We start from the raw sequence: 276,274 nt of genomic DNA, 5'->3' as shown, positions 1-276,274 counted from the left end.
TTCGGTCGCCATATTGGATCCGCCATATTGAATTTCTAAAATCTGATTTCAGATTCGACATCAGCGACCCCAAAAACATTTATATACCAAGTTTCACGAAAAAATGTTTTGATTTCGATTTATGGCCGCTTTTCCTTGATGCCAGCCCATAGTGCGGTGTTCGTTTGTAAGACGATTCATGGTTAAACTATAGACCAAAATGAAGATGTTTGACAGTGAAACAAAACACAAAACGTGCGGCAGCTGTTTAAACCAACTGTTTAAAACGATAATAGCTAAAAAATCACCCGTTATTAAGGGTACTTCATTAGATAAAAATAATTTTTACTTTTATAGGGGGAAGCATAGCAAATTGAAAACTTTCCCGCCAATTTTCTCGAAATTGTGGTGTTTGGAGTTATGACACTATTAAAATAAATAAGCGATATGTACGCATGGACCAACAAAACTATTATTCCAGCAAGAGAAGAATTACCTAAGTGTTAATTGGAAATCAATATATCCTGGCGCAGGGTTGGAGTATTCGATATAATTGTACTTCTTCAATATGATATCTTTAAAAACCAAAGGGGACTTTAGTACGACGGGGCCATTATATAATTCCACTAATATAATATTATCATAATTTTTGTATCGTAAATATTTTAATAAACTTAATAAAATAAAAAGTATGTTTTGTGTGATTCAGTTCCTTCTTTAATATTAACAATAAAATATTTTGTTAGTAGCATCTCTTGGCCAGATTTTCTTTGTGTTTGGCATCCGTTTGAATCAAGAAAGTTGGGTGGTTTTCCTTCCTATCACAACAATGTACCAACTCACACCTCAGCAGTTGTGCTCGCTGGTTATAGAGTTTCAACTCGTTTCACATCCCCCTATTCTCGAGACTTGGCTCCCTCGGATCCCACGGAGTACTAGTTGTTCCCTAATTTGATGAATTGACTGGTAGGAAAACGGTTTTATTCAAACGAGGAGGTGATTGCAGAAACGAATGGGCTTGGACAAATCTTATTATTCGGAAGGGATCAACAAGCTAGAACAGTGTTGGACGAAGTGCATAAGCATAAAATGAGACTGAGTCGAAAAATAAAATAGGCTTACCCCATTAAGTTAAGTAGTTTTTTTTTTTTTCACGGATTTTTTAAACGGCCCTCGTACGTTAATTTTGCGAACATTCAATACAAGGAACAAAAACAAAGTCCAACATGTTTTATACGCGAGGTTATAAATAGTGAACAAGGCTAGTCTCCAGTATGGATGGTTAGGTTAATTCTGATAATTTATTATTATGCTCTCAATAATTATTACAAGGGATAGCTGGTGAATTATGTAAAGAAGTACATATGTGGCGACGAAAGGTCAAATAGATTTTAAATTATGGCGTACACGGATTTCAAAAGCAACAAATTTCAGGGTAGAGCAGGTATAGAAACCCGGTCTGGAGCAACGGATGCTCAAATACCCCTAAATTTAACTTTATTCTTGAGACAAAAAAGGAAAAAAAAAAGTTTGAATAACTTATCCGTTCTTTTTAACGAATATTGTACGACAGATGAAATGAAGACAAAAAGTATTGCAAATAAAACTAAACACCAATAACAAAAAAAAAATACAAAAAGTTAACTCCATTTTTTAATGTTCAGTAAAAATTTCATACTTTTTTTAAATTGCAACTCTGAAATAAAGGTTTTATGTTTGTACACAGCTTAATACCAAAAATATTTTTTCGTCCTTAAAATAAAATTGTTTACAGCTACATATTTAATTTTAACTCGTTTACGTATATAAACAGTTCGTTTATGTGAACAGTGAATTAGCGAATTAGTTCACATAAACCTGCATTTGTGAAAATCTTTCAGAAGGCGTTACCGAGGACGAACAAACTATTTTCATTTTTAATTCATATCTCAAAATGCAGGCCATAAACTGGTTAGTATTATTTCTGTTATATTATGTTTACTGTTAAATAGAAAAGAAAACCAATTTTCTAATGAGGATATTAACTATTTACATAAACAAAAATTAGTACAATTTTATCACAAAAAGTACCTGATACAATTTCGAAAATTTCATTTCCTAACCCTGTACTGAAAGTTGAAAGTCAAATTATCCCACATCATTCGACGTAATGAATCAAGATGAAAGCCTCATCGCAGGCTTACCCAAATTGCCCAAATACTGTTCCGTTTTCGTTGCGGAAGCAATGGGAATATACAAAGCAACTGAGCAATCTCAACACAACAAAGGCAAATCAGTCATCTACACAGACAGCATTCCAGCACTAACAGTCAATACTTTACACATTATTATGTATTATATATCAGCCCACTCACAACGAAAATCATCAAGATCATCAAGAATCCAAAAAAAAAGAAACAGTAATCAATTGTGTAGTTGTAGGTCGCTGAACATAAAAGCATCCGAGTGTATGAAAATGTTGTCAAAGAAGCACGATTAATTTTGACCGAAACACGCAATACTTTTCAAATATATCTTGAAAACTATAAAAAAACACTTAAAGCCATAATAATCCTTTAACGATTCATGGAAGCCTGAATTCTAGCTGAATAGCAGACCCCGTCATATTAATGCTTAAATGTATCCTCTGCCTAGAATTGGGCACAAAAACTGAATATATTTTTATAGACAGTCCACACAAAAAATTCTCATTCTCCGAAAATGTCTCTATTAAGCATATTAAGCATACAGACGAACGCCGTGACCACTAAGATCGGTAGATAAAAAAAAAAACCATCATCAACCTTTACCGAATCTAAAATTAATAAGATGAAAGAAAGCCTTCTGTTTTTCCGCGATTGGTACCGCTATACGAGACCTCGGTGGTTCAATAAGCTATCTATCCGTTTGGACACTTTTTTAAGTGAAAATGTTTGAATTTAAGGTCCAAAGTTGTTGCTATATCAATGGTTCTATGTATCCCTACTTGACAAAATCGTATTTTCAGCTCCGATGTACAAGTATTGCCTAACCATTACATGTGGTTATTCTGTATGTAATTTCATAACAGAAATTCTTGAAAGAAGGACTCGAAGAAGTATTTTAACTGCGTACTCGATACGCACTTGTGTTTTTGCGTGAAGGACTCGAAGAAGTATAGAATATTTACTATTATCGGACGAATACCAGGCGCAAGCGCTATATTTTTTGTCTGCAGGGGCGCAACTGCTACTTAAAATAACTTTTACGAGGGGTGCCTTTTATGTTTCGGGATTTGGCAACCCTGGTGTTGCAATCCGGCAACTGACAGCTGTATCGCAAATTTTGCCATTTTTTGGCGTTTACGTACTCAGAACGTTTTGAAATACCAGCGCTATTTGTGTTGTTTACAGTAACTTAAAAGATTCATCTCTGTCCAAAAATGGAATTAAATCGTGAACAATGTCAGCAACATTGCACGGATGAACTTAATTCATTTTTTGGCGATGAAGCTCCATCAAGGACCAGTGTTTATCGATGGTATGGTGAATTCAATCGTGGTCGTAGTTCACTCCAAGACGAATTTCGTGAAGGTCGTCCAAAATCAGTTGTTGTTCCGAATGATGCTGTGTGCGAACTGATATTGCAAAATCGTCATGTGACCTATCGTGAGATTGAGACAATCTTAGGCATTAGTGAGACCAGCATACATTCAATATTGCATAAACATTTGACTGTCAAATTGGTCGAAGGAAATGCTCAAAAAATACGATCGCGGGGCTTCGAAGCACGTCTATGACATCATGACAGGTGATGAATCATGGATTTACGCGTATGAGCCCGAAAGTAAACAGCAGTCGACTGTATGGATGCTTCAAGATGAGCCAAATCCAATAAAAGTTGTTCGCGCACGAAGCACTTCCAAGCAAATGGTCGCCTGTTTTTTCGGAAAAACTGGACATGTCGCAACCGTGCCACTAGAACAACATAGAACAGTAAATTCTGAGTGGTACACAACCATTTGTTTGCCAGTTGTCTTCCAAGAAATTAGGAAAACCAATCGCCAAAGACGAATCACTCTTCACCAGGACAATGCGAGCTCTCACACATCGGTTCAAACAAATGCATTTTTGAGCACCCAAAACATCGAATTAATGGGTCGGTCATCCGCCGTATAGTCCTGACTTGGCACCGAATGACTTCTTTTTATTCCCGTACGTAAAAAACAAACGGAGAGGTCAGCGTTTTTCGACACCTGAAGAAGCGGTTGCGGCATTCAGAATGCATGTTTTGGAGGTACCTCATTCAGAGTGGCAAAAGTGCTTCTACAATTGGTTCAAACGCTTGCAAAAGTGGAGAATATTTTGAAAAACAATAAAGTGATTTTCGATGATTAAAATTTGTTTTTGTTCTCTAATCCCCACATATAAAAGGCACCCCTCGTACTATCACCCGAGACCAATTACATTGAAGTCGCATTCGCTTTCATGGTTATCGCTAAGAAGGAAAATATCTTATACTTCTGTTTGTACACTTGTAAACTATACATTCAGACAAGAAATGGAGCGCGTGAATGTCGAAATAAAAATTTCCATCACTTAAAATAACTATTTTATTTATTAAAAAAGTTACTCAAAAACAAAGTTGGATGATTAATTTTGTGCCATCTTGTATTAATAATAGTTAAAGTATTCCACTACAAAAAATATTCTTCTTCGTATTATGCAGGATAATAAAACGGCTAGTTTTGCTTTATCCAGACGTACTGCGTTTAGAAAGAATAACAAAATATGTAACATTTCTTTTCTGTTTAATTTCAAAATATATCCGTAATACATAAATAAGAATAACATCAACTAAACTATTTCATACAATCGCTCATTCATTTAGATAAATATTCATAATGGTTCTAGTTTTTAATGGTGATACTTTAATACGGCTGGTGCGGCATACGATGCGTAATGTGCGGCTGGAGCAGAATAATGAGCCACTGGGGCACTGTAGTGAGCTACAGGAGCGCCATAGTGAGCAACTGGGGCCACAGTTTTTACAACTGGAGCGACAGCAACAGCCTTCACAAGTGGTTCACGATTTACGACAGCATTGAAACCATTCACTGAATCCGAAGTGTATTGGACAGTACGTTTGTATCCATCAGCGTCGATGAGCGAGTATTCACCACGAACTACATCACCATCACGTTCCTCCACTTGGCTCTTGGAATCACCAGTCAGTTTGTCGTCAACGCCGTACGAGAATTTGTATTGTGGATGAGGATCGTATTCCTCCGATTTGACCACAACCTTTTGAGCGACGGCAACAGGCGCGGCATGGTATGCAACAGAGGCTGGTGCTGCGTGGTAAACCGGCGCAATGGGTGCGTATCCAGCGCTGGCAACAGCGACGAAAGCGAGTGCGAATACAAACTGTAGAGAAAAAACAAATTAGGTTCATTACTATAAGTACTGACAAGCAATTGGAGCAAGTTATATTAATTCGTTGCAAGTGTGAACTTTACCTTGAATGCCATATTTCGGATATGTGTTGAATAGTTTCGTAACTAAAGGGGGGTTCTTTGTCGTTGCGATAGCAAGAAGTGAATGATACCAAATATCCGTCAGCGGACCATTTTATACTGTTCACTTTCCGAACTAATGGACAGCAATTTTCTTTGTATGCATTTTGATTAATTGAATATGAGTACGAATATGACTGTAGGTGTGTTTGGATATGTTTCTGAAATTTACCTTAACCGGTCAACTCATTTGGTCATTGAAGTACTTTAAACTGATACAATAGTTTCTTCTGTTACCGTTTCATTAATTTCATGTATTGCCATTAAACATTTTTTAATATTAAGTGATAAAAAGATTTACAGTTTGATAAATACTAAATTAACCCGGCGTCAGTAAATATATTTGCTGCTACCCCACTGAAAAAATATTACCGTATTTTATTGAAAAAACTAAAAGATCTCTGGTATGAAGTTCAGTATTGGGATACCCGAAAATCTTGGGGGTAAGGTATTCTAATTTTAGTTTTTATGTGCGTCCTCCACTTGACCAATAGCTGCATTCTTTTTGAATCTGACCTGTGAAATAACACTAGAAGTTTTACCGAATCACGTGGAAAGCAGCCACTCAAAATAATCTTTAATCTACTTTACTTGATATAACCGGTTTGAAAACTAAATGTTCGACCTAATCTATAGTGTCGTAAATTAAAAAAAAAAGAGACTGATGTGTATGGGCCGCTGGAAAGTACTTGGGAAATTCCAGCTAAATGTCAAACTGCTGGATACACACATAAAACAGAGGCGCATTTCTCTAGATGACAGTAGAAGAATATCCAATTTTTTAAATGTAACATTTTGCCTATATATATATTCGGTTGTTCGTTTCGCAACTCGGATACAAAAGAATATACTTAGGAAGCACTAAAGTTTGTGTTTGAGGAACCAAACACAAATACCAAGGACACTCGACACAACGAACCTCGTACAGATCTATAAATGCGCATATCAGACAACATGCAGAGAAAGTAGGAAAATTGTGCTCCAGAAAAAAAGTTCAAATACAGTGAATTCTTGGTGCAACGAACTTTCTGCGCTGCTTCTCTGCAATATTTACAAATATTCATAAGATTCTCAAAGCAGCAGGCATTTTTTTGCAAAACTGTTTTATTCCAAAAAAAATCTAATTCCGTTTGATTTAAAATTTCGCGTAATTAACATAATTGGATTGACCAACAACTCGTAACGCGGCGATTGCGTTGCAAAAGTGCGAAAATATCATGGAGTGAACATTGCCATTGTTAAAAAACTCGATATATCCAGAATGTTTGTACATTAGAATTATCTCAATTGGAGAGCAAGGTCAGAACGGACGTCTATATTACTGCTAATTCATCGAAATTCTTCGAGGAAACAAAAAATCATGGCTAGAACCAAAATATCCTGCGCATGAAACCTGTTCACAGATTCACTGGCCATCTTTTAATTTCGCAGTAAAAAAAAACAAATTAAAAATATTCAATGACATTATTCAATGGCTCGCCAGCAATTGCCATGAACATATATTTGCGCCGATGAAAATTTTTTATGTTATTGTAGAAGAATTTGTTAAAAGAAAAATAGCAAAGTCTTTCCCGTACCAAAAGTTCAGCTGTTAATTTTTGGAATTAAACGAACTCATACAAAATGAGAGTTATAGCTTGTATATCAGGCGGACACAAGAAAATTTAGGTATGACGTAAAAAAAGTGGGCGGGGTTTTTATCCAATACATATTAATGCCTGATCTAATTGAGGTGTGAGTCAGCCCGTATACCAAGTCTGGCCGAGTTTAATTAAATCATTTTTTCCGAAATTTTTCTTTCATCCGAATTTAACCTTCACAACTTGCTTTTTCGGACTTATATCACTTTTACCAAATCAGGGTAATTTTGCTTGATTTAAAACATCGGCACATTTAGTCTACTTATTTCTAGAAAGCATATTTTTTTTATTTAAAAATGTATTTATTTTAAAGTCACAAGCAGATATTTACATTGTTTTGCTACGTATAGATATGGATTAGAAGAATAATAATACAATTATTACATTTAGGAAGAATAACTGACTTTGTATGTATGTGCTAGCATAATTTGTTGTGTTTGTAGGAGCGGAATGATGCCTTTTAAAGAAATTAATAATTAATTAAAAAATGTGTACTTAAAAAAATTATTATGAAAAAAATTAATCCAAACCACAATGGCTCAAAAAACGGCATTTAGCCGGTAAAAAAAAAGATTTCAGCAAATTTTTTCCACCGCGGGACCTAAGTCTCTATAGATATTAAGATGTGCTGTCCTACTCAACCGCTTTTGTGGCCTCGTACTTCTTAAATACACTTCCTTTCACTTGATTAAGACCAAATATTTCCATTTATTTTTGTGTGAAACTCCTATTCAGTGCCGTCAAAAAAAAGTGAAAAATGTTTCTGTCAATAATTTAATTATGTTCTGAGAAAAGATTACTAAAAAACCTTCTCTCGATGACAGTTGTAAATTAAATCATATCTTACATTAACAAGTGATCATTGGTAATTCTCTAATTGAGGCGTTCGAGGAAAATGTTATGATAAAAAGGCGTTTGGTTGTAACCTGTTATTTGCTTTATTTAATCAAATTTAATTATTATTTTATTTACATTTACAAGTGCGATTTGGAATATATTCATAAAGTTATTTAATGTAGTGTAAAGAAATTGGGCACCAGACTGCTTTAGTCGCACGAGCTAAGAAAATTTTATCTTCAAATGGTTTTACATTCGCAAACACCTTTCTTTCATTCACGCAGGTTGTTGTGGGAATATAATTAAGGTTGTCAAAAAAGTCTTGCGGTATTTTTATTGAATTTTCACTTGTTCATAAAATTGGTTATAATAATGCGATTTAAGTCAAATATGCGCCGTTTTGTTCGATGACGAGTTCCCAACGAGATCCCAACTTCATAATGCCCCTCTTATAGAAGCTCGCTTCCCTATTGTCAAAAAACTCGGAGAGCCAATTTTCACAGGACTCTCTTGTGGACAACTTCCGACTACCAAGCTCGTTCGCCATGGACAGAAATAGGTGGTAATCACTTGGTGCGAGATCCGGACTATACGGTGGATGCAAAAGAACCTCCCATCCGAGCTCCGATTTTGTTGCGATTCAGAAGCGATTCGCATGCATCCATACGGGCAAAATGTTTTTTTGCGTCAAGTCGTGTGGCACCCATACATCGAGCTTCTTTTTGAATCCAAGCTTCTTCAAATGGTTTATAACGGTTTGATGACTCATGCCCAGCTCTTGGCCGATGCTACGGCTGCTACTATGCCGGTCTCTTTCGATCAATTCAGCGATTTTATCGCAATTTTCGACGACAGGCCTTTCGGACCGTAGCGCATCTTCGATCACCTCTGCACCAGAACGAAAACGTTGAAACCATCGTTGTGCGGTGGAAATGAAAACTGTATCGGGTCCATAAACTGCACAAATTTTATTGGCAGCATGAGATGCATTTTTGCCTTTATCGTAGTAGTACTGTAAAATATGCCGTATTTTCTCTTTGTTTTGCTCCATGTTTGCGACGCTATAACTCACGAACGACTAAAAGCAAACAACAATTAATCAAACACGTGTTAGCACGTGAAAAGAGCTTTCCAAAAAGCTCTAGCGTGAACCGATGTGACCAATATAACTAGAACTACGCGCTTGCAAAGACAAGCTTGCGGAAATACCGCAAGACTTTTTTGACAACCTATAGTTAGAAAATAACTTCTTCTTTGCATTGCCCTACATAGACATCAAATATATATTTTAAGTTCAATTTACATTAGTAAATGCTTTTGGTTCAGGCCGCCGTAGCCGAATGGGTTGGTGCGTGACTACCATTCGGAATTCACAAAGAGAACGTAGGTTCGAATCTCGGTGAAACACCAAAATTAAGAAAAACATTTTTCTAATAGCGGTCGCCCCTCGGGAGGCAATGGCAAACTTCCGAGTGTATTTCTGCCATGAAAAAGCTACTCATAAAAACATTTGCCGTTCGGAGTCGGCTTGAAACTGTAGGTCCCTCTATGTGTGACGCACACCACAAATAGGAGGAGGAGTTCGGCCGAATACCCAAAAAGGGTGTACGCGCCAATTATATATATATATATATATTATTAATCTTAAAAAATACAGAAATTATTTCGAAAACTATTTTTGAGGGCCAAGTCTTTACATATGCACAACCACATTTAACTTTGTCTTTTAGTTCTTTTTTGCATTTCTTTCATAAAGTGGTTACGTATTTTTATTCCTTCTAAATTTTGCTGCTTAAATACCCCCCCTTTTCACTGTCATCTCAACTTCTGTGAAATGTTTCTTCTTCTAGTCTGTAGTACGAAATTATTTCATTACCCTTTTTTTGTATTGAAATAAAAATTAATACTTAATTAAGTGGATATAGATTTGTCAGCTCATTTATTTTTTTATTTCGCTCATTTTCCCCATTCGTCGTTTCGGCGTTTAATATTTTGAATTTCAATTCCTTCTCTCAGATACAGCAGCTTTTTTGCTGTTTCGGCAGTGAGGTAAACGTTTCCTTGATGGTGCTCGTTTTTCTAAAGGATATTGTTGGGCTATCATAATCACAATGGGCCAACTCGCTATGCAATTATGTACATGAGCTTGCACGATCGCGATTGCACTTTTACAATTAATTTAAATTTGACTCTTTCGGCTGAAGAGAGTCTCATTTCATATTATGGCGAATTCCTTCACGATTTTTTAAGTTTTCCGACGACTTCTGCCGGGCACACTTTTTCTGGCCGGCCCATTCCTAAAAATAGAATTTGAAGATTAGAGATTTATAAATATATTTAATAAATGGTTCCACTTACAAAGCTACTGTAGACGGTATTATGTATTATCCGTTAAATTCTAAAAGTTGAACATTTGTATCCATTGTGGTGCAAAATCAATACATAATCTCACATTTGGTATATTCAAAGCTGATTGATGTGTGACTCCGTTGCGCTAAGCTTCAGCTCCACTTTCTGCCAAAATTTAGCCTCGTTCTCGCACTTTTAGAAACACACGCGCTATTTCAGGGTGGTCTTCCACCAAATTGATGAGCAATCCCATTTACGTTTTATTTGTTATTTCGGATCTAGAAAGATTAATTACGTATTAAATTTTGTCGATGAATTCCCACGGGTTGGCAGAGCATTTAATTTGCTTTCGAGATGCCTACTTTTCATATCTAAAAACTATCGAAGTTATTTAAAGTCGAAAGGGGAAAAGAGATTTCTTACGCGAATATTTTTTTTCAATTCGAATTAGTATACGTTTTGGTAAGTAATTGGCGTAATTTTTACATTTTCAAGTTGGAAGCATATACTTATATACATATGTACATAAGTATTGTATATTAGACCGTACCGTCTTACATGAAAAAAGTTCAGCGTTCAAACCTGAGTCTAAAGTATTTCTGCAAGGCTATTTCGAAAAAAAAAATGTTTTTTGAGCCAAGCGTAGGCCCGCTTTGTCACATTTTTCGCCGTATCCCGGCATTTATTGGCGGATCTTATATCAGTGTTATATGATATATTAAAAAGACTTTTTTTGTTTCAACAATACGAAACTCGTCTGATAGTACTTGTACTTATGTATGTATATATGTACATACATTTAGTCGTGTTGCCATGTTAGGTGCACTTAATTGTGAATAGATGACGCAACTAATATAAATAAACATTTCTTGGTATCGCCGGACTCGAGCAGCCTAAAACTACATTTGTTTGTAAGATAGTGAGTTATACCAGTTTAATGAGGTACAGAGACATACTCCCTAGCGGCGAACCTTTCTCGATAACTTGGTTGTTACTTTCACATGCAAATTTTTCGTCATGTGTGCTGAGCAGAGAGACAGCGAGCAGAGAAGTGGCGAATAGAAGAGGCCTATTGACAACAAAGATCTTTGCTAACATAACTTGATAGCGAAATCTATTGACAGTACGCGCATTTCTAAGTGCATTTTCGAAAAAAATTACTCAATAACACCACTAAGCCACAATGAGTACCAAAACATCGAGAAGAACATGTTTTAGTGTTTTAATATTCTGCACCGAAACAGTCAATTACAATTTTTCGATTAACTTTTTATTCCAGGATAAGCTGTTAAAACGAAATAAAAAATCACGTACAATGTCCCGTAAATCACAGCATTTACCAATTTGTACATGGTTGTCCCCGCTTACTATTTTCGTAAATTAGTCAAGTGGCACCTTGCCACCTCAACAAATTATTGCTTTGCAAATTTTAATATTTTATATAGTATATAATAGTTATATAATAATGATCCTTAACTTTTTCAATATGCAAAAATATCAGCAATCTACATTCATCAAGATATTATACCTTGGCTTGGTGTCTGAATATAAATTTTGAATTTTAGATAAGATATGGTATAGAGTTCGCCCTTTAGATATGATAGTTAAGATACTTACTCTACTCCTGCAACTTATCTCACTGAGCAACGACAAAAGTAAGGACATTATTTACGTGCATTAAACATTGTAATATTTTACATATATAATATATCTAATTGGCGCTTATACAGTTTTTGAGTGTTTGGCTAAGCTTCTTCTATTTGTGGTGTAAGTCTTGATGTTGTTCCACAAGTATAGGGACCTACAGTTTTACGGCCCTTCCGAACGGCTAATAGTTTTTATGAGAAAGTTTGCCATTGTCTACCAAAGAGAGACTGCCTTTAAAAGAAAACTTTTTTATCAACTGGTTTTCTTCGCCACTTAGTACATATTTAATAAAGGTAGGCTCGCTGAAGCTGGAATAGTTTTTTTTTATTTTTTTAAGTAATTTTTATTTAAAAAGAATACGTTTTTCATCAATTCGAAAGGAAAAGTCAAAATGAGAGTTTATGTTAAATGAGGACAATGGCGGCCAAGAAGAAGAAGTGAAACTATCTTTAAATTATTGTTGTATGTCCCTGTTAAAGGAACTTTTATATGACTTTCTATATGCCAAATTGTATTAAACGACTTCGTTGTGAACAAAAAACACACACAAATTTAGTCTGTGGCATTTTTGTTACCTTACTCTCACAATTCAAGTGTCACATCAACATAAAATCAATTGAATACGTTATGCTGAATTTTTTTTCTTTAAGCAGCTTTGCATTCTCTTAGCCATATTTTATATACTCCGGATTTTTTATATTTAACAAACAGAGCGCCCTCGAAGAATTAAAAGAGCGTAAAAATCAAAGCTATAGCCAAATATAGCCCAACAGGTTTTAGAAAAACAAAAATTATAATCAAATGCCATGATGTAAAAAACAATCTCGTATCAACCGTTTACTATAAAAGTGACAACGAATTGACAGATATGTATCATTCACTTCTCGTGTTCGCTTTTGCAAATAACTAAACCAATAACCAACCAAACCACGAAATATGGCTTTCAAGGTAAGCACAGTCACAACCGAGCCTCACTGGAATAAAGTTAACTTTTTTTCTTGTTTTCAATCCAATAATTTTCTTTCGCAGTTTGTATTCGCACTCGCTTTCGTTGCCGTGGCCAGCGCAGGTTACGCACCGGTATACCACGCAGCACCAGCCTCTGTTGCATACCATGCCGCACCTGTTGCCGTCGCTCAAAAGGTTGTGGTCAAATCGGAGGAATACGATCCTCATCCACAATACAAATTCTCGTATGGCGTTGACGACAAACTGACTGGTGATTCCAAGAGCCAAGTGGAGGAACGTGATGGTGACGTAGTTCGTGGTGAATACTCGCTCATCGACTCAGATGGATACAAACGTACCGTCCAGTATACTTCGGATCCTGTAAATGGTTTCAATGCTGTCGTAAACCGTGAACCACTTGTGAAGGCTGTTGCTGTCGCTCCAGTTGTAAAGACAGTGTCCCCAGTTGCTCACTATGCCGCTCCAGTAGCCCATTACGCCGCCCCAGCTGCCCATTATGCCGCCCCAGCTGCCCATTACGCTCCATACGCTGCGCCAGCTGTAGTCAACTACCATCATTAAATCCTTGAGTAACGAAGACTTTCAAATACGAATTTAAATGAACGAATATATACAAATTGTATAGCCAATTGTTGATAATTTTATTCTTATTTATACTGACGAAAAATAAAGAAATATTTAAATGAAATTGGCTATTATTCAGAGTGTTTCAAACACATTTGGTTCTAGTACAAAAATACCGAAGATGCTTTCCATTTGTTCTTCGATTTCGATGTAACTCAAATGTGTTGCTCTCTGGTCAAAATAATGAGACACGTATTTTTTTGTTCGCCCGAAAAAATTTTTTTTCAAGCTTTATCGGCAATTTTGTTTTTCGGTTCAAAATTGATCTTTTTTAATTATCTATGAATTTTTTTTTTTTTAATTCTCATAACTTAGTCAAAAATGAACCTATTTTAATGATTCTGGGTTCAAAATGATCGTCATTACCTGCACGAGCGAGTACAAACAATAGCGAAAAAGTAGTTGAAAATTTATTATTTTGCAAAAAAAAAGTGCGAAATTTTTTCGAAATTCAATATTTCAAAAAGTGTTTTTTTTTTAACGTTTTCCAAATCAAGAGGTGTCCAAACTTCAATTGAGCTGAATGCCCAGTTGCTAAAATCAGTTGGTTTTGAGTAATTAAGTTTTTAGCAAAAAACCTGTTTCGCCCTTTTAGTTTTAGGCAAAATAAAAATTTTCTGCTATTGTTTGTACTCGCTCGTGCAAGTAATGACGATCATTTTGAACCCAGAATCATTAAAATCGGTTCATTTTTGACTAAGTTATGAGAATTAAAAAAAAAATTTTCTTATTTAATTAAAAAAATCGATTTGGGCCGAAAAACAAAATAGCCGATAAATCTTGAAAAAAAAAAATTTTTTGGGCGAACAAAAAAATACGTGTCTCATTATTTTGACCAGAGTGCAACATATTTAAGTTACATCGAAATCGGAGAACATGTCCCGAGTAGCCCGGTTGAATTGAAATGGAAAGCATCAGAAAGGTGTTTTCACAAACCGTTTGAATTTAAATTAAGTTGGGATAAGGGGTTACAAAAGCATCATTTCGAAACGTACAAATGCTCATATGGTATGTATACATGCATGTATATACAAATCGAAATATGCCAAGCTGTACATGAAGATAGTTCCGTATATCTTGCCACCTTAATATCACCTTTACAGTACGAGTACTTAGAGCAAAGAAGACAATTCTTTTCAGTAAGTTCTGCGTTGCTGATCAATACAAAAGGATTTGGAATTCCTCTTTCTGACCGACTTCTATTCAATTCCGTAAAGTGCATAACTGCGTGCGATTGTTTGGATATTATCTATTGTGCAATTTCAGCGACTTGGTTGAACTTAACAGAGTGCATAGAAATTCTTGTTTATGATCATGCGGCTGACCTGTTTTTAGCGGCTTGTCTGCATTATGTTGATAAATTGTTTTGATCCTTTAGAAGCGGCAAAATGCCTATTACAAACTGTTGAAAGCTTATGGAAAGTGCAATGACCGGCACGGCTACTCGAAACAACCCTTCCAGACGAGTTTTTTTTTGTCCATTAAGATTCATAAAAATAAAAAAAATATTTATTTGTATTGAAATCAAACACCAAGGAAATGCTTTCAATTTATTGTGTACCCATGCACTTCGCAAGATATTTTAGCTACTAAAGATTGGACTCATATACATTTGTATGTACAAAGTGTGAGATAATATATATGTACATATGCATAAGTATATATGCATGTAAATGGTGAAAGGAGCAGTTAGTGTTTTTAATCTGTGCCTAAACGATCGCAAATAAACCTAGCCGTTTTAACCAAATATTCTCTTCTGAAACACCTGCTGCTCACATATTTGCAGCCTCCACTTTTCGTAAACAAGCGTATTGTGGTTTTGGAAGCTACATATGTATGTAAATCGCAGTGCATATAATATATATGTATGTGAGGTATGTGCCTGATTTATGCTTGTAAATGTCCCGAAAGGGTTTCGATTTCATTGGGGAATTATTCCAAGGTCAGTGCAAAGTTCTTACAATCCCAATAACGTTTATTTTTGCTTTTGTTTTCAGAGAATTTAAGATAGTTCGTTTACTTTTCGCGCACCTGGGCTTGTTTTATATTTCTTTCAGTGGAACATATGTTTCGTGCAACCCTGCAGGAAAAAGCGTACGAACATTTTCAAATTATTACTGTGGAAAATAGTTTATTTCTATTTTACCGCAGCCTATTGATGTATTTCACACGATGGTAATCGAAAGGGAAATGAATCTTAGCATTTGCTGGGAAAATATAACGTATTCTCTCTTCCAAAGCAGACCTGAACTTTTTACTTTAATACACAATTTACACGCCCTTACAAATTATAAAACGGGTTATCTATGTCCTTAAGGAATTTCTTTTAGGACGACGGTAAAAGCGGCTGGAATGGCTTCAATCGATTCATGACACTTGTTTTTCCACACAAATTGTCTTCGTAATTAATTTGTACTTACAACTTCTATAGTCGACTGGATATAAAAGCTTCAACTCGTGAAAGTGTTGATTGCGGCACCCGTTAGCATTGCCATAGGAAAATCCATATTCATACTGACAAGTCAATTTCTTGAAATAATTTAGCCATCAAAAGTTGGTTCCAAGCTGACATGTTACAATTGAAGAGTCACTTGTGAATTAGTGTTGCTTCACATGCGAAATATGCAAAAATGTTTAACTAAACTGTCTGAATGTACCGAGAAAATTTTCAATTTAACACCAATTTTCGAAATAAATGTCCCCAACGTGTAGATGCCGGTTCGGTGTAAGCTTCTTGCAAAGCATGTTGAGTATAACTATCCAAAACTATGTGCATATTTTGGGATCACCAGAGCCTACATAAAACAATTAAACAATGGGAGTTCACAAGACACTGAATGGAGAGTCTTGGACAGAGGAGGATTAAACAATTCATCCTTCCCTCCAGAAAAGCACCAAATAGGCTCTTAAACCTGTATACAGATGGTCAACGAACTTGCACTGGATACTATTAGGGTCGTTCTAGACTGCGCTATCATTTCAGGACGTATCAAGCGCCTAGTGGTAGTGCCTCGCATTTTATACCGGCATGTTATTAATAAAAGTTAGTAGACAATGTTTTATATTTTCGTTTCATATCATTCATATCTAATAATGAAATTATTTACTTGTTCTGTTTCCAATTTCCCGCTGGTACTAAGGGCATTTACTCTTACAAGATATCAGGTTTAATGACAAACATATGCATGTTTGTTTTTCTTAAATAAATCTATATTACATGCATTTACGAAAACATACTAAGATTTTATGCTTAAAGCAAAATGCACAGAGTCTTCTCTTTGGCGATGAGAATAAAGGAAACCAGCAGCGTCCCTTCAATTGTATTGCACCATAAGTCAGAAGGATAAAAAAACAAATCTGGACGAGAAGAACCAGACGGTCGCGCAAAAAATAGCTAAACCAGCTAAAAAGTGAGAAAGGGAGAGATTTGCGGTAGTGTGTGTGTGCTTGTATAAAAGGGTATACAAAGAATACCTTTGCGTAAGTGTATTTACATAAGTATTTGCTCTAAAGCCAACTGTATTGCTGATTATATACATAAGTGTTGGTTATACATACACATGTTTACGCACACAGGCATAAAAATCCATTTAAAAGAACACTGCGAACAGTGCCGCGGATATAAATATGAGTTAACACAAATGTTCCTTTATTCAGTGTTTTGTGTTGAGTCTGAGGAGTTCGATGAAGTACTTTTAAATTCAGTATTAAGTCTTCCATCCAAATTCAATAAAATCTGAGAGAGTCCTGTCCGAGCAACAGCATTTTGTGAAATAATTAGTGTGCATGTCTTCCAACCAAGGTAAGGAGAATATTAAATACATACATATATAAAAAATAGAAAATATAAGAAAGCTGTAATTCGTAATCTTTACTTATCGACTTGTCGAAAACCAATTTTTTGGAAGTAATTTTTACCAGCAAATACTCATTTGCATATTTCTGTGTCAATTTCAGGCAAATATAAATGCTCGGACATGGAACCGTAGATCACGTTTTGCACCTTATTCATCCTACATCTGACACCAATTGGATTCATTAAGCTCCTTTGGCACTCATCATCTAACATTGAATCGCCAAAAAAACGTTGGAAGACCTCAAACGCAGTTTCGGCCATTGGACAAAATTGTGATTTTTCATAGTTTAGGTTCAACGAATAAAAAGCACAATAGACAATATTTGCTTACTGAGTTTGAATACATTTTGGGGTCTTTGGAGACGCTTTCATTGCTTGGATCAATATTGCAATGCATTCACACTTTGCACAAACATCTTTAAGTTAAAGTTATTACTGAGTTATTTGTGCAGTGGGAACAATTTGTAAAGTGTGCAAACAGTGCAAACTTAAATGAATTTCTCACTCTTTCATCCAAACCTATTTCATTCACATTTGTCGCTAAACACTATTTTTAGCAAATCACATTTATCAATGACATTTTTACAAGCGAGTTTATCTAAATACTGACATATGTATATGCACGTGCATGTGTACAAACATATGTGTGTATGTATGTATGTTGATAGTTGCCTCGATGCAGTTATTGTCATTGCCAATATTTGGGGCAATAGCAGCCTCGAATGCGTGTGTACATTTGCAATACTCGTATCGCTTTTTCAAATGCTCTATGAAACTGGTAACTTGATTGTAAACAAGTGTACACGGTGCTCGTGTTTACTTACAATATTCGTGGTGACAATAGCGAAGTGCCATTGTTGCATTTCATTTCGGTTTTGTATATCACAACCGAAACTATTTAGCTGATTACTCAATTTGTTGCATTCATAAACATAATCGTTCATTGCTACTTTCAGTTAAAATATTCACAGTAAAGCCGCATTTGTGCATTATTCAGTTAGAGTTTTATAAAAAGATAATTAAGTATTGTCTGACGACGAATACTCACACATACTAATATGCATGCTTTGATGTACCTACTATGCACATACATACATATGTAAATAGATATGCACATACAAATGAGTGCTATTCGGGATTTCAAGGCTATTTAAGATTTGTTGTTGTTGTTAATATGCCTAATAAAAGCAATGAGTTGCAAGTTTTATTCTCATATGGCACATAAGCACATATGCACCTACTCGTACATACATATGTACATATGCACATATACGCATATGAGTCATGTGGATCGAATGAAAATGAAAAAGAAAAAGGAATGCGTGGCTTAACATATTAATTAATGATCTACTTTAACGCGGTTAAATTTTTTGTAAACCGGTCAATCTGCCATGTAATAAGTCGGAAAATAGAAAACCTAAATGCATTAATTTTTTTTCTTTCTTTAAAAAATCTGCCACCTTATTATTTGGCAAAATTTTACTACGTCTATGAAATTCCTGAAATAACAAAGCGCACCATTCGTTCCTTTCTCGTGCTAACCGGCGCCAGTTGGAAACACCAAGTGAAGCCAAGTCCTTCTCCACCGGATTTTTCCAATGCAGAGGAGACCTTCGTCTTCCTCTACTACCACCCGCTGGTGCCGCACGAACACTTTCAAAGCCAGATCGTTTGTTTCCATTCGGACGACATGTCCCAGCCAACGAAGCCGCTGGATCTTTATTCGCCGCGCTATGTGCTTGACCGCGCTTCTCCTCCTATTTGTGCTGTGCGGCTTGATGTTTTTCTATAAACGGCGAAACCTACATACATTTTCATGCCGCCTCCGAACTGCAAATGGTTTTTTATGAAAAGCTTTTTCTTGGCAGAAATAAAATCGGAGGTTTGCCATTGCCTGCCAAAGGGCAACCACTTTTAGACACTTCTTCTATCATTTGGTGTTTCATGCCACAAGTAACCAACGAATGTTATTGACGCACCAACCTTGCGTACCCACCAAGTCATTGTACTGCAATTATTTTTTATACTTGAAAATTTTTTTATTTATTTATTTATTTATTTACAAACGTGGTATAATAATATAATTATTTTAACACGAGAATAGGAGCACTGGCTGCCAGGACCTTCGGCTCTCTGATTTGTTATATTGTAAAAAGAATTATGAATTAATTACAGGCAAGCTAGGTAAAGTCATGGTAAATTAGTTAAATAAGTTTCTTTAAATCGGTTTGTGCTAAGTAATCTGACATTTTTATAATATTTTCGTAGCATATATTTTTTAATAGTGATGATGGGATTTGGTCCCCAAAAATATTGCTCCTTACTGTGGAAAATTGTATGCAGTTGTCGAGAAGATGATTTGATGTTAATGGTGATGTAGGGCAGTGCTGGCAGTTTGGCCGGTTAGTTCTGTTGAATATATAGGAGTGGCTTGCAATCGTGTGCCCAAGCCGTAGCCGAACAAACATTTTGACATCATTGCAACGGCAGTAAGATGGATACTCGGATTTTAGCCTGTTTGGATTAAATGTAGTGTATTGGTGCTGTATAGATCCCCATGTAACCAATTGTTTTTGATACAGGTGATTGACTACATATTTATTGAAGTCTTTTTTCGAAAACTTGTTAAATGTTTTGAGCGGTTCCATGGTGGCCAATTTAGCTCGTTCGTCCGCTGTTTCGTTCCCTTTAATGCCTGCGTGGCCTGGTACCCACATTAATTTTATGTTGTTGTTATTGCCGATCAGTTTGTTGCGAATTTGGGAAATAACATACGTTTTATTTCTTATATTCAGTATTGACGCTATTGTTGATCTGCTGTCCGTGCATATAATTGTTTTACGATTTGAGTTTTCAACAGAAATTAGCCCATTCAGGATTGCTGTGGCTTCAGCTGTGTAAATTTTTATTTTTCAAGAATTTAAAGCCAAGAAAAGATTGCGAAAATGTCTAAACTCAAAGGATAATACATAAATATGTGCATACATATGTTCGTACAAAAACAAATTGAATACAACATTTCTTCGTCCGTTACAGAGAAAAGGTCACCGAAAGTACATACAGTGCACGCCCGATGATGTGAACTAATCAAAACGAAACGCTTTCACAGTTGCGAATTTATTCACTTTTGAGATTCTCAAAACTTAAGGCAAAAAATATACCCATTTTATCCCAATTATGAATTTTAATATGGAAATTTACATTTTTGAAACAAAATGTAATGAATTTATTCAATAAGAAGCCGAATACAGAAATATACTTTTTACAAAATAGAGTTCTTTCAGTAAAACTCACACGAATGAAATGTGTTATTTCTCTGCTTCTTTTTCCTTTTTAAAGACTGAAACAACGCTCTCTCCCTTGCAAGGTTTCTACACCAAAGCCAAATCCAAGGTTCAGGCTTCGGATTTGATGTTTTGTTTCCATTGCCTATTTGTTGGAAAATGCGTTTAAACTGTAATTCTCTTGTATGTATGTATGTATGTATATAAAGGGTTTTTCAATAAGCGCAGGTAGATGTTGAAATGGAATAAAATGGCGTTTGCTGTGTGGCACGTAGCGCCGTCCTGCTGGAACCACATGTCGTCTAGGTCCATATGGTTCAATGTGGGCCATAAGAAATTGGAAGAGCCACCACGTCTACCGAAAAATGGGCGCAATGCGCGCAACGTTTGCGTTAATGAACACTCATTTTGATAATAAAGATTTATCATTTGAACGTACTGTTCAATCGAGTAACTTGCCATGATGATTTGGCATAAACAACTGAATAATAAACAAAACATTTGACAGATGTCACCAAAACAAAATGGCTGCCACAGGGCGTCAATTGAAAAACCCTTTATAAGTATTAGACACCTGCAATCAATGAAATTGTCTCGATGTTTACAAGCTGCAAAAAATTGTTGCCGTGTTTCGATATTAATGCAATAACAAAAGAGAAAACATCAAGTAAATGAACACTATTGCCACCACTTAATATGATATTAAAATACATGCAAACCCAACACAAACACGGCGCGAGAGATGAGTTCGTCGTTTACGTCGACGCAGTCCCCTGTCAGCTGTTATGATCAAACTAATAAGAGCCCCATGTAAATGGAAAGTTACTTCCCTTCCGTATCGTAGATTTTATCGCAGGATTTTTGAAAATTCCCGTAGAACCGTGTCAGCTGATTGCTCTCTCACCACACAGTGTTGCCAAACAGTACATTTCGAAATCATTTACAAAATATATTTGGACAATTTTAATTTTTGTTAAAATAACTTAAAAACAATGCTGAATAATGTTAATTATAGACAAATGAACTATTTGCATTTGTTGGTTTTTGGCTTTGGTTTATTAAACAATAAAAAATTGTAACTTATAACGCGGATGAGTGAAAAAGTGTGTAAGCAAAAATATCAATGGCAACATTGTGTAAATACAACCAAACATACACACACACAAACCGATGTATTGTGTAAATATGTAACTAAAAGAACGCAGGTGTTCTCTACGGTATGAGTTTTGTTCAATTTTGTGCTCTCTAGGGGCTGCGATAAGGGACTACGATACGTCCCGTTTGCAGCATTAATTTGTATCACTTGAATGTGCGTGAACTTGTAATTTATAAGTCAAGCACGCCTATTTCTCAATAATACGACACTTCCCGAGCTGAAAATTCGAAAATTTGATGCACGAGGTGGCGCGAAAATAGCGTCGTACATCAGTCATATTTGAAACCTGTGAACAAGACAGCTGCAGTATACAAACAGACAGGCAACGGAGTGTTGGCGGTCCAAATAAAGATTTAAATAAAGATATTTAGTAAACAAGCTATTCAAAAAGAATTGAATTATTCATTTTGCGCAACCTTGAGAAGGGTCTTGCAAAAGTGGGGCCTAGACGTCAGTAGTGAATAAGTCCTAGACGGTATTTTCTTATGAGAATATTGCTGTTTTAGCGCAAAGTGTTGCTGAACAACCTTCAACATCGATATCTCGTTCTCGTTCTGAACACTTAGGCATTCATGAATTGACTATTTGGTGGGAATTTTAAATATTCTTAAAGATTTGTGGCACGTACTGAAAAAGTGCCCGCTTTGGGAGGTGTTCATTAGGGGAGACACTGCATAAGTACGTATTTTGATATGTAGGCATCCATATAAATAGGGTGTTCATAGTATACGGTGTTCACTGTACATTGCACATAGTATCATATAATGTAAATACCTACGACAACAGTAGGCGATTGAGTTTGCTCTTGACTACCATTTAGTTGGTCCGGGTTTGAATGTTTTTCCTATTAATGATCCCTCGGAAAACAATGGCAAAACATAGAAAAAATGCAATAAAGCACTATCTCCATGTACACCCAAATAATATTAATAAGAAAATAATTCTGTTGAAGTCAATTTTACATTTTATTTTATATGCATTGGCCAAACCGAAATTCACCAATATCTTTTCATGAGTTCCTGGTTTTGAAATTACGTGCTTCGGTAAATGTTCCCAGTATCAATTTATCTAAAAATATCAATAATGAGGTATCGTAAAAGACAGTCATTGTCTGTACCTTTTACTTTTCACGCCTTTATCGTGGGTTGGTCGATGACCTTTATGAATTTTTGGGTTTTTTTTTTCAATTTGTTCGATTCTGAGTTTCAATCGCTGATCAATTAATTATTATAGCGAATTCCATACAATAAATCTCATACGTATGTACAATTACTTAGACGAAAGTCATTGCCATAGCTCGAAGTGAATAGGTATGTAGGAATAGATGTACATACAAATGCATATTTATTGCTTGCGAATGCGCCTCCACCTGCTGCTTATAAGAATACTAAAATTACGTTAGTTTAACAGGAGTGTTAACGCATGTTCACCTGTGTTCGCAGTAATAGCAGCGCGATGTATTGTATTTGATTTTTTGAAGTGAAAACTTCTTTAGAATCGTTGGGAGTGATTTGAGACTCGATGAAACGAAAAAGCGACACTACGAAGCGTTATATGTTGATATACGTATATGTGTGTGGCTGCGTACTGCTGAGCCACGCTAGTATAGTGAGTATTGTAGTATGTATACTGCACTGCCTATTACTTGCTTTGGTGTTTAGTTAAAGCGTCATACGTATGTATGTTTGTATGTATGCTAGTACGTATGTGTGCGCGCCTTCGTATTACGGAGCCACGGTGACCGAGAAGGCATTATGTATACCTATACTACACTACCTAATACTTGCTTAGACCAAGCGTCCTACGAATGTTTGTGTGTATGTTAGTACGTCTGTGTAATATGCGCGTTACGACGCTCATAATAGCAACCGCGTGTGCTGTATTGCGTCCGTATTTTTATATTCGTAAATATTTTCATTTTTAAATATTTACCGCAATTGCAGGCGGTTTTGCAATATATCACAATCAAAATGACGGTGCTCGTATTGTAACTCCACAGATAGATCTGAATGCACAGCAACTAGAATCACTGTCTGTTCAGCCTTCTAAAGTGGGAGAAATATGTGCATGCGAAACCAGATTGAGCAATGGAAAAACAGTTTTAATTGTGGCAATTTATTTTTCACTGAATCAATCAATAAATGGCATCACGGAATTCATTCACGAAAATTTAATAAAGTACATATGCACCAGAAGTATCGCGGATACTTAGAGAAGATTACGATAAAGTTCCAATGATTTTAAGTGGCGATTTTAACGTAAATTTTGCATTGGACAAAGCGGTTCCTTTAATTGACTTTCTCAACAACATTCAATTTAAAAATGTGTAACAATCGCACTGAATCGACAACACGATCAAAAGCAACAATTGACGCGGTATTTCAAAGATATGTTGACAACATCGAAACCAAAGCATTTGCATCATATTTTTGCTATCATAAGCCACTCATATCATTTGTTGAAATTGAAAACATTGAGGACGAATAATATATTAATAAAATGAAGAAAATAAAATATGAACTTTATAGCAATATTATAATGAACCTATAATTATTCCGCTCCTAATGCTGCTTCCGTCTCATTCTCTCTCAGTTTGTTTTACGGAAGGTTTCACTTCTATCGCGTCTACCCGTTAGACTGGTATTTTTTTTATTTTTATATATGTAGGTATATAATTCCTACCACAGAAAACATCATATAACTTAAAGTTTCAAAGTTACTACAATACAGCATTTCAAAGAATTCAACAAATGTTCATCAAAATTTCACACATTTTAAACAGAATTTTGTAGCCCTTGTGGAAGTGGCTTAAAAACGCGTTGATTTTTGATAATTTGTTTTCCTGGCGGTGTTGGGCATTTTCTCTTTATAAAACAATGTTTCGTTATATGGAGAACATGGACAGCAACGTCAGGGGAAACAAAATTCAAAAAAGTAAATTCCGAGCCAAAATCTCATTTAGTTGTACTATGCATACTCCGAATTTTTCTAAAACTTCTGCCAAAAACTGTTAAATTTTGATGAGATTTTTTTAATTTTCTACAAAGTTTATATCTTAGATTATAAGGTTTTGCTGTATTATGTACTATATTTTTATAAAAACAAGAACTAAAAAAAATAAAAATAAACAAATAGTCATAACTTCACACGTATATTATATATTTATTTTTATGTATAGGATTTTCCAATAAGAGGTGTTATTTTGATATTCAAAGAAAAATGCTATTTTTTAATATAAATAATCGGATGTTTATTTCATTATAAAAAAGAAGGTATGACGTTAATAGTGGAAAATAATATCAGGCAAATGACTACCACAACCACGCTTACAGGAAAATATCCTCTTCATGAAATTTTCCATATCCGAATTGCAAAGTGTCTACGAATTCCATCTTTGCGGTTTTGAATCGACCCTGGGCTGTTGGCATAGACCTTCTCTTTCCTGTGGCCCCAAAGAAAAAAGTGACAAGGTGTTAAATCACAAAATCTCACTGGCCAATTGGGATCACCTTTTCGAGAGATAACACGGTCCGGAAACTTTTCCCGGCCATAAAAAATCGTTAATCATCTCTCGATTGCGTAATCCATTCCAAAATAACACCTGTTATTGGAAAACCCTTTATTACATAAATATACTCGTATAAGTAATTACGTGGAGATCTTCTGTGAATATTGAAAAATGATTCAACTTCTAGAACCGTAATTGGCTGGCAAAGATTTAATCAATAAAAAAAAAACTAGGCTTGTGCAAATAATAGTTCCCGGCCAGGACCTCCACTTTCTTTTCTTTATATGTATACTCTTTGCTTGAAGCATTTCACATTTCTTTACTTTTAATTATAGAATTACCTTATTTTAGCCAAAATTCTTCTCAAATTTTTTCACCCATAATTTAATTAATTTACTGTCATAATTTCCGTGCTACCACAATGAATTCAACAAATCCATACTTCGCTACGTATGTATGTACATATGTATATTCATATGTATATATGTACATATGTATGTACGTTATATATTTATAAATATGCTTGCGTGTATGTACATATTACATTGTTTTATCGGACCATTCGCTTCTTGGCTGCCCAAGTTAGACTCATTCCGTTTTTGATGCGTTTGTTGCGTTTCAACAAACCACTCAATGGGGAATTGGCGGACAGAACAAGCATTTGTTGAAAAGTCCTAAACATTTTTGACATTGTTCCTGTTTTAGTCACACACTCGTAGCCCACATAAACCAATTTCGTTGAACACCCTTATGGGTGATCAATCTTAAATTTTCACCGCTTCTGTCAGCATTTCCGAAAGTGAAGATGAGTGCTGTAGTACGTTTATATATCTACGAGTGTGTATATAATAAGTACAAAGTAAAATCGAATGTTGATTTCGATGGCTCAGCCAAAGTAAAAATAGATGTAATCAGCTGGACCGAATGGTTAGGAAATGCAGCCGGCGTCGAGCAGCCGGTAGCCGCCAGCCATCAATGTATTATTTCGCTTAATAGCAACGGTACGCCCTACGGTGATACAGAAATACATATGTATAGAGGGAATGGATGCTTGCTAAATTTGGTTTGAAAATTTGGAAAAATTAAATTTATCGCGATTCTCTAAAGTTATATGGAAACGAACGGAAAGAAATAGCTTTAAAATATCTTCAAAGTGAAAAAAGCAGACATGTAAAAAATGAACCTATCCGGGTTTCTTCATTAGTTAGTAGTTAGCCAATACTCAGATTTAACTTAGTTTTCGTAGAAGCTTGCAAGCCATCACGCTTGCAACAACGATATTTCTCTTCGTCCATATGTGAACCATTGAATCCATTGTTGAACCCACAAATTAGGATACTGCTCCGCCATTGGCCGCAAAAAGTTTTCAATCAATGTTCTGTAAAAAGCTTCTGAAATCGATTCCGGCGTTTCATCCTCATTTTCGAAGAAATATGAACCGATAACTCTAGTGGCCATAACACCGCACCAAACCGTACATTTAGATGGGTGCAACTGATGTTGGTGTGTTGCCCTTCGATTTTCAGAGCTCCGCAATCTATAGTTTTTTTGTTGACATAACCATTTAAATGGAAATTCGCCTCATCCGACATCAAAACATTATTTAAAAAATCAATTAGTGTGGCTAATTGTGTAAGAATAGAAAAACTCGATAATTTTAACGCGTTGTGTTGTACTGCAGGGTTCCATAATAAATTTTCAACAATTCAATTATAACCTATAAAAAGAGAAAAATAAATATGTCAAAAAATAAAAGAGTTATTTGTGCTTAACATTTGTAGGTCTTATTTGACCCACCCTGTATGTGCTTTGACGCGTTGCCATATGTTTTACTTTTATGTGATATTTTTGGACGCCCTATGTTCTAACGGGAATAAAGGAAAAATAATAATAATAGTAATAGTAAATATTTAGAGAAATTTTATTCAAACTAAGCAAAAAAATTATATCGAAGCATGGTTCGAGTCGGCTTAAAACTAAAACTGTAGGCCCCTCCATTTATGAAAAAATATCAAGACGCACACCATAAATTGGAGAAGGAGCTTATATACAGGGCCCGCCATCTATCGTTACGGATTTGAACTAGGTATTATTTGAAGAATGGTAACACTTAGCTGTCATCTGATTTGACAGAAAATTAGTTTTATTCTTCCGCTGAACGAAGATGGTTGTGTATACGCTCAAATAACGACAAACCAACGCGTGACCGACCAAAAACCGTGCGTACACCCGAAAATATTGCTGCTGTGGCCGAGAGTGTTCGTGATTCACCAGGAACATCAGTTCACCGTCGTTCTCAACGCATACAATCGAAAATGTGTTGAAAAATTGGACCGATCGTATGGGATGGTGCATGGCTAGCCGAGGCAGCCATATGAATGAAGTTGTGTTCCATCATTAACCGGAAGGATTGTTCTTCAAACTAAAAAAAAACAGTTTGGAAAAATATTGAGTAGTTTCTTTCTTATAGCATTTTTAATAAGTTAAAGTAAAGTAAAGTTATATGGCGGACCCTGTACAAGTATATATAAATAAAGTGAGAACTTTATGTCACTTATTTAACCTTACTTTTTTGGTAATTTCATTTTGGCAATACATATAAAAGAAATGTGACAATCTGAAAGCCAAAAACCGAAACAAATACTTTTAAATTGAAATAATTTGTACTACTGCTATCACCTTGAATAGATTCGCATTGTACTATACCTTATTATTATTGCATCATGATATATCAGAAAATTATTTTTTTGTGAAAAATGTTTTATACAATATATATACATACAAACATATGTATGTGTAAAATACGTCCGGTCAACTACTTCGCGTCTGTAGCAGCTTTGGTTTATGATTTCATTTGCCGATCAAATCACAAAACAAACTAAATAAAGGGTGATTTTTTAGCTATTATTTATTATAAAAATGCGTGTTCTGTTAAGAAAGTTTAAAGTTGTGTTTTTTTGAAAAGCTTTCCTATAGCCCTTAAAAAATCACCCTTTATTATAAGCAGAAATCTTTAATTTATCTATTTAGTGCACCTTTTTGGATAGCTGAAAAGACATACCAGTTTCTAAAATAATATTTTCAGAAAAGTTTTCACACAAAAATTTTTTATGATGTGAAGTAATAAACATTTAGTGATAAATCTAAAATTCAAAACTTTATCAAGCAACCATTCTTAGATGCCAGGGTAGAGTTTAAATTTTATTGATGATTATTATTAATTAGCATTCTCAGAAAATAAATTGGGCGCTTGAATAAAATAATATATACATATATATTGTATATATTTTTAATAATCTTTAAAATCCAATATCTCGAAAATGGTTAAACCTCCGAGTGTATTTCTGCCATGAAAAGGCTCCTCATAAAAAACCGTTTGCCGTTCGGAGTCGGCTTAAAACTAAAACTGTAGGGCCCTCCATTTATGAAACAACATCAAAAGACGCACACCACAAGTAGGAGGAAAAGATCTGCCAAGCACTCAGTAAAGAGTGTAAACACCTGGGATTATACCTATAATTATCGAATTCATGACAAGATTTTTCCAAATACAAGTTTCTGTCGATCTAATAGAAAATGTATACGGAAGCTACGAATTGAAAACTGTTTATTCTGTTTGCTTTTTTATTTGTCAACGGGAAAATAATAGTATCCACATATTTCAGTCAAAATTACTCACTTTTGGACTCTTTCTTCTTCGCTCAATGCAAAAGAAAATGTTACATCCGTTTTTGTAACACTGACTGCCCTATTCATCAAAAATTTATTCACATATTTGATCGTAGGTACATACGCATATGTATGCACATCTGAATGTACTGATTTCTTAATTCATGCTGAATGAAATGCTGCAGAGATTTGAAGAGGACTTCAATATTCTATGAATTCAGCTTTGTACGAGTACTGATCTCCTGCTGTTGACTTAAATTAGGATACTAGGAGTCCTATATAGATTCACCAATAGCACAACGGGCTTTGTTGAATGGGCATATGTACATATACATATATGTATGTAAGTATTCGTGAATGTAGCATTGAATGCTCACTACCCGGCATTGTGAGATACATATGCGTTCACAGGCGTTGACGTTAGGAGTCATCCATCTTTTAGCTGTCAGTCAAAATTTTCGACGAAAAGGACGGAAATTTGTTTTTCTCTTCTATAGCATTTCCGTGTTTTCTTTTACTGTACTTTTTTCAGCGATATTAATATTAGTGTTGTTGTTATTATCATTGTTGTTGTTGCGGCAGTGGCATGTGCAATAAATATATATCTTTATAAGTTTTTACTGGCACACCATTATGAACCCTGAAATGAAATTTTGTATGTTAAATGTTTAAACATTTTCAATACGCATTAGGGTGTTTTTTGGGACGGGTTTCAAATTAAAGTTTTTGAGTTTTTATATGGCTAAGAAGTAAAGCTTATAAATAAATTTTTTTTGTTTTTGGTTTTAACTGACGACGAATGATCATAAATAATGGAGGTTTAACTCAAGTAAATATGTATATACAAGATGGTGCAAAACTAATGAACCTATAGGAAGATTTATAATTTTTGCCATATTTGACACTTGTGGAATATTTATTTATTTTTATTGTATTTTATTTTATAAAGGCTTACATAACAATAAAATTATAATATTATACAAACTGAAAGTAGTGCAGCGCTAGCATCGGAGGCTTTCGGCTGGAATAGTGAACAGCAGTATACAAACAGAAAAGCAATTGATCTCAGAAAGATCAAAATAAAGATTTCTATAACTCGAAATAACTTGCTTTTATTAAGCCAAAAAGTTGTTTAAAAAGATTAATTTTGCGCCACCTTGTGCATTCATAAATATTGTATATAAAGATAATATGGAAACTACCTTTTGGGTTCAATTTGCACGTTTAAGTTTATTGACTGTCGATTTGCAGTTAGCTTAGTCTATACATAGCACATAATTGTAAAATTTTTACGTATACACTTTAATTATAACTACTTTCTTATGCATACATATGCAAGCACGTACCAGAGCTGAAAAAGTGTCAAATCATTTGCAGTTCGAAGTCACTAATTAAATATGAATGTATTTGGGATTGGTAATTTTAATCGATTTATAATTTTGATTAAAATAAAAAGAAGAAGAAGAAAAAATAAACTATGTACTCACTTAAAGGGGGGGGTAACGTTTTTAAATTTTTTTTTTTGGCATTTTTTTTATTTGGTTTTTTAAATGAAGAACCTTTCAAGAATATTCTGTGAAAATTTTAGATGAATCGGAGCAAAACTTACATAGGTACAGCCATGTAAGTGTTGCAACCTACCTGGCTCAACCGCGCGCCATTTGTACTTTAAAGCGTTTTTCCCACAACTTACGTTTTCAAAGTCGGTGCCCCTCATAACTTTGAAACTGCACCGATCCTTTTGAAATTTTGAACACTTTTTCTGTAGATGTTTTACAAGGTAACGCCAAAGAGTTTTTTTTTCGAATTTGTTGATACTTTTGTTTTTACGGTAACTAATTCGTCGATTTTTTTCGCGAAAATCGTGTTTTTGACTTTAACGTGTTCCCAAAAATCGAAAAATTTTTAATTTCAAAAAACCCTCTCGGCGTTACCCGGATAAAACGATTATCTAACGAAATAACTTTGGTTTTTTGATTTTACACCGAGTTATGAGGGGCACCGCAAAACTACTTTTTTTTGAGATGCGTCCGAATAATTTCTGCCATTCCCGTATTTTTAAATATTTTTCGATGAAAATTTCACAAAATATACTTCAAATGCTATAGTTTTATGTCGTAAAAGATTTGACGAATAAATTTTAACTGCGTCGTCAAAAAAAAATCATAAAAATGTGCCTTTTTTTCCATGAATTAACGTTACCCCCCCCCCCCCCCCTTAAATGAAATATGAATTCACAGATCAATGCTTTTAATGAAGGAATAAAAAATTAAGAATGATGAAATAAACAGCTGTAATACTGAATCGAATGGCATATGTATGAGAGTGATTGCATTCACTTCAACCAAATTCACATTCATTAAAGACTCGGAATATTTCAGTGACATTCATATTCCCTACTGCGTGACTTCCCTTTATTCACTTACACCTATAGACTTTGAAGGTGGTCACATACATAATATTTACATAGGTACAATCAAACAGTTACATTTTTGAAATGATATATCTGTGATTTAAAATTTCATTGATTTAACCCTTTTACGGCTCTGGCATATGCTCATACACACACACACACAAAAAGTATTTTGAAATAATTTATATTTATGTTTTCGTTTTAAACTTTTTTATAATTAATTAAATATTTAATATTAAAAATTGCACTTGAATCGGAACGGATTCAACTGTAAATTATTTGTTAACCACTAAAATTGCATGACATACGTATTTTACATTTTATTACAATATTAAGTTTTTATTTAGCGATTTCAACAAAATTATTATACGCAGTTAAAAACACAAAACGAAAAGACTCACAAATTCCATAATATGTTCGCCCGATATCGTACATAATACATTTATTATTAATAAATTGTTCACTATTATTAGTCATAGGCAAATAATGTGTGATTCTAATCCATATAAGTAATGCATTAATAAATTTTATTTTTACAGGATTTCGCATTTTTATATTCGTTATACGGTCTATTAATTATTTTCTAAGTTTTCGCAATCGTCATTAACATTTATAAAGACACAAACACATCTATATATAAACTATTATCGTCTTCATATTAATAAATTCATCAGCTTAATTAAATTAATAGTTTTTTTCATATTTTTCGTATATTTTTTTATACAATGTCTGCCAATATGAGCACTTTATTTTATATACAACTTAATAGTAATAGTGTGGTGCATACTGACTTTGGAAATTACAACTCAAATATCGTTCCCAATTTGTCATGAGCTTTGACTTTTTTCCGTGTTCAATTGGAGAGAGTTTTTATGCAAGAACTTCTACGACCGAAATGCATTTGAAGAGTGCGAGAATGGATCGCCGTTAGAAACCACTTACTTTTAAGTTTTCATATATAAGTACATATGCACATGTGTATCCCAGAAGTTGAAATATTAGCAACTATGTATGTAGTTAAGTAAAAATGCAATGATAATGAGGTGGTTCACTATTATCCAATAAACGGCAGGGCAAATTTAAAAGATAAGTTTAACTTGAAATAAAGTTAATATTTGTTCTTTTGTCAGCTTGTGCCTGTCGGTTCATGATTTTATAATATTATTCCGTCAATAGTCAGTCAACAATGCATTGAGGTATGCAGTAAATTCTGGATATAAACCACCGGTTAATGGATTTCTTAAAAGTTAACAAAATTAGTTAAGTCCCAGAAGCAATATACAGAAAAATTTCCGGTTTATGTATTGTCCGTTTGAAGAACTTTTAACGTTGTATGATTTTGTTTTTTGCTTATGAACCCGCAAAGGTTCACTAAGCAAGTTTTTCGTGTGAGCTACAAACTGCCACTAACAAGCATTTTCAGCAGTAAATCTGTACGTAAGTGTGTATTAATCCTTATAACTACTAAACTCGATTGCGTCAAGTGTCCAACAAAGTTTAAACTTGCCTCGTTGCCTAAAATCAGTGAACATTGATTCAGCAAGTATTTATTTGCTCGATGTTAGCAATTTTAAAATATTTTAATTTGCAATTCAATTCATGAAAGTTAAAAACAGTTAACTTTAGAGAAGTGAACAATACAAACAATAAAGCTTTTTCTACATTTTTTTTTTAATTTCTAAATCTTCTCTCAATTTTAGTTGTTATTCTATGTGGGAAGATTTTGTATTGAATTCCAATCTTAAGTTAGGTTACTTAAGTGGACTTCAGATTTAAAACTATTACTCTACTTTTGGAATAGCAACAAAATTTGACTTTGGCTATTACAAACAACATGAAAAGTTTCTTAATAACGACGAAACTCGAGCTGGTTGCTATTCCAAATTTGAAAAAATATAAATTTATGAAACAAATTAATTACTAAACTCGAATTAGGCAGAAATTTTAAATCTGAATACTATTACTGCATAATTTCGAATAACATCCTAATTTTGTTTAAGAAAATTTTAGAAAAATGTTGAAATGTTCTAAAATCATGAAAACAGAATATTGATTTAATTGATAGTTTTTTAGGTATAAAATATTAATTTTTTGAAATACAAAGCAAGAAAACATAAAACACATTTTTGAATGGTGGTGTATAACTAAACTTTGCCTTAACTCGACTTGAGCCGTTATTTCTTGTGAGCAAAGAAATATCTGAATTACCAGAAACAAATAAAACCATTCGGCTACGGCGTCCGTCAAACGAAGCAAGATACTAAGCAAATTGATGACAAATATTATTTGACCAAGAGTAATCAATTAAAAAATAAAAAAAAAATAAATAATTGGCGCGTACACTTCCGTTAGGTGTTTGGCCGAGCTCCTCCTCCCATTTGTGGTGTGCGTGTCTTGATGTTGTTCCACAAATGGAGGGACCTACAGTTTCAAGCCGACTCCGAACGGCAGATATTTTTATGAGGAGCTTTTTCATGGCAGAAATACACTCGGAGGTTTGCCATTGCCTGCCGAGGGGCGACCGCTATTAGAAAAATGTTTTTATTAATTTTGCCTTCACCGAGATTCGAACTAACGACCTCTCGGTGAATTCCGAATGGTAATCACGCACCAACCCATTCGGCTACGGCGGCCGCCCTATTAAAATCAATTGCCCTATTAAAATAATATATAACATTTTTTTATTTAATTTGTAATGAAATTACATTCATATAAATTTATCTGTATTAATTATAAACAAAAATGAACTAAGTATAAAAAAACTTCACATTTTGCTCACGAAATGTCTAGTAGTCCACGATCGAGGTTTAGAAATAAAAAGTATTTTCAAACACAATTTTACCAAAATGAGGAAAGGAAAATTAACAAAAAATTTTGTTCAGATTAAAAAAAAAATAATCTGATTATAATAAATGAAGTTTTAATCAATATTATTAGAGGCTAACTAAAAAATATACTGAAAAACGTTGGATTATATTTTAAAGAATTGACGAATGCATTACAGAAGACAGTAGAAATATTAAAACTATGTAGGCTGTGAAATTAGCGGTGCCATTTTGAGCGGGTAAAAATAGCTTTAGCCATCTAGCGAGCTTAATGCATGGCACCGAAAGGTCTGATTAAAAATTGTTACTCCTCAACTCCTCGTAAAAATAACTAGCTCTTAAAGTCCCTACAGTTATGTTTTTAAATGATTTGGTTAAGTTCGCAGCTGTAACTTTCAAACCATTTTCCTATTCCAACAACATCGATATACCATTTCACCTTTGCTGTGTAGCATTTTCCTTTTCTCCAGCCTTCTCTAAATTTTTGAAAAATTAGTATATCTATCCCATGGTGAAAATATTTCAAACCTAAGCTCTTTAGCAGTCCGTTATTCGACTATGAGCGAATTTGACAGAATCAGCTGATGGTCTGACGTCACTTGAGGTGTGTTTACAAAAGAACTGAGATTGTGTTAGTGATATATGAAAAAATCAACCACAGACACTGCGTTGCCATCTGAACAACGACTGATTGGACGAATGTGTGAAATGATTGTGCAGAATTCGGCTGCCGAATCCCCAAGTGATGTGACAGCCAAAGTGTCCTTCACAATTTTCTTTTTCTCTATAGCAAACTTGGTAATTTATCATCCTTGCAGCAGAGTATCTGCACCCTTTCTTTCAGGCTCTAGTCTGAAATTGAAAACGCTCTTTTTTGGAATTTTGGGTGTTGAGTGCCTGAAATAGCTTACTTTCCCACATCTGGGGCATACTTTTTAAAATCCATATTTATTGCTTTCGTGCGTTCTTTTCGTTTTTCTCCGAATTGAAGATTTACTTACGGAAATTTCATCAGTGTGAAGTCAAGATAAATACAGTCTTTTATGATAAGCTGGCATCTAACTAATGCAGTTACTAATTTTTGAGTAAAACAATCTTTCTCACTCAACGGGTGCAAGATTTTATGCCCTTGATACAGAATGATACAGAAAATCTGACAGAAATAGAAGAAGAAACCGATTCTGTTTGATCTGGAATCTCTTGATCATTCCGTTTACTATCTAGTCCAAGTGAGCAACCAGACCTTCTTTGATGTTTTAAGAACAGTTTACTTTTATCTTTTTGCGCCGTGTCGAAAGCTTTTTAGGTTATATTTAAGTAATAATTCATTAATTTTGTTTAGGGACATAAAGAAAATATTTCTTGGGAGATAAATTATTGGCTCCGATCGAAAAGAAAAATAAGAAGAATGTCAGGGAAAGTACCTCCAGTGGCTTAAAATTTCGAAAAGTTAAATTATGCAGACTACAGTTACATGCAATTCTAACTTCAAATTTAATTATTATTTATACATATGCAAATTTGTTTACACTGTGGGGGACCATTTGCCATTCGGACCATTTGCACAACTTGATTCAAAGTTTTCGGGATGCTATACACCACACTATTTGGACTTACATACACATGCATATGTACTAAATATGCTAATATCTACTATATATCGGTAATTGTCTGCAAAAGTGTAATAATCCACAAAAAACAAGTACCAACTCCTGTTTTAAGTTGTATGAAAACTTCATGATGATGCATCAGATATCATAAGGAACCTCACTAGAATAAAATATTTCTTTACTTCTAGTAAGTTGAAAACTTTGAAACTTTTACTTGGATTATGACCTTCTTGCAGTAAATGAGCGATACGCAAGCACACCTCGCACCTACAAATACAAGAGCTCGTACACAATTAGATACAAATTCGCTCTGAATGGTGGTTGATTGCTTAGTATATAACTTAAAACTAACAACAATTTGATAATCGGATCTTAACATATACGTACATATATATATTTACATATATACACATGGTTTATTACCGTTATTTGAGCAAAACAATAATTTAGAGATTCTTACTAAATTTTGATATTTAAACACACACTCCCTTAAATAATTATAGCACAAAGACTTATGGACAAGTTTGGACAATTTATGTACAAAAACCGTAAGAATCCAGCTCTCAATATAAATTACTAGAAAAATTTCAAATACGTAGTTTTTCAGCAGATTGAATTTTGGTACATGTAATAAAATGAAGTTTCAAGTAGCTTGAAAATCGTGCTAATTTTTTTAAATTTTTGCTTATTGGCGGTCTTACGCATTTCCCTCTTATAACAAATGCTCAGCATTATACTATATTTTATATTACATAATATATTATATTTCCATAAAAATTATTAAAATTAAATAAGAAACAAATAAATTGTCGAAACTTAGCAATAAATCTCTGCGCCACAGTTATTTAACGCAGTGTACTGTAACTCACACCTGGACCAATATCCACATGAATTTTTCGTCCACAAGCGAGAGTTATTTAACTTTTTCTATGTAGTTAATAGCTTCACACTCATTATACACATACGAGTATGTTTAGATGTGTATATAGCTGTAGTGATAGAAGTGAACAATCCTCCCAACTTAATTTGATTTTTATGTATTGGGTGCCTATTTTCAAATTAGCTCCATGTTTTTTTGTTGGATTATAAAATTGGCTACTAAGATCATGCGAAGCCATCTGATTTCTTTTTTTGGTGTTATTTTTCTTGTTTCAAAAGAAAGACAAATGCTTATAACTCAAGAAGATTTCGTGAGGAAATTGAATTAACCGACTCAAGAAAAACAACAAAACTGTTAAAATAAAAACATGTTTTTTTTCAAATTTCAAAATAGGAGGCCTCAATTGGACACCCTCAATCTATGTATGTATTGTGCATTAGGGTGGAGTACATTTTTTTGTATCTTTCGGCAGACCTACTGACCTACAGACCTAAATTATTATTTGGCCCATCGTACGTTAAGAGGTGACGAGCTTGTATTGCGTGTGAGAAGTTGTGCCTGATTTATTATTTGTTTTTAGTGTTATTTTATTTCAGTAAAAACAAGTTGCAAACATAAAACGTAAAATCTTAGATATACGAAGTTTATTAATAGCTGTGAAAAATTGCATTCATTTTTCCAAATTTGCTTAGGGAGGGGCAACTGAAAACGTTATCCTATGAATGTAATAGCTTCTAATTTTTATTAACGCTCTTATAAAGGCAGCATTTCATGGATACATCATTACAAAAACAAAAAATAAATTTAAGAAAATGCCCACATACTATCGCTCCTCCTTAATGTACATACCTATATGACAACGTGGTACAAACAAAAAGAAATGGCAAAAAGTGGTGTGATAACATTTTATTATTCTTCTTAACGAAACCTAAATATGTGCATACCTTCAGGAAGGTATTACAAAACACACGCTAAGCTCTAAGCCGTTTTAACTCCAACAACTTTGTTCGGGTTTCTTGCTGGAAAATCACACTGTATAAAATATTAAACGCTGCTAGTGCCAACAGATATGGCAAGCCCTGGGAGCATACTGTGCGTGGACAGTACTTTTCAAAAGTTCAAACTCTGCCACAGGACTAATTTTCTTTAACTATTTTTTTGATTAACGCCTTGCGATAGTCAATACTTTTCTTTAGTAACTTTGAAATTCAATGGCGAGAGTGTGATCGAACATTTATGTAGAAGTAAATAGAAAGTTGCATCTAGGCCAAAATCGCGTAAGCGGTTATCGCGCCAATCAACAAGAAGAAAGTATTATACTAAACATTTTACTCCATTTAGCTTGTCTCAAATATAAAATGTTAACAATAATAATTACATAATTTAATAACAAATGGCACCGTTACAACTTAGTCAGAGTTACAACTACGTGCCACAGTGAGAGACGGAATCGTACCATTATGCACATCACTACTAAGTTCTGTAGAAATCATATCAAAAAATTTGAAAACACTCAGTAACTAAATGTCTGGTTGTGGAAAAATATTATCATGAAATATATTTTTAATATTTTAGCCAGACCATTTTTAATATTCGACATAAACATGGCAACATTTTTCCGCCACAATAATTGAATGTTTTGACATCACTTCCCGGAATAAGAAAAAGCTTGCAGTACCAGTCTACACATTTTCCAACCGTATTTCAGAAAAACGCAAATTGGTTTCAAAAAATCACGAATGTACGAGGGGTGCCTTTTATATTTCGGGATTTGGCAACCCTGGTGTCGCAATCTGGCAACTGACAGCTGTATCGCAAAGTTTGACATTTTTTGGCTTTTACGTACTCAGAACGTTTTGAAATACCAGCGCTATTTGTGTTGTTTACAGTAACTTAAAAGATTCATCTCGGTCCAAAAATGGAATTAAATCGTGAACATTTTCGTGCGATTATTTTTTACAACTTTCGACGTGGATTAACTCAGCAAGATTGCATTGATGAACTTAATTCATTTTTTGGCGATGAAGCTCCATCAAGGACCAGTGTTTATCGATGGTATGGTGAATTCAATCGTGGTCGTAGTTCACTCCAAGACGAATTTCGTGAAGGTCGTCCAAAATCAGTTGTTGTTCCGAAAACCATTGATGCTGTGCGCGAACTGATATTGCAAGATCGTCATGTGACCTCTCGTGAGATTGAAACAACCTTAGGCATTAGTGGGACCAGCATACATTCAATATTGCATAAACATTTGACTGTCAAATAAAATTTGTTCGCGTTGGATCCCACACAATTTGTCAATCGCTCAAAAAAAGGCTCGTGCCGATTGGTCGAAGGAAAAGATCAAAAAATACGATCGCGGGGCTTCGAAACACGTCTATGACATCGTAACAGGTGATGAATCATGGATTTACGCGTATGAGCCCGAAAGTAAACAGCAGTCGACTGTATGGGTGTTTCAAGATGAGCCAAATCCAACAAAAGTTGTTCGCGAACGAAGCACTTCCGAGCAAATGGTCGCCTGTTTTTTCGGAAAAACTGGACATGTCGCAACCGTACCACTAGGACAACGCAGAACAATAAATTCTGAGTGGTACACAACCATTTGTTTGCCAGTTGTCTTCCAAGAAATTAGGAAAACCAATCGCCAAAGACGGATCACTCTTCACCAGGACAATGCGAGCTCTCACACATCGGCTCAAACAACTGCATTTTTGAGCACCCAAAACATCGAATTAATGGGTCATCCGCCGTTTAGTCCTGACTTGGCACCGAATGACTTCTTTTTATTCCCGTACGTAAAAAACAAACTGAGAGATCAACGTTTTTCGACACCTGAAGAAGCGGTTGCGGCATTCAGAATGCATGTTTTGGAGGTACCTCATTCAGAGTGACAAAAGTGGTTCGACAAGTGGTTCAAACGCATGCAAAAGTGTATAGATCTTCATGGAGAATATTTTGAAAAACAATAAAGTGATTTTCGATTATTAAAATGTGTTTTTGTTCTCTAATCCCGACATATAAAAGGCACTCCTCGTATGTATGTACCTATTTAAAAAATCTGTGCGTTTGTAATATAGTTTAAATAAAAATCACAAATTCAGGCGTGGAAGGCTCTGGAAAATATTTATATCTACATATATTTGCTAACACTTCTTAGTAATTGGTTTGGTGCAACACTTAGTTAATTAAAAAAATGTAATGTAAAAAATTTAACTGTAAGATAACTGTACAGGACTAATTGCGCAGGCAATCAGTAATGCGTTTGCATCCATGTGGACACTTATTACACTCGCACGGTATGCGGCTATGATTTTTTGTATGGAAGTAGGTTGTGACTCTAAAACATTTATTCTCCAAAATGGAAATGGAATACCGCAAGGAAATTCCAAGATCAACTGCAGCAAATTATAATATTTGCACTATTTTCACTTTAAAAAGCGTCCACCATATGCCAGCAACAAAGCACACGCTGGAAAGTAAACAAAATAGGACAGAGTTGGGTACAAGTTTAAGTGCTCATATGCCAAAGGCAGACAAATCGTCTACACTGGGATACATATATACAGGTAGTAGATGAAATTTAATAGAAATTTATTACGTTTTGCGATGGAGTAAGTACAGGGCCCGCCGTCTATCGTTACGGATTTGAACTAGTTAATATTTGAAGAATGGTAACACTTAGCTGTCATCTGATTTGACAGAAAATTAGTTTTATTCTTCCGCTGAACGAAAATGGTTGTGTATACGATCAAAGAACGCTGGGAAATATTGCGACATTACTTTGAAAATCATGGTAATGTTGCAGAATGTGTACGAAAATTACGTACGGCAATGGGAAGAAGAAAAGCACCGAATGAAGCGTATGTGGGTTACTTTGCGAAAAAAGTAAAAGAAACTGGGTTGCTTATTGACAAACCAACGGGTGACCGACCAAAAACCGTGCGTACACCCGAAAATATTGCTGCTGTGGCCGAGAGTGTTCGTGAATCACCAGGAACATCAGTTCACTGTCGTTCTCAACAATTGGACATTTCGGAGACATAATTGAGACGAATTTTGCGTAAAGACCTAAACACCTGCTAGCCGAGGCAGCCATATGAATGAAGTTGTGTTCCATCATTAACCGGAAGGATTGTACTTCAAAATAAAAAAAAAAAGTTTGGAAAAATATTGAGTAGTTTCTTTTTTATGGCATTTTTAATTCCGTAAAGTTATATGGCGGATCCTGTATATGCACTCGATCTGGAACGTAAGTAGTAAGCATCTGTGAGAGGACTATAAACGCAACTGGCTTTTTTCTATTCTATGCTTTTGTCCTACAGTGTATGTCTGTTGCTCTTTGTTTTATCATTTTATCAGATAAGTAACATTTTCTCTGAAGTAAAGCATCTTTCAAAAGTGACGCTTATATGTAATAGTAGAAGATAATTCTTAGACGGTAACTTTTTTATGTCGTCTTTGACATTTGTTAGGTACGAGTAGACAGATATACCCTTTTACACGATAGAACAATTTAATATGAAAATGGTCGATCTTTAAGAAGAACATACCAAACATGAGTGTTTTTTTGGTGGAAAAATTCATCGGAATGTGTCGACAATTCAAAGGTTGGGAAATTGGACGTTCTGTTGAGAATACTCGTATTGCTGCTGTAGGCAAAATTTTGCTGAACAACCTTCAACATCGATATCCCGTTCTCGACGTTCTCTTGAATGCCTGATTATTCATGAATTGAATTTGGCGGAATTTACCTGTTCTATTTATGATTTTTAAAACTTGATGTTAAGAATCTGGTTTATTCGAGTAATTCATGCGTTTATGTTAGACAGATTATAACTTTCGTATCATATTAATACTGGGAGCGTACTGTATTTGAGAACAACTTGAGAGTAAACCTAATTAGAATTTTTTTACACAACTTCAACTTATTAAAAATCTATAAACTTATTCAAAAGAATTTCTAGTAGCAATGCCTCCTCCAATAACCTCCTAGATCCAGTTCGGAATGATTTCAAGCCCGAATCATATAAGCCATATACCATGGCGGTATTAAAAACAGACTTTCGGGAAGAAACACGATGCTTATTGGTTTCACATTCAACTACGGCCCATATGTAGGTATGCAGGGAATTAAGGTCTGAGGTGCTCGGGGGGAACATTTAAATGATGTAATTTTTCGCATATAAATGTTAAGAATCATGTTTTGAATATAAATAGGTAAACCTGAAAGAATGTAAATTTTAAAACAACATATAGGCGCGCCTATTGAAATACCTTTGCATTTGTTTTTTTCTTAAATATATTTTTACTTTTCTGAAATACATTTGCGTTTTTCAGAAATACAGTGGGACAGGTGTAGTATTTATATTGCCAACTTCTTCAAGTTGATTTGTATTGAGATGATTACGTAGTCGGACGGTGAAAGTTTCCCCTTGGAATTTGGTTACCGAAACGTAAAAGAGCTTTATCAATCGACTTTATAGATGTCGGGAGGTAAAGATCTTTCACAGTAAAAACGAGTCGAAAAAACACTTTCTCTTCAGGTAACCGTACACTTTTCCCAATCCATTTTTCCCAAAAGTCATTTTTCCCAAAACTTTTGTTCCCAATAAAATAACTCCCAAACCAATTTTCCCAATTCAATTAAAATCCTATTTTTCCCAAACTTGTTTTGGGGGAAAAATATGTCATTCAAAATTTGTTGGAAGACGAGCAAGAGGAAGACGGCGTGCGGTTCCTCCACGGTTCTTGCCTGTTTTATGGAACACGTACGAAGCTACGCTTAACAATCAACACCGCACTAACAATATAAGCGAGGGGTGGCATAACAGATTTCAACTTATGGTTGGAAAAAACCATCCATCATTGTACTATCTTCTTCAAGAGTTTCTGAAAGAGCAGTGTGACACAGAAACAATTTTAAGACAATTAGACCTGGGACAAAAAGTAAAAGCAGCTCCAAAAAAGAAATGGTTACAATCAAAGATGAGAATGAGAAGTATAGTGGCTCAATATGAAGATTACAAAGGGAGCGAAATTTCTGAGTATCTTCGACTCCTTGGACACAATATCAGCCTCTAAAGAATTTTTACACATTTTATAATTTTTATATCATTAATAAATAATTTTTTGCTCTTTGGAAAAAAATGTATTTGGGAAAAAAGTCTTGGGAAAAACAGTTTGGATGAAAAAATTTGGGAACATTTGCCTTTGGGAAAAGTAAGCATTGGGAAAAAAGTTTTGGGAAGAATGGATTGGGAAAACTGGTCAGCAACTTTCTCTTCCACGTCTGCCTGCACCTTGAGAACCGAGATTTCAGTACAGGCTGAACGTTGCTTTCCAGCTAAACTAAGTTTAAATGACCAATTCTGTAGGGTTAGACTAAATTTAAAAACTAGCCATTCTAACCGTCTAACCTTCGCTGAAAACGTTGTCCTGAGGTAACATAAATAATCATTTTATTTTTCCCATTCAGTGATGAAATTAAATTCGCACTTTTTACATCTTTTTTGAACGTTGTTCATAATTATATTAAACTTTCTCAGCTCATTTTGCTGCTTCAAAACGAATTTTAAGATTTTTAAATAACTTTTTAAAATTAAATAAATTCAGCATTCACACGTGGAAATGAGTCATTAATACAAACAATTTCTCTTCTTTTAAAGAAGTTGTCTAGATGAAAGCTTAGAAGAGCGGGGCGTTTATTATATGTATTTTAGTAAGACATCGTTTCGCTTGTAGATGTTAAACACCTTTTTGCCACTTCTTAATTTTTGGAGTTTAGATACTTTCGAGTTAGCGTGAGGAAATCTTACCCCGCATATAAATACACAGCATATAGTATACATTCACACACACGTATATGTGCACATATGTATGTATGTATATATGCACCTATGAATGTGTAGTGTAGCCGTTCTAAAATTGCCTTTCAACCGCTTTAGATGAACTAACTTAACTGGTAGTATTCAGGTGCAAAATCATTAGCCAGATTGCTGAGGAAGTTAAAGTCCGATGAGCTGTTTGAGTTCTCCATGCCGGTGAGATTGCCGCCAGTACCAGTGCCGGGTACACCATTGCCTGCCATTGGATATGTTGGTGCATTAGCTGGCGTGCTCCCGTTAATGGGAAAGTTATTGGCGCCTATGTTCATATGCGTTGTTGGCGGCTGGTGATGCGGGTGCAGATGTGGATGGTGGTGCGGTGGCATGGTCGGTTCCGGCTGCATTTGTGGCGGTCCATTCTCGTAATAGCTGGCGAAGCTACCATAGCTGCCGTCGCAGTTTTCCATTTGTACACCTAGAGCGCTGGCATTTGGCGGGATGTACATATCTGCCGCAGCCGATGTCGGCTCTGCCGCCACTCCTATCTTCACGTGTGGCGAGCCATCGGCCATGTATTCTGCAGCTATGCCACCTATATGCGGATGGTGTTGAGGTTGGAGTTGATGAGTGTCATGCGCTTGTTGCGCCTGATGCTGGTGAAACTCGGAATGAATTGATTGCTGATGTTGTTGCTGTTGGAAGTTCAAGTGGTCATAATAACTTGCGGTTTGAGTCTTGGCTTCGTAATAGCTGCTCCCTGTATTCAGAGAAGTCACCTCAAATTCCCCATCATGGTGCTGAGGATGCATGTACCCGCTACCATTGTCCACCGCATGGTGATTATAATTCATGTAGTGCCCAGCGACACCTGGCGGGCCGGGTTCACCACCATGACTGTAGAAAGCTTGCTGTTGTGGTGGTGCGTGTGATTGCTGATGTGTTTGCGGAAGGTGAAATGCATTAGCTGCCGTTGGTTTCCCAGCCTGGAACTCATGTTGAAGTTTAAGATTGTGTATGTCTGGTGAAAGTTTGCTGATGAAATCCGGTTTGGGACTTCGATATTCACCATTCGGCTGATGCTGTTGATGGTTTAATTGGTTGTTATTAGGCATTTGCTGTAGCTTGTGTTGTGGTGGCATTGGCAATGTCAGATTTTGTCGATGCTGTGGAGACCCCGATGCGGCGAATTCATGGTCATATTTGCCGTAGTAGTTGTGTGGCGACTGAGTTTGCGTTAACTGAACTTGCGCCTGGGATTGTTGCTGCATTTGTGGTTGTTGATGTTGCTGTAGCTGATGATGAAGATGGGGTCGCTGCTCTGGTTGAAGGCTATGCTTCGGATAGTAGCCCCCATGAAAATATGTGGCCATTCCAGCTCGACCGCCGGCTTCGTTAATATTTGCCGCGTTCGCATTGTTGACATTTTGGAATCGTTTTCTCCGCGGACCACCTTCACTATTGGGGCCACTATTCGAATTCGCTGTCGTTTGGCTGTTGTGTGACGAGGTGTCTGAGTTCCGACGGTATCCACCACCACCAGCCGACATAATGGCATTGTTGTTATTTCCGCCATTTGCATTGCTGACCCCCGTAGGAGAATCATAAGAGAACGGTGATGCTTTGGTGGACGTGGAAACTGCTTCTTTTTTGACAACCTACATAAATAATTAGTGCAAACAATGATGAACAAATGAATCACTAAATGTATTTTCAATTTAAATGTTTAGCACATACTTGACTGTCATCTTTTTTCTTCACTTTAATGGGACTCTCGTCGAGGTCTTCTTCGAAGCTGACACTGGAAGCCACACTTGAATCGGCACTTATTAAATTCGAGGCAGACACCGTTGAGCTACCGAGGAGATTCGATGAAATACCTGATTCAAGGGTGGAGTTAGGCGTTACTGTGGAATAAATGATTCCAAATTAGAAAACAGATTTTTAACGTATTTTGTTTTGCTTCACATTATTTGTAATCAGTTACTTACAACTTCCTGCGCTCGCATTGTTGTTGGTCGCACTCGGTGTGTTGTTGTTGTGCCCTCGTGAATTCGAGGTGGAATCTGGTATATCATCTGATGGCAGTTCACAGCCTTGACATGATTTCTTTGAGTTGGAGTCTATTTGAAGTTGTAAAAGGGATGAAAAGGGAAGCAATGAAATAAAACGGAAAAAAGTGTAAATTAAACTAGAGAAAGGCAATACGAGTAGATATCCGGGGTGTTCGGGTTAGGAAATATTTTTTTCATTTACTCTCTTCTAATATCAAATTTTGATTCACAATATACATATGTACGTATATGTATATAATAAATGGCGATAATATACGAGCGATAGGAACAAAAAGAAAATAACAACGATGGGAGATGTCAAATTGATACTAGTTTTATTTTGAAGCTAGATTTATAACACTTGAATGATAAAATCACCGATTGAGCATGTCGAAATGGTGGGCTGTTTAGCGTAGACTAAGAACTTGACCTGACTTCAGAGAAAATAATCGAGAAAACAATTGATGAACGCTCGCCGTGAGATGAGCCCGTGGTCAAATTTCTTTTTCAAATAGGATACCTAAATTGGCAGAAATATACTCGGAGGTTTGTTGTTGCCCTCTCTAAGTCAACTTATTTAGTTTGATATTTCACGTCCACAGTGGATATTGAAATGTGCGGACTAGTGCACAGGCACCAATCAATCTCATATTTTATTGCCATTTCTTGCTATTTTGAGTGAAACTTATTTTATAAAAACACTGAAAATAACAGGGCCACTATTTTTTTCTAGACTTGATTTTCAATAAAGGAAGATGAAACTTACAGGGTTCAGCACTCGAAGTGTAACCAATTAAAAAGGCCATAAATTTAGTTTGAAAATTACTTTTATTCAATTCGAAGTAAAAAATGTATGAAAATAATACAAATTACGAATCAATTTATTTTTGCTCGATATGACCACCTTTTGCCTTGACTATGGCCTTGAGACGGTCCAGGAACAAATTGCAAGCTGCCCAAATGTGGCTTGCAGGTATTTTGATCCAGCTGCGGAGACTGGTGAATCTTTTAGTTCTGACCTTGCTCCCCAAAATGGCTCAAAGAGAATAATCCGTCGGATTCGCGTCTGGTGAATTTGAGAGCCGTTGTGTGGACGTTATGAAGTTCGGAACGTTGTGTTTTAGCCATTCTTGGGCACTCGATCTTTGTGAGACGGTGCCGAGTCCCGTTGAAAGGTCCATAGTCTGCCACCTAAATGTTTGTCTGCCCACGGCTTCAAAGCAACCGCATTTACCTTGACGCCAGGCTCGATGAAAACGATTGGAGGGCGCCCATCTGCGGTTTCAGCCGCCCAATTCGGGAGTTTACGAATTGCTCAATTTGAAAAATTGCCTCGTCAGAAAACACAATGTTCGAAATTGACCGCTTTCGGACAACCGAAGCAACTCCTTCGTTTTCTCAAGTGTGACTTTTTGCTGCTTTGGTGTGAGATCATGCGCCTTTTGTCCGTGTAAGGGCAGAAAGATTGGTAAATTTCTTTGTGTTTGGCATGCGTTTGAATGGGGGAAGCCAAGTGATTTTCCTTTTCCACCACGACAACGCACCAGCTCGTGCCTCAGCAGTTGTGGTGTCTCAGGAGGTGATTGCAGAAACGAATGCCTATTTTTCAGATTGGGCAAAACCTATTACTCGGAAGGGATCAGGAAACTAGAACAGAGTTGGCGCATTAGCTTAAATGAGACTATGTCGAAAAATTAAAAAGGTTTACCCCAAACCATTAAGTAGTTTTTATTTTTTCACGAACTTTTCAAACGACCCTCGAGATCTATGAAAAATCATAAGCTGATGAACTACGAGTTTGTTGTTGTTGTTCTTGTTGTTGTAGCAGTAACTTTGTTAGTTATTGCTACTACGAATTTGTCTTCTACTTAGGTTATCCGCTTTTAGAAAGAAACGCGATTTTTAACTTTAGGTTGTAAATTTGATTCTGTTTTTGTAGTTAAATTTTTTTAGTGATAAAAAACAGTCACTGATTATTTGTTACGGTTGTGTGAAACAAGGCGAACATGACCGCACAATTTTAGCCAGCACTTTACGATCGTAGGAAGTAAGAGAGTGCAGAGCTATTCTAAATGATCTGGCTAAGCGGGACATCACGAACGTTATCTGATCAGATTCCAAAATATTCCTCTGTCTCGGCGATGACTTTCTCGTTTGAACTAATTTTTTTCCCCGCAAGACATTTCCTCATGTTACGGAACAAGAAAAAGTCGCAGGGGGCTAGATCAGGTGAATACGTGGGGTGCGGCAGCAATTCATAACGCGATTCATGGGGTTTGGCGGCGACATTTCCGGATTAATGTGCTGGTGCGTTATCGTGGTGAAACAGCAACTTCGTTTCGCCAAATGCGGTCATGCCTCCTTCAATTTTTTGTGAAAGCGGTTCAGTAACTCACTGTAGTATTCTCCAGTGATCGTTCTTCCTTTTTCTAAAAAGTCCATGAGAATGACGTCGTTGCATCCGAAGAAATCGTCACCATGACCTTTGCGGTCGATGAGACCGTATTCGCCTTCTTTGGAGCAGATTCACCCGCAGAAATTCATTGCTTTGATTGTTGCTTCAGGTTTCATCAACGATAACAACTCGACACAAAAATTCCTTAAATTGCTTCAAACACTGCTTCGAAGATAATAGTCTCATCCACTTGTTGTTGCTTGTGAATAATCGCGGCATCCATCGGGTCGACAATTTTTTCATCCCCAACTATTAATTGCCGCTCCTGTCGACACACCTAAGGCCTCTGTTACTTCGCGCTCTTTCGGTCGTCGATCAGCGAGATTCATGTTGTTGAATTTTTGGATGATTTCCTCGGTAACCTCGTCTGTAGCCATCGCTCCTCATCAAAAACGGATGTTCACCCACGTTTAAATTTTTCAAAGCGTCCCCATAGACAACATCAAACTTTGCTTTCATCTCCTAGTATTTTTCCCCATCCAAAAACAAAAAGCGAATTACCGAACGATTCTCTTTTTCCATTTTAGCAAAAAACACGAAGCACGTCTTACTCGAATAGCTGCCAAACCCAAACTAACTAACTAACTAAATCAGTCTGAAATTTGTTTTGTTGAAGTTTGATAGATGCAGCACACGAAGCTAACAGCAACTTCCCTCAGGAATGTCTTCTGTCATCAAACACGGGTTCTTATTGAACCGCTCTCGTAGCCCACCTGCTATAAAATGCTAATTTTCAAAAAATAAAAAACGTGATATCATTTGTATATGAAGAAAAATTGCTCCAATTCGTTGTACCAATAATAATAAACCCAAGAAAAGACATCCGATGTAAGAAAATTTTGAAAAATGGATGATGCTATGCCTAATTTTGGGTAAATGCGTGTATCTCAATAACGACTTAAGAAAACTCTCCGCATCTTAGTATAGGCCCTGCAATATAGATCCTTCAAAAGAGGCATTGAGATCGAATAAAACTACAACCACTTTTCTATAAGTTGAGAATACATTTCCTTATTAGCCTCATTGTGTATGAGTTTGTAAGATTCCAAAAATTAACAGCCAACTCAGGTAAAGTTCTACTAAAAGGTGTGTGGATATATATGTATAGGTATATATATATATTATATAGGTATTCATTACTGGTTTGTACTTAAAATTCAATACTTTAAGATGTCACGGAACACAAGTCAATAGAATTAGTTAAATATATACTTTTTTATGAAATAGTGACTCGTCCGCTAAATAAAACATTAATTCACAAGGGAAGGTAATAATGATTTACTTAATAAAAAAAAATTTTGTTGATATAATCAAATGATTAGCAGGTGGAGTGGTGGCATTTCTGAAGATTTAATGTAATAATACAAGTACGAGTATATGCCACTTAGTTTGTGCTGAGATAGGCCATAAGTAACTGGAACGCAAATAAAAATCACGTGGCATATTATGTGTATGTGTGCAACACACTTCCGAAGTATGTATGGGATGTACGTATGGATGCTTATAACCATGAATTACAAATGTACTATATCTTGTTTCGCTGGAAGGGTTGTAATATAGAGAAGGGATTATCTTGAATGTGATTATGGTGTACAGCATTGGGGTGTCAACAGCGCAAAAACAAGCCGCGAAACCATTGACAATGATTGATAAGATTTTTTTCATCATTTTACCTAATTTCTTGCAAGTAGTTGATGGAAAAGCGTGAATATTGTACTTTTCTGCTTTGAAGAATTTCACGTGCATTAAGAGCTATGGAAATCTGCTTTAAAAAAAAAAAAACAATTTCAGAGACGGCTACAAAACATTGAATGTACATAGGATTTAAGTGCCAAATAAAGTACAAAACGGACTATCCTAAAGAGAAATTATGAATACGGCACTTACTACTATCAGACTGATCATCATCACCTTTTAGACTGTCTTTGTTGTCTTCATCATCGGTCTTGGAAAGAGTTTGACGCTTATGCTTCATACGGCGATTTTGAAACCACACCTTGACCTATAAATAAATAGTTTTAATATATAAGTACATGTTTTTATTGTTTAAGTGAATGACACTTTTGCTATGGCGTTCTCTAATATTTTCAAAATGTGCTCACCTGTCGTTCGGTCAGGTCTAAGCTCGCTGCAATTTCAATACGCCGGGGCCGGCATAAATACTTATTGAAATGAAACTCTTTTTCGAGTTCCAGCAGTTGTGTATTGGTATAGGCAGTGCGCAGACGTCGGGGGAGGCCATTTTCTGGAACGAATTCAGCTGCAATTGAAAATTGCATTTTCTTGATATTTGAGTAAATGTGATTTTGAATTGAGTGTAATTACAGTTCTGTCAGCATAGAAACAGAGCTGAAATGCTTTCTAAAAAATATATTTTGCATTCATTTTTAAGCGAATTAAATCTTATATATGTACGTAATTTCCTGTTTAGGTTAGTTGTGATTTTATATGTTCTAATTCATTAACGAACTGTTGAGTGCTACCCAACTATATACAACTACATGCACTTTTAACAAAACTGAATAATTTTACATCATTTTCACGAATAGATACTTTGGTGCTCTGCGAACGTACACCCAGGAGCATCCGCAAATACTTACAGTTGTTGAGTAAGTTGTAAGTTGCGCCCAACTTCCACCGTAAATTAATTAACGAAATTCTAATCAATCAATCAGAAGTTGTCAAGTAACTGCCAAACAGAGCAGTTTTCTCAGAGCAGCTTTATGGGTTGTTGAAATTTTTCTGTAAGCAATTGCCTGAAGAATCTTTTTTTTATAGTGTGAGATGACACTTCACTTTTACGGTAATTGAGCCTTAAAAATAAGAACAAATAATCAATTACGCCTTAAAACAAAGGAAGCGAAGCCGGCTTGTTGCAAGAAGTATCGAAAATTACTGAAAATGGCTCAATAGTTAAATAGGGTTTGTATTATAGAATGGTTCCAAATGAACTTCCAAATCAAAAGAGCAAATACCATAAACTATGTCTGGCAGTTTTAACACACATCTCTGCACACATTCACTTTTGATATACAGCTAAATGTCTGCTAGAAGTGTTCTCTGCTGCCGGAATTTACATAGTACACATAAATAGTTTTGAACAAGCCCGAAGTCATCACGTGCCCCCATTGCATACAGGCGCATTTATGTATAATCAATTTACCCACACATTGGCACAAACGTACTTGTGCATACAACAATCCACTTATATATGTAACAAGCTAAGCAGCACCACACCTCCCGTCATCTCGCAAACCAAAAAGGTGAAGCGCACAAAAGCAGAAAATATGATTTCCTTTTCGGCGACGAGTGAAAAGATAATTTTCTAAATATGCCTCTGAGTAGCAAGGCACGTCGTTCGAACGAATGAAGCTTGAGTTTTGTAAAGTAGAGAATGCACAACCTAAAAGGAAGTACATATTTTCCGGGACAATGGCAAGGATTCACCTGGCATGTTGTGAAATTATGGAAGGAGTACTAAACCGCATCAGTAGTAACTGGAGTGTGCGGAATGAAAAGTAAATGATTTGTACGCTAAACACACTGGGCAAAATAAGTCGACTTGCATTTAGTCACATCTTCTTGCGGAGTGTAGTTAGGCCGTTAAGTTTACAAGCTATAGTACATACATATGTGTGTTACCGTACTGGGTTTAGTAATTGAAAATTGAGAAAATAAATTTCATACATATGCCAACGCAATATTTGCAAACGTTGCAAAGTGCCATGACGGAAGGAGTACCGGATGGACGTAAGTGAAACTTATCACAACTGCAGGCTTATTGAAAGCTTGAAATTTACGGCCTTGCAATTCCATGGTTGGTGGATTAAACTTACGTTTGAATATAAGTACGAACATATGAATGTACATATGTATGTAAATGAGTTGGTTTTCCGTAAAGTTGATGCGTGTTGTATTATATTGCATTGGTATCCATCTGCTTCTACTTGGCTTCAGAAGTATTTAAAAGGCATGTAATGGTTTTATTAAAGTTTCTGCGTCCAAACTTAAAAAAGGAAGTGTAATCTTTTAAGGACACTGCTATCATGATGGGTTTAATATATTTTGTGTCCCATATTTATAAAAGTTTCTTTTTGAATTTTAGTTTGTTATGACTCTGACTTTCTTTCCCGCTAGAAATAGATGGACACTCAAAGTCAATCCATTCCGTGGAACGAAATTAATCGCTTTACACCAGAACAGCGCAGGGAGATACTGCACTTCTTTTTCAAAAGTGCGTGAACCTCCAATCAATGGCAATTTTAAGTCTTTCTATTTACTATCTTTGCGATAGGCAATTGGCCGTCACAAGGGTGACTCTATTCGGTATTGCCTGTGCAAGAAATACCGAATGATAATAAAAGTGTTTTTTAAGAAATTAAAATTAACAAAAACATTTTTCTAATAGCGGTCGCCCCTCGGCAGGCAATGGCAAACCTCCGATTGTATTTCTGCCATGAAAAAGCTCCTCATAAAAATATTTGGCATACGGAGTGGGCTTGAAACTGTAGGTCCCTTTATTTGTGGAACAACATCAACACGCACACCACAAATACGAGGAGGAGCTCGGCCAAACACCTAAAAACGGTGTACGCGCCAATTATATATACACACTAGCAAATCCGGCCCCCTTCGCTGGGCACACTAAAATAGAATAGATATGGTTTAGAACAGAAAATATATGATTTTCATATTATTTATTTCTTTATTCTTTATTCAAGCGCTTTGGCATAAACAATATTTTTTGTTTTTCTATTTGTTTTTGAGTAAATATAAAATATAAATTGAAAATCAGGAAAAAAGAAGATTGTTTTTAAATTTCAAATCAACGCATATGAATAAATAATCGTCTTTTTTCCTGATCATCCATGAATTTTTCGTTTCAATTTATATGTTTTATTAAGCATTGGAGCTTTTTTAACCATTATCCATTTATATTTTTCAAAAAAAAAAAAACGAAAAAATTTTTTTTTCACGAACACATAATTTCATTCGGATTTCACATTAAATTTTCAAATTTCGTAAGAAATTATTCACTGTTCCAAAATCCACTCCAAAAAAATTCACAAACAATTTTTACATGTTGCACTTACGTTTTTTCCTTATGGCATCCAAATCAGAAAGAAATATAGACCCATTGTAACTCACACTGTCAATTTGACAGTTCAGTTCCGCCCCAAGCGTTAAAAAAGTAAGCGACATTATGGCTGGTTCAAAAGAACGCTGTACCCGTTGCCAGTGCTCCGAATTACAACCAAACTTTACGAAACCCATTTTCAATACTTACTTAACAATGTGCGTAAGTTTGGTTTAATTCGGTGCAAAGACACGGCGGGTCCACGTTTTGGCATATATTTCGAAACCCCAGTCATCAATAGGTATGAAAATTACCCCGTATTAAAGCACTTATAAGAATGTAAATATAAGAATGCCCCTTTTCTCCTTTAAATAATTCCTGTTGCAAAATATCCCCCAAGCATGTAAATTTTCCACAATGTGTTATCACTGCACTGTGTATAAGTACAAGACTCTTTCTCCCCGAAGGAAGTAATTTTTATACTAGAAGCTTTTTTCGAATTGGTGTTTGTATCGATGTTTTTTGTAACATTTGCTATATTGCAAAGCTACAATATAATTTTAATCATAAATTCATTCCATATTCTTCAAAATACCCATGGAAATTTCATAATATTCAGATATTGCAATGGCTCCAATGTCTTTCGCTTGGAAAACTTTCGAAAAAGTTGACTAAAATAAATTTGTGGCGTGTAAAATATATAAAAAAAGAGTGAACCATTCTGCCCCTTGCGAAATACTTTTCTCGAAAGCAAGAAACACATACATTTACACAGAAAATAAGCCTCCTTAATTTATTGTACTAAATTTAAAAATTTTATTTTTTGTGCATTTCCCTTAGTAAATTCAAGGAAAACATGATCAACTAAAAAAAGATATTGAAAAGGTCGCCTCCGCATCCTCATCCGCATGTTCGCATATCACCAAATTATCTGCGTTTTCAACGATAATTAAAGCCCGACCGTTCAACTTTGAACTACATTTTGATCATTAATCTCTATCACAATGCTGTTTTGGGATGTGAACGAAAGTCTGCATATATACGAGGATTTTTGTGTAGTCCCTAAACAGGCAAACACAATCAGGACGAAAGTTTGGAAATGTGAGGTATCGATCATCTATGTAGACTGATAGGAGTAGAGGCACTAGGATTACCATTTGTGCACCAGGATTATCATAAGGATTAAACCTATCTTTAGCAGAAACGATGGATTATAATTTAATAATTATTAATAGCGATATTTCTCATATGGGGTCGATGCTTTAAATAGAAACTAACCAAAATAATTGGGTGAAGAATCCACGCTGCTTTAAAAACTTTCAGTGTCCCACCGATTATAAGAGCTCGAAATCCACCTGGATGACGTCGGCTCTTTTCAAGCAATGGTTTCATGAGTCATTTGTTCCACAGGTGAATATTCCTTTTAAGTTTTGTCAGATTTTTAAGGTTAACTGGTTGTTTAAGGTTATATCGTTTTTAAAGGAGAACGCCTTACCAATTAAAGCTCTCCTCCTAATCGACAACGCTCCTTCTCACCCAAATGAAGCTGAACTGACAATGGAGAATGGGCAAATTTCGCCAATGTTTATGCCACCAAACGTTACTCCCCTCATTCAACCGATGGATCAGAATGCAATAAAAATCACTAAGTTGCATTACAGAAACAGCCTTCTAGCTTCAATAGCAGCGACAAAGTCTGATTTGCTCGTTTCGTTGAAAAAAATTAACTTAAAAACAGCTACATATAAATCTTTTGGATGCGGCTTGGTTTCGTGTTGGTGAAGCAACATTAGCTAAGTGCTGGAACAGTATATTACATTTTGCGGTAAGCAATGATGATTCCGAAGATAATGTTCCATTGGCGGTTTTAAAAGAAAAATGGGAAGCTGAACTTCGCACCTTGATGAGGAACACCGTCGATCTCCTTAGGAGTTTAAATCCTAAGGTTAGTTCGTGTTCGCAGATATGCTCAAAGATATGTATGTGGGTTATTGGAAAAATTATTTTTTATTAAAAATTTCAGATTGAATTCACATTACCAGCCATTCATTAGTGGAACGAAGATATCGAGGAGGCCAATGCAGATGACGATCATCAACAAAACGACGAGTCCGATGATGACAGCGTGTCAGAGCAACTGGAGAAAATTAAGCCGTCTGGAGCAGTTGAAATTCTCAACAAGGCGTTAATATGGGCTGGTCATAAAGACGTCGATCAAAATGATATGAGTGTGCTAAGACGGTTAAGGGAGAAAGTTGTGCTTCAAGTTTTAGAAAAACAGAAGATAAAAAAAAGAGGACTGATTTTTTTTTAAATAAAACCATCGTATGACTTAATCCTCAATTAATATGTAACGAAAACAAGAATAAAATGTGAATTTAAATTTGAAAAATATATTTACTTAGTCTTTTTGGGCATACCAAAACGGGAACACTTTTGTTAACGTGAACTGCCTTGGTTTGAATTAGTTCACGATATCGAGCGTGCGCTGTATTTGACGTTGCCGCGCGGAAATTTCAAGACGTCGTTGATTTATTAAATTGACCGTGTCTAAAGTCAATATTTACATACAAATAAGTATATATAAATATATTTGAAATTCATTTCGATACTTTCTCTGAGAAACTTATTTTCTCAATTAATTGATAGTTTTCCTAAAGGCAATCCAATTATTCATAAGAATCGGTTCAGTTTTATCGAAAGTTCTAATCCTTAGTAGCTTGTATCGTTTTATCAAAGGTATTCAACTCAGTAAACTTAGAAATAATGATTAGAAAGCAGGTAGAATTGGGAATATGCGGTAATAATTTAAAAGTTTTTGCAAGTTTTTGATAAATAGGAAGCAATATGTTTGAACAAATAGGACAAAAAGTTGCACACAAAAACTAGACCAGGAGTGGCTTTGGGATCAAACCTATTTTCAAATTAAAACTGATCAAAAGAAAGACATTACGATATTTAATAAATATTAGCAGATATTAGGTTGATAATTTTTTTCTTCCTATATGTACGATAACGTTATTAAGAATTAGAAGCAAACTATGCTATATTTTCACACAAAATTTATTATTTTTTGAGAAATGACTGTATTGACAGCACAAGCAAAGAAAAACTAATGCTCCTTAAACTAATATATTTCGTTAAGTGCAACAGAAGACTAAAATAAAAGTGCCAGCCACAGTTTGACTAATTTGAGAAATTGCATAACAGCGTTGAGAATACAAGTAAAAAAAACTTACAAATACGTGTGACGTCAATTCGTAAAAGGTTTTCGTTGCTCTGAAAGAAAGGTAATGGATCTACTGGACAGACTTCTTCTTAATTCAGATCCATTTATTAGAAGTACACGAAAATTGCCATGAACAAAAAGGCACTACTTACATATAGATTATCAAAGAAAAGAGAGAATTACTGAGTATTTAGTGAACTAATGTTAACAATGATTATTTATGTCTTGTTTTTGTTACTTCGTTTACTGTCATTTACTTTCAGTCTATATAAAAATATAATTTTTGAGAATTGTTGTTTTTGTGCAAATGTTTGTCATACTCATTTATAAAAACTGTATTCCAATAAGAAAAACCACGATTTATCGAATATTCGATGGAATCATAACATCTCGTTATACGAAAATGTCCACGCATTCGATGAAAACTGCACCACTGTGCGGATCATTGGAATTATTGTGTACAGTTAGAAGACTATTTATTGTGAAGGTTGATAATACAATTTTTCTCGTAACTTAATTTGCTTGTTTTTTATTGGTAAAACTTTGACATTTCATTAAAAGCATTTCCCGGGAATATAAAGTTCCATTCTAAGCGAACTAGGATGGTGTGAAAACGGTGCAGTCGCTCTACTTGACTTATGGGAAGAGCGAGTGGATGAGCTCCGTGGGCCGCGGAAGAATCCAATTGAAATTGACCTCCAAAAAAAAAAAAAAAAACAAACACTGCGGTGTTTATAATAAGGGAAACGTGATAGATTGGAAAAAATTTAATTTCTTTTCATTCCCCACTGACCTTTTAGCTGCATTTTTTGCGATGTGGCAAGGAGCAATAGCTGTTGCCTCTATAAATTTTAAAGACTTAGCAAGTTATTTTTTTTTTCTGAATAAAGCCAAGCTGTAATCAAAACTCGATTGCATTGACTAAAAACTTCAATATATGTATCTATTATAAAATAATTAAATTCGTTTTAAAGTGAAACTTTCCCCATTTTCTTCAAGCTGAATTCTTCACAAGTAAAATCTGCTACAAACACCAATTGAGTGAGCTAAATTTTATTAGTGTGACACCAAACACAATGACGCATTTTGCAACTTAACTGCCTCAACTCGTTGCTCAATTCAAACATAGTCCATTGCTTATGGAAAAAAATAAAACCACTTATTTGGAATATATTTTATTAAGATTCCAGAAGCACTGCGCGAACTAAATCACTAAAAAAATGGGTGGTTTGTTAAAATATTATTTATTATGCTCAGCTTTTAATTTCGATGCGGTATCTCCTTCTGTTTAATATCCTTGAGGCAAATATTTAGTATTATAGATTATGCCAAATACTTAGCCGTGTATGAATTTATATACATAGTACGTATATGTGCAGATGTAGAAACAATACTCCATTGGTGCTCTAAGAAACATTATAAGCTCTTCACTTTGGCTCCACTACCGTGGCTGAACAAGTTTAAAAAAACTTTCGCGTCTCAAAATTAGATAAAAATAAATTCGAAAAGACTTGCACGTAACTTGATTTCCCGTATGGTCGTAGAAAAGAAAACCCTACTATTTACGCACTTATTCACTGTTGATGAATGGGGAATGACAATAAGACTAATTTTGTTGTAGACTGGGTTACCTTATGAGGTACCAATTTGTCTTCCCCAATATTTGGATAGTGCAAATTATACGGTCACTCCTACCTTATTTCTCAATATCATTCAGATATTTGTAATTTAACATACATTGATTTGTCATATATTCACATATTACGAGGGCTGCCTTTTATATTTTGCGACCTTGCTACATTATTTGTGCTGAGCTGTAATTCGATATTTTTATCGAAAAGTTTGGTATTTTTAGCACAAGTTTAGAGTTAACGTTTTCACTTACGAGTTTTATTTGTTCTTTTTTCTGTGAGTTGAGAAATTCACCTCGACCAAAAAGTGGAATTAACTCTTGACATTTGTCGTGCGATGATTTATTATGATTTTCGACGTTAATTATCCAGACAAGTGTGCATTGATTAACATACTTCGAATTTTGACTTTGAAATACCATACTTAGCCACCACAAAGCGCTGGTACAACGAATTCCAACGGGGCAGTAGTTCTTTACAGGTTGAATATCGTGAAGGCTGTCCAGAAACGGTTGGTGTGCCAGAAATAAAAGATGCTATGCGTCCATTGATAACGCAAGATGGTCATGTGACATTTCGCAAGATCGAGGCATTAATGGGACCATCATATATTCATTATTCATTTGGTTGTCAAGAAGGTTTGTTCTCGCCCAAAAAATGATTTGTGTGATGAATGACAGCAATCGACAGTAGGGATGTTCCAAGATGAGCTCAAAGCAAATGATCGCCTGCGGTACACAACCATTTGTTTGTCAAAAAGTTTACGAAAAATTATGAAAACCAAACACGAATCATCCCTCAACAAGGCAATGCGAGTTCTCACGCATCGGCTAACTTTAGATTTTTGGCACCTAATAATTTCTAATGTTGCCGAACATCAAAAATAAAACGCGAGATCAACGGCTGAAGAAGCTATTAAAGCCCTTAAATATTTCGTCTTGGAGGTGGCAAGAGGGCTTTGAAAATTGGTTATTTTACTGCGTTTTCATAATTGGGTGCAAAATATAGTATAAAAGGCAACCCTCTTATTGGTTCTATGTTAAAATCTACAAATTTACATTCAGTTTTTAGAAAACTAATACAAGTAAATCTACTCGACGAGCGAAGGAAAAGCTGCATGGCAAACGAGTAATATAGCTTAAACAACCGAAGATATTATATGTACACATATAGTTTTCAGAAAGAGTAAAGATTTAATAATCGATTGTATTTTTAACTGGTAAAATTCAGGGATCTGACTGTTTTACTTTGTGGTCGAACCAAATAGCAATAGACGTGAACTGGAGTTTGACTTAATTAGCTTAGTTTTCCTACAGGGTAAGCGAGTACGGGGCGCTATTCACATGTTAACACTTGAAAACACTCGTCACGTTGACCTTTTTTATCTAAGAGTACTTTTCAGTTACTAAAAAGTACCCAAAAATTACTTTCGACTAAATTTGAATACTTAAATGTGGAGTTGGTAGTTGCTTAAAGTTTTTTACAGGCTTAAACGCTTTCCATCTATGTAAAATAAACCAAAAACTGTGTAAATTTTACCGGCTACTTAATCGTACATGAACGCCACTTGACTAAACGTGAAAATACAGCAATACATAAATGCAAAAAATTGCATAAAGTATGAATCTTTTGTGGCAAAAAATAGCATGTTATGCTCTGGAACCTTTTGCCCGATATTGAAATGCATGTAACAGCACCCTTAACATCAGATAAGCCAAACTCCTATTCTCCAACAACATTTACCAACCCCAACACCATCTTCAACATAATTTTAATGTGGGCCGTAATTCTGTTAACACTCATTACAAACCAAAAAGCACATGCAACAGCAGCGGGCAGTTAAAGTTGAAGCCAGCGCCGCAAAAAGGACCGAGAAACCTCACATTAAGGACATGTGCGGAATATATGCGTGTGTGCGGTCATCAGACGACAAGGAGGTGGCATCGACTCAATGAGCACTGCACTAGACTGACCTCACTTAAGTGTATTGTGTGTGTGTGTGCGTAATGTGGGCAAACAAAGCGGACACTTTGTAGTTGTAACAGTGTCAAAGTAGTAGCCACACCTTGAACATACAAGATATGACCCCAATTTATCTTCTAATTTTTTTACCCAACTTACCATTATGCGTTTCTAAGCAAAAAAAAGAAATAAACACAAAAAGAAAAAAACACAGCACTGGTTGCCACGTTAGTAGATTTGCGTATGTAGTTTATTTGTAATTGTCCGGCAGACTGTCCACTTACTGCCATCGGTGTGCTGATGAGGGAAATTTGTTATTATGGTTTAAATTATGCTTAACATTGTGGTTTAGAAAATAACCCTGTTGACAATAATTTAAATGATGGCAGACAGACCGAAGGAGCAACAAAGCAACGGCAGCAGGTTGAAGGTTTACTTCGGTATCACCCTTATATTGTATAATACTGTTAGCAGATTTAAATTCCATCTTCGGAATTAATTAAATGTTTTAAGTTTGCTAAATTTAAATGGAATTGGTATAAAATAAAACTGTCAGCAGTGACTATTTCTATGAATAAAATATAGTAGAAAAAATTCCGTGGTCTTGATTGACGATTGATTAATTCAAACCCAACTGATGCCAGCAAAAGCAAACACCGATATAAGCAACACAACGAATTCTAAAAAAATAGTAGAATTCAATACAACGCAGCATCAAAAAACGCGTTATTCGTTATATTATATAACAAATACATGTAAGCTTGTGCGTTTTGTGTGAAGGCACATAGAATTGAATTGCCGTAAGGACAGAAATTGAAAACAAGTGGCACCGCTTTTGCAATGCCAATGAGATACCTCCACTTGTTTATCGTCCTACCATTCATTGCTGCACTGTGCGCCACATTGTGATCGAATGCTGTAGCGGATGTAGCAACTTACAGCTGCTGCTGCTTACTACACTCGTAGGTGGCACAGCATAATCCCGTCTACCATCATTGCTGCCACTCCAAGCTGCTTAACTTGGCTTTGTTTTGTATTGCTCGCGCTGGCGTTTTGAGTGAGATTGCAATACAATGTGACGGACAGATTCGTTGCAGTGGAATTTCCATCAAGGATCTATCATCGGTGAAAGAAACATCAGAAAAAACAAAACTGCAGCTACCCGCCCCGCGTGCCACCACTCACTTTGAGTATAGGAATACATACATATAAGAGTGTGACTCGCACTGAAGCGGCAAACACGAGAAAAATCATTAATCATACGCTTTGGGGTAAAAGTCGATTTCTCATGAAAATGTTTGCTGCTCAAAGTATGTATGCAAGTATAATTGTTTGTGTATAATGCGAGTATATTTATGTATAGATGGGTGTTTTCTAATGTTTGTATTCGTATACGTTGTTAGCGGCTTTGTTGTTATGCTTTTGTATGGTGCTACCGTCAGGAAGCAGAATCAACAGAATCAACCAAACCAAAACGTATCAAATTGGATTTTCTTGGATTGTCTGAGGTTTTTTGATACCTCTTTGCCATTTAACTTTTGTTTTAACTTTGAAGTTAAACACATTAACATATATACGTACATACATATTAGGGTGATCGAATACTAACAATTTTCGAGCCCCGGCTTTCTGGCTATCCAAAATATGGGCTTTTAGAGAAATAAGGTTTTTGATATAAAAATTAGACTAAAAATTTATATTATAAAAATGTGACGTGCACCATTAGAATTAGAAAGCAAAATTAAATTGAGTTGAAACTTGTGTATACGTATATTCTCGGACTCCATAGATTAACTATTTATTTTTATCTCCCACACAAACGTAAACAAAAGCAAACAAGTTTTAAATACTCAGTTTTCGTGCTCTGTCATCAAATTAGACTTTTAAGTGAGTTTTGAAACATGTGTGCACCACCCGGAATAATTATAAAAAGAAAATTATTTCATACTTTTAAAATTTAGGGCAATTTTTTATATAGGTGGTCTAGAAATTTCAAAAAATCTAGTTTTGGTTTTTCGATATTTCGAAAGTATAGTATCTTAAGAATATACTGTGAAATTTTCATGCGGAGATTCCCAATATTATAGCTTCTACAGCCAGTTAACTAGGTAGGGAGCGGTCCGCGCGCTCCTGTACCTCAAACTTTAAACTCATTTATCTCGAAACGACTTTCTTCGGCCTGGTGTTGTCAAAACAAAAAACAATCTATTCAACCGGATCCTCCGAAATGGTTATTGCCCGTACTAGAATCATATTATTATTTCAATTATTTCGTATATTTTTATTAAAAAACTGAAAAACCCCAATTTTTAGAGTGTCAAATTCAAAACCGCACCATTTTCTCAAATTTGTTTTTATTCTAGTAGCGGGACGTAGCTACAGTCATACTGATTAATAATTATTTTGGTTTTTGTGTTTCAGATAAATAGAAGAGCCAAAATGGATAACACCGTCCAAGTCCAGTTTTTCGGGAGGCTCGACTTCAGCGCCATTTTTAAAATTATTGAAATTAAAAAAAAAAATTCACTTTTGTATGTAAAAGAAGTTAAATAAAAGGCCTAAAAATTTAAATATCGTTTTTATTTTTTGTATTGTATGAAAAATCATGGAAATGCCCTAAATTCTCGTGCTCTAGACCACCGGGACCCGACACCTTAAAACAGAGGCTTATTAAGAGTTCTACAACCATATACATGTATATAAATTCATTTACCATCGGTTTAAAGAAACTGGGGTTTTTACCATTTTTCGTGGAAAATAAATATAAAGGCAATTATTTTGAGCAAGCAAGTAAACGTCAGTACAATTTATTTTTACCGAAATTAAAAAAAAAACTTATTTTAATATAAAACTAAAGGATGGTTAAATTTCAAGGGCCGATGTTGAATCTGAACCACACCCAAACGTCAAGCTTTTTTCTGCATTTCACTTGATATTTTTCAATTTCAGATTAACTCAATTTGAACCATGAAAAGATACATAATCGAGCAACGCGTTAAAGTTATTCAGGCTTATTATGAAAACGGGCAACGGTGACCAATTTTCGAAGAAAATCATCTTCAGCGATGAGGCACATTTTCACCTCAGTGGATTCGTCAATAAGCAGAATTGCCGCATTTGGGCGAATGATAATCCAAGAGTGATTGCCGAAAAACCAATGCACCCACAAAGAGTGACTGTTTGGTGCGGTTTATGGGCCGGCGGCATCATTGGACCGTATTTTTTCCAAAATAAGGCCGGTCAGGCAGCTACTGTGAATAGTGCTCGCTATTGTGAGGTGATAACGAACTTTTTATGGCCCGAATTGGAAGATATGGATGTGGACGATATGTGGTTTCAACAGGACAGTGCCATTTGTCACACAGCTAACGAAACAATGGCTCTTATGCGCGAAAAATTTGATGGCCGAATAATCAATTGGCCGCCAAGATCATGTGATTTGACACCGTTGGACTTCTTTCTTTGGGGTTATTTGAAAGAAAAGGTGTACGTCGATAAGCCAGCTGTAACAATTCAAGAGCTAAAGGATGAGATAATTCGGCATATTAACGGCATAGAACCTGAATTATGCCTCAGCGTCATCGAAAATTTGGACCATCGGGTGCAGGTGTGCCGCCGAAGCCGCGGCGGTCATTTGGCCGATATTTTGTTGTATACGTAATTGAGCCATACCAATATTATCATAATAAAGAGAAATGGCAAAAATTTCTTAAAAAAATTGTATTGATTCAAAATCAACACCGGCCCTTGAAACTTAACCAAACCACCCTTTATAATGTTTAATTTGTTTCAAAATGTCGCGTGACAACTTAAAATGGTAATACGAGTATATATATATATATATTTATATATAATTGAAACTTCCAACCTTTTTGGGTGTTTGGTTGGGCTTCTCTGTTTGCGGTGTGTCTTTTGTGGTTATTCCACAAATGGAGAGACAGTTTTAAGCCGACTCCGAACGGCAGATATTTTTTATGAGAAGCTTTTTCGGTTCAGAAATACACTCGGAGGATTGCCATTTCTTGCCGAGTGGCGACCGCTATTAGAAAAAAAAAATTATTTTGGTGTTTCGTGCTCGGAGATTCAAACTTATGCACTTCCGAATGGTAGTCATGCACCAACCTGTAACGGTGGCCGCCGGTAATACCAAGCAGAAATATTATTATTATAATTTATTTTTATAATTTGATAGATAATTGTATGGCATTTATTTTTTGAATATAATATACGGGATATGTCCGCTGCGGTTAAAAATTACATGGTTCATTCCTTAAGTTATTTTTTTGTCTACTTTTTCCAATAAATCTAGCAATGGCGCCAATGGTGGGTTGAATATTGAATCGATTGTAAGCGCACTGGAAAGTCGCGCCGTCTTGTTGGATTCAAAAGTTTGGAAACAAAAATTCAATAAGTATGGCTCGATAACGATCGCCATTCAACGTAACGGCAGCTCGTTCCTCATTTCGAAAGATCCGATGATGCCGTCAGTGCTCTGTGAACTTCGCAAACAAATTTAATTATTTCAAAGTAAATTTCCACAATTTGGAACCGTTGTTCTGGCGTTAAACGATTAATAATTACTTGCCAAACCTTTTTGAACTGAAACGTCAACACAGTTTGCAAATCTCACCAGTCAAACCATAGTTATCAATATCGATTGTTTTCATGCATCTAAGGAAAACACCAGATATTAAAAATTACGGAAGGTCTATCCAACTGTTGAATTGCAAGACGATTGGGAAGGTCTAGCTGTGGCATCGATAATTTAATAAACAAGGTGACCTTATGGTTCCAGGAAGCAATCCGGGAGTACACCGCTGTTTATTGATAGAGCAAAGAGGAAGATTAAATAGTTCCTGGAATCTCGAGGAATCCTAACTTCCGATTTGCCAGCACGAAGTACTGACTTGAACCCCATCGAGAACCTTTGCAGCCTGTTATCATCAAAAGTTTTCTGTCATGGCCCTCAGTTTTAGGATGTAAGGGAACTCAAATTAGCAATACAAGAAGAGTGGGGGAAAATAGATCAGATCAAATGTATATCAAATTTCTTATTAACTCCATGCCAAGATAACTGGCAAAGATAACTGGCAAGTCTATGAGAATACAAACAGCAAACATATCCCCGAATAAACTTATTGCAAGCGGAAATGATATCATTATTGAAGATATGGATGAGTTCTGTTTCGAGGGTAGTGAAATAACAAAAGATCGTGTAGCTGTGTCTGATGTGGCAGCACGTATTTATGAAGTCAGGTCCGTCCATAAGTTCGCCATAAAGTTTTGTGAACCGTGTCGTTACTGGTGATGAAAAATCGGTGCTTTACAATAATCTTGTTCGCAAACACCAATAGTTAGATAAAGATGAAACACCAAAACCGACCCCTAGAGATGGCCTTCACCCTAATAAGATTTTCCTATCTATTTGGTGGGATATGGCCGGTATTGTTTATTATGAACTTCTGGAACTAAACCAGACGATAGCTGCTGGTTATTATTCCAATCAGCTATCAAACCTGAATGATTCACAAAAAAAAAAAAAATCGACCATTTTTAGTGAATAGACGCAAATTTTTGTTTCACCACCACAACGCAAGACCTCATACCGCAAGGCAAAGATTAGGCAAGCTGAACGAGCTCGGATGGAAGCTAATGCCGCATCCACCATTCTCTCCGGATATTGCAGCTTGCGATTATCACATTTTCCGTGGACTTCAATCCCATATGAGTAACAAGAACTGCTCCTCAAAAGAAGCTATAAAAAGGGATAGCGAAGCGTATTTTGGCTCCAAGGACAAACAATTTTTTGAGCAGGGAACTAAAAATTTGCCTAAACGTTGGGAATACACTGTAAATAATGAAGGAAAATATATTATTGATTAATAAATACTTTAAACATCTTTTTTATTAATTTTAAAACCACCTTTAAAAAACGCACGAACTTATGGACTGGCCGATACCTACTGCGTTTCATAAGCTAAACCGAGCATGGCACTCTCCTATCCTGTCAGTTAGAGTTTTCAATACCAGCGTAAAATCGGCCCTCCTATATGTATCTGAGACTTCGCTCTGAGCAGATAAGCAGACGCCTTCAAACCTTTGTCAACAAATGCATTAGGATTATATGCCGTATTTTTTGGCCAACAACGGTCTCCAATACTGCCCTTTCCCTCAGTGGTAACTGCGTAATGAATCGAGAAATTAAAAAGTGGAAATGGAATTGTATTGAACGTACTTTCCGTAGAGAAGACGACAATGTTGCCAAAATGGCTTTTCAATGGAACCCACAAGACAAAATATGATGTGGACAATCCTAAATGAGAGTTCTTCCACCGGTACTTGGAACGAAATTAGTCATAATAATCGTTGGTGAGCCTTTGTATAGGGTGAAATGCTCCAACTAGGAGCGACAATATGTGCAGATTGGTGTTTTTTCTATAGTACTACAAATCTTTAATTCTTCTTAAAAACGTCATATAAAAATATATGTATATTATATCATCAAGGAATAAAAAAATTAGCGTCTGGAAGAAATAATAAGAGAAAATTGATGCCATAGAATTTAAGCACTTTATAATTAATTTCCACCATACTACTTCGAAATCGTGAGGAAATAATTTAACCGAACTGAATTACTTATTTTTATATTTAAATACAATAAATAAATGAAAATTTAAAAAAAGTTGATTTGATTATGATTTTTTAAAAAATTTTGTAGACATTTTGAGCCTTTACAATCATTTTGAGAGGGATATTTCTACAAGCGGTCTTTGGAACCCAGTTTTTATGCAAGACATATCGTGATTGATCCTTAGTAAAAAAGATACCAAAAATTATAGAAATGAAGATTACGCCATTAACATTCCGCTATCTTTTTCGATTTGAGTTTGATAGCCGCTTCCTTGAACGTGAAATCAGAAACGCAAGGAAAATACATAAAGCCTCTTCGATTTTACTAAGATAGTTCGGCCCATTGCTTTGCTTTAAACTTAACCAACTTCTTATTATTTTTAATTAAAGTTAAGTTACTACTATTTTTTCATCATAAACTAATAAATATTGCTTATTTTGCAATTTTACACAAACGATCGCAAATTTGTTTATCATTTATTTCATTCTTTCATTTAAAGGCTATTTCACCGGTGTTAGTAGTGAAAAATTCCTAGACGGATGGCTTTTTCGGGGAAAGTAATAGTTTCAATGGCTGGTGAAAAAATCTCAAAAAACTGGTTCTCTCGAGGATAAATAAAGAACTGACAGTCCAAAAACTGGAGTTGTGTTGAGAATATTTGACACTTCTTCTTTACTTCCTATTCTTACTGTCCCCTTTCTGACATCTGAGCTAGTCTCAGGGTGCTGCATTCTATTCTATCATTCTTGGAAAGAAACGAAAGAAAAATAGTTCAATTCATTTGGGGTACCTTTTAATTTCAGAAAATGCCGTAAATAAACACATCTGTGCTTTGAAAATGTGATATTTCATGAATTTTCCTGATTCTCATTTTAAGTGAAATAGTCATTTTTGATTTCGTAAGCAAAAACATCATGACAAAGCACTTTTTAAAAGCGGTCGCTCCTCAGCAGGCAATGACAAACCTCAGAGTATATTTTTGTTATACAAAATCTGCTCAGCAGAAACAATTTGCTCTTCGGAGGTGGCCTTTGTGCGGCAATAAATGATGCACATTCTAATTATAAGTGTACATATGAAGGTGGTGAGGATCTGAAAGAAAGCTTATAAGGTTATAAATATGTACACGTGAAATTCTTTTTAATGCGTCTTGCTGTCTAATTAATTGCAATTGCACAAAATACTTAATTAAGTCAAAAGCGGTTATCTGTGTAATTAAACCGAGAATTGTGTAATGAAACTGACAATTGTGGAATTTTCCAGTCTTTCCAAATTTACCTTCCCTTTACCGAAAAGGTGTCATAATCCATACTTTTTCTTATGCTTAGTAAAAATTGACACCGATTACCTTTTAGGAAGAAATAATGTACAAGGTGACGCAAAATTATTCATTGAATTTTTTTCTCAATAACTTTTTTACTAAATAAAAAAAACTGCTTTGAGTGATGGAAATCTTTATTTGACCTTAACGCACTCAATAGCTTGTCCGTTTGTATACTGCAACTGTTTACTTCATAAAAGTCAAATATGATTGACGTAGGATGCCATTTGGAAAACTAGAAATCTTCCGATAGGGTGATTAATTTTGTGCCACCTTGTATTAATTTTAACACAGCACTGAGCAGTTTAGGACCGGTTTTCTCAATTTTTTTGTTTTGCGGACAATGAATTTCTTCCAGAAAACGTTTGATATGTACATAGCATATAAATTATTCATTTGATTTCCATTTGTCCAGTAGACAGTTGTACAATTTTAAACCATAGAATTACGGGTAAAATTATTGAAACTTGTGATGAAAATGGGCGGTCTTTAAGAACAGCACATCGCGAAATTCGTGATTTTTTTAGTGGAAATAATCGCCCAAATGAGTCGACAATTCAAAGGTTGTTGAAAAAATATCAAGAACTGGTCCTGTCGAGATTAGAAAAAGGCAGATGGACTGGCAGGTCAGAATCGGGATGTTCTGTTGAGAATATTGCTGCTGTAGACAAAATGTTGACGTTCGCAACAATTAGGCATTCATGAATCGACTGAATTTACCTGTAGACGTCCTCATTAAATGATGCAATTTTTCACATATGATTGTTAAGAGCCACATTTTGAATAATAATGGTGAACTGAAAGAATTTAAATGTTTACATGTTTTATTTTAAAACAACAGATAGGCGCGTCTATTGAAATACCTTTTCTTTCGGTGTTGAAAATATTAAAAAAGTAATCCTCCTATGATGATTGGTTGTACTTTCCCGGCTAAAACAGTGTTTTAGATCTTCCGTTTAAATAAATTTCCGTAGAAATAGAAGCGAATTCCAAGTCGGCAAGTTGTTACTGATTTGACGTCGACGACTCTTGGGTGTCGTGCACATAAACATATTTTAAGTTAAAATAATTTAATTTCAAGGAAGATGGATACAAAAGCTTACTCATGCAACATTGTTGTATACTTGTGTTACCTTCCAAGGAAAATTGCTTCGTTTTTGGATAACAAGAATCATCCCTTAACCCTTTTTAGACTTTCAACAAGTAAGATTGAGACAGTTGATACAAATTCATGTGACTAATTACAATTTAGGTACTCTTTCAGCAAATAGAGGATATTGTGCAATTCTTCGCAGGGCTTCCTCGCTGATGGATTAAGTTTAATAAAAGTCTGAGTGGTTGGATTAACACTTTTGTGTGAAATATGTCTTCAATCATTTAATTTATGGTAGTTGGTTGACATTTATGAGCAAAGTATTTTCTGTATGCCCTACAATGTGTATCACGCACCCTTTACTCAATAATGTAATACAGAAACCGAAAATGTTTATGCAGACATAGAAATTATATGATTTACTTGACTGACGACCCGTCTCTACTGCAGAGGAGCTCAAGCTGAACTAAGTATGTAAAACTACTTATACATATACATACTATGTATCTATGTATTTATGTTGATTTTCTCAACAACTTTGAAAAGGACAAACTTAACAAGACATACTTAAATATATACCAAAATATGCTCTTACATAAAATTTAAATATTTTGATGGAATTGCTGTGCTTGTTTCAGCATTTCTAATGGGACTAACAACTTTGGCTGACCTGTAAATGTTGTTCGACAAATGTCAACGGAACCATTACATTTTTAGCCATATGAACCTTAGCTCATGCGAGTATGTAAATCAGCGTGAACATGAAAGCAGTGTGAAAAAATTATGATTAATGTTCGTCAGCGGCGGTGCAGTCGAAGTGGCACCACTCCAGTCTGCAAGTCTATCAGCCCAACACAGTCGCTCATTGTCACAATCAGTAGCATGTAAAATTTTATTTACAAAATGTTTACATAATTTTCAAGAAATAGTTTGTGAATGTCTATAAGCGCTCTTAAGTTAATGGCCCCGAAGAGATAATAATAAATTTGGGGTATACAATGTACATATGTACGTACATGCCCACGTAGCCACGTTTGTACATAAATATGAATATTAATAAACCGTACTTTTATATTTGCAACTGCCAATGCACAAATTAAGGTATAACTGCAAAACAACTTTTACTTTAATTCCAGTTTCAAAAACATAAAGTAATAATAAAAATAAATAATTTTCTTGCTTCCATACATATTTACATGTATACATACATACATATATGGGCTATGAAGCACCAAAATAAATGTACGCACACATACTTGCATAGATGTGCATAAAATAAATAGTTTAATTCCGACATGTAATGATGCATTTTATAGCCGCAAGTAATGCAAAGTATGCTTTTTATTTAAAAAGAACTCGGCAATTTATCAGCGTGGCTTTGCTGTTATTAAATTAAAATCTTGCGTGTTCTAAGCCGTCAGAAAGGTAACTTGCAATTTAATGCACTTACTTCTTGGCTGCATAATCTCCATGCTCCATGTTCCATATGCATACATACGTATGTATGTATGTACACTAGCATTTACTCAAGTCTGCATGCACATTTCCATTTGTGGGTATGGAAAATACGATGCGTTGCATGTCGTGCCAGAGTGCATTACAAATTAAAATGCTGTTGCACTTTTTCATCGGGCTTTGAATTCATTGGCATGCTTGGCCTCAAAGAACTGCGATTTAATCATCTGCACTCGTATGTTTGTATGTGTGTATTGAGGTATATGAAGTGCGATTATGGGTTCAAAAGTTGTTTGTGTTTTTATATGAAATTTTTTAAATACGAAAACTCCAGGCTCGAACGCTGCTCAGAGCAGATACACCCATATATAAAACAGTTAATATATTTATGTATATAAATAGATGTGTACATGCATATTTGAGTAAACATACATAAATCCTTTAAAATTTTATTTTAACAAAAAACAAAAACAAAACAAATACTTGCTTATATAAACATAAATCAAATCAATATTTTTGTTCATATTCAGTGTCTGACAAAAAATAACTTATTACATTTTAAACTTACAAAATATTTTATTGCATAATGAGCCACATACCCGTTAATATGTTTTTTCTAGTCTTAGGTTTAATAAAGTTTCGTGTAGATTTTTAAATTAATTATTTCTTTCGGAAATCGAGTTTTAATTGAAAACATTACGTTTAATGTTAATTCAAAAAAACAAACAGTTTTATTTACGAAGTCGTTTGGTTTCTTAAGCTGTGCCAAACTTAATATAGAAATGTTTGAGAATATCTGCACATAACACATGGGCTGAAAAATTCCTTGGCCTTACAAAGAAAACACGTTTCTTTTTTTTTTTTTTGGTCAAAATTAGCTCTATTTATCAACGTAATTTCCATCAAGAATAACACAATTTTTCCAGCGCCGATTTATCTTTTCTCATTCGACCGAAATTTCTTAACTGCAAGCAATTTTTTTAGGCCTGCGAACAGCCTGTAGTCGCTAGGAGCCAAGTCTGGCGAATCAGGTGGATGTGGGAGCAATTCGAAGTTCAATTTATGTAAGGGTTTTTCAATAAGGGCGGGTAGATGTTGAAATGGAATAAAATGGCGTATGCTGTGTGGCACGTAGCGCCGTCCTGCTGGAACCACATGTCGTCTAGGTCCATATGGTTCAGTATGGGCCATAAGAAATTGGAAGGGCCACCACGCCTACCGAAAAATGGGCGCAATGCGCGCAACGTTTGCGTTAATGAACACTCATTTTGATAATAAAGTTTTATCATTTGAACGTGCTGTTCAATCGTGCAACTTGCCATGATGATTTGGCATAAACAACTGAATAATAAACAAAAGATTTGACAGATATCACCAAAACAAAATGGCTGCCTCAGGGCGCCAAAATCGACCCGCGCCACTTGAAAAAAATTGCTATTGTTTTGATTGGCTTGTGACTTTCTTGTTTTTGGTCAACAGTGAGCAAACACAGCGCCCACTTTATAATAACTCTCGAACTAATGAATAGAATATCATACAAATTTAATAGGTGCCTTTTTAAGGTTACTATGTACTAACTGAAAAATAGTTGAATGTAATACTTGTAAAACTAGTGCCATCTATGTGCTAGACCCGGAACTTTTCCCCCTATGTGTTACATTTTGATAAACAACTATAGCGTAGGGACCTATTGGCGAATTTTGGCAATTTATTTGTTTGTCATTTAATTTTATTTTGTTTTTTATGAAAACATAGTAAATTATTCTACAAAAAACCTTTGAGTTTCAAAGTTTATGCGAAGAAAAAAAAAAAACAAAACAAAATTAAAAAATGTTCATCAAAATTTCAAACTCTTTAATAAGAATCTTCAGAAAAATGTCGGCTACGGAATTTTAAAGTATTTAAGTATAATCAAGTTGGGTGTTTTTTTTTTATATAAAATATATCGAGCGTTCTTTATATGGAGAAAGTGCATAAGATCGCCAGCTCAAAAAAATAGCTGCCAAAAATAAATGCTAGTTTGAGCATATTCAATCTTGCACTTTTGTATATTAAAATCGAATGGATTAAAAAATTGCATACCCAAGAAATTTTTCTAAAAATTCTGATTATAATTTCTTTTAATTTTTATTCTAAACATTTTTTTAATCTGCGCAAAGTTGGAACTTCGATTTATATTGGTTTTTGTAGGAGAATGTACTATATTTTCATTAAAAAACTAATTAAGTTACACATAAAACAAACAAATTCTCAAAACTTGTCCATAAGTCCCTGTGCTATATTTATTTGGCAGACAATATATCCTAATGTAATCCAAGTTGCTCAAAATAATTAATGGAGCGTCTGTCTGACCGTCCATGCACACAATAATTTGAGGAAAATACTATATATCTCAACCAAGCTTTGCATATAAAATATTCCTGATACAGTTAAGCGTTGAGAATTCATTGCCAATTCCTTAATTAAAAGGGTAGAAAATAGATTCTTAACAAAAATTCTTTGTAGCACTCGGAATGCAATTACATTTGCAGTGCGGCCAAGACATACAAAAATTTGAAAAGTGTTTGATACTGACGTCGGGGAATTAAACAACGAAAATTACACTTGAAAAACTCGCACAGATATTGCATCTTCTCATAAAAAAATGCCCTTCAATGATCATGACATTTTCATTGATTTATTTCTGTGGAGTTCTTTATTAACCAATTGCAGCTTTCTTAACGAATTTGCAACTCTGAGGTTATTAAACAAACTTTACATTTAGAGTTAATTTGCTAAGTAGGAAGGAGCTATCAGCCTTTTATTGGTGTTATGATCAATACAAATTTCATAAAATAAATAATTAGCTGCAGCATTATTTTCTACACTGTTATCTTGGATACAAAAAATCTTCAATTGGAGTCTGAGAGTTCGACTTTTCCTCCGTTAGACCAATCACTGCATGTGATTTAGCTTTCGAGAAATAAAACAAAATATTATAGTCGTTTAAATAATTTTAAAAATGGTAGATTTGTATCTGAGTGATTATATCTGATGCAATTAAGTATTTATAGCGAATGAGTTTCAAAACGGTAATCATTAAACAACAACAGCAATTTAAGTTAATAAGTAGAAAACACTGTAAGCAGCACTTTATTTGAAAGGAATATTTTAGTAGCACTCAACAAGGGATGCATGCGCCGATTATATTTTCTCTGGTACAAACTTATAAATTTACATATATTGCATGCATTTAAAATTTGTATAGTTGCGAATTACTCGTTAACCATTGCAATGTATTTTTTTCTCCACTTTCAAATTTGACTAAAAGTTTAAATTCTGCAAAAAATTGCGATTAAATATAAGTAGATGTTGTCATTGTCTCAAAGTCATTTTCTGTGTTTTATTAAAAAACCATTAAGTGGGTTGCGGCGCTTTGGTGGTGAATGTCATGTGTATGTATGTGCATACACTCAAAGCTGTAAAGCTGTATAAACGAGGAAAGCTACTCAAATCTCCACGGCGCACCTTATTGGTTACTTTCCCAAAATAAAGCCTGGCTTACTGTAGTTTTTGCTTTTATTAAATTTCTATAAACTTGTTCAAACTACAACACATTTTATTTAATGCTTTTTCCATTAAACCATGGATTGAAAGTTACAATATAAAATTTAAAGCGAATGGCACAAGTTGAAATCTTATAAAATTGCAAAAGTTGCTAAAAAATAGTCTATATGATATGTGTACACACATATATGTATGTATGAGTATGTGTGTATGAAGCGACTTAGAAATGCAGATGCAAATATGTGTATGTACTTATATATATATTTATTGGGGCATATATACTCGTATACATACCAACACGAACACTTGTGTATGCATTTACTTCCCTTTAAAATTATGACAGAAACGATAGAAAAAGAATTTCGCAACTCAAAGACCCAGCTTATATTGTCTCTTTATTTTCGAATTTTTTTCATCCATATTTGACGCTGTCACTTTGGCATGGCTTTCAGATTGACGGGTTGGTATAAAAATATGAAATCCATCAGGGATGGATGCTGAGCTGTCAATCAAAATGAGGGAAACTTTACCTATACGTTTTTATGAGTAAATATATAATGTAATACTTATGCACTTACATACATACATATGCTAATATAAATGTGTGGTTGTGTAAGGAAATTTGCATTCAACTTTGTTTAAGGGAGACACTCCACTTTGGGGTGGTTGAATTTCAATTCGAAGAAACATGAAAAAGGAAAATGAAAATCGTCGTTCATGCAAGTAAATATTTTGCATAAGATACATGGAGATCATCGTTTTTTATATTGAACAATTAATACTAGTTTCTTAAATTTAATAAGACTGATGCTTCTAAAAGAAAATTTAAATTAAATTATTAAATTATTTAACCTGAGAAATATAAACCCCTTACTGTGACGATTTTGAATGTCAAAATACAAAATAGCCGTACCGTGTGAAATTAAATAGATTTATCGAATTCACTTTAAAAATATTGTTTAGTGATAGTGTTTTGGCGGTAATTTAAGAACTTAATAACACTTAATAAAAACAGATATCACAATTCAAAAAGTTTTGCTTATCTTGACTTACTGTTCACCGTTTAAGGGGGACTGGGGGAGCCTGGTTTATAAGGTCAAAAAATCAATTTTTTTTTTCGTTTTAAGCGATTCCTAATATAATTCAGAATATTCACACAAAGTTACAGAGCCTAATTCTCAATATTTCCGTAGATACAAAGCCAAAGGTAGGCGAGCGTTAGGTAGTTACGCTGTGACCGGACAGCTATAGTACAAACTTTATCTTCTTTTCTCGACTTTTCATTTTTATGATTTCTTTGAATTGGCGTACATGAATGATAAACAAACGAATGAACCTTTTGAAATCAGTATTAAATTCTTTTCTATTTGAACTATCAAAATAGATTTAAAAAAATTTTTCAAGATTTTTATACCAAGTTGAAGTGAATTTTTTTTTTTTATAGAAAGGCAATTTTTCTTTAAAACCTCCAAAAAGTTGAAATTTTGAATTTCTCTTAGTTTTCTTAGTTCATCTAGAATAAAAAATCATGATAATTAGAAATCCATTTGAATTGTTTGCTTTAGATAATATTTACGAGCTGTATCTTGTACGCCAGTTGGAAACTCCAGCGTTGCAGCGCTCTACTAATTTCTATGTTAAACATTTTTTCAACTTATTTTAACCAGTACAACAATTTGTTATACTTTTTAAATGTTCATTAAAAGATAGAAAAAACTTTGCAGTGCTAAATTAATTTTTTCCTTAAAAAAAAAAAAATCGCAAAGAGATGCAATATTTAGACCTCAAAAACCAGGCTCCCCCCTTAACAACGCTCTTTGAGGAGAGAGTTTCGCATCATTTCATCAACACCGGTTCTTTCAAACTTTACGACATAGGCCCCTTATGCCGGAAATCATAAATTAGTTCGACTATATTAAAATACCTTTGCAAACGAAGTAGCCACATTTTCTATGTTTTACAAGCCCTTCAGGTGTTGGTGAAAAACAGCTGTTTCGAATATTAGTTCTGGCGCGAGTGAATACAGCAACGATGTAACTTTTCCTATATTTTATAAAAGAAATTTGAGACAATCAAATGTCTAGAAACATTTGTTATAAAATTAGGAACTTGAAATAGGTTTACAATACAATAAACAAATTCAAATTGTTTGAAATAAGAAATTTATCTTTATCCAATTCATATGTTTTTAGTCGCTGCTATAAATTACTTTCTCTTTTCTTTTGTTTTTCAGTCTTATATAATATACTTATAAACTACCACAGGTTCGAATCTCGGTGCATGGAGCACCAAATGATAGAAAAAATTTTTTCTAATAGCGGTCGCCTCTCGGCAGGCAATGGCAAACCACTGAGTGTATTTCTGCCATGAAAAAGCTCCTCATAAATTTGCCGTTCGTAGTCGGCTTGAAGCTGAAGGTCCCCCCATTTGTGTAACAACACAAGACGCTCGCCACAAAAAGAAGCAGTGTTGCCAACAGATAGAATATCTACTCCCATATAACAGGTGGCGCAAAATTAATCAATTATGGAAAGATTAATAATATTTGCAAATATCGTCCTACGGCAATCATATTTGACACTTGTGAGCTAGACAGCTGCAGCATACAAACAGACAAGCAATGGAGCACGTAAAGATTTCCGTCATTAAAAATAATTTTTGTTTTTTAGTTAAAAGTTGAATGGTAAATTTTGCGCCACCCGATTAATTTTGCGCCACCCTTTATAAACCTTTTTTCTTTGCAAGAAATTTGTGCATTATTTTATTTTTAATTCAAAAATATATGAAATACAGAACACATTTTTAAATACAGAATTTTTTAATATTTCGATTATACGGAACAGAAGTTATAGGTAAATTTTACGACTATTCACTTTTTATCGGACTAAAACAAAAATTCACAATTTCTTCTAAAATTCCAAGTATGCAATTTTATTTTGCAGTTACTTTTTAATTAGTCGATTTGAAAATCCCTAAATTTACGATGTTTAACTTTCTACGGCTGAGTTATATTTATGTTTATGGGGAGTTTATGGATAAATCTGGGAAATTAAAAGCCACAGAGTAAGTAACAAAGCCATACGAAACTAAAGTTTTGGAGCCCTGGGAGCAGACTATCTTTCCTTATGTATTTTGGTGAACCGAATATAGATCTGTAGATCGATTCTTCAACTATTCTTTATTAAAATAGTCGATGTGCCTTCACTCTCACTTGTGTGCTTCTGTAAAAAATCGACAACCATGGTAGTCAACTAAAGTGTTTCACTCCATTTCAGTACAAACACTCGATTGAAAGAGTTTCTGTAACGAAATGTAGTGAAGTGGTGTCGATTATTATTCTCATTTGGCCTTAGGGTGGTGACAACACACATTAATTTAATTAAAATTTTGTATTTCGTGATACCTTTGAAGTGCAAATTATTACTATTAAGTATTTACTTACAATAATATTTACATACGTTAAACGTAGATTAAATTAAACTTGGTGCTTATATACATCTATGAAATACATATATTTGAATATTATACATAGCGAATATTTAAAAAAAAAGTCTTAAAAAAAGTTTGTAATCAAGGAACTACTTATACTGACTGTTTATTGTTGTAATCAATAAAAATCATGCTTTATTAAATTTTAAATATGAATTGTAAATATACTCAAAAATTATTTATTATGAAATGTAATTCCATATATGTAGCCTTTCTTCCATTCAAATCAATAGTTATTTATCAATATTAAAATTTCTGTATACACATTTTGGTTTCGTGCTTATTTTTTCTGAATGTTGTCACAAACAATTGTCGATTCCATTTCATACGTTCCTTGTCGATTGGCACACCGATTTTCTCACTGTTTCACAGTTCAATGATTACAAAGGTTACAAAAAGACTTTTTCTTGACCAATCGAGCAATGTGCATGAAATTTTCTTACAGAAAGGGGTACTGTAGTTTGTTTTTGCTCCATCACTTCAGAATTCTTTTCTACTATAAATCTAGAGCCAGATTTTGAAATTCAAAGGAGGAAGATTAAAAACAGATTTAAAAAAGACTGCTTGATTTGTACGGAATTTGGTACCTGGAGTCATTCCTGGAGTCACTGAAATCGAATCCAAAGTTCGTTTCATTCTAAAACGTTAAACACACAACTATTTGAGTAATAACTGCTCTAATTATAAATGTTTAGTATTAGTGAGAGTGGGAGAACCAAGTTAGGTGCGGCTAGCAGCCTCGGGTAAATTATTAAGTCTTGTGACTGAGTGAGTTGTAAAGTCACAGTGATAATATAATAATTCAGAAAGTGTGTCCAACATCAGACCTTTAACTGGCTCTTAGCGAATTTTAAGGCACCAGAATCCGGCTTCATATCTCATGGCAATAAGCGGAGTCATTCACTTTGCCCTGTGTTAAAATGCTCCACATAGTAGGAAGATTTATAAAGATGGGAATGCAAAACACCGAATCTAAATTCAATTTGAATATATACAGAACACTTCGTATTCCCCAAAAAAATAGTGTCGCTACTTAAAATTAAGCCAAGCTTCTTTTTCAAATTCACTTATCCTTAAACGCATTTCTGATTTTGTCTGTTGAATATTCCTTCTTTCACTTCTGAGCTCGGAGAGGTACCCGCAACTTTTTTACGATATATTGAAAAAATTGCCGATTTTTATCAATCGCTTTTACAAACTGCTTCGTTAGCCAAACTGCCAGAATTTTAGTTACATTTCCTAAAAACTTCAATATGTGAGCGATGATTTTAGTAACTTGTTGTTATAATGATTTCCACGATCTCTCCTGTTGCACAAGCAATAATAATAAGGATAATTTATGAATCCAAAGCGTGGTTCGCTTTTTTTCAATATTTTTAATTTTATAAGAATGTGCCATTGAATTGTGACCAATTTTTGCAACAGCAGACTCATATTTTACAATTCTTCCTGCATGGCAATAAAGTAGACTAAAGGAGCTGGGATTTACCATTTCAATTCACTTCTAAGTTTTTTAAGACGGAGTCCGGAAAAATGAAGCAAACATCTCTGAATATTCTCTAAATATGCCAAGTATTATTTAATTCAAACCTTCGTTGTCCTCAAGTACAAGGCCAAACTCTGTTTGTAATTGTGGAGTAAAAACTAGGGGTTATTATTGGTGTAATCTATCTGATTTTTCGATTTTTATCGAACATTTTTATTCAGCATTTATTTGAGCAAAAAAAAAGAACAATCTTTATGGTAAGCACATTTCCAAACCGTTGCAACAGATTGCAGGATATATTTTCTACTCTGATCTTTTCTGCCGATTCAGTATCTTTCAGGAACTGTTACAGATGATTTAGGAATCCATTTCCAAACAAAACATTTCATTCAAAGCTCCATTTGTGGCAAGTGTAGCAAAAAACATTATAATCTGAACAAAAGTAAAGCTGCGGTCAGATGATGATCTGGCCTGTAGTCCAGTTTTTCTCACTCTCACTCACGCTTTCCCATAAATATTTTTCCCCTCTGCCTGTCATGACGGCATCTAGGCCGTGATCCTTATTAATGAGCATCAGAACCCGCCGTCACTGGGTTGTCTAGGTGCCGTGCAAGAAGATGGGGTGAACTCTATCTGGAAAAATATTAAACAACGCGGACCTCTCTCGTGGAGGAAATGTTTTTTCACAGTTTTACTTTACATTTTTTTTTGAGACAAGCATGCGATTTTTATAAATTACGGTACAAATTTTAATTTTTCAGGAATTTCAGATTTGAATGAATAAAATCAACTATCGTAAAATTTTGTTAATTTTTTTTCTTAATTGCGAATTAAATGTGAATTAATTTAAATATTCTTGTTTATAAAGAATATTTTTGTATAGTTAAGTTTAAGTTGAATTGTTTATGTTATTTTATTTTAAATTAATTGTTTTTTGTTATTTATGTATCATAAAATTAAAACAGCCTAGTTTTCAAAAAAAATTCTGCGTTTTAAGAGACTATAGTTTTTTGGTCGAAAATACATTTTTATTTGGAAATTTTCAGTTTTTGTAAAAAATAAAAATATGGCTTGGAAGAGACTTGAAGTTGTGATTTTACCGTCCAGAATTCTTTTCATACAGTTTTCGGAACTCGAAGGTCTATGCCAATAAGCCGCCACCAACCGATGTCGCCAAGGTTTGTCCAAATAACATAAGCTACTGTTAAAATTCGGTATGATTTATGTAGCAGTCATTGAAAACTGCACTTCTTGGATGCGTGCTACCATGCAAAGCCGCGGCGGACGTTCGAACTATGCCTTCCATACATAAAGATTTAGTGGTACACATGACACTCTCAGATAAAAAAAGTGTCGTTAATACGTTACACACAGCTTATTTTATTCTATTGCTGGCAACCATTTGCACTTAAATCACAAATCGAATACAATTTACTTTATCTCATCAAAAAAGTAAAATTTATCGTAGCACCGTGGTGCTCCGTTTAGATAATAAGTTTTATTCAAACCCAACAATTATGTCCACCGTTATTTTTAATTTTAAAAATCTGACATTAAATTCATAATTTTATATATATATGCACATACATAAATGGTGCGAATTCTTTGTTGGGTGTTTACCCAAGCTCCTCCTCCAATTTGCGGTGTGAGTCTTGATGTTGTTCTTCTTCAAAATACATAAAGTAAGTCTGATCACTTCTTTTTGTTTTGTGTGGCTGTATAATTTTTATGATTCTGAACTATTATTCTCATTATGTTATATTTCATTCTGAAATTAGTGATCTTCGGCCAACCAATGAAATGTAACAAACGCTTTTTTATTGCGGTAGTTTATAAAAAAAAACTTTCAGTAACCTTCTTCAGTGTCGATACTTGGCAAATTTGGTGCGCGTGTTTGCTTAGTCATTCGCTAATTCGTCAAAAGTACGTCAAGCGGAATGACAACCATTTGCAATGGTTACTTTTAAATTTCGTACGTATCTTTGACTTCAACGGTTGAATGCGATTACGGCCAAAGCGATTGGAGCCGCTTCTAAGGAGTTATTGTCACACTGTCACTAGCTGCGCTATAGGAAGGTCACATATGTGCCTTACCATCTGTTTTTTAGTAAAGTATCTTTTTAATAAAGTTGAACAACAATTGAAATTGACCATTCCGGAACGCGAAGACACGCCTGATACGCTGCGAAATCGATTATTTGTGAAGGTTTGAATTGTGGTTGGAAAGCTGACGAAAAATGATCGCAAGCAATCTACTGTCAAGGTCTACAAAGCAATGAGCTTTAAAATAATACTCATGAAAAGATGCGGTATCGTCTGAAGAAGCTTACTTCCTAATATAGCTTTGCCTTGGAGTTCGGCCACAATTTTGGCATCCTATAGCAGCGCGCAGGGATTGGCGTTTGTTAATGCTATTGAAGGCATGTCTAGTGCTTGCTGTTGTTGCGACATAATTAAACAAAGTTGAGCTCGCTACCGAGCATGACTCCAACTAACAATAACAGTATTGTAGCTTACAAAGTAGATCTATGGTCCACTACTCACATTTTAAAGGCAAAACCAACGCGTTGCTTTCCAGTTATGAATAGTTAGTAATGTCTGAGCAATAACAGCTCACTACGAAGCAAAACAAAAACTTTTCAAAGAACTATTATAAATTTATCACTCTTAGACATAAGAGAAATGCAAGCGATGTAAACGTTTTTTTTTATCGTTTTGTATAGCATTATTTGACAGACCTACAGGCGTTGACAGCAATTTAACAATTGCGCATTCATGTGCCCACATGCATGCATAGAAAATATTATATGTTTTACGAGTACAATGGTGAAAGCATACAATCCTATACATATACATATGCATAGTTGTTGGTATTTTTTAACTTGGATGTTAAAAATGTTGAAAATAATTAATGATCAGTTTTTGATTTGGCCCGCTTCAATATCTCTTCGTTTTTTTCAGGTGTCGCTTTACATTTGTCGCTTACGCTGAGGCAGCCGCAGGTGCTGCAGGATGTTTTTTATACTCGTATTTGCGTTTATGAGCGATTGATGTTCAAGTTTTGTGCTCACATTTCTATTGTTATGACTTCATTCAAAGTAGCAGCTTAACTTCTGTGGGCGCTTTTCTGCAGTATCTCGTAAGGCTTACGAATGAATATCTACGAGCGTATACATAAGCATTTTTTTACATGCTGACAAATGTAAGTGCAATATATCGGGTGTTTTTTTAAGAACTTGAGAACTTTATATAATAATATTCTACAAAACAGAAATATTGTTGTAGTGAGAATTTTTTATTATATCATAATTTGGTAGATAATTGCATGGCATTTATTTTTTGAATATGATATCCCGCATATGTATATATGTACGTCCGCCGCAGCTATGAGTTACGTGGCCCATTCGATCAGCGCAATAAATCGATTGTTAAGCGCGCAGTATGGCAAGTTACGTAGTCTTGTTGGAACTAAATATCGTCGATGTTTAGCTGATTAATTTTTGGAAACAAAAATTCAGTCAACATGGCTCAATAGCAATTGCCATTCACCGTAATGACACGAAAAAGGACCGATGATGCCGACAGCGTTTGAACCGCACGTTAAACGAGCGCGAACTTCAAGAACAGATTTATTTATTTTTCCAAAGTAAAATTCCACAATTTGGAAGCGTTGTTCTGGCCTCGAGCATTCATGATGACTTGTCAAACTTTACTGAACAGAAAAGTGTGCCAACACAGCTAAAAAACACCCGATACATTTACACCTAATGAAAAAGTTAGTAGCGCCAACAATGCATATTCATAGCTTGCTCCTCAGAAGGAATTCGGTTTCATTTCAAAATACTCGAGTTCTTAATTTTGTTGTATGTATGATGCACTCATACACTCAGGTTTCCTCCACTTACAATTTGTTTTATAAGAGCCTACTTTCGACGTTGTTTTGGGAAAAATCGTTACTCCATAAAAAACTAAATAAAACGCAATATCTATATTATAAAAGTGAATGTCTGTACGTTGTCCGCGCATCACTACGAAACGTCAACACCAAATGACGTCAAAATTTGCATATATTCATATTTTCACCCAATGAAGGTTATAGGCATGTTTTTATGATGGAACTCCCTTCCCAGAGCCCCCAGGTTGCGCCACCACCCTCATTCGTCACTAATAATCGAATATTTGTTTAAATTTAATCTAAAAAATCTTAGTTTTTCCTATTTCCCAGTATTTATAGCACACTCTGGACTCCATAATCCGCATAAGCTGTTCAACTATGACCCAAATGCAAAGTTCAAAAACGGTTTGAGATAGAAAATTAATAAAAATAATTTTGCTTGATATTTTTTTGGTTGGTTGTTTTGATTTTATTCAACGAGGCATGGCAACGGATGTCGGGTATTGTAATATTATGGTTATTAATAAAAAAATATTTTCTATGAAATTATTGTTTGTAATTTTTATATATACACATCCTAAATCCCGCAAAACTACTCCTACGCTAGCGGGGCCACGGGTTAAAGCTAGTAAAATATATGCTTTAAATCAATTTGTAAATCAAACTTTAACACCTTATACAAAATTTAGAAAAATTCAACGAACTTTCGTCAAAATATTGAGCTCTTTTATTTGAATTTTTAGAAAAATTTCGGATATGCAGTAACATGGCTCTTGAAATTTGAGTAAAAGAAGTACAAGTCGTTTCCGCCTAAACATTTTCTTAGGTTTTAAATTAATTTTTTTACGGTATTGTGCACTTTCACCCATGTAAAAAAGAAATTTAACAAAACCTTGATTAAAAGTGCTAAAAAGCTTGAAATGTTGACGGAATTTGTTGATTTTTTTAAATTTTTATACAAAGTTTTAATGTATATAATGAGCTATACATTTAAAAAAATTAATGAGCTGGTTAAAATATTGAGAAGTTTTTATGCTTTCAAATAATGTTGAAATCCATAAAGGAAGTGGGTATGTATTGGACACATCCTCAGTCCAAGAAATACCAACGATGGTTTTAGAGTGGAACACTCAAAGGTATAGACGCAAAGGGATTCTGGCGACGCTGCCTGCATGACGAAATAACCCGCAACGATCTTACCTGGACTCAATTGAAGAAAAACGCAAACGAGAGAAATAAGTGGAAATTATAAATTTTGGCACTATGCCCCGCCCCACATAATCGGAAACTATAATAATAATTAGTATTTTGCCAAGCGCTTCATCTTTTATTAAAATTTTCTATATATTTATTTAACAAGAGATTGTTGCCAGTGAAAAAAACATGACGGATGAAGAAAGTTATTTAGCTTCCAGATTGTGAAATTTACGAATCATCGATTCATCGCCCTTCTCAACTTGTTGGGCTTTGTCCTTTGACTACGTGGAAAATTTTATGTAATGATCTTGACTTCCGCGCCTTTAAATACAGCTCGTACAACAATTGCTTGCGTTAGCTGAGTGGACTCATTAGGATTTGTTATTCAGATTTATTGGAAAAAGTAGTCAAAAATTAGACTAATCTACTGGAACAGATGATAAAAAATCATTCCAACAATATCTCTGTTTTTTATTATTATTTTAATTCCTCAGCTCTTAAAAAACATCCGATAGATTTAAAACGAAGGGATAAACTAATTCACAGTTGGTTTTTGCTTTATTTTAAATATTAAAATTATTCCATATAAAAATCAATTCGTTGTGGAGAAAAATACGCCGACCGTATACAAAAAACCAAATTTAAAATAATCAACTCCGGCTTATAGGTACATAAAAATGGCACTTGTTATATGAAAAAACCGAAAGAATCGTACTAAATTTTTTTTTTCTAATCCAAGACGATTCTTCAACCGCTTAAAATGTTTAAAATAAAAAAATAAATAATTGGCGCGTACACTTCTGTTAGGTGTTTGGCCGAGCTCCTCCTCCTATTTGTGGTGTGCGTCTTGATGTTGTTCCACAAATGGGGGGACCTACAGTTTCAAGCCGACTCCGAACGGCAGATATTTTTATGAGGAGCTTTTTCATGGCAGAAATACACTCGGAGGTTTGCCATTGCCTGCCGAGGGGCGACCGCTATTAGAAACATGTTTTTATTAATTTTGCTTTCACCGAGATTCGAACCTCTCAGTGAATTCCGAATGGTGATCACGCACCAACCCATTCGGCTACGGCGGCCGCCAAAAAAATGTTTATTTATACCAAAATTGAATGAGCTAAAAAACCGCAAGCCGCAACATTTGTATTTGTGTAAATGTCTGAGAATTATATTTGCGAATCCATTATTTTTGCGCAAATGGTTTAAAACTGTGTTTTCTGGTCGATGCTACGAGTACTAATATGACGGTCAATTTCGATTATTTCTGTGATTTTGTCGACATTTTCTTTATCTTTACACTGTCTGCACCATAAACACATTCACAATTTCAACGGCCTGGCGTACATTTTCGCTTTACAAAAGAAAAACTGTAAAATATACCGAATTTTTTCTTTGTTGACTTCCATTGTTAACAACCTGTATTCACAACTGAATTGAATAAATAAAAAACAGCCAGAAGAAGAATTATTTAAGCGTGAATTGTGATATTGACAACGAGCATAAACTTTAAATTGTTTGATCGATACTTTACAAGATATCCATCACTACAGCCATCTACCGAGATAATATGTAATGGATTTCTTTTTCCCCGTTCTAGTATGTATATTCGGACGAAATATCAGGTGCTTTCATTAACAATAGCCGAATAGATGAACCAACTAACTAGAATGAATAAATATACATATGCTGGTTGCACTGGCTGAGCTGCTAAAAATTACATTTTTAAATAGTGAGTTATACCAGCTGTATGAGGCATGAATACACTTCGTTGGTTGCTTTCATATGAAAACTTTTCGTCAAGCGAGCAGGGAAGTGGTGAATCGAAGACATCCTGTTTTTATATTTATCCAAGAGGGCAGAAGCTTTTAAGAGAAAAAGTTTCGTTAATCGAATATCATGAGGAGAGGAACTTTCAAGTACTGAATCTGCAAGTGTGACATCACAATGGTTGTAATGCAATACAAATATTGTAGAATATAAAATACTTTTGATATATAGGCGTGTTAATTTGTTTAAAAACACTTTTCTTACCAAAATTTACCATTTGCTTTTGCGACTATGCACAATTTTCATTCTGGCGTTTCTTCTCATTTGATCATCAATGTTGCTAGCACCATTTCAAATAAAATGCATTTTGCTGGAAAAATTTCGTTGGAGTTAGTACTAGCCTGAAAGGCTTAGAAAACACCTCTTTAATCATGTCCAAAAAAGCTTCGAACTCGTTCCCACCGAATTGTAGTCACAAGAAAATGCACTCAGTTATGGCGGCCGCACTAAAAACTATATTCGCTTATGATTAACAAAAATCCTGGTGTCGAAAATTTCGCATTAAATCCATTGTATGAAAATCAGAAAAATGTACAAATATTTATTTCAAATTTAAAGCGCACTTTTTGTATGTATCTAATCTTCCCTCAAACCATATCACGTAATAAAGCACACACATTTTTTGTCAAATTAAAAGTCGGAACTTTGTTTAAAGTTGTCTAGCTCACTAATTTTTTCTTGTGTCCGTTCATCGCCGGAAATGACGCTTTGTGTTTTTTTTTTCAGTTTATTTTTATGACTGCTGATATAATTGTTGCTGCTAGTTGCTGTTATTTTCCTTCCCTTATTGCCGTACGTACATGCATACTTATTTAAAATAAAATCAAAACCGCAGAATATTCTCAAGAAAAATAATAAATAAGTAGAAAGGTTGAGGTGAAACGTTTTGCATTTTTTATTTTGCGTGATGATGCGACTTCTAGGCATAAGATATGGCCCCTGGCCAGTCCAATCGCGTGGTCTCTCGCTCGCTGCTGTCCGAGCTGGGTGGGCCTTCTTCCCCTGTTTTGCCTTATAACTTCTCTTGGTCTTTCAAGATCTCCTCCGCTGCATTCCCCAACAGTTTATACCATGACCGCCTTTGCGGCTACGAGTTTTTAGAATCTTGAACGGCCACGTAACATTCACCGGCATCGATTGCACTGTTTGAGGCCGCTGAATGGCAGAGTGACGTTGCAAAGCTGCGTGCACGCTTTAAGGGCCAACTGCCTCTCAGTTAACACAGACGGTCCTTATTCAGCACTACGCACTTGGGTTGACGTGAATGTCTGAAGGCGAATTTGTAGCGAGACAAATGGAAATGAAGCGTTTATTTTAGTTTATTGCATGCGATAAGAAAAGATGAAGCATTTATTCTTTTTTATGGTATGGTAAGTTGAGAATTTTACACCATCTTCTTTGAGGGGATTTTCTGCATTTTTTCTTGAGTTTACGGGCGTTTATATTTTTATTTATTTCTATTGAGTTTCGCCTTAAGCATTTCTTCAATGGAACTTTTGTAATGAAGCTGCTACTCGTTCCAGCTACAGACGATGGGAAGTAACTTCACAAGTAAAAGGGAGGGTAAGGAATTACCGCAATGGGCATAAAACAAAATTGTAGGTATTTTCAACTCAGTCATTTGCAGTTTTTTATTTTGTAGAACTTTTTGTAGAATGATGTGGCGTTTCTCGCTTTCCTACCATTAAAAATTTGAATTCTTTGTGATTGTGAATTTTCTGCTAGCCATATTACTTGCAAATCAAATATTTGTTAATGGAAACGTAATCGAGCTGAAAAACAATTTTTTTTGCGGTTGTTGATCAAGAATGGATATTTAGAGAGGAAAAGAAACACGTTTAATTTCATTTAAACTCTAGCACATATCCATAGTTACATGTTTTCATGTATGCATGTTTGTAAATAGCACTAAACGTGTTTCTTTTTTCATTTGTACATCCTTTGCAAGGCATTTGGGGGAGTTGCACTGAAATTTACTGTGGCCTTCGTAGGTTCACCATTGCCTGCCGAGTTTCGACAATTATTAGGAAAAAAATCACTTGATGCTATTGTCCGTCATCCGTGGTTCGTCCGTGGTCATCGAACCCGAAGCAAATTTTATCGGATGTGCAAAGCTCAATAGGCCACGGTAAAGATACATAATAATAATGCAAACAAAAATAATAATAATGATAACAAAAAATTCAAAAAAATAATAAAATGAGTAAAATGATAAGCCCAGACTACTTGATTATAGAGCAGACACTGCCATTATAGGGTACAGCACAATATCAATGGCACTGCTTGCTGTGGTTTGCTAACTCTAAAATCCATGCAGTAAGCGATGTCGAGAAGATGGCCATTGTTCTTATTGGCACCCATTAGGTATTTTTTCTGCAATTTTCTAGTACCTTGGAGCATTTTCGGAGTTATAGCGTATATTTGGCAAATAATTTGCGCCTACACTTTTGTTGAGTGTTGGGCAGATCTGTTTTTTTTTTGTTGATGGAGGTGGCGAACAGCATTGAAAGCCGAAAGGTGTGGGACTTGTCTTTCGACTCACCCACTAAAAACCCACCCCAGCTCCGTTTCCCTCCCGTGGGACGACCGTTAGGTAATACTTCACGGGAGGGGGAGCGGTCTATTGCCTCTTCATGAAATGTGCGCTGGTACAGCACGTCGCAGCTTGGTGATTACTTACCATTAAGTATTAATTCTGTGAGGGAGAGCGGCCTATTGCCTCTACCTGAAAATCTGGGCTGCTGCTCAGCGTGACGCAGTTTGGTGATTCCTAATACCGTTAACTAGCCAGTACTTCTTGGGTGTGCGTCTTGATATTATTCCACAAATGGAAGAACATAAAGTTTTAAGTCGCCTTCGAATGGCAGATGGTTTGTGATGGGAGCTTTTTTATGACAGAAATCTACTCGGAGGCTTGCCATTGTCTGCCGAGGACCGACCTCTATTAGATCGAACTCATTCTATCATTTGGGGTTTCACGTACGGGGATACGAACATGTGCATGTACGAATGTCAGTTATGCTTTAACCCATTCGGCTACGGCGGCCGTTAATATGAGTGTTTAGGAAATCAAGTACTTTCGGTCAGCTGGAGATGAGCCGCGGAGGGAACATTGTCTTGTGAAAATTCATAAATTCAAATTACCAACTTCTACTCCATTTCTGAATCCTATCTATTAAAAACATCACAATTTTTCGAATAAAAACGGAGTTACCTTGATTAGATTACAAAATATGCGATTTTTACTTAAGGGTACACTCTGCATAAAAGTGTTGTAAATTTTTATACATGCATACACACGTGCATGCAGTAGTTTTTTAAATAGGGATCTTTAGTTAAAACTAGGAAAATTGACACACCTCATATGCTGGCGTTTTTTAATTTATAATGCATATATATACATATTAGTTTTAAATCCGCCCAATAGAAAGTGCTCATAAATTATTCCAAGAACTTAGAAATTTACATATTGCATGATATGCTCTCATCCTCCTATCACCAGCTTGCTTTGCCATTGACATTTTGCATGTGCCATCTGTACGTAACGGCCGGCTAAAAACTTATTCTTACCAAAGTCTTAGGCCAATTTTATCTTCCTGTTTAACTTGAGCTGAACAAACCTTGCAGGGAAAATTGAGCCAGCGAGTTGAGTTCCTAGGGTATACTAATTTAATAATATTAATTAAATAAATACTTTGATAAATAAAATAATTAAATGCCTATACATAAATTCGGATGCAATTCTTCCTTTTTAATCTTTTGTGATCCAAATTTAGCTTCTTTGTATGCAATACATTAAAATAATATGAGGTAGTTATTAGAGCGAACGCGTGTGTGCTCTTCAAAGTGACATCTCAGAAGGAAAATCATACATGTTGGCCTATCTGTAGCTAAATGTCTAGACTCGCTAGCAAAAAATGTAGCGGTGCGTTATTTTATACAAGCCATGTAAGCACTGGACAAACTGCGAGAGGCTTTGACTTTATAGTGTAGATAAGATAGTGTCAGAGTTGCCACATACATATATTCAATATAAATGCACTTGTCAGAAACTAATAATTTTGTTATTAATCACAGCTACGCTATCGAAGATAGAAAATAATCTATATTATAAAGTTATGGGATGTTTACTTAAGGTGATTATGCAGGCAACTTTTAGTTGAAAGCAAAAATCGCCGGTGCAAACTAATCGCTGTCAACAAAGTCACCATCCAAATTTGAACCATTCAACTTCTTCTTCGAGTGACTGCGGGTTTGTTTACATTTTGTACTACAAATGCGCAGTGACACCAGATTGTGGGGAATTCCCCTATTTGATAGATATTCTTTAACAAAAAGTATTAAAAGGGAAAATGGGGCATTTCTACATTTAATGGGATTTTCTTGTAAGAAAATTCTCGATGCTCATGTGACCAGAATTCAACTTAGAATAATCGTTATTCGTTCATTGCATTGAACGAGTATCAATCAATATTTTTATTCGAAGTATACTTTGATGGCAATTACTAATGTGAACATCAATACAAACCGCATTCGAAACATTTCTTAAGGTATGCTATTTTTTTACAATTCCGTGGAAATCTGATGATATTAACGTTGATTATGAATGTGAAGGAATATTTAAGGATAAAGTTTTATTTAAAAAGTGTTCGTGTTTTTTATAAAGTTTCAGTTTTTCCTACAAGGATGCGCAAAATTAATCACCCTATTGGAAGATTTATAATTTTTGCAAATGACGTCGTACGTCAATCATATTTGATACTTGTGAACTGAACAACTTCAGTATACAAACGGACAAGCAATGGAGCGCGTTAAGGCCAATATACATATGTATTTCCATTACTAAAAATATTTTTTTTCCAAAACAAACTTGGATTATTAATTTTGCACCACCTTACATAATTCTACGATTGCCTGTTGATGACATTTTCGAAGAAATGCAGTATTTAGATCCAAATGCAGTTTTCGATTCCCCTAAGAGCAACAGCGTTAAGCTTATTCCATAAAACAATATATACATACATACGTATCTACTTTTGTATATATGAATGTCACTTTTTGCGACTGAATAATATATTTTGAATATTTTGGGATTCTGTAGGTAATTGAGAGAATATTTTCAATTTTCGTGGAAAATTTTATTAAGAATGTCTGGCATCACCGCAGTGCATCCATTTTTAAAGCGAAATTGTAGTGGTGAGTAGCTTTGTGTACGATTGTTATTATTATAATACATTTTAAGATGAATAAAATCAGTATCGCAAAATGTATGGAATGCTAAGAGTTTTATTTCGTGTTTTATCTTCGGTTCACGTACTAAATACCTAGTCACACACCAATCCCTTCGACTATGGCGGCCGAGATTTGTGGCCTACGAATTCTTTACAGGAGATTAGTTGAAAAAAAATTATAATGTCGATTTTTTCTTTTTTTTCCTATTCAAGAAAAAATCGACACCTGTAAACAGAGTACGCAACTTTTCACATTATATTTTTTTTTCAACTAATCTCCTGTAAAGAATTCGTAGGCCACAAATCTCGGCCGCCATAGTCGAATGGATTGGTGTGTGACTACCTTTCGGAAGCGCACAAGTTCGAATCTCCGCGCATGAAATACCAAATGCTCGAAAAAGTTTTTCCAATAGCGGTCGCCCCTTGGCATACAATGACAAACCTACTAGTGTATTTCAGCCATGAAAAACCTCCTCATAAAAACCATTTGCCGTTCGGTGTCGGCTTAAAACTATTTGTCTGTCCATTTGTTGAACAACGTCAGGATGCAAAGAGGGCGTAAGTGCCAATTATAAATACAATATTAAGCACTAAGTACCAAAATATCAAAAGTAGGAAGCAAAAATGAAGCGCGTTAATCTAACCTCTGAATTCCTCAAAGAACATGTAATGAAAACCTGTGTATTTTCCTGCTGGGTACGTACATATTGGTTATGTACGGGTCGCAAACAAAACTACTCACAGCTACCGGTGCAAGAATTCGTAAGTTCGTTAATGGGGCTTCGAAGAAGGAAATTCGAAGAAAAATCGCATGTGAAACATTTGGCAAGCAGCGATTTATTTAATGTCGTAGCAGTCGGGCACATTTGCTTACATTCATAAGCACATGGTTACATACTCGCTTACATATATTTTTACAAGTATGCATGTTTAAGTGATTTAGATGATTTATGTTTGACGATTTGGGGGCTCGAGGGTTAATATTAGCGTTATCCATACGGCAAAAGTGCATATTCTCCCATACATTTACTCGTATATTCACTTACATATATTTATATGGTCCAATATCTAAATATACACTTGATAACTAACGGAGTGAATGCCATTAAGTATCTACTGTTTGTAATAACACTTGTAACAAGTTTTTGGGGACACATCCACGCCAAGTCGCAGTGAAAGGAGGATGGAAACTCAACTCGAATTGAGTAAAATTCAATTACCAACATTTCTCAATCGGTGTTTCCATGTTTGGAGTAAGCGCAACTGTTAAAGCTTTACGGCCACAAACGGCAATTAAAAGTGCCACCACTATCGGCCATAAATGGATATGCCGGCCACGCCCCTCAACTGCGCTTGGCTGTGGATTACTATTTATGGTTGTCGCTAGGCAGAGCTTTCAAAACGCCTTACTTTGAGATATGAAACAATTTTGAACAAACAGATGCTTAGCGGGTATGTTGGTGACCAGCTGCCATAGACGTAGTCGCGCTTTAAAATCAGCTTGTGCAGGAAAAATATAATAATTTTTTCAATAATCTTAGGCTTGAAATATGAAATAACTAACTATTTTTACATGCATACGTATGCGTTCAAGCAAGAAGGAAACAAGCGTTTGTAAATATGACTCTGCGGAGCTTTTGTAAATTAATATTTTCAAAAATGTTTATGCACAGTCTATGAATATAGTTTTGAATGGAGAAAGTATTGACTCATTAGGGGTTGTCATTTTAAGAGGTCTTCTAAGCAAACCATCAATGGTTAATTTAAACGACTTTGCTTGCTTTTAAAATTGAGTTGTTCCAGAGTGCTTTATTTGATTGCATGGCCCTGACGACATTCCCTTTATCATAATTACATCTTATATTACACCAATGTATCCTCAGAGAGCGACAGTTTGGTGCGGATATTGGAGTGCTGGCACATTAGCTCATTTTTCTTTGAAAATGCTGCTGGAAACTCCATTTTGGTTAACGGTGAGCACTACAGAAATATGATAAATGACTTTTTGTGGTCGAAAAATTTAAGGCAAGGGCTTGGATGATCTTTGGTTTCAACAGGATAGCGCGCATGCCACATAGCCAATACCACAATCGATCTTTTGCACCCCAAGTCCTGTAATCGTGTTATTGGAGCTTTGATTAGACCTCTGGTAATGCCCTGAATGCTATGCTTGATTTGCTCCCTCTGGATCTTAAGATACAACAGAAAGCAATAAAAGCAATGTGTAGACTCCTTAAAAATGTTTTCTGGCACGAAGATGGAACTTCGGGGCACAGAGAAATCTTTAAGTTGCTGTCGGAGCAGTATCCACTGTTTTTGGCACCTAAAGATGACCTGATACCCACCGTTTCATTTGGAAGGAAATTTGATGTCAGATTTCCATTGCGTGAGCAATGGAGCAATCCAGAATGTATGCAGGGAGGTTTGACGGATATTTTCTTTACCGATGGGTCCAAAACTGAAATAGGGTCTGGAGCCGGATGGGGGGAATGGCAACTGTTTTCCAAACAGAAGTTTTTGCCATCCTAAAAGTAGCCGAATGGATAATCAGGCTGCATTGAAGGCCCTGGAGAACGGGAAGCAAACCTCAAAGATTGTTCAAGAATGTAAGAAGAAGCTTAATTCTGTCGCAAGACAAAGCAGGCTTGTACTTATGTGGGTTCCGGGATACTCCGGTCTTCAAGGAAACGAAATTGCCGACGAATTGGCCAACCGTGGATCAGCGGTGCCCCCACAGGGGCCAGAGGGGCAATAATCGGAATCAGTTCCGCAGGAATCAAGAATTGGATCAGCGATTTCGTAGGCAATCTACATAAAGAGCGATGGTCCGGTCTAGAACGCTGCAGAACTGCAAAGTGTTTTGTGACAAGTCCGAACAGAAAACTGTCAAACTTTCTACTTAAACTTAGAAGGAAAGACATTCGGTTGATGGTCGGCATCATTACAGGACACAACCCATGGGGTAAGCATATACCTACCATTGGAATCATCGAGGACCGGGTATGCCTGTCATGCTTGGAGGAGACGGATAGCACTGAGCACTTTCTCTGTGAGTGTCCTGCCTTTTCTAGAGCACGACTACGAGTATTGGGTTCCGATGTCATGAGAATGAGTAATATTCGTTCTCTAAAACTGGAGGATATTTACAGATTTGCCAAAGAATCTGGAAAATTCTCACAGGACTAACTATCTCTATCTCTGTCTCTATTCTTCTCTACCTCTTTCTCTGATACTTTTCTCCCTCCCTTCTTGACTATCTACCCCCTTTCCAGAGCTTTAAATACAATGGGCTCTTTAGCCTGAGTGTTTTAGGAACCACCAAATCTCCTGGTGCTCCTTGGCTCGACCTTTTCAAATTCAAATTCAGACCTTGTTCAGGAGGTTTGTGAAAAACCGATGTTATGCGAATAATTCATCAATAATTTAGGCCCTAAAGCAAACATCGAAAATTTCCAAGGCAGCCGCATAAAAGAAATCGTGTTCCATAAATTATGGGAATGTTTGCTCCTTCAAAAGAAATCAGTATAGGCTACCCTTTATTAAAAAAATATAATGACAAAATTATTCTTTTGTTAACTCATTTTGAATTGCATTAGCTTAGCTTATATGAAGCTATAATTAATAGTTTCACAAAAATAAATAAATAAATTATAGGAATAAGTATTTTGCACACTTGAAGCTGCTGCTCCATTAAAGGCTTTTATCACAAATATTTTCTGATTGACGCTGATTGCTCCTGCTTCTAGACATTAAAAAAACTTTACATGCAAAATATTTATTTAGTCACAGCTAATAATTTAATAAAATTGATGTATAGGTGCCTGTGGTTTTTTGTGAAGAGCATAATTACAGTTGTACCACTAACTTTAAAGTTTTCGCATCCGTAGAGGAACATGGAACATGTCGAACCTGCCGAATTTAGTTAATTTCTGTCAAACTTAAAATGCTATCAAATTTAATTCTCAGAATAATATGACATTTCATTTTATCGGCAAAAAGCAACATAGTAGATATTGATTCATTTATTTTTGCCGCATAATTGCCGTTATGATAGGTTGCTATTGTTGTCAACATAACCTATTTCTTTCATGCATATTTGTTACTTTTGCATTGGACAAAAATATTTATTGTTAGAAATTCTTTATTGGCCGCGAATCCCAAGATACACTTTACACTTTCAGGAGCTACATGCGAAATTGCTTAATTGAAAGCGTTTAAATTGCCATTAATCACCTTGCATCAGAGAGCAACACAGTTGTTGCTGAACGGCGAAACGAATTTCTATGCGACTTCGTCCCGCACTGTACTTTCCACATGATTCATACAAAAAAACTGAAATATATATTATATTACAACAGCGAGTATCTACAGCAATCCTAAAAAATATGCTCTCCAAATTAGGTAAAGGGATGGGCGGGTGCCCATCCGTGTGCTCTTTTACGAGTATGCGGTTCACACTTATGCAGACACTGTCACCGCGGTCTCTAATTTTATCCTTTCACAGAAACACCGTTGTGCTTTGTTTTCATTTCGTAATTCCAACACGTTACAGCAACTCAGCCAATTTAACTGAAATTAAGAGTTCACTAAAAAGCCTCCTCTGTGCTGTTTTCCGTTTTTTCCGCTCTTCATTTGCGTTTAATGTGTGGCCCAGCGAAAATAATTGACGTCAACCACAACAAATAGAACGCCAACCACAAACCCGAATGGGGAGAAATCGCAATTGCTTAATCGCTTTCGACATGCAGATTTAAGTCCTTAAGCTCGTCGCTAGCTGCTTTTTGATTAAAATACAGAATACGAATTTATGCATCTCTCGTTACTCCTGACCCGGCGTACACATCGAATACATAAGCATACTTCTGCTTGGTAGAAACGTTTTAGTTGAGGCCACTCTAGAAGCTTGGTTTGGTGCTACCGATGATAATTGGAAGTTTACTTACAGACCTGCAAGTGATGCTCTGCGTGCTGCTTTTCATATCTCAATCACCATAAGATAGGGTAGCAGCAATAATTCTTGGGTGTGGATGCCTATAGGAGAAGATTTCAAAGCTTCGCTGAGTGGTAGAATCGCGAGGACACCTTTACGGCTAAACAAGAGATGCAATGCCTTCGCCAAGCATTTTTATCAGCAACCAATTCCAGCAACGCGCGTGTATGTGTTTTAGCCCCACTTCCTTTCTTTTTTGTGTTGAGTGAGAATAAATTAAAAATGGGTGGAATTCCATTTACTTATAGAGGCGAATAACGCGCATTCAAGATTCACCTCTCCCCCTAAGTTTGGTTATAATTTCTTAGTCGTCGATACTTTTTTCCACCAATTACCTAGAATATCCATACACACATACTTACGCGTAAAATGATACCGATGTGCATATGAATGCTGCACGCTTGTGTGTGTATGTATATGACCATGAATAGAAGGCTCATGGAATATTACTCTTTGCCACTGCAACTGCTGTTGAGTTGAAAAAGTTTTCCCATCCTTTGCTGCTGCGACGATATTCTGCGTCAAACTGGTTTTTCTGCGACACCGACGCAGCGCAGATTGGATAACAAGTTCAACTTTGAAATGTGAATTTGATTAGGACATTTGCATAAAAATCTGCTTAAATTTTCTGCAGTGTTGTCGGTGTGCTTAGGTACTTTCCTGTGCTCTTGTGGGTGCGTAACATGTGTGTGTGTATGCTTGTGTTTATGAAAGTGTGGAGGTGGCTGTAAACCGAAGTGAATTTAAAATGTATGTATTTTAGTCGGAAACGGAAGTATATAAGTCAACCCAGATTTAGCGGATTTTCCTTTTTGGCACAAGGACAAATGGGTATTTGACAGATTTAAAAGTTTAAAACGTAAAAAGTTACTGAAATGTAAGAAGACTGCCTATAAATCATTAAAGGTGTGTTCATTAAAATGAGCATATTCGAATATTCTTCAACGTTGTGAACATTTTTCGTTAAGGCTATATGCATTTCCACTTGCATTTTCGAAGAAAAATTACCCAATAACACCATTAAACCACCTATATGCACCGAATAGTCGGGTCAAACGTGCACTGCTATTTTTATGTCGGCAAACATTGTTCCCTTAACTTTTTTATTCCAAACTCTGTTGGAAGATTATAGTGATCGAAAATATATGCAATTTTTGAGACATGCAGCTCAAACTTGCCTCGAAACTGGCGCATCACTCACACCTGAAGATGATGCGACATACCAGAGCACCTCGAGTTTAGATTTATACGTTGATCAGAAAATACAAGCTAAGTTTTCGGATAAGACCTCGTGCCGGATTTTATGCGACTGTAGCGGAAAGTGTTACAAGGTGGCGTTTAAAGTGTGCCGCGCGGACATAATAAGGTAGCGAATGAGGCGTAGTGGAAGCTATCTGGTTGTGGTTTGGTTCTTGGGTAAAAACATATTAAATATTTCTTATCTTGTGTAACCAGATGGAGCTAAGATTACGGCTTATACGAGGCTGATTGCTCCCATCATCCTGATTACTCCTCTGTAATTTCCTTCGCAAATTTTGACAGCTGGGAAGATACATCATCTAGAAGGATCTCTTTTATGTTGCCTTTTAAAATGTTGTGGCCGTTTTTGGAGCAATTCGATTTATTATTTGTGGTACGGCTGTAACAGTGTCACTTGACTTTATAGAAGCTCGTACCAGATTACACATAATTATTTCGGCAAAATGTTGTGTGTATTGTAGAAGTAGCACGATGCCATTTCAAATAAATACGAGGAGTGTTTGACAGTTTAATTGACCGCGGAAAATGGCCATGGGTTTGAACTTTATTTTTGGAAAAGAAAGACTTTGAACTTTATTTTTGGAAAAAATTTTGATAATAAATGAAATTAATGTATTCTTAATTCAATGGAGTCACCCGATTTTACAGATTTGCACTATTTTTTGATATAACGGTACTTGGAAGTATGCTTAAATTTTACCTTTTTGTAAATAACTCGCTCAGGTTTTAAATTACTTGATTACCATTTTGCACGTGATTGTTTTATTTCGATTTATTTTAAATCGCTTCACTATAACCTGCAGCTGACATACAACTGATTGTTCAGATATAAACCTCTCGGGATAATATTTTTTATTCTTCTTCTTCTTTATTTGCACATTCTTAATACCGAATGCAAGCGATCACAGTATTAAATTGCTCACTAATTTCAATCCAAAGTGATAAATAGTTCTTTCTTCTTTTTTACATTTAACAAAACTATAAAATATTAGATACAATATTATGGTAATTGTCTCTGCTTCGGGCTGCTTCAACCACCTGCCCAATAGCCCTTTATCCTGTCCACTCTCTTATTTTACGTAGCCCAGACATTTGCTTTCTTCCAATTACTCGTTTGCCTTCGATTTTACCTTGCACCATCAGTTGCAAAAACTCATATTTAGGATCAATATGACCAAAATATGCTGTTTTGCGGCACTTTATATTTAATAACGGCTCTCTATCCTTTCTAAGTTTCGTTACGACTTTTTTGTTACTAGCTTTGTCTGTCCATGATGTTCTAGTCATACGCCGATAGCACCACATCTCAAACGCCTCTAATTTATTTATACTATTACACCTTCCGAAATTATAAAACTATAAAAATTTTAGTTGATGTTTTATCATTTTTTCGTGCATTCGTTTCATGGGGAAAAAGCACTAAAAGTATTGAAAAGTAAACACAAGTTTGACATACTTGAGACTATAATCGCAATTTTTTTAATTCTAATAAAACGTTTTGAAATTTGAATGAAATTTTATAAATCATGTACAAAGTTTGAAACTTGGTTTATTATGGTCTTTGCTATAGAATCTATATATATCTGATAGCGGTTACCGTATTCAAATAAGTTAGTGCGCGACTATCATTCCGAAGTGCATGGGTTCGAAACATCGGTATGAAACACCAATTGAAAAAACTCCTCATAAAACACTATCTGCCATTCAAAGGTGGTGTAAAACTGTAGGTACTTCCCTTTATGGAAAACATCAAGACCCTCACCACAAATAGCAGGAAGAGCTCGGCCAAACACCCAAAATAGGTGTAGGTGCCAATTATACAAGGTGAAGTCCAAAATAAACAAGACTGGCGTCATAAAAATGTTTTTGGTGGCGCCATCTTTTTAATGAGTTTGTGGGTTAGAAGTTACAGCCCTAGCTGACTTCTATTGAAAGCCTGGTGACATTCGGTTCAGTGGAAGCGAAGTTATTGCGTCTAAAGTGTCAGCATGTTTGTGTCATCGGAACAAAAATGAGTTCCGAACAAAGAACTAATATCAACTTTTGTTTTAAAATCGATAAACGTTTTCCGAAACATTTGAATTGATCCAAAAAGTATGCAGGACCGGAAGATTGCTTTTTCATATTCAGCCATTCCGATGTGTAAATTTAAATAAATTTTCAAATACTGTTGCCTCGAAAATTCTCGTCAATCTGGACATACTGGAGGCGCCATTAAATTTAGAAGGTCCCAATGAAGTACGATCAGTTTTCAAAATCTTTACCCAAATTTTGAACTTATTTTTTTATGATTTGAGCCATTTGTTTTTGTTCACTTTAGTATCGATAATGACAAACTTTCTTTCCATTCAGGCAATTAAACTACGCTTCCAATAGTCCGATAATCATAAAAAACCCTACATTTCTGGCGCTTGGATTTGTAACTTATTTGTGCTTATTTTTAGAGCATTTTATATCCTCGATATAGGGAACCATATAAGTTCTTTTAAATTATGAGGAATATTCTATGAAATTGAAGAATATTCTTAATATACAAAAAAAGGGTGACCCCCATCCTGATTGATCTACATACCCTTCCTTCCTTCATTGATATGTAAGAATAATTGGGCAGGCACACATTTTTAGACGTGCGCATCTAAATATCTCCTCCAGGTCTGCAGATCAAGTCTGCCAAAAATTACATGTTTTCGTTTGTGAATAATTTTTTCAGTCAATTTCTACTCTCACTTCGAACCAACACCTTATTACTAGCACAATACGGCCTAATTAAATTTATCTTCGGAAATTGTAGTAATCACATGACAAATGTTGTTCGCTACCTTTTACTTAAATGCGGACTGTGATGTTGAGCAAATTTATCTTGTTGTTGGTGGTGTGCTGCCGTTGCCGCTGTCATTGCCTCTGTTGCTGCCGCAAACTCGGCTATTGTTGCACTCAAAACAAAAAAAATGCTTTTCTTTCAACGTCTCAGTGATGCGCCGCTGATCGGCCACCGCTGTCAGCCCTGAAATGTCATGATTAATGATGTTAACATGTGGGCTTGAACCGTCTGCGTCCATACGCCAGCACAAATACTTATGTGGATGCACCCAAATACTACTATATGCTTACATATACATATACATATAACTGATTGAGGCAATACTCGTACAAAACGAAAATATCAACACATTCGAAATAGCCGGCGACATGTAAACTTCTGGACAAATAACCTTAGCGCTGACCGACGGGTGGATGAGCTTCAATACATATGCACACACATGCACATGTCCGTACAGACAAACAAATTGTAGGTGGGTGATACGCAAAGGCGGAGTTCTCTCCATCAAGGTAAATTAAACCGCAACCCTCGCCTCCGCTCGCAATGTCCTGCCATCGATAAAGCATAAGAAGGTAAAGAAGGAAATATAAACATAAACGTTAATATAAACTCGTTTTGCTTCGCTTCTGTATTATTCGAAATTAGAAATTAATCCACATGTATGTGTGAGTATAAGCATAGTGATTAATCCAATAAATATGTACATTCGTATGTGCATTATATATTTTCTCTAATATGAGATAGTCAAAATATTGGTCAACAGCATTAATTCACAATTATTTGACCGATTGCAGAAATAACGAAAAGTCTTTCCAATTTAAGTATAAATTTATTGAGGTGCATTCGAAAGAATTGCAAAAATCTTTTCTATAATCCATGTTTTGCAGTTTTTACACTCGAGCTTAGATAAATGTCTGTCCGTCCGTACACACGGTAAATCGAGGAAAAAAGTTTATATATAAATAAACCTTATATATTATATACAATATATAATTGGCGCGTACACCCTTTTTGGGTGTTTGGCCGAGCTCCTCTACTATTTGTGGTGTGCGTCTTGATGTTGTTCCACAAATGGAGGGACCTACAGTTCAAGCCGACTCCGAACGGCAGATATTTTTTTTATGAGGAGATTTTTCATGGCAGAAATACACTCGGAGGTTTGCCTGCCGAGGGGCGACCGCTATTAGAAAAAACTTTTTCTTAATTTTTTTTTTGATCTTTCACCGAGATTCGAACTGCCCTTCTCTCCCGGAATTCCGAATGGTACTCACTTACCAACCCACTCGGCCATGTCGGCCAAAGCTTAGTACACACATTACTCCTTGTCCAAGATAGCTTGGTATTGAAAATGGGCGAAAATTATCAATAACCACGCCCCCAGCCATTTAACGGTAATTTTCAAAAAAGTATGCCACGAGGCGGCCGCCGTAGCCGAATGGGTTGGTGCGTGATTACCATTCGGGATTCACAGAGAAATCGTTGGTTCGAATCTTGGTGAAAGCAAAATTAATAAAAAAAAAAACATTTTTCTAATAGCGGTCGCCCCTCGGCAGGCAATGGCAAACCTTCGAGTGTATTTCTGCCATGAAAAAGCTCCTCATAAAAATATCTGCCGTTCCGAGTCGGCTTGAAACTGTAGGTCCCTCCATTTGTGGAACAACATCAAGACGCACACCACAAATAGGAGGAGGAGCTCGGCCAAACACCCAACAGAAGTGTACGCGCCAATTATTTATTTATTTTTTTTTTTTGATGCCACGAGGCATCTCTTTTATAAATTAAGAAAATTGCTCTAATTTGGTACAAATGAAGAGCTTCAAAAGGCCTAAAACTATGCATAATTTAATATTATAAAGCCAGTCTTTGGAAAAATTCTTGCGAATTTCACCGACGCTGCTGACGTGCAAAAATTTTTCGCCCAAAACATTCTGCCTTTACTGAAGCAAACGAAACAATTGACATTTTTTTATATTCAACTTAAATTTGTATATACTCGTATAATTTGAATATTTTCTCACAATATTACAATGTTGTCCGAATGGATACAAACGCTCCAGCTCTGAAAGTGTTCGATGCAGTACCAGCTGGAGGAAGCAGAGGCAGAGGAAGGCCTCCTCGGCGTTGGAAAGATAAGGTAGAGAAATACTTGACTTCACTTGGTGTGTCCAACTGGCGCCGGTTAGCACCAGAAAGAAAGGATTAGCGCGCTTTGCTAAATTCGGCCAAAATCGCGTTAGAATTAGAGTAAATAGCGTCAGATATAATGGAATTTTTACCTATTCAAAAAGATGGATCAAAGAACCTGTATCAAATTTTATGTGAAAAACGACAGGTTAAAACCATCAATAAGGAATATTACCTGCAAGTTATGCGCAATTTGCGCGAAGCAATCCGCCAGAAACGCCCGGATTTGTGGAAGAACAAAAATGGCTCTTGCATCACGATAACGCCCCTGCTCACACATTATTGCTTGTGCGCGAGTTTTTGGCCAAAAACAACACACTAATGATGCTACAGCCACCGTATTCCCCAGATCTGACCCCCTGTGACTTTTTCTTGTTCCCGAAACTGAAGAGGCCCATGAAATGACGACGCTTCGCTACGATTGACGAGATAAAGACGGCATCCAAGGAGGAGTTGACCAAGATACAAAAAAATGATTTTTTGAAGTGTAAGCGCCAATTATATATATATATATATATATATATATGATGGCTGTATATAAATGATGACTGTTTTGACTAGAATATCTACTCTCATATAGCACTTACCACTCCTGTGGCATGTACGAGCCTTGGACTAGATTTCTAAACTTTCGAACCCGAAAATGCAACTAATGCGATGGAAAAATAAGCCATGTAAACAAAGCGTGAGCAGTTTCAACGTTTGAAAGGAAAGCAATTAAGTTTTCAACTAGCAATTTAAAAAATATTTAGTGTATATTCTGGCTAATCTAAGAACTTGATTTCGTAATATTCGTAATTCAAAATCATGTTCGAGTGAATGAACTTAAAGTGGCCATAAGTGACAATAAGTAAGAATCAGCTGGTCAAGGAGGGAGGTACTCCAGGCCACTTATAACTCCACTTTCTCCTATATGTTTATTCTCTCTCGCTTGTGCACAAATGTATTCGAATTTTTTCACAAAATGGTTGTATGTACGAGTAAGAGCACAAAGGATTCGGCGTATATATAATGCACCTTCGATCCGCCAAGCGTTAGTAAGTGGCAAGTACGAGGTGTGTTCAAAAAGTATCGCGAATTTTGTGTTTTTTCAAAAATTATTTATTTATTTATTAATATCTATTTTGTCCCCTTCAATGTAATCCCCATGAGATATTATGAACTTGTGCCAACGTTTGTTCCAATCTTCGAAGCACTTCAAAAAATCTTTTTTTTTTTTGATTTTGTTCAGCTCCTCCTTCAATGCGGTCTTTATCTCGTCAATCGTAGCGTAGCGTCGTTCTTTCATGGGTCTCTTCAGTTTCGGGAGTAAGAAAAAGTCACAGAGGGTCAGATCTGGGGAATACGGTGGCTGTAGCATCATTAGTGTGTTGTTTTTGGCCAAAAAGTCGCGCACAAGCCACAAGGTGTGAGCCGGGGCTATTGATGATGCTAGAGACTATTTTTGTTCTTCCACAAATCCGGGCGTTTCTGGCGAATTGCTTAGCGCAAATTGCGCATAACTTGCAGGTAATATTCCTTATTGGCGGTTTTAACCTGTGGCAAGAACTCGTGAAGCACAACACCCCTGCAATCGAAGAAACCGGTAAGCAAAACTTTTACATTCGACCGAACTTGGCGCGCTTTTATCGGTCTTGGTTCGTGCGGCAGCTTCCATTGAGAGCATTGAGTTTTGGTTTCCACGTTATAACCATAAACCTACGATTCGTTACCAGTTATGACCCTGTGGAACAAATTTGGGTGATCGCGGACAGAGTCCAACATCTCATTAGCAATGTTTTTGGTACGAATTATGCGGCAACCCGTCTCATGCCCAAATCATTGAAAAAAATCGAATGGCACAAGCTAATTGATATGTCTAGGCCCTCAGCAACTTTGTTGTTGCTTTCCTATCCAAATTTTTGTCAAACAAGCAGAACTCAAACAAAGCGAGCAGAGAAGTGGCGAATCAAAGGCGTCTATAGTCGCATACATACATACAATACACCTAAATGCTCAGAATGGATCGAGGGGCGATTTGGCTTTGTCAGTCTGTTCGCCGAACGAAGAAATACATCAAGAAATAATACAAATTAAAAATTAAAAACAATGTTTCTATAAATGCGTGTATCTCGATAACGACTTAATAAAACTCGCCCAAACTTAGTACACGTATTGTTCTCCCCCTCATTTGGGTCTGAATGAATCTTTTATACGTGAAGATTAAGTTTTCGACTGATGCTACAAGTAATAACTCCCATTTTCTATGCGTTAGTTTAATTCCAGAAATTAACAGCCAACCTAAAGGTTCGGTCAGGTCTGAATTCAGCACTTAGTTACTTTATGTTAAACCACTTTTTGCTTGGAAATTCATAAATATTTGTTAGTTTTGTATTTTATATGAATTTCATGAGAATCTAAACAAGGTATAAGGACGGTGAATATTTACAAATAGTACGTTGTGTGTGTATGCGTTTGAGTGGCTTCAAATAAAATATTTATTTAATGTAAATAAAAAGTAGTATAGTACAATTTTAGTACACTTAGAAGAATATACATATTGTACGTGTATGTGTTGTGAATTGTAAGGAAGAAAGGTACCAACAATGGATACAAGAACAAGAATAACAAATAACAAAATGTATGTTGTTGGCAACAACAAGAATTCTCATATGAGTTCTGGTGATATCGGCGTGAATCTACGCATACAACACGGCACCATAATCACACATTGCACGCCATGTCGCTCATAAGTGCTGCCCTACAGCAAATGATACAATAATTGCCCGTAGCCATTGCCATCATCGTCGCCATCACCATCGCCATCGTCGGCGTCATCGCTAACCACATTGACATCGGGGCCGGCTTAACCATAGCACTCGACTAAACGACTATAACGAAGGCAAGAACGCCAACAACAAAGAACATACGACAAAGTCGTTGACGGCCCTGCAACTGCCACTGAATATACGAGTATTTATTGTTGTAGTGTGTTTTTTATTTTATTTTTTGTTGGTGAACCTTTTGTTGTGGCCGTTCCGATTGTGTTTTTCGTCATGAATTTTCTAAAAAGCGCGGAATGTCATGCAACCGAAGCAAAGTGTACGACGTACGTTTGTTTATTGGAGAGTACAACAACCAATTGCTTGTAGAGACCGACACACGGGGAAATAATGCTCTCATGCTATACATACGAGTATTATGTAGGTATTCACATATACACTTATACATACATAGGTGTTCGACAATTTCGTCATCTTCACGTCGTAGCGAATTCAGGGACGGCGGATGTGCTCTTTTGGATTGCCTGCCTGTCCACCACTGACATACTGCTACAACAATAATAACATGGTCAGCGTGGACAGAAAAGCAACAATACGCATCACACTTGTAAAATGTTGTTGTTATTCGTACCTCAATCATGTAATTATTTCCTCTTAGTTCCTCAACCACTTCGCTACAGCTCGACCACCATAGCCACGAACAACAACACTGCAACCACAATCGTCAAAAGCTACTACCAACAAAAGGCAAACACAAACAATGAATGGTTTATGCATACAAACAAACGAATGAGTGTACATACATATGTATAGTAGATAAGGAGGATTCTAGCGTTATTTTTACACAAGTTTTTAAGCTCTTTTATTGCCACCACTTCCATTGCTCGATAAAAGTTAAAAGAAACACATACATTTTTTGGATAAAAACGCCAGGTTGAGCCCATAAAAGAGCTAAAAAATATCCCGTTGAGACATGCATATGCTCAAACATATAAATAATATATGCATACATACATAAATACACACATATACGCCATATGTACAATGTTACGTGTTTTCTGTTTCAGTACTCTATTCAATTCAGGTAAATGATAAGCTTAAGACACGGAATGGTGGAAAAACATGTTGAAAATAAAAATGGCGCACATAGTATGAATAGTTTAAAAAATCAGCAATCTAGATTGTACATACATATTTGTATTTGTAAACACGCACACATATTTCTGATTACATTTTGGTTGGTCACGGGTTCGCTGCCTACTCTGGACATGAAGCATCAAATAGTGGGAAATGCAACCGCCATTTGGAGGTGGCTTTGAACTATCGGACGATGTGGAGTAGAACTTCAAGGTGGGCACCAAAAATTGTAGCAGAAACTCGGTCAAATACACTTAGCCAATAAATACGTACACAATTAATAAGAGAGAATTTAGTTTAAGCCAACAACATTTTTAAACTAACTTAGATACTGAACTTAGAAATACTCGTAGTATAGAATTCGATGACTGTTTGATTGCAATGTTAACGCAACTTGGTACTATCTCTCGCTAAAGATAGCTATTTAATTTTTTCTCTGAGAGCGGGAGGCTGTTAATAAACCAAATTTGGCAAGCAAAAACTGAGTCACTAGTTACATACCAAATACACCGATATTCTGAATCTAAACCGATATAAGAACAATCTGACCAATTTGGAATACATATATCTGTATGTTTGGTATACATACATATATATATCCCTCTTAAGGAGGTTTTTTTCTCGGAAAAATATTTGGTCTTATGTATATTATTATGTATATTATGTATATCCATACAGTTTGTCAAGAAATTGTTTTGGTATTTATTTACTAATCTAGCGAAACTCAGGCATATTGCTTAAAAAATTATGTCTTTGTTCATAGTTTTCTTTCAATATTTTGCTATGTCTGACTAATATAAATAATGCTTATGACGATAGTAGAGAATAAAGTGATTCCATTTATACATAACATAAAAATATAAATTAAAAATATATAAACTTAAAACACAGCTGTCAAGAAAGTGTTTTTACATTTGCAGTTAACAGCCTTAAGATATATGTACCTTCTGCTCAAATATGAACGAAGAACACACTCGAGCTTGACTTGTTTACAGTAGCACAGAAAACAAACTATGTGACATATCACGCTGAAATTTGCCATGTAAGCTTATAACAGTCGTACCAAAAACAAAAAAATTATTTTTGCCATATGTCATCCGCGGACCGTTTTATTGATAACGTCTCGTTCATATTTGAGCAGAAGATCGTATGTTTTAAAAAATGAAATTTGAACCAGTACTTCGTATGACTATCCCGAGCATCTATAACACCTTGTAGCCTGCTGATTCTTATAAAATTAATTCATTTTTGAACATTAGTTTTATGGTATTTGATGGCTATATGAGTACTATGTTTTGCATCGTTGCTTTGGTAGAATTTAAACTGAGTTTTGTTACCCACAATAAAGCTACATTTTGTTGCACTATATAACAAATGGCATTGCAGAATATTGAAATATTCTCGTGGATTTATCTTATCTTCTATAGACATCAATTCCACCATTCCCTTGTTCGATATGCCTCCTCCCAAAATGACTGAATTGCCCAATTGCACTGTCGGTATAATATTCCACCTTTCCAATGCTTTTAATTGCTGCCTCCACACTCTATTGTGCCCATCGTTGTAATGGAGTATGATTTCAGTCTCATTGCAGAATATCCCATCATCTCAGTAGCTATCTAGTTGCACTAGGTACGTTCTAGCGGTAGATAACCGCTTTTCAATATGTTGTGCAGAAGGCAAAGACTTCTTTCAAATAACTTAATTTCGGCAAGTATATTTGTACTTTTGCAAAAACTTGGCAGGTTCTTTCATGAGGAAGATCTACCCCACACTCATCTCTAAGCTCACTAGGCAGATTTCTTGTCGAAATCAGAGTTTTTGCGCCAACTTTTCTTAACAAAATACATTTGGCGCGCTCAGATATTTTTCGTGGACTTCCACTTGGAGATTTTGGCTACAGCCTATTTTTAGTTATTGTACGAGTTATTACGTTATAAATAACACATTTCTGATAACTGTTCTACACTCTTTTCTATTGTATAATATAATAACCTCATGTATTTTTGCATTACTTGTGATTTATTTACGATTTGATATTTTGCATTCCTGGCATTTGGGTGAGCGCAAAATAGATTATGTATTATGTGTGATTAGGTGTTACTTCATGTATGGCACGTATGAGGCGCCTTCGACTAAAATACACATAATCTGTTGTATTTTGCGAACTTGACGCAAATAGAAGCCGAAACTGGATCTGTTTGTAGAAACACTTTCTTGACAGCTGAGGAAAGCATTTGTTTTGTTTTTGTTTTTGCTTGCCTTGGTTATATATATTTAATAATATTTATTAATTATTTATAATAATATCTATTTTTTCTCTTAAGAAATTTATTTAGTAAGAACATATGTAAATAAAAAATTAATTTAAGTGAGTTATAGAAAAGAAACTAAAAAGGTTCGACCCAAATTGGGGGACATCAGAATTCGTTTTAGAGGTATGGTTCCTTGGGCAAAGTTTCTTATTTTGATCCCTAGAATATGATTTTCACAGAGCAATGGGCGATTTTTTTGCCTCCCCACAAAAGACACTAAAAGTTCGACCCAAATTGGGGGACATCAGAATTTGTTTTAGAGGTATAGTTCCTTCGGCAAAGTTTCTTATTTTGATCCCTAGAATGTGATTTTCACAGAGCAATGGGCGATTTTTTTGCCTGCCCACAAATCGACCCGGCCTACTAGATATATATCACTTACAGCGCCACCTTGCGGGACCAGAAAAACTTGCAAACCTCCGACTAAGAATATAGGAGCATACAAAATACGCAAACCCCTTCACATTTATGTATTTTAAATTTGTTTATTTTCCTCCATCAATGCCATTATACACTTATCGCGAAAGAACACGCGAATTTCCAAGTCACATTATTTAACCAGACAGAAAAACAGAAAACGAATTATTTCAAGCGTGATCAAAAATAAATTGCAATTTTTTTACCCGAATCAAGGAAAGCCATGCCCATCCTTCAACAAAATTATTCAAGTAGAGATGGGAAACTCGGTGGCTGCAGATTAGAAAAAAAGTATATGTAGGTATACTAGTTTGCGAATTACACAATACATCGTTCTCTCTTATTTCAGCACTATTCCCCTTACTGCATTTGCTTATTTATGCATGCAAAAGCACTAAATATACTGAATGGAGAAGAGAAACGCTGGTCAAAAAGAGAAATAAATATTGCAATATGGCGTAAGAAAGAAACGAAAGGCAAAAATGTTAAATTAAATATACTGACCGCAGTTAAGCTACGTTCGCTAGCTTTGCAATTATCTAAAATAACAAATTCGTGTATGTTTGTATGTTGCGGCCGCTCTAAAGTCTGGCGTGCAAATTGCTTTTATTTTTCTGTCAAGCTACAGAGGCTGCAGAAGACAGAATTTTTCGCCAAAAATGAATGCAAATTATTTTTTATAAAATATAATTATATTTGTTTTTGCCAATTAGTTTTGAATGTGAAATGGTGAAATGTACTTACTTATTGCATTATCGGCTGAAATAAAAAAAAACAAATATTAACAATAAATAAATATAACATTTTCAGTTAAATATAATATGTTACCTGGTCTACGAAAAGGTACCTTACGTGCGTTACGTTTTCGAGAAAACAGCAGTTAAAGTTTAAACTTCTAAAAACCTTTGCAACTTTTTTTAAATATTAATATTTTTCAATCCGGTTTGGCTTATTTTCTTCAGCATAGATCATAGTATCAATAAAATCACAGAAGCAGTGAAAAACATTTTTTTTATATATAAATAAATAAGAAAAAGTTAATGAAAATCGCAGAAATCGTTTTAAAAAATAAGTTAGCTTTTGCATTTTCGTATTTGTACTTTTCTAATTTTTTTACTTTTAACAAACTTTTAAACAAATTATGACTTTCTGGTTTTCACCATTTTAAAGAGCTTCCACACACTATTCGAATCAACAAAAAAGTGAAAAATGATTTTTTGACACGTAAGGTACCTTTTCATAGACCAGGTCACATATTTTGAAACAGACATACGTACAGATTTATGCTTGTATCTGCTTAGTTCAATTTAAGGTCTCGCAAATTATATTCAAACATATTCGCTTAAAGTAGTTAATAAACACTTGCAAGTGACACGGCTAGAGGCAAAAATTATCGCCCACAAACATCGCTACCCTTCCAACGGCGATTCCCGCACACCAACAGCATCTCCAGCCCAACACCACCGTTAGCAACATTTCCCTCTTATCTAGAATTCGAAAATGCTGCTGAAATCTATAAATTTTGTTTTTTATAGACTCTCACACTTCCCAATAATCAGTGGGTAGTGTTATAATGTTTCAATTTCACAGTAGAAATGCTTGAAATGTTCTTATTTCTTCAAGGAGCAAATGCTATATAATATAGCAGTTTCCTTAGAAATATTTTTTGTGAGAAGGATTGAAAAGTAAACACGCCAACTTCTTACGGTTTGTAAAATGTGCGCCAACTATTTATGATATGTTATTTTCAACAATTTTTGTTAATTTGCAGTCTTCTTTGCATACACGCATATATGATAATATTTTTAATTTTTTAACGTCTTATGTTAAAGCTCAAATATAAATTACTGTGTATACCTTTTGATACAAAATAAATTTTTCCAGAATTACCTTCATATGTATGTATGTATGAGTTCATATATATATTTATGTAGTAGTATCAGGCAGGTGGCACAATACCTTTCTATCCTTTCGGTAACGCAATGTGTAAGAATGTAAACTTCCAACCGCAGCCACAGTAAGTACATATTCTGAATGCTCAGATATGCAGAAGAAGGGAATGTCAGTGAGAAGAAAAACGAATTTCCGTTTTTCCTGTCGTTTCGGCAAAGGTTTCCTTGGAGGAAGCGATGCTGTTTTAGGGTGAAACATAAATTCCTTTGTCGCTAAGGGGATGAGAGCCTATCGTGAAAAGAGAACCTTAAAGAACGAACATAAACAGTTACACACACACGCATATTCATACACTGGCGCACCAAGAAACTCTTTAAGGAGGGGCTTGGCTAACTGCTTTATATTTATATTGCACACATTTTTTAGTGAGCGCGTATACAGTTTTGTGTTTTGGAATATGAAAAGTTAAAATGCACAAAACTGGCATGGTAGAGGTCTTGTGCTATATAATTCTAAATAATAATTGTTTTTCAAATTTGCCAGCAAATGGTTTATATTAAATTATAGAAAACGTTGTTCTACAATAATTGTTGTCGCTCCTTGGCAGGTATTGGCAAACTGGGTTCCACAAAAAGTGTACTACAAATAATCAGGATATATACCGCAGGTTGGAGTAGAAACTCGGTCAAACACCAAAAAGGATTTATCTGACAAATACGAGGTGTGTTCCAAATGTATCGCGAATTTTAAATTTTCGCAGGCTACGTATACTCGAATTTCGATTTTTTTGTGGCGATATGTTGGTTCTCATGCCTCTCACTCATGCCGACGAGTTCGGCCATTTTGAATGTTCAGTTAATTGTTGACAGCTGCTTTACTTGCACGTGTTTCGGCTCGTCTTCGATTTTTACCTATTCAAAAAGATGGATCAAAGAACCTGTATCAACGTTTATGTGAAAAACGCAATTAAGTGCGTGGATGAATTCCGAATGTTGACTGTGCCATACGGAGAATCTACTTTGGACCAAAGCAACGTTTATCGGTGTTACAAAATGTTCTCAGAAGGCCGAGAAGATGTGATCGACGAAAAGCGTGCCGGACGCACGAGCACTTCAACAACAGACAAAAAAATTGATGAAGTGAAGAAAATGGTATTTGCCAATCGTCGAATGACCGTTAAAGAAGTTGCTGAAGGCCTAGACATATCGATTGGCTCGTGCCATTCGATATTATCGAAAGATTTGGGCATGAGACGGGTCGCCGCAAAATTCGTACTAAAACTGCTCAATTTCGACCAAAAGCAGCATCGCATGAACATTGCTAATGAGATGTTGGACTCTGTCCGCGACCACCCAAATATGCTCCAGAGGGTCAAAATGTTTGACGAATCGTGGGTTTATGGTTACGACGTGGAAACCAAAGCTCAATCATCTCAATGGAAACTGCCGCACGAACCCATACCGAAAAAGGCACGCCAAGTTCGGTCGAATGTAAAATTTTTGCTTACCGTTTTCTTCGATTGCAGGGACGTTGTGGTTCACGAGTTCTTGCCTCAGGTTAAAACCATCAATAAGGAATATTACCAGCAAGTTATGCGCAATTTGCGCAAAACAATCCGCCAGAAACGCCCGGATTTGTGGAAGAACAAAAATAGTCTCTTACATTGAATTGACGATAACGCCCCTGCTCACACATCATTGCCTATGCGCGACTTTTTGACCAAAAAGAACACACTAATGATGCCACAGCCACCGAATTCCCCAGATCTGGTCCCCTGTGACTTTTTCTTGCTCTCGAAACTGAAGAGGCCCATGAAAGGACGCCGCTACGCCCTCCTATTTGTGGTGTGCGTGTTGATGTTGTTCCACAAATGGAGGGACCTACAGTTTCAAGCCGACTCCGAACGGCCGATATTTTTTTTTGGGGAGCTTTTTCATGGCCGAAATACACTCAGTGGTTTGCCATTGCCTGCCGAGGGGCGACCGCTATGTTTTTCTTAATTTTGGTGTTTCACCGAGATTCGAACCAACGTTCTCTCTGTGAATTCCGAATGGTAATCACGCACAAACCCACTCGGCTATGGCGGCCGCCTATACTTATATACTTCTTATATATTTGCCGAGCCATATCTTATTACATAGAGATTTGAATAGTTTCTTTTGCGTTGGAATTTGGTGCATTTAATTCAAAGAGTTTAACTAAATCGTTGAATGATAATTTAAAGTAATTAAATTAGTTGAAGGAATAACAAAAAAATCCTTAAAATTTGTACTTGAGTTCGAAAATTACGAGTATCTTTGGTCTCATAATTTGTGGATAACATCAGTTCCACTTTCAGTAATATACTCGACATCTACACCTTCTATGGATTATGTGAAAAAAGGTATGTTAAAGCTGAAATTTCAGGAGCAGATCGCAAACTTCTGCTATTAGGACATCTCTTTGAGAACCTCTGTTCCACCTAGAAACTACGGGAATATATATATATATATATATATATATAAAGGGCATCTCTTTAGGACTATAGAAAATCTTAGCATTTGACAACTCACCTTAACGACATCTGTTTGGTATTATTTTGAAAATGCTAAGACAAGTGCCCGCGCAAAAAAGTTAAGACAGGATCAATGGAAGGTGTAGATGTGTGGAATGAATTCAAATTGCGGGTATTTATTCAAAAATATGTTTTACATATTCTTCTGTACGATTAATCAGACGAACGTTTAGGAATTAGTAAATCTGCAGGGGATTCAAGTATTTTTACCGGTATTGTTTTCGGGAAATATTGCAGATTATAGAAAACTGATTTTAAATGAATATGAGATATAACTTAATATGCAAAATGTGATAAATGTAACCAACAAAACCGTTCTTTTTATAATTTATTACAATTCGCTCATTGTAGTTTGTTAACTTTTTGTTGTAATAAAATGCAAATTGTATTTAGTTTACCGACAAACAACCTTAGAGTCAATGCCATATGTTTTTTAATTAAGTTTTGTATAGTGTTTAAAGTGTATATAAGTGTTTTGTTTTAATAAAGAACTCTATCTATATATATATCTATGTATTGAAGTTTGAGCTACTTCGCAGTTTTATTTATGTCTGATATGCAGAGAATAAAAAACGTAGGTATTTCCAAATCAAGTTGATCGGAATTTCTTTTCATGCTATATTTTTAAAATTTTAGATTTGAATTAATTAACAAAAATTCAGAATATCTAGCGTGAGAGAGTAACTAGTATGGGAAAAAGAGTTTTTAAACCCACCTCTGCGCGTTATTATGACGCTTCAATTCCTTAATAAACTTTGCTTTCAAAGTAATAAAAAACTGTTGCTTTCTTTTTACTTAAAAAGTAAAATATTGATTTTATTATAATATTTGGGCGTATAAAGTTTAGAGCCTTGAACAAACTCTGATAGAAAAATAAAAGTTTGTCATTCGTTGATTGACTCATTCAGTTTGATCGCCATTTGAGGTTTGCTGGCATTATGACTTCGCCATCAAAATGGAGGCACAATCAGGTACTAAAAATAAATAGCTTTCTAACTGGTTTTGAATAAATTTAATATAAAACAAAAGATAAACAAAGAAAAATTAACCCTTTTGAAAAGAAGGAGAATAAGAATGGGTTGAGGGTTTAAACTTTTTCAAATATCCAACGCTTCCTTCTATTATAATTAAATGGTTAAAGGCATGCAAAGTAAACAAATAAAATCTTCTTTATCTTTTATTGAAGACTTCTTGAGTTAGAAAAAGTTAAATTTAAACCAAATATTGTTGAAAATTGCATTTTTGACATCATCAGCTTCTCCATACCCAAATTTTTCTATTTGTATAAGATTTGCATTTATCATAAAGGGCCTTTTCAAGGTAACCACTAGATGCGAGAAGAGATAATATTCTAGACGGTATCTTTTTTATTTGTAAAGTTTGGCATTTGTAAAGTAGACAGACGTGCAATTTTACACGATAGAACAACGCGTTAAAATTATTTAAACTTTTGTGAAAATTGCTTACATTTAAGACCAACAAAAATGGCGAAATTCGTGATTTTTTTGGTCAAAAGGCTCGTCCTTGATAAAATTTCAAGAAACGGAATCTCTCAAAGATAGAAAAAGACTGGCAGACCAAAAGCGGGACGTTCTGTTGCTGCTGTAGACAAAATGTTGTTGAACAAACTTCAACATCGATATCTCGGTCTCGACATTCTCAACAATAAGGCATTCATGAATCGAATTTGGCTGATTTTACCTATTATCTGGCTCATGGTGGACATTTAAATTGTGTATTATAATTTTTCACATGCCTGGTTTTGAAAACCTGGCGCATAAAAGCTAACAAAACCAAATATATGCAGATTACTTTCACGCTTCGCTAAGGCTCATGCCTTGCCATATCTCTAAGCAACGATTGAATACCTCAGAAACAAAAAATCGATTTCTTTTATATTTCGAAAGTAGAGGCTTTTAAGAATAAACTGTCAAAATTTTGGAAGGATATTCCCAGTATTTTCGATTCTGCAGCCGTTTTAGCAGATAGAGTCAGATTCGTCACGCGGCCACTCTCAAAACTTTAAACTTAATCATCTCAAAACTACTTAGTTCGGTTCAAAACGGTGCCATTTTGTCATTCCTTTTTTTATTCTAAATAGTACAGGATATAGCTACAGTCATACTAATTAATATTTTTTTTTGGTTTTTGTGTTGCAGATAAATAGAAGAGCCAAAATGGACAACACCGTCCAGGTCCAATTATTCGGGAGGGTCAACTTCAGCACTATTTTTAAAATTTGAAACAATGTTTTTTTTTCATTTTTGTATCATACTACAATATATGTCAAAGAAGTTAAATAAAAATCCTAAAAAATTTAAATATCATTTTGCATTTTTTATTGTAAGAAACTCCTGAAAATACCCTAAATTTTCGAGCCGTAGACCACTGGGAGCCCTTAAGGTATTCTGCAAACAAGGCGTCTCAAGTGGCGACCGCAAATATTGTTAAAGCGAAAACAGCTTGGGCTGAAACTCCGTTCACCAATACTTGGCCACAAATCAACATTTATTTTGGACAATAGAGTCCTCATATTCAAAACAATCATTAAACCACGTACAAACCTATCGGCATACGGAGTCGAAATATGGGATTCGGGCTCAAAATCTAGTCTGGAAATATTGCAGAGACTCCACTCAAAGGAGTGTACGCCATGGTTTGTACGAAACGCAGCTGTACCGAAATCTAAATGCTACGGCAATTTATGAAGAAATCAGCAGAACCAGTCAGCGATGCAGCAGTCGGTTTGCCACTCATAAAAGTCCTCGAGCAGTTAAACTTTTTATTGACAACTTCACTTCACGAAGATTAAAAAAATGTATGCAGAATGAATTATAGTGCAAAAACGTATAAAACTACATACTATAGGTATGTCTCGTATTATACATTATAATGTGCAGAATTATGTAATGAACTCCGCTGGGTGTTCTTGGGCAAGACTAAGTTTCTTTCAACTTTAACTATAAATAATACTAGGGCAGATTGTATGTAATAAATGGAGTTAAAACAAAAAAATATCAAGAGCAGTATTTTGAATAAAAATAGTGCTTTGAAAGACCCTTTACATATACCTACATATGTATTGTGTGGTTTTATTATAATGGGCCGACCTTCAAATCATAATAAACAAGTCACAGTAGCCGAGCAAAAATAACCCGTATATGGCTGGCTTTGTACTCTAAAATGTCGAATGAGGTGAACAAAATTTGCCATTTGAGGGTAAAGTGTGAACAAAAGACAATTCATGGACCATTTTGAATGAAAAAAGTTAAAATTATAGTCCCGCCTTGCTACGACCCATTGAAAGTACTTGAAATTTCCGTCACGAGATAATTTATATTTTATTACTACCAATATGGCAACGCCGCTGGCAATTCGTACAAATTATGAAATTTCAAAAATACCTGCATCCGTTGCATACAAATTTTAATTTTGAATATTTATTTTTCAAAACATAAACGAAATTTCGAAAATAATTATTTGCAATATATGAAGCAACATATTTCAATAAAATTTTTAAGCACTCAAATTCTATACTTAAATTATTAAGTAAACAAACATATTTTAATAATTTTTTGGTTATACCTTTAGGTTTAAAGTATTAAAAAAAATTTTACCAACTCCTTCAGTTCCCCTATTTCGAAGTTATTACTCCTTCGAAATTTATTTTATTAACACAAATCTTTCAAATGCTCGAATAGTGAAAATGGTGAACTTCTTCGTTCATCATTAAAAACGTTTAAGTACTTATAAACTTATCAATAACTCAAACCTTCACGATTTGCCCTGTTCCGCCATTGACTACATCCTTGCATACTCGTATACACATACAAATTTTTGTTTCAACCTTTATGTTCTCATGTTTATTGTTTACGAGTAAGACTTCTCATTCTATTTTCCATAAGGCAAGAGTGCATAAAATGTGCCGTACATAGGTTTATCGAAGAAGTGCACAAATGGCTTACTGAAAGTTTGACAACCTCCGGCCTTTGCGTAGAAAATCATTAACCCAAGACGCGGAAGCAATTTTTGAATAGCAAGTGAGCGTAGATATGTGCATAAGTGGACCACATGTTTCTACAAGGACATTGGTCAATAGTTTTTTGCTCAATTTGTTTGGTAGAACTTTATGAATATTGTGCCACAACAGCAAAAACTTGTCCAACTTGGTGGAATATGATGAAGATATCCCAGAAAACTATTTATGCACTGTAAACTAAAGTTCGAACCCTTTGTCTATATGTATTATTTTGCGTTAAAAAGTACAAAGTAAGAAAAGCATGTTGTTCGTTGTTGCTGTCTTCCTCTATGGCAGTAAAGTACCTTATTTTAATAGCAGTGTCGGTGTTTGTTTAGCGTTGCCTTGACGATGTCTGTTAGTCCGACAACTACAACATTATTTGCGCAAAACCAAAAAGAAATTTACTGTCGGAGGCGCTGAAGTGAAATATCATGAGTAATCATCCAGCGCATAAAAAGTAAATCAAGAGTGCTGGCTCTTACTCTCTTCTCTCATTCGATTCGAAGTCTCTTGTTCTACCTTGTTCATGAAAGTGAACAAAAATCATGCTAATGGAAATAATAGTGTCTGCTGGAAAAATTATAAATGTAATAAGAATAATGCAGGGCAATATGGAGATGGGATTGATATTCGATTTCAGCAAAAGAAGCGAAATAAATTCGACGAATGATTAGCAACTATTTCCTGCTTATTTGGTAACCCTCGGAAGGAATGACTGGGCATTTATTAAATAAGTTTGAGGAAATAATATGACAGACAGTATTTGTCTGGTTGGTTTCTCGCCAAATTTTTGGAATGCTTTAATACTGAAACAATAATAAAGGCAAATATTTGCCGAAAAAGTTTTGCTTGAAATTTAATTTATGTTAATGGACAAAGCCACCACAGTTTAATTAAAAGTGTCAATTTTTAAGAAAAAATGTATATATTCGAGCGTGTATATGTACATATATATTTATGCATATACATATGTATTTGTAAGTAGATGTGACGCATTTCCACTTTTCTCATTTAACGCTCCTGACGCTCAGTGCTTAGTTTATCGTGTGCCGTTGACTGGCAGTGGGTGTGTCTCTGCCTTTCATTCATTCTGACAGCTTCTCCACCCACCTCCCGCTATGGCGTGCGCACTTCGAAATAAAATAAAAAAGCAGAGACAGTTGGTGGGTTGTGCCCACCAAGTGCCTTAAAGCATTTAAAGGTAAGCACTGGTGTAGGTATGTAAAACGCGTATGTATGCATTACATATATTCTGTATTTGTGTTTGTCCAAAAATAGCTTGTAGGACATTTATATGGCACACCACAATGGTTTCCTGGGTCTTAGGTATGAGTCTGCGCTACCGGCCATTGGGTGAGTGAAATGCGAATTGGTCACAGAGGTGAATGTTTTGTAGCGTAGCTGTGGCGCCAAGTGCAAGGACCAGTTCCAAGGAAAATTATACATTTGTATACTTAAATACGAAGCTAAAGGCACATAAATTTGTACTTGCGTTGGCGTATACATATATGCGCAAAGGTATACATATATTGTATTTTATTTATCTATTTATATAATATATTTCTAAAAGTTTTAATAGAAGTACGTAGTAAAAATCAACGACTTAGTAGATATGCGTGAAATAGTTAGTAGCCGTTGTCTCTGGATAAGCAATCGCAAGCTTCTGAATGAATTCCTGTCATAAAGAATATTTTCATAAAAACCAGCTGCCAGTTCTTTATATCAAATGACAAAGCCATTGGTTAAAAAATTAATTGTTTGCTTAAAAAGGCTTATAGAATGGATAGCAAAAGGTTCAGCAGGATCGAGCACATGGTACAACCTATTTATTAATGTCGTATCTAAAGAAGATACAGTAGACGCTCACAAATTAGAACTCTTAGTAATTAGAATTTCCAGAAATTAGAATCAACTTTTTGAATACAATACACGCTCTGAAATTAGAATTTTCGATGCGTATTTTGTTTTTTTGTTGCAAAATAGATATAAAAAGGGAAATCCCCAATTTATTCATGTTACGCTCGGTAGTCGTTGGATTTTCGTCGCTATCTGTACAGTTTTTGTTAGTTTTTGTTTGAAATTCGATTCGCGTGCACGTGTTTCGGCATTGTTTGCTTAAAAGTAAAAGTCGTTCGTTGAAATGCCAAATAAACGTATGAAAAATACTTTGTCTTTGAAAACCAAAGTGCAGATCTTGGAAAAGCTTGATCAAGGTATTCAAGGGAAGCGGTTAGCCCTAGAATTTGATGTGGCGCCATCTGCAATCACCTATATCAAATCTATGAAATCATCAATTTTAAGCGCTGTTTCTAATACCTATCATAAGGCTAACAAAAAATGATTGCATATCGCTGAATATCCAAAAATGGAAGCAAGTCTTTATGAGTGGTTTTTAAATCAACGCGAAAAAAAGTGTACATTAACTGGGCCAATACTAAAGGAGAAAGCCAAACAAATATTCAAAGTGGAATATCCCGATAAAGATGAAAGTACATTTAGCGCAAAAGATGGATGGTTTAGCAAATTTAAAAAACGGCACGAAATACGTTTTTTTTAATTTGTGGCGAGATTCTCTCTAGTGATGTTGCTTCAGTCACCCCGTTTATTCACAGATTTCGTGCAAAAGTCGATGAGATGGGGCTAATGGAGTCACAAAAATATAATGTAGATGAAACCGGATTATTTTACCGTTGTTTACCTGACAATACATACGTCTCTCTTTTCGAGAAAACCGCCCCCGGGCATAAAATCCAGAAGGAACGAATTTCAGTGATACTTGGTGTAAATGCTGATGGATCACATAAATCAATGCCATTAGTTATTGGAAAAGCAAAAAAACCAAGAAGTTTCCAAGGACTCAATAATCCACTCCATTACAACTTTTCAAAAAATGCTTGGATGACATCTCGGATTTTTCATGATTGGTTTTATTTATTCATGAGGTAAGAATTTTGGTGATATTTATTCATGAGGTAAGAAAAAACTTTGTTTTTAGGTTCAGTAATTCCAAAATATTTTCAATTCACAGGTGATTCGTTTCTCTCAGGAAAATAATTTGCCTACGAAGGCAATTTTGCTAATTGACAACTGCTCTGCTCATGCACCAATTAAGAAACTTCTAAGCGACGATGGAAATATAATTGCATTTTTCTTTCCACCAAATGTAACAGCAACTTTACAACCAATGGATCAGAATCCTATTAAGTTAACCAAGCTAAACTACAGAAGTATGCTTCTTTCTCAATTAATTGCTGAAGGAGGTGACCTCAAGGTTCGCTTGAAATCCTTTTCAATTCGAAATGCAATCATGCTATTAAAGCAAGCTTGGTATGATGTTCCAGAAAGAGTAATACAATAAAAAAGTCATGGTCAAAGTTGAACAACTGGGACTCTGATTAGTATGAAAGTGATGACGATGATGTGCCACTAGCACAGCTACTGCAAAAAGATCAAGACTGCAATGGAGCTCTTCAGGCAGCTCAAGCACTTTTAACAGAAATAGAGCCAACTAATAACATTAGCATACCAGAAATTGAAATATGGAACAATGATGTGCTTGATGACGACCCTGCACATGATCTCAATAGCGATGATGAGTCTTCAGGTAGCAGCGAATTTGATGACCGGGAGGTCTTACCAGTTGTCTCCACTTCTACAGCCATTGAAAGCGTCAATAATTTAATAAAATGGTGTACTTATAGTGAATCGTTTTCCGCAAAGCACACATGCAATCTGCTAGCTCTTCGCAATGAGATTGTTATTGCAGAAACAAATAAAAGGAAGAAGCAAACAGCAATAACAGACTACATGCCTGCAAATTAGTTACGAAGTTTTTGATTAATTTTTGGCTGTTTTAATGTATATTTATCGATCTCTTATGTATTTTTGATAAAAAAATATATATTTACTGTAATTGGAGTTTTTGTTTTTTGGACCTTTTTTTTGACTTAGCGCATAAATACATATATGTATATTGGATTGTTACCTTATGTTTTCTCGTTTTTATGAAAAAAATTTAGTAAATTGTAGTTTTTCAATGCAAATTGACTTAAATTTTAAGGTTTTATTGAAATAAAAAAACGTCCAGGAATTAAAATTTTTCAGAAATTAGAATCACCCTAAAAACAAAGTGGTTCTAATTCGTGAGCGTCTACTGTAATGCTACTAATTTCTGCAAGTGTGCTTAGAGCTTAAAAAGCCATGCAATAGAATTATATCGGAGAGAGGCGCAACAGAAAACTTGAAAACATGTGATTTTGCTATGAGAGAAAATTATGCGAGAACACTTGGGACTTTGGTCTAGGCCACATGGAAGCGGTGGATATTACTTATGTAGATCACGGGCGCCGTGGCCGAATGGGAAATAAACAGTTTTCTAATAGCGGCCGCCCCTCGACAGGCAATCCGAGTGTATTTTTGCCATGAAAAAGCTTATCATAGAAAATATCTGCTATTCCGAGTGGGCTTCAATTTGTAGATCCCTCCATTTGTGGAACAGCATCAAGACGCACACCACAAATATGGTAGGAGTAGGAGCTTGGCCAAACACTTAACAGAAGTGCACCAAATTATTTATTTATAAAATTATAAAAGCGCCAATTATTTATTTATATTTTTTTAGATCAGAAGCAGTATAACTACATACCCACATTTGGTTAAGTTTACGTTCCGCATTGATTCAATGCCTCTTCAAAAACACACCTCACTAAAGCAAACAACATGCTTCACTAAAATACACACAATTCGCTGGACCACAGTTGCAGAATAACTTATTTGACATACTTCTCCGATTACATCGGTATGCAGTAGCCTTAGCGCTAGCCCTAAACAAATATTGCGGCATGATATTCAAATTTGAAGAGGATAAACTTATGAACAGCTATTTACTTATTGCTTTTGAAGAAATATGTAATTGATCACTGGGAACTTCCTCGATTTACACCACCTGCGCAAAGGAGTTTACCGTCTTATGTTTGGAGCTTTTAGCACCTTTTACTTACAGTCATGAATAGTATTCGTTCTGATTTGCAGTTAGAGCACATAACCTCTATGCGCGTAACAGTACGTCACTGATAAGGTAGCATACATAAAATCAACTATTCGGGTAACATCAATTGAAGTCAAATGTGACCACTTGGCGACACATCAGAGCCAAATCCAATCCTACGGTAGTGCGAGATTCGGAATCACTGCAACCGAAACAGAAGATTTGGTAGCGTAACTCTTATTCATTACGTTGAGAAGGCATTGTGAGAACTTCCAAGGTTGACGACTGATGAGCAACGAATAGCTAATAGCAAAAGTTGACCACGGGATACTTTGCCCAGTGTTGGGGTTCAGTGGCGAATACAAATGATGTCAGTAGGAACAAAGCGAACACCTCTGCTTGAAAAGTATATCGAAAAAGAATCGAATGAGCTACTGGATGTTGAACGGGTATATTCGTCGGAGTAAAGGTAATGAGTAAAACACTTCTGAAGCACTTCTAAAGCACTGAAATCTCGCTTGGTATCAGTCAAGCAGGGATTGTTTGGCTAATGCAGAGTCGCTATTAGATCAGATGCACCGCCCAGAAATGTTTTCTACGTGCATGCATGATAAGGTTTATGATATACCTTTCGATTTTGGATTATACCTACATTCTAGTTGACTCGAAAAATCCTGAATTCAACAGTGGGTCGTATGCCGTTGACATACTTGAACACCAGAGCCACAACAGATGGAATTCCTATGGATTCACTCATACCAAGTTAAACTACTGTAGTAAATTCAAATTTCCTTTTGAAGTCTTGCACTTGCACTCCTCGATTACCTTATCGACGTCCGCTGAACACGCGTTTATATACGCTCATAACCAATATCAGGCAACCGTTTCGCTTATGCACTAGAATTGGATGAATATCCTCACAGCGGTGGTTTAATGCGTATACGAGTAGTAACAATCGGGTATAGTAGCGAAAAGTTAAACCGGAGTTTTTCTAAAGTGTAGATGCCAATGACCAGTGCTGAGCGGCCCACCAGCAGAATTCCTGAATCCGGATCTGGCATCATTGACATGTCGAAGATTGATGCATATTTTTTTATGTAAAAAAAAAAATTCCATAAAAAATCAAATGCTATAACTATATTTTTATAAAAAATAAACAAAATTAAATAAATAGTCAAAACATTGCCACTACTATTATTGTGAGTACGGGATATAAATTAATAAATGAAATATTATTAAATACAAAACTTTCTTCCAAATTTACTTACTACTTTCAGTTAATAAGAGAACAAAACTATCTCAATGAAAGTTTATAAACATAAATTTTTGCCAAATGATATTATAATATTATAGATTTGTGAAAGCACTATATTGACTAATAAACTAAATCCAGTTTAAAATATTTGATAAAAGATTTTCACTCAGTCTTAATTTATGACAGGAAGCTCCCATTCGAATAAATTTCTCTGTGATTAGTTTTTCGCTGAAACGTCCTTAATAATCTTTATATCCTAAATAATCCATATAAGTAGGTGGAAAACGGCATAAAATGTTAGATTATGCTATTTTTGAAGCATAAACTTCTCGTGATATTACAATTTTTTTACTAAGCTTCAAATGCAAATAGCTATTTCGAGCTCATCAACAACAAAAAATGCTAACTGTGGGAGGGCTAATTTTTTTACCAAATAATAAATAGTTAATTGAGTTTTAAATTGCGAGTTAAAAAATATCAATATGCAGCATGAATCAACCAATAATATGAACGAATGTGCGACCTTGCTTCTCGCAAATCCCTAGATGACGAGATATTGAAGTACTGCTCATTTTTACATACATATAATATGTACCATATGTTCATATGTATGTGCTGGAATGCGAAATGAAACTTTTAACTAATATAGTTGTTATGTCCGCCCATTACACACAATTGCCGTGTAATAACGTTAATGATTATGGCTTTAAATACTGCAACCATACCAACTACAATACCGGCAAAATAAATGCTCCTCTTGTGCAATTAAATTGTGAAAAATATGCAATAAATACCATAATTTAGACATTTTCCTAAACACTGACAGAATATCAATTTACCGCAAATGAAATGCTTCGGAGCAAGAGAGCGGCAAATGAGAGAAGGGTTAGCACTTATACACGTACTGTCAACACAAATATCACCTTTGGGATTTATCAGAGAAGAGTGTGGGGAAACTTCATTTAGTACTCTTTAGTTTCGATATTTTACATGTATGGTAAAGAGTATCTAACACTAAAAATTTAATTAAAAACAATAACTTACAATTTGTCGTATTGCCTGTAACTGTGTTCGGCCCAAATGCAACGTTTATGTACTTTATGGCAAACATGAGAGTATGGTCTAAGCGGGAGAGGTTGCCAGTTACTCATTGGTTTTTTCCCAATTGGACACAAATAGGGAGAAGTGAAGAGCTTGGCTTCATGCTTGTGTGAGCTTTGTAATTGTATTCATGTCTCGATGAAGCACAAACATGACTTAAATTTAATATAAGTATTTATGTACGCTTTAAAGTATGACCACATAACAAAACGAAAAGTATAAACTTGACTGTTAAAAAGCGTGAAATTGATGCGCAATTTGAATTCAATAAAAGTTTTAACGCTCTGCGTGTATTTAAGCACATACATCATCAAATGTTAATACTTATGCAAATATGTAAGTTCAATTTTGTATACATGTAGCTATATAGTAGATATGTAACTACAGGGTGGGCCATATAGCGTTTGCTTTTTGAACCACCTATTTTTTTGAGAATGGTAATACAAATGACATGTCAAATGTGCTCATAATTTACTTAAAGGTTTGACATTTACGAAATGGGACGCTATACGCTTAAACAAAATTGGGAAATATTGAAAACCTATTTCCAAAGTGGTGAGTCTTCTTCTTTTTTCATTTTCACATCGGTGACTACGTCAATAAGCAAAATTGTCGGATTTGGGGCTCAGAAAATCCACACGTTACTGTAGAGAAGCAAATGCATCCACAACGAGTCACTGTTTGGTGCGGTTTTCGGTCTGGCGGCATCATCGGGCCATTTTTTTTTTTTCGAAAATGTGCGAGGAGCCGCGGTTACAGTAAATGGCGAGCGTTACCGTGACATGCTCAACGAGTTTTTGTTTCCAAAAATTGAAGAGGATGACATGAACGACATTTGGTTTCAACAGAACGGTGCAACTTCTCACACTGCCAAAGTTACACTCGAACTTTTGGCTACCGTTTTTGAAAACCGAATAATCAGCCGAAATTCCGATATCAATTGGACTATTTTTTGTGGGGAGCCGTTAAGGACAAATGCTATGCGAACCATCCAGAGACGATTGATACTTTAAAACACGAAATCGAAGTTGCCATTCATGAAATTGGAGCCCAGACAATCGAAAATGTGCTTAAAAATTGGGTTGATCGAATGGCCTACTGTAAAGCCAGTCGTGGCAGTCATTTGAACGATATTATTTTTCATTCATAAATGAAAATGTTCAATCCTCAAAATAAAAAAAAAGTTTGAAAAAATATTAATTAGTTTTGTTTTTTTATAGCCGATTCCATAAGCAAATTTTACATGGCCCACCCTATATGTAGCTATTATACAGAGCGTGCATAATAACAACGATTAAAATATTTATAGCAATTAAGGCGAATGGTGAATATTTAATGCTTTATCAATGCATCAATGTGAATATAATAAATATCTTTTGTAAAAATAATAAATACCGGTTTTGAAGGGGAGAACTTTAGCTTTTCTTTTTTGGCACCATATTGCATACTTTATTCGCATTATGTGCGCGAAATATTAATTTTAATATTGTATTACAATATATTGGATGAAGCGAGTCAAAGGATAAAAAAATCACATTTTAGCTCGCGCGCCCTCAGTTAGCATAAAAATGAGAATTTTGTTGTTATGTGTTCAGACGATTTGTTTTTAAAAATTTGAAATGAATTTTGCAAAACGTTTAAGCACACACATACAAAGATATAATACAAATGCGTTCTTCCTGTCGCCTCTTCAATTGCGGGTGCAGCTGCCTGATGTGGAGAGTGGTTTACGAACACACCCGTTTCTATAGTGCAAATTTGCATTGAAAAATAATTTGTCAACACATTAAAGGCATGGCAAGGGCGACCAACATCTGACGGTGGTGTTGAGCGGTGAGACCGATTCCGGCGGCGGGAGTGCCAGTTGAAGCGCCAAAGCCAGCGCTGCATGCGAAACCATTGACATGGAATTTTTTGCCAGTTGAATGTAATTTTTGCTGTCATTGCCTCTCAGCAGTAAAGTTTCGAGTTTTCTTTACAGTCGACAACTGCTGCGTTTAATGTATTTCGAATGCAAATTCAATTTTATCGCAATTTTGTTTTTAATAAGACATATAAGTGCCAAAAGATAATTTAAAGTTTTCTTTTAATGCGGTTGAAGCAAAGTTTTCCTAAATATTGCATTTACATACATATATAGACAAATATAAATAAGTAAACTTGTTTGTTCTCTGGTGCATTATTTTCTACAAACGGAGGGTCCTATGTGTCGAATGGAACTATTTTTCGAATCAGTTTAGTGAGTTCCTAAAATGCATTATCATTTATACTGAAGGAAAGGTTAACTGCCTGGGATAGATTTTATTATTAGTATGGAAATTATCTATTTATTTATTTGAGTCTATGGTTACAAAGCCTTACAGACTAGAGGTACAACCTGTATATCGAAGGAGCGCTCAACAATGTTGATGCGAAGTCGTTAAATTCAGCGTTGACGGACATAGGTACGAACGAAAAGATTATTCGATGGATAGGCAATATGCTATCTAATAGAGTAACTCAGGCATAACTAGTCTATGAAAGCAATTACTGTAGGAACCCCACAGTGGCGTGTTATCTCGCCGATACTGTGGAACCTAGTCTCAAATGAATTGCTTATTACCATGAGCAAGAAAAGGATCAAGATAGTCATCCTGATGGCATGGAAGTTTCTCTCAACTATCAGCGGCCTCATGCAATTAGCGTTAAGTGAATTCTCCAAACGGGCGATCTCAAACGGTCTAATGGTTAACTCAGCCAAGGCCGAACTAGTTGTGTTCACTAGAAGATATATAAATACCGAGTTTTCAGTTACCGTCTATGTATGGAGTAAATGGAGGAAAGGATGTAGGAACCTTGTAATGCTATCTTTATCTCTCTTTATCTGTAAGAGGACATTGGACAAAAAATTGGGCCTGGAACCGTATATCAACCGTTGGGTGTACAATATTATCATCAGACCCATTTTGATTTATAGAACTTTTGTGTAGGCGGTGCAGACACAATCCCACCTATAGAGTCTAATAAAAGTTCAACGATTTCCTACTTAGGAATATCAGGCGCGCTCCGATCGACCCCTCAGGCGGCGCTGGAAGGGATCCTACATATTCCACCCATTGTTCAAAGAATATCGGCCAAACTTGATTCCAGAATTAAAGCAGTAGGCATGCTACAAATACGAATATCCGACAGAAAGGAGTGACAGAGCAGAGTCATATCAGATGATAGTGATCACCATATTTATACCAACGGCTCCAAATTGGCTAATAAAACTGGATCAGGAGTTTACTCGCAACAATTATCTTCAAATTGCTCATTTAGACTCCCAGACTGGTGTAGCGTCTTCCAAGCTGAGATCTACACTATAGACCAAGCAGACAAAACGATAAGGCTGATGGGCGTACCTCCAACAAACCTTACCATTTTTGTTGAGAGTCAAGCAGCGAGGCACTGGGCTCAACGCGCAACAATGCAATATGTGTTAAAAAATTCAGGAAGCCGCTCTCGCTCACCCAACAACACAACACCACAGTTTGTTGGATTCCCGGCTACTGCGGAGTGGAGGGAAAAGAAAAAGCGGATGAGTGTGCGAGGAAAGGCTCTGAGCTTAACCTTCAGCGAGTGGTAGAGGACATAAGCATTCTTCTAAACGAGTTCTACACTGCGATTGACTTGAGAGGAATACCAATAGAAGGTGGACTCTAACCACTAACTCTAGGGTCTCCAAAGCGCTCTGGAGCTGTGGAGATGAAGAAGAAATTGAGTCGGTACAACACCTCCCTTGTGAATGTCCTGCACTTCAGAAAAGCCGTGCCGTGCCATATATCTTGACGATTGTTTCTTTGATGACCTGGGAAATTTCTCTTTAGAGGGACTAGTTATCTTCTTAAAAAGATCTAAGCGGTTTAAGCAACTTAGTTTGGGGGAGGAAAACAAATGCAGGTATCACAATGGGCCTTATTGTCACCGAGTGCCTTGCATTAAACAAAAAACTTGACTAATCTAACCTAAGCTATCATGAACTACTGATAAAAAGCATATGCTTCTATAGATTCTATTTAACTCATTAGGAGCTCTTGTAATAGAAGAAAAATTAGAATAACTTGATTTAGCAACGTTTAGATAAAACGGAGAAAGAAAAGTTAGTGCTCTCCGAGGGCCGCTAAACCTTATCTGCTCTAAAAGGACAGAACAATCAGAGAATATCGTAATCACACATTACGGACAGTATCTTACTTGTGGTAGCAAGTGACTTGAAATCTATGGACATACACCGGGAACAGGTTGTACAAAATGAACAGGTTGACAGGCGAAATGAATGAATGAGAATGCGTAGAAAAATTCGGATTCCAAACTACCGATGCATATCCCAACTTGAACCTAACTAATTGCAAAGCGTTTTTCCAGTAGAGAAATCTTCGAAGTTCCTAGCATAGGGCCGCAAAGAAGCTAACTTATGAGGTCTATTCTAACTGTAATACAGCTAATGCTTAAAAATCAAATCCCTGAATCAAAAACGAACCCAAGGTCTAAAAATTCCTCGACAGTAGAAAGCTGAGTGTTAAAAGGATTTGATACTTTAAAAAATGTCACATGAAAACATTAACACAAACAAAACAAAAAATGCATCAGATGTAAAATATTACACGGTGACGGCTTTTGTAACTGATTAGTTTCGTTTTTAATGCCTACTGCGGGCATTGTTCAATTCCCGCATTCCCATTTATTTGCTTTGTAGTCTGGATGAGAAAGCGTTTTGCGTTTCAGACAGTTCAGGTTGCCTAGCTAGTTTTCTACAAAATTATATTTATTTATGGTATCCGGTAAGTCGGTCAGAAAAATCCTAAATTTTGTTTTTTGTTTCGATTCACAAAGTTCGTCTTATACAACTTTTATTACCAATATTCTAATTAAGTCTTAATCATATACTTGGCCTTTATTTGATTTACAGGTGGCTTTAAGAAACAATTTTCTGGACATATTTCACAAAAATGTCCAAACTCGTGGGCATTAATGCCGAGGGGACATGCACAAGCGAATTTTTATAAAAAAAATTGTAAAATTCTGGGAGAATTTAACAAAAATCATTTTTCGTTTTTGGATAGTAGAGGATTTTAATTTTTTTCATTATTTTTTAATAAAAATATTGTTTATTTTATAACAAGAACCAGATATAGTAAATATTACAATCATTCTATTGGCAACTACCTGTACAGAGGGTTATGAAAGTGAAGCAAAATGCATCCCACGCTTTTAACTCTAATTTGAATTACTCTATTTGTATCTTAATTTTTGTTATAATTCTGTTCTAAGGTAGTTGACTATGACTGATCGTTCGATTTGCTATTACTTCATTATAGGTCTCTTTGTCATTAAAATTTATTTTCTACTTTTTAGTTCGATTAGCAAAAAAACGTGTTTTTTAGTTTCTTTAAACTATTTTTTGTTTATTATGAATGAAAATTATTGTTATCATTGCAGTCAGTGAATAAATGATTCGATATATTCGTGTTACATTTAATTCCTTTCTTACCGACTGTGAGTCTAAAGCTATGCAGTTACGGCTGTGATTAAGAAGTAATCGGGATGAAGAACTTATTTCGTGGAGGGAGCCTGAGAAACTGATTTACAAGAATAAAAAAAGATTTTTCATTTTACAATCAAATTCACCTTACTTTTTGCCCACAGGTAAAAAAAGAAAATATTAATCCTGGCAATCCTAATAAGGATAATGGAAAACTTTTATCAAACTATTGCATTGTCATCGGTCCTTGATAGGTGTGCAAAATTTCAAGTCGATCAGATTTTTAGAAGCCAGTGAAAATTAAGCTCAAAGATTCCGTTACATGCATACATACATACAACCCGACCTAATAAAAGTGTGTTAAAAAGCATGTTGTTTATTTCAAAAAGCAAAACAAATTCCAAATTTTAAAAAATTTCGGCAGGACATTGCAGAAGAAATTCTGCGAAATGTTAATATGCCTGTTTACCCAACACGCGGAAGAACTTCGTTAGATACCAAACCATTGTGTTTGCAGGCAAAACAGTTGGGACATTTCCCAAGAAAAAATCCTCCTACACAAAGTAAACAAAAGCCTCAACGAAGATGTCAAGTATGCTCGAAACAAAATAAACGCAGTGAAACTGTATGGGAATTAAATAAATGTTCTGTTGCACTGCACTTTTCTGACTGTTTTGAGATACATATATCCCACTGTAAAAACTTATTAGTAAAATTCTTTAAAATATTATAAATAAGTTTATTTATAATAATTTAAAATTGTGTATATATGAATTTGTTAAACGAGTAGAGTGTTTTTTAATAGAAATTATTCAAAGCAAGAGCTCTTCATAAATTGGTTTACCCGATACAGTCACCGGAAATTGATTTCCAGTGCAAAAGGTTAAAGAGTTAACGAATCAATAACAGCACAGCATGAAACCTATTTGGTATCGAATACTATACAGGGCAAATATAATTAACACAAGAAACGTGGCTGAGTTAAGTAAATGAGTAAAAGAGAAGGAAACCGATCCAGCAGAGCCCGAATTAAACTCTTTCAATCTTGAAGCTTTTGAAATGTGTGAGTTTAGAATTTTTTTTTTAATTATCTGGACTTAGCGTGTCTCTAATATGAGTGTTTTACGTCGTACTAAACATGATCGGGATCTCCTGCAGTCAATACAGCGTCGCAAAACGGTTTTACTTGCCCACCACTTGCCAAAAATGGGCCTCACCGCTGTACACCTTAAGTTGCCCTGAGCGCACGATGCACACTTTTCACAGAGCGACGATCCGCGACTTTGTGTGGTTCTATGAGCAATTTTTTCATATTAGTAGGCTGCTAGCCTGACTAACGAATATTTTTTAAAAAGGTTTTCTCCTCTACGTGTTGGTCCACGAGAGGTATTTTATTTCCCTCTTACCTTTCGGCCAGCAGACTATGTAGTAGCCTAATCCGCCGATGAGCATTCCCCTATCCGCCACCTGGGAACGCGCCCGATGGGGGTTACAAGTTTCCCGCACGGGCAGAACGTCGATGTTCGTAATACAATTTTACGATTTATAAACGTTGTTGTGGCGTAAGTCTTTCCATGGTGAAATGTCAATGAACACTTAATACAATTATGTATTTAGTTTGACAGTAGTCACGTGTGAATTGTCGAATAAAACCCTATTGGAAAAAGTACCTCCAATCTGATCACACTTTAGAATTGAATGAGAAACAAATCAATTGTGGATACTTCCCAATAAGTCCCTGTTTTACAATTATTAGGTTGCAGGTACATATTACTGTTAAGTTTTTCTTCTTTTATTTATAAATTTTATGTGCCGTCCTATTTAATTTCAAAGCACTGAAAGAATATTTATAATTTGCATGCATATGTAAGTATGTATGCATAACTTTCGAACTTATTTCATTCAAAGAATTCAATCACAAACACATTCATTTAACTTGCACACACTTTTAAGTGTAATAAATACAACCTAAAGGGATGAAGCAAAGTTTTCGAATCGTGAAAACGTTTATCGCTGCTTAAAAGAGCATGAAAAGTCAACAACACCGCAAACACATGTCTAGCGACATTGACGATGCGGCGGTTGTCCTGGTGCCTTTGAGCAAGTGTGTTCAGTTGAGTGTTTATGTGCATTTCAAATGATTCTAATGTGAACGTGAATATGGCTTGGATTTTCCGTTTGTCATCGTGCTCAGCGAATGAATCCCTTGACTTTGTTTCGCAGTAGAACTATATTTGTTTTTGTGTGACTGTGTCTCTTCCTCGTACACAAATGTCCTAACTGTGGTGCTACTTATTTTATATTCAAACATGAAACCGCATAAAGAATTTTTTATTCAAATTCGAAAACAGATTTTAAAACATCCGTTCCAACGGATGTGTATGTGCGCTTTTTGTGGCTAACGGGGAATGAGTTTTCTGCCGAGTCATACATCATATCTGAGGTGCATACCACGGAAACAATATGACTGGGGCGAATCGCGTGGTTCGCACGTGATTCGGAGATCATAAATTTTCGCTGGATTTTAAGTGTTTGTAGTTTTGAATTAGTGAGCGTTGAAAGTTTAACGAAATTTATAGTCGTTCGTGCGAAAGTATCATATTTCCGCGAGCGATTGTGTGATATTTGAATGCGTTGAGGACGCGTGTGAACAAATCAGCGAATTTCTTTGAGCAACTTTTTTTCCTATAGATTGGAATGGGACATAGTTTCTATAGTGTTGTGCCAGAAGTGTGCATAAAGTCATAAAGTCATTTGAAAAAGGGGCGATGCCACATGATGTGATTATGCCAATGAGTGCGTGATATCCAATTTTGATAACTGCTAAATGGAGAAGAATTCCATCAAAGACTAAGACATTTAAATGTAATTTCGAGTCTCCACAGGAAAAGTTCTGCTTGGATGCAGAAATATACATATACTAGGTAGTATATATGTATATGTAATAATATTGCATACTAAATAGATGTCACTCAACCAAATCGGCTAAGATCAACCGTTCAACGTGATACATCGGCATCGTCATTGTCACTTTTGCTAAACCATCCAAATCTTCAACGCTCTCACATCCGTTGATACTGTCTGGAATACTGTCTGCTTTACATCAAATGTCGAAACAGCATCATCCATCATTCTGGACTTGACCTTTTTTCACACACATACATTTGCCACACATGCACACGTGCACATATGCACAGAAGCATGTATGTATGTACAAAATTGTAAGCTTTGGCGCAATAGGAATCTTGGTTTTCGGTATTTATGTCCTGTATAAAAAACGTAACTTTTTTTTTACACATACATATACATATATTTATCTACTTATTGGTGAGCAAACATGGAATAGGCCGAATTAAGATTTAAATAAACGCATGCCAAGGATGAACATATCTTTCAGCAGCATTACAAGCTCTTCTAAGAACCTTCTGAAGCATTTTTGTCTGTATGTGAGGTATGACCAACAAGTCAGATAGTAATATAGAGATTGTCTGCGTACTAAATGACTGCACTGTCAGCTGAACATCATTTGGCACACTGCACAAATGTACAGACCTATAACTTTATGAATATACCTATATGTATGTATATTTATATTTGTAATGCAGTATATTTTGTTGTATTTTGGGGTGTTCCGCATAGCGCTGTTTCAGGTTGAGCTTCCGCGTGTCCAAGCCAAGTTGGTTGCATAAATGAGATGTACGAGTATTTATGTATTTACAAATGTAAAATTACCCCTCACATATGTATGTATATACTCGTATATTACAACTTCGCCCTTGCCCTCTCTTGCACCAGTGTTGCTTTGGCATTGCTTGACATTTGTACTCTCGGTGTCAGGCGAGTTAAAAATGAATTTGTCATCGATAAAAATGTCACATGCCTGCAGATTTTTTACCGGCAACTTTGAAAGTCAGAACAATACATCAAATCGTTGTGTCGTTGCTGATTGATTTGCATTCAAAATTTCATTATATATGACATGATTGAATTGGCCTCTGGTGACTGCTGCACAATATTATTTTTTATATTTATATTTAGTCGTACAAATACAGGGTGGCTGATGAAAGCCGCTACCAAAAAAAAATTGAATAACTTTTTTTCTTTTTAAGTTATCTGTTCCATTTTTGTTTTAATTTGCAGATTGATCTTTAAAATTTATTAAAATGGATAACTGGGACACGCAAACAAGAATTTGGATAGTCCGCCGCTATCACGCACTGGAGTCCGTAGTTTTGGTACAGAGAGAGTACAGGCGGATGTTTAGCGGCGATCCCCCGAGCAGATGGACCATAATGAGACTGGTGAATAATTTTGCTGAGCAAGGAACAGTCGCAAGAAGGCCTTATCATCGAAACCCACCAGTTCGGACGGAGGAAACGATCGCTGCTGTAGCTGCAGCTATACAAAGCAATCCAAGGGTTTCAACAAGAAGCTTATCTGCTCAACTTGGTGTCAGCCGACAGTCTTTGCAAACAATAATGCACAAAGATTTAGACTTATTTCCCTACAAAATTCAAATGGTTAACAAACTGAATGCAGCAGACTTGCCGATTCGCTTGGAATTTTGCCAGAAGATCCTGCAAATGGTGGAAGAAGACCAAAACATGTCAAACTGCCTTTTCATGTCTGATGAGGCCCATTTCGATTTAAACGGCAATGTGAACAAACAAAATTGTCGAATATGGAGTACTTCTAACCCACACATACTCCACGAGACGGAATTGCATCCTTTTCGCCTGACAGTGTGGTGTGCGGTTTCTTTACGCTGTATTGTCGGGCCTTATTTTTTTGAAGAAAATGGTCACACCGTTACGGTTACTGGAGACCGTTATTTGAAAATACTGAAAGAATTTTTCTATCCAGAACTACGCCACAAGAGAATTCCTTTCAACTCTGTGTGGTTTCAACAAGCTGGGGCAACGTCTCACATAACCCAGACTGTTATGACAGAGTTGCGACGAAAATTTCCCAATAAACTGATTTCAAGAAACTCCGAATTTCGTTGGCCCCCCAGGTCGCCTGACCTTACTGCACCTGACTTTTTCTTGTGAGGTTTATGTAAACAAGAAGTTTATAAAACAAAGCCAACAAATTTGGATGAACTAAAACAATCCATTCGGGCAAGAATTGCGGCTATTCCTGTCGCAACTCTTAAAGCAGCAATGAACAACTTTTTACTAAGATGCCGCACTTGTGTCAACGAGCATGGGGGGCATTTAAATTCAATTATTTTTAAAACTAGTTAAGCTACATTTAATAAAATTTAATGACCTTCAACTTGAAAAAAAATAAATGAATTCCATACACTAAGAAACAAGTTATTTGAGTTTCTTAATGTAGCAAAATTCATCAGCCACCCTGTACATATACTTATGCATATACATGTATATGTAAGTATATGCGTATGAGTATCTATACAGATATGTTATCTAAGGATGGCAAACGTTTTTGTTTTTTTTTAACTTAGCTTCACTTTTAAATGATGGATTGCAATTTCAAAATTTAAGCTCTGAAAGTCTGTGTGCTGTGCTAGACAATAAACACTCCTATTTAGTTTGCTTATAAAGATTATTTCCAAAATTTGCAAAGTGACTAGCGTAGAATGGATGACATTTCAATAATTCATAAATATTATAATTTCTATTAGAATGTGCAAATCACCCAACAAACTCGTATCTTTTAGGCAAAAACTTCTAATGCGTGGGTATGTGTGTTGCGAAAATACAGTAGTCACATGTACTTGTTTATGCAAAATAGACATGCATATATACTATATGACTGCGTGTATGCCCAAAGGCATTACTGTATAATCTTAACACTTGCTGACGTTGCCAATGACTATTTGTTAAAGGTCTTTGTCATTGTTTACACGCAAATAGCATACGGAATAAACACGTATTTTATGTTGAAAACTATGCACCTTTAAATATCGAATCTATACGAGTAGAATGCGAGATACACTATTCTCCATGTTTTCGTAATATTTTCAAAACATACCTAAAGAAAAATTGCATGCCAAGAGCCTCTGTAGCTAGCGCTGCGTTTCTTATAGTTTATTTAATAATTATTTTTTTATAATGTAAGCTTTTAGCTGTTACACAATAAAAATGTATGTACATATATAATATCTTACACACAATTAAACACATACATATCTGTAAAAGTTTGCATTTTATAAGACCTAAGCCATTCCAAGTTCCATTACCTAACTCGGTTCTTAGATAAGTTTCGTAATCATTGCAACTTGTCACTGATTGGCATCGTAACAGATCATGTAACTACTCGTATTTCATAGACATTGTGGTTTTGTATTGTTTCTTTAGTGGTGTGAAATTTTTATTCCAGATTGTATTATATATATAATATACTAGGATCGCCCATACGTCGAAATTTCGATGTTATTCGACGTTATGTAAATACGGAGAGCAAAATTTAGTCACACCTTTTTTTAGTATTTACAGTCATAGAAAAAAATTGAAACATATATAAATGAATAGCTTATGCTGAAACTTTTTACATGATGTACCTTCTGCTCAAATCTGAACGAGACGTTATCAATAAAACGATCCGCGGATGACATATGGCAAAAATAAATTTTTGGTTTTTTGGTAGGACTGTTATAAGCTTACATGGCAAATTTCAGCGAGATATGTCACATAGTTTGTTTTCTGTGCGATGGAAATTCAAGTTGAACAAAGATTTTGTTTGAAATTTTGTTATTCCAACAAAATTTCGGCTTCAGATGCCTTAAAAATGTTGCAGACAACCTCTGGGGACTCTGCTCTATCGCGTGCACGTGTTTTCCAGTGGTACAAAAGTGGCTCCCCGGAGGAGCCGAAACCCAAAAAGCCACGCCAAAGTCGCTCAAAAATTAAGGTTATGCTGACTGTTTTTTTCGATTACGAAGGTGTGGTGCACTCGGAGTTCCTTCCGCAAGGCCGATCGGTTAACGCTGAATATTATTTAGACGTTTTAAAGCGTTTGCGTGAGAACATTCGTCTTAAAAGGAAGGAATTGTGGGACAACAAGTCATGGTTCTTGCATCACGATAATGCACCAGCTCACACATCACGTCTTGTTCGCGATTATTTGAACAAAAATAATGTTAATATCGTTCCGCAAGCACCGTATTCGCCTGATATGGCTCCATGTGACTTTTTCGTGTTTCCCAAGCTCAAGTTGCTGCTCCGTGGAAAACATTTTGAGACAATTGAAGTCATAAAAGAGAATTCGAAGAACACACTCGAGCTTGACTTGTTTACAGTAGCACAGAAAACAAACTATGTGACATATCACACAGAAATTTGCCATGTAAGCTTATAACAGTCTTACCAAAAAACAAAAGATTTATTTTTGCCATATGTCATCCGCGGACCGTTTTATTGATACGTCTCGCTCATATTTGAGCAGAAGGTATGTGAATATATGTAGTAAAATAATTGTGAAAAATATCCCATTTTACCTTTATTAAGCGGTCCTATATTTGCGTATTTCACATATAATAATTTTTTTATTTATTTATGAATTGTAAACATTTAATTTCATGTATTACGGAAGAAAAAAAATTATTTTTTTTGAATAATTATAATAAAAAACAATCATTAATTAATCGATGACCATCATAATTTCTGAATCAAATTTATAATAGTATTGATTCACAATATATAAGTTTCCAGTTGTTTCATCAACTTTTATATCATAATACATATATATATAATAATATCATGATACATATTATAGCACGGCATTTCATAATATAGGTAAAATAGTGTGATTAATTTTATCTGCACCTTTTCACTTATGTATCTATTTTATTACATTGTGCAAATCGTCTCCACATATGCTATTCATTGGTATATGTTTCAACTTTTTTCTCTGACTATATATACTAAACAAAGGTACGATAAAATTTTGCTCTCCGTATTAATATATAGATTTTATTTTTTATTTTATATAATATTAAGTATCGACTTTGGAATAACCAAGGCCATCATTGACTCAAGCGTTCATCAAAATCGCACCAAGTTTGACATTCTTGCTGAACAAATCATTGAGACTTGTGAAGGATTATCTCAAATCAATAGGATAAACCAGAACCTGCTAATTTGATACACGGATGGGTACCTCCGAAATGCCGGGTCAGATGTTAGTGGACCTGGTAAATAAGTCCATTATTTTCTCAGTAGATGGTTGTAGTGAACGATATCTCGTGAAGTATCGATCAAACAATTTAAAGTTCATGCTCGTAGTCAAGGTGACATTTCACACTAAAAAAATTATTGTGAGGTTTTTATATTCAGTTGTGAGTTACAGGGTGTTAACAATGGAATTCAACAAAGTGAAAATTCAGTATATTTTACAGTTTTTCTTTGTTAAAGGCAAGCCAGGCAGCCGCTGAAATTGTGAATGGTGTTTAAGGAGCCGTTATTGTAATGGCTAATTACGTAGATTTTTCGTTTTGTCGATTCCGTTCAAACAAGTTGACGTTAGTGGTCGCAGCGTAGCCCAGGAACTAAAGATTGACAATAAAACAGTTCTAAACCATTTGAGCGAGATTTTACGTAAAAGTAATGGATTTCTTTTTTCCCAAACTAATATATTTCAAGAGGAAGTTTACACGAAATGAGAAAAAGTCTAGAAAAATGCTCTCACTTCAACATTGAACGCAACTACTCTTATAACAGCAGAAGCACGGCAGCACAACAGAAGCGCACCAATCGAGGCGCTCAACTCTTTCCAAATTACATCCCAACTGGTACTGGAATGTTTTAATAAGCTAAATATCTTCGGTTAAAATAATCAATTACATATTTTACGGGTTCCAGGGCACTTACAAATTACTGAGAACGAAATGGCATGTAAATTAGCCAGGAAAGGATCGGCCTCCACATATATGAACCTAGAGCCATTTTGTGACCCAAGAAAAGGAAACTTCAACTCTCTGATCCAGGAAGTAGAGGAAAGGTTTATCGCAATTCAAACTAATGATAGGTAGCTTCAACCTAAATCTATTGAAAGATAGTATGGAAATAAAAAAGAACAATTTTGAAATCATGACAAGAAATATAACAGGACTTTGTAGATTGGTAAAAGTTGGGTAAAAATATTTGATCAGTTTGTGCAATGAGTGATTGTCAAATTCGTAAGAGTAAAATGACGGTACCACGATAGGCGTCATCTCATTATTCTGTGCATCATGCATAAAATGCGCATACCATTTAAAATTTACCAAAAACTGACAGCCTAGGAGGAGTTACAAAGCTTCAGCTATACTTGTGTAAGATTTAGTATAATATAACATTCGACATTTTTTAACATAAACAACTGAATAAACCTTTTTCCTGTTCTCTTTCCAGAAGTCGACACTTAGTACATCGGCAAAGAGCTGCAATAATTCTAATGTGACCCTACCATCTTCAGCAGGGAAAATTGTGGAGCAAATGAATAGCATTATGGAGTTAAGAAAAGCAAAGTTAGGTTAGTATAAAGTTTAAGCCGCTTTTGCAGTACTTGGAGTCACTTGTGGAGCAGTTTCCGCAAAGCTCGGCTAATATGTTGGAAACGAAATTCACACAAATGGTCTACGAGGAGGTTGAAAGGTCCCAAAGATGTATAATAATAATTTTATTCTTTATGCTTTATTTTTAATTTAATTTAATTTCTTTAATTTTGTTTATTTATATTTACTAACCTTAATGAACTAAGCCACTTCTTTCAATATTTTACGGCTGTGAAGTTAGTACTAGCCTTTAAGTAAGAACAATGTTAGCTGAATTCAAGAATATTCGAAATACTAAATTTACGAACTTTTGTTCTTAGAAGTACACTGAAGCAGTCTTAAATAAGATTTTTGTGCTTGTTTTACAAATTTTCAAGTTTAGTAGACTTTCAACACCCAAAGGGCCCGAATTAAGAGAATTTTTGTTGACTTTAGACCGTTTTCCCCAGAGTGTATATCGACTAATACACACATATTCGACTAATAGAAAATCTTTGCAATATTCTCAATAACTTTTTTTTAAATATATCAGGCTGTTGTATGTATTATCCTGTGATAATTTGCTTCACTTTTACTTAATTCCACATTGATACGAAATGGAAGTTTATGCCTCGGTATTTGACGAAACTAAAGTTTGCACTTTCCATAAAAAAATCCAAAAACACATTTCAGTTTTTTTACGTATCTAAAGTAGGTGAATCTAAAGATGGTTGGTTAGGCGGCTGCCGTAGCCAAATGGATTTGTGTGTGACTACCATTCGGAATTCAGAGTGAACGTAGGTTCGACTCTTGGGAATCATCATAATGATGAAACACATTTTTCTAATAGCGGTCGCCCCTCGGCAGGCAATGGCAAACCTCCGAGAGTATTTCTGCCATGAAAAAGCTCCTCATAAAAAAAATCTGCCATTCGGAGTCGGCTTGAAATTTGTAGGTCCCTCCATTTTTGGAATAACATCAAGACGCACGCCACAAATAGGAGGAGGAGCTCGGCCAAACACCCAAAACAGGTATATATATATATATATATATATATATATATATGCAATATAAAGTTGGTGACTACCTGTGAAATGCCTGTGTGTCAGAAAAATTTAGTAATACTCAGAATTACTGGAATTCTTCAGGTTTAATTTTCACAATTTTTTTGGTGCTGTTTGTTTTTGTACATTTATACAATAATTTCCTTAAAAATAATTAAAAACATGTATTGTATATTATTATATTTATATATACATATATTGTAATTTTTTTAATAAAAATAGTAATTTAAGAAAGAAAAACGATATTTCTTCCTATAAAAGATTTAACAAAAATAAATTGTCTTGATAATGCTATTTTTTCTAACTGAAGAAATGAAATAATCTTTTTAGCATTGTCTAGCATAAGTTTTACAAAAAAGCATTACAAATCATAAAAATGAAAAAAATTGTACGACAGCGTCACCTAACTTATGTAACTTTTTCATGGTAAATTTTTGGATTTGGAAATTGAAAATATCCATACCTAATACGTTTACCTTTATTAACTAACCGCCTTTCCGGTCCCTCTTTTATGAGTAATATTGTTGCAGAAAAAGGAACCCAAAATCTATAGATTCGGCATTTTCGTTGGTTACACTTTGATGACAGCTACCAAATCTCTGATTAAATAGTTTGATTCTCTTCCTCAAATTTCGCTATAAATATAATATAATATCTTTCTGCTACTGTAAATCCGATGTAATGTCTATCTTATCCACAAGATGTTAACAAATCATTGCTCACTTACACAATTAACACAGGAAGAAAATCCATTGGAAAGATAGAAAGCAGTAAACATAAAAGTAAATCGTGTACAAATTGAAAGTAAATTCAGATTTGATTTTTTTCTTTTACGGTTATTATACTAAACGCTCTGCCACAAAAAGCCAGCAACAAAATACAGGCGGTGACGCTCGTAAAATTCAACGACAATCGTGTCCAACACAGTGCCGATGTTGATGGTGGAGCAAGTGCAGTTACTATAGCTTTTGGAGAGTGCCCGTTGTTGGCCCGTTGCTTGGACCAGCGAAATATGCTAAGTGTTTGTGGACAAAATCCACTTAAATTTACTTCGTTAGTGGTTAAGTCCTACTATACTACATAAGCAATGAGCCGACGGGCTGGGGTTGCTCAAGAATATCACTTAATATTCACTGTAAATTTGGGTGCGGGAAAAAAGGACAACAGCAACAAAATGAGCATAAAGCAAATGCGAGGATAAAATTTGTATTTTTTTGTTTTGGTTTTATAGTCATCGCTCTTAACGGAATGTGATCCGCGGCGATTAAGTGTGGTTTCTATGTCATTGCCCATGGAATGAGATACGGACGCGGACGCTGCCGCGGCTGCACGCCAAAAGCCGAATGAAGTCTATTTACTAAGGGCAACCCCACCTAAGTGAGCCAACGCAACGTAGTATAACTTAGGCAGAAAGCGGTAAAAATAAAAAATAAAAAACGTAAAGAAATGATATTCAAAAAATGTTCAGCTCTGAGCGATAGGAGGGGAATGGGAATGTATGCCATAAAGCGCTATTTAAAATTTAATCGTGGACAAATATTTTCCCTCCAGCTTTTTTAACAGCACAGTTTTTTCTTGTTTGCACTTTTCATTTCTTTGCTCTTTTAAGTTTGGCTCCTTTTAGTAAAATGAATAGAAATATAAAATTAAATCGATATTATGAGCACAAGGGTGGCTTCCTATAAAGGGTGTTTGTAGAGGAATAAAACTATTATGAAATAAAGAACAAGGACATTCATCAAAGAGCAAATACTTTTTATTGATACCCTTATACTCGTAGTATTTAGAGTTTATTGTTAATCTTAAGCATACAGAATACAGTGGACAAAAAGTAAGGTGAATTTATTTGTCAAACTTCGCGGGAATAAAATTTCGCTCTAGTTATTTTTTTCATGAGTTGGCAGCACTGTTAATAACATCTGGTCCAACTTTCATCTGAATGTCATTATCAGTAATATATTTACGCTTGTGTTTACCAAACGACCAAGAGTGCATTTTTCGATTTTTACAATGTCTGATTTGATTGAGCAGAGAAGTGCCATCAAATTTTGTTTGAGGAATGAAATTTCGGCTGCGGAAACGTTTAGCATGTTGCAGAAGGCATTTGGTGATTCGACCATGTCGCAGAAAAATGTTTATAAGTGGTACAAAGACTTCAAAGAGGGTCGAGAACGTGTTGATGACTTGGAGCGCTCCGGACGACCGTCGACGTCAACAGATGACCAACACGTCAATAAAGTGAAGGAGTTAGTGCTCAAAAATCGTCGGTTGACTGTTAAAGACCTTACTGATATGATCGGAATATCAGAAGGATCTGTGAAAACCATTTTGAAAGACCATTTGGGCCTACGAAAAGTCAAATCTCGTTTGGTACCGAAAACTCTCAATTTCTTGGAAAAAAGTCGTCGCGTTGATGTGTGTGAAACAATGCTTTCAGATTATCAGGACAAGCTCAAATGCATCATTACGGGAGATGAGACTTGGATTTATGCTTACGACACTGAAACAACCGACCAATCAAGCGAATATCGTGCTAAAGGCGAGGCGGGACCGAAAAGAGCACGTCAAAGTCGTTCAAAAATAAAGGTCATGATGACAGTTTTTTTCGATTTTCGTGGTGTGGTGCACTATGAATTCCTTCCACCTGGCCAAACTGTTAATAAGGAATATTATTTGAGCGATGTGCGTTGTTTACGTGAAGCAATTCGTCTAAAAAGACCAGAATTATAGGCCAACAACTCTTGGTTTTTGCATCACGATAATGCACCGTCTCTCACCATTTCGCCAAAAATTCCACGCATATCGTTCCGCTACCACCGTATTCGCCTGATTTGGCTCCGTGTGATTTCTGGCTATTCCCAAAACTCAAGAGACCACTCCGGGGAACGCGTTTCGAGTCGATTGAGGAGATAAAAGCTGAATCGAAGAAGGTGCTGATGGCTATACCGGAAATGTACTATTTGGCATGTTTCGGGGATTGGAAAAATCGTTGGCATAAGTGTTTTCATCGAAAGGGGATTATTTTGAAGGGGATGAAATTGATTTACAAGAATAAATAAAGATTTTTCATTTTACAACCAAATTCACCTTACTTTTTGCCCACATTTGTCTTGACATATGAAGACCATTGCGTCGGCCCGACGTTGTGCCACTTATTCCAGCATTTTGCTTATATGGTCAATAACGTGCCGAATGTTGGTTTTCAATCCGTAGGCTAATTTCTTTAGATTATTCGGCCACCAATAAAACATTGTAGAGTAGAATGGGGTAAGATAGGTCATTTTTTTTTGGAGAGCTCTTGCAACGGTGTTTTTGCATTGATTTTGAAAAATAAGCAAGATTTTGAAAGGTTATTTATCTGCTAACATTTTGGTTATACTGACTTATGTTTGGCAAAATATTTTGGGAGCTGCATTTAATAAGACAAAGGTACTTTTTTTCGATATTTTCAAAATCGAGGGGCAAGATAGGTCACTATATGTGAGGGGAAAAGAACAATGTACATGGCTTGGAAATTAACGTTTTAACTTTTATTTATAGAGTATGAACACTGCACATGTTATAAAAGTTAGGAATTTTCCTTTAATTCATCACGCGAGCACGTAATGTTTCGAACGGAATTTTAAATTGTTTAGAGGCTGATCGAACACTAGCACCATCTCAGACTGCCGCGATTGCGTTTTTTACGTCCTCTTCACTTCGTTTCGGCGTTTTTCGCACATAATTACGCACCATTTTGCTGCAAATACAATTAAAATTTATTTTATTCAATTAAAAGTTGTGACCTATAATGCCCCCAGACGGCTGACCTATAGTGCCCCCAAGCACATGTTTTATGTTAGTGCCGATATTTTTTTTAAAAACAAAAATATCAAAAAACTAACAGATTATTCGTGTTCAGCATTATTTTCTACGTAAAATAAAACCCACCTGACAAATATTTACACACATTAAATGCACTACTGTACCGTAGAATAAAAAAAATGCTATGTCGGGGAAAAGCTCACAAAAAACAAAACGACGCCAGAACTAGGATAACTAATCAATGGTGACGGCCGAAATGACAGTCGCGAACGTGGTTCCCCACCACGTATTCAATTCACATAAGACGGATGACCTCTGCAAAAACAGTGCGACGAAAACCCCACCTACCTATTGTGCCCCCATACCTATCTTACCCCATTCTACTCTAAGTTTATTACTTTCACGATTGCTATTCGCCAGTGATGGCGACATTACATCGATATTCAGTTTCAGTCAAGTATGGACCAATGAGTCCTCCGACTTGCAACCCACACTAATGACAACTTTTCAGGATGTAACAAGGCCTCCAGAGTCTTGTCCAATACGGCAATTTATGTAATTCACAGAGCCAAAGATGATATTCAATTCTGAGCTCAGCGCTCTGTGGAATTTTTTCGCTTTTCCCGCGATTTGCAAAACCTTGTTAGGGTATCAATCCTTTTCTGGCAATTTACCGAAATAAATGTATTTACTATGTGACAGCTTATTGATTTGATAGCAAATTCTCAAAAAAGAAAAAAAATACCCATAGGGTCTATTTACACAACATGAGGGCGCAAGAAGCAACCAATAGTGGCCATTTGTTGGAAGTGAAATCGATCCTACAATAATTCCAATTCTGTGGTACACAAATGTGCCCATATATACATAAATATATATAGAGCGAGGCAAGTCTCTCACCATTACATCCCATTGCATGGGGCGGCGGTGACGACGAATATCACAGGCTATTGAACAATGAGCTGTATGAGCTTTACGGCTACAAAATCATAGGGCAGCGAATAAAGATCCAGCGGCTTCACTGGCTATGTCATGTATAGATACAAACGCTTCGGCTTTGCAAGTACTCGATGTGCTACTACCTGGTGGTAGCAGAGGGAAAAGAATGCCTCCTTTGTGTTGGAATGATCAGATGGCTTCGCCGGAGTCGGTTAAGAAAAAGAAACGAACGTCGAGAAAGAAACGACTGGCACGATTTGTAAAACTCGGCCAAAATCGCAAAGTTTGTATATTTGTGGATTTCTGACTTTAGAAGTTTTGCACATATATAGTTTAGGACCTGGATTGAAAAATAGGATATTTTCTGTTAAAAATTAAATTAATAAGTTGAATAAAATATAACAATATAGTACAAATACTTAAGAGAGCTTAATTTTGAAAATATTTTTCACACCTATTGAAAAATTTATTTCAACTAAAAATAAATGAAACACAACATTATGGATGCCAAAGAAAAGAGGCTTGAAAAGTTTTAAATTCGAATATTTTGAATAGGGTTGACATATGTTACAAAATTTAATTCAATGAATTAAATAGATATTTAAGAAATTTTACTTTATTTTGGTTTCTACCTGTTTGACAACCTTTCAATTCAATTTTTCATTAGTCAAATGAAAGATATATGAAAGATTTTTATTTTGAATATATTTTTTAATAGGGTTGTCACCCAAAATCAATAAAGGGGGGTCCTCAAAATTACTCCAAGCTTTCTATGTATTATTATTCACAAGAAAATATTTTTTGGTATTGTACATTAGGGCCCGTCGATTTAAAAATCGCTCATTGCTCTGTGAAAATCGTATTCTAGGGATCAAAATAAGAAACTTTGCCCAAGGAATCATACCTCTAAAACGAATTCTGATGTCCCCCAATTTGGGTCGAACGAAAAATCCCACTTTGACCCATTTAGAGTGCTCCAATCGAGTCCAAATGTATTACCGACCCCCACTAACTTTGGACGGCCGATCCACCCATGCCAGTGGCACACCCCCTGGAAGTCCCCTGGGGGCTTCCCCATACAATCATTTCAAAATATGACCATTTTTGGCCTTCACATGAGAAAAGAAACTAAAAAGTTCGACCCAAATTGGGGGACACCAGAATTCGCTTTAGAGGTATGGTTCCTTCGGCAAAGTTTCTTTTGATCCCTAGAATATGATTTTCACAGAGCAATGGGCGATTTTTTTGCCTCCCCACAAATCGACCCGGCCTATTGTACATATATATAATTATGAAGTTGGCACATTCGTAGTTGTTGTAATACAAAATACAAATGTCTATAAATCCAATTGAGTTGTATTGGTGCGAAAAATAGACTTAAAAGGGTTTTAAATAATTCATTTCAAATACGCACTGTTTCACCTTCTAACAGATGTTTTAGGAAAATATCAAGTCCAGAAATGTATTTCTTGTCTTACAAAAATTCTTAAAATATGGTTTTATAAAAAGCTTAAGCCTTTATGTTCCAGGTTTGTTCATATGCCCAACTCTTATAGACAAAAAATGTATGCGCTTAGGAGCGAAAAATGGGATTCGAACCCGCATCCACCGAACCCGTTACGCAGAAACCCATTCGGTTACGGCAGTCGGTACACATACATATAAACTGGCATACATACACATATACCCAGAAAACAGAGAAAATAAAAACTTTTCCAATTTTCTAAATGAGTTCATTATCAATTTTGGCCGTTCTTCTGAACGTTTTATTTAAATGGCTAAAATTATGTGTTTTTGTAGAGTAAAAACCGACATTATTTTTCATAATTTTACAGATAAACAAAAGTTATTATTAGAGTGCACAGTATGGCTTAAAATAATGACAAATCACCGCGTAGATAAAAATTAACCAAAAAAATGAAGCGCGAAGCGGCAACCGCACTGAGCCAAGCAACCATAACTAATTGTAACAGATTTTTCTACATGAAGTATATACACCGCCACCGTCTGTGCACTCCGCAGCATTTCCACACAAACTGAATTTCTGACACCGATATAACGAAAAACTTGAAAATATAAAAAAATCATAATAAATAACCCTTAAAACCACATCATCATGGCCGCCGCCACTTTACAGTCGCATACCGTTTCGCGCTTGAGACCGCATGCCAATTATATCCTTTTGTTTGACTTAAGCCGTTAAAATATATTCGAATGAAAAGAAAAGTTTGCCTAGAAAAATTGAAGAAGAAGTTAGTACCGAGGGTAGCCTTAAGAAGTTCACTTAGTGCTTATTGCCCATAGCAGCTGCACTTATCTCCACAATGGAGTCGTAACAGTTAATTGCGCGACCTTAACAATTCTCTAACTCCATTCCACCTTATGGTTGCCTATCAAACAATATTTGCCATAGCACATTACTTGCAGCCCTGGAAAGGCTTGTGTTCGGCGACAATTCGTGAACTACTTTGCTTTGTAATTAGCCAAGTTATTTGACGTGCTCGATTAATTTAATTAATATACTGCAATATGCTTTTTATGAGCATTTCAAGTTCATCTTAAAGGATTTTATTAAATTATGTGACTAAGTATCATATTTTTGTTAATGCGTATTATTGTTACGCCTTCTTGTTTTAAATACGGATGGATTTGAGTCACAAGAATGCTTCCTTTTAAATTAAATTAAATTGCAACGATTAAAAATGGCCACATATTTACCACCTTAAATTAGTCACTTAATTATACCCGCGCGCACTTGTGTTAGCAAATAAAAATAAATAAATTTTGCATCCTGAAATCCGGTAAATTTCAATCCTTTTTCACTAAATGCGGCAGATGGTAAAATTTAAAAAATATGCTGTAGAAATGTGCATACTAGTAAGGATGCCAAGGGAGGCTTGGGTAGGGTTATCTTCAACCTTCAAGCTAAACCAGAACAAGATAGCATAGTAACATAAACAGATCACTTACCATGGAAGGTGCAGGATTGGTGTTTGCGGACCGGGAAAATGATACCCGAACGCGCAAAACGGCAAAAAATACAAATATATTTCACGCGTGCGCACTTTAACCGTGAATGAAATTATTCGTAGAACAACAGAACACAGCTATCCTTAATGATAGCCAAGTAGCAATGAAGGCTCTCAACTTTTTCCAGAGGGTTCCAGAGCACATACGATTTACTGGGAAATAAATGGCAGATAAATTATTCAGTAGACGGACAGCCTCTTCATTCATAGGTCTAGAGCCAATTTGTGGCCTACGAAAGGGAACTTCATTATCTCTAATCAGGAAGTAGAGGAAAGACAAAGAAGATTATACTGTGATAAACCGATTTAAATATTGAATGTAATAGAAAAAGAATAATTTGAGAATTATCACAGGAATTCTAATAGAGCATTTTAGATGGAATTATTATCTTACTAGACTACCAATATGCTCCAACGGAACTTGCAGGTCTTGCATTGGCGTGAAAATCGTGCTTACGATGTACGCTACGCTGCGGCAAAATATATGATTATATATTCACTAAGTAAGCTCACTATCAAAAAACTGCGATTCCAATAAAAGGTGAGAACAAACTAATGTGCACGAGCAACGGAGGCACGTTCCCACGACAGTGGTTCCAACGCTATCGGAACCACCCGGGTTTATATGCAGCCAAGAACTGTAACTACAACAAAAACAACAACATAATCACATTTCTCGCTCCCTGCATACTGCTGCTGAAGAAAGTATTGGGTTCAGGCAAGACTTATAAAGTAGCTGGTACGTTGAGGGATGACCCACCAGCGCAGAAAAGAAAGAGGCTGACTATAAGACCACGCTCCGATCGCGCTCAACACGAGCCCTATATTAGAGCAACCGAGTATTGGGAAAGAAGGAGAGACATGTACGAATACGTGAGGCGAAAATATGAAAGTGCAAAGAACTTGAGATGCTGACCAATAGAAAAGTCGCTCAAAAATTCTATCAGAACACTCGGTGCTTATCATGCAGTCTGCGTAAACTATCGCGGAATCGCTTTCCCGAATATAGCATACTCGAATAAGCACTTATCTATGTACCAGACGGGGTGAAATGATACAGAAAAAGATTGTTCGAACTGCAGAACTTATTCGCTATGTACCATTTTTCATAAAGGCGCACAATTGCTGGCGCATGTTAACGTTATGGATATCATGCCCTAAAAACTGCACCGTTAGTTCTGCCATTTCTAAACCACACAAAGAAGCAAAGCTGGTGATGAACAATGGCAAGGGAAGTGCCTCCTGTCAGTCAACGCATTCAAATTTCGGTGCCTATTCGGTAACTATTGGCAGTTATAATATAGAAGTTTATTCGACAATCTGCATTAACACCGTGAGTAGTCTTGAAATCCAAGGCGACGCAATCTCTTTTACTAGTAAGTTACTATGTGGTTTGGACTGAAAAAACAACAAATTATCTTTCATCATCCGCGTTATATTGTATGGCCCAGAATTTTGGGCGATGAGACGGCCCTTGGAGTGTTCGAGAAAAGGGATTACAGAAAATCTATGGGCGTTAAAGATTGAAGGATGAAGTTTGAGGATGAGGCCATAGACATGGTGCAGCGAAAACAGAAGCAACGGTTTCGCTGACTAAGTCATGGCGTACAAATGCATACACATCCTGCAACCCCGAAAGTATTTAAGAAACACAAGTTGAAAATTGAGAATATGAAATTTTCTTCATACCCAATTCAAACTAATACATAATTCCTAAATTGAATTCTTTGAAAAAAAAGTTTTCTTTCACATTACATTCCGCTCTTGTCAAATCAATATAATTTCTTTATTTGAATGTTAGGTACAGAAAGTGGTAATATATATATATATATATATATATATAATTCGCGCGTACACCCTTTTTGGGTGTTTGGCCGAGCTCTCCTCTTAGTTGTGGCGTGCGTCTTCATGTTGTTCCACCAAGGAAGGACCTACAGTTTCAAGCCGACTCCAAACGGCAGATATTTTTTAAGAGGACCACTTTCATGGCAGAAATTCACTCTCGGAGGTTTGCCATTGCCTGCCGAGGGGCGACCGCTATTAGAAAAATGTTTTTCTTCATTATGTTTCACCGATATTCGAATCTACGTTCTCTCTGAATTCCGAATAGTAGTCACGCACCAAATCATTCGGCTACGGCGAACGCCACAGAAAGAGGTAATACTCCATAAATAAAGAAGGATGTACAAATATCTATGTCTAGACGAAACAATTTGTATGTACGTACATATATACTAAGTGAAATAATTTATACACTTACATATGTATGTATGCATGTATGTATGCATCAGTTATATTAAATAAATTTATTGAAACGTGGCGGCATGTGTATGCACATTCGTAAGCACATTGTACTCAGGGACTTATGAAAACTCAAGTTAGTTATATGAATGTGCATACATATGCATACTCGTATAAACTTAATAAAAAAAAACAATGCTACTACATAGATAAGAACAACGTTATTGAAAAGCCGGTATACCTACTCTTGAACATAAAACTCAATGAAATCAGAAACAAAAAAGCGCTGAATGAATTCAAACGTAAAGGTTAAAATTGTAAACGTGCAAATGACTCATCATAAATAAAATTAATAAAATAACAAGAAGCAAAGACGAAGTTGCGACTTCATTGAGAAAAAGTGTACCGCATCAACATAAATATTATGATAAATGGTTTGCTATAATCATAATCCGCAGGGGTGGATTTAAAAGCGCGCGCCGAATTTTTTACTCTCCCTCATGAACAAGCAGGCAACGCAATCGTCAAACAGATTTATGTAGACATATGTATGTATGTATATACCAACATGCATACATATATATTCGAAGTTACAAATGTACCAACGTACAAACGATGAGCGGGTGATGTTTTGAAGAGCTCTGTGGTAGTTAAAGGCATTTTGACAGGACATTCATGACTATAGCGAAGGAGTCGCTGTGAACCACAGGGGTTGAAGCGTACATACGTCTGCAACATATGCTCTGTGGGTGGATTCAACAGCTGGCGCTATGATATGCTCATAAGCACATATTGTACATTGTGTCGATGGGCATCTACATATGGATTATGTGTACATGTATGTATGTATGTAGGAATTGCCTTAGTCCAGAATCGTTCACTTGCTTTCACACGCCCAATAAAAAGCAATTAGTTATTGATACATACATGTGTAGACATATTGTAATGAATTATGTTTTAAAATATGGGTTAAATCTAAATAGGAGAATAACTATACTAAAAAATCTACATAAATTCTACTTATGTAACTTGTTGCGCGCTTGCTAATACACATCTGTATGTAGATGCGAATATTTACATATTTGTTGAAACTAAATATTCTTCCATTACTTTAGGTTTAATAAACATACTTAAGTTTATGACTGTGTTTATGTGCAATTTAACAACTCGAAATTCTGCAGAGGAGGAGGCTGAAGACCGAAGCTGGCAGACTGCATGGTAATAATCAGGTCATCAATAGGACTATTTAATCAAGGGTATGAATAAATAAATGTATTTTTCGTAATATAGCTAAGCTGGGGTGTATTTTTAACAAGATGGAAGTGAACACCAGTTTTTGGCTCTACATTTTGAGAGAATTGTTACATGAAATTTATTTATTATATTAAATCTTAAATTTTATTATCAGTTGAACGGTTCTATATCAGGTGTTCCAGATGTTTCGTATAATTGTAGTAAATTTTTCTGAAAATCGGTTTGTTTGTCGGTTTGAGTATAATAAGAAATAAAATAAAAAATATTATAATTTTGAGATTTATTAAAAATGGTGAAAATCTTGATTTAGTTTTTAAAGGGAAACAGCGTCGATACTTCTTAACATTTCCAAAATTTTTGCAATGTTTTAGGAAAAAATATATATTTGAAATAAAAAGTTTTTAGATTTTTTTTATATTATATTTGAAAATTTGAAAACCTACGGATGGGCACCCGTGTCTGCCCTTTTTTCGTCCTTTTCGAAGATAATCTTTAAAAGGTTATATCCATAAATTATTAAAAAACTAAATTTTGGGAAGCTACCTGGAAGCTCAAGCCCTTAGATATAATAGAAAAAGCATATTTTAAATTTACGTCCAAAGTCGAAAAAGTCCGGATCTGTTTTTTTATTATTATAATTACTTTTATAAATAGCTGGGGCTATGTTCTTTAGTTCCTGATAGTGTAATCAAAATCAGTACAAAATACTAGTCTAGCGAAGCCCTAGCATACATACTCCTATATTACGTCCATTTGCAAATCGGCCGAAGAGTCACTATGTATATTAGTAAGCATATGTACGGTATTTTACACTGGTTCGCTTAAGGTACATATTTGCATATAATTTGAAAATGTATGTGAATTCCACTATGAAACTTTCAGCTATTAGTGAAAAAAATTGAAGGTCATTTTTTTTAGATGAGGAAAAATTCCCAAAATTTTTGCACAAAAACAATAGTTTTTTCTTTAAATATATATACGCTATAAAATAAAATAAAAACTAAAAATGTTAAAAATAACCGAAACTATTTGACTTTAAAAAATTATTTACCAAAATTTCCAACATTGACTAAATCTCACAATTATACACTTTTTTTTTAAATTTCCAACTTATCTTCTTATTAGCTTCAAGCCTACGTATAAACCAATTTCCAGAAAAATTTACGACAATGTCCAAAAGTTGTTTGAAAAATACAAATACACAATTCCATGTACGTGTTTATCAAGTCAAATTTCTGTTATAATTACTAATAGTAACAAAACTGAAAATCCAAATGAAAACAAATATGAATGGTTTGTCTAACGAAAAATAAATTCATGCAGCACTTTTTCACTCTACTTTTGAAACAAACAGAAACACCTAAATTGAATCGCTCTAAAAAAATCCAGATATGAGAAATGAAACTTCGGCACTATCACACTTTCAGGAAGAGAGTTCGAGAATTCAGAACATAATCCAAATATGCAAAATTAGGGATTTCTTAACTCATTAAAAAAATGTTCCTCTAATAGAAACCAATTAATTAAAATCTGTACAATCGGTTTTACTGTAGTAGTTCTAATTAAGACATGATAGATTGAGTTGACGGGCCAAGAAATAGCCTCACACAGACCTAGTGCAGAACAATAATTATTCTTGTCCTTTGTCGGTGGCTGAATCGAACCACTGCAGCTACTCTTTACTAAGAAACGGAAACTGTAACTACCGAGTGGGGCCGGGTGCACCCATTCGTTAGGTGTTTGGCCGCGATTGTTCTACAATTTGTAGTTTGTAACTTGGTGTTGTTCTACAAATAGATGAATGGCGGATGGTTTTTGTCAAAAGGTCTTCAATGACAAAATTACGCTCAGAAGTTTGGCAGGCTGCTGATGGGCGACCACTATTAGTCTAATCGCCTTCTTCATGCTACTTTCTCGACAACTAAGTCTGTGCTGTATTCATTATGATACTCAGAGTTCCCGTTATATGAATAATTATGTGCAGGTATATAGACCACAGGCGTATGTTTTGATCTATTTAGAGTAAGATTTGAGTATTCTTTATGATTGTGTCAACGCCATCTTTTGCTTCTGAGGAGTTAGAAGGGGTAGATAGTAAGGTGTAGAACTTTTGCAAACCTTCCATAAATAAAAAAAATATTGTAAATTCTGGCCGCGAGCGGTCCATTTTCTGGTGAATAGTATCATATCGATATTATCAGCGTTTACGCTCAATCGGTCTCAATACCTCAGTAAGTAGACCCTTTTTATGCATAGTTTTTGCCAATAAATTATCGATTTTCAAATCGCAAAATATGCATGTTAGCAAAAAGAATTATATAAATTACTAACAAAGAACTTGTGTGGATTTCAAAGACGACAATTTATTTTCTATAGAATTATTATTAATTTTTAAATCAGAACTTTATTGCGGTTCGAATAGCTGCAAAGCGTGTAAGATTCTCGATACATACATATGTCTATGTATAAAAACGCATAGTACTGAAAATTATTTAAATAAAATAAATATAATTTACATTGGTAGTTTTAATATACAGGGTAGGTCATCTAACGTTTGAAACTTGTAAGCTTTAGGGGAGAAATTTAGTTGTTTTTCCCATTCTCGATTTTTTTATTTGAAAGTACTTATACAATCCTCGCACTTAATTATGGCTGTACTAATTTTGTTCTTGAGAGCGCTAATCGTTGATTATATTTAATGGCCTCCCACAAATAAACATTCAACAGACTCGAATCGCAGCTTCACGTGTACCAATGCACATCACCAAAAGGGCTAATAATGCGATTTTCGATACATTGGCTTCTCAACAGTCATGTGCGATTTTTTGTGTGAAAGAGATTTGTCGTGGAAGTTGATGCTTCGGTAAAAATGATTTTCTTGCCGTTACGGAAGAAGGTTCAACATTTAACTCTCTGTCTGTCTTAATACCTCTTTTTTAGTTGGTTCATTAAACAGCAATCAATAGTTCATGTTTCAAACATCCCTATATTGTACATCCGGCTTCCTTTAAACTAGTTAACCCAGACATTTGACATCAAACATTTTGAAAGTTCTAAAGAAAAAAATGTTCCCTCTAAGATGATTCAGTCTATTGTATCCAAGGGAGGGCAGTAAATTGTTGAAGTCATTTTATTCAACAGATAAAAAACAAAATATTTCACTCAGCATTGTCCCAAAAGTGTTTTCATAAATATATAAGTGTTATGGCAAACAGACTTTTTGCGCTGAAAATAAAACCATAGATCACGGAATAAATGCGTGTGTACGTATTTACGTGCATAAATTTTCTGGTATTTGATAATAAACCCGATTTCTTATTGATAAATTACTCGATGTAACAATTACTTCACCATGCCATAAAGTCCTTAAAGATACTTTTACGATACGATAGACAAACATACATACATAAGCATGTGCACACATCCATTCGCCTCAGTCGTCGCCGCACAATGAATTAATTTGACAATATTAACAAATTAAACGGTTCAACAAACGAATAAGTGTTACAACTTCATGCACTTCACCAACATCATTTGTAATTTATCCCGCTCAGCAGGCGGCCCGACGGCCAAATAAGCATGCCAAAAGGTTGCGCTGCGGTTATGTTGCCGTGTACCTAGGTACACATATACATATATGTATGTATGTATGCATATACACAAGTGAGATCCGGAGTACGCATTGATTCAACAGCAGCAGACTCGTGTGCAAGTGTGGTTGTGTAGGTTTGGCTAAAGAAGATATATTGACCCAGTGTTGCACTCGTAGATGGCATATGTTTATATGTGTGTTGGCGTCACGTTATAAGCTGTATTGCGCATATAACGGCGTTTGTTTATCCACTTTAACTAATGTGAGTTAAGAGTCCTCATCAAGGGCACACTAAGTGTGTTTTTATAGCTTTGTAAGTACAATACTTGGGTGGACCTTAGAGTCCCTTGGCAGGGTACATTTTTTGAAATTATATGTATAGTAAATGTGTATATACACCATATGCGTATGTTTTTATCCATTTAGAATAAGATTTGAGTGTTTCTTATGATTGTATTAACACCCTCCCTCGTTGCTGAGGTGTTATGTAGCGTGAGGTAATGTTTAGAACTACTGTAGGTAGGGTGGTTATCATAAAGACACACTTAGACCTTAGAACTGCTGTAAGCCTTCCAAAACCTCAATTTATTAACTTAACAAAGAACAACTTTATTAGCTTAAACTAATTTGGTTGCTGGTCCTTTTTAATAAAAATAAATAAATTCGAAAATATTTTATGCAAAGTAAGAAACATAGTGTCGCTATTTAAATAAAAGTACTTTCCATAGATGAAAACAACTGGTAATCAAATGAAACGAAATCTGTTTAATAAAGCAGATGGGGTTGTACTTTCTACTTAAAATTGTCTAAGAGTTCCTTTTTCACCGTCAAAGAAAATCACCTTGCAGCATTCCCCGGTTGTAAGTATGGGGAATGTTTATGCTGCTACAACAACAATCACCTTGCGTTGTACTTTGGATTCAGATCGATTCTGGTCAAACTACTTTCAGTTGAGTTCAATAACTCGTCGCTGATAACGTTGATTTGTATCAGTTTCACGAAGTTTTAAAAACACATCCCTTATTAAAAAATTACAAAAACGAGATAAAGAGAAAATGGATATTCAGGCATCTTCGTAGACACAAAACTCGCGATGCATAGTTTTCAGAGGAAAAAAGTTATTTCTTGTAAAAAACTGGCGTATTATGGACTGTGAATATTATTGAGGCTTTTTGTTCGACCTAGGAGCCACGGTAATATATATTTGGATATTCGCTGATCAAAACAATGAAATATATATAGGTTTACGTGGTTGGTAAATTTCGAAATTTCATAATTTTATAACTGGCATCATTTATAGGTGAGCCTACAGTAAATATTAGATATGCTTAATAACTTTTGTAAGTATATACTTTTTTAATCAGTATATTACATTTTGCTTCAGTTAACAAATTTTTAAAATTATATTACTTCCCAGTATTTTTCCATTCATACAGTTTAAATATAGGGGCGGTCATGCTGAAAACGAATTATAATGAATAAAAAATTACAATGAATAAAATGGTTAAGTTTTTTGATTTACATATATGTAAGTATATGTATATTTGGCGCTTAGTCCCTCTTGGGGTATTTTGGCCGAGCTCCTTCTCCTATTTGTGGTGTGCGTCTCGATGTTGTTCCACAAATGGAGGGACCCATAGTTTCAAGCCGACTCCGAACGGCAGATATTTTTATGAAGGGCTTTTTCATGGCAGAAATACGCTCGGAGGTTTGTCATTGCCTGCCGAAGGGCGACCGCTATTAGAAAATCGTTTTCCGTCATTTTATGGTACGGCGCTTCTCCCACAAAAACCATATCCATGTTTCACATTTTGTGCAAATTTTAAAACAAAACTCATTTTGCAAGACTCTGAAATGCTACTTTGAATTTTTACACAACAAAGATTTAACTAACAAAAATTTTTCTTCGTTTCCCAAAACTAAAAATGGTCAGAAAATTTCTGTTAAATATGAATTTGTGGAGCCGCCAGCAGGCTGATGTAATCCGCACCTTCAACTCAATACATGGATTTTTTAAAGCTTTCGATAAAGTCAGTCACTCACTTTTAGGTGTTATTTAAACTGTACATATTTACATCTAGAGCCGTTATTGACAACACTTCTTAGCACCCTTTTATTGCCTTGTCGTGTCATATAAAATCCTCTCATATTTATAAATAAATTAAATAAGTAAATATTTATAAAAGGCGGAAGAAACTTAAAAACAAGCATACATGTTCAGGAACATAACTACATAAGTGCGCATTAAAAGAAACAAAAAAACACATTTACTGCGCTAACACAAAAACAAAATAAAAACTTGGTTAATGAAAACAAATTAAATTCAAATCACAATGCAACAAATAAAGACATTTTGTCGCAAGAAAACAAAAAAATTATAATTTGATTTCAACTCGTCGCTTGTTTTCAACAAAATTTCAAAAGGTGAGCTGCCACATTCAACTGCTGGTGTGGCTACGATGCCACATACATACATTATTAAATACATATGTTTTGAGTCGAGGAAGTATGGTAAAGGAAGTGCGGAAAATGGTTTTTCACTCTCGCGAGTTGTTGAGGGATGGTGGCTAAAATAATCAATAAAATATAATATAAAAGAATAAGTTCAAACACTGTAAAATAACTTTGCATGTTGTTGCATGTTTGATAATCAAATAAAAATAAAAATAAAAATAAATTAAAGTAAAATAATATTCGGCAGTGTATCTTTTTGGGACAATTCAATGGCTTAAAAAACTATTGAGGCCTTTTCTCAGGCTTCATATCGCAAATTTTTTTATATGAAAGATTTTAATCCATATGAACTTCATCAAAATCACTAAGGCATCACTATAAAAAGTATGATTGTTTTTTTTTTTTTTAATTTAGTAAAGTATTATTGTCAACACTCAAAATATTATCGGAGAAAAGTATTTGAAAGCAAAGGAGTACATCTTTTTGTTTTAAAAATTTATTTTTTAAATTGCGAATGTGCGACTCTAATAATGGTATATATAATATGTACAGTGAATTGCGTTAATGAGCTTCGACCCTTAGTGCTTTTAAACTCAGAAGCCTGCTTTTTTTACTTAGAGCCATTAATTTTGCAAAAATATACTAAAACTTTAACTGCTTTTCAACCATTTTTGCTAACATATGCATCTATGCCAAACAGAATAAGCAGGGTCTGAGAAGCGAAGCGTGTAAAACACAAAGACAAACACCACAAATCGCAGATTTTGACTAGCATTATTTTATATTTTTTGGATCTACCGGCTCCGAACGGCAGATATTTTTTAGGAGGAGCTGTTTTATAGTAGAAATACACTCAGAGGTTTGCCATCGCCTGCCGAGGGGCGACTATTATTAGAAAATCATTTTGATGTTTCATTCACGAAGACTCGAACCTACATACGTCTTCCGAATGGTAGTCATGCACCAACTCAGTCGGCTACGGCGGCCGCCTATACGGGCCACTATGGATTATATATATGTATATATATATAATTGACGGGTACACCCTTTAGGGTATTTGACCGAGCTCCTCCTCCTATTTGTGGTGTGCGTCTTGATGTTGTTCCACAAATGGAGGGGCCTACAGTTTCAAGCCGACTCCGAACGGCAGATATTTTTATGAGGAGCTTTTTCATGGCAGAAATACACTCGGAGGTTTGCCATTGCCTGCCGAGGGGCGACCGCTATTGGAAAAAACTGTTTCTTAATTTTGGTGTTTCACCGAGATTCGAACCAACGTTCTCTCTGTGAATCCGAATGGTAATCACGCACCAACCCATTCGGCTACGGCGGCCGCCACTATGGATTAGGCTATATAAAAATACAGATTTCTTAGTCTTAACCTCTTTTGCTATATTCTTGCCTTTGTACGCTTATATGTACTTAAATATTTATGTGGACATGTACTGGGCTTACAATTTACAGCAATATCTTATGCAGTTATAGAGGGATTGTTTCACTAAATTTTAAATATGCATTGAAAATGTGTACAATAATTATGTAAATACAGAAGTGGTTTTAAAAAATAGTATTTCGCACGGCTCTTTGCTAACTGACATTCGCAACATTTCTGAATGAAGTATTAGCGACGGCTGCATCGTCTATCAAGAGTCTACAAGCAACCTTCCTGCAAAGCTTTTGGCAACGTACTTCCCCGTATTAATTACAGCCCGAAATTTTTGCATAGTTATTTATCAATATAACAAATTAACTTTTCTTAATGTTGCCACAAAGGCACAATTTCTTTCAATGTTCCGCATTTTGGCCGATTAATTTGGATCGAATCGATGTGACGTCATTATCATATACATTTTAATCGATTTCTTACAGAAACGGGATATTGACATATCCGCTGCACTTTTAAGCCAGTACGCAGAAAATGTGCGGGCTTACCAACAAGTAGTGCTGAATTATTGCGAAATTGATTTGTATTTTCTCTTCGGCGGACACTCACCGTCATTCTGCTTTTGTCTGTCCACGAGAGATGTCCACTCAAAAGAGGGTAACTTCTTTCGATACATATTGGTATAGAATAAAATTTTCGCTCAAGGGAGGTGTTCGTTAGGAGAGGCTACACTGTATTTATAAATTGTGTGTACAATATTTATGGATTGAATTCTAACTTCACATAAATAATATTTTGTTATAAAGATGAATAATTTTTTGATATATTTGTTTGTATGTATATATAAACGGAAATTTCCAGATTACTTTTCACCGGAACCGCAAATGCTAAGATAATGAAATTTGAAACAGTTACTTACACGCCAACACCTGTCGTGGTGAAAAGTAGCAGATATTGGGAAAGGAAAAATTCGTATAGTTTAATTGTATGGTTCAATTGAAATTGGATAAAAACTAGAGTGAGAATTGTTACTAGTATTGAGTGAATTTTTGACCACGGGCAATACTAGTATATACAGAACTGTCAATGAAATTATTCAGATCTCGAATGATTTGGTTTTTCTCGTTGATTAAGCATTATTTTAAGCTTTTTAAAAATGAGTAGTTTATATAAATTTTAGCTATAAGAAAATCGGTAATTATATGCAGACTATATTTTTTGACCATTTGTGGAACAACGCCAAGACGCACCCCGCAAATACCACACCCCCTGGAACTCCCCTGGGGGGTTCCCCATACAATCATTTCAAAACATCACCATTTTTGGCCTTTACATGAGAAAATAAACTAAAAAGTTCGACCCAAATTGGAGGACATCAGAATTCGTTTTAGAGGTATGGTTCCTTCGGCAAAGTTTCTTATTTTGATCCCTAGAATACGATTTTCACAGAGCAATGAGCGATTTTTAAATCGACCCGCACTAATGTATATATATATATATATTTCTCGATTAACGAATAAATTGATCAATATTTAAAAAAATATATATTATTTAAGCTATTAACATATTTCAAGCTGAGATCTATGCCTAACCAAAGCAACTGCATTAGCATTGGAATTTACTGCCCTCGACACTCGCACAAACATCTTCATCGATAGTCAAGCTGCTATTAAAGCAATGATGGCTGTAATGACTAGCTCGGGATGTGTGCAACACCGTAGGTCTAAAATTGACGAGCTTTACGTATTCTCGCAGGTCACAATTTGCTGGGTACCAGAGCGCAAGGGAATAGAAGGAAACGAGAGAGTTGGCGAGCTTGCTAAGGCGGGCACCTGCTTGCCTAGGATGAGTACGTCAAACATATGTGTATCCCTCAGTCTCAGTTTTTAAGACGGAACTAGACGAGGAACTAACTCTGGAAGCACATTCTATATGGGAAGCCTCCACCTGCCACACGATTGCCACAATAATGCTACGAACTTGCAACACGAAAACAACCTTATTTTAGTTGGAGTACTGACGGTACATTGTTTCATTCCATATCACGCAGCCAAAATGGGATTGGTCCAGAGCGACGTATGTAACTTATGCGAAGAAGAAGGGAGACCTTCAGAACACCACATTTGTCACTGCTTCAGTGTCTATGTGAGATCTATTCAGATCAGCCAGACCTTAAGCAATTCTCAGACAAATTTAAAACTTACCGAACAAAATAAATTCAATTAAATAGGTCCGCCAAACCGCACATAAGTTTGTTTTTAGGGTTTGCTTGCTTTTTAGGATTATTAAGCTCTGTTAAAAACTAATTCGCAAACGGCAAGCAATTCTAAGGTTTTCAAAATTTTCATTGTCTAAAATTAATCTTTTTTTAAATTAAAGTTGGGATTTTTTCAGTGATTCTCAATTGTTGGCGAAGACCCATAATCAACACATTGTAAATCATTATATTTATGTATATTGTACATAAAAGCTTTTACATATAAATTTGGTGCAAAAAAATGTGCAGCAGATGTGACTGCAGTGGAAGTGTTGCACAAATGTCCGCAGGATATGTGTAGAGCATTCGACTATTTCGTCGGCCGCTGTTGTAACCTTAAAGTCGACTCCACCACTAACAGCAACAAAAAAAAGCAAGACCTTCCCCATTTGCCGGCACCAAAGCATTATGAGGGTACATGAAAGTATTTTGACAAATGAATCCAAATAACAGGTTGCAATCCTACTTTCTGCGTTTGTTCTTGCCATTCGGTTTGTGCCACCTTTTTCGTATTTCTTTGCGTAATGAAGGTTTGTGTATTGAGGAACCGTTGCACGGTCAGTCAAGAGTCGATCGAACGAGTGGCAAACATTTTCTTCCCATTGAAGAATTGAAAATTGTTGGCAACTGCAATACATTAAGCAACCGAGCGGCAAATAAACAGCGACTACTGATGGAGGGAACGGACACTGACGGAGAAATGGGCGAATAGGGAGGCGGTCGAAAAAAAGCAGCGGATGGATGGATAGCCATCATACCTAATTTATTATCATACTTATGTAAGAGTATATGTGCATGTGTAGCAACACATGAATGTTTTTTTTATTTATATTTAAGGTTTTTTAGACGAAAGAGGTATGCGTACTCTGTATATACATTTCTTCTTGTACATATCTACATATATTATATATAAATATATGTATTGTTGTGCATATACATATATTATGTATGAATATGTGTTAAACAAATTTATATGTACGCATTTGGGCACTTTTTAGCACATGAAAAACAAATTGTACAGTTCCACCAAACTAGAAAATTAGTAAGTGTCCAAATTGTCTGGGTTAAACAACTGACTAGAGTAAAATAGTATACATACATACATACATGCATATATACAAACTTATTTTCATACACTTGCACATGCGCACACTCCCATGCATACATCCATATTTGTGTACAGCATATACAAGTGACATGCCCATTCTTATAAGCCAGCAAATCTCACGTTCTTTTCGACGTCAGTGCAATCGGCCGTTCACAACCTTAACCGCAACCTTCATGTGAGCCACGAAAATTGTTACAAATGATCGCAAATAACAGATCTTTGCCGAACGCCACGGTGCAACCTCATCCAGTTGCTTAGGCAATGGATTCGGTCAGTCGGTTGAAATTTTTTTAAATGCTGTGAATTGTGACTGAATACCTCTCATGACGGTTCCATCAAAGGTACCGTCTGTATGTCAGTTACTACACTCGGCCCATGTGCATTGGGTAGCAGCAAATTGTTGCTGTATTTTGTGAACAAATCGAATGTAGTTTAATTCTCTGGTAACTGCCATTCGAAATGGGCGCCGGCTTGTTTTCAGACAGCAGTCAGATGCAATAACTATCTCATACAGTTGTAGCTGTTGTTGTTATTGTACTGATTTCTTGATTGATGGCTTATAAGCTGGCGAGCATAACAGCAGTTATATAAATGTAGGTATATGCATGTACATATGTATGGGTGAACTTATGTATATATATATATACAAATACAAATTCAATGATGGTCCCCTGCTCAGTCGAAGCAATTTTATTAAAGTAATTAATCTTTGCGCTATACTTTGCGTGTTACCAAACACTTACCTTGATTGTTATTATTTTGACTTTTCCGCGACGTCTTCTTCTCCTTCATCCAAGGGTATTCTGGTACCGAATCCATGCCATCCGACGACTGTGGCACTCCAATACCAACACCAACACCAACCGGATATCCGCCACCACCAACAGGTGTGCCCATCTTTGGACTTTCCGGACTCAGATGATTGAGAAATTCAGCCATAGATGGTTGAGAGTTGATAAAACCCCCCTCGGAGGCGGCCATCCAGTATGCGGTATCAGCAGCAGCACGTTTATCACAGTTTGTCGATCCCATTTTGCTGACAAGCATAGCTGTTGATGGCGGAGGCGGCGGCTGCGGCACAAGAGGCATTTGCGCCGGCGCTGAAACTGATACTGACACTACCTGCGCCACAGGCACTACTGGCACTAGCGTCTGCCCCGTGGACACCTGTAGTGCATTCAACGGTGATTCAGACTTTATTTGTGCGCCCATTTGGGGATCTAAGGTGCTACACACTTCTTGCATTTTATACACTCAATGGAAGTTAAATGATCGCACCAGTTAATTACTCAACAATACTGCACTGCACTTAACATTACAAATATCCACACTCATTTATAAATCATCACTTAAATCTTGTTTGCATACAGGTTGGATTGCCTTGTTTTCACCATTGTGCCTCACCTGAAAGAAACAACAACAAATAATATGTTCATCCAAAATCAATATTTTTGTGTAAATGACTAATGGATTTTTTGCTAAGTTTACATCGATTTAGGCCTGACCTAAGGTGAAGTGGCGTTTTATGCATATAATTTGTATTTTGCTACTCGTCTCTATTTAAGTTTGTGTTAAGTGTTTTTATGCTTTTTGGTTTGGATAGTGATTCAATTAGTATTAGCTGAAAATATTAGGACACAGCATAGTTAATACATTTGGCTGTTGTTATATTAAATAATTAGTTGCTTCTGTTTTATTAATATTTCGTTTATAAAGTTGAGATTCATATCAGGTGTAATGTAAAGGTGTAGGCAGCTCTCTTTTCTATTTTTGTACATTTGTCTTCCTTATGAGAGCAATGTTAATTTTTTGTTTTTGTATTTTTATTTATTTTTTCATAACTTTTTACTGTGTAACAAAATTCGAATCAACATACACCAGGTTAGCTTATATTTCCGGGCAAAATTTTTAAACATGCACTTGGCCGCCGTAGCCGAATGGGTTCGTGCGTGACTACCATTCGGGATTCGCAGAGATAGTTCGAATCTCGGTGAAACACCAAAATTAAGAAAAGCATTTTTCTAATAGCGGTCGCCCCTCGGCAGGCAATGGCAAACTTCCGAGTGTATTTCTGCCATGAAAAAGCTCCTCATAAAAAATATCTGCCGTTCAGAGTCAGCTTGAAACTGTAGGTCCCTCCATTTGTGGAACAACATCAAGACGCACACCACAAATAGGAGGAGGTGCTCGGCCAATACACAAAAAGGGTGTACGCGCCAATTATATATATATTACGCCAAATTTAAAATTTTTCAACAATAAGACTATTTACTTGCAATGATTACTTTCCCTTTATTGTTATTATGAGGGGATTTATCACTGTAAACTGGAAGATCTATTGTGAACCCTTCACGAATTTAGAGTACTTTTCTGAGCTCAGCTTCCTCAATTACGAGTATTAGTCTATTAGTCCCTTCATCTCATTTTAGTATTGGTCCTATTTTATTGAGTTTTATTTCTTTCTTTGGTATATTATCTTTACTCAGTTGTTTGTCCCGCGTATGCATTAGAGCTAGGCACGTCTTCATCCCTATAGAACGTGTCAGTTCCATTGTAATATATTCCTAGGTTAATAAGATTATAATTTAATCTACAACGCCTTGTTAGAACTCCTGTAATGATTCTAAAATTACTCTTATTTAATTCCATATAGTCTTTAAATCCTTTAGGTTATCGTCTACGAGGGAAGAAGGAACGCTGTGCCGTCCCCCCGAGGAGCACAGTTACTCATTGAGTTGGGTACATATCAGGCTGAAATGCAGTCTATTACCCCCCATCACAAACAAGTCCGATGTACATGTGCTATCCCGGATTGCAGAGCGGATGTTAGTGATCAGTCCACCTAGTCATTTCCTATATTAGGGTAACATCTTCCACCTAGGAAGAAAAAGCTTCATCACTCATAATAATAATCAGTCCTGATCCATGACTTTCCTGAAAAAGGCAATTCGAAGTACGGAGAAGAAAAGTTATAATGCGCTATACTCCAGCTGTACAGTTAGCGTAGACTAGGACCAGCGAACGCAAATACTACATTGGGCGCATTCAACGATTTTGAGAGCTTTTCACAACTATTCCGAGATATAACAACGCTCGATCTCGAACCGGATAAGGCGCTGATACCCATGCCCATAGCCACTTGTAAATTACTTATAGACAGGGAAACCATCAAAAAGGTAAATACAAGCTGGCAAAACCTCACAACATCAAGCAGACAGACATGGCCGAACTGGAACAGCGGTCGATCGAAGATCTTGCTAAGATTTAACAGAGAATCTATAAGAAAAATGATAGGTGTATTAACTGCTAATTGTTTAATAGGCAGCCACGCTAGAAGGTTAGGACTGCCGTACTGCGATTTCTGTAGAAGCTGTCTTAATACAGAAGAAGAGGAAACAGTCAGACACCTTTTATATGAGTGTGAAAGCCTAGCTATGAGAAGCCTGCAGCATTTCTAACCGATGTAGCGGACATAGCCCATCTAAAACTAACGAAGCTCTGCTCGTTTATTAAAGCTACCGGATGGTTTGAAAAGGAATACGTAGAGTAAGGATAAGCTCCAGTGGTATCACAATGGACCTGCGAAAGGTCTAAGTGTGTCTCTATGACAACCACCCCACCTACCTACCTACCTACCTTCCGAGCTATAAAATATATCTGAAATAAGCTACAAATAAAAACTCACCAAAACTTAGGGTGTCAACACCATCGTGAACAGATCGATGATTATAAAAATTGTGGCTGTCAGATCACGGATATCAGCCATGAACACAGCTTCGACGTTCGCCTCCCTGACAGAAATAAATTCAAATATCTTTCTAAGCGATGTTTACGTTGCAATCTATATTTTTACATACAACTTCTCACGGCAAAACGAAGACATTGAACCGCTCAGTCACATGACTGACAGTTTCGGAGAACCGTATTACGAGTTTCATCACAACTGTTGAAATATGCAAATGTTCTGCTCGAAGAATGCTCCTCATATTTCTATGGAAATACTTATTTGAGAGCCTGTCTGAGGGCCAGTCTCGTTGACTGACTGGAATCGTTAAAAGATCGATAAGGTTTAAGGGTATCTATGGATAGAAAAACTTTCTGCCATTACTTTCCGTTTAGTAGTTTGTATAAAGAATCACTTATATTATATATATATAATATATAATTAGCCCTTACACCCTTTGTTGGATGTGTGGCGAAGTTCCTCCTGCTATTTGTGATATTTGGTTTGATTTGGTTTTGAAATGGAGGGACCTTCAGTTTTATGCCGCCTCCAAACGAAGCCTTTTCATGGCAGAAATACATTGCCTACTGAAGCTGGACCTCTATTTCAAGTTATTTTGATGTTTCATGCCCACAGCGGGTTTCGAGCCCGGAAACTACCGACAAAGTCATTCGACTACGGCGAGCGCCACTTATATTGAACAAAAATTAAATATTTATTTGGCGGTGATGTTTACATAGCAATAAATCACCTCTTCGAGAACACTCCTACATAGCGGGCGTGATAGGCATCGCAAATTTTTATCGAAAAGAGTACATGAAAACTTTTTTAAAGTTTGATAAATTAACTACATGGTCCAATAGCCATAATTCAGATTCTTTTAGGAGCATTAATTTTTTTATTAAAATTTTGGGTCAATTAAAAAATGTTTGAATTATGGGGGACATGCATTTTAAAAAATCTATTTCGGGAAAATTGCAAAAGATGTTATCTACAGAGTGAAGTAACTTTGAAGTAGACTTGAATTTTAGAAACTCTAATATTCCAAAATGTTTTACATAAGTCTTAAGACGGAGATCACATTGAATATGAACTTTTAAATTGGAGAAAATAAGTGAAGTATCCCCTTACAGCATGCCTTTACCTTTAAAAAACATACAAATCTTAGTTCTATTCTTATTTTATATTCTCAAAGCCCTCCTATGAGCAGTATTATCACACACAATTCATCAAATTTCACATTTCGAATTACAAGTATATTGCAATGTTTCAATTTTTTTAACGCCTTTCGGCCCACTTTAGTTCGGTATCGACACATAAAGTTACCCCATTTGATTAAGGGGGCGCTTCTAAGTACACAACAAAGAGGGCGAAAGTACCGGTTTCTGCGGACATCTCGCAATGAGACTTGTTTCATTAAATCACTACACCACACTAAGAAAGCTCTTGGTCGAAATATGTCGGTTCTAGGACACTAGGACCAGCTAACATTTGACCACTTGTTTCTGTTGCCAGGCTTTTTAAGTACACAAAGTCCAGTTAGCCATAGAAACCTAAAACCTCATGATTTTGACACTCAGGAAAATTACAAGAGTACTATTAACTTTGCTTAAAGAATTTAAAAAACTCTTCATTACCAAACAAAAAGAAAGACGTTAAAAACGATTTACATATTTCCCTTGCAAACGCATTTTCTTGATCATAACCAAAACCACTAAAACTCCCATTTAACAAGCGATGATTTCATCGAAACCGCCACTAGCGCAGTTTTGGCCGTCAAGTTATGTAAAATTTCTCACAATTATGCCTACAACATTGCCGCGAGAAATCATTGCTGCATGTAGAAGTTTGACAATATCATTATAAACTTTTGATGGAATTAGTTTTTGGCTAAATTTAATGGAACAAAGCTTTTTACATATACAAACCATTTTAAATTCGAACAATCGAGGTTTTCAGTTGTCAAATGAGACGCGGCATCGTCACTAACCGACCAGCACGATATTTTTTACTCGTAGAATGGCACTTCGTCTACTCAAGCACGACGAAACCAAACAAGGGATCATACCACCACCGCCACCAACAACAATACCTCCACCATTACCAACACTAACATTGCTATGACACCTGTGGTGGCGTCCAGAGCGATATTCGTGCGGACCAAACAAATTGCACGATAAAACTTTGTGTTTCGCGACGGCCAAAGCGATTTGCCAACCAGACAGTTAATCAGATAAGAAGTGCCAGCAGCGCATGCGACAACATCCAACAGCGAAAGTAACAGCATCGATAACTGAGGTCTCTATTCGAGAATAACAACCTAAATTGTGGAGTATACGACTTGGAGACAACCAAAGTCATGTTTGTAGGCACTTGGAGATTTTGTGGTATTTGTAGATTTTGTAGAGTTTTTTTTGTTTTAGCCTTGTGACGACGAATAGCGCTGACGATACACTCGCTGATCACTTGAACGAGTCGACTCAAGTCGGTTGCTTTTGTCAATTAGTTTATAAACTTGTAAATATGTAAACATATTTACGAACTACGGTAGTCATGCACACGCGTCGATTCGCTGCATTTATTTACCCCGTGCATTCAGTAGCCTATATATGTAAGTGTGTACATACACACCCAGCATAAAATCACGGTGGAGAGAATACAGAAGGCGACGACATCCGCGAACAGCTATCCCGCTCTCAGTGAATTTGACAGAATCAGCTATTGAACTGACGTAATAAGTGGATATTTTTTATAATTTTTTGTTGTATTGTTTTTCGTTGTTGTTGTTTTTAAGGAGCGTTTTTATCGTAGTACCCCGTTGTCTTAAATTTGATAACAGCAAGTAGCAAGTTAGTAGCAATATTAAAAACGGGTTTTCAACGTGTTTTATTAGTATTTTTTATATTGTAATTTTTATACCCTTTACACCCCTACTATTATAATTTTGTTCACATGACGGTTGCATTTAATAGCATAAAATAATCGAATTAGATATACTCGTAGATGTGCAGAAAGATGAGAGGAGTCGATTTGGCTATGAAGTACTTATATCCGTTATTATGCAAGATAACTCGAGGAAAAATTAATACATATATTTCAATGAAATTTGCTGCACGTATTATTTCTTGTCCAAGATAGCTTGAGTCCAAAAGAAAAAACAAGACACCTCTTTTCGGTTAGATGCCTGTATTTACATAACGACTTAATAAAACTCGCCTAAATTCAGTGCACTTCTTGCTCCGTATCTCAATTAGATTCGATATAAATTTTATTGAGAATGGATAAAAACGATACCCACTTATTATACGTTCAGACGAAATTTCCGTCCGTCCGATTGATATTTTAATCTATAATTTAAGAAAAAGTTCACATACTTTTACGAAACTCGGCAAGGTCTTTGCCCTTAATACGAGGTAAGTTTGTTTTGTAAATTGAAGACATCGACTAATAATCTCGCTCAGTGCCCACATAAGAAATCAAACTACCAAAAAGTTGGTACAAATAATGAACCAAAAAAAAAAAAAAAAATTAAAAAAAGCGGTATAACGCCCACTTTTGGGCAATTGTGTGTAACTCGATAACGACTTAAAAGAACTCGCCCAAACTTGGTACTCCCCCCTCATTTAGATCCGACTTAAAGAATATTGATATATTTTTCTAATATCATAAAAAAATATCTGCCGTTCGGAGTCGGCTTAAAATTGTAGGCCCCTCCATTTGTGGAACAACATCAAGACGCACAGCACAAATAGGAGGAGGACCTTGGCCAAACCCCAAAAAGGGTTTACGCGCAAATTATATTATACTGGGTTGCCCATATTCGACGGACCCATGTGTGTTTTTATAATCAAAGAAAAACACAATTTTTTTGATGTTGCCGATAATAATCATTTTATTTGGTTCAAGTAGATTTGTTGACATTACTTTTTGAATATGATATCTCTCAAATGGCTGCCTTGAGCCTGTACGGCGTATTGTGCCCGTTTTGAAGCATTTTCCATAGTTTTAGCTAACATTTTGGCTGGAATAGCGGCTATTTCCTCACGGATGTTGTTCTTGAGCTCTTCTATGGTCTTCTTAATATAAAGCTTTGATTTTAAATATCCCCACAAGAAGAAGTCAGGTGGCGTTAAATCGGGCGAAATCGTCATTTTTCGACATCAAACGAAGAGGAAACAATTTCTTCAAAAAATCGATTGTGGTGCGAGCTGTGTGTGGTGGAGCGCCGTCTTGTTGAAACCAGAACTGCCTCATAAGCTTTCGACGAATAATTGGCATCACAAAAGTGGTTATCATATCGCGATAACGCTCCTGATTGACGGTAACAGCTTGACCATCTTCATTTTCGAAGAAAAACGGCCCAATTTTCAGTGGCGTAAATACGGCAATTTTGCCGTATACGTATACTGTTTCTTGAGTGGGTCTTGATGTTGTTCCATAAATAGAGCGACCTAAAGTTGTATGCCGCACCCGAACGGCAGATGGCTTTTTATTAGGTGATTTTTTTCATAGCAGAAAAGTATGGCCGAAAACATTTTCCATAATTTTGAACTCGAACCTTACCAAAAAAAAAACATTAAAAAATCCACGCATTCAGCTACCGCAACTGTCATTATGTACACATGCATATGTACATTTTTCCACTGAACACAGTTTTTGATTGCATCACTCCTAATTAAAATAAAAAAAATGTTTTTGTAATATTTAAAAAAGGCCATTGAAATTCACAATTAATACCGCTTTTTCATTTTTGTTTTTAAAGTGAAATAGTTTATTATTCAAACACATAAACTGTACCTAGAGTTTAAACTTTTTTCTACATTTTGAAAAACTTCAGAACTATCAAAAAATGGGATGCACCCTGCTGACAATTTGCATATCTCAAAATATATGAGGGTTGCTCTCATTATACAGGAATCTTATGAAATCTAGTGATAGATGCAAAAACGCACCAATTTCGTGACGGTCACTTTTCCTGCTGGGAATTTAGAAAATGCAATTCGATTTTGTTTGTAATCCTTGGACAAACGCTGCACGGTCAATTGTTTGTTGCTGTTCCGCTCCCTCTCCAATTCAGCTGGGCTATCCCTTGCTTTCTCTTTCTCTCCTATTTAAAGAAAGCACACAAACGCATTTGCGATTACATTCCCAAGAAACAGAGAACTCTCATGCACAAGTGTATCGACACGAACCGGTTCGAGTGGTAAAGACGACAATGGTGGATGATATTTTGTTATTCGTGGCCGTTGATTATTGTTTCATTTGTTTTTGTCATTCAAGTTCTTGTGGTCGGCGTTGTTGTTTGTATTTTGGAGAGTTTCAATTGTTTGTATGTTGTATGGAGTGTTCGCGTTGATTGTACGCAGTGGACTTTGTTTACGTTTTTGTAGTTTCTTTTCCAATTGGCAAAGGTGAATTTCATGCAAAGTGACATAGCAGAAGGAAGTCTCCGCTGCTTTTCCTGGACCTTTCATTTTGATCAACATGCGTATTTATTATATCTTTCCCCTTCCATATTTACTTTTTCACATAAAGAGCAAAATATAATATCAACGCGAATCTACTAAAAGTGATAGCAGTACCAAAGGGGTACGCGCCAATTATATATATATATATATATATAGTAGATCGGCTGAATTGTTGTTCTTTTTTTTTGCCGTATACATTAGGATGCCAGTACAAAATCAAATAACGAAAAACCGTTCACACTATCGTCATAAGCTTCTGGCTTCAAATGAATGGCGGCTGTTCAACGCAGCTCGTCCTTTTCTTTTAGTTGTTTATTTTCCTCTGTCGTGACATTCCAATGTACAAAATATTGTTGTTGGTCTAACGCCATCGCCTTCAATGAAATCACCTTGATCACGATTAGTGTTCAAGCATTTATGAACATACATGCTTCTTATTTTTGTATTCATTGATCGACTAAATAACATTACTATTATTTTTCGAAATATCTCGAAAAGAGTGATTTGTCAATCAATTTTTATTGTGTATATTTTTTCATTATTATTCCCGCAATCTCTAATTACATATACAGCTTTGGTAAATTTAAATGGCCAGATGCGCCATTAATAAGCTCCAATTTAAGGGAAGAGATATGGCTTATCTGACCACAAGAAAACAAAATAATAGGGGAATTATACGTGTGTGTGTCCTAGTTACATACGTGCATACATACGTGTATGATTTTCTTCGATTGCGACTACAACTATCCCAAAAAATAAGTTAGCTCCCGATGCAAAATTAACCGAGTTTTAAATAGAGATTGTGGCAATGGAGAAATTTTATGCTGCCTGAATTACGTGAACTTCTCTCAATGGTACTAACTTTTACTTGGTTTCAAATTTACTGCAAATTTGGCTGTATGGTAAATACTTGTAACCATCGCCCTTCGTCGTTGCCCGTGCAATCGAGCAGGGCCGGATTACTATTAGCTGTCTAGGCTAGCAGTACCGAGCACCGAAAAAAAACATTTGAAAATTTAATTTAGAAAGTTGTATCTACAATGACAATATTGTAGTTTTTCTCTATATTACGTTATCATATTTCAAATTACTATTCAAAAAGAGTAAAGGGTGTCATGATTAAGTTGGCCGCTTGCAAGCACAAACATGTACATATGTACAAATATATGTATTTAGGTGAAGTTGGAGAAATTTCAACCCATAACAAGTCAATGTTGAATATGAATATCATCTTAAGATGACGAAAGTGAAGCTAGTTTTATTTAAAAAATTATTAAACCGCAATTTAGTAATACGTCAAACTAACAAAAACAGCGCAATCAGGTTTTCGATGCAGGCGTGAGGAGAAGGGGTGGCGATATTTCTACCTCTCCTGGAGTTCTAAAAGAGAGCCACGAACGTACTGGTATTACTTATAGCAAGAATTATAAATTTACACCGATCGCACTCATCACTCTGCGCACTGTGCTTAGCATCAGAATTGGCCAGGAAGTCTGATTCCGAAGGTCTGAATAAATTTTTGAATCGAATATTTAGTTGCTATTTTTAATGTAATTATTATTATTATTAGAAGTCCATTACGCACTGCGACCAGAGCTGATCTATTGTGAAAGGTATATTTTGTAACCCTAGAGTTTTAGGCTTTTTAAAAATTTTAGCACAGTTTTGGGTTTGTTGTTCCAAAGATTGCATGGAGATACTACGATACCACCAAGGTGGTGAAGTCTCTGTCTGCCCAACGCAGGACATTCACCAAGCACATGTTCTGAGCTTTCTATGTCCGTTTCGCAAAAGCGGCAGACATTGGTCTCGGATAGACCAATATTATTTAGATGGTACCTCAGACTGCATTTTTAATGTTACACCTATTATTGAATGAAAAATAATATCAGAGAAGTTAAGAGAGCAAAGGTACGATTACTAGTGGAACCATTAAACGTCTATGTCGAGTGTATTTTGGAAAAACGTACGGATACAAATACAAAAAAATATTTTGGAAGAGCCCACATGTTTTTATCCCTTGCCCGTATTTTCTGTTGACGGCCCTGTTTCCCAGTTTTAGATACATTGTAAAGAGTAGATTTCGGAGCTTTTTGAATAGAAATTTTAATTTCAGTGTATTATGTTCTAATTAATCGCGTGGTTGATAGCCAATCACCCTAGAACTTATTAATTGAAGTGCCATGACCTCATTTCGTTTTTTCTTTATTTAAATAAAAAGTAATTTAAGAGCTTAGAATATAAGCAGATAATTTCAGCTTTAACCTCAGATTACAATTTCTATACAAAAAGGTTAGATTGATTGTAGGCAAATCTTCCTCTTTATATATAAAATTGAATGTTTGTCTGCATGTCCTCGATGAACTCAAAAGCTACTGGACCGATTATTATAAAAATTGGTATACCCTATATAGGTATTTTTCCACGGAGAAGGTTTGTAAGTATGCTCATTGCTGCCACTCGCCACCAGGTGGCGCTGCAGAGTAGGAACTTCTGCCCCGTTCAACCGGTTTTTTCGAAATAAACAAAATCAATAAAATGATTTAGAATGAATTAAATATTTGTGTACTGATTTTTTTAGGTTATTTTTCTAAAATTTATTTTAGTAGTTGGCGTAGCAACGCGTGAGGGGTACAGCTAGTATTTTTTATATTTTCGTTACTGAGAAAGCACTGTGGCAGCCGTAAAAAGAGGCATGGCTAGATATGAGCATATTTCTGGTATGGGGAATCAAACCGAAGCACTAGTTTCATATAAAAATTAAAAGTTGTATATATCACAAAAGTAATTTATGAAAGTCAAATGGATTATTTTTATAATAAATGGGTTGTATAAAATTATGGCGCTCTTCCTGCGAGCTTCTAAGACCCATCCGAAATGCTTGCATTAAACATAGATTCGTTTCACGTTCATACTTAAATGTGTATGTTTGCAAACCAACCAAGTAACTTGACATAGTCGATTTATTTCAATTTTATTATTTATTTATGCATTTACTCCACCGAACTCCTTGCACTGCTTTCTAACACATTTGTATTTACATATGTATAAAAAATATTTATTGTTGCATTTCCACTTTATTGTATTGAATGCTTTATATCTGCATGTTTCGATTTCTTACATTTTTTAATATTGCAATACACATCCAGTGGAAAGTAATTTGTGTACATGAATTTGTAATTTTATTTTTTAAATTGTACAATTCTATATTTCCTTATTAACATATGCATTCGCATTGTTTCCGTATAAATCGAATCTACGAAAGCTTTTTCACGATCGCCGCGCCGATATCACAAAACTTTCCCGCAAATGGTTGCTTACATACAATCGACCTCTATTCTATCCAATCGCACCGGACGCACTAAGCGCCACTTCATATTCGCTGCATTCAGTTTGGCCTACCAGCCAAAGAGACTTACAGCAACAAACAACATATATGAAATGCCGTTGAGGGGAGTGGCTTTTGTATGGCAGCTGCCATCCATCATCTTTGTATCCACCGAAGCAAACACTTACTGCCGGACATGCGCACTGCCGCCATGCTCGCATTCATAATAGGGGTGGAGTTTACTGCCTTCATTCACATCAAACAGCGCCGCTGCTAAGCAATCCGTGTTGCAGCAAGTAAGCGCCGAAAACTCTCCGCTCTTCGGATTGGCTGTGCGCCACGTTCCCACTGTAGTTCTTCGCTTAAGTTTTCTAATTTTGTGGCCTTGTCGCACAATTCATGTCGCTTTGTGGCGATACCGTTGCTATCGAGCGTTGTACATGTTGATTTAATGTGCTGGCATTCCCGTTTACTCATTTTCGTTTTTCATTCGCAATTTTTTACGTTTACTTTTTTTGTGATTTCAGTTTTTTACACTCTCGCGGCTTTTTTCAGTGATATTTTTGTTGTAACTAAGTTTTTCCATATTTCGCGGGCATTTTTGACATTTCGCTTTATTCACATTCCTTTGCTCGCTTTTCAGTTTTCTCTGACTTTTTTTAGTTCCATCGCAGTCGTCCGACGTCTGCCTGTGTTGTCTATCTCACTGTCAATCTTGGTGGCAATGGTTTTTGTTGGACTCTTAGTTTTGGCCATATTACTTTTTATTGCTGTGTGCTGCAGTTTACTTCACGTTATTTTTGTTATTTTTTCCTTTCCATACACTTTTAGTGCGAAAAAATAAAAGCAGCAGTTTATTTTAAATAAAAGTTTGATTTCAAGTCGGTGAGAAATCAAAACAAAAGTTTTCATAGAACTTTCCAAGTTTTGAAATAATAAATTGACACATTTAAAAGTTCGAAAGGGGGAAATGAATAAAGTTGGGCAAAACACATAAATTTCATATTGTCGTATCTGAGCGCCAAACTAGTTCTTCATGGAGTATTCGATTGTGCATAAACAAGGAAGTACATACGGATGTACATATGTATGTATATATAAATGCCTAACAACGCTCACCTTCCATGCTACGAAAAAACAAGTAACTGTTATTTCAATTAAAGTAGTTTGCAGGCTGGCATGCTATATGAAAAAGTGTTTCTAGAGCCTCGAGTTTTTAGTGCCATATGGTCTTTACCATTTACTAATTCAAATAGTAGGCCAAGGACTAAAATCAGTCAAAGACTAATCAAATTAATCATTAATTTCATCCAACGACTGAGTTTAGAGGATTTATAGCACGCAAAACAATTTAAGGGGTGGTTCCAAGGCGAATCTATAAAAGGTGGTGGACCAGCTGATTTGCTTTTTTCTTTCGCCTTGTACATCCGGATGCCAGCTTATAATGAAATTACGAAAAATAATACCATCGTCGTATGCTTCTAGCTCCAACTTCATGTCGGCTGTTCAACATAGTTCGTCCTTTTGTTTTTTTTTTCCTACTTTCTTTTCACGCAACATTCCTATGTACGAAACGTTGTTGTTGGTCAAACGCCATCACTTTATTGAATGCGCCTTGGATAATCCCAAAGTGTTCACCTTTTTCTTAAGAACTTTCTTTCATATTAAAATTTATTTTATTGATTGAATGTGTAAAAAATACTATAACAAAATATTTTTTTAAAATAACTGTCGGGTAACAGGGGTAAAGGTGGTAACATATGCCGATGACTTGGTCCTGATGGTCTCAGGTCCCTTCCCATTAGTAATGACTGAAATTTTGGAAGGTGCACTGGCCAGTAGTGGTCTCAGAGTCAACTCTGACAAAACGGAGATGCTATTCACTAGAAAATACAAGCCTCTATCTTTTAAGCTTCCTAGACTTAACAACCAGTGTCTTACACTTTCATCGGAAGTCAAGTATCTTGGTGTAATACTTGACCCCAAGCTCCAATGGAAGCTGCACATAGAAAATCGAGTTAAGAAGGCCAATATAGCCTTCTACGCCTGTAAATCTATGTTCGGCAAAAAATGGGGTCTCAAGCCACGTGTCGTACTTTGGATGTACAACTTAGTGGTTCTGCCAATTTTGACATACGGTTGCCTAGTTTGGTGGGTAGCTCTTCAGAAGGACTACAACTTCACTAAATAAGAGAGATTTCAGAGAACTGCATGTGTGGGCATCACTGGTGCCTGTAGAACATGTCTCACCGCTGCGCTCAACGTTATTCTCCACTTAATTCCTGTGGATCTGCAGGTTAAATCCATTGCTGCTCAGAGTGCTATCAGACTGAAGGAGTTTGGCCTTTGGAGACAACTTCCTGTAGGACATAGCAGCATCTTGAAGCAGATCTCCCCTTCCTTCTCTGATATTCGCACCGACCTCTCCATCCGCAAACTGTGCTTTGAGGGCTGTGCTAGGGCTATCTTTCCGAACAAGATTAGAAAGAGGGGAGAGTTGGTGCGGATATAGATGCCTCTGTTTTCACTGACGGATCCAAAATGGAGTCTGGAGTGGGAGCGGGGGTCTACTCTAAATCAGCCAGCATTTCGGTCTCCTATAAACTGCCGGAGACAAGCAGCGTCTTTCAAGCAGAGGTCTTCGCGATCCTGCAGGCATGCAAAATGCTTCGGGATCGCTGTTGGGAGAGAGACATTAATATTTTTTCCGATAGCCAAGCTGCAATCAAGGCACTGTCGTCGCCGTATTGCAGCTCTCTTCTCGTGAACTCCTGTAAGGAGGAACCTAAATGCCTCGAACGTGCAGGAAACATTTCCCTCATCTGGGTTCCTGGGCACAGGAATATAGAGGGAAATGAAATTGCCAATGAGCTTCCCAGGAAGGGGGTGGCAGAACCGGATCCAGCTGCCCTCTTCTCAGACATCGGTATCCCCTTGGCCGTCGTTAAAGGGAAACTACACAACTTCTTTCTAAGAAAAGCGCAAGACAGATGGAGGTATGTCTCATCGTGTGACATTTCTAAAGCACTATGGCCTCAATACGATATAAACAGAACGCTTAAGGTGATGGGAACCCCCCGCCATTCAATTTCCAAACTCATTGCGGTGATTACTGGCCACTTGGTGATCGGCACTTATGCGGAGAAGCTTGGAATTCCGTACAACCCCCATTGCAGAAGCTGTGGGGATCCTGCAGAGAAAGAGACTGTAGAACACTTTCTCTGCAGATGTCCGGCTTTGGCGGCTAGGCGCTTGAGATTACTCAGCGTCCCCTTTGGGGATGACTTGATGAAATTCTCCAGCCTAGATCCCTTTTCTCTCCTCCGCTACATCAACAACACTGGATGGCTGTAGACGGTTTTATCTCCTCCCTTAATCCTTTCACAGGTAGTGGTCCACTTTATGGTATCAAAACAGCTCGTAAGTGCTACTTGTAGTGTACCTGGGGTACTCTTGCCATCTTACCTACCTACCTACCTACCTAATAAAGACTAAACTTTTCATTTTGACATAAACTACGTTGGTTGAAGTTCGAGAAAAAATCAAAACGACCTCTACTCAATCTTTTTCTTTTTGCCAAAGTAACGTTTTTTCCAGCGATTCTAAAAATGTTTACCCAAAGAATTTGCCCTTTTTAGAAAGTAGATTTTTAATAAATCTTCTTTGGTGCTAGCCTCTTAACTGCATACAAGATCTGTAAGACCTTCAAAATAAAATTTTATTTTATATATACAAATTTATGTATAAGTGGACAGACTGATAAGTTTGTTAACGTTTTAAGTATGTTAACGGCATACACATTTTACAGTTATCCTGGCCTACACTGTTTTTTGTGCAAGCTGCCGGGCTTTGAATCATATTAGTCGCGTCTCTTGGTTAATCTGACAGAGTTAAGAAATAGCTTTTTGTTTGATAGAAAAGAAGAACCTAGTGCAGTAATCAAATTTGGTCGGTTACAATACCAAAACCACCAGTTCCAGATATGGGGGACTTACAGTTTCAAGCCGACTTTGAACGGCAGATATTTTCTATGAGGAGCTTAATCATGGCAGGTTTGCCATTGCCTGCAGAGAGGCCCCGCTATTAGAAAAAACTTTCATTTGAGGCTTCATGCACGGAGATGTGCACTTCCGAATGAAAGTTACGCACCAACCCATTCAGCTACAGCGACCGGCTTTGACACCGGTATGTAATATCGAAGAGGGAAGTTCGCGGTATGGTGAAATAGTACAGGCGTTGCTATTCCCAATTAGACACGAAGAATTCGAATGGTGCTTACCGGAAACGCAGGCGGATGGATACTTGGTAAACGCTAATCAAGCGAAATAAATTTGGTACCTGCCGTTCCCCAATGTGATATATAGATCAGTGTTAAGAGATCAACTGAAGACTGGAATACCGATGCATTTTTTTTAAGTAGGAACAGACAAAAATTCTATCGCGATAAAAAAACACTACATACAGAAATAAAATAAAATTTTCCCGAATCTTTTTTATTTATTTGTTAATTAGAGCAAGAAATTCTCGCTCAAAATTTTTTGTCAATATGATATTTTGTGGAGATCTGAAATTAAAGATAAAGGCTAGTGAAAAGGAAAACGTTTCTCTTGTTTAGCAGTAAACTTTCCTCCTCACTGTCCATGAAATTCATGGAGAAATTAGGAGTTAAATATATTTTAAATCAAATTCTTTTTTATTATTGTTGTTTTTTTTATTTTGTTTTAACAAAAGTAAGTTATTGTTACAGCTTAGACGTAAATGAAGCTCTAAAACCCATGCTTGGCTACATTAATACTTACTCATATACTTACGCTCATACTTTCGTTGTGAACAGCTTTTTCGGCAGCCGAATGTTTTTGTAACCGTGTGTGTGTACGAATGATGAAGCCACTGTAAGACACAAAATGAATGAATTTTCTTTTTTAATAGCGGTCGCCCCTCAGCAGGCAATAGTAACCTCCGAGTATATTCCTGTCGTGATTCAATCAGATAAAATTATTTAAACATATTTTTTGACTCATATGGCTAGATCTAATCACGTTATTCTTCAATAAAATTGTAATCGTGGCCGGTGATCTTGATCTTGATCTTTGATCTACAGATTTATATGTATATATCAACTTGATCACAAAGTTTCTGCAATATATTCAAAATACAAGTTTATTCCTCAAAAACGATATTACCGCCTTCAAAGTAATCCCCATCAACTGTAACACACTTTTCGAGCTCTCAAACATTTCTGGAACTCTATTTTCGGTATAGCCATAAGAGTCGTCCCAGAGATATCGACCAAAATGTGAAGCTAGAAGAGAAACAAAAGGTAATTGCGAGAACGTTAACTTAAATATTTTTGTTTCAACTGAATTACACGAAATATATAAAACGATTAAATATATAATCTGATCTACAGCATTTTATCATAACACTTTTCTAAAAAGCTTTACCAACACTTCAATTCTAACAAACTATATGTTATGGGTAATATTTATAATAAGCCATATACTCAATAAAATGTGTAGTCACCACGATTAGCTTAATGGCTTTGTATCTTCGAGTCATACTTTGTCCTATTTTCTGCGTAAGTTGTGGAGGTAATTGGCTCCAAGTTACCCGAATATGCCCCAGTAAATGCTTGACCGTCCACATTTGTTTTCAGCCTTTTAGCCCAAACCTTTTTAATGGGGTAGTCATCAGGCGACTGTGAAGGCCTATACAACATTTCAACTTCCTTCGGTTTCGATGTTTGTTTTCGTCTTGTAAAATCCAAAGTAAGCTACTTGTTCCAAACATCCTTGCAGTTGACGGTAATAATGCTTTTTGCTAAATTTTAATCATCAACACTGCATTCATTCATTCTGCATTCCATTGGAGAATCATCAAAAAAAAAATCGTGTAAGACATACATGTACATTAGCCCGGGTCGATTTGTGGGGAGGCAAAAAAATCGCCTATGGCTCTGTGAAAATTATATTCTAGGGATCAAAATAAGAAACTTCGCCGAAGGAACCATACCTTAAAACGAATTCTGATGTCCCCCAATTTGGGTCGAACTTTTTAATTTATTTTCTATAACTCACTTAAATTAATTTTTTCATTTACATATGTTCTGACTAAATAAATTTCTTAAGAGAAAAAATAGATATTATTATAAATAAATAAAAATAAAGAAGAAACATAGCCATTTAGCTGATTTTTTCATGTAAAGACCAAAAATGGTGATATTTTTAAATTGGGGGACATCAGAATTCGTTTTAGAGGTATGGTTCCTTCGGCAAAGTTTCTTATTTGATCCCAACCGCTATTAGAAACAACTTTTTCTTCATTTCGGTGTTTCACCGAGATTCTAACCTACGTATTCTGAATTCCGAATGGTAGTCACACACAAACCCATTCGGCTTCGGCGGCCCCACGATTTTCGTAACTAACAATCAAAAAGTACCTATTGCATCATTTCAAGGACTACGAGGTGTGTTCAAAAAGTATCGCGAATTTTGAATTTTCGCAGATTACTTGTATTCGAATTTCGAGTTTTTTGTGCCGATATGTTGATGCTCATGGCTCTCACTCATGCCGACGAGTTCAGCCATTTTGAATGATCAGTTAATTGTTGACAGTTGCTTTACTTGCACGTGTTTCGCCTCGTCTTCGATTTTTACCTATTCAAATCGATGGATCAAAGAACCTGTATCAAATTTTGTGTGAAAAATGAGATTAAGTGCGCGGATACATTCCGAATGTTGACTGTGTCATACGGAGAAGCTAATGGTATTGTGAAGAAAATGGTATTGGTCAATCGTCGAATCACCGTTAGAGAAGTTGCTTAGGACCTAGACATATCGATTGGCACGTACCATTCGATTGTTTTGAATTATTTGGGCATGAGACGGGTCGCCGCAAAATTCGTACCAAAACTGCTCAATTTCGACCAAAAGTAGAATCGCATGAACATTGCTAATGAGATGTTGGACTCTGTCCACGACGACCCAAATATGCTCCAGAGGATCAAAATTGGTGACGAATCGTGGGTTTATGGTTATAACGTGGAAACCAAAGCTCAATCATCTCAATGGAAGCTGCCGCATGAACCCAGACCGAAAAAAGCACGCCAAGTTCGGTCGAATGTAAAATTTTTGCTTACCGGTTTCTTCGATTGCAGGGGCGTTGTGCGTCACGAGCTTTTGCCACATGGTAAAGCGGTCAATAAGGAATATTATCTGCAAGTTATGCGCAATTTACGCGAATCTGTCAGAAACGCCTGTATTTGTGGAAGAACAAAAATAGGCTCTTGCATCACGATAATGCCCCGGCTCACACATCATTGCTTATGTGCCGACTTTTTGGCCAAAAACAACACACTAATGATGCCACAGCCATCGTATTCCCCAAATCTGGCTCCCTATGACTTTTTCTTGTTCCCAAAACTGAAGAGGCCCATGAAAGGACGACGCGACGCTACGATTGACGAGATAAAGACGGCGTCGAAGGAGGAGCTGAACAAAATAAAAAAAAAATTATTTTTTGAAGTGCTTCGAAGATTGGAAAAAACGTTGGCACAAGTGCATAATATCTCATGGGGATTACTTTGAAAGGGACAACTAAAGATATTAATGAATAAATAAATAATTTTTGAACACACCTCGTATATATATTTTTTACAAGGCAAATATTAACTTCATAAGATTTTCTATTAAGAATTACGCTTAGTTTCATTCGATTTTTTTTTAGATTCGGTGTTGCAAGAGCCCAAATTTGGTGATTCGTGTTATTTCGAAATTGTTTATAAAAAGCCTGTGTAAAAAACGAATCGGGTGTAATTTAAATTTTTTCTTTTCGGGATATCGATAACAATTTAGATATTCATTATTTTGCAATAACTTAACTCGAAAAAATTGCATCAATATAATTGAAGAAGCTCCACTACCATGTATTAAATAATAAACAAATGGGTTTTAAATATAATATACTTTGTTAAATTTCTTAGTAACAAAGCAAAATGCAAAAGAATTTGAGTAGGATAGCTTTTCAAGACTTTGGAAATTCAAGACCTCTATATCTCATTACAACTCGGAAGCCTTAAAATTTTACAAACAATGAAAATTTAAAGTGGCCCACTGCCATCCTGGCCATAACTGATTCAACGCTTTCGTCTTCGTACTTTCAAAATAAAGTGTTAATCTGGCTACTTGCAAAGGATAGCTTCTGCTTTTTATTCTGCTTACGTAACACGTAAGGTAGAAGTAAGGTGCGTTATCAAACCTTTTGTATGAAAAACTTGATCACATCTTTTACATTTAATCGCAATCTATTAAAATTGTAACCGATCAGAAAAGGAGTCTTCTAACTTCGTTCTGTGCGAAACAAAATCTATGTAAATGGTTTGAACTTGAAATGATAAAGTCAGAACTGAATTTTATTATTTATTTGCATACCCGAAGAGGATTGGCGTTCATTCATAATCTTGGAGACAACACGAGTGTTGCTGTTTTGCTTTTCTGCATTCATTTCATACGCTTAGTAAGAAATAATAAAGAAAACCCGAGAATCCCGTGATTTTTTGTGGGACCCCGGGATTGACAACTCTATTGCTTACATATTAGCATATATGTTTATGTCTTGGTATGTTACCTATAGATACCAAAACTACTTTGGCGATTTTTTCAAATTTGTACGCAATATTTATTGTTGAAAGAGGCATTTTTAAAGCTCTACCTCATTTTAGAATATGTAACAGCTCCTGAAGTATATGTCAAAATATGGTCACGGAGGTAAAACCGCCATAAGGTAAAAGTGGGAAAATGTACCCCTACTATAAATAACGATTTGAAGCAGTGTTTCTATGTACACGCCCTCGAAGACGTTCATAAATAAATGGGTACAACGTTATGCCGAGGCTAAAAACGTTAAAAACTTCTCCGGACAACGCCAAAAAAAATACCTGTCCAAACCAAGCCGAGTTTATCGTTACGCGAAGCTAAAGCAGTTTTAAGTAAAGGTGTTGTTAATGTATCCAAATACACGATTTGAGGACGTTCCCATACAGAGCAAAGAAAATTCAGTACAGAATTGGGCAAATGTAATAGTCACGGATGATTTTGGGTGAATAGTTGCAAAGGTCGGTCCTGTTGCATTGCTGATAATCGACAACTTCAACTGCTTCTCCGAAAATGGATTCGTCCGTTTATTTGCGTTTACCGTCAATTTGAAAACATGCATGGACGATCAAACATTTATCACGACAAATCCGGGTGATTTGTAGAAAATTGTCTCTGCAACTTAACACAAAGTATGAATCGAATATGTGAAACCATTGTGGTTAATGGTGGTGACTATAAATTTTATGGAAAATATTGCTTATAATAAATATAGGGTTTTCCCAATAGCAGGTGTTATTGGTGAATGGATTGCGCTATCGAAAGATGATTAACGATTTTTTATGGCCGAAATTGGATGGTATTGATCTGGACAACGTTTATTTTCAACAAGACAGCACTACGTGCCACACAAACAACGAAACCAATGATCTTTTACGGGAAAAGTTTCCGGACCGTGTTATCTCTCGAAGAGGTGATCACAATTGGCCATAGAGATCTTGTGATTTATCATCTTGTGACTTTTTTCTTTAAAAAATAACATTTTTCTTTGAATATCAAAATAACACCTCTGTTTGGAAAACCCTTATTAAAAACCCATTCAATACAGTATGTTAAAATCGCATTGGGAAAATAGTTTTAAATTTATGGCGGTGACGCTTCTAATGGGCAGACTGTAAATTAATTATCTTTCATTTTCTAATGAACTGATTGTGCATATTTTAGGATAAGCTATTTGAATATATGCATCGTTATTATGAAATAATAACGGTTCCATAACAATGTGCCTGCTAAGTTATATAACGTAACCGTTTTTTCTACTTGAAACTAAATTTCGGTTAACAAACATTGCATACTCGTTCTACATATACTGCTGCTATATCAACTGAATGGTTCTTATTTAAAACACGCAAGGATACATTGCGAATCGACTTCATACATAAGTTCCCCCATTATGGTCGCTGCTTTCAATAGCGATATTAATTAACTTTAATTTCATTAGCTCTATTTTCATTTCAATTAAAAACACCGGTAAGCGAAATTATTCAATTTAGTTCTCTTCAACATCTTCTCATCGTTTGAATGGCCTCCATTCGGCATAATACTCGTACTTGCCACTTGTTTCCGAGCGAATCTAATTGTAAGTCCCTGCTCAACCACAAATTCAAAATTCACAGTCAAATGCACCAGTGCCGAGCCGTTACTATTGCTTTGTACAGCGGGTGCTTTCCGCGATTAGCCAAGAAAATTATAGATTCAATCTAATTAGAAAACACTCCGATTTGCACGCTTAATCGTCTCTGTTCGCCTTTATTGTACCTATTGATATCGCGTGCGTGTGTTTATTTGTTGGAATGGTATTTAGTTTTATTTTCGTGCTTCGCAAGTTTCATTTCAGTTGCTGTGGTTATGTTCCGCGGCGAAATATATCAGGCTAGTTTGTTGTGGACTTCAAGAAAGTGGTTTTGCCGCCCTTGCGCTTCGCAAAGGATAGCGGCATGTGAATATTTAATTTAATTAACAGCAAACCTCATTTAAATTGTCTCTGTCGGCTTGGTTGTTCATTACCACGGCCGCAATGGCAGTTGGGATTTATTGTTATTGCTATGCGCAACTGATATTGTCATCGAAATAATTTGAGAGAATGGCTGGAAACTGAATGCGAATTGTAAGATACTCTTTGTTGTTCTTCTAGTGCATATATTTATTTTCGTAACTGAAGGAATGTTGAAAATAAAAAATAGCAACAGACAACAATAACATCCAGTAACTTCAAATAGCTTATACGTACATATGTATGTATATAAGTGTACATAATAGTGTTAATTTAAAATAGCGGTAAATAATGGCGCGACGATTTTTGAAAAATTGCTTTGGTAGAACAGAGATCTCGAAATAAAGTACTTTTTGAGTGAAATCGTACCTAGGTAAATATTTATATGTGATGGATATTATGGAAGGTATATAACAGTAAAAGTGTACCACTATTCGGTTTGAATATGAAATGGTTACGTAAAAGATTTAAGTTTTTATTGCGAATTTTTTATGGGCGTAATTTTTTCTACGATGTTTATAAAATTATATAAATATAAAGATTTTTGTTTTTAAACTCGATTTGAATTATTTTAAATTTACGTAACACTAGCGTACTAATATTGATTTTTAAGTTGATATTTTTATTCGATTCGACTAAGAAGTATCACAAATATTACCGGTTTTTTGCATCGATTTTGGGATCGGGTGTAAACAAAATATTGTAAATAAATACAAAATTTCTCAATTAAAATATTCATTAAAATCAAACACAAATAAATTAAAAAATAATGAATTCATTATAAGTAAATTACAAATAATTTGAATACGCTCAAAGAAAAATATATTGTAGCATTTTTCGTTTTAAGGGCAAACAATTGCCTGTTGCTTTTGCTGCACTTAGGGAATATAAACTTGGTCAACCGATACTTTTTGGCAACAAAATAGTCTGTTAAGCTCTTTTGAAACTTATTTTTCCATTCTGAAATAGCAAAAGTACAAAAACACAAACTCTTCACCTCTCACTAAAAAAAAATATCGCTAAAAAAGACTGAATGTTATATGAATGCTACGAGGGTTGGCGTTTATATTTTGCACCTAATAATGAAAGTACAGTAAAATAATAATGAAAATGGTTTTATTGTTTTTCAAATACAGAAGTGGATTCCTTAAAAACAATCCAGGTGCTTAAAGACCTCCCCAGCTTCTTCAGGCGTTGAAAAACGTTGACTTCGGAATTACCTTTTGATGGAAAAGGAATCATTAGGTGCCAAATCAGGCCTGTAAGGCGGATGACTCATTAATTTGATATTTTGAATACTCAAAAATTCTCTTGTGCCAGCCGATTGTGTTGGTTTTCCTGAATTCTCCGAAAACTTCTGAAAAACAAATGGTTATGTACCACTCAGAATTTACTGTTTTAAGTTGCTCTAGTGGTACATTTGCGACAATACCAGATTTTTTGGAAAAAAATAGGCGACAATTTTCTTTGGGGCGCTTCTTCCGTGGAAAACTTTTGTTGGATTAAGCTTGCCTTAGAACACCCTTACTCTCGATTGGTGGTTTGTTTCCGACTTGTATGCATAGATCGAAGATTCGTCACCGGTTACGATGTCATAGACGTGTTTTGAATTGCCTATTCATGGAGCTCTCGAAATAGGTCGGGGAATGCGTGACTTCACGTTCGATCGTATCCAAATTCTTTGATATAAAGCTCGTCTGAGTATCTGGTCCTAGCGACATTAGAGGAAACTGCCAGGTCGATCAGCTGGCTAGACAAGGGACTTGTGAGTTGGTTTCTCCGCGAAAGCAGAGGTTTGGGATCCCCTTGACTACCTGTGATCTGCTCTTGGAAGTATAGGCTTCGCGTCATCTCAGCAAGCACTGGGCAAATAAACAAAGTTGTAAAGTCGTGAAATCTCTCTTGCCATGTGTAAATTGGAGGAGTAGGAGGGAACTTCTGAGGTTGACAAAAATTCAGATCTTAAATTTCGAGGGTGCCTTTACAAGACACTCTCCGCGAAGTATATGTGCTGTGAGACTCTGCATTACTTCGAGTTCTTTTTGCATCACTTGTACGGAGGTCGAATCATCTCAGTACCTTCTCCTGACCTTTCCTGTCCTCACGGGTCTAAGATTTAGGTATATTGGCTCTCCTTTCTTTGTTACTGCTGTTGATAGTAGACCTTTATATTAGCAATCTGATGAACTCATCAGCAGCATGAAGCGGTTAACACAACCGGTCTTCATTCACAAATACCTACGAATACCCAGGGATATCTCTATCTTGCAATATGCCTCTTGATTTTGCGTTACCAATTGATGCACAACAACCGTTTTTAAACGACCTTCGCGAAATTCATCCTGCAAGGCCCGACGGACACGTTGGAACTCGTTGTACTAGCGCTTCATTCTGACTAAGTGTGGTGCTCTATGTCAAAAGTCGAAGTAAGTGGATCAATGCACTCCTGTCTCGATAATTTCATACTTTGTGCGACATTTTTCTGGTATTTTTATTTCCTTGCAGGCTGGAATTTCCTTTTTATAGATCGCACTAACCCAGGCAATGGAATCGATTTTGCTGCCACAAATGAGAACTACTACCACAGAAATTTAAAAAAGTCGCGACTTCAGCCACCATAAGTCAATATTGTCTATACTCTTCTGAATACTAAATAATAAGATCCAAAAGGCTTTTAATTACCGAAAATAGCTTTAAATCATCTGCCGCAAAATACCGTAAAGTAGGAATTTCACAAAGAAAAAGGAAAAACAACTACTGGCATTATTAATAAAGAGTATGGAAAGAAGAGGCCTGATGCCATTGTCTTGTGGTACTCCGGAGGAAGCAAAAATACGGGTCAAGGTCACTCCATATACCTGTATTGTAACAACTTAAAATCTATTACACAAGTAAGAGCTGATTCAACCCAGAAAGCCGAGTTAAAACCCCAAGAAGAAAGTTTATTACTTTAAATTATATTCTCTACTTTGTCGAAGGATTAAACTCACTAAACTAGCATGTGACGTTACGCCACAAGGTGGCCTCCTATCGCCACTTCTCTGGTTACTCGCAGCTAATGAGCTATTAACGAAATTTGAAGGCACGAAATCTAAAGTAATAGCATATGCAGATGGCATAGCCATAGTAGTAACAAGCAAATACCTTGGTACCGTGAGCAACATAATAAATAATACACTACCAACAATGTATCAATGGGCAACTCAGACAGGCTTTGGGATAAACGCCGATAAAACGGATATGATACTTTTTACTAAAAGGTACAAGATCCCGAATTGGGGATCAGATTTCGAAAATCTGAGATTATAAAATAATCCTAGATTATAACCATACTTTCTTGAATACAACCCTGAGTTATCGATAATTATTTTTACGAATGTTAATAGTTTGTAGACATAATTGTAATAAAATTTTTGGTAGATATTATTAATTGTGCATTCATTTTACAGAAAAAGCGATGGTACTGAGAAACTGGGAAATAGAAGTCAGGATTCACAAATCATCTAATAAATTAAGGTAATTTTGTTCAATAGCAAAATGTTAATATGTATGTCTAAAAATAGTGTTCTTGTTTTACAGAGTTGAGCAGAAGTTTGTTGGTCCTTCAGGCGATATCTCATCTGCGTGGAAGTACTATAGTAAAGTACACCATATACTTGGTGTACATAAATCTTTCAATTTAGAAAAATTAGAAAAGTGTGTACATTTGATAAATGAGTTATTTTTATTTTAAGTTTGCAGATAAATTCAATTAAAACTTTTAATTTAAAACTAGTTGAACAAATTAGTTGTTAGTACTTTAATTAGATTCAATTAATTTAATAATAAAAAATTTATTTAAAAAGAACATTTTCTTTTTTTTTTTTTGTTTTGCCGGGACAACTAGCAAATGCAGCACTCAGACAACCTGATTCGAGCAAAGGCGGGGCAGACACACAGGAAGTGGTCCGCCGTCTCATTCTCCTCTTCACAAGCTGGGCAGAGTACACTGTCTGAGAAGCGCAACCTTTCCATGTGCTTCGCCCACCGAAAGTGGCCCGTCTTCAGTCCAACCAGCCGTCTGCACTCCCCTCTGCTTAATGACAGAAGGGTTTGCGACAGTCGATCGGACATGACAAGTAACATCACTTTTGTCCATCTGCAGCCTCTCTCAGCCTGCCAAGCTCGCTTGTGGGTAGTAGTTACCCATTTGCTAACCGTGGCCTTGATGGCCGCAGAGGGGAGTGGCAAAGCGGGCTCTGGGCCAAAGAAGTTGGCTCAGAGCCCATCTTAGCTAAGGAGTTAGAGGTCTCGTTACCCGCGATACCCACGTGTCCCGGGACCCATGTTAGCATCAGGCTATTATGTCTACCGCCATAGTTCAGCCTGGATTTACAGGACTTCACTACCCCTAATGTGGTTTGAGGGCTATCTAAGGCCATAAGCGCTGCTTGGCTGTCGCTGCAGACACATATAGATCTGCCTCTCCATCGTTTTTCCACAACAAAGTTCATCGCTTCTTGAACTGCATACACCTCCGCTTGAAACACAGATGCATGCATTCCAAGAGCAAAGAGCAGTTTTGTCCCGCTGGATTCCACGTAGACCCCAGAGCCGGAGCCATGCTCGGTCCTGGAGCCATCCGTAAAAATGCGAAAACAGTGTTTGCCGGGCTCATTTTCTTAGTCTCCCCACAACTGAGCCTCCGGTAGCACTACACTGTATCTCTTTTCAAGTACGACTCTTGATGGCATGGAGTCAAGGGGCATGGAGAGAATCGTTGGATCGATGTCCATGCCTTCTCTGTGTTCCAATGCCGGACAAGGGCCGTACCAGTTCCCACTGTGTTTCAGTCTGCAGATGGCCTTCAAGGCCTCTCCTCGGATGAAAGCATAAGCAAAAGAACATAAAATAAATTAAATTTAAAAGGAACATAAAAACGAAGCGGTTGATTATCTTATGTGTTCTGCGCTAAACCTTGCATTCAAGTGACCGAAAGTGTTCTCTACTACTCTCCTAGACTTGGGAAGTTGGTAATTAAAGTAACTGGGAAAACCGTTTCACCGCATCTAGCCGTTGTGCCTTAACCTATGAAAAATTAAGGTCAGTATTTTCATGGAACTTATATACAATATAAACATCTGTGATCAGCGAGAATTAGTAAAACCCTGATTTCAATATGGCGTCCATCTGAAGTTAATTAAACTTATTGAGATCTTTGAACATTAGTCGAAGAAATCTGCAGGGCAAATACTTATAAGCAAGCTTATCCCAGACCGCTGAATAAAAGTCCAGTAAAATATTTCAAGCGCTTCCTTCTGATACTCCGTCTTCATCATACAGTCTTCATCTGAGGAACCAAGCGCATATAAAGCAATCGAGATACGTTTGTCTAAAAGGATGAATTTTTGCTATATGTTGATCAGTTTTTGCAATGGACGTGCCTTTGTTACATAAAGAGACAAAGAGATCCTGGCTCATCCAGCATTCTTATAAAACTCTAGCTCCCAGAACTTGCCCTGATGTACTCTCAATTGCTTACGTGTGTCCATTGGCGTCTATTGTTCGTCTTGCTGAATTTTATCAATATGGCAGTTGTTCTTGTTGCTGCGTTCGTCTAGCATCATTCCTTCGCCTCCACTCAATGTAGCGAATGAACACGATTATTCGTGTTGCAAACGCTTGTACCTCCTTCCACATTTTATCCGACCCAAGCATTTGTGGGACCAGATTATTGGGCGTTAGAATCACATGAGTTTTGTTTGCTAGGTTCACCGTTCCTTAGCAAACCTGATGCAATAAAAGGTGACATGTTCGACCGTCACCTCTTCGTCCAATCATTTTAGGCAATAAGGACTACCAGCCAAGTACAGGTGTTGCAGATATTTTTGGAATACTCGTGCCCGCTTAATATCTGCGTCAGGAAGAAATCAACGTCTCCACGTTTTCGACAGGTTCACTCGTTAATCCGTTGGATCAACTTATGCGTCCACCGACCTTTTGATGACTGGTCCCATTTTGATTACCATTCAGCTATCGGGGTAGAACGTTCTACTTGTTTGAGTTGCTCTGTCGGCTTGGTACCTGGTGAGCAGTACAACCTCTTCTGTACTTTTTCCCGCATGTTTATAGGCATTTTGCTAGCTATGACGCAGATTGCATCGTTCGACTCCGTTCTATAGGCGCATGCGGACCTCAACGTACTTGTTCTACTGACCTGTAGCACTTCTTTAAAATGACACTTTTTTTCTCCAGCCCAGATTGGAGAGGCGTATATTATTATAGAGTCCGTCACAGTGGAAGGAATTCTTCTCTTGGCGCCTTATAGTCCTCCTATGTTCGATAGCATGCACATAAGCGCGTTGTTAACGTTTGTCGCCTTCACACTAATAGCAGTAAGATATTTCCTGAGTGTTTGTCTGGAATCAATATACATGCCAAGATATTTTATTGATTTCTAGGATTCTATATCGTGGCCTCCAACTGACATATTGACAGCTTTTTTCTGCTTACTTCTACTGATCAGCACAAGTTCTGTTTTTTGGGCAGCTAGTTCCCAGCTGGCGTTATTCAACCAGCTTTATATTTTTGTGAAAACATCATTACATACATTTTGCTGTCTATCGATATGTTTATTAATTACTACTGTGCGTGCATTACAGACACACCTTCCACTGCGACAAACCAAGCTGCTTTGCAATCACATTTATAGATGTGGCTGGATCTCCCTCCTTTTTCCGTCAAAATTACCTGGCTGGCCATATTGAGATCGGATAAAATCCACACATACTTTTTATGTGTTAAGACTAAATTTCTGTCCGTCCGTATGATGTTAAAAGCTATAAATGTCATTGTCTATAAGTTTGTTTGACTTGAAAAATCAGCCGCCAGCCCAAATAAAATTTTACTAAAATGTGCATGGGTACATAAAAATCGTTCCGAAAGAATTTTATCCTTCCTTACTTTTTTCTATTATTTTTGTGCATTGAAACTATTAAGACTAAATTCGATACGTGCTAATAAATAAAGAAAAAAAGCATAAGATATTTTAGAAATACAAATAAAGATATAAAAATTATGAAGCTTCTGAAGTGGGTTCTGAAAAATTTAAGAGATGTATAAAGCGATGACATGAATCGCCTTTGAATAAATTACACGGATTTTACGAGGCAGCTGAAGCTCTTCGTCTGCAATGGCTGGTGGTTGGACTCCACTTTCGGCGATCGGCAATTTAGGAAGGTGGTGGGTGACATTCCCATGGCAGCCGGTTCCACGTAGGTACTGGAATAACTCGGCTTTTTCCTGACCAGGAGAAACTAGCCCTGTCTAGTGCGCTGAACCGGAAAATAGTTGAGGTATTTAGTTGATAGTTTGTTTGATATTTACGAATTTCATTCATACTTATAATCAATTTAAAAAGAAATTCAATATGAGTTAAATCATAATCCATATTTCAATTGACTGTTAGCTACCATAATATTTGATTTTATTTGATTAGTTGCACTTATTGCCAAACGATTAACCACACCCTTCAAACAAAACTCACATCTATATTCATTACAGTGATTTCGAGCGACCAATTTACGTATGTGTGACGGCCTAATGTTCAGGGGAATGTAAAAAATTACTCCAACAGCGGTTCCGTTTCCTGTTCGCTTTACTCTCGTGCACCCGCAAGACCAGCACATGTTCGAAAATGTCAACAATCTGCTCAAATATGCCACAAACAAGTAAATGGTACTTAGCTTACCAAATACTCTTAAAATGTATCCGTCCAATAGTTTGTGGGTGTGAGTGCTTAAACCTCTTCGCTTCCTTTCGTAGAAAAGAACATTTAACCGCATTTGAACAGTACTTGTGCATTTATTCCACCGCAATCCTCCCAAGGGACAGCAATTTGCCACAAGGGTTAGCAGCAGGAGCATTCCTTTGGGCATGCTGCCACTACCAGCCACACTGCTGCAACCTCACCACCTCACTGCATATGTGAAAACGGCAGCGTGCTGGGAGCAACACTTCGACACTCGTAAGTAGTGCGTAAGTGTGGTGAAACAGCCATAAATCAAGTGAATGTTGTCGCTTCGTTTAGCCGGCCAACATGCGGTTGTAGCATGAACGTACGAAGGAATGGTCAGCAGAATCTTGAGATGCCGTCAAAGTGTATGTGGTGTATACTTACGATTATTTGCTGAAATACATGTGTATGTGTGAGTATGTATGCGTGTTTTTGCTGTTGCGGTTGACACTTTTACTTTGTTAATATTAAACCAAAAGGATGGATGCATTCCTAAGTGGGCCCGAAAAAAGGATGCTGACACAATGGGCTTGACTTTTCTGTATTGGGTTTTGTCAAAAATTGACCTCGAACCGCAAATGGCTCTCTAAAAGTTAAACACAAATAATAAACTACGAAATAGACCAGCTAGTACATTTTTTATTAAATAAGAAAATACTTTAGCCAAATTAAAAATACTTTAACCAAATATGAAGTATTTTTGAAGTCCTATTAGAAAAAGGTGCTTGAATATAACCACTATGACTGAAGATTGTACATTTAATAGCATTTGGCTAAAATGTGTAAGGCTACGGTTTGGGTGGCAGCGAACTCAGCGAACTTAACAAATGTAAGCTTAAGCGGATTCGCGCGAGTGCGATGGTTTCAGTGCACAGCTTTTGTTTAAGCATACTTAACCTTCTATGAACTTTCGATTTTCTTGCTCGGTATTATAGAATGACTTCAGATACATTCGATTTTATTATGACGAATATAGAACCCGCAATAAAAATTCAAGTAAAGAGAAGAAGGTGGCGTTTCACCACGATAACGCACTAGCACATTCATCCGGAGATGTCGCCGCCAAACTGCATGCATTGCTGCCGCACCCCTCGTGTTCACCCTATCCGGTTCCCTGCGACTTTTTCTTGTTCAATAACACGAACAAATGGCTCGCGAAAAAACAATATAGTTCAAACGAGGAAGTCATCGCCGAGACAGAGGCGTATTTTGAAGAGTTCGACAAATCCTATTTTTTGGAGGGGTTAAAAAATTGCCAGAGCGTTGGGAGAAGTATATCTTTCTAAAAGGTGACTGTGTTGACAAATATAGAAAATTCTAATACCGGTACTTATTGCACCCTCCTCGAAGAATCAAAGACTTAATTCATTAACTAACTTGAAGTAAATTTGATACTTTCTCAAGTATAAGCTGATGCTTCGGCAAACTTAGTCAAGGAGCGATACTCAGTTGAATAACGCGCAAGAGTGGTTCAAACGTTTAATGAAAATGGTTGTTCTCCAAGAAGCGCATTTTACACATTGCGTGATGTTTTCAGTCAACATATTTCAGATACGTTAACAAGCGGAACTGCCATATTTGGATTACCGACAGTTTACATGTTATTCACAAGAAAAGTATGCACCCACAAAGAGTCATGGGGTGTTATGGGTTTTTGGTCTCTTTATTGCGAACGAAGCTTCCAGTATGCAATATCTCCCGAAACAAGGACCTGAAATGGCCGCCGAGAACTTGAGTTCGAACTCCATTGGACATCTATCTCTGAGGCTACGTAAAAGTATGGTTAATGCCCACAAACCCGATACGATAACAGAGCTGAAGAACGAAATCATACGCATTGTAAATGATATATAACCCAGATTCACTCTGCATCAGCTGAGTTTTATTTACATTTAGAAATGGAGAGCAAAAAGCAAGAAAGAAGCAGCTTTAAATCTCTTTTTAACATTTTCAATTAATGTTCTCTTCATTTTAACAATGAAATGGTGTTTACTATAAAACACAATTTTAATCATTCAACATTTCTTTTAACTTCTCTATAACTAAGAATAATTTTTTTCACTTATCACAATTTAAAATCTGCTTTTAAAATTTTAGAGTCACAATGCAGATTTAAAGTAGTACATTTATTTATATAGGGTCTATGAAGAGTGACGCTTAGATGTCAGTAGTGAATACTTCCTAGACGCTACGTTTTCTTATTTTATTTGTAAATTTTTCAATTTTTACATATCGCAAACTTTGTGATTTTTTGGTGCCAATACTCATCCGAATGAGTCGAGAATTCAAAGGTTGGGGAAAAAATTTCAAGAAAGTGGTGCTGTCGAGGGTAGAAAAAGGCCTGGAGGACCAAAACTTGGACGATCTACTAAGAATATTGCTGCTGTAGGCAAAACGCTCAGGTGCAACTAAAAGCACCTTTAAAATTTTGTGGTCATCGTGGTCAGCATTTGTGAAACAACATCAAGACGCATGCCACAAATAGGTGGAGGAGCTCGGCCAAACATATATATACCTTCTGCTCAAATATGAACGAGACTTTATCAATAAAACGGTCCGCGGATGATATATGGCAAAAATAAATTTTTTGTTTTTTAGTAGGACTGTTATAAGCTTACATGGCAAATTTCAGCGTGATATGTCACATAGTTTGTTTTCTGTGCTACTGTAAACAAGTCAAGCTCGAGTGTGTTCTTCGAGTTCTCTTTTATGACCTCAATTGTCTCAAAATGTTCTCCACGGAGCGGCAACTTGAGCTTGGGAAACAGGAAAAAGTCACATGGAGCCATATTAGGCGAATATTAACATTATTTTTGTTCAAATAATCGCGAACAAGACGTGATGTGTGAGCTGGTACATTATCGTGATGCAAGAACCATGACTTGTTGTCCCACAATTCCTTCCTTTTAAGACGAATGTTCTCGCGCAAACGCTTTAAAACGTCTTAATAATATTCAGCGTTAAGCGATCGGCCTTGCGGAAGGAACTCCGAGTGCACCACACCTTTGTAATCGAAAAAAACAGTCAGCATAACCTTAATTTTTGAGCGACTTTGCCGTGGTTTCTTGGGCTGATGTACGGCCCTCTTTGAACGATTTGTACCACTGGAAAATACGTGCACGCGATAGAGCAGAGTCCCCATAGGTTGTCTGCAACATTTTTAAGGCGTCTGAAGCCGAAATTTTATTGGAATAACAAAATTTCAAACAAATTCTTTATTCAACTTGAATTTCCATTGTTAAATTCGAAGAACACATTCGAGCTTGACTTGTTTGACTAGTAGCACAGAAAACAAACTATGTGACATATCACGCTGAAATTTGCCATGTAAGCTTATAACAGTCCTACCAAAAAACAAAAAATTTATTTTTGCCATATGTCATCCGCGGACCGTTTTATTGATAACGTCTCGTTCATATTTGAGCAGAAGGTATATATGTATATATATTCGCCTCATAACTTAAAATGGCCTTTACAGACAAAATGTCTTTGTAGTCAACTAATACAGAGTTAAAATTTTGTTTATTTTAAAACAAAGACTTAGTCGTTTAAACCTGCTTTTAAATTGTCTATAATTATGCGCCAATATTTATAAAAACTACTTTTAGTCCGCATTTGTATGTATGCATTGTTGCACATGACTCTGCGCCATATCCGCTTACGAATTTTCATATATATAAAATATTTGTATGCATGAGTGCGACCAAATTCATTTGTAATTGCGCCAATAACACTGATATCGTCGTTGGTGGATTGAGGTTCCAAACTGAACACATGTACATACCATACATATGTATGTAAGCATGTATGGTGGAAAGTCGCGACAAGAAAAGGGTAAACACTTGCTGGCGCACTGCAACACGCACAGTTGCCGCCATTGTCGTGCAGTCATATGAGCTCAATAGTATTGCCAACATTTGCCAGAGCTCCATTATTAGAGACAATTACGTTTTATAGTCCATAATTGATCCTTGGTGCTGTGCATATTTCCATTTCCTTGTCTTACGTATTTCCTTGGGATTGCAATTGCGCTTGCACATGCAGCTTTAAAGCGTAATAATTATAATATAAGAAAAACTCTTTCCAAAGCCTTCGGAAAAGGGTTATGAAACAATAAAAATCCTCTCTGAAATTGTAGTAATTTTAAAGAGAAATGCCCATTAATGATTACGGTTTGCATCACAATAGAACGGAGGTTTTGTGGAAAGTGGATATATAAAACATTTGCATAAGTTTGTGCATACGCGAGTTTTCATTGCATGGCTTCCTCTAATCCCTCCATAGGCCATAAGAAACCTTTTCTGATCAGATATATTTTCGGAGTGAAATCAATGCATTTACATGTACTATACATTTTCATATAGCCATAGCAAGCAGTGTTGTTAAGAGGGAAATTTGTTGTTGCTAAATTTGCTTTGCATTTTGCTTCTAATAAAAAGGTCTACAGGGCTGGAAAGAATTTTCACATTTTTCTAACCGACGAAAGAAATCTGCGAAAATATAAAAACTTCTTATTTTATGACACTTTCCGTTATATACTCAGCTAGATCATATCTTTTTCTATCAACCGACTTTAATAAAATAAAACCCTAAGCTTTGGATATTAGAGAAGATACCTGTAAAATTTCGAAAAAAAAAATGTTTTTCATAAAATGTTAATGTTAAATGTTCCTTTAAGAATATGTCAAAAAAAATTTTAGAACATAAATTCAAGTATTTCTTATTTTATATATAGATCGACAACCGTGGCGACTCTATTCTTTGCGTTCGAGCGCCGGGCGAGGTATAGTTACGTTTTATTCAAACTTTAACCCTCTATCCAGTAAGACCGCCTAAATATGGTCATCAATCCTCCTTGGTTTTATATGGAATTTTCTTTTTCGTGTGAGCCGGCATGGCTGCCTTGAAACGGCTATGACGGAACCATTCAAAATCATTTAGAGTGTTCATTTGTTTCATTTTGATGTTTATCGTCAGTTTAGAAATGTCCGTCGTTGAAATCAGTCAAAAATTGTACAGTGGAAAAAATTCATCTTTTCGTTTATGAAAAAGTGACCAAATATTGCAGAAATTTCTTCAAAAATTCAAAACAAGTATGTTTCTTCATCACAGTGAAATAATCATTCACATTCAATTTTAGATGCTACATAGCATCATACGTTGAAATGAACAATGAAAGCTTCCTTTTATTGTATTGAATTTAAAATTACTTTGCTTTAATTTTTACGCTTAATCCAGAAAGACCATCTGTAGACGGTCTACCTTTTTTGTTACCTGGCGAGTGAACAAACAAAGGTAATGTAAAATGGACTTCAAATTCGTTTTTAGCGTACCAAAACTAACCTTATATGAATTTTACATGATTTTTTACGATTTTTTATAGTCTGCGGATAGAGGGTTAAACGCGTTTTTCCCAAAACTATATTTTTCGAATTGGCGTACACGATAGCTCGAAAAGTTATTGTCCAGTCTCCCTGAAATTTTGCACACATCTTTTTTTATGATATTACTCTCTATTTTTCGAAAAAATATTTTTTACAAATTTCAAAATTTTTTTTTGTGTAGCATTTTATTCCGCGAATTTTTTTCCATTTTTTTAATTCATATAGAAATTATGATATTAATAAACAAGAAAATTTTTGGTTTTTTGTATTTAGGTTACTGACGCCGATGCTACCATACAATGCCCGCCGATTGAGAAGCCCCACGGCGACCTTCCAAGAAGAATTGAGTGTACATCCGCCATTTTAAATTAATAAAAAAAAAATATTTATATAATTTTAATGTATAAATAATTAATAAAAACATTTTTCTAATAGCGGTCGCCCCTCGGCAGGCAATGGCAAACCTCCGAGTGTATTTCTGTCATGAAAAAGTTCCTTATAAAAATATCTGTCGTTCGGAGTCGGCTTGAAACTGTAGGGGCCTCCATTTGTGGAACAACATCAAGACGCACACCACAAATAGGAGGAGGAGCTCGGCCAAACCCCTAACAGAAGTGTACGCGCCAATTATTTATTTTTTTTATTTTTTTTTTTAAACTGTATTCCAATTTTGAAAAAAATATATTGACTTCTTCATTTTAAATAATTTTTATAAAAATCAGGGAAAATATGGCCGTTTACAGGTATCTGTCCCCTTAAGCAGACAAACAGACAAAGTTTCGTTTGTGAGTCCAAGGTCAACCTGGCTTACTTGCAGATTCTGTAGCTTACACTTTCGTCAATAGGGGAGTGTTCCTCATAATTTGAAGATTTTAACCTGCTCCTTAAAATTTCCTTCTCAAAATATATACTTATATACATAGAATCTGGAGTTTTACCCCTCCTCTGAACGCAGCATCGTTTTTATGAAGAGCTTTAGAAATAAACTCGACCGTTATTTGAAAAAATGTTTTCTATCAATTGGTGTTTCATGATCGCGGTTTCGAACCTGTTTATTGATAATAAATAATTTCGTGAATACGATTTCCTCGACATGTCTTATGAAATCCATTCGGTCAATCTCTCATCTCCTTGATAAAGCGCCGATTGTTGTTTTCCTGGTCGTTAATCGTACCTGAGAATTGCCCAGTGACTCCACACAAATCATAAATAGGAGTTATATCACATGTCAGACCAATTTTATGAGATGATTTATTAATCAAAAGTGCCCTCTGCTTAGCACTTGGCAATCAATACTGAACTTATGCAACCAATAAGTCGCGAATAGTTTACCAGTGTATTGACGATAATATTTCCTCAACCTTCAGCTTTGGAAAAGTATGGATCTCTTGTATAATAACTCTGACATTCACACCACAGAAAACAGAAACTTTTCGAAGCGAATGTATGTGACTCAAAAGTTACTATATGAAATTCAACCATACTTGGTACATGAATTGCACTTCGTCTAATATAAAACCTGGGCAGATTGAATCATCATCTTACTAACCTGGGTTCTGTAGGAAGGAAATGAAACTGCCAAGCATGTGCTGGCAATACTGTGCCAAGTACTGGTGCATAAGCGGGACAAGCACCTGGGTAAAAATATTTTCCAAGAGTTCTCCTCAAAACTCAATAAAATAGAACAAATACTAAAATTTATTGAATAAGTTGGGCACAGAGAAGTACATTCTCTGAATCCAGGAATTGGTAATAGATATTTCAGGTCGCATTAATAATAATAATAAAAATTCGTCGAAGTTAATATCCACGTTGGCGATATCTCAGAAATCTTAAAATACCTTTATAAGCTATTTCTTATGAGATCAGTTCCTAATTTACTTACAACAGAATGTGATCAACTATCTTCTGAATTTAAATATACTTATAAGTATATACTTGTTTTATTTCGCTTTTGGAGCAGGTAAATAGTTAAAGAAAAAATACCTTTTACAAAACATGTATCTCAACATTCAAAATAGACACCATTTATACGGGCTTATCGAAAGCCTTTGATAGAGTGTCACATGCAGTTTTATTGCATAAGCTCGAATCGGATTGCACTCGGTTCTTTGGTCTGGTTAAAATCGTTTCTGCCGAACAGATTGTTATTTGTTGATGTAGAAAACTGCAAGTCGTTTTCTTTTATAGTATCCTCGAGAATTGGAGTTGTGTTAGGTAATGGTTTATAAATGGTATGCCCTTCCCAAGGTTTACAGTAATTTAAGATTTTTGCGCCCCTATACCAGGAAGCTTCTCTGGAAAACTTTAGTTCGTTCAACGCTCCAATATGCCTCTGCTATATGGAGTCCGATTTATAATTGCCATCCTATTACAATTGAAAGGGTGTAACGGAGGTTCATCCGTTTTGCACTAAAATCGATAAAATTTTAAGAGCCACTAGTAAGTTTAAAGATACTTGAAAACCGGAGAATAATAATAATAAACTGGATTTTCTTAAATTTGTTTACGACGTAATGAGTGATTACGTGTACAAAATCCATGCACTTATTATCAGAGCTCGCAGCTGATTTCGAGTGCTCATTTATTTCAAAGAGAACTTATAACATTTTTTATAAATATACATAACAACTTAAATATATATTTAAAGAAACATAAAATTTGAATTATGCACACTAATAAATATATTCTCACTAACTTTAATTTAAACAGAATATTAACGACAAAGTTTAGCGTAAAACGATCTCACAGCTTGTTTCGTGTGCGAACTTTTACTTTTAAAATAATAATTCGCGGAAAATATATATATAATATATTATATATAAATATCTAATTAGCGCGTATACCCTTTTTGGGCCCTTGGGCCGAGCTCTTCCTCCTATTTTTGCGGGCGTCTTGATGTTGTTTCACAAAATGGAAAGAAAGAAAATATTAGTTCAAGCACCTCCACAGTATAGTACATAATACAACGTTTTTCGCATGAAAATACTTATAGAGTGGTTGGCAAAGGCCTCAAAGTAAATTTTTACAGGTTGAAAGAAAGATGGATATTGAGTATATAAGTGCACCCACAAAGATAGAAGGTCAAGTGACACTCAGAAAATCTTGTAATTTAGAAGCTGTAAGAAGAGTTCTCTGTAGTGCCAATTTTGCTGGAAGAAGAGCTCGAAGCGAACCAGTTTTTAGTGCGTAAAGTTAGTAATATAAAGCCCAGTGTGCAGTTTGCTGAAAGTCATGTTAATAAAATCGAAACCTTTGAGAATGATGTTATTTTTGCTTATGAAAGACATTTATCTGGCGCCAACCTAATTCAGAACTGCAGCCGAAGAGCCGCGAAGTTTGGAGTTGTATGTCATCAGCAGGAGTCCTTAGTTTTCCTAGAGGAAACTATAGATAAAATTATTTGTTTAAATTTATTGAAAAATAATTTATTGGAAAGCACTAAAGAATTGGGTAATTCGGATAGACTTCGATTCTATCAAGCTGACAACACCATACACATACATACATGCAAAGTAAGTAAATCAATCTTTTCCCGGGTTTTCGATTATTTTACAGCTGATGCTTTCCATTTCAATTCAACCTGGCTATTCGGGTCATGTTCTTCGATTTCGATGTAACTGAAATATGTTGCTCTCTGGCCAAAATAATGAGACACGTATTTTTTTGTTCGCCCGAAAAAATTTTTTTTCAAGAGTTATCGGCAATTTTGTTTTTCGGCTCAAACTCGATTTTTTTTAATTATATAAGAAAAAAAATTTTTTTAATGCCCATAACTTAGTTAAAAATGAACCGATTTTAATAATTCTGGGTTCAAAATGATCGTAATTACTTACACGAGCGACTTCATGTAGAAACAATTGCAAAAAAGTAGTTGAAAATTTTTTATTTAGCAAAAAAGAAAAAAAATTGAAATTTTTTCGAAATTCAATATTTCAAAAAGTGTATTTTTTTTTAATTATAACTTTTTCCAAATCAAGAGGACACCTCAAACTTCAATTAAGCTGAATGCCCAGTAGCTAAAATGAGTTGTTTTTGAGTAATGAATTTTTGAGTAAAAAACCTGTTTCGCACTTTTTGTTTTTTGCAAAATAAAAAATTTGCAACTACTTTTTTGCAACTGTTTCTACATGAAATCGCTCGTGTAAGTAATGACGATCCTTTTGAACCCAGAATTATTAAAATCGGTTCATTTGTAACTAAGTTATGGGCATTTAAAAAAAATTTTTATATAATTAAAAAAAATCGAGTTTGAGCCGAAAAACAAAATTGCCGATAACTCTTAAAAAAAAATTTTTTCGGGCGAACAAAAAAATACGTGTCTCATTATTTTGGCCAGAGACCAACATATTTCAGTTACATCGAAATCGAAGAACATGACCCGAATAGCCCGGTTGAATTGAAATGGAAAGCATCAGCTTTAAAAATGGATTTGAGTTTGCAACAACGAGTTAATATTAAAGTTTGTGTTAAAAATGGATTCAATGGTGCCAAAATTTTAGTGATGTTGGGAAACTGTATCAGTAATGATACTCTTAGGAAAGCAGCCATTTATGAGTGGCATGAACGCTTCAGAAGAGATCGTGAATGCGTCGGGGATGACGAACGTAGTGTCAGCCCGGCGACATCGCGAACTGATGAAAACATCAATAAAGTAAAAGAAAAGTTGATTAATAACAGCAAATTAGCCATTAGGGAGTTGTCAGACGACTGGAACATTGTTATGGATCCATCCAGGACATTATAGTTAATGATTTGGGTTTGCACCGTGTTGCTTCCAAGTTGGTCCTGCTGCAATGATCTTGAATTTCATGCAAAAAAGGTGCTGCGATTTCTAAGACTAAATCCGACCCCCCTTTCATCAAACGCTTCATTACTGACAACGAGTTTATGAGTACGACACTCAAACGAGACATCAGGTGAGTGGAGAGCTTCAAATGGTTTTTATGGATTACAACGGTGTTGTACTCCACGATTTTTTGACAAAAGGTCTGACAGTAACAATAACTAATATTTGGGTGATATGTGACGTTTATGCGACGCAATTCTCCGAAAAAGAAAAGGAGACTTGTAAGAAACAACTCGTGGATTTTGCACCATGATAATCCACCGTCCGCACTGACATCATTATACGTGATTTTTTGACTAAGAACGAAACAAATACTAACCAACAACCCTCGAGTTCACCTAAAGTGGCTCCCTACGATTTTTTTTCTCTTTGGCCGAAAATGAAATAATGGAAAGATCGAAGACGGCTGTAATTGCTATACTGAAAAGAGAGTTCCAGAGATGTTTCGGGAGCTGGATCAAAAGCTGGCATAAGTGCATTTCAGTAGTTTGGGGAGTAGTTCGAAGACGATAATATCACTTTTGAGGAATAGACCAAAGAAGTATACCTAAACACCCGAAATCAGTTGTGAAGTCGTTATATCCTACATTTGTGTTTTTGTTGTAGACATTCTTATATACATATTCAGATGCATGTATCTTTGAATGTACATTTAGACAATGTACAACTCAATTAAAAAATATCACACATTTTCTTTTGAATAATTGGTCAGACGAAACAAGCCGAGAGCCACTGTACACACCATGCATTAATTTTAAATAAAATTGTATACCTACATTAGGGCGGGTCGATTTAAAAATCGCTCATTGCTCTGTGAAAATCGTATTCTAGGGATCAAAATAAGAAACTTTGCCCAAGGAACCATACCTCTAAAACGAATTCTGATGTCCCCCAATTTGGGTCGAACGAAAAATCCCACTTTGATCCATTTAGAGTGCTCCAATCGAGTCCAAATATATGACCGACTCCCACTAAATTTGGACGGCCGACCCACCCATTCCAGTGGCACACCCCCTGGAACTCCCCTGGGGGGTTCCCCATACAATCATTTCAAAATATCACCATTTTTGGCCTTTACATGGGAAAAGAAACTAAAAAGTTCGACCCAAATTGGGGGACATCAGAATTCGTTTTAGAGGTATGGTTCCTTCGGCAAAGTTTCTTATTTTGATCCCTAGAATATGATTTTCACAGAGCAATGGGCGATTTTTTTGCCTCCCCACAAATCGACCAGGCCTAACCTACATTTATTCTATAATATATACCATGTTTATGTTTGTGTTATTTACATGTGAAAACAATTAAGTGTCCATTTACAAAGAAAAATCGTATACATATGCGGACGACTTACTCAAGCCAAATTTCTGAGTAAAATATTGTTGTTTACCATTTATAAGTCAATGCCATTGATAAGTCAACTTTGCATTTTGCTTTTGCTTTGAAAAAAAAAAAAAAAATTGCTTTGAATAAAAATTTCATAGAGCAAAGTGTTGAAGAAGAAGACGCCAAAATGTTAATTCGTCGGCGTTCTCAACTAAATAGTTAGCCTTTGTCCTTCGACTGCTTGGACAATTTTACGCAAGGATCTTGGCTTACGTGTCTGTGCAAGAATTGAAGCCAAATGGCCATAGTTTGCGTCGCATTTTTGATAGGTTGGGCTTATTTAGATTTAACGAAAAAAGTAATCAAAAATTGAACTGATAATATGGACCATTTAACTCGCAGCCGAGGTAAACATATGGCGGATTTCATGTTCAAAAAATTAATATCATGAAATTATATACCAGATTTTAATAAAAAAAAGTTCATTCCAAGAATATTTCGGTTTTTTATTATCATTTTGAATTCTCAAGCTCTTGAAAACCCCTTCTAAGTCGACATTACGGAAAATGTTAATCGTGCCGAACTAAAGCCGGGCATGAAGAAGGACGATAGTTCGTCGTAGAATTCAGACATACGGACGGACATGTAACTTACGGTGTGAAAATTAACCAGCTATTGCCTGATTTTACGTAATAAACTAAAAAAACACGCATACTCTTTATTCCATTTAACGTTCCAACGAAACCTTTCCAATTGAATATTTTATACACATAGCCAAAGCTCAAAAGAATGTTTTGCCATATTATTATATTTTCAAGTCTAACAGGTAATCATTTTGCGCCGATATGGTTTGCACTTGCATACATATGTATGTTATATTATGTGCTACGACCTTTAATGATAGTCACATATGTTCATAGTTTTCATAGTTTTTGTTTATCGACAATTTCAGTTCATATTTTCGTTTACTCCCAATATCTAAAAAAACTACCAAATTAAATATAAATGACAGGAAACTGTGCAAAAATATACAGCAGCAACAGATGCTCGGAAACACGTCACGCTTCTCCCCTTCTCGGACAGATTTTGAAAGTTTCGAAACAATAACCGAAAAAATTGCAGCACTTCAAATACCAATGGCGCTCTGGAAGAGACTGCAATGGTGCGAAAAATTCATGGTTCAAAAGGTGTGTCACCTGCCGCTAACAAGCCACTTGGCATTCCCAGGGCTCCAATTGGCATGCATGTGCTTAAGTGATATTTTTTTCACGTTTACATTTCGCAAATACGCCGCGGAATACATAATAACGATGACGGCCAACAACCTGGCACTGCAGCGCCTTGTCGTGGTGTACCAGGAAGTGAAAAACGTGGCCAAATGCGAAGTTAAGGGAAGAAGAATACTAGTAATAACAACGCTCAGGCGCAGAGAGGGTTGTTTTTATTTGCATTGCATTTTATATGAAAAGCCAGCCAGTCTGTTCTCGATACGCAAAAAAGGAAACAACCACTGCTCGCTTTCACCTTCTACTATTGCACCTTTATTGCCATTTTCTTTCGTCATGTGGCAGCCTGGCAGGTGTTGCGTTAATGAAAAATCACGTGAAATTTCTTTTAAGGACAACGTGTGTTGATATAAGGTAATGTCATAACGTTTAAACGTGCCGAAATTTCCAATTCGCCTCGACACCAATGCAACACCCGAACTTAAAGTTACTGAAAACCCAAACAAATATGAATTGGTACGATTAGGTTTCCACGTTTTGCTTTAAATCACAGCCAGTCATTTGGCACTATAATAATTTCCATATTTCTAACAACTCATTAAAAGTTTGTTTGATGTTTCTTGTATGTTTTATGAAAATTCCACATAGTTTTGTGATCTCACCTCCCTTCAAAATTTGAATGGCCGTATGTCACCAATACTCTTTTTGTTTGAGTTAAAGCAGCGAATAACTCTTTCTTTTTTGCTTTGTTTGCATTTACACCAAGCAATTCAATTGAAAATCCAGGCACTCGACCTTCCACCGCAACAACACACACTTTTCACCCTTTCGAAAGTTCGTGTGTCCGTAGGTTGGTTAAATTCGTCCTCTTGTTGGCCCATCCACTCGTGTTCGTCGAAAGACAAACACAATTCCATGGCGGTAATCAATCTTCTTCTACTCACTGAAAACTGACAGCTCAGTGGTGTAGAGTCAAATTGCGAGACTTGTGTCAGTCCCTAATATTGTCCTTCCCTCTCGGCAACACCACTTCCCTTGAAACACCTCCGCCCGTTATTACACATCATATATGCATGTATACGAATATATGCATGTATCTGAATGTGTGGGTTTCTGGAATTTATTGAGGAAATGGATGCCCTAGGATGTTTGGCCTGTTGGTATGTAGTGTGTATTTCCTGTCCCGTTTATATGGAAATTAAAGCATATGCGCGACTCACCAAACGCGTTGCTCACACACGAACTCGTACAGTGCAATCACATATTCGTATTTACATACATATGTATGTATGTATGCAAATCTATCAGCATTTGTATATATTCTCAAGATGAAAAAAGTATTATCGTGTACTTATCGCGTTAGTTAAATGTCAATTACTATTGCCTTAGCTGTATGTTTTATGAGAAAAAAGCTTTCAGATTCAATGTAGAACGCAACAGAGACAACCTCCAAACACAATTCACTTGAGTAAATCAGTATGTAAGTATACTAATGTGTGCAAAAGCTAAGGTGAATTTATAATTTAAACTCCACAGGCTAACTGATCCATGAAAACCTTTTTATTTTCATCCACTCGGTCGGTACCACTCGTAGTGTGGTCTGAGCCAAATTATTTTTATTTGATTTTAATTATTATTCTTCATACAATATTTTTGAATAGAACAGAATAAATTTGAGGTTTGCACATCGACCTCATGGCGCTTTTTGCCCTCTACTCATCACAGTACCTCCTTCTAAACCCAGTTCCCCTATTAAACTTAAGATAGAGCTGGGTAGAGCGAAGCGTATATACCTTTCTTCCAACAACAACTGGCCGAAATGTCTTAAGCTTAACCTCGCTTTAGCGCCATATTCAAGGAGAAAGTGTTTTGGAGTATCCGGAGATTGGTCGCAGAAATGACAAGAGTCAGTGGCCATCCTAATACTGTGCAGATGACTATACTCGTAAGCATTCTCAGCTTGTCCCTAGGAAGGGTTATGAGTTTCCTGAACTTTTTTCGATTACCGGTCAATCGAGTGAACATCGTGCCAAAGGTGAGGCGAGACGAAAACATTCGCGTCAACGTCGTTAAAAAATCAAGGTTATGTTGAGAAAATTACAAACTTTTAGATCAGAATTGTGATAATAAATTTTGGTATGCAGTTTCATGTATACTACATATATATAAAAAAAAATTGTTGCGTACAATGTTACCCATTGTCTTACATACAATGTACTATCGACAAGATTCTTTATATGGAAGCAAATGGCCAGTACCGTTAGCAAAAACACCATCGTCATAAAACAAATGTCAAAAATCAACGGTGTTTTGCAGCTATTTGCAACTTGTAGATCATTATATAGGGTTTTTCAGTAAGAGCGCTTCAACTTTTGAACTTTTTTGAATAAAACACAAACGGTTTGACTTTTTTAACTAATTTTTTTTTTATTATCGAGTTTGAACATATACATTTAAGTATGAAATTCGATTTCTTTTGCATGACCACCGCGTGCACGTTTTACGAAGTCCAATCGTTGAACCCAATTTTCGATCACTCTTTTGCATAAATCGGCCGAAATTCCAGCAATTTCGCGTTCAATATTGGCTCTGAGCTCACAAATCGTCGCCGGCTTGTTACTGTAGACCAATGACTTCACATAACCCCAAAACGGGACGGCTTGTTAAATGGACCGTAAAATGGCCGTAATGCTCTTAAAGTAGCAGCAAAAGAACGATTATTTTCATAAAAAATTTGCACGATTTGCAATCGTTGCTCAAGTGTGTGGCGTTCCATGATGAAATGTATACTAATGAAGTTTACAAATGACAAGCGAAAAATAAAAAGTATTGCGTCGTTCGCCCTCCCTATCGGAAGAAAGTTGAAGCGCATCTATTGAACAACCCTATACTAAAGTTGAACTGGATATAAAACTGTATATCACAAATTATTCTAAAGAGTCTAATTAAAAAGTTTGAAATTTTGGGGAAACTTTTACACAAAGTTCGTAAAAACGATTTATATGGTTTTTGTTGTATAATGAGTTGAACTTTTATACAAAACTAATATACACTAAATAAACATAAGCAAAATAGCCAAAACTCGTCAAAATCTCGCACACCTATTTTATTGTCCATAAGTGTATGTATGGTATACGAGTATGTAGGTGCGCGTCAAATGATGCCACATCCATTGCATAGTCTATGCTCAAACCCATCATAAGAGCCTTCGAGAGCATTCCTGTCTAGAAAAATTAGAATATAAGTTATCGTCCGAAAAATTGGACGATGGAAAAAAACACAAGTTTTCTTGGTCGAAAGACCTTTATTCTTCAAATTCCAATTTACAACTCAAAACTTAATACTAAATCTGTCCTTAATATAGCTTATTTCTACTTGTGTCAGCATTTTTGACAATTGATTTACATCGGCGCATGCCGGATGTTTATTGCTTATTGATTTTTTTGATCGAAGTGTGAGTATATTTGGATATTGTGATTTTTATTGGTAAAGCTAGTTCAGCATTTTTTACAATTGCTTTACATCGGCGCATGGCGGATGTTTATTGCTTACATTGTTGCGTTTGTTTATTCAGCATCTGAGATGTTGCAATTGCATTACGGGTGTGGGTATAACTTAAGTGGTGCTAACTCCTCCGCCGCTAAAAACGGACGTCCCCGTTCGTTCAAACTAATAGCATACGGTTAAGGACTCTGTAGGCGTTTCTTGGGTTGCAACCCGTTTGCTGTCGGTTACATTGACGTCGACTTTGTAACTCGATGGCTCTATTGGTTTCGTTTTAATAAATGTTTCTATGGTCAATTTGATGACTACTCCTGCTATTAAAATTATGCTAATTATGGTTAGCGAAAAATTTGTTATTAAGGCTGTTGCATGGGCGGTCTGTAATGAATTTAACTTTTTTGTATTATTGATATGGAGTTCTTTCATCATCTCTAAGCTAAGTATTTCTTCTTCTATATTTGAGGGAATATTTGACTGTAATATGGCTGGCAATGGCTTATTGGTAAGTATCTCGTTAAAGGAGTATTTCTGATTATCTACGAAAACTGTAGAATTATGGTATTGTACTGCGTATGACCCGTCAAGGGTGATATTCTGGCTGTCAATTTCGATTGAACCTTTGTATTGGTTAAGTAAGATTATACCTGGTGTTATGACTTCTACTGAAGGAATGTGTTGATTATTAATTAACGTGCATTCTGCTGGTTTGCTCTTAAGGAGTTGTGGGATACAGGTAGTGTTACTAATATCTATTATATTTTTGTTATTACAAATTCTTAAATTATTATTTTCTTTACATTTTAGTTTAACAGCAAACATTTTTTTGTTACAAGTAATAATATCGTCGTATGGGATTTTATTGATATATTTGTTCTTTTTAATTGGTTTGATTGTGACTGAATTACAAATTTCTTCATTAGTTAGTGGTATGCTGACAATATAAAATATCATAGAACTATTTGTAACTGTCTTTATATCTCCTAGTTCTAAAGATTCCTCAGCATTATTTAATGTGAGATTATTACTTATAAATACCGATTTGATTATTTCTAATTCCTCGTTTGATAAAATGTATGAATTAACAATTCCGGCCTTAGCCCAATGAATTGCATAATCTATATTTATAAATTCTTCTCTTATAATCCTAAGTTTATATTTTAATTCTGTTGCAAAATTTGTTTGTATGTCCTTATTGGTTTGGACAACTTTCAAGATTTTATTTGAAAATGCTGTTATGTTACTTATTCTATCAAAAATTATTTTATTTATAGTTACTTGCTTATTAATAGGACTATGAATAAGTTCGTGCGGTTTTTTTTCGAAATTTGAAACTTTATTGACGTAAAATGGTTACAAATTTAATATTCAAAACATTGTCCATCGCTTACTACTACTTTTTCCCATCTTTCTGGCAATTCACGGATTCCCTTTGTGAAAAATTCGGTCGGTTTTGCCGCAATCCACGAATCGATCCATTTTTTGACTTCATCGTAATTACGGAAGTGCTGGTCAGCCAGGCCATGTTGCATCGATCGGAAGAGATAGTAATCGGATGGCGCAAGGTCTGGACTATACAGCGGGTGGGGTAGGACATCCCATTTGAGCGTTTCTAAGTATGTTTTGACCACTTGTGCAACATGTGGCCGAGCATTGTCATGTTGCAAAATAACTTTGTCGTGTCTATCGGCGTATTGCGGCCGTTTTTCTCGCAGTGCTCGGCTCAAACGCATCAATTGTCGTCGGTAGACATCCCCCGTAATCGTTTCATTCGGTTTCAGTAGCTCATAATACACAACACCCAGCTGGTCCCACCAGATACACAGCATAACCTTCAGGCCATGAATATTCTGCGCCGACGTCGATGTTGAAGCATGGCCAGGGTATCCATACGTTGCCCGACGTTTTGGATTGTCGTAATGGACCCACTTTTCATCGCCAGTCACAATTCGATGCAAAAAACCCTTTCTTTTGTGCCGTTGAAGCAGTTGTTCGCATGCCATAAAACGGCGTTCAACGTCTCTTGGCTTCAATTCATACGGCACCCAATGGCCTACCTTTCGGATCATTCCCATGGCTTTTAAACGTTTGGAAATGGTTGATTGATCAACTCCCAAAGTTTTTGCAACCTCTTCTTGCGTTTGAGCCGGATCTTGATCGAGCAATTCCTCCAATTCGGTATCCATGAACTTTGGCGGCGCACCCTCGCGTTCTTCGTCTTCCAAGTCAAAATCACCACTTTTAAAGCGTGCAAAACACTTCTGGCACGTTCGCTCAGATAGAGCATGCTCACCATAAACTTCCACCAAGATACGATGACTTTCGGCTGCTTTTTTCTTCATATTAAAATAATGAAGAAGAATTCCCCGCAAAAACACATTATTTGGCACGAAATTCGACATTTTCAAGTGTGGTAAAAATATTGTTGTTTACGCTTCAAATAAAAAACTTATACTGACGTTTGTGCCTTACGACAGTAGCTCTCCAATGAATGTTTGGAAATGTGGATCGATGGAATAATAATCAAGTTACGCCATCTGTTGTAAAACCGAAACGAACTTATTCATAGTCCTATTATTATTTTCTATTATGTTATTTATTTGGTTATTTAGGACGATAAGGTCGTCATGATCGGGGTTTCCTGCAATCCATTTCCAAACTTTTCCTATTTCGTCTATAGACTTTCTAAATCTTTTGGGCTTAAGTCTATTTAGTTGTGTTTGTGTAAGATTTAATTCATTAATGAGGATGGGTAAGAGGGGATTTTCGGGAGTTATTTTGGACTGGATGGTTCTGCTTATTTCATTTAAGGTTTCCTGACATGCTTCCAAGTCTATTTTGTGTATTATTCTGTAAGTTCCAGTTTGAATTTTTGTCAGTCCTGTGTCGAATGTCGCCAGTTGTGAGTTCGTGTAGTCTATGATTTTGAAGTCTGCGTACACAAAGTGTACAAGAAATCTGTAAGGAAAGAAAAACCTGTTTACTATCGTCTAATGTTGCTTTTGTGTACTGTTCGTCCTTTCTCTGTGATCACTATACTGGATTTGTCCTCTTTTACTATTTCTTTCTTGTATTTTGCTGTAATTTTTGATCCTAATCGTTTGTTAATCCTAACATAGATTATGTCTCCTGGGGCGTATGTTTTTATGGGTTCTCGCGTTTTGTTGTGGATAGTTAAGTCCTTTGCTTGTTTTTTTCGAAGGATTTCTATATTTTCTTGTCGTGAATTCTCATATTGTTCTGGGTTTATTGAAACACGTCTACCAAAAAATACTTCTAGAGGTCTTTTTCCTGTCGTGGAGTGTATGGAGTAGTTGTATTCGTATGTACATCGATCTAATAGTTCTTGAAAGGAACGGTGTGTGCTTCTGCTTTGAGACAACGCATAATTTCAGATAGAGTGGAGTGAAATCTTTCCACTTGTCCGTTAACTGTGCTTGCATATGGGGGGGTTTTAAAAATTGTAATTCCAAGTTGGTCTTCTACCATAAAATGTATAGAAGCTGAGTTAAAAGACTTTTCATTGTCGATAACTATTGTTTTTGGTACACCGAAGGCGAAAAGTATCTGTCGTAAGGGTTCTCTAATATCTTCTATTGCTTTTGACTCTATTATTTTGACTTGAGCGTATTTGGTGAATTTATCCACTGCTGTTAGGACTAGCTTTTTTTCTGTATTGTAAATGTCTATATGTACTATTTCTCCGGGATACTGAGGTATTGGGGTTTCCAATATGCGTGGTTTATTTGGGTTACGTTCATACTTATTTTCTTTGCAAATTTTGCAATGTTTAATTATGTTTTCTATTTTAGCTCTCATTTTTGGAAAGTAGCATCTCTGTATAAGTTGTTTTTTATTTTCGTCTCTATTTCTGTGTGCTCGTTTATGTTCCTTTAATATTTCCTCATTTTGTGTATCTTCGTTTGCCAAGTCTTCTACTTTTGTTTGGGTATAACGAATTTTATAATTGGAAAAATGAAGTGGGTAGATTTCCTGAATTTTTCCCATTATTTCTTCGGAGGTAAATATGCCATTTATTACTGAAGGATTTAGGTAGCTTTTCAGTAGTGCAGTTAGATTTTCTATTGAATAGTTTGGTTTAATTATTATATGCCTATGGTAGGTTGGGAATGGAATTTTAAACTGATAGTTGTCTTCGTCTCCTAATGAGATCCAAAGTTGATTTTTAAAGGCATTTATAGGTCCTTCTACTGCTGGGATTAGATTGTGAGATGAGCTTTCGTCGGAGTGTGTAGCGACTGATAGGGAATTTATTTCGAATGGTCTTGATAACGTATCAGCAACTACATTAGATTTTCCGGGTTTGTATTTAATTTCATAGTTGTACTCTTCCAAAATTGCTTTCCAACGTTTTAATTTAGAATTATTATTTTTATTGCTTAGGGCGTAAGTGAGTGGCTGATGATCTGTATGAATAATTACTTTTGCTGTACCATATAGATAATTTCTAAAGGAATTTAGTGCCCAAATTATGGCGAGCATCTCCTTTTCATTTACTGCGTAGTTTTCTTCTGCTTTGTTCAATGTTCTTGATATAAAGGTTATCGGTTTTCCGTTCTGTTCTAAGACCGCGCCTATGGCATATTTTGAGGCATCAGTGGTCAGGTCAAACTCTTTACTATAATCAGGATATTGAAGTACTACATCTTTGGATATTAGGGTGGTCTTTATTTTATTAAATGCTGCTTTCGCTTTTTCGTCTAAGTTTATTTGGATTTTCTTTGAACTGCTTTTTGACATTCTTCCTTCTTCGCCTCGAAGTAGGGATGTTAACGGCTTTGCTAACTTAGCATAATCTTTGATAAATCGTCTATAATATCCACATAAGCCTAAGAAGGATCTTAGGTCCTTGATCGTCTGAGGGTAGGGGAAGTTGGCTATTGCTTGTACTTTGGATGGGTTTGTTGAGATTCCCTCGGAGGATACTACAAATCCTAAGAACTCGACTTGTTTTTTAAAGAATTCGCATTTGTCGACTTGTACTTTCATGTTTGCTTTTGTAAGAGTATCAAAAATTGTATCTATGTGTTCGGAATGTTCTTTTTCATTTTTGCTAAATATAATAATATCATCTATATATACATAGCATATACGTCCAATATGTTCTCTTAGTATGTCGTCCAATGTCCTTTGGAAAATGGATGGGGCATTTTTCAAACCAAATGGCAGTCTGGTGAACTCATATTTTCCGTTGTTCACGGAAAAAGCTGTCTTCTCCACGTCAGATTCCTTAAGAGGAATTTGGTGGAAATCGTGGTGGAAAATTAGGTCAATCACAGAGAATATTCGGTTTTCTCCTAGCTGAGAGAGAACCTCATTTATTTCAGGTATCGGGTACCTATCTGCAATTGTGACTGCATTTAATTTTCTGTAATCAATAACCATTCGGAATTTCTTTTCGCCTGAAGCATCGTTTTTTTTGGGTACGATCCACACAGGTGAATTGTAGGGTGACCTTGATTTCCGTATGATTCCGTCTTCCAATAACTTTTTTACTTTGTCCTCGACCTCTTGTTTAAGGCTGATGGGGTATGGGTAGGATTTTGAGTATATGGGTGTGTCGGAAGTAGTACGTATTTCTGCTACTACTTTTGTGGTGTATGTCAATTTTTCGTTTGGTTCTGAGAATAAGTTGCGATGTTTTTGCGTTATCTGTCTTATTTTGTCTTTACCTATCGTTGTCATTTGTTCGTCTCGAATTTGTATTGCATTTACGTCCTGTATCTTATACTGTCTGAGATGGATTCTTCTTGTATTTGCTATAAGCATGAAATTTTCTTTGGTATGTATGACTGCTGAGAGTTCTTTTAGGCTGTCGTTCCCTAATATTGCATGGAATGTTTTTAGTGTGGGTAACAGGAAAAATTTAAGTCTGCAATCTTCTAAATTAAAAAGGTTTAAAAAGGTGTGGTGGGTAATTTTTATTCTTCCTCCGACTGAGTTAGCAAAGAAAGGCTTTTCGTTTTCCGTATATTTTTTTACTAAATTGCATTGTATATAATTTCTGTTTGATCCTGTATCTACTAGAATGTTTAGTATTTCGCCACTCTTCGTCTTACATCTGAAGTACGGTAACGAAGAGCTGTTTAGCCTAAAAAATGTACGTCCGTCAGGTCGTGGGTCTCTTCCATATTGTAGTCTGTCGGCTGGCTGTTATCATATTCGTCATAGTATTGGTCTTCGTAGTTTTGGCCGTTTGTGGTTTCGTCGGAACTTATATGAAAGTTCCTTTGAACTTTCGTGGGGGGGTGGTTTATCATTGATGCGTTTGGTGGGCGTTTACCTGGTTCGTGTGGTTTGGGACGGTTTGTATAGTTTACTGCTTTCGTCCTGATACTTTCGTCCACATTCATAGGTTGAGGTGGTTTAGGTGGTCTTGGAGGGGGGTGGTTTTGTTGTTGGTTATAGGGATTTTGTGATTGGTAATAGGGATTTTGTGGTTGATAATAGCGATTTTGTGGTTGGTAATAGGGATTTTGTGGTTGGTATCTATTGTATAGGTTTGATTGGTTTTGGTTTTGTTGTCTATAGTTTGGATGAGGGTGAGGTATATGGGCTAGTTCGGGGTAGAACCTTAATTGTGAGTTTGTAGGTTGCACATATCTTGAGGTGGGAAGCTGTTGTCTAGGGATAGAAGAATTAAAGGTTTGATTTCTGAGGGTTGGTTGTGGCATCGGATTGTTTGCATGCTGCGCTCTAAAGCTCTGGTTTTCTAGTTTGAGGCAAAGGTGTAGGGCCTCTGGAAGGCTCTTCGGCTCTTTTATGCCTAGGAGTCTAGGGAGATCTCCAGAAAGTCCTCTGATGAAGGTATCGAGGGCTTTAGCACGGTAGTTATCCGTTAATAGATGGACTGCCTCTTCTCCTATTTCCATGCATCCTATTTTATTAAGGATCAGGGATAAATGGCTATAAACTTTCTGGTAGAATTCATTAATCGTCATTCTTCCTTGAATGAGACACGTCATCTGGTATTCCAGGGTACCTATATCGCGTTTGTCTGCGTAGTGGGTAGTTAAACAGCGGGAGATTGCTGTCCAATCTAAAGGTGTGTTGTATAATTCAAGGGCTATATCTGCTTTTCCTATAATTTTGTTCCGGATCACATTTAAGATACCGAAGTATCTAGGGGTGCCTTTTGAGGGTTCGTATATCCTTAAAATATGTTCAACGCTTTTTTTCCATGAACTAAATTCGGAGGCATTTCCTGAAAATTCTCGTAGTGAACGTACTACGTCAGGAATTTTATCCATTTTATTCATGTTGTTCCTAAATTGTTCCTCTATTGTTTGGTCTGTTATTATGGGGGGGGGCTGTTATTGTTAAGGACATTTTGTATAAGATGAGGTCCATTGGATTCTATGGTTTCCCTAATCATATTCCTAATGAGAGTAGCTAAGTCTGGGGAAATTTGGGGGTTTGGGGGTGAAGGTGGTGCGACTAGCACTGGTGGCCTAATCAGATTGTTTGGGTTTGCCATGGTTTATTATTTAATACTCGTTCAAAAAAAAAGATAAAATTTTTACATTAGCAACAGGTTTTCAGTAAACCCTTGTAGTTGCTTTATAATTCTATTATTTATTTTATTTTTACAAAAATGGAAAATATTTGAACGTTTGAGAAATTTTATTTCCTCTATTAACGTTACGCGATTTAATATTTTAAATTTAATTATTTTTTCTTTTTTACTATTGTAGAATTTAGAAATTTTAATTTGCTGTGAGAATATTCCTCGCTTGAATTTTATTCTACGCTTTCCGTTTTTTTTTACTATTTTAAAAAATTTCATAATATTTTCGCAATTTCTTTCAGCTAAAATATTATCAAGTTAGGCACGATTTAATTTACATTTTCCAATTTTATATTCTTACAATAATCTCATCTATGTGAGTTAAATTCTTAAATCTAATGTATTATGTTATATTATATAATTTATTGTATTCTTACATTAATCTCAGCTGCATTTGGGTGCCGGCAAGTGTGCGTGGTCCTGTTTCCCGTGGGTACTGAGGGGCACTAGGCTTGCTCCTTGCTGATGAAGTTGTTGTTGTCCGGGCTGGCTTTGTCTGGCTTGTCGTTGGGGCGTCAGGGAAGTTCCACGTTCCCTTTCACGCCTCTTTTATGTTGATTGCTTCTTCAAAGTTTTTTTTGTGGCACTTTATTTTGTAGCTTTTTAGAAAAAATTTGTGGCACTTTCTTCTTATAACTTAGTGGCACTTTGTAGCTCAGAAAAATTTTGTGGCACTTTGTAGTTTTTAGAAAAACTTTGTGGCACTTTCTTCTTATAGCTTAGTGGCACTTTGTAGCTCAGAAAAATTTTGTGGCACTTTGTAGTTCTTAGAAAAATTTGTGGTCGGGTACTTTTCCCGCCGGGCCCGGAGTTTTCAGAGGGGCCCGGACTCGAGATTTTACGTCTTTACATGAATTAGACATCATTTGAAAGGGCCCGCATTTGCAATTTTCCCCCGGGGCCCGAATATACTCTCTACGGCCCTGCTCCTTCCTCAGTTCCAGTTCCCTATGAACTTCGCGCATAGATTTATTTTTTTCACACTAAATTTCCACAGTTTGGCAGAGTTGTTCTGCCGTTAAACGATTCATAATGACTTGTCAAACCTTACTGAACAGAAATCTCAGCTTTCAAACCATAATTATCGATATCGATAGTTATATTATAGCTATAAAAAACACCCCATATTTTAAAAATTGAAAATGGATATCGTGGTTGACGTCGATTTGACTCTCGCAGTCACCCCACTTTGATTTATCTTTTTTTTTTCATTTTGATGCTCGTGGGACTCTCGTAATGAGGAGTAACCTTTTTAAAAATTTTAGAAAATCTCTAATTTCCAGAGATGAGATCTTCCGGCTCATTAAAAAATTTTTAACCTGAAGTGATGAATCTACATTTGGATAGAGTAGAGCGAGACCGTCTCTTCCGCATTTAGACAGTTTCTGCAGAAACAATGTGACAAATGTCTATCGTCTTGTATCGTAATTCTCAGCGAATTTGGCTATGAGTGACGTCACTTTAGCGTGCAATGTGACCAAGTTACCATTTAGAATAGTTAGCATTTTTTTTTTGTTCTTTAGTAGTTTTTATTTCGGAGTTTTTAAATATTTTCTTTATTTAAACTAAAAATTCTTACTGAATTAAATGATGAAAGAAGATAATTGATTTTTAGTTATTATAAAATCTAACGATATGGAATTCGAGATCTCATTAAATTCGCGTAGAATCCGAGCAAGAAATGCATTGGACTCGAAATTCGGTAAGAGTTTCGTAAAGTTCTCGCCGGAATAAGAAATTTAATTCGTTGCAAAAGAAACGCACAATCAATGTCACCTTGAATTAAATTAACCACAAAGGTAGCGATAGAATCGACCTTCTGCACCAAAACGACTTTAATCCAATCAATAGCAATCGGGAAGGATAAGGACAGGAAACTTTAATGATTTAAGGTATATTTAAGAAACATTTTTGTGCCCGTTTTATTCTCGTGATAGGCAATTGGTGATAAGTTCATATATTAGTTATTTCTTCCTGACGTTTTTGTAGCCTCTTCTAATGAAAATGTGATATTTATAGTTTTGTATTTCTTCAAATTTTCTACTCTTTAGTTTTAGTTCTATTTAGTCTTACTTTTTTATCATCTGGCCACACTATCGGTAATTGCATTATTGTTGGTGTTAGTTATGCAGGCCACAGACGGGAAACGTGGTATGGTGTTTATTTGTGTGTGAAAAGAAGTGAGGAGAGGAAGAGAAAAAAAGTTTAAAAGGCGAGTGTTCGCATGTGCATACATTTTTTTCACGCTTTTTATATTCGCGTTTTTGCCTACTTCTGTATATTTTATAATACAATTTGCCACGCTCTTACTTTTGCACAATGATGGCTAGCTTTTGAACGAATCTATAAGTTCCTCAATAAATGTTTTGCTTTATGTTGCATGTGTCCACTCATGTCAACACTCTGATTTTCTTTTGAAACATAGAAAGTGTGGAAAAAAATAAATTTTAATGCGAAAACTCATCTCGCCTTTAACATTACTCCCGCATCCATATTCAACCACTTCTTTTCTTCGTCCTCTCCTCCCTTCTTTTCACGCACAAATAAACACCATACGAGTGCATGACAACAATTTTTTTCCGCGTTCTATGTTCACTCAGCAACGAACCACATGAAACTAAAATCCTCAATCCATTGTTTCGATTTGTATCCCGTCTGTGGCCTGCTTTATTTCTGTGTGACATTTGTTCGCTTTATGTAAAGGGTGTTTTTTTTAGAGGTTAGGTTTTCAAGATGAAATAAAACATATATAATTTAATGTTATGGCCAAGAATTTAGCTTTATTATAAAGATAAGGGTTTGCCATTATGTTTTAAAAATGATTTCGGGCAAGTGGCCGCCGCGGCTGGCTCGAATAAATTCCAGCCGATTTGCAGCAATTGGGGCCGTATTATTGCTGACATACGCGCCGAATATTCTCTTCCAAGACGTCAATCGTCTCGGGCTTATCTGCGTAGACAAGCGACTTCACATAGCCCCACAAGAAATAGTCCAGCGGTGTTATATCGCACGATCTTGGAGGCCACGCCACAGGTCCACGGCGCGAGATAATGCGCTCACCAAAAGTTTCCTTCAATAAATCGATTGTTGCGTTGGCTGTATGGCATGTAGCGCCGTCTTGTTTGAACCAAAGGTCGTCCAAATCAACATCGTCCAATTCAGGCACGAAAAAGTCATTAATCATGGCTCTATAGCGCTCTCCATTGACTATATGGACCAATGATTCCCTCTGCCCATAGAGCACACCAAACAGTGACTTTTTAAGGATGTAACGGCGTCTCAGCAATGGCTTGTGGATTATGTTCACTCCAAATGCGACAATTTTGCTTATTGACATACCCATTCAACCAAAAGTGAGCTTCATCGCTGAACAAAATTTTCTTGTGAAAATCGGGATCGGTGGCCATCTCGTTTTGGGCCCATTCACCGAACGTGCGACGCGCTTGATGGTCGTTCGGCTTCAATTCTTGCACGAGTTGGATTTTGTAAGCCCGCAAACCAAAATCCTTCCGCAAAATCTTCCATAAAGTGGATGGGCACATCTCCAATTGCTGCGTGCGATGGCGGATGGACTCGTTCGGGTCTTCTTCGATACTCTGCTCCACAGCAGCAATAGCGTCTTCGGTGCGCACTGTACGACGTCTCTGAGGATGCGTATTATCCACTAGAGCAAACGTGGTGCGAAACCGATCCATGGTTAATCGAATTAGTAACTCTGATGGACGATTATGTCGACCGAATATTGGACGCAGCGCGCGATGCGTCGCGCGAACCGAACCATTATTTTCGTAATAAATTTGCACGATTTGCAAACGTTGTTCAGGTGTAAGTCTATTTATTATGAAATGGCAAACCAAACTGAGCATAAATCAAGTGACAGCTGTCAAAAAGACCATCTACGAAAAAGTAGTGCCAACTTGAAAACCTAACCTCTAAAAAAAACACCCTTTATTTGTTTGTTGTTCTCCTTCGAGCAGGCAAATCTCTCCCTCGCAACTGCAGGGTTGCCTAGTTTTGGATATAAAAAAACAACAAAATGCCCGTTTAAAAGAAGGAATACCAAATTTTTATTGAATCACTTAAAGAACTTTGTATGCGTGACAAATTGTCTTTAAAATGTGCGTTTTTTTAAATAAATGTGTTATGCTTATGTACAATTTAATTTATGAGTTTTTTTTGTTAAGCGAGACTCTTTTGTTAAGGGAACGACTTTTTTGCTATATTTGAAGTTATGTAACTACATAAGGTACTCTCTTTGTAAAAATGTCAGTATGGTTTCTTTAGTATTTTCTGGTATTTTGTTGTTTATTTTTACAATGAATATAACTCTTAATGTCCTATGTCTCACTAAGGATTGATGACCGGAAGAAACGATTACACCTTTATGGTTTTAATTCGCATTCAATAAATTCAAAGGCTTTTTAAAATGTGCTAAAAGGTTTTCCATCTTAAGAAGGGTTTGAGAGAGGGGCATTTAATATTTTTGCATAACCTTAAATCCTTAAATGGAGCCAAAAATTAAATTTGCAAATTATGAAATTTTATAAGAATCAACTAATTTTCATTAGCTCTAAAATCTTCTCAGAGTGACCTTTTTTAACCTTTTTTTGTTTATTAATATGGTTTTTTTTTTACTTAAAGTTTCGGTAGCTTTAAAATAAAAAAAGAAACAAACACGAAACTTAAACATTTTTGCATTTTGGGTATAAAAAAGCATTAAATCTATTGTGAAGAGCAAATGCACAACTCGCAAACGTGACGTCACGCACTCTTGATGGGCGCAATCTTCTTTCTATCATTCTTGGCTTTATGTTGTTCTCCTTTTGTTTCTTGTTCTCCTTCGAGCAGGCAAATCTCTCCCTCGCAACTGCAGGGTTGCCTAGTTTTGGATATAAAAAAACAATAAAATGCCCGTTTAAAGGAAGGAATACCAAATGTTTTAAGAGCTTTATATCCGTTGCAAATTGACACTGTGCGATTTTTAAAATAAATGTGTTATGGTTATGTGCATGACTATATGGAAAAAGCAGAGTTTTAAAAATCCATCCTTGCATTCAAAATTTATGTTAAGGGAACATCTTTAAAAAGAGCCAAAAAACACTTTTTGAGGTATTTGAGGCTATATAACAAGATAAGTTTGACGTTATGCAACAACAAGGTTTCTTAATTATTATCTAGTATCTCTTTTTTTTGCGTTTTTTAATATAATTACCTATGGTTTTGATTCGTATTCAGTAAATTCGGAGACTTTGTAAAATTTATAAAAAGGTTTCAAATGTTATTTGAGTGAAGTAGATCCAATGTTCTTGCATAACTTCAAAAGGAGCAAAAAATTAGATTTTCACTTTGAAAACATCAAATTTTCTAAGCATCAACAAATTTTCAAAAGAACTGAAATATAGTCGGTATAAGCTTTAAAGGCAAGAGTGGCATTTGTTAGCCTTTTTTAATTTAATTTAAGAATTTTTTTTTTAACTTATAATTTTACTTGCTTCAAATTAAAAAAAGAAACAAGCACCAAACTCAAATGTTGGGTATAAAAAAGCACTAAATTTGTTGCGAAAAGCAATGGGTTGGCAACACTGCACGACTCAGCTAGTGTGACGGCACGCACTTTCTGATGACCGCAATCTTGTTTCTATCATTCTTGACTATTAGGCAGTGCCTATTTGGCCTAGCACAGATTCTGTGCGGCCACAATTGTGCAGGTGCGATTTGCAGGTGGGATCTTTACACCAACTTTCATTCGCTGTTCTTACAATTTTCTCCTAAAACCAAATGAAGTGCTCGAGAAATTTTTAAAATTACAAACAAAGTTGACAAACAAAATGTAGTCGAAAACACTTTTATCCAGAAAATGTTCAAAATGATTAAACGATACAATACTTATTTTCAATTGATTGCAACAAATCACAATTGACAATTGATTTTTTCTTAGTTGTTACCACTAAATTTCTTAACAAACTTTAGACCTTAACATCCCAAATCTGTACACTTTATAATTATTATTATTATTTTTTTTTCAATAATGATGATTTATCAAGTGTTTGAAACGAGTAATCTGTTTCAAAAGTCAAAAAGTACTTCCCTTGAAAATTTTTTCAAGGTGTTAAATGCAATTGACAAATTAACTGATTTATGAGCGATTCAAATTTAACTTTTAATGGTGCTTCAAACATTTCAGAGTTGGGCTAAATTCTGTTAACTAGTTAGTAAAACCAAAATAAAAAAAATTTATTTGCCTCGTTTCTATAAATAGACTAAAAAGAAAAGAATTTTTGCTAGACTCTTGAATTATTTTTGATAAGTTTTGATTAAAAAATTTTAGCATCAGTCATTAAAAGCAATTTATAGGATTTTAAATTAAAATCGTGGAATGAAACCATTCAATAATTTTTAAATAAAAACTATTTCATCTGAAATTTGGTTATGTTCTAAATTAAATTTTTGCTCCCTACGGACTCCCTTCAGTTAAGGACTAAACAGCTGACGTCTCTTTACTTTGCACTGCTTACCATAGAGGGGTGAAAAGCATGGGGTATAAAAGCTTTTTGGTTTATGATTGTTAAGGTATGCACAGAAGCCAAAAATTGTATAACTTGATAAAAGTCTAGATTATTTGTAAATTTTGTTTGAATTTGTTAAATGTATAGAACTGGGCTTTAAATGGGCCTTACAGTGTTTGTCATTTAAAATTATTCTTTTTTTTTTTTGTTTTTTGTTAAAACACCATCTGTAATACGAAAGCGGGATAAAATTGTATTTGTGGTACAACAAATGCCCAAATACCTTTCAACGGATACGACGCGCCTTTGCTATATTTCAATCACTATTATATACTATTTACATATATTAAAGGCAGAACACACCGTCAACAGAAGACGCTGACTCTCAGTGCATAATACTGAAAACAGTAACCTACGTACGTAGTCCCGTACCGCAGCCCCTAACGAGCACAAAACTGAGCAAAACTCATCCCGTAGAGAACAACTGCGTTCTTTTAGTTATTTACATGTTTACACAACACATCGGTTTGTGTGTGTATGTGTTTGGTTGTATCCATGATGGAAAGAATAATGACATGGCGCCTATCGTGGTCGCATTACTTTGCTCTCATCGAATTTGACAACTAGTTACGTGATTTTAGCTCCAGTATGGCCAGATTACCATTTTCGTAACTTGATTTAGCATTTTTTTTTTTTTTTGTTATTTAGTCTGAGAGTTTTAGTTCTTTCTTCATGACATTTTTCTAGCCTGCTCTAATTAAAAGTAATGTTTATAATTTTGTAAAATATACATTTTTTTTAAATAAATTAAATTAATTTAAATTAATTAAATTAATAATTCACTTAGTTTTATTTAGCTGTACTTTTTTTAACATCTGGTGGCATTGCCCGCGATTGCAGGTGTTGTTGGTGTTCTTCTGCTTTCGGCAGTCAAATCTCTCTTTCCCTACTGCAGTCATAAAATGTTAATATAATTCTTTAAGAATATGTCAAAACGTAAATTTAAGTATATCTTATATTATACATCGTCACAGTTGCTGACTTTAGACGCATTTTTCTCAAAACTGTATTTTTCGAATTGGCGTACCCGATAACTCGAAAAGTTATTGACTGATCTCCCTGAATTTTGTGAATGCAAATTTAAAGTTTTCGAAAAAATTATTTTTTCGATGCAAAAATAGTAGGAAAATTCGCCCCAAAATTCATTTTTTTAAGCATTTTATTCCGCTAATTTTGTTTTTTTCATTTTTGTTTAATTCATATAGAAATTATGACATTAATAAACACAAAAATGTTTGTTTTTTTGTATTCAGGTCACTGACGCCGATGCTACAACGCCCGCTGCGACCCTCCTAAAAGAATTAAGTGTACATCCGCCATTTTAAATGATTAAAATAAAAAAAATATATATTATTTTAATGTATATATAAACAGTATTCCATTTTTGAAAAAAATATATTGACTTCTTCATTTTAAATAATTTTAATGAAAATCAGGGAAAATATAGCCTTTTACAGGTATCTGTCCCCTTAAAAAATCGTTTGTATGAAGACGCGCAGGAAACGTACAGTTCGATTCTCCATACTCGAAATAGGATGAAACGGTCCTATCCGGTGATGTCTTTTTCTGTGGCTCTAACAGTGATATTAATCGATTATAAAGAAACGGATGTATAAGAGAATTATTATTATTTATTTAAAAAAGTATACAAATCAGCAATTTTAATTTAACTTCTAGCTCCAGCAACTGAAGGTCTTCGGCTGAGAGAATAGTACATTCTATGTTTAGAAAATCCAAGACAAATAAAAAAAGAAGAAGAAATTCGACGTACACTTCTTTTGTACGTCCATGACTCGAATTGTGATGACTACTCTACAGTTAACCATCTAAATTTGGCCCAGATTTAGCCATTTCAGGTTATTACATATGTACTTTAAAAAATGAAAAAAGACTTGGACAAATAAAATTTACTTATTTCTATCCATTTCGATTTATTTAAGAGAAAAGTAAAAAAATGAAGTATTCCTTTAATAATTAATAAATATTTCTTAATTAATTTCAGACCATTAGTGGGTGTCCTTCTTCTTTAGGGATAAAAATTCCTAAGTATGCAAACAGTCCCGACTCAAAAATACGGTGAAATTATAAATATTTGCTTCGAAAATTGAAATTCAATTACAATTAACTTTTTTCTTATTACATACATACATTTTGACAATCATTATTGTATTCTTTTCATGTTTACTCTACTTCTGCAGCGTTATTGTTTCGCACTATGCCATTATTACGAACCCTTCTGCATTGATTGATTCCCTTTCGTAAAAACGTGACTTTTTCAATACATACAAATTTTATCTAACACAACTTTTTTCCAAAAAAGTTTAGTTTTTATGTACATATCTATTTTAATAAGTAAGTCAACTTGTATGGCAATTCGTGTGCATTTGTGACAGCGCAGATAAATCGGTGTCATCATATCATATACTCATTTTGACAACACCGCCATTTTTATATGACAATCAGTGAACAAATTCATAAGCGCTAAGAATCACCATTAAGCGCAAAATTGGAATTTTCTTCAATCGGTTGATACCAGATTGTAGTGATGCGATGTCTACGCACTAGCAGATGTTGGCCATGAATCACAAATTATTCGCTTTATGGCCTGAAATTAAGAAATATTAAGTCGTGCTGTTGTTAAAGTTTGCAAACAATTTTTTCTATTATTATTATTGCTTTTCTGAAGTTTACATACATATGTATGTATGCGTGTGTGTATGTGTATGAAAATACGGTCGGAAATGATGATGTACAAAAAAGGCAAAACTAGATAATTAAAAGCAGATCTAATTTATTGGAAACAGTCGCAAGTCATTGTGATTCAAAAGAACAAAATGACGTTTGTAAACAGAAAGTAATAAAATCCTTTTCAATGCAATAATAATAATGAAAACACTAAGCACTGTTTTCGCAATGAGTTATCTATGAACATATCAAGAAGCTGTACATAAATTCTTATATAAGTTAATTTTAGGTTTGTAAAAAGTTGTGTCACTTACAAAAATAATAAAATAATAAATCGTGCAAAATCCACGAGTTGTTTTTCCACAAATCCTTAATTTTTTGTCGAGTTGCTTCACGTAAACGTAGCGTAACATCCAAACAATAGCCCTTATTATCTGTTTGATCCTCTGGCGAAAATTTGTGATGTACAATACCGCTTCCATAGTTATATCTTACTGAAATGCATAGATCTCACATAGGCCACAAGGGTCCGTAGTGTTACCAGTGTTGTTGGAGTCGTCTTAAACATAGTCCGTGATACATGTCTTGGCGAGTTTTAATGAGCAGTTTTAACTTGTATCAGCAATATCCTTCAGAAATAAAAAGTATACCGATCCCAAGCAGTTGTAACGAATTCTGCTTAGAGAAGGACAGTGGCAAAGGAGGTGTTCTAACGTACCCCTTTCTTCATTTCATAAGTTACACCCGTCGTTCTGCACCAATCCCATATTAGTTGCGTGATATGGAGTGAGGCAATGACCGTTAAGCACTCCAACCAATATTTTACATTCTTTCCCTTAAGCAATTTCGTAGCATTATTTTGGCAATCTTGTCGGAGGTCGAGGCTTCACATATAAATTGTGCTTCAAGAATTAGTTTGTCGTCTAGTTCCGTCTGAAAACTGAATGGGAGGGATATATGTTCGACGTACTCATCATAGGCAAGCGGGTGTCTGCCTTAGCAAGCTCGTCAACTCTCTTATTTCCCTCTATTCCTTGGTACCCACTAACTTCTGACCTGTCTATTCTTGCAGAGCTCGTCTATTTTGGATCTAAGGTATTTCGAGCTAGTCATTACAGCCATTATGGCTTTAATAGCAACTGGATTATCGATGAAGATATTTCTGCGAGTGGAGTGAATTACAATACAAAAAACAATTCAGCTGCTTTGGTTATAGCATAAATATCAGCGTGAGATATGCTACAGTGATTACGAAGCCTGAAAGACTTTTGGAGATCAAACTGTGGACAGAAGACAACCCCTCCTACTCCTTCCGTCATTTTGGATTCGTCTGTAAAGAAATTGTAAGCATGGTGTTCGGATTCTAAATCCTTCTGCCAGTCATTCTTTTATATTACAAAACCAGGCCTCTTGCCAAAGTTTACTTGTGGAATAACGTAGTCTGACCTTCCGTTTAGGTCCTGTATGTTACTGTCACCAGAAGGCCTCTGTGAGAGTTGTCCAGTCATCCTCAGTCTTAGTGCAGAGCTTTTACTTAAGTCAAGACATTTTATTATATACAATTGGGTCGGATTCAACCTTGTAATTTAAGATTCTTTTATTAGCAAAACAGTTTCCCAACATTTCCAAACTTTTATTATAAAAGTTTAGTTATGGAGGTAGATATGCAAGCAATGTAGTTAAAAAAAATATGCCAATAAATCCCTCATGACCTAAATTATTATTTCTGAGATGGACGAGTGCAAGCTCCACATCATTTGATGAAATAGCTAAACAATCGATGATATCTAATAGCAAAGAGTCAATTGTGTGATTGTTAATGGGGTCGCACTTATTGTACACTTTCTGAAAAAAAAATGCAAATAGAATGTACTGGGTTGTCAAATGCAATGTTTTCATAAGGAAGGCTAATCGATAACCTTATGTTATGTTTGTGGAAGAAAGCAATTACGTTAGCTTACTACTATGGGCAAAAGGTAATTTGGTTGTAAAATGAAAAATCTTTATTTATTCTTGTAAATCAATTTCATGCCCTTCAAAATAATCCCCTCTCGATGAAATACACTTATGCCAACGATTTTTCCAATCCCCGAAACATGCCAAATAGTCCATTTCCGGTATAGCCATCAGCACCTTCTTCGATTCAGTTTTTATCTCCTCAATCGACTCGAAACGCGTTCACCGGAGTGGTCTCTTGAGGGAATAGCCAGAAGTAACACGGAGCCAAATCAGGCGAATACGGTGGTTGCGGAACGATATGCGTGGAATTTTTGGCAAAATGGTCACGAAGAACGAGTGCAGTGTGAGACGGTGCATTATCGTGATGTAAAAACCAAGAGTAGTTGGCCCATAATTCTGGTATTTTTAGACGAATTGCTGCACGTAAACGACGCATAACGCTCAAATAATATTCCTTATTAACAGTTTCGCCAGGTGGAAGGAATTCATAGTGCACCACGCCACGAAAATCGAAAAAAACTGTCATCATGACCTTTATTTTTGAACGACTTTGACGTGCTCTTTTCAGGGTCGTAAACATAAATCCAAGTCTCATCTCCCGTAATGATGCATTTGAGCTTGTCCTGATAGTCTGAAAGCATTGTTTCACACACATCAACGCGACGACTTTTTTCCAAGAAATTCAGAGTTTTCGGTACCAAACGAGATTTGACTTTTCGTAGGCCCAAATGGTCTTTCAAAATGGTCTTTTCACAGATCCTTCTGATATTCCGATCATATCAGTAAGGTCTTTAACAGTCAACCGACGATTTTTGAGCACTAACTCCTTCACTTTATTGACGTGTTGGTCATCTGTTGACGTCGATGGTCGTCCGGAGCGATCCAAGTCATCAACACGTTCTCGACCCTCTTTGAAGTCTTTGCACTACTTTTAAACATTTTTCTGCGACATGGTCGAATCACCAAATGCCGTCTGCAACATGCTAAACGTTTCCGCAGCCGAAATTTCATTCCGCAAACAAAATTTTATGGCACTTCTCTGCACAATCAAATCAGACATTGTAAAAATCGAAAAATGCACTCTTGGTCGTTTGGCAAACACAAGCGTAAATATATTACTGATAAAGACATTCACATGAAAGTTGGCCCAGATGTTATTAACAGTGCTGCCAACTCATGAAAAAAATAACTAGAGCGAAATTTTAATCCCGCGAAGTTTGACAAATAAATTCACCTTACTTTTTGCCCACAGTAGTACCTTCAAATATTTGATTTTAGACATTGGTACAAGCCTCGCAACATTCCAACACAATCCTTTCAATCGTACATACAGGGAATAAAAAGAATCGCCTACAAAATAAAGATAATCATAACTTACATTTAATTTGAAATACTTATGAAAATAAAATGATTTAAAACATTTTTTCTTGTTATTTTCTAACCTGTTGCCTGTCCGCATTTCATCAAGTAATGTATTTTGGAAACTTAAATCTACGCACCGCAGCACCCAATTTTTCACCCAAACACTTCTTTTTTTTTTTTTTTAATTTGATCCCTTTTTATTAAATATGCTGCGATGGCAGCTGCCACTCTTATTTTACCACAAGACATTTTTACACTGTCATTCGTAAAAAAAGCAAACTACTTCAAACAATTTCTTGCAGCAAGTTCGTCGTGATAACTTCTACAAACTACTTCTGGAAGCAGACTTCCGCAAGTTTCGGTTTGAGTGGAAACATTTCAGCAAATACTTGCAGAAGTTCTTCCGCAAGTGACTTGCTAGTGGACACACGGCTTGAGAAAGTGTGAGTGTTTTTCTGATTACGTTGTATAATTCAGCTGAATTTCTGTAATGGAACGAACAGTTTATAGAAACCCGGATAATCTAATAAAATGTATTAACGGGGCAGCACTGCATATGCACAATGAGTATAAATAAAGGCACATTCAAGGTGTTAGCAAAAGTGCATCTCATTTATTTGGTCTCAATCTTTATCAATATTTGTTTATAGATTTTGACAATCCGCCTTGGCGTACATATAAGTTAACGCTACTTATATTTAAAGTTCATTCACTACACGCGTTTCCGCTGAAAGTTGATCCACCTCAGTTGCTCGATCTTTTCGCTGACGCTATGTCTGTAATAAACCGTGTGAACGGCAACAAGTGAAATTCCGCGAATATGGTCACGCGGCATAACAGGTGATTGAGGGAATACATAGGTTAAATTAGCTTTAAGAAATTTTGTAAAGTTTAGTTGATAATTTGCAGTTGTGAAATAAAGGCGGAGTTACTCCGAGAAAGCGGAGTTGCTCCGGAAAAAAATTATTTTTTTAAAGTTATCAATGTAGTGATAATTAATTGGCGCCCAACGTGGTAGGAGGAATTCGGCGCGAGTATTTGTAAAAAGGACAAGCAAGTCAAAATTTTTGCGTGCATAAGACGACCTCAAGTAGCTCGCCGCACCTCAAATAGCTTCAATTTTTAAGTGCCAAGACGACCTCAAGCAGCTCGCCGCGCACCACAAATGTGCCGAAAACTCCAATAAACCACAACAACTCCTGTAAAGGACAAGGTACAACCACGTCTGTAGACCAGTTCGCAGACAACCTCGCGAGAAGGACTACTGGTAGACCCCCAGTAGCCGAAATAGGCAAAAAGGACCCCCTACAGACTCTGTGTAGGCAACGGCGGTAACTATTTAAAATTAATTTAGAAATAAGAAAACCAGAAATTGTGGAAATTGTGTGAAAATAATTGAAAAAAAGTAGAGTTAAATTTTAAAAGCCCGATTGTTAAATTTAGTTACGAAGTGGAAAATAGTTTTATTATCCAAGGAAAATCCATGAGAGAATAATTAAATTGAAGAAATTAATAGTGAATTAATAAATTAAGAAATTAAGTATAAAAAATAATAGTGAATAAGAGCTAAATATTTTGTAAAGTATTTTTATGAGCCAATTAAAGAGTTAAATATTTTGTAAAGTGCAAATTTGAAACAAGGGACTTTAGCTAAATTAAATTTTATAAAACTAATAAATTTTAACCAAATTTAAATTATCTCTTGACATTCAAAATGAGTAACCCAAATAATTTAATTAGACCTCCTATCCTTAATGCACCAATCCCTCCTAATCCTAACAATGCTATCAACATACCAGGACTGAGTGAACTAATTACGAACATTGTGAATAACGCGATAAGGAATACGAACAGTGACTTAGTAGGAACAGATCAAATAATAAATCCGGAACACCGTAACAATTTAGGCGAACTCGATAAAATACCGGATATAGTAAGATCAATTAGAGAATTCTCAGGAAAACAAGAAGAATTTAACTCATGGAGGAAATCAGTAGAGCGTATACTTAAAATTTACGAACAGTCATTACATGTTGATTAAAAACTGCCTTAAAATAAAACTAAAACAACAAATATCTCAGGACGTAAACGTAATCAACATAAGATCAGACCATCTAACACCACTTCAAAATGCTAATCTTAAAAAATTAACAGAAAACTACAAATCTTTATTTAGCGATCCAGACGAAAAACTAACCTTCATCACCACAGTAAAAGGAGAAATTCGTACGATATCAGGAACCCCCGTTTATACAAGAAATTACCCCCTATACGCGACGGTATTATTCGACCATCTAGGTCTCCATATAACTCGCCTGTATGGGTAGTACCAAAAAAATTAGATGCGTCAGGAGAGAAAAAATACCGAATGGTGATAGACTATAGGAAACAAAACTCAGTAACAATAGCACATAAATATCCAATACCCGAAATAAATGAGGTACTTTCAGAACTTGGAAAGAATAAATTCTTTTCAGTACTCGATCTAAAGAGCGGCTTCCATCAGATTCCTTTAAAAGAATCAGATATAGAGAAGACAGCTTTTTCGGTGAATAATGGGAAATATGAATTCACCCGATTACCTTTCGGTCTCAAGAATGCTCCTTCTATTTTCCAAAGAGCTCTTGACGACATTTTAAGGGATCACATAAGGAAACGATGTTATGTTTACATCGATGACGTTGTGATATTCAGTAAAGACCAAGAAACCCATTTTAATGATATTAAAACAATTTTTGATACCTTGAAACAAGCAAATTTAAAAATTCAGCTTGACAAATGTGAATTCTTAAAGACAGAAGTAGAATTTTTAGGTTTTATTATTTCGGAAAACGGTCTCAAAACAAACCCCAAAAAAGTAGAGTCAATAATAAATTTTCCAGCCCCCAAAACCCTGAAAGACTTAAGATCATTTTTAGGTCTGTCTGGTTTTTATCGCCGCTTCATCAAGGACTATGCGAAGCTTGCGAAACCCCTGACAGCCCTTTTAAGAAGGGAGGATGGACGTGTGTCCAAAAATCGATCCAAAAATATTCAAATCACATTAAATGAAGAAGCCTTAAGTGCATTCGACAAAATCAAACTTTCTTTGACTACAGAAGATATAATACTAAACTATCCCGATTTTACAAAACCCTTCCAACTAACCACAGATGCATCTAACTATGCAATAGGAGCAGTCCTATCTCAAAATGACAGGCCCATCGTTTTCATATCTCGTACATTAAGCGAAACAGAAGAGCACTACGCTACCAACGAGAAAGAGATGTTAGCCATCATCTGGTCACTAAACAATTTACGTAATTATCTCTACGGGTCACGAAAAGTTCAAATCTTTACGGACCATCAGCCTTTAACTTACGCCCTCAGCAATAAGAATAATAACAATAAGATGAAGCGATGGAAGACCATCCTTGAAGAGTATAATTATGAATTATACTACAAACCAGGAAAGGCAAACGTCGTAGCAGATGCCCTATCCAGACTACCCCAAATCAACCATCTAACAAATTCTGAAAATGACTATAATTCACTAAGCGAAACTATCCACAGCGACATTAGTTCTTCGCATCATTTGATACCAATAGCCCAAGAACCAATAAATGTGTTCAAGAATAAAATTTTTCTTAAAATAGAAGAAACGTCATCTTATCAATTTCAAATTATATTTCCAACTTATCATAGGCATATCATTACTGAAACCGAATTCAACCAACAAAACTTAATAAATCTTCTGAAAAGATATCTAAACCCATCAGTTATTAATGGCCTTCATACTGACGAGAACACCTTAGGAAAAATCCAAGAAATTTACCCAATTTATTTTAGCAACTGCAGAGTAAGATTCGCAAGAAACATAGTGAAAGACTTACCTAACGAAACAGAACAGAGTAATGAAATAATTAAAGAACACAAACGCGCTCACAGAAATGGTCGCGAAAATAAAGCACAAATTTTAAGAAACTTTTACTTCCCACAAATGCAAGCGAAAATTGATAGAATCGTTAAACAGTGTAAAATATGCAAGGAACAGAAATACGAACGACATCCTACGAAACCACTATTACAATCAACTCCTATTCCTCAATATCCAGGACAAATAGTTCACCTCGACATTTATCATACTCACAAAAAAGTAATACTAACAGCCATAGATAAATTCTCGAAGTATGCCCAAGCTAAAATACAAGAAGGGACATTCAAGATAGTACACCATATTGACCTGGACCAATACGACAATTTTTTAAAAGACGTACTAGCCTACCTTAACAAGAATATTCCCGCTAACAACCTTTTCTACCCCATCCTTAAGTCTCAGATAGACATATCCTTAGTAATACTTTCGAACATAAAACCAAAAATGGAATTTAGAAATAAGAGAGCTATTAATGCATTAGGTACGGCATGGAAGTACATTGCTGGTACTCCTGACCGCGAAGATTTTGATATTTTGAATAATGATCTAAACAAACTAAAGGAAAATAATAATGATCAAGTAATAATTAATGAAGTTTTCAATGAAAGAATTAACAACTTAACAACATTAGGAAATCAACTACTAAATTCGATAAGAAAAGACAATTATGTAATAAGTGAAATAACTCTGAATCTGGAAAGTAAAATAAGAATTATTAAAGAAGAATTAGTAAACATTAAGTACGCCATTCAATGGGCTAAAATTGGAATTATGAATACAATATTGTTGAATAAAAAAGAAATTGAGATAGCAATCATGAAATTAAAAGAAGAAAGAATGCCATTCGCATCAGTTGAAGAAGCATTAGAATACGCAAAAGTTAACGTAATAACTAAGGAGTCAAGAATTTTATATTTGGTAAAAATACCACTAACAAACAATATTACTTATAAGAATATTATAATAAGACCAGTTAAGAGAAATAAAAAAATTACTAAACTTGATTTCGAAGAAATACTAAAGAACAAAAATGAAATATATGGAATTAAGAATAAATGTATGAAATACAATGAAATAAAAATTTGTGAGAGAAATAACATAATTAATATTAGTAACAGCACCTGCATCCCTCAAATACTAAATAGTAGAAAATCATTTTGCACAATAAGTAATAACCAACACGTACCAACAATCGAGGAAATACAGCCTGGGATAATCTTACTAAACGACTTCAATGGAACACTAAAAACGGAAAAAGAGCAGCGAACAATTACTGGTACTTATCTAATCAAGTTTCACAACACAACAAACTTTCACCAATATCGAAATGTCTACGTTGACAGCAGAACCAGCGATCATACAGCCAACACCGCTAGAAAGGGAACGCATCAACATTTTATCATTAGAAGCCCTCAACGAACTACATATTAACAACACGAAAAAGATAAATCTGTTAAGAACAGATTCGACAATAAATAAGAGCGCAATGCTAGGACTAGCAATAATCTTCACAGCAATAATAATAACCTTCAAATTTTGGATAAAACCCACATCAAAAATAATCATCCAAGAAGTACCAACGGAACCATTCAAATTAGTCGACCTAAGGACCAGCACCTTACCGAATCTCCCAGATGCATCAATTAACACAAATAATAACCAACTAGGAAACGTCGTTAGTTATTCAAATCTTCGACTACATGACCTACCCTATTTCTAATAAGACGATCGAGGACAATCGTTTTTAAGAAGGGAGGAGTTAACGCTACTTATATTTAAAGTTCATTCACTACACGCGTTTCCGCTGAAAGTTGATCCACCTCAGTTGCTCGATCTTTTCGCTGACGCTATGTCTGTAATAAACCGTGTGAACGGCAACAAGTGAAATTCCGCGAATATGGTCACGCGGCATAACAGGTGATTGAGGGAATGCATAGGTTAAATTAGCTTTAAGAAATTTTGTAAAGTTTAGTTGATAATTTGCAGTTGTGAAATAAAGGCGGAGTTGCTCCGGGAAAGCGGAGTTGCTCCGGAAAAAAATTATTTTTTTAAAGTTATCAATGTAGTGATAATTAATTTATATACATATATTTAGTTTGTGTCAATGACACAATAACTCGTTTTCTGGGAATGATCTCTGGCGCCATTGTAGAACAGATTAAACTAATATTTTCAAAAGGTATAAAGTAAACAAATTTAAATAGTTGTAAAGCGCTAAACCAACCATGAAATCCTCAAACAGTTATATTCTCATTCAAGAGGTACATATCTACATACACATATACATATATATGTAGACAATACAGGCGCCACTTTGTTTTTCTTACATTTCTATCACACTTGTGACTGCTACCGTCTCGTATTTCGTTGCAATGGCAGATGTCCAAGGTTTTACACTGATACTTAACGCGGAAGAAATTTATTTGGCCTTGGATGCCGCAATGGAAGTACTATATTGTATTGTTGTGTGCAAAAAAATCAGCTGTTCTCTATTGCAAGTTGCATACATTGCTGTGAGAGACTTGACATACGGTAAGAGTAGAGTCAAATCTATTCAAATAAGGTGATTTCGGTTGAGCAGCTTATTTTTTTTTTGTGATGTTTGGCATTTCAAAAATATATAAGCAAACCAAAAAAAAAAAAAAATTAACAGAAGTGCGTGTTGAAAAAAGTCCCCGCAAGTACGGATGAATGAAGATAGAAGGTTTGCGCGGTTCGTGAAGCGCCAATTCGCTCTCAGTGAATTTAACATAATGATAACGTATTTTCAGAATTATACACGCAATTTATAAAGCACATCTTATACAACACTCGACAATTGCTAAAATAGTCTTTTAAAAGTCAACATCAATGATCCTTATTAAATATGATTCAATTACAAAAGCTTAGGGAAGTAATGATAAGGGAGTTTTGAGACTCCCTTATAAAGTGCTGCATTTATAAAGAATGGAGAGAGAAGGAAAAATATTTTCCACTTATTGCCTCAAGGCAGTAAAAAAAGAAATACGCAAAATAGATATTTAGTACTGAAATAAAAAATGAAAAAAAAAAATGTATATTAGTTATTTAATCTACATAAACCCTCCGTTGGACACCTTTTTTAAAACTTTCGGCTAACAATTCGATGGACCTTTGCTTTCTTTTGCAACACTTTGGATGTCGTGGCATTTGCCACCTATAAGGTTCTAGCGAGTATATTGTGTGAAAGGCGGAAGCCCATCATCGTTGACTTCAAAGCTGCATTCGACAGTACCAAAAGTATTTACCTACATAAGTATATGACGCGATGTCTGAGTTTGGTATCCCCACAAATAATAATACGTCTATGCAAAAGGACGTTGCTCCATACGTTCTGCGACGTTAAAATTGGGAAGGATCTCTTCGAGCCGTTTGATACAGAACGAAGTTTCAGACAGGGTGACTTGCTATCGTGTGACTTCTTAAACCTGATGTTGGAAAAGATCGTGCGAGCCGCAGAACTTAATCGCTCAGGAGGCACAATTTTTTATAAGAGCCTACAATCGATGTAGACATCATCGGCCTTAACAACCGCACTATTAGTTCTGCCATTCTGCGAATCAGCACCCAAGTTACTGGGATTCTATATCGCGGCCACCAACTGATATTGACAGCTTTTCTTCCTGCTTGCTTCTACTGATAAGCACCAGTTCTGTTTTTTGGGCAGCTAGTTCCAGGCTGGCGTTATTCAACCACCTTTGTATTCTTGTTATGGCGTCATTACATACATGATGCAATCTGCCTATGTGCTTATCAATCACTACCAGTGCGATATCGTCGGCGTAGCCTACTATGGTCGTATTAGCGGGCATTTCGGTTTTAAGAATGCCATCACACATAGCGTTCCATAGGGTTGGCCCAAGAACACCACCTGTCACGCTGTAGCTCATTGGGCCCTCCTCTGTATCATACTGCAGTACTCTCTTGTTTAAGTAGCTGCAGATGATTATAATAAGATACTTTGGTACCGAGAAGCTGCTGAGTGCATTCAAAGTATTTGCTAAATTCGTTTTTTATGTCTAATGTTGTAACTGCACATTTTTTCGTCGCTCTGGTGTCATTGTATTTATTAACAGTCTTTTTGGCCAAATCAACTACCCTCCCTATTGCATCGGCTCCGGTTGGTTGGTTGACTAAAATATCCCCAGAAATAAGAATTCTTCTTCTTCTTTATTAGCGCAATAACCGTTTACGCGATTTTGGCCGAGTTTAACAAAGCACGCCAGTAGTTTCTTTCTCGTGCTAAACGGCGCCAGTGCTTCAAAGTCACGTATGTGAGAATTTACAATATTCTACCTAAGTCTGCTTGATGTATTCAGGATATAATTTTCATTTATTTCCTGCGTTATCGCTCGAGAGGACTTAAAAGGGTCACGCATACTTTTCTTAACGATGGCCTTGTCCTGCTGAGTTGGAGTCTTCAAGCATATTTTTGTCTGTACTAATACATATTTTTGTCTGTACTAATACAATGGTACTTGATACCATTTGACGTGAACAACTCATTATTTCTGCAATTTTTGTTTGGTTTGCACGTTTTTGTTCTATTCAAGTAAGCAGTGAGATCCTCTTCTCATTTTCGTGCTCTATAACGATTTTGTTTTGTTCAAAAAACAAGAATTTACCGAAAAAAATTAGGTTTAATTTTGTTAACTTTAAACGCAACATTAAAAAAGTTAACGGGACTTATTGTCCGGTATTAAAGAGAAGTGATTCACATTATAACATTGGCATAAATACGCTACAATAATAATTCGTGAAGAGGACCCTATAAGTGCGCTATTTCTCTGTTCATAGATGTACAAATCCATGGGGATGGTTAAGTTAAAAACATGACTTCGAAAATGCGCATATTTTGATAACTTTGAAAAAATATAGTTTTATACAAAAGAATTTTTTCTGAATTACATATTAATTTGGTATATCTTTTTACATATTTATAGACAAATTTAGAAGATTGAATTCATATATTCACATATTTAATCCAATATAAGTACGTATGTTTGTATCCGTACTTCAGTTCTTTCATGACACACACGGTTTAGTAGAAAAGTAATTATAAGTTAATTAAGCTTATATGTTCGCACAATTGTAATCAGTAAGATTATAAGATCCAGGTACTTATGACGACTAAGTATTCGGGCCGGGAGTCCACTCTCTAATGCGATGCGAATCTTTATACGATGCCTTTTAAACAATATTTCTAAGATATTTATATATATAAATGCGATATTTCTATACAGAATACTAAATTTCCTTTTGCATTGAAATTACCATTCACATCGCCTTACAGAGTAGATCGCCTGATTGTTTTTATTATTCGTTACAAATCATTCTCTGCCAACCAATATAAAGGTTCACACCAAGAGACCGACTGAGATGTTGAAGACAAGCCATTGGATATATTTTCGATATTCAGTTGTTCTGAAGGTTTTTCTCTTCTCTCTATTTCTGGATTGTCCGCTCTACAATTTTCCGAATAGTTCAACGATACCAATTCAGTGACTTTTCCAATGGAAGTAGGGCCTGGCGTGTTTGTATTTTCGCACAGGTGCTGCAAGATTTCGCCCAGATCAGTGGATGGGCAAGATGTTGGAAAATCACTGGTGTTTTTCGTAAATACTTCTACAGTTTGTGGTGCGAGTTTTGTGGCTATGTTCGATCTCACATTAACTTCCGAGCCTTCACAAGCCATATCTAGCTGACGTCTCACAGAAGGATGAATGGAGTACGACAAAAGACGTTGTACTATATTTTTATGCTCGAGTTGTTCACTCAAACTTTTAGAATCCTTTGCGCTCATTTGGTCATTATAATTTAGGTCTTTAGAAGTTTTCTTTTGCTTCATGCGACGATTTTGAAACCATGTTTTCACTTGTCTTTCACGTAAGCACAAACGTTTGGCGATTTCCATGCGGCGTAAACGATAAAGGTAGGGGTTTTTTCGAAACTCAATTTCCATCTCGTAAGTTTGCTTTGTGGTGAATGCGGAGCGATGACGTTTATCTTTGTTTTCTGAGGTCGTGGACAGCTGACTATTTAATACGGCATTTCCTCTAGTGATTACTCGATTGGTGGTTGTGGTATGGTGTGCCGTCTGCAATGGTGTTTTAAGGTGGTTAAATAAATTATAATTTGTATTAAATTAATAATTTTATACTGCGTAAGTATTTTTGTTTACATTGATATTTACTCCATTATGAATCGGTGTTGTTACATCCTTCAAAACTGTTCTTTCCGAACCATACGCTGCAAAATAGTGCACTGTTGAAGCCATTTGTACTAAATGTAGTTACTACTTCAAATTCTAAATCACTTTGAAAGACAGTTCACCAACGAGTTTGCTTTTATACAGTTGCCATCAAGCTATTTTACAGGAATTTGTTCGTGGACATACAGACATACATACTAACATACATAAATATGTACAAATAAACGTCGCCTGAAAAGGGACATCAGATTTGCGTGAGCAGCCCTTAATCGCGGCTGGCACCACTATGGCGAGTCTTGTAGTTAGTAATACAATAGGCTTCGGGCACTGCAGCCATAGGTAGACAAAAATCTCCTTGTTCACGCTTAAACTTGAATTTAGCATGCATGAGGAAAAAGCAGTCACAACTGTCGAACGAAAAGTTGTTGGAGTTATAGGCTTGCCAGAATGAGTCCGTTGTGCCCGTTACGGCAGCGAGTTCGACTGACAGCCGAATTGATTGCCTGGATTTCAATAGAGCAGTTCGTTTTTGTTTTTATAAAACCCGTTGGCATTAATTGTCCAGAATTATTACTCGCTTAGAGCTCTGTTTGCCAAGACTTAGTTACTTAGGTAGTTTTCATAAAAGCTTAGAAATTGCACCTGCGATATTGTATTTATTTATTTGCTTTGTTTTTTTCATAATTTTCAATTCGACACGGTTCCATATGTTTAATATTTGTACGAAAAATCGTATGTGTATAATAGGCCTCTTCTTTTCGCCAAGCGTTAGCAAGTGGCGAATAGATGAAGCAACTGGTATAAATGAATATACGAGGGGTGTTCAAGAAATAAGGTAAACATTCGATTTTTTTATGTGGGTACACTCGTCTCGAAGATATGTTCACGATTTTAGGCAATATTTGCTTAAAAGGATCATAGCTGGTGACGAATCATGGGTATATGGTTATGACATGGAAACCAAAGCCGAATCGTCCCAATGAAAGAGTCCAGGAGACCCAAGAGTCGATAGCAGAAAATCGCAGAACACGCAAAACACTTGTCTTATTCATGCCTCTCACAAATAAAATAAATATGTTATATTGCTAAAACCGTGAACATGTCTTCGAGAAAAGTGTACCAACATAAAAAAATAATAATCGAAAGTCGAATGTACGTAGCCCGCGAAATTTGAATACTCGCCTTATTTTTTTGACACACCTCGAATCTTGGTACAGCTGGAATAGAACAATGTACATGTGTTAAAGTTAAAGTTTGTAAGTTATACCAGTTTAATGAGGTATAACCATACTCGCTAGCGGCGAATCTTATTCGATAACTTTTCTGTTGCTTTCGTATGCAAATTTTTCGTCAAGTTAGTCGAGCAGAGAAGTGACGCATAGAAGAGGTCTATATTTGGAGGAATATTATTCGAAATATGTAAAAAATATTTGGCAACACGATTCTCTCAGCTCTCAATTTACGTAAAATACAACTTAGGAATCAAAAAATTACAGCTTTCTAGGTTCTCAAAGTTAAGTGGAATTCAGGCTAACCGTAAACACGTGATGCTGGTATTATAGGTTGGCTTAAGTTTTGTGCAATTATGCCTAAGACTTGGCTAAGAGAGTTTTTCAGAGCTTATTCATAATAAATTATTTTATGCAGCAAATATGGGCGAACACATTCATTAAGGTAGTGATATCCAAAATTAATTTAAGAGAGTGTCAAATTGAAAAAAAAATATCTGTACCCATTTTAATTCATTTCTTTATACTTTTTGACATTAAAATTCCTTAGAAGAGAGTTGAGTTATGAATCAAATGCATGAATGATAGAATACAGGGTTACGCATCTCTAATTTGCCGTGACTTCAGTGCTGCGAATAAACAAAAAACAGAATAGAAAAGTAAGCTAAAACAAGTAGAAACTGCCAAACACAAGAAATTAAACACACACACATGTACTTTCTTGCCACGGGGACATCGGCGAAGAAGCAAACATGCGTTCATTCATTTTTATTATTTTGTTTAATTTAAAAATCACAGATTTTAACTCGCATATTTTTTTTTTTATTTATTGATAATGAGTTACAGACTAGTTATTAAAATTCAACATAATCTAATAAGAAAAAATAATGTCTGGAGTTTTTGAAAACATTTATTGAGCAAGTAAAATCAATTAATATTCTTTTTGGAACCATATTGAATTCATTAATAGCGCAATACGAGCTGAGTTTCGTGATTATTCACATAAAATGGCAAAATATTCCGTAAGTTATACTGAGGAATATGAAGTTAATTTTCTCCAAAAAATGGGGTAATCCACATTCCCATTAAGAATATTGAAAGATCTTCTTGATTTCAAAGACTTAAATAGCTTCCCCCGTAGCCGATGGGTTTGGTGCGTGACTACCATTCAGAATTTGGAGTAGGTAGGTTTGAATCTCCGTGAGATCCCAAAATTAAGAAAACGTTTTTTCTAATAGCGGCCGACCCTCGACAGCTAATGAAACCTCCGAGTGTATTTCTGCCATGAAAAAGCTCCTCATAAAAAATATTTGCCGTTCGGATTCGGCTTAAAACTGTAAGTCCCTCCACATAGGAGGAGCAGCTCGGCCAAACACCCAAGCGCTAATTATATATACATATGTATGTTTATCAGGTCAAAAAATTGTGTTATATTTCTCCTCACAAAACCAAGCATTGCGCAAGCTTTTGCAACATTATGGCAAATATGTCTCTTAAACGAAAAATTCGGTGAAAAAGCTACCCAATGATCTTTGATCTCATAAAGAGATTCTAACATTGTAATAGAAATAATATAAGACGTAGTAGCCATCGTTAAGAAAAGTAAGCGGGACCCTTTAAAAACTTCTCGAGCGATAACACAGAAAATAAATGAGGAATAAGAGGGAGCCTGAATATATCAAGCAGACTTGTGCGAAGGCGCCCTAATGAAAATAAATTGTATAGTATTGCCTGCTAACTTTTTACCACTAATTTTTATTTCTATGCTTTTGAGTACTTTTTCTTAAGAATTTCCTTTGAAATAAAAAGTAGCATTTCCTAGAGGGCATAACAAATATTAACCCAAGTAAATCGGCATTAATGTTGTTTACAACTAAAAACAATATTCTGCAGTTTAGACTACCATCAATAAATGGGGTTGAAACTCCGCTTACAGGTAGAGCGACATAGCTAGGAGTAGTACTAGATGCGAAGCTTAACTGGAGGCACAATTTAGAAAAACGGGTAGAAAACGCTTTTATATCTTATTACACTTGCAAAAGGGTCATCAGTAGAAACTAGGGTTTAAAGCCTAAACTCGCAATGTGGATGTATACCGCCATAGTAATACCGATTATGTCATACGGAGCTTGAGTATGGCAGCCTGAATCAAACAAACAGTACAACTGTAAGCGGCTAACAAGCGTACAACGAAGTAGCCTGCGTAGGAATAAGTGGAGCTAAGAAATCGAGTTCAGCAAAGACACTTAATGTCATGCTCTACCTGTTACTAACAGGCTTACAGCTACGGCTAACAGCAACGAACACCGCCTTCAGAATAAAAGAAGGTGGTTTTTGGAATGCTGGGATGCTTGGTCGTGGTGTTATTTTAGACAGCCAAAGGCTTACTAGCAGCTCATCAGATTTTACTACCGCTATCCTAGACTTTATAATAGAGTTTAAGGTAAAGTTCTGCGAAAGGAATGGGATTTGATTCCAGTAGTCAAGGAAAATACAACTGCATTTTACACTGACGGGTGCAAGACGAACTGCGGCGACGGAGCCGAGGTATATTCGAAAGAAAGAGAAGTTTTCGGGATAAGGAAAGCTTGCAGGAAAGTTAGATCGGATGGACTATGCATCTTTTCAGAGAGCCAAGCAGGCTTCTTAGCAAAAGCTATTCCAGAAGCAGGTTGTTGACAGATGAACTAACACAGATACTGTAAAATAACTAAAATAACGTGGCCCAATTTCAGCAAATTCAAGACTGAGGAGCTGTTAAGAAAGCCACGAGCAGAAATTCGTCAACAATAACCGGTCACTGGCCTTTGGGAGACCATGCCAGGAAGATAGCGTGGCCGTACAACGATAGATGTACCTACAAATTACAAGCAGTCACTTTGGGAAAATATCAATTTTGGTATTTCGAGTTTGGAGTTTAAAATAATTTTTAATAGATCTTACCAAAACACGATAAGTTCTTATTTTAAAATGCAAAATTTGGTTATAGGGTACAAACCAAACGCAAAGTTTGTTATTTTTACTCGCCAGCTGCTACCTGTATTATATGCCTTGGGTCTTAGACTTTTCCGATGATACTAGTACCTGCACACATATGTACACGCCTACAATGGGCCTTTTTATGGGGACGGGCATTGTTTAAATTGCAAATTTTGCAACAATTGTGATTTGAAGGTAGGCCCATTATAATAAAACTGCACGTCGTTTTATGGCGGAAGTAAAACATACTGTAAAACGTATACAGTGAAACCTCGGTATAACGAAGTTGAAGAGGTGGGACTAACTTTGTTATATCTATGGTTTAGTTATAAATACAGTATTTTTTAAATGTGTATTTCCAGATAAAAAATAACAGGGCAATAAAAACATAAAATGTTTTATTAATCAACACATCGTTGAAAATTTTCAATTGGTAAAACAAAATTCTGTTATTTTATGTTGTTTACGCTCATTTTGAATAAAGCAATCAATCGATTTTTCTACAGATGTGAAGTCCTCAAATGTATGCAGCAGTGTAGATCGCTTCACCTCGAAAAACGTTTGGAGTTTTTTGATTGCTCTTTAGTCGCGTAGGCCAATCGACTTTCGCTTCACTTGCGAAACAATTAAAACAAGGCTGACAATGCCCACTTTATCCACTACCCTTCGTTATGTACTTTTGTAAATGGAACTTTAACAACCAATATACAAGTACATATATATTCCGAGGTCTTTCATGCTCACAATTTCTTCGTTATATCTATGAATTCCGTAACAATGAGGTTTTTACAGGGGACTGAGGACAAATTTTGTTATATTATGTTTGTTTTTCAATGAAAGCACATTATATCGAGGTTTCTCTGTAGTTGTGTTGCATTAAAAAACAAGTTTTGTGCACGATGCAGATAATACAAAGGTGGCGCCATCCGCAAACCCCTACTTAGATCTTGGCGATATTGACATCTGACACTCTTACTTACATACATACTCGTACATATAGTCAAGCCAATACGAGTAAACTTATTTACTTACAAACATTAGTACATATGTATGTATGTATGAGAAATGATTCAAATTATCCTAAAGCGTGGACTTTGTGGAAATTCATTGCCCTAGTATTATTTAAATTTAAAAAATCACGTTTTTCAAAATTGTTTTATTTAACACTTCAAAAAATTTTAACAATTCATAATAGTGTGTGTATTATTCCAAATAATTGAACTAAAATAATGTAAAGTAAATTAATGTTATATTAAAGTTTGTAAAAACTGTTTCTTTTCTGTGTTGAAATAGGGTGCCATTTGTTTTTGTTGCTTTAGTTGTTATTTTCTAAAGAATTTGAGGTTTTTGTTATTAATTCCTTTAAAAAGCTGCGAATAAATATGAATCAGAGTGCTATTTTTGGCTATTGAGGTCGGAAAATTGAATTTATTTTCAATGTCAAAGTTCATTCTTGACATACTGTACATATTATATGTATGTAGATAAGCGCAAACAAGAATGAACTTAAGTAGCCTATTCCGTTTGCGTGCAACTGCACCATTGCACTATGGGGTTTTTTATAATTTTTTTGGCATAAATCACAAATTTAAAGATAATGACTTAAATTTTTGCAGGTGAATCACGTAGATTAAAGTAGAATTCAATATCTTCGTCATATTCTTCTTCTTCGTCCTGATCTACATGATCTTCTTCATCTTCTTCCTGATAATCTTTGTCATTATTTGTTAAAATACTTAAAGATGGCGATTGAAGCAGCAGGAAAACTTCTTTTGGTATGTCTTTCTTTTTATTTTTGTTTTGTCGTTCTTTTAAAAAGATAGTGGACAAAAATGGGTCCGAAGTATCTAAGGCTTTGTTAAAAACATCTGTCATATTATCCAGCCGACTGCATTTTCTAGCATGCCCCCTTCTATCGCTCTTATAAAACTTATTTCGGGATTCGCATGCTTGTTCCCCAAGACAGCCAACAGAAACCAAGGAGTTTTTTATTATTTGATGACCATGTACTAGTACCTTGTGAACAGTAGGAGACATAGGATAGCAAGGATAATTATAATGGCACAGTTCAAAAACCTTTCCACAAAAGGTTTCAAACTTGCTTGAGCTAATTTCATGCTCACAGGAAATGCTCACTAAAATTATATAGAAGTTTTTCAGTAATTGTTCTTCAACATTTAAAATTGAGGCTAATAAGGCTGCGTCAGAAAATGCCCTCCTTGCTGTGTTGCCATCATTGGAGTTTCCGCTGCCGTTTGGAATAGGTTTGTCTACATTGAGGCCCATTTCCTTTAAAAGTGTCCTTTGTATTAATTGTTTTCGAGCTATTAATTGAGGTTGATCGCAATCTTTAACGTGCCACTTTTTCATCTCGACTCTATATGAAAGTTCCAACACAAACTCGAAAAAGTGGATCCAAGCATGCAAAGGGCTGATTCCATATTGAAGGGCACGTGTTTTGGTCTTGAAAACTTCTGAATTAATATCTTTAATATTAAGTAATTGTGCTGGCTTTGCTCCGCAGATGGGGCAAGACTGGCATGAGTTGCATCCCGACAATATATTTAAAACTTTCCCATCAATTAGGGTCATTTGTCCTAAATATTCCACAAATATCTTTTTACCATTATACCCGTACATATACGAGTATGATTTCAGATTTCGAATCTCAGTATCCAAGTAGTCTTTTTCTGTTAGAATGAGAGCATGATTTTCCTTGATGAGTTCACTCTTCAATGGCCGACAAAACCTGACTGAATGGGGTGCTTTATTGACCCAAATAATTTGATCGGTCTCATTAATCAGTTTTAAAGAAATAATTGTTGTTACGAACAAGGAATAATCAGACACATTACCATGGTCTTGAAAACGCTGCTTGTACATACTGTGCCCGGTCGAACCATCATATCCATAACTGAAAATTAACTTGCAATGTGTCACGTTTGGAAGTATACCTAGGACCTCATGTTGCATTTCAAGGATGCGGGTAGTTGTATGGTCCAAAAGTTGTTGTAAAGGAACTTGTGCCTTATCTTCAAAATATTGAATGCCGTCTGGTCTTAGCTTTAATTTGGAACTAGACAAATCCTTATAGGGCGGATATATATCATAACCATGTATTTTTGCATTTTGTTTTATATTATTATATTGCTCTTTTGTAAATCCGTTTTCTAACAAAAATGCTAAAGCACTGTCAGCTAACATTTGTTGGGGCTCAGACGAAAAAAGTTTCCTTTTCATTTTACAAATATCTTTGCTTTTTGCAGCAGCTTTTAATGGTAGGACTGAGATGTTTTTCTTGTTTCTGCGACCTGAAAATTCTTATGCATAAAAAAGACAAGGAAAAATAACACATACATTCTGTCAAAGAAATATCGGGAATTGTTCATATAAAAAGCGCGCGCTACACGTATGTCGAAATTTTTTTTACTGGAATGTTGGTATAACTGTCCTCTATAGTGTCGCAGAGTTTGAGCGTGATCTGTGAGTTAGCTTGTTTTTGGCATTTAAATATATCAGCCAACCGCAGGTGTGCTCTGCGATTTTCACTATGGATAAAAATATCGAACAAAAAATTTGTCTTAAATTTTGTCGACAAAGTCAAGGAAATGGTGCTCGAAAACCATTATTTAAGCTTGAGGGAGGTAGATCGTGACCTTTGTGTGTGTAACACATCAATTCGCAACATTTTACACCATCAATTGGGCATGAGACGCGTGGCTGCTCGACTCGTTCCAAGAGAGTTGAATTTCTTTGAAAAAATTCATCGGAAGAAGGTGGCTGAAGACAAGCTTGAGCAAGTGAATTCGGGCCTAACGTTTATTCAGCGCATCATAACAGGTAATGAGACGTGGGTATATGAGTTTGGCATTCAAACCAATCAACAGGCGGCTGAATGGCGCTATCCACATGAGCCGAAACCCAAAAAACTACGTCAAAAGTCAAAAGGTCAAAACTAAAAGTCATGCTACTCGTTTTCTTTGATTATCATGGTGTTGTGCACTCGGAATTCGTTATATGGTAAGTAAAGAATATTTGGAAGTTATGCGACGTTTGAGAGAGAATGTGCATAGGAAACGGCACAATTTGTGGAAAGAAAACTCATGGATCTTGCACCATGATAACGCACCGTCTTTTGCACGGCTCGTATTGTGAACACTTTTTTGACCAAAAACTCGACAAATATCACGGAACAACCCCCGTATTCACCGGATTTAGCCCGCTGAGACTTTTTCCTTTTCCCAAAACTTAAATTGCCACTCTGCGGACGCCGCTTTGAGGCCATTAAGGATAATTCGCTGAAGGAGCTGCAGAAGATCTCTTTAATGGTGTTTTGATGACTGGATTAATCGTTGGCATATGCGTATTGCTTCGAATGGAGCCTATTTTGAAGGCGATAAAATAAATTTTGATGATTAAACAATTATTTTGCGATTTATTAAACAATTCCCGGAACTTCTTTGACAGAATGTTAATTCACTATCTCATTAGCGCACTCAAATTATGTTAATGTTAGATTACTAGGATATCAAATTCATATTCCACTATTGGTCACTCAATTATTTAACAATATATTCGATGTAAACGCTAAATGTTTAAATATTTTAAAAGATCAAATTAATAAAATAATTATGGGTGAGGCATAAAATATATAAAGAAAGTATTTTATTTAAATAAAAAGGGGGTTTCTTATCTCACTCGCTTGAATGTATTTGTCACGAATATTCACAGATACTAATCCTTATACACAGTGAGTATGTACTATGTACATAGGTAATATCCCATATATGTATATACATATGCACATACACATATTCGCAAAGCAATACGTGTTTGTATATAAACTAAATCCCTCTGAATCCAAACACACTACTCAAGTAGACTATATATTAAATAAATGAATAACCACCATACAAAAATTTAATTAATTGTAATTGTGTTCTATAAATATGTATATGATCCTTTACCTATGTACGAGCGTTTATTTATTTTTTTTTTTTTTCTAGTGCAACGTCTGGTTGTGCCGGCGGGTTAAAAACATTTTAAATTCTTTGATATCAACTCGTGGTGAGTTTAGATTAACGTCAGTTGATTTGAATTTCCACTTCGCATCACTCTCTGCGGCATCTACTTGTCAAAACATGCAACCAAAAGTTACGAGACTATTTCGTGTTGGGTTATGTCTTGGGTAACGATTCCCGCATTAGATAAATAATTCTTCCTAGCTACATTATGCATCAACATTGTTTTGAGACAGAAACAGAAAATGTTGATAGACAAATTTAATGAGATAAATGAATACAAGCAGCGAAATTTTAAATAAATTTTTTAAAACTTCTCTTTTGAAGCCTTTGAATAGGGGTGGATGCCATGACCATTAATGAGCTCTTCCAAATAATAATCCTATAATTACAGGTTAAAGTAAAATTTTAAACTTGTATTCATTCAATTCCCATTATCCCAATCAAGTGTATTTCGTAATATTTATATTTATTTAAACGATTACATAGTAACTAAAATGTAAACTGTTTATCTACCTTTTCGTTAATCGCATAGTTAGATATCTTTAGGTTTGGAGTTCGTAGCTTCCATACACAAATCAGTAAAACGCAAGTTAGCAAGCCAAGTTAGCAAAACATATGTATAAGTAAATACATACTCGTAAATATGCATGTATTTGAATTTCCTCAACCCATCAAAAATATTAATTACAACCTTTGCCATTTGGTATAGGTGTGATGATCTGTACTTTTATCTTTCATTCCCATATGTAACTGTTGTTTGTAACTGAATAAAGATAGATAGATATAGACCTATGTGTATATATAAGTACACAAACAGTCTGTCTCTTCGTCCATTGGTCCGCCCGTATGCACGTCTGCTAGTCCGGGCGCACGATAAGTGGAACCAAAAATAATATATTTCAATGAAATTTGGTTCGCATATGATTCCTTGCCCAAGGTATTTTGGCATTCAAAAAAGAACAAATAAGAAAGGTTAGATTCAGTCCGGTTGGCGGCCACCATTTAGAAGTGCACAGGCAAAGGCAGTGTCGAACCTCCGAGTGTAGGTATTTCTGTCATAAAAACTATCTGCCGTTCGGAGTCGGCTTGAAACTTTAGGTCCCTCCATTTGTGGAACAACATCAAGACGCACACCACAAATAGGAGGAGGAGCTCGACCAAACACCCAAAAAGAGTGTACGCGCCAATTATATACCTTCTGCTCAAATATGAACGAGACGTTATCAATAAAACGGTCCGGCGATGACATATGGCAAAAATAAATTTTTTGTGTTTTGGTAGGACTGTTATAAGCTTACATGGCAAATTTCAGCGTGATATGTAACATAGTTTGTTTTCTGTGCTACTGTAAACAAGTCAAGCTCGAGTGTGTTCTTCGAATTCTCTTTTATGACTTCAATTGTCTCAAAATGTTTTCCACGGAGCGGCAACTTGAGCTTGGGAAACAGGAAAAAGTCACATGGAGCCATATCAGGCGAATACGGTGCTTGCGGAATGATATTAACATTATTTTTGTTCAAATAATCGCGAACAAGACGTGATGTGTGAGCTGGTGCATTATCGTGATGCAAGAACCATGGCTTGTTGTCCCACAATTCCTTCCTTTTAAGACGAATGTTCTCACGCAAACGCTTTGTTGGAATAACAAAATTTCAAAGAAATTGTTTGTTCAACTTGAATTTCCCCCGTTAAATTCGAAGAACACACTCGAACTTGACTTGTTTACAGTAGCACAGAAAACAAACTATGTGACATATCACGCTAAAATTTGCCATATAAGCTTATAACAGTTCTACCAAAAAACAAAAAATTTATTTTTGCCATATGTCATCCGCAGACCGTTTTATTGATAACTTCTCGTTCATATTTGAGCAGAAGGTACACGCAGTTACACATGGTGGTTCATCGCTTATGGAGTGGAGGTGGAGTGGAATTATTTATAAGGAAATATCCCGATACGCTTGGTAGAAAATTACTCCGATAATTTGCCGCTTTCGTGGGTTTTTTTGCAATATAACGATCCCAAACACTGTTCTGGGATAGTAAAAGAGTAGATTAGCACCAATTTTATAAAAAGTCTTGAGTGGCTGATACAAAGCTTTGACCTAAACTCAATATAGAACCTGTGAGGAATCATAAAAATAGCAGTTGTTGGCGCGCTTTGTTAAACTCGGCCAAAATCGCGTATGCGGTTATCGCGCCAATCAAGAAGAAGAAGAAGTGCAAGGAGTAGATAATCAAACCATATACATATAAATAATTTTGTTGCGACATGCATTTTTACAATTGTCATGACGCAGGTGATGTAGAGATGCTGAGGCAAATGAATTAAAATATTTGGAAAAATTTATCCAGGGGGGTGGTTTGCTTGATTTTGCTTTTGCTATTTTCTAAAGATTAATGCTTTCTTAATTGTGTTCAAAATTTCAAAGAACTCGGATGAAAACTGAAGGAGATATAGAACTTTAACTGAAAATCTTAAGTAAGGGAAATTTTGTAAATATTGGTGAGACTACAAGAACGTTTAACTGACTATTTTTTCTAACTACTAACTGATTAATTAAGTCTACAGCTCAATCTCATATTATGCTGTTCTGCCGAAGAAGTTCTGTTTCGGATAGTCAAATCTTTATTATTTTTATTTCTGCAATAGCCAGAAGTTGACCGCCAATAACTCTGTCAATCCACCACAATTCAGGTGAGGCGCCATTCGCGACATCACTGCAATTGAGTTTATCTCCTGTGCCCATGAGGTTTTTGTTGATTGTCAAAGTGAAGTTGATATTTCACATTTACTCGACAGAGTTCTCTTCTTCTTCTATTCCTCTAATCTACACCATCCATGTCTGGCAACATAAAATCTGTAATTCCCATGCCTTCCATGGGTTAAGATACTTGCTTCTTAGCTTTCAATTTCCAAACTTTAGCCAAGCTTAGTTTCAATAATTAGTCAATAATAGTTCCCACTGAAATTTCTGTTTTCACACAGCTCGCCATAAATTTTTCAAAATGATTTGAACTGATCCAAATTATACGCCAAAAGGTATCTCACAGTCCATCTTTGATTTCTTTGTGTTCCTGTTTATCAATTGATGTTTTTGGCCGATTTAAAGATTTTCTCTGCCTTCATAGAATATTTTGAGCCACTTAAAGACATTTCTTTTCGACAAAACCTGATTCCCAATGGTTTTCTACAATAACTACAATGTTTCTGTAACCTAAATTTCTCCCTGCAAAATATATAGGTATGCACATTGCAAATTCTCTATTTAGTATATAGCACTTAAGTACAATAAATATGAATTTCTTTATAGATTCATAGAAACGGTGATACCAAAGAAACAATAAACAAAATAATGCAAATATAAAATTTGATTTTCATGGCAGCTCTTTATACAAATGTTCAAGCTTAACTTGAGTGAGTTTATATAATTTTCTAAGGCTTTTGTTAGGGTATCTCACCCAATATTTATAGCTATACTTGGGTTTCGGCTTTGACTCTCAATTTCTAAGTGGATAACTTCTCATCTTGATAATAGACCCTCTGTCGTTCGCCTCGTTAATGTATCGTCTTATTCTTTGTTGCTTCCTCTGGTGCCTCCCAGAATAGTGTCCCAGGCCATTACTATTTGTTCTCTTCATTAACGATATTTCCCCCTGTTTTTCCAGATGTAAACAACATTAAAGTGGAAGATCTATTATGAAATTAAATGTACAAAAGATTCATCCATTATCCAGCGTGAGTTGATTAACTTATATTTTTATACATAGTTGGTGTATGCGTAAATGCAGTCTATATTCATAGATTTGAGTCTAGTACTGTAGTGAATAATACTCGTATTGAATTGGTTTTCTGGGGTATTGCTAAAACTATTTAATGAATGAATCGGAAGATTTAGGAATTAGGAGGACGCACTTTTGGATAGTTTTCTTCCTTAGTTACTCATGAGACACTTGTCATAAGGTCTTTGGTTTTTGTTTTCTATCATATGGGCACAAAAGACCATGAGGTCGTAGTACAAACCTCATATATCTATCTATCATATAGTCTATAAGTTCTGGAGTTCATTGAAACAAATTTCAAAAAAAATAACAACATTTTTTAAATTTTACTCTTTCCAGCAATGTAATAAAATTTGCCGCCATGGCAACCGTAATTATTCTTAATTTACAAGAATACGTAATATAAACATTATTTTGGAAAAATGCATACCCCTATTGAGCATACAAAGTCCATGCATTCCAACACTTTTCAACGATAGCCGGCTATTCAATCAGTAAGGCAGAACAGTACTGGTACTCGTACGAACTCAGCATCAAACAATCAACCCCAACCACTCTGATTCCATGCGCTAATACCTACTGCGTCCCTAACAAATACGCTCATGATGCACTGAGAGTCGGAAAACAGAGAAACAGGATTCAAGTAATAAATTACAAAATTTGACATTTTCAGTTTCAAATCCGCTTTTGGTTGTGCTCTGTTGCATGCCATGGTCATACTCCTAGAAGACGAAACAGATATCAACGGCAAACAACTACCGCTAACCGCCAACTGGTAACAGTTAACTTAGCATAAAGGAAAAGGGCGATGCAGCGCAAAGGACACACGCATTCACTCTTTCGGCACACAATCAATACTCACAGACGGTGTTGCCATTTTGTTATTTGTCTGTTATGGTTTTTTTAAAGATTCAATTTTTGAATATTATTTCAATTTGTTTGACTTAACTTAAACTTAACTTATATGTATATGGTACATAAAGGTATGGCCGCCGTAGCCGAATAGGTTGGCGAGTGACTACCATTCGGAATTTGGAGAGAACGTAGGTTCGAATTTCGGAAAAACACCAAAATTAAGAAAATGATTTTTCTAATAGTGGTTGCGCCTCGGCAGGCAATGGCAAGCCTACGAGTGTATTTCCGCCATGAAAAGACTACTCATAAAAAATATCTGCCACTCGGAGTCGAGTTGAACTGTAGGTGCCTCTATTTGTGGAACAACATCACGACGCACCCCAGAAATAGGAGGAGGAGCTCGGTCAAACACCCAAAAAGGGAGTACGAGCCAATTATATATATATGTATATATACGTAGGAGTCGCGTTTTTAAATTTTTGTCATATCTTTGGCTTTTTGACGGATTTTTTATATTTTTTATTGTCATTAGGTTTCTACTAAGGAAGTTTTTCAACGAAGGCAGTTTACATTTTTCCTCATATTGCAGCTTTTACCAACGAAACTTTCAGTGTTTGAATTTTAGTTAAACCTTTGTAGCTGTTTTAATAAACTCTCTTAGAAAATATTTCTTTAGCGTGGCAACATTGCTCATAAGAACGAAAACAGCGCTTCTTCAACACATTGCACTTCCAGCTCCTTTACTTCGCTCGCCAACTGCACAGAAGCATTTACGATATGCATACATGCTTATATACTATCCCTTCTTTTTGCTGGATATCAGTATGAAGCCAAAATCGAGGCAATGCAATCGTTAAGCTCTTGCAAATCCAGATATGCATCACAAATAAACTTCAGCAATGCACATTGATCCGCGTCCCACTTTTTGGAATATATTATTTTTTACACTTACAACAGTATATTCCAAAGGATTCAAATACAGTAACCGCTCGTTTATGTGAACTACTTCAGAGCCATAATCATTACACGAATTGTTCAAATATATGAAATAAAATTCAATACATGCCTATACTTACCCACATATGTATGTATATCTTATAAGCTCCCAAAATTATTATAAAGGCACAATATATTGACAAGTTTTCACTATTTACTTATTTATTTTTTAATTCCAATAATGATTCTATAACAAAGGTCATAATAACCCAAGTCTCAAACTTTGTACAAGGCTAAAAAAAAACCTAAAAACTTTCATTAAAATCTTAAAATATTTTACCAGAATTTTTAAAATTTTGTCGGTGCTGGTTTTTTCCCATATAAAAAAAATTTTTTTTTAGGGAAGAAAATTAGTGATACCTCGGCGAAAAAAATTTCCAAAAATTACCGGTATTTTGTGGAACTTGAACCGCGCACTTTGTCATACTAAAATTTTATAGGCTATAAACCTATTAAGTGCGCAACTAAGTTCCCGCTGTTTGTTAATAGATGCCGCCAGCAGTGTGTGCTAGTCGATTCTAACAGAACCTAAACGTCATAAACCAAGCTTAGACATATAGTAAACAATCTGCTTCGGCACATTAGTGATTTTGTTTTGGTATCATATACTTTTGGTTTTGTGAAAATGTCTGATTTTGTGCCGAATAATCGTCATTTGCGGGCAGTGTTGATTCTCCTCTTTCATTCGAAAAAAAACGGCGGCTGAAGCGCATCGAGAGCTTCAAAAAGTTTATGGAGATTCTGCTTTAAGTGAAACAACGTGCCGAGATTGGTTCCGTCACTTCAAAGACGGTGATTTTAATGTTGACGACCGTCCGCGTGAAGGAAGGCCAAAACCCTGCGAAAACGCTGAATTGGAGGCATTGCTCAATGAGGCTTAAGAACCTTATTATGTTGTTGACATCTAAGCCAGACAGTTGTTCGAGACCCTCGAACAGCGGTTTGCCCAGGGTTAACGTTCTGTCCTTCCATAGGGCATGGCATTAACAGAGAAAGTGGAAGATTGTTTCCTTTTTCTCTGGTTGTTTACAACTGTGGCAGTATATGTTGTGAGGGATGCCCAGAGTATGTATACCTTATAAAAAAAAGTTTTTTGGAAAATTTTTTTTATTTTTTTGCTCACAATTAAGAAAAAGCATTTCTTTTTTGGAAGTTTTGAAAAACAGTCCCTCTTTTTTCACTAATAGCTGAGATAATTACTTGCTGAATGTAATCTCTGAAAGTTTCATAGTGGGATTATCATAAGTGCAAAATACCGAGTATCTGCTTACTAATGTAATACATATGGGCATTTTCACGGTAACGGACGCGACATTTGTACGCTTTTAAGTGCGTCCAAAACAATGAAGACAAAGTAAAATATATATTGATATTGTTTTAAAGGGCTGACGGAGTGCTAGATTTTAATATATATGATGATCGTTTACAAATAAGTACGTAGTTATAAGCAATTATAAAGTGATACGGGCGTGACAAAAAATAGAAGTTTTTTTGAGGCGCATTCAGAAATATACAAAATTCAGCAAATTAAGGATTTTTATATATATACAATATATATGTTAATAAATGCGAACAGATGACTGTTATTCGTAGGTTTATGAAATATGATAATTTTCTCTTTGTTTTTTTTTAATTGAGTATAGAAGAAATACGGACGCGACATAGCGGACGCGACAAAATTTTCCATGAGCTAGGAAATATAATTTTTTTCATTATAACACTTCAATTTTATTGAAAATAAAAACTCAAGTAATAGGTATTACAGTAAAAACGACTTAAAAAATTAAGAAGAAAGTTATTAGTTTTTAGGATGGTCTATTTTAATTATTTTCTTTAATGAATAGGCCGTCCGAGCAACTTAAATACATTTACTGTCGAAATATGAAAACCAATGCATACTTTTAACTCCTTTGATATTTGGAACATTTTGCCATAACTCTGACAGTGGATTAGAACAACTATCAATTTGTGTTCCAGAGATATACAAAATTTTAACTCCATCAATGTTGTTCTTAGCACATTCATAGAAGCATAAGGCATCATCGAGAATGATATTTCTTGCTTTAACGATTTGCCAGACTTTTCGTTTAACTACGGCACCTATTCCGTCTACCGCAACTTTGCCATGTGAAGTGGCGAAAAAATTCCACTCTAAGATTCCGCAATGAAATTCAGCTGCAAGTCTTGGAATACTAGAAAGAATAAATTTATTTTTGAATTGGGAAGTGCTTCCACCAGAGAAAATATAAATGCTGGTAACTCCTTTGTACTGGTTTTGTAAGATATTGATAATTTTGGAAATAAAGCAGTAAACGTCGAATTTACTGTGAGTCAAAATATCACTGATAACAGCATAGGACTTGGTTTCACCAAGAACCCAAGCTACGCACGTAAACACTGTTACTTGGTTATAACTAAAGTGGGCATCTTGAATTTCATTTTGGCATGTCAAGCGATAATTTTCAGCAAAATCAACTTGAATAACAATTTCATTAGCTGCTAAATTTTTCTTTTTAATTTCAAAGTAATTTTGTTGGTGACGTTTAATAAAACAATGCATTTTAAAAGCTGGTAGCTGAATCTCTACATCATGAATTAAGTCGCTTAAAGGACCAATAGTGTAGTTTAAAGTTATGCGATCGTCTACTTTTCTCCCCTGTTTCCATTTATTTAAAATTTAAGGTTCGCGGTAACGGACGCGACGAATTTCAATAAATAAATAAATTTTATTAATCGTTTTTGTCGAGAGTCAATGGCTACTTCTCTTAAGTGAAATAAGTTATTTGCTTAAAGTCTGAAAGCAATTTATACTTCAACACTTTTTGCACTAATGAGAACAATAAATGCTATTTTTCGGTAACGGACGCGACATACGAATATAAGCAGAAGTAATCAAAAAAAACTACCGTTATTCGATCTCCACTAAGTCTCTCTGCTTGTTAAACATTATGTTACTATCAGTAGAAGATTTCTAAATTATAAAAACATCATAGTATTGCTTTGAATAAGGGAATATTATAAGGAAAAAAGTTGGTATATTTGGTCAAAAGAGTGAGATTTTTGTAAATTTTGTGTATTCGTTGTATATTTCGGGTCAAAATTAAAAGAAAAGAAAAATTCTTTTATATTTATAAAGTAAACACATTTGAGATTTATTATTCATCAACAAAAAGTTTTCAGGAACAGTTTGAGTTTTGCACTCGTGGTTGACCTTTTTGTGAAAATGCCCATATGTATGTATATAGGTAGTACATACATAGCTTTTGTTCTGATTTTTAACACATTTTGTTTCATAAACACGACTCTTGTGACACCTCCCATTAATATTTAGCTTCAAAAGATCATATAAGGAGCCCAGTGCAAATCGGGCCAGTCTGTACATACTTGTACATATTTATTTTGACATGTACAGAAGATATATATGTATGTGTGTATTTGAGTGTTATTTCTTCCCATATATTAAATTCAGTATCACTTTGCATCTAAATGCATCTAAAATTTTGGAACTTATGGCAAACATGAATTCATAGCAAAGGAAATTGGGTTTTGTTCATTACATTTAATTTTTCTTTTTAAATAGTTCTATTTCGAGCTATCTGTCCATGCGTATATAACTACCAGTGTGTATGCGCATCAGAAGTTTAGAAATTAAGTTACTAGAGATTGTTAAGCTAGCGAGTATAATCAATCAATCATTTTATGAATTGCTATATTTCCATAGGGCGAGCAAGAAGCAAAACAGGGTGAACTATTGATATATACATACATACATACATGTAAATATATATTATATACGCGTACTTGTTTTTTGTAAGAATATTGTCGCACAGTATCGTGTATTTATATAGTCTTATAGCAAACTAGTATCTTTGAATATATACATACACATAACTGTGGACTTTTGACAAGACTAAGAGGTCAATGAATTCTGATTTATAATATAATATAAAAAATTGTAAATAATATCTGAATTAAAGCAGATACTTATAAGTCAAGTCATTTTCAAATTGTCTTCAGTTTCAACTTATACGATCAGTGCGTTCCACACAAATGCTATAAACGAAATTCAGATCTCGAATATTTGAGCCTAAATTTGTTTGTTTCCACGGCCTGTCTCTTGAACATTTTTCTTCGCGACATCAGAAGTATCAGCAACATATTACATTTCACAAGAGAACTCAATTATTGTGTCCTTTTGCTAATTAAATTTCAATATCTTTTATCTATTTATATTTTATATTTTTGTACATACATATATAGTGGCTGCCGTATCCGAATGGGTTAGAAACTCACTGCGGGCATGAAACATCAAATGATAGAAACATTTTGTTTGTAACAGCGGTTTCTCGTCGGCAGGCAATGGCAAATCTTCGGGTGTATTTTCACCATGTAAAAGTTCCTCATACTATCTGCCGTTTGGAGGTGGATTAAATAATAATAATTAAGTTCCTCCATTTGTGTAATATAACCTACAAAGGATGTAAGCGTCAATTATACATGTAATACATGGGCTGAAAAGTCCCAGGCTTAACAAAGAAAACACGTGTTTTTTTCAAAATTAGCTTTATTTATCAACGTAATTTCCATCAAAAACAACGCAATCATTTCAGCTCTGTTCTAACATTTCAATACTACTTTTGTAGAACGATTTATCTTTTGCCTTAAAATAGTCCTCAGTTTCAGCAATAGCCTTTTTATTCGAGCGCAATTTCTTACTGGCAAGTTTTTTTTTTAGGTCTGCGAACAGGCAATATTCGTTCGGACCCAAATACGGTGAATGTGGAAGCAATTCAAATTTCAATTCATGTAGTTTTGCCGTTGTTTTGATTTGACTTGTGACACGGTGCGTTGTCTCGAAAGTGAGTAAATGCGGCACCCACTCTGAACAGAGATTCTCATAGTCAAATACTCATGCAATATAAAGCAAAAACGTTCTTTTGATATCTTTACAATGCAGCTAACTCACGCAACTTCACTTTTCGATCATTCAAAACGATTTTGTGGATTTTTTGATATTTTCTGGTGTTACCGCCTCATTTGTACGTTCTCTGCGTTTTGCATCATCGGTGTCTCTATGACCACGTTTGAAATCAGCAAACCATCGTTTTATTGTTGATTCTGATGGAGCGGAGTCCTTTTTCAAGCCATTGCTTCACTTGAATGATATTTTTCCCCATTAAAATACAATATAAAATTAAAACACGAAATTATTTTTCATCCACTGTTTTGAAAATAACAAAACTAGCATCACTCTTAGCACAATAACTCACGAACTAATAAAGAAAATATCATGCAATCTTAACAACTATCTGTTTAAGGTGAATGCAATAAAACTAGTGCTATCTATGTATTAGGTCCGGACTTTTCAGCCCATGTGTTATACTATATATAAATGCTTATTTATGTATTTAGTTGCTGTTTGCATGGTTGCAACAAAAACGCTGATGCCAAATAACAGCTGATTTCGCTCCAGTGTTCAAACAATAGCATAGATGACGTAGATTGCGTTGTCGTTTTCAATGCATTGTATCTATATCGATGGTTTTCGAGAAAAGCGACACAACTCAAAATTAACTCAAATTCGGAGCTTTGCCGTTAAAAGCAAAATCAACTACAGAGTTTATATATTTTTATCTGGAAAAGCATCATAAGCGAATCCTGAAGCAATTCTGAGAGATGGCATTAGTGTCGTTTTGTCAGGTGATAGAATTGGCGCGTCACTTATCTAGAAAACTGTCCCAACTGAGTATTTTGTATTTTTGAATTATGTTACTTTTCTCGAAAACCATTGATATAAAGTATGTGGAAGTCAAAGGGCATCTTGAGTACAGGGTAAGGTACAGGTACATACTGACGCATAATTATAGTCCCATGTTAAGCCCTAGTTTAGTTAAACTGACACTTAATATTCAGCTCTGGATTTTGAAAAAAACAAACAACACTTTTGACTATAGCCGCCATCTATCACGTAATATCGTGCCATGACGAAAAAAATAGAGTCCCAAGGTTTTTACTCAGATCAAGCTTAGAAGGCGCGTTTAATGTGTTTCTCAGTATTTTCGCATGTATATTTCCTACTGGGGTTTCAAAACCATGTTTGCCATCAATTGATATCTAAATTGTAGAATGTCTTTACAGAGTGTAGATTCCTACAGGTTCCTCTCATAAAAACATGAGTTTACATCTGGCCATTTACCTAAAAGTAAAACCAGCCTGCACAGCACAAAAAGTCATAAATCATACAATGAATAGTGTGTGTTCCCAGAACTCTCGGCCGGTCTTCGTTTACCAGTTTTGAATGTGGGCATGTCAAATGCTACAAAGAGATGCGGAGTCACTTTGTTTTATGCATTTCTATCCAAGCTGCGCTGCACTGTGTCGCAAACTACCCTAGAATTCCCAGCGCTTGGAGCAGTTAGCTTATATGCAGTATTGTATTTTACGTTAATCAGCCGAAACCGAATATTGACTGTTGATCAGTAAAGCGGTTGATTGGCGTTTGTGATTTTAAACAAATGTAATGAGTCCAATCATACTCGTACATTAAGTGCACAAAAGTATATTTAAATTACTTAGACAAACCACTATCGCTATTAATGAGAGCTTCCAAATTACAATAAATGTAAAATTAAGTGAACGAAAACACTTTCAAAGGAAGCAGCAGACAGCTAGCAAATGTGCAGTAGGAAATGACAATCAAAACAAACAGCTTAACAATGTCTCTTCATTTTCATTTTAGCATTACAGCAATGAAATTCATTGATAAGAAAACACCAACGACGAGCCACTATCGCTGTTGGGTGCTTGTGTAAACATTCTTCGAGAAAGCGGGAAACCAAGCCTGAACAGGCTAGATGTTAAGAATCAGCATCAAAACATATGTGTACACACATACAGTATATAGGGCTCTCCAATAAGGGCGGATCGCAATGGAATAAAACAAACAGTATGTGAGATAATAACAAATTGGTTTTTATTACAAACCCGCACGTCTATCATTATGCATGGAATATGTTATCGCTCAAATGTCTGCCTGCGACTTCAGAAAATGTCTAGCGTCGTCAAATCACACGTCCTATTCACGTTCACGTTCACTTAGAGGTAACCATACCCTCAAACCCTTCTTATATTTATCAATGTCACGTACTGCAAAATCGTGTAACTTACCTTGGTGATTTGCCATATCAGATATGTACTCAAGAACAAATAACAGACTTGATAGACGCCACCAACGCAACTACAGCCTGCCATCATCGATCTGTCCCTATTGGAAAGCCCTATACATATAAAATCTGCCGATAGCGCACTGTGTCTCATGCAAAACAAGCAGAATAAATTTATGTGCATATGTATACAAATAAGGGAAAGAGCAAGATGGGATAGAAAAGTAAAGACACAAAGAGTGGCTCGATAATCTGGTCGTGGTGTGCTCATTTTCGTTGCGCGTTGCGGTCAGTGATCAGTCAAGAATAGGAAGCGTTGTGAAACGTTTGGTGACCTGTCGGCAATTGAGTTGAAGTGTTGAGTAGCAAGGAAAAAAGAAAGAAGAGTCATAAAACAAAGTGAATAACAACAGCAAGAAGACATAAAAAGTCACTGTTTGAAAGTGTGTTTTTTTTATCTATAATTCCAATATGGATAGATTTTTATCACAACTAGTGGCGTTGGCTGTTATGTTAATACTCCTGCCAAGTGTGTTACACGCAAACCAGCCGGTTATCACTCATATTTCAAAAGATGTTGTAGCCAGCGTAGGTGAAGATGTACAGTTTAACTGCACTGTTGAGAACGTCGGTCGGATGTCCGTTAGCTGGGCCAAGCGGTCCGTTGTTTTGTCTATGCGAAATATTCTCAGCCTGAGCGATCCGCGTTATACGATCACCGAGACACGAGACGATAAAGTTGGCAATGCTACGTATTCTCTGAAGATAACGAAAATCGAGGCAAGTGATATGGGCCCATATGAATGTCAAGTTATTGTGTCCGCAACTGGTAAAATCACAAAGACACTGAACTTGTCCATTAAGCATCCACCCATCATATCAGAGGAACGTACGCCAAAGTCCAAACTGGTTACTGAAGGACAGAATTTAGAAGTAAGCTGCTTTGCAGCTGGTTTCCCACAACCCACAATATGGTGGAAACGTGAAGATAATGCCATCATGCCGGCTGGTGGGCAAACGCTTGCCGGTCCCACTTTGCGCATCAGAGAGGTACATCGACTGGATCGTGGCACTTACTATTGTGTCGCTGACAACGGTGTAGGACAACCCGATGAGCGAAAGGTGCTTATTGAGGTAGAATTTCGGCCACAGATCGCTGTATTACGCCCTAAGGTGGCACAAGTATTGGGACACAATGCTGAATTGGAATGCAGTGTTCAAGGATACCCCGCACCCGCTGTTTTCTGGTTCCGTAATGGTACTAAATTATATTCCGAATCACAAATACAAGTCTCGACTACCGCTTCGTCATATGAAACAACAACATCCGTATTACGCATAACAAATGTTTCCGAAATGGACTATGGTGATTACTACTGCAACGCCAGCAACAAATTAGGATATGCCGATGCGCGCCTGCATTTATTCCAACCAGTGATTCCAGTGCCTTCTGCACTTTGAGTTAAATTTTAATTGCAAGATTTTTATTTTCACTGACAATGGAAGAATTTGAAGCCCACAACTGGCGTGTGGATATGAGACCAGAAGTGCTGGGTGTATTTTTAAACTTTTTATGTATTATGCGGATTTGACTGGCGAATTATTTACAAAAACCTGTGTTTCTTTCTCTTCGTTCGTTTTTGACAATTTCTTTTGTTAATTCTTTTATTCAATTAAATTTGATTGACTCAAACAAATATATGAACGTTTACTTTTTTTGAATTCAAAGAGGAAGTTTTTAGGCTTGCAATTGCGCTTAAAGTTATTGTATATACGTATGTATACACATACATATATACGAATATATACGCATATGTTCGAAAGGTTCCTATAAAACTATTTTAAAGGGGACGAAAACTGTTATTAATAATTAAGAAATTTGACAATTAAATATATAAATTAATATATATTACAAAATACAAAAACTGGCTCTTCAAATTCAGATTTTTATTTGTTGTGATATTCGTACCATCAGAGTTTGCCTAGATCCGTATAAATCCCTAAGCGTTTAATTTTCCAAATCTAAATGCGCGTACAAGTGTTTAAGCTGAAGAACAGAATATTTCATGTACTTATTTTCCTCATTCAGAAAAGAAGTTATTCAAAAATAAAATTGGATGTTTAATTTTGCAGAACCTTGAATTTAATTGCTTTTTGTTCTTAAGCTTTTTACGACGCCAATGCTAACTCAGGTTAGTGTCGATCAAAACCTTCCCGTAAACGAAACCAAACAAAAATGAGTGAGAAGTACGCAAAGCATTTTGAGGCGGTATTTTTATGCACGCATTTGAAAGGGCCGAAATTATCTTACCTGCAAAAATTATTAAAAAATCAAAAAAGTGTGTTGTGATGTGGAATCAGCGGTATAAGGTGTACAAAAATGTTGATGACTTTTCCGAGCGCGGCTTAGAGCGAGTGCCGACAAAAAAGCAGGATAAAGTGATCGTCCAACACGATCAGTTCTTGCTAAAATGGGAATAGATGTGAGTACCAACACCATTGAACGTCGACTGAAGGAGGCGAACATATCCTACCGTCCCACATCACCAAAACCACTGCTCTCAGAAAAGCATATTGAGAAACAGCAAAACAAGAAAATGGCGTCACAGTATTGGACTGGTCTTCCCAGTCCTCAGACGCCAACCCCATTGAAAATGTGTGGAGAACTATGAAAATGCATCTTGCCGGATGGCCAGTTCATGATTTAAAGCAACTCGTGCGACAAGTTCGCAAAATCTAGTTCTGTTTGTCGACGAGGTATGCAGAAAAGGTGGTTCAAAGCATGAAGAAGATGCCAGGCTATACTCGACAACGATGGAACTACACGGCTTATTGAGTAATTGCGACTCGTAGTTTTATACATACGTTCATGTAAAAAAATTTTAAATACACATATGTCTTTTATACTTCATGAATAATTACGGTTCTTTTTTCTGACACAGACTGTAAATGATTTAAAGCTCTAAAGCCCTATGAGTTTTATATGAAACAATAACTTTAATGAAACAATAATTTTAATAATATATTAATTTTAACAATTATTTTAAAAAGTAATCTATTCATGTGATTTCGAGTTTTTAAGATTTTTTAAATGTTCCGGAACAACTGGAGAGATATCACTTAATACAATATCTTTATGTTTTTCTTGTGGAAGATAGATACACGCTGTGTTTTGTGCTCTTTGTCTTTTTACAGGGTTGAGCACAACATTAAACAATTTATACATGGAAGGACACAGTTCAGACAATAGGGTGTTTTTCGAAAGTTTGAACGGGTTAATTATTGCCGATTTTTATTATTGCAATTCGCCAAATCTTGGCAAAGACATCTTCTTTTCTTCGATTTCAAAGCTGCATTCGACAGTATGAAAAGGAGTTATCTATATGCCGCAATGTCTGAATTTACGGCTTTGCAAGATGACGTTTCTGAACACCAGCAGCGCCGTCAGAATTGGGAAGGACCTCTTCGAGCCGTTTGATACCAAACGAGGTTTCAGACAAGGTGACTCGCTGTCGTGTGACTTCTTTAACCTAATGTTGGAGAAGATCGTACGAATCGCAAATATCATATTGAAGGATATCGCCCCTCCCCGAAACGCCGTTTTTTAGAAGAGGCTTGCGGTGATCACGGTAGCGCATGAGAAGCTCAACTGAAATCAAAAAAATTAAATAATTATTGTAGAAAAATGTTTTTCGGTGAATCTGAACGGTTTATTTACCCAAAACAACAATTTTTGAGGGGTTGAAAAATTAAAAAAAAAACTTAATATAGTTCCAGCGAACTATGCAAATATTATATTTATACAAAGTGAACCGTTCAGATTCACGAGATTGTAACTTCGAATAATTAAAAAAAAAGTTTATGCAAATCGGTCAAATTTGATAAGTAATGATCACCGCGACGGTAATTTTCAAAAAACACGACTTCGAGATAATCGCGTCTAAAGTTTTGCGTGTACTTAATTTATGGATAATTTTTCCGCTCCCACGGTCTGTAACTTGCGTTCTAGGGCTCCGATCTTTATCATTTTTTGAATTTATATTTTTAAGATGATGTACTTTTAGAATATGCCATAAAAAAATTTTCGACTTTTAAGTCCAACACAAGGTATAGTCCCTTAATCGCTCAGGCACAATATTTTATAAGAGCGCAACATCGATATTGACATCATCGGCATTAACAACCGCGCTGTTCGTTCTGCCTTCTCCAAACTGGATAAAGAGGCAAAGCGAATGGGGTCTGGTGGTGAACGAGGACAAAACGAAGTACCTGCTGACATCAAACAAACAGTCGGCGCACTCTCATCATGCTCGTCCTAACGTACGACGCAGAAGCATAGACGATGACAACATCCGATGAAGCGACGCTTGGAGTGTTTGGCAACGGCGAATATCGCAGGCGATGGAACGATGAGCTGTATGAGCTTTACGACGGCATAGACATAGCGCAGCGAATAAAGATCCAGCGGCTACGTTGACTGAGTCAAGTCGTCCGAATGGATACAAACGCTCCGGCTCTGAAAGTATTCGATGCGGTACCAGCTGGTGGTAGCAGAGGAAGAGGAAGGCCTCCTTTGCGTTGGAATGATCAGGTGGAGAAGGACTTGATTTCACTTGGTGTGTTCAATTGGCGCCGGTTAGCACGAGAAAGAAACTACTGGCGCGCTTTGTTAAAATCGCGTAAACGGTTATCGCGCCAATTAAGAAGAAGAAGAAGAAGAGCACTCGTAAGTTTAACTGACGATTTTAGAGGTCTTGAAGAAGCAGTTAATATGATTATTATAATATTATGAGGTGAGTTAGCACTTTCACTTGAACGATAGTGAAATAATAATATGGGAATATCTGACTGGATCATCATTCCTACCGAGCTAGACCAACTAACTGACTCAGAATGATTTGATGAGGATAATTTAGATGCTAATATGATTCATATGATCAAAATAGTGATTTTTGTGAAGCTAATTAATGGATCAAAATTTGTCAAAAAATTTAGAGGGTGATGTTTTAAAAGTCTAAATCTGTCAAGCTTTGGTTGAGTTTTGAAATTCAAGTTTTTCTGAAATCAACCTTCCAATAAATGTAAAGACAGATAGAAAACAGTAACAGATAAAAAATCTCAATTTGAGAAGTCTTAAAATATAATATATTTTTTTAATTCCGGTGGAAAAACAGCAATTTTTTGGTGAGGCACTCTAATGTACACACAAACGAGTATATCTTGTGAAATATCCCATAAAGTATAGCCTGGGAAATGGGCGTGGTGAAAAAAAAAAATGTTTTTGACATAAAGTGGGCACAAGTAGCTGGTGTCCAAAAAATTATTAAAATTGGTCCCTGGTGTTAATGAATGAAGACAGTCTGACATTTAGTGAATTCATACTGTTTCATCCTATATATTTCCATCATGGCTTCCATCAGCTAATAATTTTTCTACTAAACAAATGCGTGCATCTACCTTCAGTCACTATATCCCCCCCGATTTCCACAACTCATGTACGTAGGTATGTCGGAAAATAATGTAACTACCACTACACGCAATCATGCGTACTCGTACGTAGAAACATAAAAATGAATGTGCCGGCAATTCTGATCCACATCACATGGCCATCAGTTGATGATTTTATTGTTTTCATTAAACTTGCAGGTATGTATGTATACATTTTTGTACTTGTAGTTTGTAGCACCTCGCCTAAGCCATTTGCAGTGTGGACCAAAACAGACTGGAGCACATCCCATTAATAGATACTCATGTGCAGTTAGATACTCACCTTCGTTTCTAAAGAGCTCTTGCCAAATGTACGACCAAAAGTGGGTAAATTGTTACGGAAAATTTGTTGAATGTGCGTTTGTATTGCAAATCCTCCAAAAAGTGGCTTTGAGATAATTGCATATATAATAGTTACCAGTTTTACGTGTATATCGGTAAGTAAATATTGAATAACTCTGACATTTATTCGCCGATTGTCTTGAACATCAATTGAACACACTTGAACGTCAATTCAGTACAATTTTAATTTTCAATCACTTCACAACGTTCAGTTGTTTTAATTTGCTGATGGTCATATGGTCTTTGACTGGCCACTCAAATTTCTAGATTTCATCTCACCAGACATTCTTGTGCTATACTGTTCAAGATGCTCGAAATATAATGGAAAACGCATTAAAAAGGGCTCATTTTGTTTTGGCCGATAACGGCGGCGGTGGTTGCCTTTTATTGAAAAACTAGACCAACCAAAATCTAAAGGACCTAGCAGCAAAATGCGGAAAATGAGAAACTATTAACAATAGCAATCAAGAGAAACTATTAATCAAGCAATCAGATACTCTAGAGTTCTTTATTGCCGTCCATTTATCAAAGGACGCACTGTTAGAGAACCTGTGGCTAAAGCTATTTCGAGTATAAAATACCCGAGGAAGTTGCGGGCCAAAGATAGCTGAAGAAGTATGATAAAGCGAGGTCACTGTACTTGTGGTGGTTTCGTACCCAGCACTAATATCTACTTTAGCGGGGCAGTCACCTGGGTAAACATATTTTAACAGAGAATGAGATTAAATAAGATAAATACTAAAATTTATTAAGAAACTGGGATGAGAAATACTCTGAATGCAAGAAGGGAGCACAACAGATCTTTCAGGATGCAATGCTAAATTCCCTCATACTAATAATAATGAAAATAATATAGCAAAGCGTTTTTTGTTTAATTATTCAGAATTCACATGTCGACATGAAATATGGTGAACCCTGTACATATGTTTACATACATATGTATACATATAAAAATATATACATACATACATATATATTTTTACGTACGTATACATATACATATAGATTGCCATATTCATGTCTATTTCGATGCCCTTAATTATTTGCAAATTTGTAGATGTTCTTGCAAGCAAACTCTGTACGTGTATATGCGTATGTATGTAGATGTACATGAATTTCTTGTGCTTAAATTCGCGAGGCGAGTACGTATGTATATTATAGGTAATGCGTGCATCGGGGACTCTCAATAAACAACTTCCTTTCAGCGTGTCTATGGCAATAAATGGCCGTCACATCAAGCTGAGGCGAAACGTTACGAGTCGTTGTCGACATCGTTTGGGCGCGCCAACTGCCTTTATGAGGACCACACGAATCCGAGTGTGATGCCATTTACAGCGAGAGACTGAGTAGTTTCACATCAAACGCGCTGCAGCGTAAAAACGCTCACTCGTTCCTAATAGCAGTGCAACGAACATAGTATTACGAGTATTGATTTTTAAAAGATACATACCTTCTCCACGATTGGAAACGTTTTGCAGAAATGCAGACTGTTACGATTTGTGAACATAGAGTCATGATACATACATACATACATACTATACATATCACAATTCATACTCCCATATTTACTCACAACCACTCGTTCATTTTGACGGCTATGCTACCGAATCCATGCATCTGACAATTGCATTGGGGTTGATTTACTTGGACGTGTTGAAAACAATTGTAGAACTCGTTTCATCCCTTCATATTCAATCCATGCGTGAAAAACACAGAATAAGGTTTAACTTTAATACATATATTGGTTAATATATTTATAATATTTTATTGTCTCTATGTAAGTTTTAAAAACTTTTTGACTTCTGAAATGAAAATGAGCACAATAAGAAACTCAAATTACTAATATTTACGAGTGTAATAAATATTGTTAAAGATTATGGTAGAAAAATTAGTAAAAATGTTAAGCTGAATACAGCTTTAATAGAAACAAATATTTTCATGTATTTATTGGACATTTTAGTTTTGAAAACTCCGGATGTTTTGTGATTTACAAGTTTAAACAATTATGCAAATTAAGAAAAAAATAGCCTATTTTTCAAATTTTCTACAGCATAATAAAATTCCATTGTGTTTAAGAAACGTAAAATATAAAACGTTGTTTTATGACATCTGCAGGTCTTCGATGCATTGAATTTACTAAATTTGTTTCTATTATATTTTCTAACAGTGTACACATGTAAGTATACAGTTAAAGTATATTTGTACATGTCACAGAAGACTTTTGAGCATAAAAATTACAGTATGTACATACTACAGACTACATATGTGGATATCGATATTAGTGCTAGGTTAGGTGGCTACCTTACCCCGCACCTAGGCCAAATGGGGCCTCTTGTGATACCAGCGGAACTATCCCACCCTTACTCCACTGGTCCTCTTTAAACGATCCTATGGATTTTATAAATCTAGTTAGTTTAGCTAATTTTATATATGCAACATGCGCGATGCTGTCCAGAAAATCGATTCTGAGCAAATTCAACCTTTTCCTACACAGAGCCATGCAGCCGCATAGAAAGTGTTCAACTGTCTCTTCCTCTGCTACATCCTGGCAGCTTCTGCAAAAGTCAAAATATGGTGCCCCAATTCTACCGGCATGCCTTCCTATAAGACAGTGGCCAGATAGGAGTCCTACTAATATTAAATTTAAGTAGTCTCTTAGTGCCACCCATATTCCATTCTGGTCATGTCTGTTTGCTAATGCTACAAGTATGTAACTGTCTCCAGCGATAGTTGGCAATACTTAAGGCATATCTATTAGGGCGGGTCGATTTAAAAATCGCTCATTGCTCTGTGAAAATCATATTCTAGGGATCAAAATAAGAAACTTTGCCGAAGGAACCATACCTCTAAAACGAGTTCTGATGTCCCCCCAAATCGACCCGGCCTAATATCTACCTATTAGCAGTTTGCATGTTGCCTGGGTATAGTATATCAACTTTATATTGACTAATTTGGAGCGTAGTGCCCTGTCTAGCTAACTCATCCGCCTTACGGTTACCCCCAATGTTACTGTCGCCGGCACCCAGGGAAGAGTTATAGAGAAAAACTGTGCGAGTATTCTTAATTGTTCATAACACTCTAGCACTGTTTCCGAAGAGTGTTTCCATGATTGAAGCGGTTTCAGAGTTGACTGACTATCGGAATACATATAGATATTTCTGACTGTAATTGCGTCTTTATGTAGAGCTAAAGCTAAAAAAAAAATTTTAAAACCAAACCGGCTGCCCGTTCTTTTCGTGAGTAAGACCATAGAAGTATCTACAAAGCTGCTCTTATAATGAATCATTTTTAAAATCAATCAATCAAATTCTGAACCGCTTGCCCCTTCTTTCATTAAATGCATTGCTTCACATAAAAAACGGACTTAAAAGAGAAAGTTGTTATTGTGACAATTATGATATACCAGATGAAGTATGACAATTTAATCGTTAGGAAACACGTTTAGCAAAATGTAAAATATGACTTGAAGCCCATTTATGGTGAGAAGTTTAAATTGAAGTGGAAATTGATTTTGAAAATAATTTGTGATATCATTTTTACATTTTAAATGTGTAGAGGCACAGTTTTTTTGCAGAACCGTTATGAATTTTGTGTTACTGAACTAAATATTCACTTTTTACTTTCGCTTTTCATTCCAGCACCTCCCATATAAACTTAAATTTCCAAATAATTTTTCTCCGGCACCACAAAATCTAAGCAAATTGCCAGTCTTATGGAGAAATGTGGTAGGCATTGGAGAAAGGGGCGTAGTACCTCCCATACAAACTTAAATCTTCATATAGCTTTTCTTTGGAACGGCTTATACTTGCACAAAGGTACTGAAATTTCTTACAGTTACTTAAATTACGAATGCCGAACTTAAGGCGAAAAATATTAGGTATTAGAAAAAATTTTCAAAATCTTAAAATAATTTTTGTGAATTCGAAAAACTCTGAAATATTTTATCGCATTGTATAGTTCAATTGATATTGAATACAACCTACTACTTTTAGTGAGAATTTTCCTTGGTTGAATTTTCGATCACGAGCGGCTATACAACTTTTGTGTTCGCATATTGTTTTTGATTTATGAACAAATAGTAATACAATTTTTCCTTTTTTTCATGTCAAAGACAAATACTTTTCGTCGGCAAATACAATAGTTTCCATCCCATGTTAACACCTTGGCTGGAAATGACATGCACCGGCCGTCTAGATTTTGTGTACTAAGTTCAATTCGCACGCATTATATTTGCTCGCTTTGTCTTAATTTGATTGCTACTTAAAGTTTTTTGTTTTTCAAATTTTATTTAACATTTTCATTACTTTTTAGACCTGTTATATTACAAATGAAATAGGTTTCACATTTATAAATATATTAAGGGGGTAGTATGGTTAATTCGGTGTAAAACAAGCATATTTTTCGAAATTTTTTTTGTCGACACAGTTGATTTATTCAAAATTTTAAAATTACTTCATTATAAAGTCATATTTAAAGAATATTGTGTGAAATTTTCATTGATTTTTATGAAGAAATGAGTTGGTGGCAGCGAATCTTCGCGGACGTCTCATAAAAAAGTTTTATTGCAGAACTCATTACTGGATCAACTAAAATCAAAAAACCAAATTGATTTCATCAGCTAATAAAGTTTCGCAGGTAACAACGTCGAATTTTTTTTTTTTTTTTTTTTTTTTTTTTTTAATTTTTTAAAGCGCTTTGAAGTCAAAACACCGATTTTTCATAAAAAAAACTTGAAAACTTTGTTGTTTTAAAATATGACAAAATTTAAAAAAAAAAAAAAACTCGACGTCATTACCTCGTGAATAAAGTAAAGAAACAAAAAAACCAAATTTGAAAAGAATCGGTGCAGTAGGTATGAATCTACAGTGGACACCGACCGTAAAAAAGGCAAGTGTGAGAAAAACGCGTTTAAAGATTAGGTAGCTATTTTCGGCAGCGTGAAATCCGGTTGGAGAGGTAGATACTTAATCCTTTGTGTCTTTGTCAATTTTACTCTAATGCACTTCAAACTTTCACACAATAATCTTAAGATGTTATAGAATAATTTAAAAAAAAAAAAAAAAAAAATGAAAAAAAAAAAAAATACCATACTACCCCCTTAAATAAAAAAAATATTTAAATTTTATTTTATGATAAGGATTTACGCTAAATTTAATTGTCAACATGAGTACCATTCTGCGAGACTTAACCCTTTGCGGTCGTATGGAATTTGGACTGGGTTTCGTACTGGTCGGAATTAATTTCTGTTGGAAGAGCAGTGATACAGAACATGTAAGATTATGAAGGATATATATATATATATATATATATAAAGGGTGATTTTTTAAGAGCTATAGGAAAGTTTTTCAAAAAAACACACGTAAAATTCAGAAAAATGCATGAAATTTTTATTTAAATCGATAGTACAGTCCATATAATTTGAGGTTTGAAGATTATTTCATGCAAATGTTGACCGCGACTGCGCTTCAAATGGTCTATCCGCATAGTCAATTTTGGCATACTCTTTCCAATGTTTCGGCCAGTATCTCACATATAAATGCTTTAATGTTGTCTTCCAATGCGTTAATTGAAGCAGGCTTGTCGGAATAGACATGAGCTTTAACATATCCCCACAAAAAATAATCTAAAGGCGTTATATCGCACGACAATTGACAATTCTGCTTCTGTACCCATTGATCCAAAAATGAGCTTCGTCGCTGAACACAATTTTTCAACTTTAAACTTTCTTAACAGAACACGCATTTTTATAATAAAACTCAATGATTTGCAAGCGTTGTTCGTTTGTAAGACGATTCATGGTTAAATTATAGACCAAACTGAAGATGTGTGACAGTGAAACAAAACACGAAACGTGCGGCAGCTGTTTAAACCAACTGTTTAAAAAGATAATAGCTAAAAAATCACCCGTTATAATTGGCGCGTACACCCTTTTTGGGTGTTTGGCCGAGCTCTTCCTCCTATTTGTGGTGTCCGTCTTGATTTTGTTCCACAAATGGAGGGACCTACAGTTTCAAGCCGACTCCGAACGGCAGATATTTCTATGAGGAGCTTTTTTATGGCAGAAATACACTCGGAGGTTTGCCATTGCCTGCCGAGGGGCGACCGCTATTAGAAAAATGTTTTTCTTAATTTTGGTGTTTCACCGAGATTCGAACCTACGTTCTCTCTGTGAATTCCAAGTGGTAGTCAACACCAACCCATTCGGCTACGGCGGCTGCCTGATTATGAAGCATAATTCTATAAAAAAATGCAGTATAAAATTACTATGCTGTGGTAGCTGAGAGTAGACATACGATCGCAAAGGGTTAATCGTAATGCAAGGGGTTAAACTGACCAGTTGCTAAACTTGAAAATGGAGAGCAGACAAACAAGTTGAGTTTCGAGACGTGCTAGTAGATTCGACTGCAGGTATATTTTCCTAATACTCATACATATACGAGTAGGTATGTCTGTATCTAAGTACATACAATACATTTATTTGCTCTTTTGTTTATGAGAAAAAAGCATCCTGTTTTTGGAATTGCATGCATACATATTTTTGGTACGTAGGAGTAATGCGCATGTCTGCGACCATTCCGTTTATGCTTCGCCATTGCAATGAAAATGGATGCTGTGGCTCGATTCATTCACCAAACACGCAAACATTCACGAGCTTATTGAAGGTCGCTGTTCTCTTTAAACTTTTTTTTTTTTCAAGAAAGAAAATCATCTATCTAATGTTTACGCTTCATGTGGATCGTGGAATGTGGCCAGGTTGAAGTTGCATCTTCTGTAAATGCAAACGTGGATGTAGCATAAAAGAGTAGGTGTGTAAGTATACAGGAACCTCTCTCGTATACAGAAACGTCCACCTTCCTTACGATTTTTCGTTGGATACAGCAATTTCTAATTCGCAGACAAGTTGCAGCTACTTTCTTTATTCTATATAGACACCAGAGCTTAAGCGCTGAAGGTTTGGTTACTAAATAACACGGACAAACACAATTCATCTCACGTTTTACCGAATAGCATTGGTGTGTGCTTAGGCAGAATATTGTGAATAATTGCGAAGTGTTTTAGAATCAATGGCAGGCGGCTTGTTAGCAGTACGTCTGCAGCTCGTCTAGCCTGTGTTTGCATTGTCCGACTCGCTTTCAGAGACCTATCTTAAGTAAATTTGTTGTTGATATATTTATTATTGCTCACTGCTCACTGCTCACCGTCGCTAAGCCTCGTTTTGTGCCCAATAAAGTTTTTGATTGATATATGAATATGATGTGCAGTGCTTGTGAACTATTCCAAATCCGAAAGGCTCTTTGTTTGTAAACAATAAAACTGAAAATAGAGAAAAACGTATCCGTATGAAGGTGCACGTGCCGAGCGTAATTCTAAACTCGAGCAGACAGGTGCGCCGAAAAAGAGTCAGTCGGTAGTAACGAGTTGCAATTAATGATGGCAGACGTCAAATATGTATCTATGAAGTTCACAACGGGTAAATGGATGTAAAATCGTTGTGATGTTCTAGGTTAAATGAGTGTTAAAGTTTTAATTAGCCTCTGAAGCAACGATAATGTGCTCATAAAAATTAACAAGAAACCTGACAGGTGATTGTGTATGTATGTATGCATGTACCTACATATGTGTGTATTAATGTGAGTTACTATCTGTAAATATAAAACCATTTTAAATAAAATGTATTTTTCATTCAGTTTCACCAGAAAAGAAAAGCTCGAATTATTTTGCACAATAAACATAAACAATTTTATTTTAATAGCGGCCGCATTTAGTCGCGGGAAAATATTATATTATTAGAAGAAATTTTTTGCATCATTTGCTCTTTCATGGCCACAGTGGGGATTGAACCAGGACTAACCGATTGCTAGTGACACACAAGCAACTTTGCTACGGCGACGCTCTGAATCTGG

The 276,274-nt window shown here is 35.7% G+C and overlaps 5 protein-coding genes and 1 long non-coding RNA gene across 10 annotated transcripts; 3 read left to right on the top strand and 3 right to left on the bottom strand.

Moving 5' to 3' along the window:
• Positions 1-4,769: 4,769 nt before the first annotated feature.
• On the bottom strand, positions 4,770-5,521 carry LOC128871941 (larval cuticle protein A2B-like). Its single transcript, XM_054114131.1, has 2 exons — positions 5,456-5,521; positions 4,770-5,363 (listed from the first exon to the last, which is right to left on the bottom strand). Exons 1-2 carry the CDS (start codon positions 5,465-5,467, stop codon positions 4,854-4,856), a joined length of 522 nt encoding a protein of 173 aa, XP_053970106.1. The 5' UTR covers positions 5,468-5,521; the 3' UTR covers positions 4,770-4,853.
• A 7,333-nt stretch (positions 5,522-12,854) lies between these two features.
• Positions 12,855-13,613, top strand: LOC128871942 (larval cuticle protein A2B-like). The gene is made up of 2 exons (XM_054114132.1): positions 12,855-12,933; positions 13,015-13,613. The coding sequence occupies exons 1-2, from the start codon at positions 12,922-12,924 to the stop codon at positions 13,513-13,515; spliced, it is 513 nt and encodes a 170-aa protein (XP_053970107.1). The 5' UTR covers positions 12,855-12,921; the 3' UTR covers positions 13,516-13,613.
• Positions 13,614-17,252: 3,639 nt separating this feature from the next.
• LOC128858207 (uncharacterized) lies at positions 17,253-17,756 on the top strand. Its single transcript, XR_008453989.1, has 2 exons — positions 17,253-17,380; positions 17,536-17,756. It is a non-coding gene; the product is annotated as an uncharacterized LOC128858207 (long non-coding RNA).
• A 24,807-nt stretch (positions 17,757-42,563) lies between these two features.
• LOC128871937 (homeotic protein proboscipedia) lies at positions 42,564-175,796 on the bottom strand. 4 transcript variants are annotated; one of them, XM_054114125.1, is made up of 8 exons: positions 175,300-175,796; positions 163,730-164,390; positions 109,813-109,827; positions 50,215-50,372; positions 50,000-50,114; positions 45,595-45,726; positions 45,341-45,510; positions 42,564-45,261 (listed from the first exon to the last, which is right to left on the bottom strand). In XM_054114125.1, exons 2-8 carry the CDS (start codon positions 164,229-164,231, stop codon positions 43,732-43,734), a joined length of 2,622 nt encoding a protein of 873 aa, XP_053970100.1. In that variant the 5' UTR covers positions 164,232-164,390; positions 175,300-175,796; the 3' UTR covers positions 42,564-43,731. The 4 variants fall into 4 exon arrangements, with proteins under 4 accessions (XP_053970100.1, XP_053970101.1, XP_053970099.1 ...); XM_054114126.1 differs by lacking the exon at positions 175,300-175,796 and adding an exon at positions 168,639-169,211 and having other exon boundaries at positions 50,215-50,357; XM_054114124.1 differs by lacking the exon at positions 175,300-175,796 and adding an exon at positions 168,639-169,209.
• Positions 175,797-238,920: 63,124 nt separating this feature from the next.
• Positions 238,921-240,637, bottom strand: LOC128858198 (protein zerknuellt 1-like). 2 transcript variants are annotated; one of them, XM_054094259.1, is made up of 3 exons: positions 240,483-240,635; positions 239,576-240,398; positions 238,923-239,504 (listed from the first exon to the last, which is right to left on the bottom strand). In XM_054094259.1, the coding sequence occupies exons 1-2, from the start codon at positions 240,576-240,578 to the stop codon at positions 239,625-239,627; spliced, it is 870 nt and encodes a 289-aa protein (XP_053950234.1). In that variant the 5' UTR covers positions 240,579-240,635; the 3' UTR covers positions 238,923-239,504; positions 239,576-239,624. The 2 variants fall into 2 exon arrangements, with proteins under 2 accessions (XP_053950244.1, XP_053950234.1); XM_054094269.1 differs by having other exon boundaries at positions 238,921-240,398; positions 240,495-240,637.
• A 22,159-nt stretch (positions 240,638-262,796) lies between these two features.
• On the top strand, positions 262,797-264,240 carry LOC128871936 (protein amalgam). Its single transcript, XM_054114123.1, has one exon. It carries the CDS (start codon positions 263,013-263,015, stop codon positions 264,000-264,002), a length of 990 nt encoding a protein of 329 aa, XP_053970098.1. The 5' UTR covers positions 262,797-263,012; the 3' UTR covers positions 264,003-264,240.
• Positions 264,241-276,274: the final 12,034 nt, after the last annotated feature.

The sequence above is a fragment of the Anastrepha ludens genome, chromosome 2 (genome assembly GCF_028408465.1).
Source record: "Anastrepha ludens isolate Willacy chromosome 2, idAnaLude1.1, whole genome shotgun sequence".
In the NCBI taxonomy this organism is placed as follows: Eukaryota; Metazoa; Arthropoda; class Insecta; order Diptera; family Tephritidae; genus Anastrepha; species Anastrepha ludens.
The sequence above is the reverse complement of the archived record's forward strand: the minus strand, read 5'-3'. Positions and strand labels throughout refer to the sequence as shown.

What these genes read in the sequence shown, in the direction of transcription:
- LOC128871937 (XM_054114125.1), bottom strand. Translation starts at nt 164,231, where the DNA reads ATGCAAGAAGTGTGTAGCACCTTAGATCCCCAAATGGGCGCACAAATA. An exon ending in TGATGATCAGTCTGATAGTA is followed by an intron (nt 45,727 to 49,999) that starts GTAAGTGCCGTA and finishes AACTTCAAATAG; the next exon opens with ACTCCAACTCAAAGAAATCA. An exon ending in AGAAAAAAGATGACAGTCAA is followed by an intron (nt 45,262 to 45,340) that starts GTATGTGCTAAA and finishes TTATTTATGTAG; the next exon opens with GTTGTCAAAAAAGAAGCAGT.
- LOC128858198 (XM_054094259.1), bottom strand. Translation starts at nt 240,578, where the DNA reads ATGGCTTCAACAGTGCACTATTTTGCAGCGTATGGTTCGGAAAGAACA. An exon ending in ATAATGGAGTAAATATCAAT is followed by an intron (nt 240,399 to 240,482) that starts GTAAACAAAAAT and finishes ACACCATTGCAG; the next exon opens with ACGGCACACCATACCACAAC.
- LOC128871936 (XM_054114123.1), top strand. Translation starts at nt 263,013, where the DNA reads ATGGATAGATTTTTATCACAACTAGTGGCGTTGGCTGTTATGTTAATA.